This window comes from Vigna unguiculata, chromosome 9 (genome assembly GCF_037176805.1).
Source record: "Vigna unguiculata cultivar grain cowpea cultivar isolate G323 ecotype 2 chromosome 9, ASM3717680v1, whole genome shotgun sequence".
Classification (NCBI taxonomy): domain Eukaryota; kingdom Viridiplantae; phylum Streptophyta; class Magnoliopsida; order Fabales; family Fabaceae; genus Vigna; species Vigna unguiculata.
Genome location: NC_140800.1, coordinates 35,025,654 through 35,291,064, shown reverse-complemented (window position 1 = coordinate 35,291,064; position 265,411 = coordinate 35,025,654). Strand labels below are relative to the sequence as shown.

General features: G+C 30.9%; 22 protein-coding genes, 1 long non-coding RNA gene and 1 pseudogene across 30 annotated transcripts; 12 read left to right on the top strand and 12 right to left on the bottom strand.

The window, feature by feature from the left end:
* The first annotated feature begins 9,469 nt into the window (after positions 1–9,469).
* On the top strand, positions 9,470–13,077 carry LOC114163362 (scarecrow-like protein 1 pseudogene; annotated as a pseudogene). The gene is made up of 3 exons (XR_014984717.1): positions 9,470–9,747; positions 10,943–11,014; positions 11,133–13,077. The product of XR_014984717.1 is annotated as a scarecrow-like protein 1 pseudogene (transcript).
* A 5,408-nt stretch (positions 13,078–18,485) lies between these two features.
* LOC114163843 (thioredoxin-like) lies at positions 18,486–20,114 on the top strand. Its single transcript, XM_028048200.2, has 2 exons — positions 18,486–18,784; positions 19,526–20,114. The coding sequence occupies exons 1-2, from the start codon at positions 18,568–18,570 to the stop codon at positions 19,843–19,845; spliced, it is 537 nt and encodes a 178-aa protein (XP_027904001.1). The 5' UTR covers positions 18,486–18,567; the 3' UTR covers positions 19,846–20,114.
* A 132-nt stretch (positions 20,115–20,246) lies between these two features.
* LOC114163841 (transcriptional corepressor SEUSS-like) lies at positions 20,247–28,241 on the bottom strand. Of its 2 annotated transcripts, none has more exons than XM_028048197.2 (10): positions 27,877–28,241; positions 26,055–27,429; positions 25,842–25,961; positions 25,503–25,551; positions 25,142–25,356; positions 24,956–25,024; positions 24,482–24,579; positions 23,490–23,583; positions 22,882–22,951; positions 20,247–21,481 (listed from the first exon to the last, which is right to left on the bottom strand). In XM_028048197.2, the coding sequence occupies exons 2-10, from the start codon at positions 27,102–27,104 to the stop codon at positions 20,517–20,519; spliced, it is 2,730 nt and encodes a 909-aa protein (XP_027903998.1). In that variant the 5' UTR covers positions 27,105–27,429; positions 27,877–28,241; the 3' UTR covers positions 20,247–20,516. The 2 variants fall into 2 exon arrangements, with proteins under 2 accessions (XP_027903998.1, XP_027903999.1); XM_028048198.2 differs by having other exon boundaries at positions 26,055–27,134.
* A 44,650-nt stretch (positions 28,242–72,891) lies between these two features.
* Positions 72,892–73,972, top strand: LOC114164604 (uncharacterized). The gene is made up of 3 exons (XM_028049332.2): positions 72,892–73,178; positions 73,311–73,373; positions 73,710–73,972. The coding sequence occupies exons 1-3, from the start codon at positions 73,011–73,013 to the stop codon at positions 73,785–73,787; spliced, it is 309 nt and encodes a 102-aa protein (XP_027905133.1). The 5' UTR covers positions 72,892–73,010; the 3' UTR covers positions 73,788–73,972.
* Positions 73,973–76,095: 2,123 nt separating this feature from the next.
* On the top strand, positions 76,096–77,426 carry LOC146883941 (uncharacterized). The gene is made up of 3 exons (XM_085666154.1): positions 76,096–76,887; positions 76,965–77,018; positions 77,124–77,426. Exons 1-3 carry the CDS (start codon positions 76,798–76,800, stop codon positions 77,292–77,294), a joined length of 315 nt encoding a protein of 104 aa, XP_085522280.1. The 5' UTR covers positions 76,096–76,797; the 3' UTR covers positions 77,295–77,426.
* Positions 77,427–84,593: 7,167 nt separating this feature from the next.
* LOC114164854 (uncharacterized) lies at positions 84,594–86,344 on the top strand. Its single transcript, XM_028049625.2, has 5 exons — positions 84,594–84,765; positions 85,168–85,250; positions 85,602–85,674; positions 85,775–85,828; positions 85,903–86,344. Exons 1-5 carry the CDS (start codon positions 84,673–84,675, stop codon positions 86,071–86,073), a joined length of 474 nt encoding a protein of 157 aa, XP_027905426.1. The 5' UTR covers positions 84,594–84,672; the 3' UTR covers positions 86,074–86,344.
* Positions 86,345–88,420: 2,076 nt separating this feature from the next.
* LOC146883940 (uncharacterized) lies at positions 88,421–89,273 on the top strand. Of its 2 annotated transcripts, none has more exons than XR_014984339.1 (4): positions 88,421–88,579; positions 88,742–88,789; positions 88,878–88,919; positions 89,045–89,273. It is a non-coding gene; the product is annotated as an uncharacterized LOC146883940 (long non-coding RNA). The 2 variants fall into 2 exon arrangements; XR_014984338.1 differs by having other exon boundaries at positions 88,438–88,585.
* A 12,161-nt stretch (positions 89,274–101,434) lies between these two features.
* Positions 101,435–104,108, bottom strand: SWEET1 (Nodulin MtN3 family protein). Its single transcript, XM_028046224.2, has 6 exons — positions 103,903–104,108; positions 103,728–103,764; positions 103,109–103,204; positions 102,311–102,590; positions 101,997–102,116; positions 101,435–101,893 (listed from the first exon to the last, which is right to left on the bottom strand). Exons 1-6 carry the CDS (start codon positions 103,934–103,936, stop codon positions 101,717–101,719), a joined length of 744 nt encoding a protein of 247 aa, XP_027902025.1. The 5' UTR covers positions 103,937–104,108; the 3' UTR covers positions 101,435–101,716.
* Positions 104,109–120,210: 16,102 nt separating this feature from the next.
* Positions 120,211–122,394, top strand: LOC114164673 (Pentatricopeptide repeat (PPR-like) superfamily protein). Its single transcript, XM_028049414.2, is given in 2 exon segments — positions 120,211–120,556; positions 120,559–122,394. Coding segments are annotated over 2 exon segments (1,575 nt in total). The 5' UTR covers positions 120,211–120,534; the 3' UTR covers positions 122,112–122,394.
* Positions 122,395–122,589: 195 nt separating this feature from the next.
* On the bottom strand, positions 122,590–124,632 carry LOC114164674 (thylakoid lumenal protein (Mog1/PsbP/DUF1795-like photosystem II reaction center PsbP family protein)). Its single transcript, XM_028049415.2, has 5 exons — positions 124,332–124,632; positions 123,711–123,814; positions 123,311–123,422; positions 122,938–123,165; positions 122,590–122,813 (listed from the first exon to the last, which is right to left on the bottom strand). Exons 1-5 carry the CDS (start codon positions 124,630–124,632, stop codon positions 122,749–122,751), a joined length of 810 nt encoding a protein of 269 aa, XP_027905216.1. The 3' UTR covers positions 122,590–122,748.
* Positions 124,633–130,367: 5,735 nt separating this feature from the next.
* On the bottom strand, positions 130,368–137,035 carry GTA2 (global transcription factor group A2). Its single transcript, XM_028047204.2, has 22 exons — positions 136,621–137,035; positions 135,650–135,888; positions 135,407–135,553; positions 135,164–135,322; positions 134,965–135,048; positions 134,779–134,849; positions 134,333–134,687; positions 134,087–134,242; positions 133,903–134,000; positions 133,763–133,811; positions 133,526–133,678; positions 133,296–133,439; positions 133,109–133,199; positions 132,849–133,007; positions 132,728–132,773; positions 132,550–132,644; positions 132,353–132,431; positions 132,007–132,061; positions 131,804–131,918; positions 131,564–131,707; positions 130,964–131,061; positions 130,368–130,801 (listed from the first exon to the last, which is right to left on the bottom strand). The coding sequence occupies exons 1-22, from the start codon at positions 136,928–136,930 to the stop codon at positions 130,556–130,558; spliced, it is 3,093 nt and encodes a 1,030-aa protein (XP_027903005.1). The 5' UTR covers positions 136,931–137,035; the 3' UTR covers positions 130,368–130,555.
* Positions 137,036–144,628: 7,593 nt separating this feature from the next.
* Positions 144,629–146,861, bottom strand: LOC146883939 (putative transcription elongation factor SPT5 homolog 1). The gene is made up of 9 exons (XM_085666187.1): positions 146,582–146,861; positions 146,169–146,407; positions 145,894–146,085; positions 145,655–145,810; positions 145,459–145,579; positions 145,192–145,350; positions 145,072–145,117; positions 144,950–145,001; positions 144,629–144,838 (listed from the first exon to the last, which is right to left on the bottom strand). The coding sequence occupies exons 1-9, from the start codon at positions 146,847–146,849 to the stop codon at positions 144,830–144,832; spliced, it is 1,242 nt and encodes a 413-aa protein (XP_085522313.1). The 5' UTR covers positions 146,850–146,861; the 3' UTR covers positions 144,629–144,829.
* A 10,092-nt stretch (positions 146,862–156,953) lies between these two features.
* On the top strand, positions 156,954–159,912 carry ADH1 (alcohol dehydrogenase 1). Its single transcript, XM_028049295.2, has 10 exons — positions 156,954–157,222; positions 157,709–157,845; positions 158,014–158,060; positions 158,238–158,563; positions 158,650–158,732; positions 158,826–158,901; positions 159,005–159,066; positions 159,153–159,248; positions 159,335–159,496; positions 159,586–159,912. Exons 1-10 carry the CDS (start codon positions 157,189–157,191, stop codon positions 159,700–159,702), a joined length of 1,140 nt encoding a protein of 379 aa, XP_027905096.1. The 5' UTR covers positions 156,954–157,188; the 3' UTR covers positions 159,703–159,912.
* Positions 159,913–160,243: 331 nt separating this feature from the next.
* Positions 160,244–163,507, bottom strand: LOC114196263 (protein trichome berefringence-like 7). The gene is made up of 3 exons (XM_028086851.2): positions 162,158–163,507; positions 160,816–160,974; positions 160,244–160,716 (listed from the first exon to the last, which is right to left on the bottom strand). Exons 1-3 carry the CDS (start codon positions 163,129–163,131, stop codon positions 160,425–160,427), a joined length of 1,425 nt encoding a protein of 474 aa, XP_027942652.1. The 5' UTR covers positions 163,132–163,507; the 3' UTR covers positions 160,244–160,424.
* A 5,708-nt stretch (positions 163,508–169,215) lies between these two features.
* Positions 169,216–172,527, bottom strand: LOC114162652 (serine carboxypeptidase-like 42). Its single transcript, XM_028046610.2, has 10 exons — positions 172,171–172,527; positions 171,592–171,699; positions 171,386–171,478; positions 171,152–171,244; positions 170,743–170,828; positions 170,358–170,636; positions 170,128–170,261; positions 169,879–169,971; positions 169,675–169,792; positions 169,216–169,573 (listed from the first exon to the last, which is right to left on the bottom strand). The coding sequence occupies exons 1-10, from the start codon at positions 172,418–172,420 to the stop codon at positions 169,406–169,408; spliced, it is 1,422 nt and encodes a 473-aa protein (XP_027902411.2). The 5' UTR covers positions 172,421–172,527; the 3' UTR covers positions 169,216–169,405.
* A 2,630-nt stretch (positions 172,528–175,157) lies between these two features.
* Positions 175,158–181,417, bottom strand: LOC114196229 (uncharacterized). Of its 2 annotated transcripts, none has more exons than XM_028086810.2 (5): positions 181,027–181,417; positions 180,860–180,939; positions 180,598–180,785; positions 175,961–176,069; positions 175,158–175,664 (listed from the first exon to the last, which is right to left on the bottom strand). In XM_028086810.2, the coding sequence occupies exons 1-5, from the start codon at positions 181,319–181,321 to the stop codon at positions 175,356–175,358; spliced, it is 981 nt and encodes a 326-aa protein (XP_027942611.1). In that variant the 5' UTR covers positions 181,322–181,417; the 3' UTR covers positions 175,158–175,355. The 2 variants fall into 2 exon arrangements, with proteins under 2 accessions (XP_027942611.1, XP_027942612.1); XM_028086811.2 differs by having other exon boundaries at positions 180,598–180,773; positions 181,027–181,411.
* Positions 181,418–186,027: 4,610 nt separating this feature from the next.
* On the top strand, positions 186,028–187,647 carry LOC146883938 (uncharacterized). The gene is made up of 3 exons (XM_085666789.1): positions 186,028–186,404; positions 186,699–187,186; positions 187,334–187,647. Exons 1-3 carry the CDS (start codon positions 186,028–186,030, stop codon positions 187,645–187,647), a joined length of 1,179 nt encoding a protein of 392 aa, XP_085522915.1.
* Positions 187,648–196,038: 8,391 nt separating this feature from the next.
* LOC114162614 (WAT1-related protein At1g70260-like) lies at positions 196,039–198,718 on the bottom strand. Of its 3 annotated transcripts, none has more exons than XM_028046561.2 (7): positions 198,244–198,718; positions 198,075–198,137; positions 197,807–197,944; positions 196,929–197,169; positions 196,659–196,817; positions 196,471–196,561; positions 196,039–196,314 (listed from the first exon to the last, which is right to left on the bottom strand). In XM_028046561.2, exons 1-7 carry the CDS (start codon positions 198,441–198,443, stop codon positions 196,307–196,309), a joined length of 900 nt encoding a protein of 299 aa, XP_027902362.1. In that variant the 5' UTR covers positions 198,444–198,718; the 3' UTR covers positions 196,039–196,306. The 3 variants fall into 3 exon arrangements, with proteins under 3 accessions (XP_027902362.1, XP_027902359.1, XP_027902360.1); XM_028046558.2 differs by having other exon boundaries at positions 196,410–196,561; positions 198,244–198,712; XM_028046559.2 differs by having other exon boundaries at positions 196,410–196,561; positions 197,828–197,944; positions 198,244–198,704.
* Positions 198,719–210,721: 12,003 nt separating this feature from the next.
* Positions 210,722–213,574, bottom strand: LOC114195856 (WAT1-related protein At1g70260-like). Of its 2 annotated transcripts, XM_028086276.2 has the most exons (7): positions 213,280–213,574; positions 213,104–213,166; positions 212,890–213,006; positions 211,858–212,098; positions 211,574–211,732; positions 211,327–211,478; positions 210,722–211,179 (listed from the first exon to the last, which is right to left on the bottom strand). In XM_028086276.2, exons 1-7 carry the CDS (start codon positions 213,477–213,479, stop codon positions 211,020–211,022), a joined length of 1,092 nt encoding a protein of 363 aa, XP_027942077.1. In that variant the 5' UTR covers positions 213,480–213,574; the 3' UTR covers positions 210,722–211,019. The 2 variants fall into 2 exon arrangements, with proteins under 2 accessions (XP_027942077.1, XP_085523344.1); XM_085667218.1 differs by lacking the exon at positions 212,890–213,006.
* A 5,278-nt stretch (positions 213,575–218,852) lies between these two features.
* Positions 218,853–222,942, top strand: LOC114164332 (WAT1-related protein At5g40240-like). Its single transcript, XM_028048966.2, has 7 exons — positions 218,853–219,190; positions 219,295–219,357; positions 219,633–219,746; positions 221,675–221,909; positions 222,017–222,175; positions 222,261–222,412; positions 222,493–222,942. Exons 1-7 carry the CDS (start codon positions 219,015–219,017, stop codon positions 222,653–222,655), a joined length of 1,062 nt encoding a protein of 353 aa, XP_027904767.1. The 5' UTR covers positions 218,853–219,014; the 3' UTR covers positions 222,656–222,942.
* A 977-nt stretch (positions 222,943–223,919) lies between these two features.
* LOC114162848 (WAT1-related protein At3g28050-like) lies at positions 223,920–226,347 on the bottom strand. The gene is made up of 7 exons (XM_028046827.2): positions 225,975–226,347; positions 225,787–225,852; positions 225,551–225,664; positions 225,105–225,342; positions 224,845–225,003; positions 224,599–224,750; positions 223,920–224,398 (listed from the first exon to the last, which is right to left on the bottom strand). The coding sequence occupies exons 1-7, from the start codon at positions 226,145–226,147 to the stop codon at positions 224,248–224,250; spliced, it is 1,053 nt and encodes a 350-aa protein (XP_027902628.1). The 5' UTR covers positions 226,148–226,347; the 3' UTR covers positions 223,920–224,247.
* Positions 226,348–243,607: 17,260 nt separating this feature from the next.
* Positions 243,608–244,946, top strand: LOC114162245 (pathogen-related protein-like). Its single transcript, XM_028046072.2, has 4 exons — positions 243,608–243,852; positions 243,946–244,078; positions 244,167–244,468; positions 244,555–244,946. The coding sequence occupies exons 1-4, from the start codon at positions 243,718–243,720 to the stop codon at positions 244,696–244,698; spliced, it is 714 nt and encodes a 237-aa protein (XP_027901873.1). The 5' UTR covers positions 243,608–243,717; the 3' UTR covers positions 244,699–244,946.
* A 6,541-nt stretch (positions 244,947–251,487) lies between these two features.
* LOC114163668 (endoglucanase 25-like) lies at positions 251,488–253,920 on the top strand. The gene is made up of 6 exons (XM_028047964.2): positions 251,488–251,884; positions 251,966–252,273; positions 252,397–252,858; positions 252,930–253,062; positions 253,176–253,348; positions 253,437–253,920. Exons 1-6 carry the CDS (start codon positions 251,503–251,505, stop codon positions 253,791–253,793), a joined length of 1,815 nt encoding a protein of 604 aa, XP_027903765.1. The 5' UTR covers positions 251,488–251,502; the 3' UTR covers positions 253,794–253,920.
* Positions 253,921–254,307: 387 nt separating this feature from the next.
* On the bottom strand, positions 254,308–256,255 carry LOC114162316 (glycolipid transfer protein 2-like). The gene is made up of 6 exons (XM_028046162.2): positions 255,785–256,255; positions 255,639–255,694; positions 255,304–255,434; positions 254,979–255,114; positions 254,662–254,805; positions 254,308–254,571 (listed from the first exon to the last, which is right to left on the bottom strand). Exons 1-6 carry the CDS (start codon positions 255,942–255,944, stop codon positions 254,536–254,538), a joined length of 663 nt encoding a protein of 220 aa, XP_027901963.1. The 5' UTR covers positions 255,945–256,255; the 3' UTR covers positions 254,308–254,535.
* Between the last annotated feature and the right edge of the window lie 9,156 nt (positions 256,256–265,411).

The window sequence follows — 265,411 nt, the reverse complement described above, 5'->3', positions numbered from 1 at the left end:
GGTAATTCCTAATCACTTAATTAGATTACACGTTTAAAGACATCTTTTAAAGATAAAGAGATCTTGTTTTTGAAAACCAATTTAGCTCTCGTAATTGTGCCTTCTTTTATTTTATAATGAATTTGGTTTTAATTCATTCAATTTAGGGAGACTTAAAAGGTGTGTTTGGATTGGGAAGAAAATTTAAGAGAAACCGGATGAATAGATTTGAGGGGATAAAGAAGAAATTGTGGTGTTGTTTAAATTACGAGAAAGATGATTTTATTTAAATGTATTTGAGATGAAAGTTGATGTGTGATGAGATATGTACGATAGATTAAAAAAATATTTTTTAATAGATAAAGTTAGATTATTATCCTTTTACCTTTAAGAATAAATATGATATAAATTTAAATGTATATATTATTATGACTTAATTATGTTTTGAGTCCCTACCAAATTTCAGAATTTTCAATGGAGTTTCTAATAAATTTTTGTGCTATATTGAATTATCAATATTTTACAACTTTCGAATTAAGTCCCTACAGTCAAATGTTTATGTTAATCTTTTGATGTGGCAATCATCTTGCATTGTCATCCTCCATTAATGTTACCACATATTGTCACATTTGTCATCCTCCATTAATGTTAACACATATTGTCACATAATATTTTGTTACAAGAGACGATCTTTACCAAATATTTAGTGTATTTAACAAAAAATATTTTTAACTTAAATTATAAATTTCAAAATAAAAAATATTAATTATAAAATATTAAATATATAACTATAAAATTATGAATTATAAAAATATAAAATTATAAAAAATCAAAATTAAAAAAATTACTATTTGATAATTTGAAAATTTTGTATTTTCATAATTTCACAATTTCATAATTTTGTAATTTTATAGTTTTATAATTATATAATTATATAATTTTATATTTATATATTTTATAATTTCGTAATTATGAAATTATTTATTTTTATAATTTTGTAATTTGTTAATTTTGGTAATTTTATATTTTTAGTTTTTTTATTTTCTAATTTTGTATTTCATAATTTTATAATTGCATATATTATAATTTAATAATTTGTATTTGTTTTTATTTTCTTATCTTTAATTTAATAATTTAATAATTTAAATTAAATTTTAAAATAATTTTCTTTAAATACAGTAAATATGTGGGAAAAATGTCGTCACCACGGTCTCTTGTAACTTGTAAGCCCCATTTTTCAGTCTTATGTGTGTTGGGTTTGGCCTCTTCATAGGCCCAAGACCAGCCCTTCTAGGGGACCCAATACCCTTGCTAGTCCCTAAACCTTTGTTGCCTGTCCCATTTGTAGAAACCAACCTTCTGTTCCTCATACGTTCTCCAGCTAGAGCTCCGCTAGGGCACACGGTCTTCTCCTATCTCCAAGCTAACAAAACCATCTCGTACCTTCTGGTAAGTCGAACTTTAGAGTTTTTAGTCTGTTTCTTCACCCCTTTTCACGGTTTGAGCATGTTGGCCAGTTAGGATTCCATTTATTTACCCCGTTTCGTCTTGGTTTGCACGATTGCAGCTCACTACTCGAGTTCCTAGAGCTGTGATACCCCTTAGTTAGGGTCTTTTGCTTTCTGTACCCAAAACAAAGGTAAGGGGAGCTAGTTTTTTTGCTTTATTTTCACCGTTTAAAATATTTCTCCTGTTGTTTTTGGGTTGTTGAATGCTTTTGGAATGATGAATGAGGTTTTTGGTGATATGAGACTTGTCTTGTTTGCATCTGGTCTGTTCCTTTGTGTGTGTGTTCCTGCTGCATGCATGAAACAGTGGCGAGTACTGTCAATCTCGCCTAAGCGAGCTCGTCTCGCCTAGGCGAGAGTGTCTGAGACTCGCCCAGGTTCTACTCGAGCAACTCGCCCAGGCGGAGGACCCTTGTCTTTGAGCGACGCATTGTCTCGCTCAGGCGAGAGTGACTCGCCCAAGCGAGTTCTCGAAGAAGACCCTGGTATGCTCTGCTCGCGTCCTCGTCCAGGCGAAGGATTTGATTTTTGGGCGAAGGGCGATCTTGCCTAGGCGAGCTAGTCTCGCCCAAGCGAGATGCTCGTAGGGTGCCACTGTTCCAGGCCTTGCCTAGGCGAGAAGGCTAGCTTAAGCGAGACAGTCGCTGTAGCTTAGGCGAGGGCTTCTAGCCCAGGCGAGAATAGTGCAAATTTATGTTTTTGGATTCCTGTTTACCTTGGGTGTGGCTATTTATCTCGAACATGCAAGATTATGGTGTGATTGCATGAGTTGTATGAGTTGTATGCACTGAAATTTGTATGTTAGCATGAGTAATATATGAAAGTTTGTTTGGTTGGTTGAGAATGTGCATGAGAAATTAATGTTGAGATAACAAGTGGTGGTTATGAGATACGAATCATGAGATTAGTGTGAAATAGGCATAATTCCATGAGTCTCGTGGGGAGACTTTATGGTGGCGTGTAGTGTATATATTGAGATATGGATTCAAGTAAGGACCGCATCCCGAAACTCTAAAGGGTCAGTGAGTCTCATGTAGAGCAAACTGACCCAAGTGGTGAGAGTAGCGGGAGGCTCTAGTCTATGGCAGGATAATGGCCTTAGATGCTTAAAGGCTAACCTTGTGTGTGGTAGGGTGAAACTCATTGGCAATGGCTCTGCAGAGCAGTAGAGGCCACCACAAGTGCAAGCGTCCAGTGAATCCGATCTTAGTATATTTATCCGGATAATTGTTATAGTGTCCTGCTTGTTTGCTATAACATGATGCTTTGTGCCTCTTGTGTTGCATGTTAAGGAATGGTTAAGTACTTGTCCGTTATATTATGATAAGATTAAATTGCACTAGCTTACCCTTGCATTTATGTTTATGTTCCTGTTGTGTTTTCTCTTTTGCAATGATCACCCTTGGTGGGAGCAGATGGAGGAAATTCTGGGAGTAGGCCCGGTGGTAGCAGTGGTGCAGCTTAGGGGATCTGTTGTGTGACTCTCAGGAGTAGTCTATGGCCCTAAGTGCCTTTTTTTTGTAATCTCATGCTCTAGAGGAACATCGTCTTTTGTAAAACTGTTAACTTTCCTTTGTGTTTGTATGGCATGGTGGTATGCCTAAATTTGTTTTCACAGTACACTTCTGGATGACTGTAATGGTTGCCTTCTTATATCCTATGTTCATCTGATTGCTTCTCATTATTATGATCATGTGATATATTATTAAGTAGATTAATCTATTTAAATGGGATGTCACATAACCAAATATTATGTGCCGACATTCAAGAAAAGTGACAGTGCAAGATAACTGTCATACAAAAATTAACAACACCATATTACAAAGACTCAATTGAAAAATTGTAAAAGTTTAAGGACTCAATATACCACAAAAATTTATTGAAAGTTCCAAAATTTATCAGGGATTCAAAACATAAATAAGTTTATTATTATTATTATTATTATTATTATTATTATTATTATTATTATTATTATTATGCTTCATTATGTTTTGGATCCATGATCAAATTTAGAAATTTCAGTTGAGTCCTCAAAAATTCAAAAATTTCAATTGAGTCTCTACCGTTAGATTTTTCTGTTACCTATTTGACATCACAGTCACAGTTATCTTGCATTGTCACTCTCCTTATATATCACTACATTATACATCAATGCAAATTACCATAATGACAAGGATCTCTTCAAATTTGTCGTTGTATTTACCTAAAATTGTTCTTAAAACTAATAAAAATTATAAATTTATAAAATTAAAATTTTAAAATTGTAAATTTATAAAATTATGAAATAGAAAATAAAATTATATATTTTTATAATTTATAATTTCATAGTTTTTAGTTTTATAATTTTTCAATTTTACGATTTATAAACTTCTAAATTTATATCATTTTATAATTTTATAAATCTATAATTTTATAATTTTATACTTTATATTTTGTAAGATTATAAAATTATAAAAAATTATAACATCATTAAATTATAAAATTATAAATTTTTAAAATGATAAAATTATATATTTTTATTTTATATTTCATAATTTTATAAATTTATAATTTTTTGTATTTTGTAATATTATATATTTTTTAAAATTTAAATTTTTATAAATTATACTTTTTATTAACTCTAAGAATAATTTTAGGTAAATACATCAACAAATCCTTGAGAGTGATGATCGTCATTATGGTAGTTTGTAACGATATATTATGCAGCGATATTTAATTGTATTTAATTGAGCTGATAGTGCAAGATAACTGTCACGTCATATAGGTAACATAAAAGTTTTAAAATTTTGAGGACTCATTTTGGAAATTTTCAAATTTATTAGGAATCTAAAGTATAATTAAACGTTATTGTTATTAGACTTAATTAGTCGAATAGTATCCGCTTTCGTTCGGAAGTTTCAGTTTGGTATCCGCTTTTAAAAAAATTTCAATTTCATCCCAACTTTTGAAGAAGTGTTTCAATTAAGTCCCTTTCAGAAAAAAAAATATATTAATGTCGTTAACGGCGTGCCACATGTCATCTGGTTTTTTAAATATTTTATTTATTTTTTTAAAGTTTATTTTAGTTCTATAAATATTTGATAAAAATGTCAATTTTATTAAGAATATCATCATAAGATTTATAAAAAAAAATTAAATTGAGTGTCAATTTAAGGATGTCATTTTTTACAAAAATTGGGACTAAATTGAAACTAAAAACAAATAAAGGAACAAAATTAAATCATTTTGACACGTGACACAACTGTGAAGTGACATGTGTAAAAAATTCAAAAATATTCAAAAAATTCAAAAAAACCAGAAATTGACACGTGTCGTTGACTTTTACATTGTTTGGTCAAAATTAACGGCAATGACCAAATTGAATCATTTATAAGAAAATGAGGACCAAATTGAGACAACGAAAAAACTTGAAGACCAAACTGATATTACTTGACAAATAGAGGGACCGAAAGAGTTATTTAACCATTATTTTATCATTCAAAGTTTTTACCTAAATTTGTAAAGAATCGTGGTTTTATTAAACAATGCAAGTCTTTGTGAGAAACGATATCTGAATTTATCTACTATATTACTTATGATTTGTGTGCAATATTTTTAATTCTAAAAACCAATTAAATTGATGAAATTCTATATGTATAAAGACTTCATTGGGTTGGATTTCATGCATTAAATCAATATGAAAACACTAACAATATATTTCTAATTCTTAATTCTAGTATTCACACCACTATGTAACAAACTTTAATATCTTAGTGATAAGTCTAAACTTTAATAAGAACCCTAATGTCTTCGACCTTTCCTTATTAAAAATTTGTATTAAGCCTTAAGTTCGGATGTTAAGAATGACCAATGATGAACTCTATGTCTACATGCATGCCCAATCAATTAGTTATTCTATTCTAGTATAGGTTCTAATACCATGTCCAATGATTAAATACCCACAATATGCGATCAATAGTTATGATGTAGTTAAAATTGAAAATAGAACACTAGAGTATGAAAAATAAATATATGGAATAAATCACAAAGAGTTAAGATACATTACGTCCAATCCCTTGATATGAGAGTTGGTTACTCCTATATGTTCTGAACACTAGAAAAAAAATAATGTTAAATATCTCATAATGCATCTTTAACTCAATAAATCTTTGAAAGATTTTCATATTTTTTATATATTCATCAGATCTTTTGAGATTTTCACTTATTTATAAATTTTTTAGAACTGAATTTTTCCTGAAATTTGTACTAAAATAAATTGTACCTAATATATATATATATATATATATATATATATATATATATATATATATATATATATATATATATAATATATCATCTTTTGAGATTTTCATATTTTTAATATATTTTCAAATCTTATCAAATTTTCATTTAGTTACAAAATATTTCACAAATAAAATTCAAATACTTATTTTTTCCAAAATTATCTAATAAAATAATAATTGTCTAATAAAAAATAAAATATTTAGCTTTCTTAAAATTATTAAATAAACCCTTAATTATTTAAAAAATAATAATTTAAATATCAATAAAAAATAAATATAAATATAATAAAAAACATGATATTAAGTCAATTATCAATATAATTATTGTAAATAAATTATTTACTTTACATATATTTGTGTGGGACAGTTAAGTTAAATTAACTTATAGAAAAGAAGATTTTACATGTTAGTGTTACTCACTCAGAAAAAAATGAATATTTATTTTATATATATATATATATATATATGTGTGTGTGTGTGTGTGTTGAATTTCAATGCAATAAGCAATCCTAAAACAACAAACCTCAAAAGAATATTTCTAATGTATATAAACAGTCTAACACAAGATTAATGCAATTTTACTGTACAGTAGACATAATAAAAATGTATTATTATTGTATTAGAAGATCATAGAAATGAATTGTAGGTGTAAGCCAAAAGACAATGTTAGGCAGTTCTTAAAGATTGTGAAAAACATCTTTGGTGTTTAAATTGGAAACATGTTTGTGTCCCAGTTCAATTGTCAAGTTATAAGATCTTGGGCTTCAATGGTTTTACAGCAAGTGAATGAGTAAGCCCACTATAAGTGGGAAGAGATTGCATACTATAAGAACAATAATTAGGCAACAATTGTTGAACTCTAAACCCTGGACCATTTTGAAATGTGTCCCCGATTAAACCCTAACAAAAACAAAATAGGAAAACGGCAAAACCATACAGCTATTTTGCCTGTTGTTTTAATTCTACGTTAGCTTTCTAAGATAATCGAACACTGTTCAAATATACAACCTTTGACGCGTTCACTTTTGACTTTCTTGAACTTTTTTCTTTGAAAAAAATGGTATATTTTGGATCAGTGCTTATCATTGTCCAACTCACTAATGTGTGCAAAATATACAGCGGTGGATGGTCAGAGACAACCTAATTTCTATGTGCTTTCTTTCTTTGTCGAGAAGACTTTTTATTATCAACAGTGTGAACAGGAGGAAACATTACACATTATCTGCTATGTATTAGTTATTATTATTATTATTATTATTATTATTATTATTATTATTATTATTATTATTATTATTATTATTAAATTTTATTAAATTACATCATATACAAATTTTTCATTCAATACCATTTTTCTCTTGATCTAAATAATTTCATTTTTACCTAAAAATTAATTTAAATTAACGCAAATTTACTTCTTCAAATTCACACCTCAATCCATTATTGATCATTATTGATCGAAGGCATATGTTCTGAAAGTTGGCCTGATCGATTTCCATTCCTATAATGTCAATGCTTCGTTTTAAGTTCAAATATATGGTTGGTTTGGTACAACCCAAATCTTGAATTCTGATGAAGACTAAGGTTTTGAAGCTTATTTTGTTGTTAATAGCTGCTTATGCTGAATACTTCTCAAATTCTCTGTGCCCACCTCAATTTTCTAAAATGAAAATACATACAAAATACTGAAATTGCAAAACACATTACTGATAGAAATTTCAGTATCATCAACCTTGCAGAACCAAAACCAACCAGACCAATGAACCAGAAACTCGCCTTAAACACATTACATTAACAACTTATGTGTATGTTTTCAGACTCATCCTGAGATTGAATTTTAAAAAGGTTTGATGATGATGGAAAGAGAAAATGATGAATGAGTTTTTAATTTTAGTGAGTTATTGTTATTTGCTTATCCCACAATCCAAGTCCCCTGATTTGGTTTATTTGGATAAGATGGGGCCAAATGATTAGGACTTCATATTATTAAAACTAAAGCTAGTGGGCAGTACTCGTTGGAGCCATTCTGCAATTTCAACTACATAATGATTCTCAGTTAATTATTATTAACTTCTCCATTGATGCCTCATTTGATTCTTTTCATACAACAACAGCATAGAAACTACTGCATGTACCCATTTTGTCCATTTTTCATATTTTAAAATATTAAAACATACCTTTAAAAATTTATCAAAAATAAGAATTATCTTGCAAAAGCTGAACTTATATTCTAACTATTTTATTTAGTTATATATTCCCACCAATACGTAATTTTGATTTAATTGTAACCATTATTATAATCTTCTGAAAAGAGAGTATTTTAGGAAAATCAAAGTCTTGGTATATGCAGGAAGTAAAGTCGAAAGTTGGGAAAGAAGAGGACCCTGTGAAACTCTGACTCTGTCAACAAGTACAAAATCTTGTTCATTTCACTTTACTATTTTCAATGTTTTAGCTATTATAAAATTGAAAGTTGCAACATTCCCTTTCCATCACATTCCACGCCTGAAAATAGAGCAGTGACGTTATATGACGTGAGACCCTACGTCAATACGCACAGTAAAGTAAATGAATCTCTGCCAAGAGACTTATTTGTACCACACTTGTTGATAGAGTGGGAATTTCCTCCATTGTTTATGTGTGTAAGATTTTAAGTCAGTATTAACATTAAGACTAAACATATTTAGAATGAAAGAAACGTAGGGGTAAAGGAGAAGCAACATTGTGCAAAATGCATCCAAGTCTTGTTACTTTTTAATGGAAGTCTATCATCAATTTTCCACTTGCTTGCCACTACCAAATTCCAGAAGCTCAGCTTTTCTTAAAATAAACTACATATCACACTCCTGTTCATAAAGAGACTGGTCAAAGAATTTAAATTACTCATAAAAATATTTGCTATATAAAAACAGTAAACTTTATTACTTTTTTTAACTTACATTAAAAGATTCAACAAACCGTGAAGAAAAAAACAGGATTGAGACAATAACGTGTAATATGTTTCTAGAATTCTTTTCGGTATAACTTTCAGAGGAAAAGAAAAAAGAATTACTCATTAGTAGAAAAGCAACTTTTATATATATACACACACATGAATATGTTAATTTGTGTTAAATTTACAGAGAAATTTATTCTATTTTTTTTCTTCTACATTTTGTTATGGAGTTCCTAGAACGCACAAGGACAATAGATAAAAATATAATGTAACAAAAGAAAAACATAAAAAAATTAGAATACTGTAACAATGTTGCAGTAACAGGTGTCGTAGTGACAGGAGTGGATCCAGGTCTGTTAAGATAACCTGTTACCTTAATTAATTAGTGTGAATGAATATGACTAATTTCTTTTCATAAGACTTTCCTCTGTCTTATTATATATGTTATAACTTAAAAAATGAAATAAAAAGTTTATATAAAGTCTCCAAAGGTGTATGTTAAACTTTGTTCAGTTTTTTAAAGTCTATAATTAATCGCGGATATCAACAACGAATGACAGTAAAAATGACTAAAATGAAAAACACTTCTTATTAAGTGATTTTAGTAGCTTATATCTTTTTAAAGAGAAGATTTTTTTTCTTTTTGAAATTATTTGAACGTATCCATAAAGAAACACGGAGTGTAATTTCCAGTGTTTTTCTATTAAGATTGTTAAATTCCTCTTAACTGACTTCCATTTTTGGTCCAATGATTATGAGACTCAAAGGTTTTTTCTTCGGTTCTAAACAGTTAGTTAACAGTATATACATGTTCTCAAATTCCCTCTCGTTAATATTGGCATTTGTCTTATTTGTTGCGATTCTACCAACCTGAACTCCTAATCCACCAACTTTCTTCTTTAGAAAACTTTTAAACTGTGTTATTGCTATTTGGCTTGGCTATATCTCTATGCCACTAGTCAAAGACCTATTCTAACCTCTCTTCTCTCTCTAAACACAGTTCTGAGATTCATACTCATCTGCTTCTTGGTTTCTAATTCCACAGGTACACTTCCTCCCTGTGGTGATTCATCTTAATTTTCATCAACAAAATCTATATGATGTGTTTTAAATACTGCAACTTACTGCTCCTTCTGATGAATGGTACTATCTGTTGCAGTCCTTGTAAACTGATTTCAATCTGCAACAGGTGATACGTGTTATAGTGTGATGCATGCATGTGATTTCAAAAAAATGTGAAAGAAGGCTTTAGTTCTTCCTCTTAAACGATATTTGTTAAAATTCAATCTGGTCCCAAAGGGTTTGTTAAGTCTTCTCTGTTACTGTCACTTGATCTATCTACTCTATATTGGGCTACAATTTCAAACAAGAATTGGCTTTTTGTTTTTGTCTTACAAAACATGCTGTGAATTTTTACGCTGGTGATTCTCCAAGCTAAAGACAAATAAAGATATAGATGCTATCAAGAGAGTTTTGTGCATGGTTATCACTTTTATCCGAACTTAAAGCCTTCTCTTAATAATTAACATCTTACTTAGTATTTGCAGTAGGAATTTCATTTCAATTTGATTTCTGGCTGGAACATATATCATGTTGGAAGAGCAAACGGCACATATCTCTTCCTTCAATTTGAATGTGTGAAGAATCATCGAACAATTTTTTTTTTTCTTTTCATTTATGTTCCCAGAGCATTGGATTTGATTTCGAGAGTGCGTTTTTTGTATGTGGATCAGATTCTAGAATCTGCAGATTGCAGATCGAAGATCATAGTTTAAATGATAAAGCAAAGAAGAGGTTTTTAATGTTTGTTTTACTTTTCCAAATACAGAGGAGGCCCCTGTCATGTCAACGCATGTTTGACTGGATCCAGTAACTAACTCTTATTTTTAAAAACACATTTGAAATTCATTCTCGTAGTTGGCCGAGTAGGACAATATTCAGAACAATTTCAACCATGGTGGTTTATCCGAGAATCAACCAAATCCTCTTTCCATGGCCACACTGATATGACTAATTCAATTTTACAGAAGAGAAAAAAACTATGTGAATTTCAGCAGGATGAATCATCAACCAACTGATTTATGATGCCTTTATTACTATATCTGTTGACTGAGGCAACAAAACTCACCAGTGTTTCTAGTATTTTTTTTCATTTTCATATTAACATAGAGTGATAGTTCTTCTACCTGAAAGTTCACCTGTTTATTTGTTTTTTCATATCCTTTTGTTTCTCTTACCAGATTACAGTCATCCTAGAAGGTTCAACAAGATTACATCACTGAACAACTCTGCCTGCTGTACTATTTCTCAAGGTGGGAAAGGAAAAATATATATTTATAGTTCTTATATTTACTACAGATTTCAAAGAATTTTACTGGTTAATTATTCATGTTTCTATAAGCCTAAAATTGTACTTGAATTGTATAACAGGCGAATCATGTCATTAGTTAGGTCTGCTGATGTAGCTCCCACACCGTATAAAAATGCCAAGTTCTTCTCACTAAAGGGAACCGATGTTAGACCAGGCTTGTCCTCTCAAATTTTTGGTCCTGATAAGCATAGGAGCATTTACATCACAGATTCTTACTCCAGCGAGAGTTATGAGAAGTACTTCCATGACTCTCAAACAGAAGAACTGATAGAACCATCGAACTCCAGCATCTCTGGAAGTTCAATCCCCCCTGATGTAGCCTCTTCTTACCAGCTTACAGCCAGTTCAGAAGCTTCTGTGGTTGCCAATAACCCATTTGATTGTTCTTTCATGTCCACAGTGACACACGATGTTTATGAGGCAAACTTTGGATCAGATTTGATGGAGAATGGAATCCTCGATTCCCGTGAAAATGATGGTCTAATGAGTTTAAAACTACAAGCATTGGAGAGGGCATTGCTTGATGATAGTGAGGCTGAGGAGGAAGACATATTTGAGGCTGTTCAAAGCATGGAAATTGATCCAGACATTGCTGAGTGGGATTCCATGCAGGATATGGTCCTCCATGATTCACCAAAGGAGTACTCTTCTTCAGACTCCAGCATCAGCAGCATCAGCAGCACCAAAGAAATATCACAAATTTCTCACACCCCAAAACAGCTGCTTTATGAATGTGCTATTGCACTTTCAGAAGGAAACGAAGAGGAAGGATCATCCATGATAAACAATCTCAGACAGATGGTGTCAATTCAAGGAGAGCCTTCTCAAAGAATCGCCGCCTATATGGTTGAGGGGCTTGCAGCTCGCCTAGCGGAATCTGGCAAAAGTATTTACAAAGCTCTGAGATGCAAGGAGCCACCTTCTTCAGATCGTCTAGCAGCCATGCAGATACTGTTTGAGGTTTGCCCATGTTTCAAATTTGGGTTTATTGCTGCTAACAATGCAATCACAGAAGCAGTGAAAGATGACATGAACATTCATATCATAGACTTTGACATCAACCAAGGAAGCCAGTACATTAATCTAATCCAAACACTTGCTTCAAGGTCAAGTAAGCCACATGTTAGATTGACAGGGGTTGATGATCCAGAGTCTGTGCAGAGAACTGTTGGAGGTCTCAAGAACATAGGACAAAGACTAGAAAAACTGGCAGAGGCACTTGGTTTACCATTTGAGTTCCGAGCAGTGGCATCAAGGACTTCCATTGTGACCCCATCAATGCTCAACTGTAGTCCTGGTGAAGCACTTGTGGTGAACTTTGCATTCCAGCTTCATCACATGCCTGATGAGAGTGTTTCAACCGTGAACGAACGGGACCAGCTTCTTCGGTTGGTGAAGAGCTTGAATCCAAAGCTTGTGACAGTTGTGGAGCAAGATGTGAACACAAACACCACCCCCTTCTTGCCTAGATTTGTTGAAGCCTACAATTACTACTCTGCTGTGTTTGAGTCGCTTGATGTTACTCTTCCAAGAGAAAGCCAGGACAGGATGAATGTTGAAAGACAGTGCTTGGCCAGAGACATTGTCAACGTTGTTGCATGTGAGGGCGAGGATAGGATAGAACGGTACGAAGTGGCAGGAAAATGGCGAGCGAGGATCACAATGGCTGGCTTCACTTCATCTCCAATGAGCACAAATGTTACTGATGAAATCCGAAACCTCATTAAGGTGATGTATTGTGACAGGTACAAGATAAAGGAGGAAATGGATGCTCTTCACTTTGGTTGGGAAGACAAAAACTTGATCGTTGCTTCGGCATGGAAGTTACCAAGATAATGAACTATGTTAGTAGACACACTTATTCTAGTACTGGTAATGTAGTGTTTGCTTGCTTGTGTAGTGTGTAGAATACTTCTGATGTTTCTATTCTACTCTTTGCTTGCTTCTCCACTTGTACACTAACTTACAATCTTAATCTAATAACGAAAATTTCATTTTATCTAACATGGGCGGAGGAGGACAAAGGTGTAAAGTAATGATGATCTTTATGTTTAAAGGTAACAATTATTTTTTAATTTGAAAATTTTCAAAAACAAAAATGAACTGATATAACCTAATGTGTTTACTTTTATTTAACTTTGTAAATATTATTAGTTCTTTCCGTAAAAAAAAAAATCTCCTTTTTTGTCTTCTCATAATTCCTATGAGATATGCACTTAATTACTTGAAACCCCCCATTTTTTAAAGCTATTTGTTAGGGTGGACCATCAAATTACTACTTAATTATCCTATCATATGAGTCATGCCATCCTATTTTAAATGTGTATTGTAGGACCGATCAATATCCCTAACCGAACGGTTTAAGGATAAGCGATCGAAGGCCGCTCGCTATGGACAGACCATCCAACTGTTGGAATTTGATGTCGTGACTAGTTGATGTGACAATTTATGCGGAGTAGAATTAAGGAGGCCACGACCGAACGGTCCAAGAACAAGCGGTCGGAGGTTGCTCGCTATGATCGGACAACCTAGTTGACATGATTTGTCATTCTCATTCGTCTATTTGGGTGCAAGCACACTCGGTAGCATCAGTCAAGCGGCGGATTAAAAAGATAAGATTTGTAGTTAAAATAAAACAGATCAGTAATCAAGTTTAAAAAGCAATTAGGTCTCAGTTAAGGAAACCTTAATCACGAGCCTATATAAAAAACTATAAATAGAACCCCAAGGTAAGTTGGTAGGGACTTTGACTTCGCATTTATTACAGTGTCATCCGAATAGATTTGAACTAACTTAAGCATTTGAACCTAATTGACAGGTACCCCGATCGTTTGGACAACCGAATGGGAAGAAGAAAGAACACCAAGTAGGAGGAGAGAGTAAGAATGGAGAGACAATAGAGAGAAAGAAAGAGTTAAGTGTTTAGGTGCTCGATCCCTATACCCAAAACTAAATGTTTTTCAAAGTTATAATATTTTAAGGTTCAAATGATAAGCATTTAAGCTCTTGTAGAGTCCTCTATTAAAAGTTAGTTGTGAAGGGAAAAAAATCGTATCATTTAAATGTTTCACCAAATGTCACGATCCATACTTAAATTATGAGTGGCTCATGAACTATAATTTATTATCAAAAGACAAATTTAATAAATCAATGTGAGTTACCGAAAATATGGTAGAATGTCCCTACCAAATACAATAGTCGATATATTGATTCAGTTGTTCAAACCATGCAAATATATAGTTATATATACATAAATCCAAATCCAATGATAAAGTTCCAAAACCACACATCACCACTTTACTAAATAATCTAACAAATCTGAATGTGATGAAACGAGGATAAAATGGAGATTCTAGTCCAATATAAAAAGACTGAAACCAGAAAAGAAAAATTCTGAGTTTTCATGGGTTAAAATCAGATCTTTGAGTAGGAAGTTGTACTTCCATGTATGTATTCATCTACAAATTGATTTCGAAGTTAATAATGCCCTAGTACAATTTAACTAGAAACTATTTGATCAAAGTGGATTTAATTGAAAGATAATTTATTTTGTAATTTTTAAAAAATCTTAGTTATAAATTTTAAAAGTATATTTTTACCTATTAATGGTGATATAATTACAAGATTTTTTTAGTAACAAATGAATTTTTTTTGTTAGTAAAGATAAATTATTGTCCGATTTTATAGACGAATTTTAGAATTTAGTAAATTAAAATTTGTATTATCAATTGGATATTTTTGTTGATACGATATATATTTGATTTATTTTGTTGACACTGTATTGGAATTCAAAACGTCCTATGTGCAAAGAACGAAACATGTTTCAAGCATCACATTTTTTGTATGATACGTGACATGATTCACAAGACTTAAGTTAAATAATTACTCTTAAGCTCTATACATAGGCACCTTATGTAAAGTATGAGGTGACTTTTAACTTAGTGTTGAGGGAGGTTTACTATACTAAGGGAATAGTGATTTAGTTGTAATTTTTAGTTAGATTAACATAGGTAATTACCAAAACGATCTAAACCTGACAAGGTAAAAGTCCATAAATCAACTATAAATAATATTGTTTATGAAGTAATAATTACGTATTCGTTACGATAGTTATTATCATTTGATGTACATACCTGATTTGATTGTCGAAATTTATTTTGCATACACGTCCTCATCTCGGATTAGGACGACATCCAAACATATACACATTTCGGAGTACTTAAAAGCGAAAAAAAAAATAGCTCAGATTGAAGACTAAAGAGTGAGAAGAAAATTTTTTATAGAATCTAAATATCCACTCGGCCATGTAAAATCAAAACTTTTTCTCAATCAAGTTTATTGGTGAACATAAATTATAATTCATTATCACTCTAATCAAACCTTATTCAATTTTTCTGGTGTTTTAATTCTCATTCTTTTTCATCCATTACAATTTATATTCTTGTTTGTATGTAATGTTTATTCGATAAGTGTATGAACCAGATGAACTCTACAACAATAACTATCTTACCTAAAGCCGTGTTACAAATTTATAGGTTGGTGTGAAAACATAACCTTTTATATATGAATCGTATTTCAAAGCAGAATTCACTTATATACATTATTTTATAAATTATACTCATGTTAGCAAATTTAGAAGGAAAGAAAAACTATTTTAATGTTTTGACTTAAAGTGATAACATCCTGTGTATGTAATGTGTTATCACACAAAAAAAGAGGTAATTTGCTTGAATTAATAAATCTAAACAATTCATGTCAGTAGGTTGGTATTAAACCATTTAATGTATTTTTTTAACACTTGATTAACTATTTTGCAACATAATTAATATATAGATAGATAGATATGCCTCTGTCTCAGATTACAAATCAACAAAACTGTAATTGATTGAATTTATCATCTTGGTCCAGCTTGGATAACAACTTGTGGAAAAAAGGGTTGGACATTTGTTGAAGAACGAGTTCACTCATAGAAGAGTTAAGGTCCTTCAACCACCAATTTGTTTGCCCAGGAAGAGAGTTTTTCATAAACATAAATGAGAAAAAGAGCCTTCCTTTTTTAAGATTAAAGAGCGCCAAATTATTGGCAAGTAATTTTATTTGATGAGAAATTATTGTTCACATGTTATGTTGTGGACCATCAACATTATGTTGCTTTGTTCAGTGGTTTGGTCACAATCATACTAAGAATTTGAATCAGATGAACATTTTTCTACATATCAGATATTTGCTTTTTGTATCCATCAAGACTACAATTCTGAGATTGCAACTTATTCTCTCTTGCTCATAATCCCTTTTCTATTAGGACAAAAGTGCAAGTCCAAAATAGGTTAAGATAATCATTTATTCTCTGTATACATGTTACATTTTTTTTTATATATACTTCAAAACTACACCTTAGAGTTCTTTTAACATTTTCATCTTTATATCTCCAACTCTGAAGCAGTTTCATATTATCAGAGAACTAACAAGAATTAAAAGATATAAAAAGAGATATTCTTACCATAATTAAAACGTAAATTTTTTAAATAATACTATAAAACTCTTAAATAATGACTCATTTTAGTGATTAAAAATATGTTTAGAAACCAATTTTCTAGTTAGATACCAATTTCTTTGTTAATCAAAATCTTTATAATTAATGTCATGACTAATTTAAATATTAGTCCATAATAAATATTATTTTAATTACTAATTTAGATATAAATTATAATTTTTTTAAATTAGTTATTAATAATTTTTAGTTTATAAATTAATATCTAAATTATCTATTATAATGATTAATTATTTTTTATTATTAAAATCAATCATTATTCAAACATTTTTATGTAATATAAAAAGATTAAAACGTTGACACAAGTACGAGGGCATATAATCAACTAAATCTTAAAATATATCTTATTGGATTGTCTTTAATTATTAATAGACTTCACTTTGATTTTATATGTGACATTTTTTTCTTAAATTTTGAAAATTAAACATATATCAATATATCGTCAACTATTAAAATATTAATATGTTACCAATAACATTATCAATTTACTTATTAATATGAATATATTAGTGATGAAAAAAGAAATTCATTCCATTCTTAGGAACGACGACCGCTTTTTTAAAGTATTGTTCGCTTTAGAACGTGAAACTTTGTCACGGTTTTATTCTTAAAAGACGTTTCGGAAGGTGAAGAGAAAAAAAAAATATTTAAACTGCACTTGACCTCAACTCCTAAATGATATGACTTATTAGATATACCGTATAGTTAGCAATGGTAGAGATGATATGATCCATATGTGATTGTGGTACGTACAAAATAGAAAAAAAAAATTCTATTTTCTTTTTTTTTTTGTTATTTTTTATTATAATTTTAAAATATTGAATTTGATATATTAAAAAAATAGTAAAATATCATTTTAGTTCTTGAACGCAAAAGTTGAAAATATTTTCTATACTAAACTTTAATAAATTTTAATCTTTAACTTCGAAAACAAATGGATACAACCTTTAAATTTTTTTATGTCTTTTAAAATAATATTTTGAATTATTTATAACGTATTATATGTTCTGACTTAAATATTAATTTAGAAAATTATTTAATAAATCCAAACAAATTAATATTATTAAATTAGAATAATTATATTCATCTAATTTTGTAAGGTTAAGATTAAAATATTTTAAAATTTATATAAAAAATAAACTACTAATTTTACGTTCAAATTTAGAGACAAAAACTTATTCGATCCATAAATAAAATTATTATATTTTACACATATATATTAAATGTATTTCACTAATCAAAGAATCCAAATTTTACAAATATAATCGAAAGATGGTGTATGATGGGAGCTTGATAAGGATGTTTACTGTTTCTGAATAATATGAGTGAAAAAGTGGATTGCTTGAATCCAGTTCTGACCTTGTATTCCTCCAATTCTTTTCACAACCACATGATCTTATGGAGCTCATATGACATCAATTCTAGATTACTATTTATCCAACAACAAAAATTCCTAAAAATGTCACTCGTTTTCAATTTTATTTGCATTAGAGAGAGAATAAGTTATCAATTCCTATAATTTTGATAAAAAAAAATAACATAATAGTTATCTACCACTTAATGATATAAAAAGGCCTTAAAACATTAGAAAAAGCGAATTAAAAATTAAAAAAACCGTATTAATTATAAGTTTATGTATCTCGCAGACGAAAAAAAATTGGGTGTTAATTACTGTTTATTCTCCTTTTGGGTAGTTTGATGGTAATGCAGTCCTGAGTTTTTTGAAGAATTTGTAGCTTTTAGTGGGAGAAAAAGTTTATTGAAAACAAAAATGACATCCACATGAATTTGAGCCTTCTTAGAACCTCACAATCTTGTAATAATATCCACACACGGAGATAGATAGTACATAATCAACCCGAAAAGTCGAAAAGCTTATCCACAAGTTCAGGAAGGAGTGTATTTTCTAACAAAGTTTAGAGAAAAGCACGTTGGTAGCTAGCATGGCTCTGGAGAAGTGTTTAGGAGTAACCACAGTGCGCACAGCCACACCCCAATGCCTTTCTCCGTGTTTTCCAACTTCAAGGGAAAAGCTGGTTTTCCCAACTCACAGAGGTTTCAAGAAATCCATGCCAAACACAAAACTCTCATACCAATCTCTCTATTCAACCTACCGAAAATCCCGTTTTGTTTGTAATGCTCGTGAAGCGGTAAATGAAGGTAAGTGATTATCCCAGATGCAAGCTTTGAGCCTTTCTATCTATTGAATTGTACTGAGTAACCATCCTTTTACATGCTTTTCCATTTGAATTCGTGTTAGGAATTTCAGCATGTGTTAAATTGGATAGTCTAGTTTCCGAAAGAACCTTAGAAGATGTTTAATAAAAGAGCTATGCTATATCACCTACAAGTGCGAATTCTCCTAGGAGTTGCAGTACCCTGTTTTCAATGTTTTGAATGTTTAAAATGCATTTCAATATTTTATAACAAGGTGTTAGAGGAGTTAGAATTATTCTTTACTCAAACATTAACAGTACAATTTTTAACATGTTTTGAAATATTTATTGTAGATTACAATTTACGAGATATTGTGAAATTTGTAGGTGTCGTAATGAATCTCCCTTAGTATTCTATAATTTCTAACGTTTAATAGACTTCAATTGGAAAGAATGTTAAAGAATTGTCTATGTTTTATGGTTGGGCTAATTAGACTTGGCATTGTTAAAACTAGTGCCAGGTGCTTTATGAAGAGCTCCAGAACTAGAACTTTATATACTGGCATGAAGTAGCAGATTGATTTTCCAATTTCATCTTGAAATCGATGTATAAGTTTGCTTGTACCGATTTCTGAATTAGTTTTCCCAAAGGGCGTAAGAAAGCTTTTAGGTGGAAGCTCTAATTAAGTGATTCTCTTTGTGCTGTTTTGTATAATGAAATAATACATGTACTCAAACATGGCAGTGAAAGTGGTGACTGACTCAAGCTGGGGAACACTTGTGATAGCCAATGAAACCCCTGTTCTGGTAGAATTTTGGGCACCATGGTGTGGTCCGTGCAGGATGATAGCACCTGTTATCGATGAGTTAGCGAAGCAATATGGTGACAAAATTGCATGCTACAAGCTTAACACAGATGACTCCCCAAACATAGCAACTCAGTACGGCATCAGAAGCATACCAACAGTTCTGTTCTTCAAGAATGGAGAGAAAAAAGAAAGCATAATTGGTGCAGTTCCCAAGTCTACACTGTCAGCGACAATTGAAAAATACATTGATTCATAAGCTGGGAGTGACAAATAATGGCAAGCATTACAATGTCAAAAATGAAAGGACTGTAAAGGGAGAAGTGATGATAGTCACATTGCAAATTTCATTCTCTTTCATTTTTTTTCCCTGCCATATAAGGCAATAGATAGTGTCTGTTTATATGTTCAAGAACCATCTTTTCATCAGTGGCATGACACTTTCAAGTAATACTTGTACTCTTTTTTTTCATTTTGTAAAGGTTACATTGGATAAACAGACCTCATTCGATGTTTGAATGTTGATTACTTCCCCGTGCTTAGGAACTTCAAATTGATCATTGCTTGGGACAATAATTTACAATTCCCCCAACAACCAGCTGCTTTTTGAATCCCAAAACTTGTCACCTTCCTCAAGTGTGTGCGTATATCAAGGATGAGTTTGTGAAAGCTCGTAAGAAATATTAATAAAAAACGTTACACTTGAATTCACAAGAAAAATGAGCCCCATCAGCCACACAACCAGCCAACAAATTTTCATTTCTTATATATAAAATCATATATTGGCACAGTGGCCTACGCCCTATCACTACCCAACCCAACCCAACCCAAATACTCTGCCATCATCGGGGGCTGATGGCAATACCATTGCCCATGTTGCATGAGAAGCTTTCAAGAACCACAACACCCATACCATCTACAAAGAGGCTCTCAAGGAGAAGGTTTCCAATCAAATTGAAGATTATTAAAACCATTTACTGCCCCTAGCCCACTAAGTAGTTGGTTTGACAAATCCTGTTGATGATTCATAGCTTGATCCCGAGCAAGAGATGCCATTCCTCCCCTTCCATTCATGATTGAATTATTCACCACAGCAGCTCTCATTCCATTAGGCATAGGGGATTGACCAAGACCCATTGTGCCGTAATTACCAACCCCAACGCCTGAATTACTGTTCATTGACCCATTACCCATCAAGCCATTGCCACCATTGAGCCCTGTATTGGCACCCACTGGCAGAATACCATTTACATTTTTCACATCATTTCCAAGAGAACCAACACCGATCATTCCTCCTGTGCCGTTAATCTGAGAGGACATCATCATTTCATGTATGATTTTCTGGACTGAGCTTTGAGTATCACTAGGGTCAGGATCACCAGAAATAGATGGCTGCTGCTGTTGCATGGAAATATTAGCTGCTGAGTTAGTTGTACTCATGTGATTGCCAGATGTTAAAGTAGGGTGAGATGTTTGTGGCGGGTTGTTAGAAGATGGCGTTGGTGATTGAAAAGGGGATGAGTTTGGCTGGGCCTGTGGCACTGTATTGGATGAACCTGGGGATGGAATCTGAACGGAACTGCCTCCATATGGACTACTTGCATTGTTCATTGAATTTTGTTGTCTAGAATTCATTGAATTCTGGTGGAGAAGTCCAACGATAGTACTTGTGGTGGTTGATGTGGATGCTGAATTGACATTGTTATTCACACTGACCATACCATTGGTAGAAGCAATTTGCATCGCAGCAGCTTGTACTGAGTTTTGATCACCATTTGAATTATGGGACACCATTTGTTGTTGTTGCTGCTGCTGTAATTGTTCTTCGTGCTGTTGTGCTTGACCACGAGGTCCAGATGAACCATTTGTTCTCCGAGGGAATTTTGCCAAGCTATCTGAGAGATGGAAAAATAATACAAAGAAATTTCATTATACCTATTATCATGATCAAACAACTGGAAATAATTATTAAGAAAACAAAATATTAATAAGATTTTTAGAAAACAAGATGCAAGTTATCTCAAAGACGTAAACTTTCGTCCAATTAAATGAAGAAAAAATTACAGAACAATAATGGAAAAGAGTTAGAACTCATTTTCCAATTAGGTGCAAGGATCAAAGAAAGATGTCACTGCAAAATTAGTTTCATATAATCAATGTCATCTTAAACAAAAATGGTTCAATGCTTCGGGCAAAAAAGCACGAAGTCAAGAATTCAGTCAACTTCATCAGTATCATGACCTCAAACCTACCAAACTTCCTGTCTGAAAATATTAAATGGGTGTGTGTATCTTACATGTCTGTGCCCCCCAAAATCAACACAAGGATATCTTAATGTTAGGAAGTCAGAGACATCAATACCAAGATACAGAAACAGGATTCAAGAACAAAGTAAAACAGCTAACAAAAGGAAAAGTCTTTCCTCAAAAATAACAGTCTCGAATCTCAAGCTGAAATAGCCTAATGGTAAACTCAAACAAATAATCTTTACGAGGTGAACTCCAATTATCCACTCTTGACCCCCTTCAACATATATTTATCATTATTATCATACCAACAACATCTCCAAGCCAGATTCCAAAGCAAAATAACAAGAGGGACTACGTTGCAATTTCTCTATATGCATAAATCAGTCCGGCAGAGTATACAGAAATTAAATTGCTATTTCTTTCTGTCTTGACCATAAAAGGTAAACTTCGTGCAGGCTCGAGAAGAATTTATTCCATCTCACATACTTCCAAACCAAACACTGAAACTTATATCAATCTTCCACAAAAGTTTCCTCCACTATCCCTAAAATCCAGAGACAGACCCTAACATTTAACAACAGTTATCAGTAGGCTTTTCAAGTACAGCTACACATTTACAACTTGAATCCCCAGGACCACCTCTTAACCAGATCATGAACAATCAATCCTCTATCGTTGTATCTTCAACAACCCTTTTTGTCAGAAGGAAACTTCATCTGGAATTGATTCCATTACCAGGCGCAGCTTAGAAAGGTTGATGCATGCTCCTCAAATATCAATCAAGTGGACTATGTTGAGACAAAAAATGATATCCAAAACACAATTCTAAACTGTAATGTATAAAGGTCAAGTAGGAAATTTAATGCATCACAAGACTTACAATTTCTACACAATGCAATTTTTTAATTGGAAAATATAAATGGTAAAACCAAAATTACAACAGTGCAAGGAACAGAGTTCTCTTCTCAAAATAAAGGATTATTTACGGACACACATTTGTGTCCAGGCTTAAAAATGGGAAATAAACAAGTAAATTGTTGACTTACCCATAGGTCCAGTCTCAGTTTCCCTGCTGTAATCTATCAAGTCTTTCATACTATTTACAACTTCTGATATCTGCAGTATAAACAAGAAACAATAAACTAAGTTTTTTGTATTCACTCTGTACGAATAGAGTTCATTGGAGATTATTATAGAAATGAAACTCAATTTTCTGATTAATGTATCATTTATTCTCTTGCAAATACTGAATTTAGCCCTTGATAATCACTCTTCCAGAAGTCTGTTTATCTATAAAATTCTAAATGCACAATCAAACATGAACCAACCAGTGATTACTGGGCCGCAACTCATCTCTCGGGAGATCTTATTAAAACATTAACACAAACCAATATTTGCAGTCACACTGAGAGAAAGAAAAAAAAAAACCAAGGCTTCTCTATCACAACAACCAAGGGAAAATGGGTTGTTCTGTTCACAAATTCAACAGTCAGGGATATGATGGTAACACAAAAAGACACAGTAGATCCAGAAAAAGAAACCAAATGCAATTTGAAACATTAAAAGGAAATAAATACACAATTTCTCACAATAACATATATATTGAAATTAAACACTAAAAATACAGGGGGTAAGCAATGTCTTAAAACACTACCTGTAGGCAGCGCACATATCTCTTTGTGTATCCTAAATCATTAACCAATGGTACTTCTAAGGCTTTAGCCAACTGACGGGCTGATGCAACAAACCTGGAAAAGAAGTGTATAAAAATATTAAAAGAAAAGAAAACAAACTTACATGAAAAGTAAAACCTAATTAAGACAAAAAGAGGTCAAGTAAAAGGACAAGTGTAATTTAAATTATAGACAGTGGACAAGAGACAGAGGATCGATGATGGGTAGAGCTAAAAGATAGATACAATTTGTGCGGATCTAAAAAGGGGGAGAAGCAGAAATTATCAAATTAGGACAACAAAAAAATCCATTAAAACAAACTTGAGGAAAACCAGGTCACGTAGCCCAACCCAAAAAACAGAGCTGGCAATACCAGAGAGAACCAATTATACCACTTCATTCCAATCCTATTTGGTTGTTGTTTACATCCTACAACCTCATGATCTTACTCAAATCCAGCATGTTAACAGGAAGCAAGATTGCCAAATCAAGCAAATTCAAGATTTTAATCACAATCCTGACAACACTGCTTCACAAACACAGAAGAAGCTGACAGAGAAGGTCATCAATGAGACTCCAACGGAGAAGGTAAACTATAGCTATTTTCTTATGTTGAATCTGAAACTAAAAACAATGTTTTTTATGACAAGAACACAGTCCTTATGTAAGAAATGTTCTTACATAAGGAGTCCAACTCAATGAGCTCCGATAGTGTTGCAATCTAAAAAGAACAGATTCTTATTTGTAAAAACAGCAGAAGCAACTCCAGTTAGAGTTGGCTATGTAGATAAGCACGGCCAAACATTATATGAATTGAATTCAGAAGGGTAAAGAAAGTATGTCATGTCCCCATTCCATGGTCTTGCAATAAGAAAGGTACAAGATAATTAAAACAAAAAATTATTAAGTTTTCAATAAAAATTAATAAAAGACACAATAATTAACAAAAAGGTTAATGGGAAAATTGACTTACAAATTGCAGTTATTTTGTAATTCTGGAACAGATATATTTGGTGTTGCATTTTGAGTAAAAGCCTGGTATTTCTGTGCAACTGCTCCAAGCTGGCTAACCTGTATATCATAATAATAATAATAATAATAAGATAAGAAAATACCATAATGTATAATATCTAAATGCATACCAAAGAGCTATTCTGTCAATTTCTACAGCATTACAAAAGGCATTCCTAACAAATAATAATCATACTACTAGCAACAAGACTGGGAACCCATAGACCACAGCATAGATATCATCAAATGTCAATCTGAAAACTAACTGCACACCTACAGTAACGGGAAAAAATTTATCAAGACTAATAAAAACCAACAAAGAGTAAATGGGCTCATTAATCAACATCAATCAGCAAAGTATGTTTGTCTATTTAAATACACAGATGGTCTAATAGTTGTAAATACAAAGTCCCGTCAGAATGCATTTAATGGCAACCTGTGGTATTAACAATCTCCTGGGTATGAGCTCTTCATGGCGCTGAGCACAAAATTCCCAAGAACAAATCTGCAAATGAAATAACAAACATGAAACATTAATCTGTCTTTCATATAAAGAAAATCAATAATGACAATCACAAATAAGCTATTAAATTATTTTAATGTTAATATTTCTATATATAACCTTCAGGTCTGGAGAGAAAACTATTCGAAGTTGACCATCACGAACAACACGAAGTTGCTCAAAAACGCTTTCTTGTATTGCTTTAGCATAATCTAGAACAATCTGACCAGACGAATTATGATATTCACGAGGCATGTCAACATAAAGCAGTTCTTCCAAAGTACCGCTTTCATACTTTATCTTGAAAAGTCGGGGAAGAACCTCAACAGTGGCTTCTGGAAAAAAAAAAAAAAGAATGACCTTTCAGAAAGGCAATAAGAACTTCACATATTTTAAGATGGTAACATTCAAACAGAAAAGAACCAAAAAGTAGACTGAACAGGGATATACAAGAAAAATAACCTCAAAAACGAAAACTTACCAAAACCACGTCCAGGCTTGCGATTACATATTTCGCAGTGCCATACATCCTGAAAATATTTAAAGAATTCATCTGTAACGTTAAACTGACACTTGGCAACAATGAAACTACTATATTTGGTTCCTTCAATTCCAGAATCTAGCCATTGCAACATTCAAAGCAATTTGTTACTGAAGTCCTAAAGAGACATTATATGGAAATCATGACAACAAAATCACGATAAATGTACAATCAATCATGCAATCAAATGATTAATTCATAAACGTAGATAGGGCTATACAGGACTACGAATTAATAAGACAAACAATTTGATTTATAAGGTTTTCTCTACGAACATACCTGAGGGAAAACTCCAGTTGTTTGTCTTCCACTTCCATACATAGAAACACACCATTTCTTCTTGGCATTAGGAGCAAAATACTCAGCAACAAACTTTCTCCAGAACTCAATATTGTTATCCTGCATGAAATCAAATTGAAAATATCTCTAATAAGACATATGATATGCACAAATAGAATATGATCAATACATAGGATCATAGTTGGTTCTTACTTCAGGTCTATGTTGTTGCTGATACATGTAATGTGTCAGCCGCCTAGCACACATTCCGGGTTCATAAGCTGGTTTCACAGATCTCATTAGCATGTTCTGCTGTTGAAATTGCTGTGGTAGCTGGGACCGTTGCTGAGGCATCGCCTTCAAGAGTTGTTGCTGCTGGTGTTGTTGTTGTAACTGTAAAAGCCTGTGCTGGCGCAAAAGATTGATCTGGGCAGCAGCAGCCTGGGATGATTGACTTGACATGTGGAGGAATTGTTGTTGCTGTTGTTGCTGTTGTTGTTGCTGCTGCAAAAATAATGGTTGATCAGAATGCTGAGGCTCCATTTTAACAGGCCCCAGTGTTCTCATCGTCTGCATTTGTTGTGGCTCCAATTTAACTGAAGAAAGGCTCCTTAAAGATTGCAACGGCTGCTGCTGCTGTCCAAGTTGATCGTTGCTTACCTGGGGCTCTAGCTTTACAGGTCCCATGCCACCTATACCTCCTCGAATTGATTGAAAATGTTGCTGCGGAGGCAGCTGCTGTGTATTTAGAGGACCAGAGAACTGTTGCATTGACTGCTGACTGTGTTGGAAATTTTGCTGTTCAAGCTGTTGGGAATGTTGTTGATCAGGCAACATCTGGTTACTAGAAGGGTTTGAAAATTGTTGACCCTGACCTTGACCAGAGGAAGCAGCATTTACTATATTTGACTGTACAAACGTGGAAGAAGAATTATTGAAGCTCATTCCATTACCAACAGTGGAGAGTGGATCTGTTTCAGCTCCGGTATCAATTGCTCCACGTTGGCTACTTCCTGGACCAGATAGCCCAGGATTCGGAGCTCCATTTGGGAAAGTTTGATTCAGGATGGAAGTCACATTGGACATATTTCCTAGAATGTTCATGTTGTTGAACTGAGTACGCGGCGACACAAGTGAAGGGAAAGATGTCTGCGACGGCATGGGACCCCCTTGAGCTCCTAGCATTCCAGAATTTGATCTTAAAAGAGAGGGTGAAACAGACTGGGCACCACCAATGGGAGTGGGTGGCCCCGGAGGCACCATCTTTCAATGTCACGGCCTTCAAGCAATCACCTAAGCATAACAACTAAGTTACTTAAAACACAAGTTCAACAAAGTACAATTACACAACAGCTTGTGAGAAACTGGGCACGTTCACAACGCTCAACCCAGAAAGTACTACTTCAACCCCGAGTTCAAGGCAAAAGTCTTCTCTGTGATCCAACAGAAGTACGTGGTGCTGAGTTTTACCAAACACAAGCCATACACCAAAGAAAACCAAAACCAAGAAACATTCTTTGATTCTGAACATTACAATTGCGCTACCTCCCTTAAAGGAGCAACCTCCAAACAGCTCTCGCATGAATCTCTGTACAACACATGACTTCTCAGATCCAACCCATCCATCAGTGCACACAATAATACCCAAGAAAAACCATTAACAAAAAACAAGGCCCCAAAATTTCAACACACAATATTATCACACTAAACACTAAAACAAAAGAAACTTTATAAATTAAAGGAAAAAAAATCAATCAAATTAGCACACATCTCACACCAAAATCAATAAAACCCGAAGAATTACCATTTTTTAAAAGTCCAAGCTTAATTGAAAAAAGGGGGAAAAAGTGTAAAGCATAAACTTCATCAAAGTAGTTACAAAAATAGCAGCCGATCGAAGCTTAGCTTAAGCGAATCAGCGATCCAGAGCTACAAATGAGACAAATGGGGCGCAGTATTAAGAAAAACAGGGACAGAAACATAGGCAAAAAGGTCAAACGTCTAAAGTGTAACGTTAACAGTTGCCATGACTCACCGAGAGTTGAAATTTGCGAAATTGAACAGCGACAGAATCCGGTGAGTGATCAACAAAGTGAGAATGAAGGAAAAGCGTAGAACTTTGCACTTGGGATTTACGAGTTCGCATCCAGTATAAGTGTCTAGGGTTTTCTCAGTGCAGAAGCAGCAGCATCTTCTTTAATCTCAGTGAAACGCACTGTTGTTGTTGTTGCTGCTGCTGCTTCATGGCGTGTGTTCTAGAGAGAGAAAATGTAGAGAGAGAAAGGGTCATTGCGGACGTCAAGATTGTATTCGATCCGATTGAATTTTCTTCATTCTTTGGTCCTTTCTTTTCCCTTCTATTCCCTTTCTCTCTCTTCCTCCTCCTCTCGAAACAAGAAGTCAAATACCATTCCACTCTCGTTATGCACATGCACCATGCTGTTGATCATCATTCATAATGATGTTATCTCATCATCAATATCTTTGTGCATCAGTATCATCATCATTATCTCTAGCACATAGGTGCAACGTCAAATTACCTTTATATCCTTCATTTGTTCTTCTTTTTACCTTGGTATTCTCTCTCGGGTTTAATGTATGTCATGCTTTGTGCCATTAGGTGGATGATTGCTTTCACCTAACCAAAAATCTGTAATTAGCTTAATTAGTTTTTTTCAATGAATAAAGATTTTTAAATATATAACTTATATTACAATGAAAAATGTATTAAATATTTTAAAATATAAATTATATTTTAGTTTAGAATAATTAACTTATATTATAATATTAATAGGATGAATTATTTTAGTTTTTAAAAGATATAAAATTGGAAAATAACATTTTCTACATTTGATTTACTTATTTTGAAAATATAACTTTTAAAAATTGAAAATGTATACGTTTATATATATATATATATATATATATATATATATATATATATATATATATATATATATTAAACATTCACTAAAATATACATCATTAAAAATTTGATACAAATTTAAATTTAAATGGGATACAGACATATAAAATTTAAAAGTCATATTGTGATATAAAATATTACGAGTCATATAATTATAATATAAAACATTATAACGGTTAAAATTTTATAATTTTATAGAGATTGTAAAAATATAAGAGATATAATTATTAATTAAATTTTTTAAAAATAATTTTTTTATCTATTTTTTTATAATAACTTCTATTTTAAAATATTTTGTATAAAATTGTTATATTTTTTTCTCTTCTATTTTGTTTCTTTATTATATTATATTATATTTATATTTATATTTATAGTTCATTCAGTTATTTTTTACTATTCTCTTTCTGTTCTTATATATTAACTTAATCAACTTGCGTGTCTCATTAACTTAGAATATAATAAAAATTCAAACATAAAGTGTTTACGTTAATATTTTTCATGATAATGATTTTGTAAACAATATTCTTATATAAAATAATTTTCATATCTAAATTATTTAGGTGAACAATAAAACCAAGTTTAAAAGAATATCATATTATTTTTATTAAATTAGTCAATGCAGGAAAATATTAAAATTGAAAAAGAACATATAACCCTTTAGCTTGTAAAAAGTTATATAAATATTTTCAATAATATTTATTAATCAAATATCTTATAGTTTGTTTATTTTTTTCAAATGGAAAGTTTATAAGTGCAGAAATGTAAAAGAAAGTTAGAAAATCCAGACAACAAATTACGTAAAACAATAGAAAGATTTGAGGGGTAAGTATGTTCTTTTTATAACTTTTATATTAAAAACCAACTTATAATTATTAAATAAATAAATCTAATTGATTAAAATCAAATAGAATATATTAAATCAAATAATAATATAATAAAACAAATAATGATATCATTAATAAAAAATAATTATAAATACTAGTAATAAATAATAAAATAAATATAATAATAATAAATATAATAATAATAATAATAATATTTCATTCTTAACACTAAATCATTTTTTAATCTATTAAATATATCACATCATTCACTAATTTTTATAAGTTTTCATCTCAAATCTTTTAGGTTGTATTTTTTATGAGTGTCGACTATTAAAAAATGCGAAATAAGACAAAAATAGAATCCGCCACAATATCTAACATATTGATAAACAAAGAAAGATTCACCGCAAAGATCATTGTCTTTGATAATAATTTTGAGGTATAAGCCGAGAGAATCATCTTTTTAATAAATGAATTTTATTAATAAACTAATTTTATTAAGTGAAAAAGTGATTACAATGGTGATAGACCTCTCTTTAATAAACTAATTTTATTAATAATTGAAAAAGTGGAAAAGAAATATTAAAATATATTCAAAATATCAATAGATATCTAAAAATATAAAAAGATATCCAAAATATAAAAGATAAAAAAAATAATAAACAAAATTATTTGATAGAGCAGATGCAAAAACGCGGATCGTAGTTTGTGACCCTAGCTGTGAGAAGAAATGTGATGAATTTTACATGTATAATAATATTTAGACAACTTTAATCTTATTTTTTAAGTGGATGCTCCATCAAATTACATGGAATCCCTTGTAGAAAACTTGTTGGTTGAGGGGCTAAGTTGCTTCTCCGTAATAGAGAAGACAAAATGACGAAGGAGGAAGCGCTACACTCTCCAATAATACAAAAATTAAAATATTATTAATAAAGATAATAAAAATATAATAAATATAATTAGTTTATGGCTTAATTACAATAAAATTATAATAATTAGAATAAAATTATAAAATAATAATAATGAATATAATAATAATATATATCACAATTTTACTGAAGGATAATTTGACAAACATCTAATATTATCACATTATAATATTTTTTTAAATATATCATACACAAATTTTCATAATTTTTCATCTCAAATTTATTTAAATCACATAATTTTTTACTTAATCCAAACAACTCTAACTTCACCTCTTTCTTCTATCAAATTAATTCAAATTTACTCTTTCAAATTCATCTTCTAATCCAAACATACTCTTAATCTAAATAACTTCATTCTCACTTCTCTTTTTCCTTTTTTCCTCAAATTCACCCATCTATACTTCGTGAAATTTACTCTTCAATCCAAACACAAACTGTGTAATAATTTCTATAATTGTATTAACAGTAATCATGATTTCCGAGTATAAATCCTCTTAGTTACTCATAATATTATAAATAATTATCGAAGTTCAATTTAAAAAAAAATGATAGATTAAAATATTTAAACGATCAGAAAATTAAGTTTACAAATAAAATTAGAATAAAAGTAATTAAGATGTTGAGTGAAGTGTACACATTAAGTTATTTTTTAACAAATTGGTAATCAAAATAAAATAAAATTTAAATAAATAAATATCCAATACGTGAAATTAAGATAAGACATGTTACAATAATAATAATAATAACTAATAATTAATAATAATGATAATAAAAACTCCTAAAAATGATCTCATTTATAAAAAAAAAAAAACTTGTAATAATTTTGTTAAAAAACAATTCTTATAAAAACTTTTGTTTTGTTTGGTAATCAAAACATACAATAAAAAATTAAATTATAACGAATGAATAATTATATTAAAAAAATTACAATTACAATTTAAATAAATATTTAAAATTTAATTAAGTTTTAAGTCCTTAAGAAATTTTGAAAGTTTCGACGTTAATAAATTTTGAAAGTTTCGACGTTAATAAATTTGTATGCTGTATTCAATTTTTTTGAAGAAATCATATTCTATAATTGAGTATATGTTATTTGATTTTTTTTTTTTTTTTGTAACTTGATGATGTAGATGTAATGTATATGTTATTAAATCATAAATTACAAAATTATAAAATAATGTGATAACAACTAAGCAAGATGACAAGACGAGTTAAGGCTCAATTAACAATCATATTATTAAGTTGTTGGAAATAATTCAAGTGTCAACAAAGTTGAACATTAAGTAGAAAAGACAAAATTAAATACTATATAAGATGAAAGACTCATGAACTCATTATCTTAAAGTTTTGAATATACTATATGAAAAAAAAAAAACTCATTTTTGAGGGGAGATTGTTATATAAGATGAAAGACTCATTGTCTTAAGGTTTTATGTTAAAAATGGTGTCAAATGTCCTATATGTGTAAAGAACCACAATCTCTCAATGACCAAACCAATGGAGACTCAATTCAAAGTTTTCAAATTATCAAGAACTTCAAACTTAATTAGGCCTATATTAAAGGTGTGATTTGGAATGTTTATTGAGAAGTCATCCTAATTCGGTTAGACTCCTATAATTATATAGAAAATGAAGTCTAGGTAACGAGAGTTGATGGAGGTTTCTATAATGGAATTCGAGATAGAAACCCCTTTTTTCAGGAAGCTATAAGTGAATTTACCTTATTATGATTGAAACCATGTAAATCAAGGCTGGTCATGACATTTCTTTTATAATCTCAAAGTAAGTGTATGAATTCTAAAATCCTATTTAATGCATAAATTCAGAATTATGTATAGAATAAATATGTCTATGAGTCATTTAAATATGTGTTGCTTGTGACATGAAGGTATAATTGATTTTTATGTTAGTAAAGTATTATATTGTATAGAATTAGGACATAGGATTATTCAAAATTATTATTAATTTTTCTTTTATTATGATATGATGTAAATGAGCATAGGTAGAAGTGAAAATAAACAATAAAAATGTTGGTCTGAGTAATAGTAATCAACTTAAATTTTTTAACGTTGCTATTTTAAACTATAAAAAAGTAAATTGTTTATAAAATCAAGTATTTACTTTAATATATTAAAATTATTTTATGTGAGAGCATTAACTAATGATAGCATTTTTAGGTGCTTTGCTTTGAGGAAAGCCTTTTTAAGTTTTTTTTTTTTTATTTGATCTACTATTTTCAAAATCTTTTGTTTCTAAATTGAATTGTAATTTTTAAAATAAATAACTAATGGTAGAAACAATATTGCATTGTGATATGAATTATTTATTTCCAATTTTAATTATACTATATTTAATACATTTAAAAATATCTATTTGTTATAAATTTAGATAGAATAACTTAATATTCATATTTTGTAAAAGAGGTAACGAAAATACCAGTATATATATTAAAAAAAAAAAAGAGAGAGAAAATAGTTAGTATTCGGTGAGAGATATAGTTTTCATAATTTGTAAAGAACAAATATAAAATGTATATCCAAATGACAGAATTAATGTTGTGTAAATTGAGAGAGTAAATGTAATAAAACTTTCACTTTGAAGTTAGATATTATAACTTATAATATAAAGAAAAATGTAATGATCTCATTTTTTTTTCTTTTATTATACATAAGATTTTTTCATTTTTCATTAGTAAATAATTGTTTCAACTTTAAAGGAAGATATCATAATTTTTATTTTTATTTTGTAGTGGCATGATATTTTATTTTGTATAAAAATTTAAACTTTTTTGTATACAGTATCCAGTCATTATAATAAATATAACTTTTATTTTTTTCAAACTTGTTATCAGATAAAGTATTTTCTTCACATGATATAATTAGTCTATTAGAATGTTTGATAGTATCTTTTAATTGTAGTTTTATTATTTCATTTATATTTTTCTTCCAAATCACAAGATATAAGATGACACCACACTATTGTGAATTTTATGCACCTGAGATACAAAAATGTCTCTTAAATTACTCTTCAATCTATTATACATATAGGTAAACTCTTGATCCACATAATAAAGTATGTTCTTCATTCAATCTTTTAAAGTGTTATCCTCCTTAGTATTAGTACTTCTACATGTCCATATCATGTAATTTTTCAAATTCATTAAAGAAAATATGTTCATGTATCTACTATCTAACTTTGTTCTCGTATTCTTGATACATGTAATTTGAATGGATCAAACTTTAATCCATTTTACAAAAACTTTGCTAAATAATATCACATATGATGAATGTATATCTCGCTTGGAGAAGAATTTTGTTATCGCATTCAAAAAGACATCACTTTGTACTTAACTAATACGCATTCAAAAAATTCCATTCCTCCTTACAAAATTCTGAATGGTATTTAACATTGATCTTCAAGTACACAACAAACATAAAATCAATTAGAATTAATCTACCACAATCAAATATATGAAAAGAAAAAAATGAAATGCATATGTACCTAAATTGAAGTTGAGACTTTGTATATATGTTTTAATCAAGTAATAAAAAGGATATTTCCAAACTATCGGACAAAAAAAAAGTTTAGATTTAATAAAAACAATTAATCCTACGCGTTAATCGTTTTATAACTAAGTTGCTACATTTTCTTCATAAAAAGGAATTCCGTATATTTTTTCTTCGTAAATAAACTATTTTTTTTTAACATTCCAAATAAAATAAAATTTTATTTTAAGGTATACCAAATGTTATGCTAATACATCTTTTTGAAACATAATGTTTTCTAATTTTCATAACCTCGCATATACAATATTTTTGAAATATCACCTTATGTACATTTTCTTTACTAATGATAAAGTTTATAATAATGGTTATTATACTTATAAACCAACATAAAAAACGTGATTGAAAGAGAATAATTTATTTACAATTTATAATCATATTTTATTGAAAATGATGACTTGTGGATTAATATATAATGTACTTTAATCTTTGTCACACAAAAAGAAATTCTTGAGAGTTACTTTGTAGAAGTAATCATTTATTCGACGTTGATTTTTTTTTTCTCCTAGCATATTTATTGGTTTTAACCGGATAAAATAACTAGATAAAACATTATGAGCCCATTCAATTTTTTTTTATCTTTTTTATATATTTTACTTAATTATTTCTTTCTTTTGGAGTAAAATATTATTTTTCTCCCTTATGTTTTACACATTTTCCATTTTAATACTCAATGTTTTAGAATTGTACTTTATGTTTTCAACATTAGACATTCAGTCCTTTCTTTTAGCAATATTAATAATAACAAAGTGATGTGACACTAATGTGATCTTTGATGTCCACTAAACATAAACATCCGATGTAGCTAATTTAGTGTATTTACGTTGTTTGACTTCATGTCTGACGTCTTCCATTCCTTGTGAATTAAGAAAGACGAAATGATATATAAGTATTCAGTTGTGGGTTTTATGCTTCTTTATCAAAGTTAAGTTTTATTTAAGCTGATAATGTAAAATGTGTGTTTTGGAGATTTTGAAGTTAGTGGTTTAAACTATGGATGCTAAAAACATGTTGTCTACTTTAGTAATGTGCTTATTATGTTTTAAAGAATGTGAAGAAGTTGTTAATACAAGAGACGAGTCACAAAGAAGAACTTATCGGGTACACCCAATAAGTTTCACGTTTAGGAGTCGAGGTCAAACGAAGTTTAAGTACTCCTACTTTTTTATATTTTTTGAAGTGTCTTTTAAAGACAAAACTGTTATGGAGCTCAAACGCTCTAACCCAAATAATACAATAACTCAGGAATGTGATGGTTATTCATAATAAGGACTCTTGAATGAACTTGGGTCGGAAACTTTTTACCCTTGACTGGGGAGCTTATTCTGATACATCTAATAAATTAGTTAAAACAGGTTCAGATTTTTTATTAAACTTTTTTGTGTTATTATCTAAATGCATTAATGTTTCTTCTTCAAAAATACTTTAATATATTTTAAAATAACAAAATCAATGTTTATTAATATAATTTGATAACACAACAAATAAATAACACAGAAAAATTAAACAGATAATCTAAATCGATTAAAACATGATTTAAAAAGAATATTGATGGAGTGTTTTGATTGGTATATTGCATTTTTATGGGTCAAGGAAGAAAAGTGGTCAACCGGAGGTGAAGGTGACTATAGGAAAACAATAGCTTCTAAGAATGTTCGTCCAAATGAGAACGAATATTAACTGCAAAAATTTGATATATAGATATCTCTTATCCTCTAAAAGTAAAATTAATTTATAATATATTTAAAATAAATTTTATATCACAAATTGATTTTATTAGAATAAATTAAAGTTAATTTTTGTTATTGTGGTATTTTTATTTATTCTAATAAAATTTATTAAAATACGTTGTCACCCAAACTCATCGAACTATTTATGAACATTTAATTTTGTATAGAAAATGTTTATGTTTCACCATTTTCCATGTTAAAAATTCAATATAAATTAAAATTAAATATCAAATCAATTTATATTATTAAGTCAACCCAAATTGAAAATCATACACTTTTAAGGAGTGAAAGTCATGTCATATATCTTAAAGACATATACTCACCATTATTACAAATACAACCAATTAGTTTGAAATAGACCCATCCAGCTATACCAATTAAAAAATAAATATTAATTATTTCATGAAGAAAGTTCAAGTGAATCAAGTCACATTTTACAGTTTTAAGTGAAAGAAAATACACAAATATTTGTAATTTGTGGCTTTATAATAAATATTATACCCAATACAAATCATTCAGGCTAAAATTTGAACGATATGAAATCCAAACCTCAATGTTCAACTTGATGGAAAATGGATTGAAGACCTTTGCTTCATGCTTTTTTATTATTATTTGTAATGCCTTTAAAATAACTTCGGTTAGTTTGCATACTTTATTTTGTAGTCTTTACACATACTCTATTTATATTGTATTTATTTTGTGTTGTACCTACGTTGGTAATGACTATTAAGTTTCAATTATTATGAAATGTCATTAATTTATGCATTCATTTACTATCAACCCTTCTATATGCATTAACTGCATTTAAAAGTAATATAAATTTCACAAGACAAAAATGAATTAATAAGTCAACAGATAGTTGATTAGCATTAATTATTAACCAGCATATATTTAGATTACCAACACTGCAAGCAACCAACATAAATATAAAAAAAGTTTTTAAATTGCCCACTACTTTAAATATATACATGTGAATAGATCAAACAACATAAAAATTAGTATTGTAATTATCTCCAACCTTACAATACAAGAATAACTCAACGTTTTCATCTCGAAAAACAAAACCTTTCTACTCTACCTGCTTACCATGCTTTTTTTCCACGATGGAGTGTCAATGAAAAAACATTTACTTTCATCTCCTTTCTAAAATGAAAAGAAAAAAGAAAGCTAAATATGAGAAATTTCATAACTTTTCAATAAATATATAATTTTTTTGTAACACCCAAATACATATTATCTTAACTTGTACCGAGATTTCTAGGACATATATATAAACTTTGAGTATAATATAATTACATCTTTGGTGAAAAAAAAAAATTAAGCATGAATACATTAATCAATACAAATTACTGGCAGAAGCTGATTTACAGGATGTAAATAAGCAACTATAAGCATAACCTAAAACATTCATGCATTTAGAGATACGACGACTAAACATGAACTTCTACAAGTTATTCGAAACTATTTCCAAACATAACCTACTAAATGTAAAAGTTAAGGAAATGAGACATAATATTTAATGAATATTTTAAGTATTCTAGATAATTGTCTGAATTCTCATACCGAGTAGATATGGCGAATTTACAATGAATATTTTAAGTACTCTAGATAATTGTCTGAATTCTCATACCGAGTAGATAAGGCGAATTTACAGCAAATTTTATCTTGTATATTGATTTTGTAAAATTGAGTTAAATTTAAAATTCACTTTTTAATTTTTAATTATTAAGAGATAAAAACTCAAGTGGAGACTAATAATGCCAAATTGATATGCCTATTAATTTTCTAAGTAAAACAATCCGTACTTGTTAAACAATGTACTCGTTGGGCAAGTCAAACTTGTTGGGCTAGTTATCATTAGGTGAGCTTAGCGGATTTAGCTCCCAAGGGTTTCAATCGTTGAGTGAATGATATCATTGTTAAGCAAAAAATGTCTTGTGAAAATCTAGAGACCTCAAGGTAGTTAGGTTGTTGAATGAGGTATGGTTTTGTTGACCAAATTTTGTGAGACTTTTTATTCCAATACTTGTTTGCTAGGCAATTCAATTCCCTTGTTAATCAAAAATTGATTTCTAAGAATCTAATGAGCACAAAAGAAATTGGACGCCAAGTGAACCAAGTAATCGTTAAACAATACACTTGCGAGATGATAACTTCACTAGATGAGTGCATAGGTTTGTTGAGTGAGAGAGGAAATTTTGATGAAAATTTAGTGTAAATGTTTTTGTGTGAGATGAAAATGCATGAAAAGTGGGGTTTAGTAAAGTCGTGACTTATGACATGATCTATTGAGAGGAGTGCAGGACTAAGTAGAGTCAATATATGTGTATGTAGGCGGGTGGATGTGTTTGTCTGTCTGTGTATTTGTCTCTTTGTGTGTGTGTATCATTGTGATGTGGATATAGTTATTTCTAAGGAGAAAAATGTTATGTTGTGTGATTATAGGGTATGTATTGAATGATGATTTTGAAGGATATAATCCTAACTTCACTAATTATCGAACTCACATAGAGAAAGATATTATGTGGCAAAAGTCGATGGAGGTTATGAAGGGGAGGTATAAAATCGTAGATGGTAAAGATATTTACCTTATCACATGAAGACAACTTAGTCCATGAGATATTAGGTTAATGGAGTTAGGTTGTAGGTCATAATCTACCGATAGGTCATATGATAGGTGCAGAATCCCTGAGTCTATTCAACATATGAGTCTTTCGGAGTTGAACATTATGTCTTTGTTAATTATTAAATCATTGGACAATAATGAATATTGTTAGATGTGGTGAGTAGAGAAGTGAATTGTTTTAAATATTTAATTATGAGTTGTACTCCTATTTGTTTAAAATATTGTAAGTTACCATGTCTTATGTGATTGTGATTTTCATATATGATAATGTGTTACAGGTAAAAAACATTGTAAAATTTTGTATGAATAATTTTATATGTGTATAAATATTGTTCACAACCCTCTGTATGATATGTAAAGTTTATTTTAAAAAATTTTATTCATATGAGGATTATAAAAATAATTATATTTATATGAATTAGCAACAATAGACATGAGATGATTAATAAAGCGATTAATAGTAGGGTAACTCCAAAGTATGGGTATAACATTTTTTTGTGTCATATTTGGTGATGTGTGAAAGTGAGGTTTGTTTGCTTTTGTTGTAAATTAATCTTGTTTTCGTTGGAGTTAGATGTAACTAAATTATATTTTATTTTATTTTGCTGACACACATATATATATATATATATATATATATAATATAATATAATATAATATAATATAATCTCCTTTTTACTTCAACATTAGTTTTACTTTTATATTTCATGTTTGTGGTTGATATCATCCATGTCTTATTAAAGAATTTTTTTGTGATAGTAAAATACTTCATTGTCTTGACTTGGAGTAAAACACCTAATGAATGTATCTAGGAATGGATAATGGTTTTACTAATCATCTCTTAGTTAGTGAGTATAATGCAAATTGTGTATCAAGGAACTTAGACATAAAATGAATTTCAGTTATTTACATCTAAAGAATTTGAATTTTTTTAACAAATTTTGATGATTAATTTTAAAATTTAAAATACTTGATCAAGTATCACATTGTGCTGAGAGATGTGTTTAGTTAAGTTTAATGAGAAAATATATATTTTAATATTACTATGCAAGTTTAATGAAAAACCGATATTTAAAGTTTTCATTCTATTAGTTATACATGTGCCAATAAAGTTGATATTCTTATATTTTATATATCATATAATTAAAATAACAACTATTGTAATAAAAAGATTATTTGATTAAAAAAATATATTATAATTATATATAAATAAATTAATAATTTTTAAAATATTCTTAAGCATAAAGTAACATTTTCCCCAATCTCTCTCTCTCTCTATATATATATATATATATATATATAAAAGTTGTAATTTGTAACATGATTCATTTAGAACACATAAAAGTTGTAACATGACTCATGACATGGGCCAGATTTATGTTGACGTGGATCTAAGTTGCTTTTTATTTACTTTTTATTTGACACGTCCAAATCTTATAAGGTCCCTCCACTTAACTGTCTCTCAAATCAACTCACACACCTTTATCTTTACTTGAATTGTATATATCATATTTTACATTATTAATGAAAGGATAATTATTTTTGTAGTGAGAGTTGCTTATATTTTCAGTGTGATTTTTTTTAAAGGTTTAAATTTAAAATTATTCCATTGTCAAGCAGTTATGTTTAAATTCTTTTAATAAATATATATGATTTTTTAAATATAATACATATTTATAATTTTGGAAAAAAACACTTAAATGAATGTCGTGTGAGTATCAATTGTTAATTAATGTAACACCCCATTTAAATAAATACTTTAATTAAATGACATGTCACACAAATAATATAAGAGACGAAGATTCAGAGTATAACGTCACTCCATATAATTATCCAAAATACTCAAAGGGAAACATGGCACACCAAGATGCCAATACAGAAATAAGTACAAGAATTGGACAGTAGTTGATAATGTACTAAAGGACAAAACAGTACATGGGCCATAGCCCTAGAGAAAAGCCGAAATAAAAATGAAATCCAGTCCAAGCAGACTATGCAACAAAATCATCCCTTGCCTGTTGACCTCGAGTACCTCTCGTATCAGCTCACATCAATAAATTGATGATCATCGCAAAAGGAGAAGGATCACACACAAAGCAATCAAACAAGCAAAAGGGTAAGCTAGAGTAGAAAACATTTTATCATACAATTACATGCTATTTCACAGACTAAGCAATATATGTCAACCAAACATGTTATGACTTTTCAAACAATACACTAAGACTCAGACTCAACTCATTCGGATACATATAATACATATAATTAGTCGGATTCAGCGGATGCTTGCACTTGTGGTGGATTTCCATGCTCTACCAAGCTGCTCACCCCCGATCTAAGTGTTACAATGTCTCAAGCTCCACACACAAGGTTAGCCCTTAATGAGTTTCAGGCCTCCTGCTAATCTCACCACAAGAGTCAATCCGTTCTATGTGAGACTAACTGACTCCTTAGAGCGTCAGGATGCAACCTTACCTTAAATTCTTACTAAATTATATAGATGGGGCACCACCATGAACTCCCACTAACAGGGGTCATGGAATTACGTCCCGACCAACTGATGCACTACCATGAGGTCTCACCTAAAGGCTCATGGAATTACTCCCTAACCACATACACATCATGTTCCAACAACCAAGTATGTATTATCACGCATACCAAACCCATGCCAACATTTACCACCAATTCCTCATTAGTGATTCATACCAAGATCATGCCAACCTCATTATTTCCAGTCATAAATCACTTAACACATGCTTACTTAACTCATTCATGCTTTAATAAGGTAATAAGTCATACAATAAATCACTAATCAAAGACAAAAGAAAGAACAGGCACCAAACAAATACTTGCGTCAGTCTCGCTCAAGCCAAGAACCCTCGCTCAGGCGAAAGGGTTCTTTCGCTCAAGCTACAGGCCCTCGCTTAGGCAAGAATGCCAACAGTGGGGGTTGCTGATTACGCGAGTTCTCACTTAGGCGAACCCTCCTCGCCTGAGTGAGACCAACCCTCGCCCAAAGGTGAGGCTCCTCGCCTGGGCTGAAACTATAGCGACATGTCAAGGTCTCCACGCGATTTCGCTTAGGCGAGCCCCTCTCGCCTGAGCGAGACGTTGCCTCGTTCAAACAAGAGCTCTTCGCCTGAGCGAGAGCTCGAATGTGAACCTAGCTTGTTTCTGCAAGTCTCGCTTGGGCGAGAGCATCAATTTCTCGCCACCATTTCCCTGCACAACCACACATACGAACAAACCAACATGCCAAGGCATTCCATGCATTCAGAAAATCACACCAACCATAGAATCGTAAAATAACAGCAGAACAAACGGGAATTGACCTACACAAGCAAGCCCTAACTTCCCTTACCTGGAAAGGGGTTGGCAAAGGACTTCGACACCAGACTTAACGAACCTAGTAGTTTCAATAGTGAACTCAATAATTGAGAACAATGACAAAGGAAGAATAACAGGGTTACGACAGTGAACCCAACAGAAACCACTAAAACTAACTTAGAAAGAGAAAAACACAGTTTAAGAACAAACTTACGTGAGTATAGCGAGGTCGAGCGAAACTTGGATCTGTTTGAACCCTAAACCCTAGCAAAACTCTTTTGGAGAGATTGAGAGAGACGACTGTATTTCTGTAAAGTGAGTGAAAAAGAGAATGTTAGAGCAGATTAAGGCCTTTGGCTCCTTATGAACCAGTCCTAGGTCCAACGGATATGGAACAACCCTTTTAGATTAGAGCAGAAAATATTGGACCTTACAAGTCTATAATTTGATTAATTAAAAGAATTACTAATTTTATCTCTTAACTTTCTCAATCATAATAAATTATTCAAACTTATTTCATTACTATGCAGGATTTAATCAAGTTTTGATTATATATTTACATCTAGTACAAAAATTATAATATTTTAGGTTATATTTTATTTTATATAATATAAAAAGTATAAACTAACTAACCTGTCACTCATTCCGCCTGACATGTAAATGAGTACAATTTTTTCTTCACCGAAATTAGTCTTATTGTTAGCAGTAATTTTAACATAAATCCTCTTTAACAATTAATAAATGAATTATTCAAATAATTCATAATTTTACACAAGTTTTTGTAATGCATAAAAGTATAATTCACAATCTCATATATAAATAAGAAACAAATCTCCTAGCAAAAGTAAATCAACAACATAACAATAATTTCCTTTTATACATATTCACATATACATAAATTAATTCTAATTTATAACTTTTGTTTTCCATCTTCTAAATTTTTTATGATAAGCCAAAAAAAAACCTAAAATGCCTTTCAATTCAATGCGCAAGTACAAACTGATTTGCCTTTTTCACACTCTTTTATGAATAATTAAATATTAAAGCTTTACAAAGACAGTCCAACCGCATTGCATGGCTGGTCCAATGACCTTAACTAAATCAAATCATACAGAAAAAGTCAACCGTTTGTAGATTAGTTTATAATGTTACTATTAATTAGTTTGTTAATTATTTTAACTACTGCTCACTTTTTAAGAATATATATAAAAGAAATTTTCAAGTCATTAAAATTATAATTTATTGACATATTTAAAAATTTATATATTTCAATTTATATTACTATCATCTGTAAAATATTTGTTAGAGGCTAAACTACACTCAATATTATTTAAATAATTTAGATGACACAAAGCCATATGCTTTGCTTTTGTCATTCTTAAATTGTAAAAAAAAATGTGTGGTATTTTATTATTTATTTATGAATAAAGAAAACATATTTTTATAATGTATTTATTTATAAATAATGCAAATATATTTTTACATTTATAAAAGACGGCGGAGAAGGAAGCATGATGAGTAGAATATATGCAGAAACCCTAAAACCTGGACGGGATAGGATAGGACGGAAACCAAACATGAGGATGGAATACGGTTTATATCTCTCATCTCATTGCAAGGCATCACATCACTTGATATTGGAGGAAATGTTGCTTTCTTAACCTGTTCTTCTGATATTTAATTTTATGGCTATTAATTTTTTCATTATTTTTTCTAAATTTAAACCATATATTCTCTTCTTACTTTTTTATTTCATTAATATATATATATATATATATATATATATATATATATATATATATTCTCTCTCAAATACATCTTATTAAATTAAATTAATTACTCAATAAAAAATAAAAATTATGATAATTAATATCTAAAAAAAATGAAAATGTTACATTTAAAATATACATTCTAGTCACATAAAAACCAATTGTATAAATTTATAACGTCTTAGTATATTCAAGAAGAAAATCGAATTAAGAAATATATATTTTCATTTTTTTAAGTAACAGAAATAATATAGAAGATATTTTATTACAAAAAATCAGACCATTATTTTTTATAGCTACTCGAGACATCAAACAAAAAATAAACTTATTATTTCTAAAATAACTATTTTGTTTTAGTAAATTGTAGAGAATAATTAAAATAAGTACAATAAACATTCGTTTAAGTCCACATTTTTATCTTTAAAGTTTGTTATGGACTTAATTGGGATTCAAACTTATGGAATTTCAAGAATCATATTACACTATGAAATATTACGGTTCATATAAGTATGAGTGTTGAAAATTTTTAGGAATTGTGAAAATATGAGAGATAGGATAGATATAAATTATATGTTATAGGAGTAATTTGTTATTTTATTGGTTAAAATACCTCTTTGGTCATAATTTTCGTCAAGTTTTGTTAAATAAGTCCTAATTTTGTTTTTGAGCTCAAACATGTTCCAATTTTCGTCAATGTTCAATTTGTTTTCTTTTTCTGGCTAACATCATTTATCATTAACAACTATGAAGAGTGTCTGCCACGTGTCACTTCTTGCTTTTTTTTTTTTTTAAATGTCCATGTGTCAAAGTCAAAGTTTTATGTTTTATATTCAATTTGGTTCCTATATTCGTTAGTTTTGTTTAATTTAGTCTCAATTTTTGTTAACATGAACCAATTTTGTTCCTCTCCAAATGAAAACCAAAATTAATTTTTATATTAAATTTCACATTTTTATTAAATGTTTCTATATAATATATTAAAATTCAAATCATTATAACTTTTATGTAAAAAATTAAATTTAGTCTCATTTTCGATAAGGACAAAATTGGTCAATTTTAAATAAAATTGGGACTAAATTAAACAAAAATAACAAATATAGGGACCAAATTGAATATAAAACATTGACTTCGACACGTGACACGTTTTGGATTGACATGTGTACATTTTAAAAAAAATAAATAAAATAAAAAAGTCACGAAGTGACACGTGACAGTCATTGTTCATTACCGTTAATGATTTAAACGATGTTAGCAAAAAAATGACCAAATTGAACAAAATTGATAAAAATTGGAACCTATTTAAACACAAACAAAATTAGGACTTATTTGACAAAACTTGACAAAAATTGGAACAAAAAAAAGTATTTTAACCTATTTTATTCATATACTCTCTCTATATATAATAAGATATAACAGGATATAAAATATAAGAATCGATTTACACTAAGTTGAAGTTGACCAACGCGATGTTATCTTTAAATAATTAGAAAGTGTTATCAATCTCCTTAATGTTAATGTGAGTGAGTTAAAAGATTCTCCTTATTTATTACCAGTAAAATCAAGCTAAGGGTGTGCTATTTATCCTTTGTCACATTTTACAAAAAAACAAAAAATGTCAATCGAGTGAATGAATCGAAAATAGTCATTAAATGACTTTATGTGATTTTTAAAAAAATAAAGTTACAAAATTATTGATCCGAGAATTTTTTTCTTCCTAAATGCGAATTTATAAGGGATGACTTAAATGAGTGCAGACTTAAACAAATATATATTGTACTATATAATAAATCGGAGATATTTATCTTAAAAAATATATTCAAATGTGTTACTTTTACCAATATTTTAAATTAAAGTAGTAATATAACAATGGTGACAATTTACATCACATTATTATTTTTAATAAATATGAGATTCATGACGAATTTAAATATTTTACTTTGATTTGATGAAACTTAAAAATATTAAAATTAAATATATATTTAAAAAATTTGCTTCAACCTACTTAGAAAGAAGTCTAAATTAAGCTATGTAAAAATAACAGAAATTTAACTATATTAATTTAGAAAGTTATTGTGTTTTACATGGAGATGTTTCAATCGGATAACAAAAATCAAAAACCAATATAAAATTTAACAATCGATTAGAATTAAAAGAAAACATTTTTTTTTCTTTTATAACATCAAAGGGTTCAACCTAATTTTTACTTTGATACTCCAAAATTGTGCAAAACTAAATTGAAATAAATTATTTAAAAATTATTATATTACATGTAACAAGAGAAAATAATCTAATATATATATATATATATATATATATATATATATATATATATATATATAAAATTTGATTTGTCTATGAATACATTATATAGAGTAATTTCATATGTTTAATATATAAATATAGTAGTGAAATAGGTGTCTTGGTGGTGTAAACTTTAATGGGTAGTCTTATACACAAGTAAATGTTATGCAAAACAAAATATTACAGAGTAATTGACTTTAATGTTTTTTTATTTTGAATTTCATAAAACATTGGAAAATAATAAATGTGTGTATAAAGATTGTTAATTTTATGAGAGATAAATCTCAAAATGTTTTCAAAATTTTGTTTTACAGTAAATAAATTTAATAGAAACAACTTTGTACTTTGTTATTTTATTTTGGGTTAAATATGTTTTTGTTTATCGACTTCTATTGAAAATTGAAATTAGTCTCTCCTCAAACTATATTAGATTTATTTGACGTTTCAATTGCGTCTCTCGATTAACATTAAAACGAAAATGTGTCAAATAGTACAAACAACTCAAATGTTGTCATGAAATGCGTTTGAAAAGTCAAATTAACTTAATAAATTTTGGTTAAAAGAATTAAATCCATGCATTTATAAAAGAACTAAATCGGTCAAAAATTTCAAAGATGGACTAATTTTAGTTTTTACTGAAAATTAAAGGACAAAAAATATAGTTAACCCTTCCTTTTTCATTGAAGATTAAATATTCTTGCATTTTATTTTATTTTATTATAATTCATTTGCTATTATAAAAAATAAGGAACATAATTAATACGTGTAAGTAAATTATTTAATATCATAAACATGAGCATTTAATTACGGTGAATTCATGAGTGAAATGAAATTATTTATTATTGTATATTATTATATGATTACACTAAAAAATATCATTAATTATTATTGGCCAAAATTCATCAATAATAGTACAAGTTTGTTCACAATTTAAGCTTGTTAACAAATTACTAATGTTGAAAAATCTGTTGATAAAATGTTTGTCAACAAATTTTACTAACAGATAAGAAAATATATCTATAATTACTGATGACGAAAAATCTACCTACAATTACTCATAACCAAAATATTCGTTGATAATTATAAATGAATTTTTTTCGTCAATAAAATTTGTTGGTAGATATCGCGATTGAATTTTCTTCATCTTCATATTCTTTTTTCTTTTTCACCTTCCTTTTCTTCTTTCTCCTCTCCTCCTCCCTCTCCTCCCTCTTCTCCGTTGTCATTGCCACCATCACATCAACTGCCTCCGACTCCGCCTCCTCCGACCACCATGGTTTTTCTGGACACCATCGTTGTTTTGGCATTACAATGTCATTATGTCGTCGTGCCTTTGTCACTTGAACTAACTCCGACTTCTCCTCTTCATCCTCGTTCTCTTCTTCTTGTTTTCTTCTTATCACTTATCCCATTGACAAGTGCTTTCATAACATTAAATTGCATAACAATTTAAACATTTATTGTAGGTTAAAAAGTCGCTTTCTCAAAGAAACATGCCTTCTTTTGTCAAAACATATTGCCTCCAACTTTTTGGAATGATAAATTAGGAATCTTAATAAGATGTCACTCTTTTTCAGAAAAACATATAAAAAAGGGATCATCTGGTTGAGCCACGCCAACCCAACTCAGTCACAACAATTGAAAACACAGGACACAATCAGAAGTTCTTCTATTAAGCTAGACGAATGCTGCTAAGCCACAGACTTGAGAGTGGACCAGTGATGGGAAGAAATCAATGAATTCAATAACAGAAGTATCTCAACATTGAGCCATATTTTGGGTTGAGCATAAACAAAAGAAAAATTCAAGACATGAAGATTAGGTGGCTAAGCCTGGGAAAACTGGCTGAGTACCACCTATACCAGGCTATAAAATAGTGTCCCCTCCCCTTGTTGGAGGCAGGCAGATGTGTAGAGAATATGTCTTTCTTCTACTCTTTCTTCCTAAAATTTACTAGAGAAATTGTATAGGGAAAAGAGGGAATGAATTATTGTATTAGGAGAAGATCAATGCTCACCATGAGTGGCTAGAACTTTAAAGAGGCAAGATTGTTTTGTAATTGAATTCTCTTTTCTTTTATGATGAATTTTCTTTCTAATTTATCTCTTATTGTCTAAGATTATTTGACTGCAAGTTGTTTAGATAAATTGTGATATTTTAACTAGTTTAAACTAAGTTGGAAAGCTAGTTTGAATTATGGTCCAACAAGTTTTGCCATGCTTGTACTGGTACTAAATTAAGTATCCAGAGTGGATGCTGGACAGAGAAGACTCGAGCAGTAATGCAGGGGTTTATTATGCCAAGATTTGAGAGATCACCTTGGGTTTAAATTTCCTATGTTCTAAATAGCAGGGATGCATCTAGATCTATCTAAGAGAGTGCTTTCAGAGCAATGATCTTGAGAAGTTTTAGATAAAAGAAGGAAAATGTAATATGAAGAAAAGGAGAAGATAAAAGCAATCAACCTTGTCCTCTAATCCACCATTCAACTCTTACAATCTCTAATTAAAAATCGAACTCTAAATGGGTAACAATTGTGATTTAATTGTTGATAAACCTTTTGCAAGTCTCTGTGGAGACGACTTTCTACTAATACAACAATACACTTGTTGTAAAAAAGGTTGTTAATACAACACCATCACCTACTTAATTCTCATTAGTCTTGGCACAAAAAAATCACTCTTTTTATCGATTAATTTACCAACGAAAAATATGTCGATAAGAAGAATTATAAATTACGGACAAATTTTACTGAAGAATTTTAGGACATATACTTACTAAGGAATTTTATACAAATTGGTCAAAAGCCAAAGTGAGAAGTGCGTTCTTTTTACCATCAAACAAATCCATTTGTAATAACAATCATAATTTATTGACAAAATTTAAAGACAAGTTTTACCGGCAAACATTTTAACAAAAATATCCTATGATCATACAAATTATAATTTATTGATGGATTTTATTGACACATTCACTACTAAAACGATATTTCTACTAGTAATTAAATCTTTCAGTTTGTCAATAATTATATAAATTCTTATAGTATTATTAGTAAATAAAATCAAAGTATGTATATTGATAACACAATTTTACAACAAAATATAAAATTGATTTAAACTTAATGACAAATTAGTTTAGTTCTCTTATTTTTATTTGTTCTCTTGTAGATTTAATATGACTACAAATATTAATCGAAAAAAAGTGTAACAGTTTTGGACAATAAAAAATATTGTAAGTCTCAATAATCTTCTAATTGTGAGACCCTATTTTTGTTTTAAAAAGGTTTGGGTTGGTTTTATTAAAGAGCCTAGGGTCAGCCCACTTGTTACCCCCAGAATCCCTTCCTAGCCACTCATTCTCATTATGTCTCCTTTCCAGAAACAGTTCCCCTTCTCCCTCACAGTTCAAGAAAGCTCTGCTAGGGCATAAGTTTTTTCCTCCTCCGAGCTTATTGAACGCCACGTAAGTTAATCCATAACCTCCGTTCCACTTCCTTTTTTTTTTGTTCCAAAGTTTTGGTCCCATGTTGTCTCTGTCTTGGTCTTATTTTCTCCTCCCTTGGTTCTGTTTTCTAGCTCCGTAAGCTGTAGTCGTGCTGTGGTGCTCTTCTTTTGAGGTCTATTGTTAGGTTAGGATTTTTCAAGGTAAGGGAAGCTAGAACTCCTTCTTTTTCTTTGAAATAGATTGTACTTATTTTTGTTCTGGAATGTACTGAGTATGTTTGGTTGATAATTGCATTGAATGGGGATGAATTTCATGTTTGGGTATCTATGGGTTCAAGAATTTTAGGTAGTTGAGAATGCAATTGGAATGAGAGATATTGATTATTTCAATTATTCAGTTTGATATCATTTATAAATCATTTTGAAATGAGTTTGAGAAGATAAAAGTTCAAGATACCAAATTGTGCAGTGAAACAAGTCAAAATCTCACAACTAAGAAGCATATAGTGTGGCGCTACTCATTTTCCTACACTTCACACTTTTCGTAGAATGAAGGTTCCTACTTTGTTAACCGTTGGATCGAGCTGAAATTTTAACCGCTGATCCTAGACATATAGTTGTTGACTTTGAACGGTCGGATCTTGAATCAGAGGTCTATGGTGAGTAAGGATGTCAAAAAAATCCGTACCCGCGGGTATCCACGGATAAAACCCACAACGGGTAGGAAACGGATATTAAAAATGGATACCCGCTACCCGCGGGTACGGATATTTTTGATACCTGCACGTTAACGGGGCGGGTACGGGTATCATAGTATCCTACCCGTACCCGCTAAACTTTAATTAACCCTCTCTCTCTCTCTCACACACACACATACACACACACACACACATATATATATATATATATATATATATATATATATATATATTAGTTGGCTTAATTTTTTTTAAGTTGCACATCTTGTCTTCTATCTTCATTCTTCAAACTTTAAGTATTGGTATGTTGTCTTATTCTAAGTACATCCCTTGACATTCTTCTCTTTTCTTTATTTGAAATTGGGCATATACATGAAATCCTATATAGACAATGACGTTTATGGTATGCTTGTTGTCAAATGATGGAATCAAAATAAGAATACTTGACATGTGGCACTTGAGGTTTATTATTTGTTTATTTTGTTTATTTTTTAGGAATCAATTGGAGAAAATGGACTTTTTGATAAAAACACTAATTAAAAGATTTTCATTGTGTTGAAAGTCATTTTATATTTACTTTTATAATTATTTGGACTTGTATAGACTTTAGTTTATTTGAAATTTATTTAAAATTTATGACATAAATGTATTTTATTTCGTTTTATTTTAATTTATGATTAAATATTTATTTTTTAAATAATTTTGTAAATATCCGCGAATACCCGTGGATACCCGCGGATATAAAAAAAATAGGCGGGTACTCGCATAACGGATACCCGACGAATATGGGTACGGGTACATGGCAAATATTTATCCAGCGGGTAGGGTACGGGGGAGCTACTACCCGTACCCTACCCGCCCCGTTGACATCCCTAGTAGTGAGAGCAGTTTTTATAGAAAGGTTCATGTAGTTTTGGTTGTTGCCAACATTGACCTTTGTTGCTTGTTTGGTGCATAACTTTCTCTATGGTTATTCAATTAAGTTGGTTCTTTTTGCATTTGGTTCTTGATTCAATCATCTTTAATGTGAATATAAATACAAAATTTTTGTAGCTTGACAGAAGCTGTAGTTTTATTTCTAAAATCCCAAATTATTTGCATACTGTGTTGTTAAGTTGGATTGGATAAAAATTATAAGAATTAGTTATTTTCCAAGAGAGACATGTTGTATGGTTTTTAATATGTGTTTTCAAATGCTTGTGCGAGAATATAGGAGATTCCATGGGGGAAATCCTATTTGATTTAATTAGTAGTGTGATCATTGATGTAAGGAGTTCGTACTAGAGCTTTATCCTGATACTCTAATGTTCATTCAAGACACATGTAGAGTGGAATGAGTCATGTGGTGAGAGGGGTAGGAGGTCCTGTCTTTAAGAATAGCCTCAGGGTTCTTATGACGGTTAAAGGGACCAACCTTGTGTGGTAGGGTAAAACGCATTGACGATGACTCTACAGGTAGTAGATGTCACCGCGAGTGCAAAACTACTTAGAATCATACATCAATGTTTAGATCCGGATAATTGAGTCTAGAGTGTCATCATGTGTGATGGGTTAGTTGATATTGCTTAACTTGGTGTAATTGATGCATTATTCTGCAATTCTTTTGAGTGTTATATATATATATATATATATATATATATATATATATGTGTGTATTTCTTTTTCTTTTTACAACTAGCTTACCCTTTTTCTGCTTGTGTTATGTTTTATTGTGGTGTTTTTCGTTTTGCGATGATCACCAATCTTGGTGTGAGCAGATGTGAAAACTTCTAGTGATCGTGCGAATAGCAGAGACAGTGGTGTTTAGTGTAGACATGTTTGTTAACGCTCTTTTGAGCCCCTTTTGGAACTGTTTATTTTGTAATTCCTTGCTTTGTGAACAATCCTTTTGAACAACTATTTCATGTTTAAGTTCTGCTTATGACATTGTTTTATGCCTATGGTACTACTGCTTTAGTATATTTTGGATAACTGTAGAAGGTTGATTCTCGATCATATACATCAATCGCGTATTCTAATTTATATTATAATATGAAATATCTTATTTTAATAGTTTTATACTACTAAAATTGGATGTTACACTAATTTTTTTACGATGATAAATACTAAGACATCTTTTTAAGAAAACATAACAAATAGTATCGAGATATAATATATATGGTATCAAAGATTTGCCTTCTGAAAAAACTTTTATCTTCATTTGTAGCTCAAGGCATATATACGGCGTCTAAAAATGTCTTGAAAACGGTTATAGTAATATTGGACAAATATATTTTTCGAGATTTTGTAGAATTTCTACATAGAAACACAAATAGAAACTATGTTCTTGAAGGAAAAAGGTAGTGTAGCTGGTAAGTATGTCCATTGGTTGATAAATGCACAGGTTTTTTAGTCTATTTGTGGCTATAATATAAAACTTGAAAAAATTATGCTTTCTTCAAATAATCAACAAACATATTGTCTTCTGATTCTATGCATGCACCTCTCCTAATTCGGTAAACATCTAACCAAAGCTTTCACCATTGAACACATCTTTCTAAATTCAAGTATTGTTAAACTCGAAAATAACTTCAAATTTTAAGATTTTGATTAATGGAAACAAATATTAATTTTCATTTTAATTAAAATAAAACCATTTATATCAAACAAAGTCTTAACTTATTGTATTTATATGTATTTGATTAGGCCTATAGTTTGTAGTATGATTTATTATAATTGTCTGAATATATTTCTTGAAAAAACAAAAATTAATGCCCTGCACTATATTTTTTTTTTATCATCCTTGCAACAATATTTATTTTATAAAAGAAAGCGCGTCTATTTTGGCGGAAATCTTATTCTTTAATGTAAGACCCCGGACAATATTTAAAGTGAGATCAAACTTTTATAATGAACACAACTATTTTATTATTAAATTTTTTTAGTATATATTAAAATCAGTTAAAGTGAGTTTATTTTATAAAAAGTTACTATCACAATAGAATCTCATTCCTCTAAATTGTGAAGTTTTTGACCCTTTATTCGTCTGTTTGAAGATCAAAAATTATTGTAAGACTTCTGACTATGGGGCCTACCTTTCTACCCGATCACTTTGTTAAACATAGTAAGTTTTCTTTTTGTTCTTTTTAGTGTCATTGATTTCAGGGTTATAAGGTCTTTTGCGGTGCATGTCTAATCTAAGAACTCTTGATGAATCAATATTCAATTAGGGTTTTTAGGATAAGATCAAATTAGTGATATGAGTATTTCTTGTACATATATTATCTTTATCTCTGATTAGGGGTGTTTAAAGACAAAGAAGGTTGTGTTGTGTTCTTAATCAGGTAAGTTGGTTATTTAAAGATTGATTGTGTGGTTAAATTATGAATTGGGTTTATTGCAACGCATGATATGAATTGGTTGGTTTGATAATGTGATTTGGTGTTTTGATTGGATTGGATTGATGATTTTGGTAAGATTTGATATGGGTGATAGTGGTATAATGTTGTCACTTCAAAGATTAGTAAGTCTGATTCAATTGATATTAGATGGTACATCTTAGTTGGTAACATTAGTCTTGACCTATGAGAAGAGAGAACAATATGCTATGAATCTGAGAAAGTAGATAGACAAATATGATATAACTTCTTAATTATGTGGACTTACTAAAGAAATGTTTCACTTGTTGAGAGGGAATATAATCACTAAGTCAGAAAAACAAAGAAGAGTACACTTGCTAAACGAGTGATACCTTCATTAAGCAAAAATATGATATACTTTGAATTAGTAGATAACTTCTATTAATATGAGGTATTACAATTAGGATGAAACGTATACAAAAATTCAAACTATTAAAGAAAATTAGTATCACATCATATCTATTGTTTTTTTATTAAAACATGTAAGAATGTTTTTCTGATGATTTTTTTTATATTAAATATATCTTGTAAAATTTTAAATGAATATTTCATACTATTTTATGGTTATATTGTTGATTTTATTTTATTTCACCTTATAATTCACTTTTTATACTTGTTAGGTTTTTTTTTTTTTAAAACTTCGACCATTTAACCTTAATTTAGCAGTATAAATGAATTAATATCTAACTATGTAACCATGGATTGTGCTGGTAGCAAAAGAGAAGAGGAATCATTATGTACTATGATTCTGGAGGGAACTATGGATTTTTTTTGGCAAGTTCTTCCAACCGATTTCTATTTTTGTTAACAAATCTTTTAAAATTCAAAGTCATGTTTGGCTTAAAACTAAAAAAAAGGAAAAAAAAAAATCAGCTGTCACTTTATGACTATGATTATCATTAATTACAATTTTTTTAAATAAAATATAACATTACAATAAAAAATAAATAATGGACCGAAATGAAAAAAATTTGTTCCGTGGAAGAAAAATAAAATGAAAAAATCAATACAAAATAAAAAAAAGTATGTCCGAGAAAGAAAAAAATAATAATAGAGTAAAACGTTTTTATTTATAATTTATTATTTAAAATTTTCAAAATAATTTTTTTATTTCAATTCTATTACTCATATATTTTTATTTTAATTTACTCTATTATTCACTAATTGAATTACTCTTTTAGTACTTTATTTTTATTAATTTAAAATTTTAGTGTTTCTAGTTTTTTTTTCCATAATTTTAATTTCAAATTTAATCCATTATTTCAGTTTTACTTATGGCTTATATTTGTTTTATTTAGATTTGAATAAATCCTAACTTTAACATGTATTAAGAATAATTTAATAATTAAAACAAAACATAAAAAACTAATATATGCAAAATTAAACATTGGATAAAAAAAATATTGAAATTTGATAACTAATACCATGGAGAAATAAGAGATTTAAAATTTAAGAAAAAAAATTATAAATTACTTCTATCATTTTTCTAGTAGGGGACCATTAACCTTTTTGACTTTGAGCAATTTCCTAGCGTCCCTATTTACCATCGATGTCATTCGTAGCTAAATCAACCGTTCTAAGCTCAAGGTATATTGAGACAGCGGAACTTAGAAGCACCATGGAATTCCTCCCTGAAATACAATTAAAATATACTGAAACATTCTAAAGTTTCATGTCATAGAAGATGAAATGCATGATGGTTGATGGTAACATGAATATGACATCATTATGGGATGTGATGGATTATGGATGACATGAAATGCGTTGGGATTTGGGTAACGTTATTTGACGGAAAAGCGGTGTTATGTAGTGAGTAAACAAACAAACAGGTATAACCGCCGTTTAAGGGCTTATTATAATAATGCTATGAATATAAAGCTTATCAGGTGACAGTTGGATGATCCTCGCCTTAGCTGCTACAAAAGAAGATTCTTTCATACACGTCACCAACTAAACAAAATATAGAATGTGTTCCTAAGGTTTTATTTTATGTTGTAAATGTTTCTATTCAGTGTTAAAGAAAAAAAAAACTTGATATATCCATCATCTATATAAAATATCGTTCACAAGACTTTTTTCTTTTAACATATTAATTTTAATGGTTTAATTAGTCGAACGGTACCACTTTCATTTAGATATGTTGATTTGGTACCCGCTTTTAAGAAGGTGTCAATTGAGTCATAACGTTTAAAAAGATGTCTCAATTAGGTCATTTTCAGCAAAAAATTATTAACACCGTTAACGGTATTGATATTTAAAATAACTTTTACAAAATTAATTATTATTAATATTTATATTAAAATTTAGTGATAAAAGTCATGAATTGAGTTAACGGTTAATATTTCTTGTCTGAAAGGGACCTGATTAAGACACTTTTTCAAAAGTTGGGATTAGATTGACACGTCTTTAAAAACGGGTACTAAACTGACACATTTAAACATAAGTGTGTACCATCCGACTAATTAAAAAAAAATTAATTTAGTCTAAAATGAAAAAAAAAAAAATAATTTATGTGGTTACCATGTATCTGTAATATATCTTGCAATAATTTAACTAAGTGTAAGAAGAGAATTTAACAATGAAAACATCTGAAAGCAAATATTTGCTTTTTATAATAAAGACAAAAAGATGCTCTCTGATTTCTTACACAAGCATACACACAAAACATTTAGTTAAGTTGATTACCCAAGGGTAAACTTGACATTTGTTACTCTAATCATTAAGTAAATTTTATTATATTTAATTAAGTGAATTAAGTAAAATTATATTGAATTTGAAATTTAGTCGGAAAAAAATATGTGTAAGATGATCAATAATAACTAATTATATAAAGAAATTCTAGAACTAATTAACCTTTAAATACAATATTATTTTAATTTATGATCAAAAGATAACGTATGAAAATAACACTGGTATAAAGGCAACTGTAAACCAACATTAAAATACCATAAAAAAAAAAAAACTATTTTTTGAGCATGTTTGCACGAATTTATTTAAATTATCTTTATAATCATACATACTATTTTAAATATATTTTATAAGTACAAGGAGATCAGTAGCAGTAAAATCATTTTAGAGTAAGTTGTGCTTAAATCATGTATATACTTTTAAATAGTTAAAGTATCTGTGGCATAAATAAAGTGAATTTAATTTAAAAAGAGGAACTTTTATATATATATATATATATATATATATATATAATTTGAATCAATTATTTAAATAATTATTTTTTGGAAATTTTTTTAAGTAAATAATTAAAAAATAGATTATATATATATACACGTTATTCTTTTATATATATATATATAATATTATTTATTTATTTAATGACTTTATTGTAATATTGAATGTCTCAATTCATATAAATTGTACAAACAAGCACATATATAAATTATTTGTTAAATACATATTAAGATACCATCTTTTAATAATCACATGACCCTGAACAACCACATAAATAAATCAATAATTATGATACTTAAACAATACTAATACAAAATATCATCATGTTCCAAAATTCTTGTTCCAATTATTTGGTCAAAGTCTCCAAAAATAACATCCGCACTCTTTCATATAGTACAATAGAATGGTTTCTCTTTAGTGCAATATTTATCATTACTATTTTGAAGTTTCTCCAATCCTTCATATTTCTGTGAAAATATGTAAGACATTTGGCATCATTAAGAGCAACCTATATGAAGACAATATACTTTTTAGAAATGTAAATATTTGCATATATAAAGCAACGAAAGAAAATATGACGATATATCTGTAATCTATATATCATGAGATTTTCCCGTATAATTCATGTTTATATTTTATTTTTAATTATATTTTAAAATTTTAATATTTTGAATTACAAAAAATAACACTACAACACAAAAAAAATTAGTAAAGAAAAATTATATTACTCACTCAAATCATATAACTAACTCAAAAAGCAAAAATAACGAGTTTATGGCGTCCACTACAAATAAATATATTATTATTGATCAATTTTAATGACAAAAAATAATTAGTTACTATAGTGATAAATTTAGATATCAATTTATAAATTAAAAATTATTGGTGTAACAGTCCTATTTTTTCCTAAGCGTCCACATAGTAATTATAGATCATAATTTAACAACTTAATAATATCAATAATTATAATTAAACTTAGTTTTATTACAATTCATAGACTAGAAAACTTTATATTCTAAAAAATGTGATCAATATAACTCAGAACTCAAAAAGGTGAGCCAAGAGCTTAATACAATTCTTCAAAAGGATATATATATATATATATATATATATATATATATATATATATATATATATATATATATATATAAACATTCAACATATTTCTATACTACTATACTAGTAAATCGTTCCAACTTTGATACTACTATTTCCATCAGTTTCTATATTTGCTCTCGTATTTAAAATACGATCATCACAAAAGAAAAGAAATAAAAGACACACAAAATTGTAAGGAAAAGTTAATTATCACATAAATAAAATCCAATTCAAAAATTCTATAATTTTAACAAAAAAATTGTCAAAATAAATCCTTTGGATGTATAAAATAAAAATCAACCAAGCGTCAAACTAAAGAGTAATATCTAGACTCAATCTTCAGGAAGACTAGTGTATTGAATGGTTGAATTGACTCATGAGACTTTGCACTTGTCATACTGCCCACCCCTATCTCTTTCTTCTTTACAACATTGTATCACAGACAACTCATACATTTCACAAAATACTGACAGGGTTAACTTCATTAACTCCATATAATCTTTTTTCATATCATAATGTCTACTAAGTGAAACATCCTTCGACTTTCATCACCTAATTTTTCCTCTATGTGAGATAAATACTAGTAGAGTCAGGATAGTCTCACATAACAAATCCCCTTCAATACACTTGGACTCACCCTATATTGGCATTTCCTCTTAGAAATAACTAATTTGACAACCCAAACATACTAAATCTTCACAATTACTAATAGAATATCAAGCATAACTCAACATAATTGGTAACATACAAAGAAACTATAGTAACATATAAATCATTTGTAATAAAAATAAATTTAGGATATTATAACAATCACATAAATCTACTACTTTCTTTAATATATATAAACACCGTGCCATATTCAATACTACATTATTCAGTGTATTCTCCCATCTTTACTTCTTACAAGTTTAAGTATGTCTCTAATTAATACATCAATTCTATAAAATCACTATACCACATAAAATACATTCCATCTTTCAAATACTATAAATAACGTCACTATAACATCATCAAGTCACACTCATTCCTCACTTTTCTATACTTTTCTTATAGGCCAATTATTCTTTAACTCCTTTATACAATGTCGTATTTCCAATATTTCTTTCACAACTAATTTCTCCATTTCAACAGTTTTCCACCATCATATATTTATACTTCGAGAGTTCAAATCAAACACATTACTCAAATTTTCATAACTTTCTCTATTTATAAAATATCATACTAGTAACACTATTCATCAAACCCACTCTTCTCAGAAATATTCTCAACTTTACGCAAATAAGCAATCACACCATTTGTACCACAATTCTTGAATTTGGTTGTAAAACATTAAAATTTTCAAAAAGTTTAGCTTCTCTTACCTGATCAATTTTATCTAAGTCTGCTCTCATCCCTTAAACAATGTCACACGCAAAAACACTATCTACAAACTTAAATGTCGGGTATAACAATCAAGGCAAAATTTTCAGGATCATAAATAGAGCGGGATTCATTAAGAACGAAAGAGGCCACATGAAACTGAATATGATCTTACATGCAAGGAAATCAGGTTGCTCTTAGAGAATGGGTGGAATTTTTGAACTCACTATTAATTAAGAGAAATTGATTGAGGGTTTTGATAGGGTTCTTCACGTAGATTACTCCAATAGTGTTGGTTCTTCAAAAAGGATGGAAGCTAATTCAAAATTTTGGAAGAGAAAGGAAATTTTTTTTGAGAGAGAGTTATGGTTATAGAGAAGAAAATGATTTTCTGAAGAAGGAAATTTTTGGGTTCTCACAACTGGTAACTAAACTAATTTTAAAATTGTTCTCTAGTCACTACCAAAGATTTAGTTATAGAAAAAAAATTGGTCTCTAAATTTCTATTTAAATTAGTCACTAATGAAACATAAAATAAATTTGTAGATCAACTTTTTTTTAGCTAATGTTAGTGACTGACGTAGAAACCAATTTATTATTGTAAATAGTTTAGAGAATAATCTAAAAATTATTTTAGTTACCAATAAATAATTTTTAGTTTATAAATTAATATTATAATGATTAATTATTTTTTATTCCTAAAATTTACTACTAATAAGATTATCATGTAGTGATAATACGTTACATAAATTTATATCTTATAATATTTTTTACGTCTACAATTTACATATCAGAAGAAATTATTAACTATTTAATAATAAAATTACGATCATTTTTCACATTTGTGTGCATTTTTCACATTTGTTGTCCACATATCATACATAGATTATAACACGGTAAACTACTTTTGTGTTGCCATAAATTATGTTCCCTTATTTTTCTCTTTCATATTTTCATATAAAGATACAATTTATGTCTGTATTTAATATTATTTTCGCTTAAACTATACATCAAATATATTAAAATAAATATTTATTTATTTGAATAAATGCATAAAATTAAAATTAATATAAATATTAAATTTAAAAAAATATACACATGATATTTTCACAGTTTCTTATATGAGGAAGACTGTGTTTTGAAATAAACTAGCTAAATTATAAATTGATTAATTTGTTTTTACTAAAAGCCTGTATTTATCATGTATTATTTTGGAACATTTTAAAATTTATTAAATAGTAAAAGTGGTTTTATTTTCATCTGAGAACAGGCTTTACACAGTATAAAAACTTAAGAAATTAGGTGATATTTTGACCTGACACTTTAGTAACACTGCACGTCTTTACACAAAGAGCTTAATGATTGAAGAATAAAATTATTAAAATTTAATTAGAATATACTGATAATATAAATATTTTCTATACTATAGTTTCATTTAAGAATGATTATTATTATGTTTGTAATAAATAAGTTTTTTTAAATGTTATTTTAAAAATTAGATTAAAAATAATTTTTGACAAGTGATGAGGTAACAACAATCTTGTAAAAGGATGATGTAACAAGGTCTAGAATGAGAATGAATGATAAATAAAGTCAATTTCCAAAAAATGTCAATTATCTGTTAATTGGGCCCAGATATCAAGCTCGGTCTGTGTTTAAATTTATCAGCTTTAGTCACAGATGATTGGGCCTTTATCGGTTATTTTTATCAATGGGTCTACACATCTTGGCACCTAACAATAATGAACATTTGAAATCATCTGCTCTCTAGTAGTCAAATGTACTTTGGGTGATGCGATAATTTTTTTCATAGATTTTAATTTTTTATAAAGAAATTATTAAATAAAAGTAACTATATTTGATATCCAAAACATTGAACAATTGTTATGGTCTCTCATGTACTTTGTAATTGAGCAATTGTTGATTCTTCTAAAACTTTAAAAGCCATACCTACCTCCCAAACCATGCTTCGTTAAAAAAGAGTTCTTTGACCCCAAAACTTCATTTCCCTTTAGACAATAAACCTTTTCCTATTTTGTAAGTGTATCTTCCTTTTACCTTCATATGCACCCTAACAAAACTTATTTTGTATCCCCTATATAATTTTTTAGCTTTTTTTTCTTCTCCAAAACTGTGGAAAAAAAAAAATACAAGAAAAACAATGGTAGAGACGATTTTATTGGATTTAGAAAAGTATAATCTCTTTATAAATGATACTATTTTATGTTTCCAACATGTTAACTTCTTTAAGAATTTTGAATAACTTATTTTAATATATTGAACCTTCTTGGGTTAGCCTTTAATAGGTAGCACAATGAAAGTTTCATTGTATTTCATAATTAAACAATTAAGCATGTTTCTAACCTATTTTGTTCGATCCAAAAACTCCAAAACTAATATCAAAATAAATTACCTTAAGTGCTTACACTATATCAAAACTTCTCATAATAATATTTGATTCTATATTTTCTTTCTTTGCTTCTCAGAAATGGTGTCATATATGTAAATTATAACACATTGACTTCACTTTCTTTGTTTATTTTGTAACCTAAAATTAAAATTTTCTTTGTAGATTGTCTTACTAATTCATTTAATCCCTCCACTGTAATAGTAAAAGAGAATGGAATTAATAGACAGTCTTATCTCAACCCTACACTTATTCTTAATTTTATGGTCATACATTATTAATTGCAATTGTGTTTAACAGGATATGAGAATCTTTTATTCTTCCACTAATACCAATATATATTGAGTAGTGAGTATAAGCTTTTTAAAGATAATGAAATGGATTTGAACGTGTTTTTGACTTACTCAATCAAGATATAATTATTATAGAACATTCTCTATATGATATCTCTGTGTTGTTATTCTGATGTATACGTATTTTCAATCTCATTGTGCAAAATTACTTGTTTTAACTTGTTTTCTTTCATTTACATTTATTACATATAGAATGTATGGTTTCCTTTTTTATTTGTATTGAATATAAAACAAGAAACAAAGGACAATACATAATATAATATATATAATAGTACATGTTTCTTTTTTTTTTCAACTTCGAGTAAATGCTCTTTGCTATTTGAGATAATTTCTTTTCACACTTTACATATGATAGATAATCATTACAAATTTAGTCAAGTTTCATATATAAGTTTACAATTTTAAATATTTATTACAAGAATTTCAATAATTATTTGACGAAATATTACCGATGACAATAAATATGTCAATAAATCAAATTTATTGACAAATTTCCCATCTTAATCTACTGAATGATACTTTTGTCGGTACATAATTTGTCTATAAAATTTTTCGTAAAAATTCGTTGATAAATTATAATTTTTATTGTTGATGAATATTTTCGTCAATAACTTATCATAATTACTGATGAAAAAAGTTGTTGAAATTTTCCATCAGTAAATTACAAAGTAATATTTCTAGGCTCTTATCACTTTGATGGAGTTTTTTTTATGAGACAAATTTTCTTCCCAATCTGATGGAGTTCTTTTTTTCATATTTAATGGGTAAAAAGAAAAAGGGGATGATGAGGTGATTGTTAGTGACGCATAGGTGAAGGATGCTGATGACGATGATGGTGGTGGAGGGTGTGGGGGAAGAGGAAGAGGAAAAAAAAGAAGAGAAATGGAGGAGGATAAGACCCCAAAGGATGAAAATAGCTTAGAGGTGGCTGTGGTGGCCTGACGGCCCGACGTCGACGACAAGAAAAAAAAATGAACAAATAAAGGTAAAAGAAGAAGAAGAGAAAGAAGAAAAAGGAGACTCAATTATACAGTTTACCGACGAATATTTATACATGGACATTTATTGGTAGATTTATGACCGTCACTACCTATTGATGAATTCTTGAATTCATTGATAAACTTTATCGGTGATCACGTTAAAATGATTTATGTCTGTCAATAAACACGATTTATCGACAAATTGTGCCTATTAGTAATATAGAATTTTCTTGTGACTATATTTGCAAAATACATATAAATAGCTAGTTAACCTTAATTCCTAAATAAAAATAAGTTAATGGAGTTGTTAATAAATTTATTTATTAATTGTCATTCAAACATTTGCATATCTAATCATTTTCTCTTGATAAAATGTATATAATTATATATTCAACGGTGGAGCTTAAGGGTTTATGAAGGAGTCTTAACCTCTCCTTTCTTTTTTCATATTTAAAAATTAAAATTAAAATATAAATATAGATAATTTATTTTTATTTTTATTTATTTTTATTTTTTTATTTAATATTTTCAAAATTTTAGTATATCGATTTTGATGCTCTTAACATTTTTTTTTAAAAATCTGGTTGTATTAACATCCGAAAAAGAATATGTTAATGGAATATTTGGAGTGTTCCAATCCTTTTACAAAAACATCCGAAAAAAAGGTTTAAACAGTAAGATTACACACTAAGATGCATAGGATAGAAAAGTAAATAATAGATAAGCACACTCTCTTAATCAATTGAAAATGTTAGACCTTCTAACTTTTTCTTCCTATATTGTTGAATTAGTAAATCATTTGAGTTTTTCTACTTCCATTTCTACTACACTTTGGATCTGCAGATTGAAACCTTCAATGTGTCTCACTTTAGCCAAATTAACGGTGAGAATCCATTAATACAACAAAGTAGAAACACTCTGGACTAAATAGTCTTAGAGGAAGGTTAGTGCATGTATCTGTAAAAGAAAATCTTTGTCTAGTGTTCTTAAGAAACCAGGATCTTAAGGATTTTATGCAAATAAAAAAGGAATAAGCATAAATTCAAGTATGGAATTTTTTTTTTGGTATTTTATTTGTAATCCAAATTCAAGCCTTAATTTGGGCTAAATTAAACACCTTCTCCATATCTTTTTCATTGTTCCTAAAAGTTATATTGTTTCTATGTGTTAAAATAGACCATACAATAGCTATTCACATACATTTCCCAGTTGTGTTACCTTTATTGTCTATCCCTAACAAGTTAAATTGTTGGAAGTATCATTTTGGTATGTTTTGGTGTGTCGTGACAATTCTAACCCATTTATTACATAGCTTCATAAGTTGCTTGCTACAATATAGGTGTTGTACTTATTGCTCACCCTTCCCACACATTACACACACGTGACTTGTCACATCCATCTCTCTTTTGGACAAGTTGTCACGAGTTGCAACTCTATTAATCATCAATTTCCATACAAAGTGTAAAGCAGATGGTAAAACTTTAATATTCTAAAACTGTCCAAAAATATCAATGTTTTCCCCCATTATTCTATTTCTAATTTTTTTGTACGCTGATTTCACAATAAATGTATTAGTTTGAGTGTCCTTCCACTCCCATTCCTCTTCTATGCCCTTATCTAATGTACACTCTCCCAACTCATACATAAAGTTAGATTCATGAACTTTCTTCCATTTAAATTAATCTATTTGGCATTTCCATTTCCAATATTCCTCATTCCATTTTCCAACATCCCCTAATTTAGTCTCCTTAGCCTCCTTACATCCAAGGATACTTTTCTAACAAATGGACTTTGCCAAGCCAACCGAATGATATTTCCTTTTTCTCTACACCAAAAATTTTTTTTATCAAACAAATTCTCTTTTTGTCCCTTTTTACATAGTTTTCTAAGATCTCTTCACCGTAAGGATTCATATTTATTTTTATTATTATTCAAGACCCATACTATCACTCCAAAATATCCTTTCACAAACTGTGTTTTTCCTGTTTAGTCTCTATTTTCTTTTACCTAATAAAGGTAGATCAAGCACTTCTAAGTCTCTCACACCTGATCCACTTATAATTTCCCAATCTTAACAGCTAAATAACCTTTCGTTTTTTTCTCTAAGATTTATTTACATATATTTATTTGTGACCAGTACATTATGTAATAAACTTCTCCCTCTCAAAAAATAACTAGCTAGTTCCACTAATAGCTCCTGTTCTTATGGAACCGAGGTCTGTAGTCCACAAATCGGCCAAGGGTCTTGTGTGTCTTCTCAGGGTCAGTCTTCTCTTGTCTTGAAAGGGGGGCTTGAAGGCGGCGCAAGAGACCTGCAAAAGACACTTCAATGCCTAAGTCAGCACTGGTGATGCCAAGGTTTCAGAGAATAATTAATGTGTAATGAATGCATGGAACAATGTGCTATTTATACCCTTTTTTACCTGTGGGTCCTACCTGGGATGGGCTTTCTGGCCCAATATTTCCTTTTTAGCTATTCTTGGATCCAGTGTTAAAGGGAGAATTTACCAAGGGGTCCTTCGGATGTTGGCGGTGCCCGGTACTCGGCCATGAGATGCATCGCGGGTGGCTTTCCTTTGGAAAGGTGCCTTTCGCATGGTAGGCGGCCACCGGGTTTTGGTAGTAGGCCGTGTTGTTTAGAAGGGGTATGTGAGGCTAGGTGGGGGCCGTGTTCTCCATATGGAGGTGTTCTCGCGTGGTAGGCGGCCATTGTGCTATCTGGGTGTCGTGTGGTTTTGTGCGAAGGCGTCTTTGCGTGATACGTGGCGGTAGGCGGCCATTGTGCTTTCTGGGGACCGTGTACTTGGGTATGGTTGGGACAACTCCATTTTCCAGACATTTTTGCTATCACTTGACACTTACATCCTCTCTAAGTGTCTTGTTTGTACTTTTGGTACAACAACGATCAAATTTGCCTTGCGCGGAAAATTTATCTCCTTTACCTATTGGGAGTCAAATTTAGCAACAGAAAGTTGTTAATTTCATCCTCGACTTTTGTAAATGTATTCATCTAGCTTAGGTTTATTTCAGTCTTCCTAATTGAACATGTCCCAAGGCCTTTTTAATCTTCTCCATAACTCCCGAAGATTCTTGCACCCAACAACCTTGTATCTACAACCCTCACAACAATTATATTGTTGTTCCTTTTCCAATTAATTGTTATGTGAAACGATCGGCTGCAGTCCCCATCTTTAGCCCACTTAAGTCTATATTTTGTTTTCTATTCAGAGATTCCCTGTACACAGTAACCTCCCAAAACCTCTCACATAATTTCTTTTTCTTTTTGTTCTATATATCCTCTTCAGTTTCTATCTCCTCTTTCCTCTTTAACTCATTCAATTTCCATATTAATTCCTTATACTGGTTATGTATATAGCCAAAAGGCTAATTATTCCACTGCTTCCACTTTCTTTTTAACCCCTTCAATTTTCTCCCTTAGAATAAATCTTACTGTCTCCTGAATATTAATTTCCTCTCACCCTTTTTGACCATTTCTTTGAAATTTTTGTCTTCTTATCTATCACCTAATATCCTAAGTGGTTTAGGTCTTGTTAGTATTTTAAGGTTGTTAAAGGGATAGTTGAAGGGATAGAGAAAATGTGTGGATAGTAGAGTATGAAAGTAGTAGTTGGAGAAGTGTATTTTGTAGTTGAGAGTAGTTGTATTGAATATTGTGTTAGTTGTTCTTCATATTACAAAATGGTAGCATACATGGGTATTTATAGACCCATAGATTATTCTAGAAACTCCTAGCTAGAACTAATGCAAATACTTCTAGATTTTTCTACATAGTTGAATGTTCTTGATTTTTCTTTCTATCCTAGGCTTTTCTCCAATACTCTAGAAGTTTCTTTACATTTCAACAACTCTAACTTATATTTTTCTAGATTCTTCTAGAATTTGCATTATACTTTAATACTCCTCCTTGATGCAAATTCGGTAACTCCAAGCATAGTGCGTAGTAGTTCAAATCTTGGTCTTGGTAAAGCCTTTGTGAAGATATTTGCAATTTGATCTTCTGTCGGGCAATACTCAAGTCGTATCTTCATATTTGTTTTCGCTTCTCTTATGAAGTGGTATTTAATTGCTATATGTTTTGTTCTGTTGTGATGCACATGATTCTTTGTCATTGCAATGGTTGATTTATTGTCACAATTAATTGTAGTAGGGCCACTTTGTTTTTCTCCCATATCTTTGAGTATTCTTTGAAGCCATATAGCCTGACTTGTTGCTTCAGCGGCTGCCACATACTCTGCTTTAGCGGTTGATTGGGCAACTGTGGCTTGCTTCTTTGATGCCCAAGAGAATATTCATGACCCAAGTGAGAAAGCATAGTCTGACGTGCTCTTCATGTCGTCCACTGACCCTGCCCAATCACTATCAGTATAACCAAGCAATGTTGGATTGCCTGTGGATTTGTACCATATACTGTGCTCTTTGGTTCCTTGTAGATATCTTAAAATTCTTTTGCCTACGCCAAGATGTATTTGGCTTGGATTTTGCATGAATCTTGATAAGAGACTTGTAGCGAACATGATATCTGGTCGTGTAGCCGTCAGATAAAGTAGACTTCCAACTAGACTCCTGTATCGAGATGCATCGGCTTCTGGTGCTCCATCCACCTTTTGTAGTTTCTCATTCGTCACTAGTGGTGTGCTTACAGGTTTGCACCCGTACATCTTAAATTTCTTCAGCAAATCTTCTGTATATTTCTTTTGTGAGATGAATATTCCATCATCTCTTTGACTTACCTCTATGCCGAGGAAATAACTCATCAAGCCAAGATCAGTCATCTCAAATGTCTTCATCATATCTTCTTTAAACTCCATCAACATCTTTGTGTTGGTTCCGGTATAAATAAGATCATCTACATATAGAGAGAGTAAAAGAGTATGCTGACCTTGTGTCTTGATGTATAGTGTAGGCTCACTCTTGCTCCTCTTGAATCCTTGATTGGTGAAATATTGATCGATTCTGTTGTACCATGCACGAGGAGCTTGTTTCAGGCCATATAAAGCTTTCTTTAATCTCAACACTTTGGCTTCTTGGCCTTTAACCACAAATCCTGGTGGTTGCTCTATATAGATCTCTTCTTCAAGAACACCATTGAGGAATGCAGACTTGACTTCTAATTGGTAGATGCTCCAACCTTTTTAGGCTGCAAGGGCTATTAGAGTTCTTATTGTGTCTAGTCGAGCAACTGGAGCAAATGTCTCATTGTAGTCTACTCCATGTTGTTGTGAATAACCCTTAGCTACCAACCTTGCCTTGTGTTTGTGTATGGTACCATTAGGGTTTAACTTTGTCTTGAAGACCCACTTAACTCCGATGATATCTTTATCTTTTGGACAGTCTGCTAGCTCCCAAGTGTTATTTTTCTCTATTGTCTTTATCTCTTCTTTCATTGCCTTGACCCATTCTTCTTGTTTTGCGGCCTCTTCAAAGGTTTCAGGCTCTAGTATGGCCAAGTTGCAAGATTCATAGATGTCTGTTAGAGATCTGATTCGTCTCGGAGTGGATTCAGGCGATGATTCTTCTTGATCTTGAATTGATGTTGGAGTTGCAGGAGATTCTGGAGTTATAATGGTATCTTGATCATTATCTTCTTGGCTTGTAGTTGGTTGATTGTTGGGCATGTATATTGTCTTCCTTTCAATTTGTTCCTCTTCCCAGTTCCAAGTAGCGCTTTCATCTACTTCAATATCTCTACTGATAGTTAGCTTCTTTGTTTGAAGATTATAGACTCTGTAGCCTTTGGACTGTGTACTGTATCCCAAGAAGATGCCTCGTATGGTCTTGTCTTCTAGTTTGTGTCTCTTTTGGTCTGGAACATGAATATAGCAAACAGATCCAAATACTCTTAGATGTTTAGCTGATGGTTTCTTACCGCTCCAGGCTTCGATTGGAGTTTTGTCTTGGACTGCTTTAGTAGGACATCTATTAAGTAGGTAGACAGCAGTGTAGACTGCTTCTGCCCAAAATGTATTTGGTAGTCCTTTCTCCTTCAACATTGATCTCGCCATCTCCATGACTGTGCGATTCTTTCTCTCTGAAATCCCATTTTGTTGTGGAGTATATGCGATTGTAGGTTGTCGTTCTATGCCTTCATCTTCGCAGAATTTGTCAAACTCACGAGATGTGTACTCTTTTCCACGATCACTTCTAAGTCCTTTTATCTGTTTTCCACTTTGTTTCTCGACAAGAGCCTTGAATTTCTTGAATATTCCGAAGACTTCTGACTTTGCCTATAAGAAATAGACCCATGTCATTCTAGAGAAGTCATCAATGAAGAGGATGAAGTACCTGTTGTTGTGATGTGAAGGCGTCCTCATCGGTCCACAAACATCGGTGTGGATTAATTCTAGTAAGTCTTTTGCTCTCCATGCTTTGTCTGTTGAGAATGGCAATCGGTGTTCCTTGCCGAGAAGACATCCTTCGCATGATTCATTGTTCTCCTTCAAGTAAGGAAGATCCCTCATCATGTTTTTCTGATATAGAAGCTTTAAGGCATGTGTGTTGAAGTGGCCAAATCTCCTATGCCAAAGCCATGAGTCATCAACTTCCACCTTCATGGCAGTATTAGTTCCAGGTTTGAAGCTTATGGGAAAGCTTTTATTTCTCTTCTCCATTTTTACTTCACCAATTTCTAACCTTCTACTATCATAAATTTTACATGTATCTTTCTCAAAGTGAAGAGAATACCCATTCTCCATCATTTGGCCAATACTTAAAAGATTTTCTTTAAGATTGGGAACTAGTAAAACGTCCTTGATGAATTTTGTACCTTTCTTTGTCTCCACCATGACAGTTCCTTTGCCTTGAGACTCCACTGTGGCGCCATTTCCAAGACAAACTTTGACATTGACAGATTTATCAATGTCTTTGAAGATACTTTGATCTTTGGCCATGTGATTGCTGCATCCACTGTCCAAGTACCAGTTTCCTTCTCCACTATGAGATTCTTGATTGGCATAGAATAAACGTTGCTCCTGATTATGTTCTTCAGCAAAGTTTGCTTAATGCTTATTTTTATTGCGACAATATTTTTCCACATGTCCAGGCTTCTTGCAATAATGACATATTGGCTTCCCACGATGCCAACAGTCTTTTTCTGCATGACTTGACTTATTGCAAATGCCACACGGAGGATATTTATCTTTCTTGCTTCCAGAGAAATTTCTAGAATCTTTGCTTCTAGAATATTCTTCAATGTTTTTCTTTTCTTCTTCTTTTCTCCTTTTGGGTTGTAATTTGAGCTTTGATTGGAAGACATTTTCGACTGAATTTGTATCAGCACGATTATTTAATCTTGCTTCGTGCACTCCAAGGAGACCGACTAGTTTACTTATCGATAGAGAAGATGGATCCGAGGAAGTTTCTATGGAAGCTATTATGTGAGAGTGATAAGAATTTTTTCTACCACTCTTTTTTCCTTAATTTCTTTTCCATATAACTTCATTTTATTCACTATTTCTTTCATTCTGATGGTCTCAAATTCTCTTCTTAGATAGTGTAGTTTAACGGAGCGTACCTGTTCATTGCCTTCAAATTCTTCTTCCAAAATATCCCATGCCCTTTTTGCAGTTTCTGCATCCATGATCCTCCTGGCGATAGTTTCTCCCACAGCTTGTTGAAGAACAAACAATGCTTGGGCATCCTTTTGTTCAGAATGTTTTAGCTTTTTCCGTTTCTCCTTAGATAGAGTCTCAATATTATCTGGTTTTGTATAACCAGATTGAACAATATCCCACAATTTTTGTGAGATAAAATATGTCTTTAGTTTGAGTTTCCAAAGGTCAAAATTTTCACCAGTAAAAACTGGTAGGGGGACTGAAGAAAAGTGAACAATGTTAGAAGTCATGGATTAAGAGAAAAAACTCTCTTTTGGAAGTATAGAAGGAAGGTTTTGGAAGTAATAGAATAATTTTTCTACGCCCAATAAATGATCGAACGTAGCTCTGGTACCACTGTTAGTATTTTAAGGTTGTTAAAGGGATAGTTGAAGGGATAGAGAAAATGTGTGGATAGTAGAGTGTGAAAGTAGTAGTTGGAGAAGTGTATTTTGTAGTTGAGAGTAGTTGTATTGGATATTGTGTTAGTTGTTCTTCATATTACAAAATGGTAGCATACATGGGTATTTATAGACCCATAGATTATTCTAGAAACTCCTAGCTAGAACTAATGCAAATACTTTTAGATTTTTCTACATAGTTGAATGTTCTTGATTTTTCTTTCTATCCTAGACTTTTCTCCAATACTCTAGAAGTTTCTTTACATTTCAACAACTCTATATTATATTTTTCTAGATTCTTCTAGAATTTGCATTATACATTAATAGGTCCCAATCTTGAACAGAAAAAAATATGAGTGGTATGATATATCTATATTCTATACATATTATATAAGCATATTGTGTGTGCTTTCACTCCAATACGTATCAGCATGTATTTCATCTATCTGAAAAACATTTTTGATTAAATAAAATATCACAAAATAAAAATAAAAAAACGAAAAATTGAATAGATCTATTCAAGCCACCAGTTTCTTATTACACCATCTTTTCACCCATTCTCACCAATTTGTAATAATGTGACCAATTATTTTACCAGTTAACGTAGAATTGCCTTAGTTTTTTTACAATTATAATGGTCCAAACAATTCTAATGCAGCAGTGGTTAATCCAAAGAAGGATATGGTGATGGAATCTGTGGGGATAATGGATGAGCAAGGTGAGGAACATCCAAATCAATGTAAAGCCAAGACATTGTCACAAGACTACAAATGAGAGAAGCCAACATGTATTGTCTCTCTCTTCTAGGTGTCTGGGAGCTTCAGAGCTGCACTGCATTGTTCATTGTAATGGCATCGACTTGAGCATCCAATAAAACACTATTAACATCATCTTTATGGATATGGCGTGACAAATTTTAACATTTAAAAACTAATTTAAGTTAAGGTTGATAAATACTCAATCATCTTCTTAGCTCTAACTTATTAATTCATTTTAATAGTTAGAATCAATCACACATTATTAGCATTAGTATTTGGATTGTACCAGAAGCTCCGCAGCTCGAGGACTAAGGGAGTTTTGGTCCCCAAAGATACAGCCAAAATGTTTCTGCTAAAGTTCAAAAGCTTTACGAGAAACATTATTAGATCAATCACCACATATATGTGGTATTGTCCGCTTAAAAATTTGAAATTCTTTTATGATTTTGTTCTCAAAAAACATTTCAAAAAATTAAAATTCTTTTATGATTTTGATGAAATAAATAAAAATAATACAAATTTTCATTAAAGAAAAGTTATACAACTAATCAAGAATTTGGTTTGACATCCGAACAGACAACAATGGTGGTGGCAGCCAAATAATAGAGTATCAAACAGTGACCTGGAGCACAATCGGTGTGCTATTTGCAAATTGTTTCAAATTCTTCTGGTTCTTTGGTTTTTACATTCTTGATCTTGTTCTAAATGTGTTGTAAGATTTAGCCCTTTTTAGAATGAATTTTAATTTATGTGTGTTCAATGAAAGTTTAATGAATGAGTATGGTTTTAAGTGTGGGGTTTGGGACTCTGTATTCGTTATGAACAGTTTAGTTATATTGAACACTGGCTTCTCTCTGTACATTGATGAACCTTGTTTCTCTTTGGAAGAATTAGGGCATTCAATAGGAAATAAAGGCTATTAAATAATTTAATAAATATAATCATAAATGAACTAGATAATCAATTTTTTTTAATCTTAGTTTAAATTTTTAAAATGGTTTATTTTATTTTGAAGTGCTTTGGCCTTGATGTTTAAAATTTGTGTGAATTTAGAGTGATTTTAAAGATGAAAATAGAGAAAATAGAGATGATTCAAAAGACAGGATCACATGCCTGCTTTCCGCTAGTGACATAATAAACCTCCAAGCTGAGAGAGGGAGAGAGGGGAAGAGAAACAAGGGTTTTGGCTTGTACCGAGCTTGGTTTTTCATACGTTACTAGAGCCTAAGAAACCTATATTCATCTCACCTTGCCATTTGTATGTGCATTTCTGTTTGTTCCTCGCCATGGCTGCCACGTTAATTCATCTCTTGAGACCACAGCTGTGCCCCTCTCACCCTCTTCATAATGACAGTCAAAGATGCCAATTTTCTGCGCCCGTCGGTTACAAATTGGAAAAAAACACTCACAATTAAGTATCTCTTTCATTCTATTAAATTTCCAAGGCTTCTAGCCACCTTCTGTGTTCTTTCTGCAAAGCTTGAAGATGAAGCGTCACGCAGCGCCCGGAGGAGCAGCACCACCACCAGTGGAGAACAATGACAAGGTCGAGAAGCCATTAACACCGGTGTCTCTTCCTCCCAAGCTTGAAAGGAAAAACTCCATTGAGGCTGAACCTAAGACTTTACTTCAGGAGGAAATGGATAATGCCAGGGTTTGATCACTCTCTTTGTAAATTATTATTATTGTTATTATAGTTGTATTTTAATCTTTCTCTTTGCTGTTCCAAGATCCAATTAATTTCTTCCATTTTCTTTTTTCTTTATTCTTAAAATTCTCTTTGCAGGAGGCAGCCCTCAAAATCATCAATTCCCACACCAAGGAGGAAGCTCTGAAAATATTCCTGACGGTAATTGAAATGATTTCTTAGATTTGGTAATAATGATTTACTTTTATTTTTTGCAATTTTAGCAGATCATCATAACTTTTCCTTTTATGGGGTACACCAGATCTATTTACTCTTGTTTTGAGAAGTTTTCTGAATGAGACAGGATCTGTGTGACAAAGCACTGTGCTAGTGAATGACCGATTCTTAATTAGTTTCTTAAGATTGTTTGGCATCAGAAATTACAATTTTTAAATACCGATACCAATTAACCCTTTTTCTGATGGAAAAGCCAAATTAATGTGAAATGTTGGAAGCTAATTATGTGTTCATTGTGTTTTATTATTTTTTTTGTATTAGGGTTTGGTGCCCGTGGAAACAACCTCAAAGCAGGTGAAAAAGGATGTTGTCGGGTCTGACTGTGATGACTACGAGTGAAGCATTGTTCCATTGGAATATGCTATGATGGTGCTGGAAATCTGAAGTTTAAGGAGTGCTTATTTCTGTGTTTTCTTTGATTTTCGTATTGATGTTTAAATAATCAAACAGTTCATTCCCTTCAGTGGAGAATGTTATTGTCTTGTTGTTCTGAACTATCTAAATTAAATTTCGTATTTGACTTATTTGGTTTTTCTTTATGATCTCTATTGCAGTCTTAGATTAAAATTTACTGAGTTCTTCTTCACCGAGCATTAAAGGTTTTTCAATTGTTGATAATACCATAAATGCAGTAAATTTTTCTATGCAGTTTTTTTTATGCAGTTAATGCAGTAGTATTCGAATTGAAAGCACTAGTATTGAAGTCAAATTTCAAAAGTTTATACATTATTATCATTCCCAAGGGAGTGTAATATTGCATTAAATAAGGTTTGTGGCTGAGTATAGTGAAAACTAAATCATGAATATGTATGAATATTTGTGGAAAAATAAACAATAACTTTTTCACTCTCTGCATATATATCAGATATATTAGAATTGATATATATGTGAGTAGAAGGTACTGCACATTTTTTGGAAGTCACTATTTTTTGATATATATGGAAGAAGCACATCTCAACCAAGACTAGACTGGAATAATCTGTAATACAAAGTGTAATTTAGAAGCAATTTAACCTTCTAATTGTATATTTTAAGTTTCCGATGTCAATCTTTATAATCCTTTGAAAATATAATTTCTACTAGCACCAAAACACACTTCTTATCTTATTCTGAGATTAAATTCTTTATAACAATCATTATTGTCTTGGAGAAGACTAATTTACTTCTTCACAATTTAGTTCACAAGGAGAACAAATTTGGATGATCCTTTGTTTAAAAAATTGTGATGTGCCATTATAATTGTGAAATTATTGACAATTAGGGTTGATTAAGTGGATTTTCCTAAATGCTCTAAAGAAAATTAAAAATAATTCACATGTAAGTTAATTGACACAAATTTTCTCATATATTTTTTAAAATATTCTTGTTTTAACGTATGAATAAACACATCTTAATCTACAAAATTGTTTATTTTCTTTTTATGTTCAGAGCATTTTTTTATAAATATTGGTGATAATTAGATAGTTTACCATGAAGGTGATGAAGAGAACTATATTTGATAATATTTATATTGAGATTGAAATTAAGTCATATTCATCTTAAAGATTATTTGATGAGGTTTTAATCGACTTTTTTAGGAGTTCTATTATGTCACTTTACTTCTAGATCCTTTACAATATTTTTACTTCATATAAGATATAAGACATAATGCACTCTTTTGTAATATGAACTTTTATTTTCAATATTTAAGATTGGTTAAATATATTGTTTAACTAAATAACTCAAAATGAGATTTATCTTATGTAACACTGTTGTTTGAAATATGTTAAGCTCATTGTAAGGTTATAGAAATACATACTATTAAAATCTTTATTTTTAAATATATAAACAAGGATTAGAATATCCCAACTATTCTATTTATAATATAAAGACTCACCCTTTTAAGACATTTTTGCAATAACTTTGTACAAGAACCCACTTTAATTAATGTTTTATTTAATAGCTGAAGAAACTGTATAGATAAAGCCTTAAACTTAACTTGAGTATAACTCTTGTGATGAAGATGTTTTCCCTTAAATTATAGTATAGTTCATTAAAATTAAAAAAAAAATCATAATTGTTTCTAATTGTTTTAGTTTAATTTTATTAAATTTGGCTATGTTACATCAGTTTTAAAAGTTCTTTGTAATTTATTATAATACATAATTCTTTTTAACCCACACTTTTATTAATCTTTTATTTACTTATCAACTACTCTTACAGCACATATGTTCATGCAGAGTTCAAAACTGAAAATCATAATTAATAATATTAAAAGAATTTAATGTAAGGAGGATTAATTACTTTTCTTAATTTGATTATTTGAAACCGAAACACCAAATAGAAAACTAAAAACAAAGCAAAATTAACTTTTGATCTTTGGCATGATGATAGCTAGCTAGCGTGAAGAGAAAGTAATGATATATAAAACGGACAAAAGAAAATTGTCAGACGAAACGGGTGCGAAACGGGTGGTGAAGTTTGTTTGGCTGTGTCAGATGAAATTTGGCTTACACTAGCATAACCCTTCCACAGAAAAAAATAAATTTTGGTATTGGAATACACAATTTTTCTTTATGAACGATACAAATCGGTGGACCTGCAAAAGTAAAATATATTTATTCTTTTTATTTATTTTTTTAACATAGTAGTGACCTGGCTAGGTATAAGCACAGGATTACATGCAGGTACAGTTCAACGTGAGCAACACTGGTTCGTCTGCGTGACCTTTTACCAGCTAAGCTTAGCTACAGTTATCAGTTATCTGATATTCAGGGTGCCAAAAGAAGATACTCAGAAGACAAGGGACACCATCAATGACGGTTACTCTTCACTTTACTAGATAACAGTGTTTCTTTGTTTTCCTAGGGTCTCCCCTCTTTACACCTCACCGCTTCACGCGTTCTTTCTTATTTTTTATGTAATTAATAATTCATTTAATGCCTTTAATGATAATAATTACTTTTTTTCTCTTCTTTTTCTATTTTTTTAATTATATAATTTATTAGTATTCCACCTTCTTCCTTCTGTAATAACCAGTCAACCAAACCGTAGAAATTATGGTTGAAAAATTAACATTAATTACCTGATATGACATATAGGCTAATAGCATAGCTTATTTCTACAAGCTATAGCTTTAACGTTACTATTTTTTGAAACCCGGGTCATCGTGAAACCGCATTCATGTGTGTCGATTCCGCTGGAAACTGGTTAAGTCTGATAAAGTTATCTGCTGTAACGAATATGAATACACTTGTGTTTCTAAACTGAAGCTGGAGTATCTATATATATACCTCATTCTAGTTCTTATATTATACTTCATTGTCTGTAACGTTTTCTCCTTCAAACATTTTCTTAAATAGATTCGTCAATGGTATTAGACAGACGACCAGCAAGGTTTAAAAAACCGGATTTCATGCAGGTCAAGCCGATTAGTGAAGAAAAGCTGAATGTGTTAAGGGTAAGGATGTAAAATATATATATATTTTTTGTTATAATTTATATATAAATTATTATTTTTTTCGTGATGATCCATAGGCTGCTGCAGCTCGTGTTTATGTTAACGAGCAAAATCCTGCAGAAAAATTCTCGGTAAGTGTTTCAATTATTAGAACGTGAAATGTTCTTGATTGGAGAAACTTCAAGATAAATTACTGGCCAATTTTATTTATTTATTTTTTTTAAATGTGATTTCAGGAAAAGAATAGGGTAGGTGGTGTTCCTGAATCCGAAAATGTGAGGGAGGAAGCAGATAATGACAATGGAGTGCTACTGCTTGCAGCAGTTGCCTCTGGACTGAAGAGGACTGTTGATAAAAAGGTGAAACAAGGTGTGAGAAAAATATACCCTGATGATATATCAAGGTGATCTTGCCAAATAAAATTAAATCAATTTGTAATGAGAAACGTTAGAGACAACTCTCGTGTTAAACAAATGTGTTTGGTATATATCTATATATATGTCTGCTAGGGATTCTGTAGATTTTAGCCTTGCTTTGGATGGATATTTCAAACTTTCTATTTCTCAAATTGTTTCTTTCCTTCTTAATATTTCTTTGTGGTTACATCATTGAAAGTTTATTTATGACTTGTTTTGATTAAACACTTATTGTATTGCAGTTATGTTTTGTCCCATAACTAAATCTAATGATTTAAATATTGTTGTTTCTTATCATTTTTCTTAAAAGAGAAAGAAAGAAAAAACTATATCTTGTTTTGTTGGAAAAACTGTACTATTATTTGATCTCATAATTCCCTGTTGGAGTTCTTCAATTAATATACAGCTATGCAGATAGATATATATATATATATATATATATATATATATATATATATATATATATATATATATATATATATATATATATATATATATATATATATATGTACATAATATACAATTATAAAATATTTATAAATATTCTATAACTGATATACACACTTTAAAAGCTACAAATAATTTGTTAAAATATATTTATTATTATATTCTATAACTGATATACACACTTTATAAATATTCTATAACTGAATTGGCAAAATTAAATCAACTTTCTAACATTTCTATTAAAAAAGTATATAAATTTAAAGTAAACTATATTTTTGAAATGAATAATAACATTATAAATATAACATAATGTTATATTAAATCTTGTGGAAGAGAAAACCTTTTCATACTGCAATCATTCATCAACATATAAAAATATGATATCTCTAGTAAACCTTCATGCTTGAGAAGGATAGAGATCACTTCATTTAGTTGAATAATGATAATTTTGAGATATTATTGGAGAAGGAAATTTTATGACCATATTTTGTAAATTGTCTGTAATCTCTGTTATGTATAAACCTCATATTTCAAACAAATATTTTGAAAGGATAAATTAAATTTAAAGTTAATTTAATCTATTTTAAATTTTTTATTTTTCAAATTGTTTCTTTTTCTTCTTAATATTTCTTTGTGTTTAGATATGACTTCTTTTTATTAAACAGCATTTATTATATTACAATTATGTTTTGTTTCATAAATAAATCTAATAATTTAAATATTTTTATCATTTCAAAGGAAGAGAGGGGAAAGAAAGAAAAAAATTATCTTACATGTTTTGTTATAAAAAAAAAACTGTATTATTATTTTATCTTGTAATTTCTGTTCGAGTTCTTCAATTAATATACAGTTATGCACATATATGTACATAATATATATACAATTATAAAATATCATAAATATTCTATCATTCTATAATTAACTAATATACAAATTTTCTCTGTCTCAAATTGTTTCTTTCCTTTTTAATATTTCTTTGTGGTTAGATCATTGAAAGTTATTTATGCTGTTTTGATTAAACAACATTTATTATATTGCAGTTACGTTTTGTCTCATAAATAAATATACTGATTTAAATATTGTTTTTGTTATCATTTTAAAGAAAAAGAGAAGAAATAAAGAAAAAAAAATGATATGTTAAATGTTTTGTTATAAAAAATATATTATTTTTTATCAGTAAAGTATAAATATATATATATATAATATGTTAATTTGTGAATAAATTAATTTAAATTTATAGAGAAATTTATTCTATAAGTTAATTTATATAATAATAAAATTAATAGGCTTAATTCATCTTTTGGTCCTTTAATTATTATGTATGGTTCATTTTTGTTCAAACAGTTTAATTTGATGTCTTTTGTTAGTTTTGGTTAAACGGCGTCAGAATAGTACACATGTGCCACTTTGAAACAGAAGCGTGGCAGATTTTTTAATAGTTGGGCATCAATGTACTGTGATGAGGTGACAACAAAGTATATGAATGGAGAATTGGTCATTTGCCCTAATTTCACAGTTCATCTTGTTTGTGCGGGAGTTCTTCCACATTTGGTGTATGTTGATTGTGAATGATGTCGAGGGGACACTTTTCTTCTTCTTCTTGGTCCAGTAATTCGCGGGGAATGCAAGATCCTAACTTATCCAATCATGGTGGTGGCTTTTCCTCTCATGCTTCTCCACCAAATTCCCTAATTTATTCTTCAATTGGCTTTTCTTCAAACCCTAACCCTAACTGCATTTACCCCCTTTGAAAAAGTTATTTTTTTAACTGAAGTCCACATCACTCAATCTTAATACACTGCCACCTAATGCACAAATGTCACAGTATCTCATTAAAACAGGCTGCCGTTAAATTTGTTAACGACTAAATTGAACCTCCTTGACAAATTGAATCTCAACAAAATTAGGGGACTAAAATGAACCACACATAATAATTAGAGAACCAAAAGATGAATTAAGCCAAATTAATAATATGTTAATTTCAATGTTATATATAATTAGATTTATAATAAAAGGAGTAGTACACATTTTCATCAATATAGTCATATTTTGTTCTTCGCAATAAAATAAATAAATGTATCTCTTATTTGAGTTTAATAATGATTGTTTGATCATTCATATATATATATATATATATATATATATATATATATATATATATATATATATATATCACTTGGAGTGTTTCGACCCATAAATAAAATTATGTATAATGTTTTTCAAATAGATTGTTTCCATGATTTAAGATAATATTTTATATTTGCAATTCAAAAAATCCTTTTCTATTTATTTCAATAATGACAATGATATTCATAATTCTTCATATCAGATTAATTACACAAGTTATCTTCCTACATAATGTGCTTACTCAATGTCCATTATCTTGTGTTATATCCATGGAGTAAACCTTCCTTCTCTGTTCATTTTCTTGCAAAAACAATCCTCTACACTAAATCGTTTGAGATCTGTTAGTCCTGGTTAATTATGCCCTTTTTGTAATTCTCCAGTTTATTGTCCTACTATCCAAGTGCCTACTTATAGTTTGTGCAAAGTAAATTGTGTAGGCATCTCATAACAATGTTTTAATGCAATGCAGAGGACATAAATACCAATCATAGTATGAGAAAGATGATGTTTTATATTTACTCCTTATCCAAGACCATATCCTCATTTAGGCCATATATGATTTCTTCTTCATCTACCTTTGCTTTTCGAAACATAATGTTATTTCTTTGATTCTATATGCTCCATATGATAGCTATTCATATCCCCTTCCAAATGTTGTTTTCGTTTTTATTTAGTTCCATTAAGCAAAAGTGATTAAAATTTATTCTTACCTGGTTATGGTATACATTACTAACTCGTATCCAAAAATCACACATCACTTTAGTCACTATCCTGCATCCAAAAAACAAATGGCTAGTTGTTTCCTCACTCTCCCCACACATAACACATATCATTTTTCAACCTACAACCCATGCATTTTAATTGTTCCTTAGTAGGTATTTTATTTAGCATAACCCTCAATGCTAAACATTGGACTGATGGTAGTACCTTCACTATCCATAATTTTGTAAAAATTGTGGTTTCTTCCCCCCTCTACTTTTATCATACAACTTCTTGTACGCATCTTGAACCGTGTAAGAGTCATCATCTTCACCATCCCATATCCAAATATCATCCCTTTCCATAGTTAGTGATATTGTAAATAGTTTTCTCTTTAGTTCTATTACATGTGTCTTTTTCCATTCAAACTATTGTCTCCTCCAACTCATATTCCATTCCCATTTGTTTTCATTCCAATGTTCTACCTCCTCCAAAGTTGCTTGCTTCGTATTAGAATTGTTGTATAGTTTAGGGTATGAGTTTATGAGTATCATTTCCTCCTCAAGTCATTTATCCTCTTAGAATCCTATCCAATCTTTAATTTCACATTCATATCAAACTAATTTTTCGTGTAAGGGTTCACAAGTGTTCCTTATATCTCTCCACCACCAAGATTCACCTTTATCACATCTTAGATTATTAAGATCTCTCCATAACTCATACTTAGACTCTATTATATCCTTCCACAGTTATATTATTATTTCATCTCATTCGAGTTCTTCAATTAATATGTACAGCTATGCACATACATGTACATGATATATACAACTATAAAATATTGTAAATATTTTATCATTCTATAATTAACTAATATACAAATAATTTTTTTAAATATATTTATTATCTTTATTCCACTACATTTTAATTTAGTTTAAGTATTTAAACTTAACTTATCTGATCAGCATTTTTAATTGGCAAAATTAATCAAATTGGTAACATTTCTATAAAAAAAATATAAATTTAAAATAAAATATATTTTTGAAATGAATAATAACATTATAAATATAACACAATGTTATATTAAATCTTGTGGAAGAGAAAATCTTTTCATATTGTTTTCCTTAATCATTCCCAACATATAAAAATATGATATCTCCGATGAATCTTCAGACTTGAGAAGGATAGAGATCACTTCATTTAGATCAATAATGATAATTTTGAGATATTATAATTAGAGAAAGAAAAATTTATGACCATATTTTGTAAGTTGTGTGTAACCTCAGAGACTAAAAATGACATGAAAAGTTTGACTATTATCACAAATTAAAAAAATGTTACTATCATGTTAGGAGCAGGAGTAGAATGTGCTTTCTTTTTTCTTCAAACTCAAACTAAATGCAAGTTATTATCTATTAAGATTAATTTTCTTTTCCCAAATAGATGTACTGATGATTTGACGTAAAACTTTTAACAAGTGTTATATTTACATAAATTTATGCAAAGTTCACAATAGTTATAATCTATTTTAAATTTACAATCAATATTTAAAAAAATAATAAAGTTAACATGATCTACTTAATTAAAGTTACAAAATCTATTTTAGTTTCAAAGTAAATACTGATATAAATGAAATAACAATTATAAAAGATATTGAGATTAAATTTCACATTTTTTTACTACTTTTTTGTGATAAATATATATTTATTTAGTTACTAAATTGAAAGTTTAACATCCTTCTAAATTTAGATTATAAAATCTAAAGATTTAATTATAACATCTCAATCTTGAGATCATCAATATAAAATTTTTACTTTAAATTCAAAAATTGATTCAACTAATACATTTAAATTTATCTCTAACGTACAAACATTATATGATCTAATTCAATCTCCTTCTTTTAAAATTTTTTTTCGAACTTACTTCAATCGAAGTTAAATAAAATGGTTAATAAATTCATTTAAGTGTATAAGAACAAAATCAAATCAATAACACTGAATAAAAAGTATGTACAATAAAGGTCTACCACTCATAGTGACCTCTTAATCTTCTTTCTAGTTCATCTAAGCTTCATTCTTCTTCCAAAATATTTTCCAAAATGCCACCCACACTACAATGAAACAAAAAAATAGAACACCTCTTCTTCATGTAGTCAAATGTTTTATATTTCTGTAAGTTTTTTCCTTAAGTGAATCCTATGGTCAAGCTGAAGAAAGGTACTTCTGTTCAAGCTAAAATACCTTTGCATCAGAAAAATTAAGCCTGAGAAACCTCTTGTTTTTGCACATTTTTTCCTTAATTAGACTTATCCTTGTAAAGTTATTGATTAAGATTGTTTCGACCTTTAAAATGTAATAGTATATTCGATTTTCTATATTTGTGGTTAGGTGAACTTTCAAGATTTTGATTACACACTGTAACATTTTAATTCTAGTTTGACTTGTTGGAAAGTTCTACTAAGGTAGATTCCTGAGTCTCAATCAATCTATGTTATCCTTAAGCTTATACTCTATATATACAAATATATTGCTTTCTGGGGTGAATTCCACCACTAATTAAATTCATTTGGAATGAGAAACAATTATTTTATGAATAATACATTGTTTTAGGTTTGTTAACATGTAAGAATATATAGAATTAAAGTAAAATAGTAATAAATATATTACCAATAAGAAAAAAAAATCATAATAAAGTAAACAATGAGACATGCAACAAAAACTTTATTTTGTCTTAAAATATTATTGGTGCAAACAGATCTACAAAAGACAACGCTAAAAACATAGTTACAGAAGATGAACAGGAAAAATAAATAAATAAATAATATTTTCAAAATATGCTATGTACCACTAAACTTTGTGTATGACGCTTTAACTTTTTTTTTTCCTTGATCAATTACAAATGAAATGTTTAGTATAAGTAAATTGTCATCCACTGTTACAATGTTACAAGATATTTAGTTGACAATGTATAAAAGACAGGGTAAGAACAATGCATATCTTTTTAATCAAATGACTATTATATTATTATTATTATTATTATTATTATTATTATTAATCAATAGAGAACCTTAATTTTTGTTAATTATTCGCTAAGAGTCCACAAAATTATTCCTTATTAGATGGTTAAGGGATTTAACTCTATATTAGTTTACATTGATACTACTTTATATGCTCATCTTGTATGTATATTTTATAATAACAATGATGAGTGATTATACCTGGTTTGAGCTGAAATTGTCAATAGTTTCTGAATAAGGAAGGGAAAGGAAGATTTGTATGTTTGAGGGATAAACAATGTTGATAGAATAATCAAAGTTTGACTAGTAATGACCTTAACACCAATTAATTTATAAAGATTGAAAATCAGAATAAAGGCACTAGATATGAACTACAAAACAAGAGGATCTCAATATCTAATATATGGTTAGACAAGAGAAAAGAGATATTAAAATGAATAAATATAAAGGAGAAATTGGGTTAAGTATTTTTTTTTTAGTTCCTTGTCAAATTAAAATTTATTTTTATCTGAAACTTTAATACATCTTAGTTTTCAAACTCTAAAAATGAATTGATATAATTTTTTTAATCTAATTATGTTAAATTTTTTATTTTTTTATATGTCAACCGTGTTTTTCAACTAACATTAGAGTGATAATAAATAATTGTAAATAATTCAAACGTTAAAATGAAGCACATTTGACTCATCAAAACAATCTAACGCAATTGGATTACAATGACTATAAGGTATCAAAATTTTGAAGATGAACGGATTCCAATCTCGTGTCAAAGTTCAGAATAAAAATATATTTAATCAATTTCCTTTTTCACTTAAAACTATGAATTTTAATAACAATGTAACTGAGATTACATTAATTATATCACTAATAATATTAATACATATAATTTTTCAAATGTTATTTATTTCCTAATCTTATCTATTACTTATTATTTTCATTATTTATTTTATTTATGATTAAATTCAAACTTTTTATAACTATATCTATGGTTCGTGTTGGCATTTCTTAATTTACAGAAAAATACACATTTCTTTCTCCAACACAGACAGACAGCACAGTAAGTAGCTTTTGTACTCCATTACCATGGCATGCAACAGACGCCTGCCTCCTTCTCCTCTTGGAAGGAACAGTTCTCTCCTCCAACGCCTCCATAGAGAAGAAAACCGTCGCACAAGGGTAAATGCATAAGCTAATGGATCCAATTTTTCATTTCCAAAAAATCATTGCTGCTTGCATCCTAATTTTCTGTAATTTCATGCTTCTAATTCAGTATAAGACTGTTTCTTTGACTCATTTCAACTTAATCCACAGAGAATGTTACTGACACCGGTTAATTTTGAACAGTAATATATTTGTCATGTGTATCTATTTTTTCGCGATTCATCTGGAGATATTTATTTTACTATTTAGCTTGCTACAGAGATGAATTATGGCGATGAGAATGCTAAATAACAGATCTTCGTGTCCGTAAGAGTCATAGCAGAATTTAATTAATCAACAGAGAGATATGATAATTGTTTGGTTTTTCCCCTTTTGGGTAAGGAATTTCAGCGTGTAATTGTTTCTTGGTTGTTGCAGGAAGAAAAACCTTCTGAGGTAAAAATTGAGAGTTCAGAGAAAGCACGTGGTACTGATGCTGGAGTCAATAAGAGAAAGCCAATGTGAGTAGCAGTATTTACATCGGTCTAATGGAGTATGAACATGTATTTATTTAGCAGATTGCTGAGTAAATTACGAAACCACTTTGTGAATTGAGTTTTGGTTTTCGATTAGGAAAATATACTGCTTGTTAGGAAAATCCTAATCCCTGAATCGATGAATAAATACTGCTAATGAAGCATAAGATGAATTTTATAAATTTGGGAACATTTGAAAGACTGATTTAACTCATCTTTAGATTCACTAACTAGAAGTAATTTCATAAAATGTTTTCAATATTTTTCTTACTGAAACTCTAAGATACCAAGTATAAGCATTTACTGAAAAGAGAAATTCATTAATGTGTTGAGCAGACGACGACCAAGGTCTAAAAGGCCATATTTATTGCAGACCAAACCTTGGCAAGAAAATCTGAAAGTGTTAAGGGTAAGGGTATGAATTATGATAAAGTTTCTTGAATTTCTTTCTTTCATTAATTATGATACTTAAATTGGTACTTTTTTTTCTTGTTCTTGGTAATTCACAGGCTGCTGCTGCCTGTGTTTATATTAACAAGCAAACTCCTGAACAAAATCCATTGGTAAGTGTTTCACAACCAAATATAACATACTTTGTTCTTGATTGGAAAAGTTTAAGCTAAAGCAGTGATTTCAGGAAGATGATGCCAGTAGTTCTGGATGTTCAAATGTGAAGGACTTTGAAACAGATTGTGATGACAACATTGGAGTTCATCTTCTGGCAGAAGTTGCCACTGGAATTAGTTTGGGGGTGGAAGAAAAAGAGGAACATGGTATGGAAAAAAGCAAACTCAAGAGATCTCTGTGATCTTGAGAATTATCAGAACAATCTGCAGAACAATGCTTGATACAGTACTACTCAATGTTCTCTAATAGTTTAGTACACCTCCTAGTCTTATAACTAGTATGAAACCATCTTTTCATATTTATACAAATAAATATGTATCTTATCATTCTCAATCTCACTAAAATCACAAACCACCTCTTAGAGATGAGAATTTATGTGGATATTAATTTGATATGTCTGCCTATGTAAAACTTTAACATAATTTATTTTCTCACCTTTTGTTATTACGCAACATCCTTTCTTTCTTGAGACAGGCTTCATAACAAGTTCTGGGTCAGATACCACTGTTTAAACTGAAACAATTTCTCCCACCGGTTAATCAATGTACACGCAATGACAATAAAAAATATTAATAAAACAATTAACGATAAAAAAATATTAATAAAACAATTATTGACAAATATAACAAAATGTCATTCTTGAAAACACTCTTAGTGTAACAGTGGAGCATTCAGATACAACTTATAAAATTGATTTTGTTGGTGTTTCTTAACTTTCAATCTAGATTTCTTAATAAAAAAAAACTTTCAAAAATTTTCAAAACCCTTTACTAGTTTTGTGTTCAAACATACTCAACACATAAAAAACAGACTAGGTTAAGATTAAGGGAAAAAGAAGAAGAAAAGGTGTCTGACACGTATTCTTTCACTGTAGAGTTATGTGTGGATTTTGAACTGGCATACTATTTCTTGTTATCACAACCAAACTAATAAAATATCTTTATTGGCTAAGTGAACATTTTTGAAGACATGAAATTGCTGAACAGTACATGAGATGGATGATGCTTTTTCAAAGTTCAGCTCTTAGACTTATATGCATACATTTGATGATTTGTTGTTTTTGTGGCCATTCAAGTTAATTTTTATTTTTTTTTATATTTGTCTTCTACAGCACCTGCAGCTTGATGCTCTTTCTGTGTCTTTTTAAATCTATTCAGTGATCTTTACTTTAGGTACACATTATGCTTAAACCAAAGACAATTAATTTATTTATAAAATCTTTCCTTATCCAAAAAGTGTGTAACAATGACTTTCTTCATCATCAAAAATGTTTATCATATGTAAATTAATCCTTGACCTACTCATACTAAGTTATCAAGTTCCTATACTAGTTATATATATGTCCATAAGTTATTTTAATTGACTATATAGAAGGCATTATTGTCAGAAACTTGATGTATACCATTTTTTTTTATCAAATGACAATTTGTGTAACATAATGTTGTATTAAACATCTTACATCTGGTTAGCTACTGCACATAAAAGTTTCTTAAATATAGTGGGTGAAAAGTTGTATATGCATTTATCTCTGAATATAATCTAATAATAAAATATAAAAGATAAGTTGATTTATAAAATCTTTTTCTTGGTTATTTCTCCTAAAAGTACAATTAGCTTATAAAAAGTTTATTTATTTCTATTTCTACAGTTGTTTACTGACTTATTAAACATGTTTAGTAATAAGTTTAACTCTGCTCTGATTTGCACGAATTCATCAGCTTATTTACATAAACGTTATATATATATACACTTCAAAGTTCTGTCATCAAAACGTATTTGAAAGTAACAATAATGAAATCTATCTTATACTGTAAAAGAAGCAAATACAGGAAAGGAAGAAAAAAATTTAACAGCAAAAAATGGTTTGTATATGTTGTCTGATCTGAAATCATAGGAAGCTTCCCTCGTTAAGGATGAGAAAGGCGTTGGTAGAAGAAACAAAGTATTCAAAATATAAACCCTTTAACACTGATGAAAAAATGAATAAAACAAGATGCTATGAATACCAAGGATATGTATTTCAATTGAGGCAAGAGAATTTAAAAATAATACAGAAATAAAGAGGAAAGAGAAAAAAGAAGTTAGACTATTTTAATTTATTTAAAAACATTAATGACAATGTAACACGTGTTAGGGCTTCTTCTGTCTCTAGCAACAGTAACAAATTTGAATCTACAATTTCATAAGTTTTTAACTTTTTTTTATTCTTTCTTTATAGATATATTCAGCAAAATTTAGAAGAAATACTCAAATAATCCAAGACCACCGCCTGCCTGACAATAATTCCAGCCATTTTTTTACCTAATATTTATGTATATTTGAAAAATTTATAAAAAAATATTAAATTAGTTGTCCCATATAGGTAATTTGGATCCTATGCATCATAATCACCTAACATTTCTTTTAAGGAATGGACCCAGATGACGTTGACGATTATTCTTGTAATTAATTTTTTTTTTTGGTAAGAAAACCTTTTATTGTACACTACTCAAAGCTTCTTATCACCCCTATTTATGATTCTCTTACACATTTATTATAAATAGGAAGCATACACGTATTTCACTCCCAACACACCTCTTGCAAAGTCCACTACTATGGCATGCAACCAGCCCCCTCCTCCTTTTCAGAAGCAACCTCTTCCTACTGTGCCTGAAACTCCAGATATCGAAGAGAGACATCTCAAAAGGGTAGATGTATATGTTAATTATCTGAATTTTTTAGTTTTAAATTTTTCTTTTGGCTTCTGAAATTCTATGTAATTGCATGCATTTGAGTAATTCATGTTTATATCTGATTCCAGTTATATATACACTCTTCTCTGTACTCACTTCATGAATTCATATGTACAGGATGCTACTGAGAACGAAAAACCAAAATTTATTTTTTCTGCTGTCAAAGTAAGTTTTCACTTTGGTCTATCTATCTGTGTAGTAGTCCTATCTATATTTTTATGACTCATTTTTATAATTTTGTTTACATATTTAGGTTGGTAAAGAGGAAAAGACTCCTAATGTTGTTGTTGTTGCTGTAAGTGCTCTTCTGAGGATTTTTTCTTTTTTTTTGTTAAGAGTCACCACAGAATCTAATTAAGAATTTTGGCTTTTTCCCCTTTAGTAAGAACTTTGACATGTTTTTCTGATCCATTTTTGCAGGAAGTGAAGAAGCCTGCTGAAGCTACAAAGGTGAACCCAAGGAAGCGCAAGGCAGAAGGTCAATGAGGTGCAGATAAGAAAGAGGAAAAGATGAGTAGCACCATTTGTAATAATTAGTGTTATGGACATGCATTAGCATGTTAATAACTGTAAATTACCATTAAATAAAGGCTACTCTTGTTTCGATTCAGGACTTTGCCCATCTAATTTCAATTTCCTTTCAAATGTATCAGTGGTCTCTTAAGAAATTTCTAAAACCAGTATTATGATAATTGAAATAGTAACAAATACTCTCCATTTACTGTGTTTCATGTCAGATAAATGCAATTAGAAAGGGATGTTGGGGGATTTGATTCCAAGATACATTGGATTTCTCACAAATTTAAACTAATTTCACTTCTTTTTAATGGATAGTTAGGAGCAAATGATTTATAAAGTTAAGAGGTTAAGACCAACTGAGCTGAGTTGTTTTATATCAGAAACACTTATTCTAAACTTTTTGATGATCTGTCGTCTATGTGTCACATATAGAAAGGAAAATGGTGGTCGGAAAACCAATTTGGTAAATGTGATATTTTTGTTAAAATATATTTTATATTTCAACTTCTAGATTTATTTTTTTATTTAATTAGTTAGATGGTATCTATTTTTTTTAATGTATCAGTTTGATATTAATTTTAAAATGGTGTCATTAAATTTAATTTTTGAAAAAATATTTTAATTGAATTTTTTTGATAAAAATATTATTAATGTCATTAATTTTATTGATAGATGACTTTTATTATTAAATTTTTAATATAAATATAATACTTAATGTTATAAGAGTTATTTTATATATCAATACATTATGTTTATAATTTTTTTTTCTAAAAAAAAAATTAACTGAAATATTTTTTCAAAATGAAAACTTAATTAAAACATTTTTAAAAATAGATAGGAAATTAGTACATCCAAATAAAAGATGTTTGTAAGGAAGTGATGTTTCAAATTAGGCTCGTCTTAAATAGTGTGAAATCTGTGCATACCAATGAGCGATGTAATAAGTCAGAATAACTATCAAAAGTCTTGAGCCATGTCTAATCAAGATCTGACTTGTTTAATATAAAAGTCGCATTAAAAAGCCTTTTTGAAAACATATTAAATTTAAGCTTTTGAAAACATTAAACCATCTTATTATCTCTCTGTCTATGTGTGTACCTTTCTTTCACTTCTTTATAATAAAAGTTCCTAGTGGTATGTTTTGTTTTTGGAATGTTAAAAGAGGCGAAAACTTGCAAAGTGAATTTATGCAGGTTTCAATTCAAAATCTTGAACAACACTTTATATTTGGATTAAAGATAAAGTTTCCTTATATTTGCAGAATTTGATATTTAACATTGAAATAGCCCTGGTAAATACATGAGAATATTGCAGGTGAAAAGGGAAATATTATATATTGTCTATCACCTTTATCTTAATCTCGTTAACCTATCTTTAATATACCAGCAGTAAGGTTTCTGGCTATTATAATCCAAATATAAAGTTTGAACTAATATACCAGCAGTAAGGTTTCTGGCTATTATAATAGGTAAGTGAAGGGAGAAGGATATATCATTGAACATAGTGAATGTATAATGTGCAAGTTAAATGAAAAGAGGAAAATGTGGAAAGAGCTAAAAATCAAATCAAATTAGGGAAGAGTACTAAGTTTGTCAAATCAAATCAAAATCTAAATATAAGGGTAAATGGAAGTCGCTACCATTTCAATGTTCGTCTATGGAACGACATAATGATAAATAATTAAAATAGAGTTTGAAGTGGTAATCATAATTTATTTTAGAAAATTATGAAAAAAAATATATGTGAAAAGAGTATTTTGGCTTCGAGAATAGATTAATGTATTCGTGCTTTACCTTTATAAATTAAATATACTAGATGAAAACTTTGTGGTTAGAAAAACTTTAACTTATCATATCCTAAAAGCTTTACCAATTTGTGCATCCAAGGTGAATTATAATATTGAAATAACTAAATTAGAAGTAAATTAGAAGTGCGGTTTAAAACAATGGAATAACCAAATTAAAAGTATAGTAGTTTAAAAAATTGGAATAACCAACGTTAGTGATTTTGCTTTCTATTTATTCAAGGTTGTCCTTCAAGATTCGAAGAAAATTTTTCAACATTTCTATATTTTGTATTGACAATAAATAAGACTCAAAGCCAATTGATTCTAAACTTTAACTTTATTTTCCACTTTAACTTTATTTTCCACATTTTGTATTCACACATGATTAATTATATATTATTGCACCGATAATTCAATTTGGTCTCATATATGTGTCTAACACGTATTCATATATAATACTTTAGAATATTTTATCAATACTTATCAATGATGTATCTTGTTCCTGCGAAAAACAAATAAGAGATATTAGAAAACACAAATAATTTCTTACCTCAATCCTTGACCTTTCGAGTTGACTCCTTCTTGACTTGCACATGTCATCTCCTAAGGTAGGCGGTCCAGACCCTTAAGGTGTTACCTGCGGAGAAAACTCCGACAATTAAGTCAGCAAATGGCTCTTCAGAAGTCAAATTTCATATTAGAGAATTAATGAAAGCGTACCCCTTAATTGTTGGGGTCCATGCGTATTTATAGAGTTATTAATTATGCCTACCATCTTTATGGGTTGGGCCCTCCCAGTTATACTGGGCCAACATTCAGAGCCTAGATGGGTCTGGGATAAGCCCAAGTCCTGTGTTAGGGTTGTTGATACTAGGGTCCCTGTTTGGGATATTCTAAGTTTGGAGTCATCGACTTGTTATAGTAGGCAACCTGGGCCGCTATGTGATCCTGCTTGACTGGTTACTCGTGTACTGATTTTATTTGTGGGGCTATACTTAGGCGGTCTTGGTCGTGTACTTACCTTAGTCCGCCTAGGTATAGTACATATCTAATTTATAAAACAGTAGTACTTGTATGATAACAATAATTTGTAATTTTTATGTTAACAACTTTAATACTTATGGTTTTAATTATGATTTTAATTTGGATTCACACAATAACAATCATATATTTATCATGCTTTTAATAATTATTATATAATTTTCAATATACATATATCATATATCATATCATATTATTTTCAAAATAAACATATCAAGATATCTGATAAGTACAATATTTGATACATATATTGTATGTGTGCATCATTTTGTGTCATTATTTCTAGAGTAAAAGAAAAGTTAAAAATATTCATTTTAGGTGAAAATGTAGTCACTAATTAAAAATGTGGTGTAAGAAAAATATTTAAAAATCTTAAAAAAACAAAGACATAATTAACTTGGATCATATATCAAGTATAAAAGTATAAATGTTATTCTAATGGTAAGATATTTATTTCTTATTTATTTATTTATCATACTTAAATTGTTTATTGAATGAAATGCATATATTTACAAAGTTCATGATGATTTTGAATTATCCTAAGTTGCTTTGAGTCAGAGTTGCACAATTATAACTTTGTAATCAAAATTTATATTTACTTAGAAGCCAAGGACATATTGAAGATCATCAGGTACTGGTCTATCTATATCATTTTTGTTGTTCGTTCTGAGTACATTGATAAAAGTAGTTATTTCAAATTGTTTTAGTTTTATATTTTCTCATGCTAACAAGACAAAAGTTTACTCACTCACTTGCAATTACATTTTGAATTTCCTCCTTAAACATAGAATTAGGCGTCCAAAAATATTTCACATGCCAAGTGGTTTGAACTCTGCCTCAACCAGACACGTACACAATTAGCATGAACTATGTGTAAGTACACCTCCTTTGACTCATGCAGCAGCACCGATCCCAAACTAATAAAGAAGACATAGGCCTATTTTTAATTCTTGGACCCCACGAGTGCAAGAGTCAATTCATGTTTTCAATTCTGTATCATAACACTGTTTTAGCATACAGAACATTTCCTCTGCTGCTTAATCCCGTTTTACACTTCTTACTTCTTTTGTGTTAGTTATATATAATTCTTTGAACTTGTAATTCCTTATTTCATTCTGTTAGGTACAGATGAAAAAAAATATTAATACTAATATATTTTTATTAAATTAATTATAACTATATTTAAAACATATGGTTTGAAATTAAACGAATTATCATTATTATTTGTTTAAAAAATATTAAGTAAAATTAATTATAAAAATTTAATAAATAATTTTTTATTAAAAAAGTTAAAAAAACAAATTTTAAATAAAATTCTGATATATTTTTGAAATAAATTATTTTATTGTTAAATAAAAATACTTTTTTGGCTGCCCTGAGTCTTAACGAAGTTACTACTCTAGGGAATCTTTTTACCAATTAAATTATTAAATTTTATCTTCTGATAGTTTTCAGCAAGAATTTTGCTGTTTTGTTCCTCTGTCGGTGATGCATTTCCTGGACTACACCAATTTCTTCTTGTGTCTACGCTGTTCTTTTAATAAATTATACTTTATTTCAAAAATCGTTAAATTAAAAAATCTTATTGAGTTGATTAAATCTATAAGCTTTTCATAAATTTATAAATTATTATACATCAGTGATTTTTTTTATATATATAGGATTTCACCTTTGAGTTTAGAACTAACAAGCTTAGGAAAGCATAGGAGGACTATATACCAAAGTCTATGAGCATATAACACAAGCAACAACAACTTCAGAAAATCTAAATTCAGGTAAAACGATTCTATTTTTTAAAGAAGTTAACTTTTCCCCGGAAGAGGCGATCAGGGGAATAAAAAAAACAACGCACTTTGCATATCAATTTCAATGTTAGCGTATCTATTTGCACACTTATTATTTTCCTTCTCTATATATGTATGTAACCGTAGGTTGTATCCTTTAATAACGTTGTAAACAGCTTCTTCATTTGTTTATAATATCCTAAGACACGATGTTGTAATTCCTAAATGTCTGAGGTACCAAATATAGAGTTTTGTTTCAATTCAAAGATAGAACCAATCTCTGTTAAGATCTAATTCAATGTCAAGGATTGTTGGTATCAGTTCAACACAAACCTTAGCTTTTAATCCCAGCAGATGTGGGACTTGAAGATAGATATACTCTATTAAAGGAGCTGAAGTACACCATTTCTCTTTTCAAAATCTGAATTGTTTTTAGTTTCTCAAAATCCATACAAGTTAAGATTGCTTTAATGCAGACCAAACTGCAGAAGCACTATATTTTGCAAAGACAGATACATTACATTTTAGGAATCTCTTTCATCTTCTCTACCCATACATATATATATTGTGGTCATTTTCGGGACAGAAAACTATATTGTCTCATTGAACCACTTCACTTCACTGTAACAAGAGTTCTACTATCCATGGAACCAATCCGCATGAGCATGGTAGGCCATTTATAAATTCTAGAAGACTATTGCATTAGACCTAAATATGTAAAGGGGAATAAAATACACAACCTGCTATTTTCTACCCACTGACTAGAAACAACATATTCAGTGAATGAATTTATTTGAATGTACTTTTATTATAAATAAAAATAAATGATAACTATAAAATTATAAAGCTACAAATCATTTATCTGTGTACAATTTGTGATGATGATCATTGAATTATAATATCAAAATATTAAATTACTATAGATTAATAAAAATTTAATCTGTACAATATTGAACAGAGTAAAAAGAAATTCATTTCGAGTTTTTTTAAAAACTTAATAATAATAATATATGACTTAATATATATATATATATATATATATATATATATATATATATATATATATATCACCTAATAATAAATTAAATATAATGAAATACAATCATTTAACTAAATTTCGTCTTTAATCTTTCTCTATTTTGAAGTTATTGCAGCTAAGGAATATAAATTGGTAAGTTTAGAACGACCCCTTCAAAATTGTGGTGTTCAAAATCGCATTACTTTCACCTATTATCATTATGGAGAGCACTTTTCTTATCACGAAACATATGAGATATTTTATGAATAAAATATAATTAGATTTTGAAAATTTAACATCGAATTTGTGAAAAATAAGTATTTTCTGATTTCTAATTTTACAATATTACCAAAAGTGTACTAAAATAATAAAAGACAAATATATATATATATATATATATATATATATATATATATATATATCAATTATTTTTTTTATAAACAAAAAACAAATATATTAATATGAGTAATATGGTTGTTCTAACAGAGATAAAAAAACAAAGATAAAAGAAAAAAAGAAAAAGAAAAAAGTTATCAAAAGATCAAGTCTAAACCATATATCTTTGTCTCCCATAGTTGTTGTCAATCAAATTACAAGAAAATAGCAAAATCAAAAAAGGAGTCTTGGGATATAAAATTGATCTACCACTTTGCCAGTTTGGATCTTATATTGAATAATTAGTGTTAATTCTTTGACAAGTGTACCAATTCGTTACATGTAGTAAAATGGATATCGTTTTTCCAAGATATTTGTGTTGGTTTGTCTAATTGTAATTATTTACTAATTTTAGCAATGATGTCAACATAAAAAATTGGTTTAAATTAAGAATAACATGCAAAATTAATAAACACTTTATAGAAGAATTTAGGAAAGACTTCACCAAGGTTGGATTTCATGAACCATACTAACACAATATTTCCTACACAATTTCTCTATCTTGCTCAAACATCCTCATCATAAACATACTAGCCCCTAATTCCTTAGAAGCAAGTTCTAAGTCAAATATGCCAAAACATTAATTCCTTAACTATTTTAACACATGACTTGCATTAAGATTTGATGTATAGAATGACCTAGAGATTACGTCTATTCCTAGAACTCAATCTCATGGTTGTTCTATCCAAGGTTAAGTTCCAATTCATTTTTCAATAATTAGATACAACCAAATAGCAAAGATTTCCATCATGCACATTTATAATTGAGATAGAACATATGAACAACGAAAGAGATTACATTGCATAAGAAAATTATAGAGAGGATAAGTTCATTACATCCAACCCCAATGAAAGAGGAGTTTAGTCACTCCTAGGCATGTAGAGAACAAAAGTTGGATGAATTTGATGGATAGAATGAAGTGATGTGAGTTTTATTGCCCTATAATGGCGTTTCTTGTATTTTCCCTGGTTCTGTCGCGTTCCCACACTCCAGCACAACAGTTTCGTGTAACTTTCGAAACTATAACCACTTCAGAAAATCGTCCTCTCGTTGGGCGACTGACATGCTTGCTGGGTGACTAGGTAGAACAACCTCACTTCTTCTCCAATCCTTCACTCTCCTATACAATAATCTCCAATAAAACACAAGATATACCTAACCTAAAAGAAACCTAAAAACAACCTAAAACTTTCCACAAAACACATGAATAAATACAATTAAGAGGTCCAATCAAATAAGAATAATAAGTATTTTTCATACTTATCAATAAGCGCAAAAAGACCACATAGATACCATAAATAGAAAACAAAACATGTCATTGTAAACATAGAATATTACATTCACGTCCTGACCCTATCAGATAATATAACAGTATACTAATACAAGGGGATAAGAAAGAAGTCCATCACCAACTTGAACAAAAGAGTCTAATATCTGTTAAAGGCACAAATATTGTAAACACATGGTTCAACACAAACACCAATTTCAGAATATGAAAAAAATGCTTTAGGATTTTTATACACTATCCAAGACTATGATTTAAGTTGGGGTAGAGTGAACACTTTGTCAGCATCAAATGCACCATATAATGGCTACCCACATACACGGCCACAATTTGGTTCAATTTTTATTCAACCTTAGAGTTCAAAATGAATGAAGTGTGAAACTGTTATATTATGATGTATAGATGATAGTCCCACCAATAAGTGACACATCTTCCAACCATGTGCAGCCACCTTACACCCAAAGAACAAATGACTAACGGATTCTACATTCCACACATCACACAAGTATTGTTACTCAAATGCACACCCCTTCTCTGTAAATTATCATATGTTGCCACTTTATTAAAAATAACTGGTCATGCAAAGAATTGGGTTGTAGGCAAGGCTTTAACTTTCCAAAAAAGACCAAACACAACATTATCATGCCTTATATCTCCATTTCGCATAATTATGTTGACTTCACACTATACATTTGTTTATCTCCTCCCTTCCAAAACCACTCATCCTCCCTCTTTACATGGACTATTTCTTTGTATATTATGCATCAAGGTAGTGACCCCAGATTTTTCCCATTCAAACCATTATCTTCTCCATAAAAGGTTCCATATCCATTGATATCACCATTCCAAACACTCATTTAACAAAAAATCTTAATAAAATTGTATTATGGGTCTTTCATCTTATATAATATTTAATTTTGTCTAATATATTCAATGTGAGACTTTTGACTCACAGTTGGACTATTCCGTAAAACATAGACGTCTATAAGGGATATATATTATATACTGATTTAGCTGTATTCAAGCTGCGGGTACTGATTCCTAACTAGTATTTTGGTGGGTGGGGATGATATCTTGTACTGATGATATCTGTCATTTTTAATTTGTTGCATGTTGTACTCGTAATCTTGTAACTTATTAATGAATTATTTTTCATTTGCTTTTACAAACCAAATAAATTCCTTCTGTAGATAGAACTCGGTATAAAGTTCAGTGTAGGTTCTATAGACCATAGAAGTTTATCCACAACAATGAAGGGAAATCTCTCAGAAATGAAGTCAGTCAAACCATTATTAATAAAATTTGAGTTTACTGATATGTTTTTGGTTTGTTTGTGTCTTTGCAAAAGCAATGTTACATCTGGAATTAGCACATACTCAGGTGAGCAGTTCAAGTGGAGCAGGAATGAAGCATAACCAACTGTTACATCTTGGTCTTACAGTAGGTTCTTGTCTCTCATATTTTATACTCTGAAACCCTGTTTGGACTTCATTTGCATGTGTAATTTTTGTTCACGATCTCACACAGATGAAAAAACTGATATTGCTGTACAAGAGGAAACAAGGCCTGCTTCCTTCCCGTGAGAAGCTTCCTTTGACTTGGTAGTGAGGCGTTATTGCTGTGTCTCAACTAAAAAAATTGGGTGTTCATTGTTAGACATATTTTATATTTAATATTCGATTAAATTTTAATATATATATATATATATTACAATAAGATAACAAGTTCATACAATATATCTTTTATACCTTTTATATATTTTTAAACTCCTAAAAATTTTCAACAGTAGTATATTGTTCTTACTACTTGTATAATGGAAAAAATTTGTCACATATTATTCTTTGATGGTGAAAGTTATTATTTATGGACGATAGGAATGCAATTTATCTAAAAGACTAAATTTGTGGATTGGGGAGGAAGATGATATTCCCTTTCCTGAAAATCTTATCGAGGCTCAAATCAAAATGTATAAGGAAAAAAAAAAAAGCGAGGAAGGCAAAGACAACTTTATATTTGTTTGTAAGTGTTTCACAAATGATCCTTACGAAAATCATGATTCTAGAGTTACCTAAAGAAATTTAGAAATATTTGAAAGGAGAATATGAAGAAATCGAAGATTTGAGGCATGAAGGTTTTAAACTTAAAAGTAATTTGAGACGCAAAGGGTGAAAGAGTTTGAGACAATTAAGGAATACTGAAACAAATTATTAAGTATTTCTAAAATTGTTGGGAAAAGAGTTTCCAGATCCCAGACTTGTTGAGAAAATTCTGGTGACGGTGCCAAAGCCAGAGAAATATGAAACATCTATTGCTTCCTTAGAAAACACAAGATAAGAGAAGATCATGCAGTTAAAGGTATTTTACTTTATAATAAAAAGAATGGTATCATAATCAAGAACAACAGAAGGAGCAAATACAACAATACACATATTTTCCCATCTTATCCCTATTGCAAGAAATATAATTATTAACCCAACATGTGTTGGTGGAGGCCAAATGTAAAATGTCATAAATGCGGCCAACTGGAACATCAGGAGAATGTATGCAAATCCCAATATTTTCAAGAAAATGTCAAGATTGTAGAGCACGAATCAAAAGATGAACTACTTCTTACAACATCTTGTGTTGCAATCAACAAATTTACAAAAGATTGAATATAGATAGTGGTTGTACAAGTCATATGATACATGATCGAAAACCTTTCAAGAAGCTCAACAAATCAGATATTTCTAATGAGAATTGTGAATGGAGAATAACTTTTGTGAAAGGTACATGAATAATTTCAATTAAAACTCATTCAAGTATCAAATTAATTTTTGATGTCTTATGTGTTCCTAAAATTACTTAAAATATGTTAAGTGTGCTCAAATGTTAAAAAAATGTTATAATATATTTTTATAGCTCTGAAAAATTGACAAAAAAATTAGATAAGTCTCAACAAAGTGCTAAACATAAGCTCTCAAGACCATACAAGTCTAAAAGAAAAAAAAAATACTAGAGATTTATGTTATTAAACTAAGATAACCATGAAAAACGCATTTAAACACACGAAAATCATCTCATTCAATGGCAAAATCACACGATTTTTAAAGAACATTATGATATTTTCATATCCTATTTCTAAGCATTGTTTGCTTATATAAATTTTGTAATTCACCAAAAGAAAATTTGTTCTACAACAATAGTGTTAGCATAAAGACAAATAAGCATTAAAAATCTTTGACACAAGCAAACCCGAAGCATTCAGTCTAAATAGATACTTTTGTGACTCTGTAGATAGAAATAAAGTTATGCTTAAAAGCTTAAAAGTTTGTTAAATGAAGGAATGTAAAAACACTCTAAACAAGCACGTGATTTGTGATTTTTTTTTTTTTTTTTATATTCCTAACGACATAGACAGATAAATTTATACATGAAATCACTAAACAATTCTCTATTGTATTTAATAAGCCTTTGGGAAAACTTTTCAAAGTATACTTTTAAATTTTAGTCAAGCTCTTTCTAGAACTAACTATTTATTTCATTAAATTAGTTTTAAGTGTTTAACAAGTATTAAATTGGTCAAGTATCAAATTATAAATATTAGGGTTTAGAATAACTATTAGGTTGGTTGAGAGGTATAAGGGTATTCAAACAATTCAAAAGGTATTTTTGGATTTTTAAATACATGTACATTTTATTTTAGAATATACATTTTGTTATGTAATTTTTTTTTAAATAAATCTTAGATTATTCAATACAAAATATATTAAAAATACCTTGTCGATTGTGCAAGTACGGAAGACACTTCCCCATTAGATTTTTTCTTCCGGATAGCTGTTCTTGGTGTTTCTTCTCCTTTCTTTCCACACCCCATACTTCTTAAGAGTTCATCAGCGAATGGAATAGGTCCATTTCTTAAAGAGACAGAAAATATTAAAGAAAAGAATGGGAGTGAGAGATTAATCATTTAGGACTTTTATTATAATTCAAATGAGAAATAAAATAGAGATATCAAATTTTATGAGTGGAGAATGAAAAAACGAGAGGTACAGGAAGAAAGAAACAGCCTTCTAAAATTAATAAGATGGACCTATTATAGGCCCATAAAATCAATCCCCACATACGCTTTTGCACAAAGAATAAAACACAGACTACACAGAAAAACTATACTATAACACTCAAAAAAGTCAGCACCATTTGACATCTATTGTAATAATGTATTAATATATTGGTATTTTAAGTTAAAAAATAAAAGAAATTCAATTAAAATATTAATATTTTGGATTATGTAATAAATGTATTTTGCTTTATGAGTGTCAAAGTATCACCTTTGGACTACAAAACACAACAGGCGAAGACAAACAATTCAAACCATAATCGAGAGGAATTGGGTAACGATAATAAAGGAATTGAGTGACAAACAATCTCAAACTTCAAAATACAACTTGAGTAATCAATATCAAATCTTAGAAAGGAACATTGTTGAAACAACTAGAGAACCATGCTAAAACATATGACCTAACTCAGGTTTATCCTAAAACAACAGAGCCAAATTAGAAGCGGAACTTCTTATAGTGGCCCAATAGGCCGAAGTTAACAGGAAAAAATACAACATAAACAAGTCCTCTAGTAGCTCAAGGAAGATTCCAAGTTGAGAGAATCCCACCTAAAATAACTAACTTAGCATATCAAATTTCTCTCTTCTCTTACCTATTATTCTTGAATAGTCAACATCCATGATTGAAGGAAATACAAGAGGGACTCCAAAAAGCTTTGGAAGAGACTAAGACATTCCTCAAACACTTTTAGGTCCCAAAGTATTGAAATCAATTTTGAGATGAAGTAATTAGTGAAGCAATATTGCTCTGACTTTTAACTGACTTTAGCGTAGGAAGCCTCGCCAACTTTAAAGAGTAAAAAGTATGTATCATAGTATTAGCTTCTTCACATTGGCTTAAAATTTTGTAGTTGAAAATGAAAATCTGCACTTTTATTTGTAGGTTATACTCTAGGAAAAAGCCATTAACATAAAATCCCTGAGACCAGGGAAGGAGGTAAACTCTCTCGTACATGCTTGTGTCCGTTCAATATTATCGACTACAAGTTGCCTTCGCTTGAAGTAAATTACAACCATTTATAGAACTAAAATAAGAAAAGACCAAATCATAGAGTTGTTTGCTCTCAGTTGCATTGAAAACTATGCAGCTGAGAATGACTATTTTGTGATGTGTTCCTTGACGTATCATCCTTGAGTTCCATTTGCATTGGATTGCTTCCCCTGTTGGGGTTTTGCATCCCCCATCTCCATGAATTCCTCCTCCGTTGGGGCTTTTTTCCCTCCACCACCTTTATTGTCTCTGTATATGAAATATAAAATCAGTTGCATTGCCCCCAAAGCAGAACCAACACCATTAGGTACCTGAAAAACCATACGTGAACCTTAGTTTATTCTTCTTCACTGCCAATACATCAATATAAAACCACATTCTATAGTTAAAAATTAAAATTGTAAAGTGACTTACAGCAACAAATGGGTCACGACCTAGCAGACCGAAGATAAACCAGGAAGTGCCGCAGAGAAACACAAACAGCGACAAGAAGAAGGGCATGAACTCCACGCTCTTGGTTTTGATCACTAGTCTCTGCACATAGTTTTAAATCCACAATTAACTCACACCCACACTGAGTCTTGCACTACAGTATTACGTGGTATTCTTCCTTGACAGTGTTTGTTTAGTAATAATAAAGAAAAAATGATCAAGTTGTTAAAATTTACTTAGTTGATTTTGAATGAACAACTACTAGTACCGTTGAATTTGATGGAAGATTAGCTTACCATAATTGAGAGTGGAGAGCCATACATGATTATGGAAAATATTGCAGCAGCAAAGCCACAGAAGAGCTTTCTTGAATTGCCGTGAAGGGCGAAAAGGGACACAAAAACAACAGCACAGAACACAGAGAGCACGAAGGTGAAGAGACCAAGAATTTTAGCCTTCTGCTTCTTGGGGGCCATTACGATGAAGATCAACACGTATATGATCTCGATCAAAGATCCAGTGCCATTCACTGTTGACACTAATATATTGTGGGGAGACACAAAAGGTAGACCATACCTGTGGATTTTTAAAATTACAAACAGACAAAAAAATTTACTAGGAACTAGCTATCTTGGTTTTAAGTTTTAATAGAAGTAGTTTTAATCAATAATAAGCATCACAACAATATACCATATAGAAGCTAGCAAGATAAGGATATAGTTTTCTACGCAAAGATTTATTGAACAATTGAAAGCGAAAATTCAACCACTGTTTGAATTCTAGTCCGACAAATTATTTAGCACTCCAAAAAAACAAAGTTTGTCCCTGTCATTCGCGCACTTTAATGATTAAACCAATAGACAAGCAACTTCTGTCAATCATCAAAAAGCAACTTACGAAAATATTATTATCCGGTATAAGAATTGAAAATTTACATCAGGGAAAAAGGGAGGCATAAATAAAGACAATTGAAAGAAGTAGAGAAAATGAGCACCACAAAATTTAAAAAGAAAGTACACGTGATTTGATAGAAGATTTGGAGGAGGAGACCATAAAGGCATGCAGTAAAAATAAAGAAGATGCGAGAAGCTTACCAAGCTGAAAGGAGACAGTTGAGCAGTGTCATGACATATGGAATGCCCGAGAACTTCTCTGTTGATCTGTTCTGTATAATCCTCTTGAATGTGATCCTACGAACCCAGTTCGTCACAAATTTCACTCAAACTTGCACTATTTCGCATATCAATAAACAATACAAAAAAATTGCTACTTTTATTTTCATAGTTTAATTGCTCAATTTGGTAAATCATGTTCATGATTTTGAATTTGAGTTGGCCTTAGCTCCAAAAACTAAGTTCGTAAGACATGGGTTACATACACTATTTTATTTACATCACTAGTCAAAGATAGATCTTTAAAAGATTCTCTAACAACAAAAACTATGTATTTTGAACATGAAACTCATAATACTGAACAGCAGTCCAATATAGATTAAACAAGTACAGTAACAAGTTTTAATATCAAAGATCATTTGGCTTTATAACTTAACCCAAAAAGCCATCTCAAAATGTGATTCATCAGAGTTGTTTTGTTTATATACATGTTACCTCAAAAATAGTTTAGCAGGATCCATGGCAAAAAAAAAAAAGTAAAGCCATAACAGTTTAAGAGAGAGATAACGGAGAGGGTAGGAGAAAGTCGTGTAATGCATACACTGGAGCCAGGAAGAGGAACAGAGCGGAAGCATTCCCTATACAAGAAAGAAGAACAATGAGAAACAGATAAACCAAAAGTTCAGAAGCCAAGACTGAACAAGAAAAACTTCCATCAGGGTAACAAGAAAAAATGAGAGAAACTCCTGCAAAACTTGAAAGGGTGTTAAACCTACCAAATATGCCAAACAAAAAATGTGCAACATCCATGGCCTTTGATCTTTTGTTATCCTTTCTTTTTTTTCTTTCTGCCTAATCTGCAGAAGGGAGTGGGGAAAAAACTTTGGGAGTTTGGAGACCCAGAGTGGTGAAATAAAACCTGTTTCTTTAGAAATGGAAATGTGCTACGATGATAGGAGAGTCCAAGTTAGTGGGTATTTATAGGAAAAGGAAACTAGTGCAAGGTTAAATACAGTATGATACTGTATTTTAGTCTTATCCTTGGGATTCGATGTGGAGAACTGCTTTCCTTCGCAACCATAATCATAACATAACCATGTATTACAGGGTCTTTGTCATGTGTCTGATTTACGCCAACCCAAAATAATGCAGATGCTTATGCCATATATATCATTGTCATACTCTAACATAACTCACGGGGTGAGGAAAAGGAAAAAATATATATAGTAGTTCCACATGACATCAACACGAGACATGTGTGCAGTGCAACAGTGCTTCTTCTGCCATTAAGGAACTGTTGCAATCAGATTTTAACGTAACAGTGAAACATGAATAAATATAATTAACCACTGGGTAAATTTACCCCATGGATCATTTTGTATCTCGACAGGAACCAAGCAGAAAAAGGACTTTGCTGGGTTTCCGAAAATATTTTCGTTCTTTTACAAATAAAGAAAACAGTAAATTAGCCTTGTGACATAATGTGAGTTCAATTGTTGGGACTTTATGTTTCTCTTTTGGGAACAAACTGGGGAGAGATGAATAGCAAGTAAGAACTTGATTCTAATGCTCAAAAACATGTATTTCTTGAGAAGCTCATAGGAATTGTGGTGCTTTAACAAAATAACTGCTGGCTTGGTTTTGTTTAATTTCCCCCAGACAATCATAATATTCCAGAATCCTGTGGTGAATAACCCGAGGCCTAGATTACGTTGTGAATCGTGCAATTTGCATAGTAATCGAAGCTGGATAAAGTTTATCTATGCTTTGCATGTTTGGTTTCACGGAAATCTCTAAAATCAATTTCTAAAATTAATTTAGGTTAATAAATTGTTTCAAGACATCTAAAATCAATTTCTAAAATTAATAGAAAATTCACATAAAGAAAAGCAACTCTTTCCAATTTTTTCATAAATCAAAATTGATTTTCCTAGATCAAATAAAATTATACTTTTCAAAATGTTTCCAAACACATCCATATAAGTTTAGAGACTACCGATAGTGTCTTTTACTGCTGTGCTTTTAAGTATACATCAATAAAAAATTTTAAAAACTTTTTAATATATTTTAAAATATTAAAATAAGTGTCAATTAGCATATTTATAAATCAAAGGAGCGGTACAGAAAATCCAAATTCGTAAATTCTGAATATAGATCCTTTGTGTTTTGAAAATCAAACTGCATTCTAGTTATGCTTTATTTTCACTAATATTATATTTTTGGTTTAGTTATTTTTTTTTTGTTACGCAATTGACAATAATTAATAATATAAAAAAATACAAATATCTTCTAAGAAGAATGGATAGTAAATAAAGATATTTTAGAGAAATATTATAACCATTTTTAATCACAGATAAATATGTATAGGCGTTTTTTATACCAAAGTAGTTTAATTTTCTTTTAAATTTATCAAAAATGGGTATATGTATAAGTTATGTTAAGGTGATATAATTCTACTTCAAAACAAACTTCAGTTTAAATACACGTAACTAAAATTAAAGTTGTGTGATCTTGATTTCAACTTAAAAATATTCTAAGTTAAAGTCATGTTATACTAATATGACCTTTTTTTTTGTAATAAAGCATTGTCAAAGTGGCACAACTTACTAATATTTATAATTTCTTTTAAAAATTATCCATTTTAGTAAATTAAAAAAAATACATTAATTTGGTAAAAAAAACTAAATGCATAAAATGTCCTAGAAAATACTATATTTATAAAAATCATGAAAATCACAATAAATAATGTCCGCAACAAAAAAGTTTAAATTTAACACATATTACTCCAGGTTTTGAATATATATATATATATATATATATATATATATATATATATATATATATATATATATATATATATATATATATATATATATATATAATATGAGATTTTACCTATTTTTGACAGGTTTGGAAGAGATGCAAAGCTTTTTGTCAAAACATTTGGGCTCTTTGTCAATAATAGGTAAAAATGGCAAAAGAACATGTGTTAAAAATCAAGTGTTAAAAATCATTACGTTTCCACAAGGTATATCAAACATAAAAGTGTTATATTTTGAAATTCACTTTCTTTAAAGTCCTTCCTATACTTTTGAAACATGTCAAATAATGTCATAGTTTCAAAGACCAAGGTATGTCTATGTGGGCAGCCATACACATGTTTTGTTCTTTTGTTTTAAATCCATTGACCATGCATTGCATAGCTACTTACGTGATAAGAACTTTTAAGACCTTTCGTATCGGCGAAACAAAAAGCTTCTAACATAATCCAAACATGATAATCTTTTTAATATGGATGAATAAGAACAAAAAAATAAAAAAATAAGAAGAAAAAACGCGTACAAGAATAAGATACCTAATCTCATTGTTTAATTCACATGAGAAGTTGATTTTGTAAAGATAATAATAATTTGACAACTAAATTTTGACAATTTTCTCTTACAATCTGATGTGACATAATTTTTTAAATAATTTTAAAATATAGAAAAATGAGAAAATAGAATGAGAAGTCATTTAGATAATGTCACGTCATGATTGTAAGAGAAAGTTATCCAAAATTTAGTGCTAAAAAATTATTTTCCATTTTGTAATAATTGTTTTGTTAGAAGAAGAGTTGCTTTTTGCTTGAGGTTGGGTTCATGAGGGTTTTGACGCATCCAAACATCATGTGCAATGAGAATGAATGAGGAAATGGAAAGAAAGAAAGGAGTTAATAGCTTTATTTGGATGCATGGGGCCATTGCTGAAATCGAAAACCTAACAAAATGATTGAATGAAGTATGTGTATGTATGTATATATATGTATAGAGAAAGTATGAAAGGTGGGATGGTAGATAGGTATTAGGTATGTATGCCCTTTGGATGAAGGCTCTTCCTATGAATTTGTGTGGCTCAGAAACTGCGTTCCCTACTTCTGTTTGGAGTAGCATTAATGATAATGAAACATAACACCATATATTGACGCAAACTTCATGCCCATACCAACACCCCTAACTTCTTCTCTTTCTTTCTATTTTAATTCCTATGAAATCAAACATCTGCACGCAATTTCCCTTGTCATTTTTTAATTATCACACTCTGTTGTTTAGGAGAAGCTTGATTCATGAGTTTGTCTTACTAACTTTGTTTGTCAAAACATTTTTAATTCAACGAATTAGCTTCCATAGAGTCCATACATATGTGAATAGTAATTTGGATAGACTCAATTCTATTCAATAATTACGTATATATACTTTTTTTAAATAATTATATATTAATAATACATGTTTTTTTTTTTTTAAATTATACGTGTTTGTGTCTTGGTAAGTAATGATTTGTGTGTGGAAATTATCAACTCGACTATGCCATTATACTTTATAAGAATAAGTAAAAAGAATTTAGCCATAATTAGTAACTATAAACTAACTTCGGTTAATAATAAGGGATTCATTAAAGGCGAGGTAACGAGCTTGATTTTTAGAAACACACTTTTGGTAAGGTATGGGTGAAAGATATGGGTTTTTTTTTTGTAACTAGTTGTACTTTATTTTTAAAAGGTAAATATGTTATCTTTAATAAAGTACATAAATGAAATAATTTTGTAATTCTATTTAGGGACTAAACATAGTTTTGAAAATATTAAACATATTTAATTATATAAAAGAAAATGTCTTGTATAAACATTTTGACAGTATTTTCTTAACATTATTTTGCTATTTTTGTATTACTATTTATTTCATCTCACCTTTTATAGTCTTTCTTTATATTTATAACGTTTAGCATGAAAATACCTGACCTCAACCACAAGCTGTTAAAAATTCGTGTTAATTTTTTTAGTATTTATGAAAAGTCGTTAGACTAATAGATTACCATAAATAAGAATAGTCTGTAATACAATGGACTCGTGGCCAAAAACAATTATCATGAAAAAGTGTTGTTTCTCTATAATATGTTATATAGCACACAGGTGTCAGCGACTCTGCTTTTACTCATTGCCCTGCACAGTGGTTAACTGTGCAGTCCATCCACAACAAGATGCAGAAAAACCATATTTAATCCTTCAATAGGGCAAAAATATCAATTTCTTAAGAAAAGCAAGATTGAGTAAATAAAACATAACATTTTATTTAGTATTGTTTCAATTAATGGAATCAGAACAAAATTGGTACAGATTTGTTTCTATATGATTATTTATTACTAAATAGTAACAAGATTATGAACAGAATAACTTCTGGTTTTTGCTGTTTCTGCTGTAATTACTACGTTTGAGCTTAGAATTTGTACAAGGAAACACATTGTCAAGAAAGACAAGAAGACAAGAAATATAGACGAGAGCCGTGTAAATGAAATTCTGAAGAAAAGAGAAATATTTGCGGATTCAATAACATAAACTACATAATGTTCTCAAGGCACCAAGATAGTATAATTATCAAGCTAAGCAATAAATCAATAACTTAACTACAACAAAATTATGAAGCCACCCGACAAGAAGAAACTAAGAGTGGATTAAGCATAATTTGGTGGCGAAGAAATTAATGTTGCCAACCTTCCCTTCAAGAGATTAACTTTCTTTTCCAAGCTTTTTTATGTTTCCACCGAAAGTGATAAGACTTTTATATCTACACGTCTTTGTGCTCCTTACACCCTTTTCAAAATCAAGTGCTTTCCAGAGTTTCTAGTTTTTCTTCAGTTTACCTTGTTGTAGAACTTCACAAGAGAAAATGACCAAAAATTTAAAGCCTAAGGGACAAGTTTTCATGGAATCATGCCTCATGGTAGATATCAAATTAGGATCCTTTCCTATACATGTTTCCTAATCTATAAAGGCAGTATATATAGTTAATCTTTTCATGCATCAAATCATTCTGACTTTCACAACGAAATTAAGATGCAGTTAAGTTGTAAAAGCACTACATCGCTATCTAGTTTCATTTATGATTCTCACTTTCTCACTTTCTCACTTCCTCTCTGTATCAGTCCTTTTCACTCTCTTTGAATATGTTGGCCACTGAACCTATTTTTAGACCAGTCCATGACTTAAATCCCATCAGTACCTTCCCTTAGTATGGGCATGTTACCAAATATTCCTTCCACTTCAGTCTCAACATGACAGAAAATAACCATCAAACCCAGAATTTTATGCAATCATACAAGAACGGTCAACCAAATAGCCATATAAGTATCATCCTACTCCACATTAATTTCTTGGGCTAAAACTCTGAGACTTTATTTTTTGGAAACTCTATAAGGAAGACTATTTTCCTCACATCACCTCGTGTACTGTCATCTTCACGTATCCAACAATGATTGGTTATGTATCTGTTCTGATCATCTTTATTGAAAGCAATCTGCACTTCATAAGGTAAACCCACAAAACGAGAATCATTGCCTTAAGACAGAACTTTCAGAAATTAAAACACGTCACGAGGTTCCATAGTTTGTACCATTGCTGGTACGTGTTCCTTCAAAATTAGTTTACTTTATAAATGAGTTTACATTTTACCCATTACCAACAGTTAAACCAATATTATCGACATATGTTGATAGTGGACCAGTGAGGAAATTCTTTTCAACAGTAGAAAAATATATATTAAATATATAGAGAGAGAACCAGAATATTTTTCATCGAGGTGGTGGTGAAAAACATAAAAGCAAGAATTCAGAAAAAAGATAAGGGTATATAGGTAGAATTGTAGGAACACTTTTATATGCTATATAATTTAAGAATATATCTGTAAGAGAATTCGCATTAGTAATTATGGATAGCAGTTGTTAAATGCTGATTTGATGTGAATTTTGGGTTGCCATGATGGCATCCCAACAAGGTTAGTTGAATTTGATGCTGCAATCGGCTTATGCCATGATGTAGTAGAAGACATGTTGATATTGATGCATTATTGAAAGGAGAAAAGACCAGGGATAATGGGTTCTAGAAGAGATCAAACTCCATCCTTCTCTGTAGGTAGAATCTGTCTAAAGATTGCAGCTTTATATTCCTTATGCGTTATACGAATCAAGTTGTGATGTAAATAGGGAATTATTTGTTTCTGAGAAGTACACGGAAAAACGATAAATAGAAAAGGATGTGGGTCAGTTTTTCAACCACATGATACGAATCGAAATGTGACTTTCAATTGCAAGTACACTGTATAAGAAAAAGTTAAGCAATATTTTGAAGATGGTGACAAGTTTTCTATCCGAGTTTGGTTTATGATTGTGCTAAGGTTTGTTTTAGATTCGAGATAATATCAAGTTTATTACGTAAATTTAACTCATTCATTCTTATTATATCTTAGTAAATTTCTTTAAAAGACTCATCGACATGAAAAAATCAAGTAAGCCTTAACACCAACTGGACAATGTTATACACAAACTCCATCCTTAAACAACACACATTATTAAAACTTTCAACTAAAAGACTAAAACATCACAAATTTTAACTTAAATCCAAATCCAATTATCAAACCAAAGGCTATTAGGTAGTCTTTTTACTATTGCATTTCTAAGGTTTCTAAGGTGCCAATATATATATTTGTCTTAAAAATATAGTCATCAACTATTTTTAGTAATTTGATTCCAACCAATAAGAATTAAATGATGCTTTTTTTTTAATTTTTAATACACCATATTAATCATATTAAGTAATATTTAATAATGAAGCGTAGAATTTATAATTTTCTATCACTAAAATTTAAATTTCACTTTATCAACGTTATGATTTATAACATATATAATATTTAAAATTATTTATGAAACCAAATTAAATATATAATGGTATTTAGATTTTACAACATAATAGTACCAAGTTATAAAGATATTTGTAAATTATATATATATATATATATATATATATATATATATATATATATATATATATAAGTATTCATCATTGTATATTACCTATTATTGTATAAATAAATATTTGGTTTTTAATTACAAAGCAAAACAAAATAGCTAACCAATCTGAACTTATCTATTATATTCAGCCTTGAACTACATTTAGGTCTATATTTAAGAGTAAATGAACCAAATTTTAATTTGTAGAATATGTTAACTGTTATAAGACGATATAAAATAATAAATATACTAATAAAATAAATAGTATCACATTCTGTACTAGGGATGTCAAAAAAATCCGTACCTGCGGGTATCCGCGGATAAAACCCGCAACAGATAGGAAATGGATATTAAAAATGGATACCCGCTACCCGCAGGTATGGGTATTTTTGATACCCGCATGTTAACGGGGCGGGTACGGGTATCATAGTATCCGTACCCGTGGATACTCGTACCCGCTAAACTTTACCTTATATATATATATATATATATATATATATATATATATATATATATATATATATATATATTAGTAAACAACATTATGAGTCTTCATCCAATAATGGTGGTCAGATTCTTACCCCACAAATGAGTAAATTACTTCCATATACTGTGGAGGTATTGATGTGTCTCTAAGACTGGTTATGGACCAACATGGAAGGTAATGAAATTAACACTTTTACTTAGATATTTTAATTAAGTGATTGTTAGAAATTTTTACTGAACTTCTTATGTTTTAAGGCTTTTCTAGATTAAAATTGGACAACATGAAACTTTATACAATGTTGCAAGAGGTGGACATTGATGAAGTTAGTAATTTCTTTAATATTTTATTCAAAAATAAACTACAATATAAATTGGTAGTGATTTTTTATTTGTTTGTTTTTTCAAGAATCAATCAGAGAAAGGAAACTTGTTGATCTAAGCACTAATTATGGTTAAATATTTATTTTTTAAAATATTTTTGTAAATACCCATGGATACCCGTGGATACCCGCGGATATGAAAAAAATAGACGGGTACCTGCATAACGGATACCCGACGGATATGGGTACGGGTACGGGACAAATATTTTTCCAGCGGGTACCCGTACCCTACCCGCCCCATTGACATCCCTATTCTGTACCATGGAATATATTGTATCACCTTATTAAGGGGAAAATTAGCAGGTTCAAGTAAAATAAAATTTTCGAATTCAGCCGAAAACTACGGTAGTTTATTAACTTAATTATTTTTTTAAAATAAAACACAAATCCCTTCTCTTAACATCAGACATGTCCATCCACATATTTCGTTGAGTTGATGCTCTTTGGTGGATTTAGTGGCAGATCTTGACTAAAATTTCTGGAAGAGCCAAAATTACATAATTAAAATTCCTATCACTCGTTCAATGAAAATGAATAAACTACATTATCTAACAGATTGTCCATCGTTTTTTCATATTCTTAAACTTATCAAATAATTCAATCATAACTAAATTTTTTGAGCTTTTTCTCTAATATAAATAATCATATTATCTGCAAAATATTCATTTCCCATTTTTCTAATGTACATATTGATTCAAATTCGCATTTCATTTCATTATTATGCGATAAACAACCATATTGTCAGTGTTTTGGTCTTCACTCATCTTTTATCAATTCTAAAAAATAAATTTATTATTTTGTTTTTCACCAATATAACTATTTAAAAAACAAGTTTAAGACTAAAAAATAATTTATCATAATACAATCAATAATTGAGAGATATAATTACTAATAAAAATTATGATAATCAATTCACTACCAAGTGAGACGGAAGATTATTTTTATTTTTTTTTCTTTTGTGGTAACATAACAAAAAGAAATCAGGTCAGGGTAAGAGATAAATACAATATGTGAAAAACTAAAAAGATAATGAAAATAAAAAAATAAAAAGTATATCTTAATTGTTATGAAATAAAGCGAATAACAGAGAGAATAATAGATAATAAAGAAAAGAAGAAACAATAGAGTATAGAGAATGAGAGAATAGGTAGCAACTCATTTGTGTATTATCATTGATAGGAGAGTCTTATTTATAGATACAATATGTAATCCATAAAGGAAATAAAAAATCAACTTAGTTAATACAAAGTTAATATAAATATTTACATAAAGAATAATGAATCATATGAGTAAATGTATAACATTAATAATTTTGTTTCTTTAATATATTTAATTTTATATATTATTATTTATTAACATTAAATGCTATAACTTATAAAAGAAATAAAAAATATCTAATTTTATTTTCTTTAACTTTTCAATATACTATTATTTAATTTATAAATATACATATAATTTAAAAAATTTAAAAATATAAATAGTTTAACAAATTTTAAATATATAATTTAAAAAAATTAAAAAGGTTAAAAAAATTAAAAAAATTGGAAAAGTTGGGGTGTCGTGTCCTCGCCTGCTCTAACAATCCTCCGCCAGTGGATGGATTCAAATGTTGCAGTGAGATGTGGGTTATCCGACGCTTCAACCAAAGTGGTAAAGGTTAACATGCAACAAACGTTAAGCGATTCATCTCTACTATCAAAATTTCGTCGAGTACATCTTATCTCGTCCGGATTGAATGAGGTACGGTACTCAAATTGAACTAAATCGTTCGAACTAATAACGAGACACTAACTTGAGCTTTTAAGTATACTTAACAAGTACCTCCCCATTTACCTGATCAAAGCTGCATATTGAGGAGTTGAGGGATGGAACAAACAATCATTGGAGCATTCCAAATGTCTAGTAATCTTAAAGAACCATTTCAGTTTTGTAAGAACAAAATATATATATATATATATATATATATATATATATATATATTCTTTTCTTTTTTCAGAGTATCATTTTAAACAATCTTTTGATTTTAGAATTTCTAAAGATTACACAATTGATTATTCAAATTGTCAAAGTATTTGCATATTTAAATGGACTAATAAGAACAAATTTATTCTCCAATTCAAGATTTATAGTTCATTATGGATCCAAACCAACTTGATTTAAGTCCAACCTAACCTACTTTGGTTTAGCTTGACCTAAATTAACTTGGATTTAGTGCAATTTAAATTGGATTCAGTGCAATTTAACCTTGCATGACCTAGGCCCAACCCAACCAAACTTTCCATAATTAAGGCTTAACCTTACCTAGGATTGACTTAGCTTAATCTAACAAGAGCCTAATCAAACTTTGTATGACCTTGGTCTAGCTAATTGGGCCAACCCAATCTTGGCTAAATTTGAGTCTAACTCACCTGAGCATGATTCAACATTGTCTGATGTGGATTTGACTTAAGTTTGGCTCATCTCAACTTATCCTAACCTAGACTTGACCAAACTAGGGCTTACCTAAACCTAACTCATGTGGCCGACCCGACCAATTTAGCATGGTCCCTCCCTATCTAACCTAACTTTACATAGACTTGACCTGATGATAAGTGTGATAATTACCTATTTTTTACACTTCTTAGAACCTCTTAATTGTCTTTTATTCATGTATTTTTGTGTTAATCTCATGAAAGAGTTTAGGATTTTGTTATTTTATTTCAAAAACATGTTTACTTTGATGTTTGTGGACTTTTGTAGAAAAGAACGGAAGATTGGAGAAAAATTCACTAGTTGTTGCCTGGAGCCACTCGCATAGCTAGTTGGATGTACTCGCCCAGCTAACCAGACTCACTAGCCCAGCGAACCAGACTCATTAGCCCAGCGAGTGATGATCTATGTTACTGTCTATTCCAGTTTTTGGACCTCTCGTCCAACGAGCCTGTTCGCCCAGCGAGCGAATCCACCTAGTTGTTGTTGTTTCACTAGTTTTGATTGCTCACCCCTGTAATCTTGTGTTTTAATTCAACAACCTTGTTTGTTCTTACTGTGTTGTTTTGTTTTACTTCTAGTTGTAATCCTAGTTTTGTGTAGTGTAATGCTTTGTGTTCTTCTTTTTGCAGATGGCTCCTCCTAAGACTTCCCATGTTGCTAAAAAGAAGAGAATTACCCGAGGCTCTTCTTCTCAGAATCCCCAGCCAGACTTCATGGAATCAGACATGGTGCAGAATTTTGATCAACATAAACTCTCTTCGGAGACGGCTGCCAACCGCTTTGCTGAGATAATGCCCAAGAGCTTGATACCTGAGAGAAAGGTCAAATTAAATCCTGGGCAGTATGATGAATTTCGTTTGGAGCTTGAGAGGAGAAACTGGCATAAGGTGTTAGTAGACCTTCCTAATGAAATTGATGAAGTGTTGGTAAAAGAGTTCTATGCAAACACATACCAACAGGTGAGGGATGGCCCACGTCAATGTAGGGTGCGGGGGAAGCTGATAAAATATGATAGGAAAACGATCAATACCTTTTTTAGGACGGGATCACCTCCTGCGGGCCACGTAACTCCATTTAGTGAATTCTCAAGTGCTCATAAGGACCATGATGCAATTGCCTCAGCTCTGTGCACCCCAGGTCATACTTATATGTTGGGCGTCAATGGCAACCCCATCTGTATTCTCCGAAAGCATCTGACCTCGTTGGCACAAATGTGGAGTGTTTTCTCTTACACCAACCTAAGCCCAAACACTCGTACTTCAGATCTTAACTTAATGAGATCTTATCTGATTTATGGGCTCGTGACAAGTATGGATATGGACGTGGGGGCCCACATTTCTCAAGATATCGCCTACACTACGGACATGGAGAATGTAAAGTTGGGTTTTCCTGCACTTATCACAGCTCTTTGCAGGGAAAAGGGAATCATTGTTGACACTCTTGTACTCCTCTCCCTCCAGCCACCCATAGACAAAAAGTTCATCAGGAAGAATTACATTAGTAGGGTGGAACTCAATGAACCTGCTCCACCACCCCGAGCACCCCGTCCACCCCGAGCTGCCTCTTCCTCTCAGTCCACACATGATCCTTCCTCCACTTTCGAGGCATCCTTCCAGGCAGCCATGACCAAAATGTTTGCAAGACAAGAGGACATGTGGTTGGGTCATCAAGCACTTAGGCAAGGCCAAGTCAGCATCATAGATAACATGCACCATTTGTCTCTAGGTGTTCCAAATTTTCCAGATGATCTCATCATGACAGGAGCACAGTTTGAGGCACGCATTCCTTGGCCTGAGTCTCAGTGGGGGGGAGGTACTATTGTTGTTGATGATGATCCTGATGTAGAAGAAGGAAGCCAGGAGGACCCTGCTGCTGATGACCCTGATGCTGATGACCCTGATGCTGAAGAAGGAGAGTAGGGAGGACCCTGATGCAGTCTGGAGTACTTTGATTGGTGTTTTTGTTGTTTTTGTTTGTTTTTTTTTAGCGTTTTAGTTTGTGTTATTAGCCAGTTGTTTATTTAGTTTTTACTTTCAGTACCTTATTTTATGGTGGAACACTTGCTTGATAGTTGAACTAATTCTCTTTTTCTCATAATTTTGTTGGCTAGCCTTGTTTTGGACGCCTTATTTTGTTGTTGGCATTGGGAGCTTTGATGTCTTTTCATGTTATCCTTGCATGATCTTGAGCATTTTGCTTGCAAATCCAAGAGTGAGAATGTGGACGTGGTTGCAATTTGATTAATTCCTTAGCCTTGTTTGATTATGACTAGGGGATTGAATGGTGAGAATTGTGAGAATGTGTTTGGGAGTGTATGTGATAAAGTTGTTATTGCTATGGATTTGAGTTTTGCATGATTCTTGTAAATGCACATACACACTTGATTAGAAATGTGAAAGACACTTTTGTTTTGATGTTACATAGCTACTTGGCCAAATAGCCACCCTTGATGCATGACTTTGATTTTTTGTGAACCTTTTGAGCTTTGTTATAAAAAAAAATTTTTATGACCCCTAAGCCTATAAAAAGAAATACATCTTTACCCACACCCTAGAAGAAGAGAACAAATAGTATGTTATGAAGGTATAAGTTGGGATTAAGTTTGGGGAAAATTGTGTGAGGAAGTAAGGGGTGAATTGGTTGAGAATGCCTTTTAGTAATGTTTGAATATCTCTTTAAAAAGGAAAAAAAAAGAAAAAACAAGAAAAAGAAAGAGAAAATGAATGAAGAAAAGAAAAAGGCAAGCAAAGAGGTTGTTACAGATAAAAATGAGATTAGAAGGATATGGGGGCGTATTTTTTATATGAAGGTAGAGGATGTTGATGAATGATTTATGCATATTTTTGTTCTCTTCTTCTCATGTGGTGTCTTTGAATCCAAGAAAAACCATGTTTCTTCTAGCCAAGCCAAGCTACAACCCTTAAAGACCTTTTGATCTAAATCAAGTTGTGTGAAGTGTTTTTGAGATGAAGTGCAAAGGTTGATGAAGTAGTTTTCTAACATGTTGAGTTTGAGTTGTTTAAACACTTGTCAGTTGAGTGAAACACTACCATGGTGAAAGCTGTGATGATTCTCTTTCCTGTGTGCCATATATCATTCTGGTTTAAGGATTTGAGTTGATAAAAGCACCATTCCATGTTCCCTCTTTGAAATGCAAAAGACTTTTCTCTATTTTGTGACAAGGATAGTGTGAGTTGATATCATATGCTTCTCTTTTTGTGTTGATCAGGCTAGCCTTTCTTCTCTTTGCTGTTTTGATAGTTTTTCTTTCCATGAGGACATGAAAAAAATTCAAGTTTGGGGGAGTTGATAAGTGTGATAATTACCTATTGTTTACACTTCTTAAAACCTCTTAATTATCTTTTATTCATGTATTTTTGTGTTAATCTCATGAAAGAATTTAGGATTTTGTTATTTTATTTCAAAAACATGTTTACTTTGATGTTTTTGGACTTTTGTAGAAAAGAATGGAAGATTGGAGAAAAATTCACTAGTTGCTGCCTGGAGCCACTCGCCTAGCTAGCTGAATGTACTCGCCCAGCTAACCAGACTCACTAGCCCAGCGAGAATGAATGTTGGCCCAACGAGTTTATCTTTTTGCTCAAACATTAAAAGTGTCGAGACTCGAACAGAAAGGCAGTTTTGGTGGGAGGAACACTGTTGTAACTCAAGACGAAGGCAAAAACACTTCTGGAGCTTAAAGGATCAATCTTTCTTCATCCATTCTACAATTCCAACTCCATTTGTGCTCTAGATGTATAGGAGTAGCTAAACTCCATTTCATTGGGGTTGGATGTAATGTACCTAAACTCATTATAGTTTCATCTATGCAATAGAATCTCTTTCACTGCTTTTGTGTTCTATCTAAATTATTTTCGTGCATGGTAGAATATCTATGCGTCTTGGGTGGTATCTAATCATTGAAAAGTGTTTTGGAACCCTAGACATGGATAGAACAACCTAAAGGTTTGGTTCTAGACATAGACCAAAGCTTTTGGTCATTCTAGACATTGTTTTTAATGTGTCTTTTGTGTTTAAACCTCTAAGGGATTAGTAATTTTTACATAAAAGTTCAAAATAGATTAGGGATTGAATACCTTTGATGTCAATGCTTGAGTAGATGAGAGATTTATATTGTGAGGTGCTTGCTTAGAGTTTTGGTCATGAATTCCAACCCTAATGAGTCTTTGCCTTGGTATTTTATCACTTTAAAGTTTAGAAATCTTTATGTTTTCACTTGTTTCGAATTAATCAATGGTTACATTCAACGCTTAAATTAGTAAGTACACCTAGTTAACTAAACAAACGCAATTCTCGTGGGAAAACGATACTTGAACTTACCATTTTTATTACTTGCACGACTTGGTACACTTGCCAAAGTCTTAACACCTAACCCTATCCATACTAACCTAGGCATGGTTTGGGCTCAACCCAACTCGATTTGACTTGAGCTCTACCCATTTGTGCTAACTTAGATCTTACTCAATTTAGCTCGACATGAGACAAGATCGTCTCAACTTGACTTCACTAGGTCAAAGTTGGACTCACCTTGACCTAACTTGTCCCAACACAAGCCCAACCCAACTATGCCTGACTTGGATCAGACTTAACTTAACCAAACTTGGATTTGGTTTATCTTAGCCCAATCTAGATACGGTCTGACTTGTCTTAACATGAGTCAATCTCACCTTAACTTCACTTCACCCATCTTGATTAACATGACATGATCCCAACCTAGCTTAACTTCACTCAAGTTCAACTTGACGTTGTCCATACTAACATTCATTTGAATTTGAATTAAGTAAAGTTCTTTATATATGTAAAGTTATTTTTTAATTTTTTTCATTTTTAAATAAGGTATTTTACTTGAAAAAAATATTCATGGATGAACCTTGTTCATGAGTTGATCTTGACCTTTAACTCGTGAATTAACTAAGTCTCGTGAACTTTTGTGAATATTTTAATCCTACATGCTTTTCTTTGTCGGTGTTTTGGTACTATAAATTTTGTTATGTAACCATATGGATAAATATGGGTCAAAAATAAATCCTACATAGTATAACAAATGAACAAGATTTATTATCTCGTCCATAAGTCAATACAGCGTATAGGTGAGATAAGATCAGATTTATTATCTCATCTCATAAGTTAATGCATATTTATTATGTGTAAATATATAAAACTTTCGGTGTGAACATAAAGGTTAGCCATAAACTAACAATGATAGCAATAATAAAGGTTGTATGAAAGATAATGACGCTTCAAAATAAAATACACCAAGGTAGGAAACTATTTTTGTAACATATTTGGAAATAGTATGAAGTACAAAGCCTAAACACATACTCAAATAGGAAGTATGATAACATTTCGTCACAAAGGAAGCTCACCTACCTCCGAAATAGAAGTGTTGTTTCTAATTAAAATGTTTCGTGAGTACAAGAATGGCATGAGGAGACTATGCTTGTTGTAATATAAAGCTGTATATCAAAAGAATATTAAGTATATGAGAACTATATAAAAGTAATAATCTGTATATGTACTAGGCACCCGAGTCCTACTATTTATTTATGTTGCCATAAAAAAGTTACAAGACTTATGAATTAGTGTTGTGCCAAATATCCAAAAGAACACGATTAATTTACATCTCGTGTAACAATAAGTTAGAAATACTTCGATGCAGTCTCTACGTAACATTCTTGGAGAATCCTTTGCTGTTGTTAGGTAGCAGATGCAAGGTTTGTTTATGCTCCTCCAATATTACCTTGATTTTTCATCTTTGAAAAAATGTAAAGAAACATCATATTAAAAAATCACTAAATGCAAAAGAAATAAACAAATTGTTGTAAAATATAAAAATAATAAAACAAAAAAAATTAGTTAGAATTTTAACAGATACAACCTGCGTAGACAAAAATGGAAAAAAAAAAAATTGTAAGCACTTCTAAGCACTTATCCCATCGTTCCCAAATATCCACCATCCAATTACACTTTCAGTGTAACAAAGGGAGATGTTATCGCTGAAAAAAACATGGGAGAAAAACCAGAGCACCACCTTTGCTTGAGTTTCTGTCTTCCACTGCTACAAATGGTAGTTACTCTGATTTGTTTATTTACTATAAATGATAGTTTACTCTTAATTTTAAAATTATCATAGTAGCTGCAATTTAGTCCTTCGTAAGATTGTGAAACACTTTTATCTATTTTTTGGTCAAAATTTTGACATAAACATGCTAACGCGCCAAATTGTGTGGATCCATGATGAGTTTTAACCTTGCCTCATGAACAACCCATCTTATTGGTTTTGTTCAATAAGGAACCACATTCGGCGAGGATCATTGAGATGTGCCCTTCTTACGTATAAACAAACCCGGCACATAGGATTATACGACTCCAGTGTGGTCCCTCTGTTACTAAAGGCATGCGCTTTTCTTCCCTTTCTTCACTACGTGAAGACCTTGCATGCAGAGTCCATCAAGGCCGGTTCAGGGAGCGACGTGATCATTGGAACCGCATTGCTTACAAGTTATGCGAAATGTGACGCTACCAGGGATGCACGGAAACTGTTCGATACAATGCCTGAGAGAAATGTTGTGACTTGGAATGCCATGATCAGTGGGTACTTGAGAAATGGAGACACAGGATCTGCTTCTCTTGTATTTGAGGAGATGCAGGGGAAAACTCAAGTGACTTGGAGTCAGATGATTGGTGGATTTGCTAGGAATGGGGATATTGTCACTGCTCGGAGGTTGTTTGATGAGGTTCCCCGTGAGTTGAAGGATGTGTTAATATGGACTGTGATGGTTGATGGGTATGCTAGAATAGGAGAGATGGAAGCTGCCAGGGAGGTCTTTGAGTTGATGCCTGAAAGGAATTGCTTTGTGTGGTCATCTATGCTTTATGGGTACAGCAAGAAGGGTAATATCGCTGAGGCTGAGGCTGTTTTCAGCCGGGTTCTGGTCCGGAATTTGGAGATTTGGAATTCCATGATTGCTGGCTATGTGCAGAATGGATTTGGTGAGAAAGCACTGCAAGCTTTTGAGGGAATGGTAGCTGAAGGGTTTGAGCCGGATGAGTTCACTGTTGTTAGTGTTTTATCTGCCTGTGCGCAGCTGGGGCGCCTGGATGTTGGTAAGCAAATCCATCACATGATAGAACAAAGAGGGATAGCTGTGAACCCGTTTGTGTTGAGTGGATTGGTTGACATGTATGCGAAATGTGGTGACTTGGTCAATGCAAGGTTGATGTTTGAAGGATTCAATGAGAGGAACATCATCTGCTGGAATGCTATGATTTCAGGTTTCGCCATCAATGGAAAATGCAGAGAGGTTCTTGAGTTTTTTGGCAGGATGGAGGACTCAAATATAAGGCCTGATGGTATCACCTTTCTTACTGTGCTTTCAGCGTGTGCTCATGGGGGTTTGGTCCGTGAAGCTTTTGAAGTAATATCCAAAATGGAGGGATATGCAATCGAAATAGGAATCAAGCATTATGGATGCATGGTTGACCTCCTGGGAAGAGCAGGGAGATTAAAAGATGCTTATGACTTGATAGTAAGAATGCCGGTGAAACCTAACGACACTGTTTTGGGGGCAATGCTTGGTGCATGCCGTATTCATTCAGATGTAAACATGGCAGAACAAGTAATGAAGTTGATCCATGGAGACTCTGTTACAGGTGCTAATTCTCACAATGTGCTTTTGTCCAATATTTATGCAACTTCCGAAAAATGGGAGAAAGCTGAAAGGATGAGGAGAATCATGGTAGATGGAGGATCTCAAAAGACACCTGGGTGTAGTTCAATCATCTTTAGTGACTATTGTGGATTGAAGTGATGAAGCCCCACACTGAAATCAACGGCCTAAGTGCAATCTAAAAAGGAGAAATACCAAAGTAAGACTGTCCTGTACATGAAATAGCCTAGTGGCAATACTGATGAAAAGGGCTTTTGTACTGTGAGCCCCGCGCCAAGATCAATCCGTGGTTTCTGCCTCCATTATGAGATAATATTTCAACAGATTTGTATTAGTGAAGCTACTTGATTTGTGTTTATTATTAAGGAGTTGTCTGAGAAAGGATGAAGGAACTGCGCTTTACTAATATATCACTGGTTCATTCTGTTGGTGGTCCTTCATTGATAGATCATTCATAACTATCATGATAAGCCTCTACTAAGACCTGTGCCAATGCCCTGACTTAGGATTAGAACAACTACCCCACCCCTTAAACTTTAAATTCTCGAAAACTAGGTAACCAAGCTTCTTAGTCTTCACTACAAATCCCAAGTTTCTCAATCATAGCATTTACCAAATGTAACAAAACTGGTTTGGTATATTGATGGTTCAAAGATTCAACATATATGATCTTTCGATCCACATAAATCATCGTATGAGAAACAACCACTTCTTTGTACCACACTACAAATACAGAAAGCTTCATTTCAACGATCTCTCGGTTCACTGAAGATTCAAATTATACAACCCGAAAAGACTCAGCTATCTTCTTTAAATCATCGTAGTGTCTCTTCCACTGAAGACCTGCAAATTGCAATTGAGTTGAGACAACATTATATTCTTTTCTGTTAGTTTTCATAGTTTCTTTATATGCTTTCAAGCTGTTCAGTTCAGACTTGTGAGCTTAGAAGAGGATAAATAGTCATACCACTGCCTGTTACGCCAAACAAATATAAGCGATTGCCAGCTGCAGTGGCAGTAATGAAAATGTGAGGAGGCTCTAACTCAAACTGGTAATACGTTCTTCCTTCATGTTCTGCTACATTAGAGCTCAGAACCTTCCCTTCTACATTTTCGCCAATTACTTCTGGACCAAATGCATTGATCACTTTCTCTGGAGGTCCAATTTTTTCTATTGTAGCATTATCACCAAGATCTGTATAGATTTATAGTAAATATATTATCACATAAAATGGAAGTTCCACCTAGAGCTTTCACTGTTCTTTCTGTTTCAATTTATTCTCCGTGTCTCTAGAGAGTAAAGATTGAGAAAGAAAAAATGAGCAAAACTCAGTACTCACCATCTGAAAATCGAAGAACAGGAGCAACAATGACAAACAAGCGTCCTTCCTTAGAGCTGGCAAATCTCAAATCTATCTCTGTTCCACCAAGATCTGCTATTGATACTGGTACCTGCTAAGCATATATATGCTGGCTGATGTATACACAAACCATGGAGCTGAAGAAAACAAATGATAAAATGTCCTCTAGATGAACATATGCTGTAACAGATCTTTCAGATTAAAAGTGAAGTAAACTGCTCTCACAAAAAGAGACACATGGGAGTTATTTCGTTGAGCGCTCTAAGGAATTTCCACCGGTATATTTAAAACTTTTCAATACTTGTGACTGGATGAGATAGAAAAGAAATCTTATAGTGATTTTTTCTAACTCTAACTTGTAAAGATCATTGAGCATCACCTCTTCCCATTCTTGAGGCACTCTGAAGGAGTATGGGATAATAGGACTCCATCCAACACCATGTCCACCAGACTTCTCATCTGGCCTGCGATATGTCCTCCAACCTGTCTGATCAAATCCTTGCCCACTTTATCTCATTTTCATTTAAAATCTATAACAGAAGAGACAGTTGGAATTCTAACTTAAAAAACATGTATCAGATCAAGTTTAGAATTAAGCATCAACTGTATAACTCTAAAAGTGGAAGAGATTTTTTTTTTCTTTCCTAGAAAGACCGGACCTTTTGATAACTTTTTGCCTCTCCTAAAGGGTATTAGGATTAAACAAGTGTTGGACCGATTGGCGCTTCTTTTAAACTAACAACCATAGTTTTATCATTTACAACAAATTTTGGGACTCTACAACCACGGCATCTTTATCATACAACCGAGTACATTCATTTCCTTTATCACGGCTTACATTAAAAATTGTTTTCTTATGGTTTGTATGCACGTTTATCTGTCTGCATTGCTACATCACAAATTCATTTACTTTGGGACAGTCTACATATAGAATAAAGTGTAGGCATCGCAGAATGGTGTGTGCAAACAAATTATTTATTATAATCCAAAGTGAACGAACCTTGTTCATCTGGTTCGGACAGACCAGGAATTCTCCCAGCAAGAAGGCCTTGTGTCACCACGGCCAAACTCTCACCCGGGAAACCCAGCAAGGAAACCCCAGAAGCCAAAACTGTTCTTCTGGTCACCAACAAAGAGGAGAACTTCTCACTTTCTCTGCCTTTTGAGGCTGAAGCAGCCAGAGTTCTTAGAATCCCAATTTGCTGTGAGGAGTGACAAGGTGTATGTGGAGAGGGTAGGACGTGCAGGTTCTGCGGATTCCCCCAGCATAGCACGCTGGTCGTGGACAAGGCTGTTGCCATGTCCACGAAGGTTTATGTGCTGAGTTGTTACTTGAGGATGAGATTGAAAAGGGGAAAGAATTTGGGCAGCTCAGAATACAAGACTAAAGAAAATCGTAGAAATTGATTTCTGATGGAAAGATTAATGCAGAAGCTGAGGTCCAAATAAGGATACCAAGCTTTGATAATTTTGTGGACACGGTGCTATTGTGCTCATGAACTTGTTTTTTCCTTTCGGCTAACTAAGTATCCATTTCTAGCCTAACACGTGTTATTCATATATAAAAAAAATTAAGTAATATATACTTTACTAGTTTTCTTACTATGTAGCACACCGAATAGAGATGTCATCGGTGAAGACAGTTTCATTATTTCATATTTATTTACAAATGAAAAAAATGTATATATATATATATTGAAATATTTAAAATTAAAAAAATGTATTCTAATTTTTTCAATATAAAAAAATAATATTTTTATTACCAATTCAAGTATAAAAAATAATGCATATAATCGGAACACGTGAGAGACCACGTCTTTGAAATCCTATTTTCATTTCCTTATTGAATATTAATTTTTTTTAATTAAATTCTTTAATTTTTTTTTTAAATTTTAAATTATATGTTGGGTTAAATATGTTTGGTCCCTCCCTCATGTTTCAGTGAAATTTAGAATTAGTCCATTTTTAAAATTTTTGACCAATTTAGTCTTTCATCTCTAAAAATACGTGAATTTAGTCAAATAAATATATATATATATATATATATATATATATATATATATATATATATATATATATATATATATATATATATATATATATATATATATATATATATATATATATATATATATACACTATTATATGTGATCCTTTTAATAACTTAAACCTTTCTAACATAGATGTTATGGTATGTGCAACAAAGACATTAATAAAGTTTACAAATAGTTTCAATAAGGATATTAACATAATTTCTATTATAAAATAGTGGGTTAATTATGTTTTTCGTCCCTAAAGTATTATGCGATTTTGTTTTTAGTCCCTCAATTACCGTTTGCTCCAATTTGGTCTCTCATGTTTTGAAACAATTGGAAATAGTCCTCCTTTTTGGACGCCGTTAATTTTGTTTGACACCTGACAAACAGACTGCCACGTATGGATCCCGTTTTAAGCTGTGTAAGTGGATTGTGTTTCTACACGTGTTAATTAAAGAGAAGTTTTAATTAAGTAAAACGAAAATGTTATTTCTTCAGTGGGAGAGTTATTTTGTCTGAATTAAGTGGGTTGTGTTATTTAATTAAGTTGTCTGAATTAAAAGAGAAGGACGTTGTTCAAATTAAAAAGAGAGGAAAGGTCATATCTTGAGTGGGAGAGTTATTTTGTCTGAACGAAAGCGTTGCACAGACCAATCGAGGACTTGAGAGAAGGGATTAAACCATTACACAACAATCGGGAGGTTGAGGATAAGGATTAAAGCATTGAAGAGTAGAATCGGGAGTAGAATCGAGAGGTTGATGTAAGGGATTCAAGTATTGAAGAGTAGAATCGCGACCTAAGGTAAGTTTATTCCTTCATGTTTTTTTTGGATTCTTGGTCTGGTTTGGTTCCATTTTTTGGTTCGTGTATGGTTGTATTTGACTATGTGGCTGAATTATTGAGAGTGAATGCTGGAACTTTCAAGATTAAGATAAATCAACCCCAACCAACTCTGCCACCTAGGTTTGGTTGTTTTTACATGTGTTTAGATGGATGTAAGCAAGGGTTTTTGGCTGGATGCAGACCCTTTATAGGTGTGGATGGTTGCCACTTGAAGACAGCATATGGTGGTCAATTGTTGGTTGCAGTGGGTAGGGACCCCAATGATCAATACTATCCGCTGGCTTTTGCAGTAGTAGAAAACGAGTGCAAGGAGACCTGGAAGTGGTTTTTGACATTGTTGTTAGAAGATATTGGGGACATTGGAAATCATAGATGGGTTTTCATTTCAGATCAACAAAAGGTAACTGTTATTTACATTTAAATAAACTGGAATGTAACTCTGATTTACATTAAACTGGAATGTAAAACTGACATCTAATTCTAACTCTGAATTAAAATTTTGCAGGGCCTAATGACTGTCTTTGATGAAATCTTGAATGGAGTGGAGCATCGTTTCTGTTTGCGACACTTATATAGCAATTTCAAGAAGAAATTTGGTGGTGGTGTAGTGATCAGAGACTTGATGATAGGAGCAGCAAAGGCAACGTACTATGCAGGATGGGAAAAAAAGATGGGTGAGTTGAGAAACATCAACCCTGAAGCTTTTAATTGGTTAGTTTCCATTCCTAGGGAGTCTTGGTGTAAACATGCATTCAGCATGTATCCAAGATGTGATGTCTTGATGAATAATCTATCAGAGTCATTTAATAGTACTATTTTACTAGCTAGGGATAAACCTATCATTAGTATGATGGAATGGATTATATCATATATAATGAGTAGGTTTTCAACCCTTAGAGAGAAAGTGAATGAATATTCAGGAACTATGATGCCTAAACCACAGAAAAGGCTGGACAGGGAAATAGAAAAAAGTGGGAATTGGCTTCCTGTATGGGCAGGGGATTCTAAGTTTGAAGTGACGCAGGGGTTCACTATGGAAAAATTTGTTGTTGATTTAAGTAACCATAGTTGTAGTTGTTATTTTTGGGATTTAGTAGGTATACCTTGTAGGCATGTTGTGGCAGCCATTAATTACAAGGTAGAAAACCCAGAGGATTATGTTCATGCTTATTACAAAAGGGATGCCTACCAGGCTTCCTATGGCCCTCAAATTACCCCAATCAATGGACAACAACTTTAGCAAAAACTAATGAACCTGAACTACTGCCACCCATTTACAAGACTCCACCTGGGAGACCAAAAAAGAAGAAGGGAAGCTGATGAACATGTCAGCCATTCCAAACTATCAAAGAAGAATACCATCATCAAATGTAGCAAGTGTAAACAATTAGGCCATAACATAAGAAGTTGTAGAAGGGGAATCAAAAACAGAAAGGTAAACACACATCTGTACTATTTACAATTTCTTTCCTTCCTAAATACAACTTCTGAATCTTTAATTCATACCAAATTGGCAGGGACAGATGCATACAACTGGTAGTGCAACAAGCAACACTGCAGGAACATCAAACCTTAGCTCCACCAGTAGAACCAGATCCACACCACGGGTTGCAGCAGCCACCAACCAAGGAGAAAGAGCACGAACCACCATAAGGAGAAGAAGAATGGGAACACGGGTTTTAGGGTCTCAAGCAAGTACTGCAACTTCAGCACAACCGACGTGAATGTGAAAGAATCAAGTTTTTTTGTTGCCTTTTTTGTATGGTGGACCACTTTTCTGGAATACAGTGCATTATGGTAGTGGACCACTATTTTAGAATATTGGGCATAGTGAAAGTTAACTACTTTTTTGATTGCAGAACTATTGGATTATTGTATTGACAATTAGGGACCATTTGTCTGCTACACTTAATTGACAGCTAGTGTTGGATAACGTTTTATTGTTTATGAATGAAAACAATTTAGACCACTTTGTTTTATCAGTAAATCATGATGTAATTATTTCCCGTGAGTTTTGTTTCAATATGCTGAATCTGGTATTAAGCAAAATTTCTAGAATCTGAGATTAATGATAACAGTAAACGCATAATAATCACAGCTACAAGTTCCATTTTCATTGCAAATACTAAGACATAACAGTAACCAAATGTTTGAAATTCCATTACAATTCCAATAATACCATTATCACAACTACAAAACACTTCCCACTACAGTAATCTCAAACATTACAATTAATTTTGAACAACAACATGAACAACATTACAATTGTTGAGACCCACGATATCACAAATAAAATAAACAGGAATGTCCCAATTTTTTTCTCTTGTTGCAATTTCATCTTCAACTTCTCATTTTTCTTCATCAAATCCAGCATAATTTTCTCCCTTTTCAAAGAAACTTCATCTTCTTCACCTTTTTTCCCACCATCAACTCTTTTTCCACCACTGGCTTCACTTTCAGTTTCTTTCCCTTGAAAATCGAATTCCTCGTCATCAACCCAAAGTAATTACAATGTGAATTGGTCTGCAAAAGAAAAAGATGAAACCATTACCACAAATACAAAAGCAACATCCAATAAAAGTCACGGAATTTGAAACTTACAGCCCAATTTCGACATCTCCAAAATAATCTCCTTTGTTTTTCACAGTAGATGCCTTTAGGAGCAACAATCTTTCCCCACACCCACAGACTTTGGATGACATTTCTGAAGATGACGCACAACTTTGCGACATTTTCGAACCCGTATTTCGCGGCGTACATGGAAACCCTTTGCTACCACTCTTCATCAATGAAGAACGCAATAACTATGCCAAACTTTGTCTGCCCAGTGACGATATGCACCAATTCCTCACTTTCTCGAAGCCCCAATTCTCAAATTTCAATTTTAGGGTTTCAAACTTCTCTCAATCCCTCTTTTATTTGGATGTGATTCTCTTTAATTAGCACGTGCAGACACACAGTCTACTTACACAGCTTAAAACGGGATCCATATGTGGCAGTCTGTTTGCCAGGTGTCAAATAAATCTAACGACGTCCAAAAAGGAAGACTATTTCCAATCATTTCAAAACATGAAGGACCAAATTGGAACAAACAGTAATTGGGGGACTAAAAACAAAATTGCATAATACTTGAGGAACGAAAAACATAATTAACCCTAAAATAGTGAATGACATGTAAAAAGAATAAAACATACTCAAATTTATTATACACAAGAACAAAGTCTGATATACCAAGAACCATTCTTTTTGTAAGCAAATAACAAGTAAAGCACAAAATAAATCTTTGCCTAAGAATTTTTCTCAAATCAAATTCAAAACCAAGGTCACTCTTAGAAGGGTAAAGCATGCACATTAAAAGAAAATATTAACCTTAAAATGAACAAAGTTACTATCTAAAGAGTAAATTTTTACTTCACTCTACATGTATTTTCAAATTATAAAAATAAATAGATTAGAAAAAATATATATTAAAAGTCTTTTATAAATATAACATAAACACAAACACAAACACAAGATATTATCTTGTTTATATGTACACACTTTTTACATATACATAATATTATATTAGTAAACAACTTTATTAAAAATTTATAAACAATTTTATTAAATAATTATATTTTAAAAAATAAAATTAAAATTTTGAAATCTAAATACAAAAATAATTAAAATTAACAAGTCAATTTTCAAAAATTTAATAAATAATTATATTTTAAAAGATAAAATTAAAATTTTAAGATGTGAAAAGAGAAAATTCTCTTTATATATTATTATAGATTTCATTTTACAAATTTATATAGATAAAATAATATTTTATTTTCAATTTTTCAACAAAAAAAAACAAATAAACAGGATATGAAAAAAAAAACACATCATCGAGTTAATCGTGTCATGCAGAAACAGAAAAAGGAAAAAAAACCATCAAACGAACAAATGTTTAAACAAACTGTTTAAAAATAATCACTTCTATTTTAAAACTTGAGAAAATATTTTTCAGAAACAATATTTCCAAAATGTTCTGGATTTTTTTTATGCGACTCAATCAAAAGATATACTGGTACATCGATTCTCGTTAGTGATGCCTCAAGATACCATCCCCATTTTTCTTTTTTCAGGTTTCCCTAATATTAAGGGACAAACAAGTAGTGTTTGGAAGAAGTAAATATGAATATCTGCATCCATCTGCAGAGGGAGATTGACATATGCAACTTAACCTAACCAAGTTGAAGTTGAGCGAACAAAGGTGCACTGCAGGGAGCATATTATATAGACAGACAGGCAAAAGCGCTCGCAACAGTTGAGACAAAAAGAGGATATGGCATTAAGTACCATCTCTACATAAACTTATCATGGTTGAGCTAATTTTGCCAAAATAACCAAGTCTAAAATCTTGACATCCAACGTGTCATCTACCTTTACAATTCCATCAGTACCATCTACACCAATCAACTTGCCAGTGGCACCACGTAATGCCCCACCCATAATCTTTATTTTGTCTGATTTTCTTGGTACCACAGCCTCCATTTCATTAGGAAGGGCGGTAATCGTTTCACCATTACCACTAGATCCAAGTGCTACCTTGTACGAGCCATCCTGAAGAAACAAAAAAAACGCTACCGTCATTAAGATCATTAGACGGAATCAAGCAACAAATGGAATGAGAACACAGCTTCGAAAGATTTTGTTTGGCATATATCGTCTCAACTTGGAGATCCACTCGTACAAATATAAAAGCAAGTTATTAGGTCATCATACCGGAAGAACCTCTCTTATAACTCCAACAGATTCGTCTCCGGCCCTGTGTACATTGACTAATATATCTGGTATAAACCATGGCCCTTCATTGTCCCCACCTGCAAAAACATTAAACCAGCACAGATGTATATTATAAAATTTTAAGGATGATCCAACTGAATTAAGCACAATTATCCACATGGGGATGACGTCTCCGCGGTAGACTCGATTAAGGAGATGGCCTTTGAACTAAAACAATCGTAACAGAAATGCAAATAATTGAACCAAAAACCATCAAAGCAAATATGGCAAAAACAAAAATAACCACTCCATCTTCGACTATCAAATGAGATGAGAAACAAAATGCCAGACTATATAATATATGCGGAGTAATAATCATCTTCATAGTATATGCAACATAACAAGTGTAGAATAACAAATAAGAAAGTATAATCAATGAGACACCTAGCTAGTTGTCCTTCATTTGAAGGACCAAACTCATGAGTTATTTTACTATGATAGATGAAGAAACGTTTGATTATGTAACCAAATGGACAGCTGAATAGATAAGCAACAAAAATCAAATAAATATGTGTCATAAGATTGAAAAAACAAACTTACCTAAAACTGGAGACATCATGTCCATACCACCTGTGCCTGGAGTCATAGGCTGTCCTCCAGGAGTGCCCGGAAGATAAGATGCTGAACTTGGTGTCATAGGCTGCCCACCAGGTGTTGATGGTAAATATGGACTTGGAGCATTAGCTGCGAAAAATACAACACCCATCCCCAGAATAGAGTATTAGCACAAAAATAAAAATGTATATACTATTGTTTTGAAAGGGCGGGAAGTAGTGTTACCATAGGCAGAACTGTCCCGAGGTGTTCCAGCTTCACTATAATTTCCACCAGGTGTGCTAGCCCAACCAGCACCAGGAGTTGGGGCTTCATACGGTCGTGATGGAGGGCTTCCAGGCTGAAAATATCGAAAAGGGAAAAGAAAATAAACACAGTTCCTAATATGAAGTTGCATAGAGTATCTGAAGTTTGCTAAATCTCCTAACCTGATACTGTGGACTTGCTCCCCAAGAGCCTGGATTTCCATCTTCCCAGTTGTCCCTAATTTCATTTTTCACCATCAGAATTCATACATCACATATATACTAACTAAATAGTGCCGCAGACTGTATAGAGATAACAATGTTTCTAACTAACAAATTCCTTATAACCCTCTAGCTCTAGTTAGTTCTATTTGGAACATCAATGTCCACATGGAAGTTTATTAACTAAGACATTGTTTTCATATACAAATTGGAAGAAAGAAATCTTTTTATTAAAGCAAAAATTATGTGAAATAAAACTCAGAACAGTATATAAAACTAAATAAGGAACCATGTTAATTGGACAAACCTTGGAGGACTCATTGGAGTATATGGATTCCATGCTCGATCACGCATAGGCGTCCTCATTCCATCATGAATAGGTGTTGCTATAAACAGCAGTACATTTATCAATAACGAATTATAACCATCGGTCAAAAAACAAGTTGGATTGTTAATCCCACCAGATGATGAAATGAAAATTTATTACAATAAAATCAAACAAACCTCCAGGATCTCTCATTGGAGTCATATATGGATGTAAGGGAGTCCGAGAAGGATGCATTGGGGTTTCACTTCCCATTCCATAGCGAGATGTATCACTGGAAGAACATATAAAAGTTAGAGGATTGAACATCTTCCATTGCATGCTTGGAATCATAAATTACATTTACATAAAACTTACCGATATGGAGTTATAGCCACATTGTCAGATATATGGTTGCGGTCAACTGCAAATCACACGGTAAGCAACCATGCAAATACCAAAATACATACGATACAGTTTTTTCTTCACAAAGACGTACCTGTTACAACCTTCATTTGAGATTCAAGCTCAACACGAACTGATGTGCCTTTAACATCTATAACACGCCCACGATAACCTTTATATGGACCCTGACGCACTTTAACAGTTGTACCTGCCAAACCGTCATGCCCCCTCCCACCCCTATGTCTCCCTCCAGCTATATCACATCCAAATAAATTAACATCAACCAAGTTACTTAAGGAAATGTGCAACAAATTGATAGATTGGTTCCATATAAACATGAAAAAAAAGACATACAATCCATTGGCCCTCCACGAGGAAACCTCCTTGGGGATGGTGGAATACGACTTGGATTTCTAAGAGTGGGAAATCTTGAGTAGGCATCACCCTAGAGGAAGAAAGGAATGAATTATGTAAAACACTATCACAATGCTAAAACCAATAACAAAACATTCACAAAAATTACAATAGGAAAATTGGTTACATTTCTGTCACCGCTGGAGCGTGAACCTCCCACTACCACACATGATTGGGCCTTAGCACATATAAAGCCCGCATGTTCAAGATGATGGCGATCAAAGATGAACAATATTCCTCTATATATGTGTTCCACAGGACCTTGTTTCCCCTAGCCAGAAAAAACAAACAAATAAATAAATAAATATAAAAATATTATCTTTCAAAGCTAAATCTAGTCAAAAGACAGAATCTTACTTTACTCGAACCATCAACAATCCGGACAACATCCTTTGATGAAACTGTATTCTTATACCTATCTTGCACACTTATTTTCTTATCTATCTTACATTTGATCTCTCTTAATTTAACCAGCACAACTTCGTGTCTGTCAGGAATCCCCTTTAGAACCTAAAATAGCAATAGACATTAATTAATATAATAACAAATCTCAAAAGTTTAATAAAATAAATTTTGAATCCTTGTGGCACTGACCTGAAATGCTTCACTTTCTACACGTATTATGACACCAAAGCTCATATTACTGCACATATTAAAGAGAAAATAGAAATGAGAAACATTGAACTATATCTAAGGGGTTAGGTGAATATGCAATAATCTCGAGCAAAGCTTACTCAAGCAATACAAGGTCACGAAGTTCATAGTCTCCAATTCTAGTAACTCCAGTCGTTACTTCTGAACTTTCTACAACATCATCTGCAAAGACACGAATCTAAAAAGAGGATATTTTTATGTCATTTATGCAGTAAATATAATTCAAAAATAAAAATTAACACACCTTTATACCACAAAACTCACATGTTCTTTTGTTGTATCAGATATTAAAATCAAGACATGTTGTTCCACCTTCACAACCATGCCTGTAGCCCCTTCTTGCGCGCCAGAAACAACCTTAACGTGGTTTCCAGGCTCAAAATATTTACACAGCTCCTTCTCATTTACCGCAATAGTTTTCTGACAAAATAATGAAATGATCAATTAATCATTAATCATATACAAAATTGGCACCATACAAGGATGACTAGTTAATTCATTCATACTTACTGGGAGTCCCTCTATTTCTGGTTTTATATGAACATTGTCTTCATCCACCTTCTCCACCTTTCCCTTAAGGTTCTTTAAGTCACCCTTAACAACAATGATGGCATCACCTTTCATAAAATGACCTTTCTTCCTGTTCGCAAACAAAGTTGAAAGACTAGCCACATCACCATCTCCACTCTCACCCGGTTTACGAAATTTTTCCAACTCATCAAAAGTAGGTTTGATGTTCTGAGCACTGATGGATTTTATTGATACGGTTTTGTATAAGAAACCATCTTTGAACATCATGCCCCCAATTGCATCAAATCGTTCACCATATGTGTCACGTCTATGCTCCACACGGATATGCAGTTCCCTGAATAGAAAGAACAAATTTAATCAGATCAAGAACAGATTTCCAAGACACAGAATACTTTCAGCCACATAATAGAGACAACCAGCAATACCTTGCTTCATCAACATTCATAAATCGAGGGGGAGGAACAAAAGCCTTCTTTTTCACAACCTCCTTACCTTCCTGCATGACAAGTCATATGTATAAAAAAATAGACTCAGGCTATTCCTTCCAAGGAATTTAAACACTGGACAAATAAAATACATTAATTTAACAAAAAAATTGCAACATTCCTTACCAATTTATTTGCAAGAGCCTGTAGGTCTATCCTTGGAATTAATTTAACAGTAACTCTCTGCCGCACATTATCAACATCCACTACCTACAAAAGACATACAAAAGACATTTGATGCTAATACAGAAAACAAAATGGATTTGATGGTAATACAGAAAACAAAATGGATGGTATCATGAATTTTCTAAGATGTGATACATACTTTGGCCAAGTCCCCTTTATATGTCCCAATCTTCATTCTAACCCAAGTATCTCTGGCCAGATCAATTGCTTTGCTTTCGACTGACAGAACATCTGTCATTTCTCTGATTGGGACCAGAGTAATTTTTTGGCCAAATATATTGCGTAGACCTTTGCAAGCCTGGAAACATATACATAATATTTAAAAACACAATTTAATCCATACAGACATGGCTATGTATGAACCAGATTACATGACATTTACCTCTCTCACATGGGCTTCTTTATCTGCTTCCACATATATATAGTTTTTGAGATGATCAAGAGCAATAGCTGATCTTATTTGCAATTCAGATCCCCTATCTATGTACTTTTGCATGAGGCAAACGGCTGTTTCTCTTTCGCGACCAATCTAATGAGAAAACAGAAAATACATGACATGCTCCAATAATGTTGCAAGAAAAAGGGACATTTACACAAAAAAAAAAAAAAAAAGATAGGGACATACTGCGCATTTGACCATCCAAAGCTTTGGATCTCTCACAGATGGCAAAAGAGCTTGTTGTTCTACATCTGTCGTTTCTTCATCATAATCAGTTAGGCGCCTTCCATAACGTTCCTGGATGCTTCTGGCCACAGCTTCAAGATCTTCATGATCTTCTTGGTGATGCGGCAGCATACGCCTATTTCGCATCCTTCTCCCATCATCTTCTTCTGGTAGATCAGCTCCACCCTCCACAATGAAGTCTGGATGTTTCAACAGTTGTTAACTTGTCTATATAACTAATAGATATATTTTATGCAAAGATAGAGCAGAGAGAGGATTCAAATGCTATGTAGTTTGTTTTTGTAATTTAAGAAAAGTATGCAAAGTGCAGCTTTACTGTTCTGTTAGCAAGTTTGAGGGTATAAATACTATATGCTCACACAGAAAACCATCACTGGAGTATGTAATCTCATCTTGTTTCAATAAATGTTTTCAGTTCAAATTTGATGTTCTATCACAAGCAAAACCATAAATAACAAGATTGATTCTCAGTTTCATCAAGTGGAAAAATAGTCTAAATCTTCTAATTCCTCCAAAAACCCACCACAGGAGTATGACTTCATACTCATAACAATTAAGAAACCAACTCAACAAAGGTAACCTTCCATTCACAATACATTCAATTAAACACAATTTATTTCAATATCTCCTTCCATACCCAGTTTTCCACTGATCCAACAATAGGTGGTCAGTCAAATATGATCCACAGCATCGATTTGAATAGCAGACAATCCATACTATGGATCCGCCAGGAAGGGATTGAATAACATTTGCCTAATCAAGTTTAAAATCACCCACAGCCACCCTAACTAGAAAACAAACCATAAATTCAAAGTTCCAACCCTAATATTATACATCCAGGTTCATATCCAATCATCCAATCTAATCACGAACAAAATTAGCAGAGAAAAAAGAAGAAAAAAGAAACGCACCGTCTTCGCCTTCTTCCTCTTCCTCTTCCTCATCGCTATCCACCACGGCTTCCTCATCAAAAAAATTAGAAGCTGAAACCTTCTTGTATTGACGCCTACGACCACCTCGGGCATCGAAATCCTCATCATCGTCATCTTCCTCCTCATCATCCTCATCTACCTCCTCAGCGTCATCATCAATGAAACCAGATCTTCTGCGCTTCCTTCCGCCGCCACCGCGCCCTCGGCGGTCATCCTCCTCTTCGAAGTCTGCGACCTGCTCGTCCTCCATGTAATCATCATCGTCGTCATCCATGCCCCGGTGACTCATGCCGCACAGGCAAACCCTAAACTTTGCACTCTTATTCTCTCGGCCTCTGTTCTTCTGGGCTTCCTATATTATCTGCTTTTCTGCATCCTCTTCTTCATTAGTATCATTTTTGCTTCTTTGTTATACTTTTTTAAACAAAAACATTATTATAATAGAAAGAAGATGAAAAAATAAAAGATATTTTATTTTTATTCTCTTTTATTTTCAATCTTCTAAGGTGTTATATAAATATTTTTATATATTAATATATTAAAATATATTTATGTGATACCTTTCAAATCAAATTCTCTTAAATTAAAATATTATTTACTTTAATTTTATTGTTTCAGTGACTTTTTTAAATATAATTTGTTTTACTTGATATTTTTTAAATTTTATAATTTTTAATCAAAAATTTACTAAAATATAAATAAAAATGATATCTAATAAAATTGTGAATCTTATTCATATTTATTTTATAATTACTAGCGTGAAAACAATGTGTGTTTGATTTTTTAATTTTTACAAAAATTTAAGTTATAATCAATAAAAAATATATAATTATTATTAAAATATTTAATAAATGTGAAATGAAAAAAAAATATGCACGTAAACTTTTTTTAAAATAATAGATAAAATAAATTATTTATAAAATAATAAAACTGAAATAATAAAATATATTGTTATTTGGAATAATTGTTTATTAATTTTATAAAAAAGTTTAAAATTAATTATTTTTAATTCAGTTTTTCTTAAATTAAAAAAATTATAATAAAATATAAATTATTTATAATAACATTATAAAATATATTTGTATTTTTTATAATTATAATTTTATTAATAAAAATATTCAACCGTTTTCATTGTTATAGATAAAAGTAAAGGAGTTAATTCAGTTTTTCTGTAATTTTTCACGTTTTTCTTAAGTTTTCTTTTTTAAAAAATTCAATTTAGGTATATTTAAAATATCAAACGAATTTAGATATTGCAATATTTTCTTATATTTTATATAAGAGATAAAAAAACTAGGGTTAAATATGTTTTTGGTCCCTCAAGTTTCAGTAAATTTTGAAATTAGTCCCTCATCAAAACTTTATACCAATTTAGTCCTTCATTCTAAATGTGTGAATTTAATTTTTTTAACCAAATTTTGTTAAGTTTATCTGACGTTTTAAGCGCATTTCATGATAGTATTTAAGTTAACATTGAAGCAAAAATATGTCAAATAATGTAAATAATTTAAATACTATCATGAAATGCGCTTGAAACATCAGATAAACTTAACAAAATTTGGTTAAAAGGACTAAATTCACGTATTTTGAGAGATGAAGGACTAAATTGGTCAAAAATTTTGATAAGGGACTAATTCCAAATTTCGCTGAAACTTAAAGGACCGAAAACATATTTAACCCAAAAAAACTAATAAAAGAAACCAAACTATACGAAAATAACTTTTGTGAAAACTAAGATGTACAACTTTTAAATATAAATATTAAAGGTTAAAGAATAAAATGTTTAAGTCTATACACCAAAAAAAAAATTATCATAATAGGTAAACATTCCTTTGTATTTTTTTATTAAAATGTATAAAATAAAAATAATATACAATATTATAATATAAAACATCTTATAAAAATTGTCATAATATATAGACATTTCTTTATACTTTTTTCCTAAAAAAATATATAAAATAAAAATAATGTGACATCTCATTTAATAGATAAATTCTAATGAACAAAACATTATATGTTATAATAAGATAGAGCACGCGACATAAAGTACATGAGAATTCACAATTATAGTTATCCCAAAATACATTTAAAACACAAGTACCATAGACACAAAACAATGTCATAAACATGTCTTAAAACATAAAATAGATTGGCAAAAGATTGTTCAAGAAGCAATGAATTACATAAGACCAATTTTTCCAAAAGATGCTCAAAAGAACAATAACCAACATGCCTAAACTATACAGCAACATCTTCACCGTCTTGATGATCACTAAGAGTCTCCACATATACATCACCCAAGAAACACATACATGGAGAAAAGAAACATTAATTCACAAAGTTTTCACTCAATTAAACACCCAACTGACTATTGATTAGATATCCGGATTATGCGCTTGATATAAAATTATAAGGAAGTATGCATCTGCGTTGATTTCTAAACTCTATAGAGTTTAGCCACAAGGGGTTATTATCCAATCAATCACAAGGTAAATCACAATATGTCTTAGGCTCAAACACCTTCCAAGATCGGGATTTCTTGTCACTCTCACCACACAATCACTCTACTATACGTGAGTGTGAGTGATTATTAGAGTTCATAATCCCTTCCTAATCTAGACATCTCATATGTCAAGACATACACTAACCACACATTCACCAAGAATTTTCCTTGAAACTTTTTATCATCGACACTCCACATGTTATCTCAAAATAATTATCATCCCAAGCTAAATACATCAAGTACAAGTAAAAATAATGCCACATCATCCATGCATGGCTTCATACATCATATTTTTAGCATTAACTCAGTCAATCACAAGTCTTAAGCTAGACTGATATCACTTACGCTAGACTGATCTCGCTTAAGCTAGACCAATCTCACTTAAGCTAGAAATTCTCGCTTAAGCTATAAATTCTCATTCAAGCTAAAATTCGAACAGAGAGCAAAGTGAAATTTTGTCATTCTTGTTTAAGCTAGAAATTGTTGCTTAAGCTAGAAATTATCGCTTAAGCTAAACGTGTCTTGCTTAAGCTATAAATTCTTGCTTAAGCTAGAATAACATGTTTTCACTGTTTTCAGCATATAAAAAACCAAAAATCTCAAACAACAAAACTATATAAAAAAAAAACAACCACAAACATCAAACCAACATTTTAAGCACGATTGAAGACCAAAAACATGCAAGACACTCTCAAAAAAGTTTTAAAACCCTAACTTCCCTTACCTTGACTAACACTAACTTGAGAGGAAGAAAACCAGAGTGGAAAGCACTAAAATACCCAAATACAACCTAGGAAGTTAACATGCAAGAACATAGGAGAAGAAAACATGAGACCTTGATCGAGCTCCAACACAAATGAAACTTCAAATGTGAAAAATGAAAGAGTGTGAAGTTGCGGTTGACTTACCCGGAGGATGTATTCGTTCCAATGAGAACTCCGCAAAAGTTCTAATTTCAGTCTCTGCTTTAAGAAGTAGTAGAAACTGAGTTAGAATCGAAGAAAATATGTGGAACAATGGCTAAGGAGAATGAGTTTGATATATAATGGAAGACGTAGAGAAAGAAAAAAATTAGAGTGAAGGAACTGAAAAAATTTTTGAATAAGAAACATGTGACTGACTTGGACCCCTTTTTACTAAGGTTGGGCCCAAAATCTTTAATTAAAAGTCGGCCCTACAAGTAATATTTAAGATACTGTACTCAATTACAATATTGTAATCTAAAATATCTTATATATCGGACAAAATTTCCATAAATTTAATGGTTAGATTTTCTTTATAATTTAATAGATCTAATTAATAGTTAAATATATATAAACCTTAACTAGCATAAACATATATAATATATGTTGATAGCGAATTATAATACGAAAATATACACAGTAAAATTGTAATTTACTGTGTAAGACTAAAATAATATGATATAATTTATATATTTTAAATCTTTAGTGGTTATGAATTAATTATTAGCATTTTTATCGAAATCTGGCGTGTGGATCTCTGGACATGCAGTAAGATATGATTGGATTGGAAAATCCTGATGTATGTCCTTGAGAATCGAAACATAAGTGAAGATTCACTTGCAAAAGACTTTCCTACGCTCAAGTCAAGTCAGTAAGAGAGTTTGAATCTTGTAGAGTAGGAGATAATGAATATGAGATAGTGTATTCCTACTAGATGTATTTATAGGACCTTTTGAGCCTTGGATCCATATGATGAAAAAGTAATGTAATATAAAATAATATTATTAAAATAACAACTTACCTCAAATAAGCAATAATAATAATAATAATAATAATAATAATAATAATAATAATAATAATAATAATAATGTAGCACCTTACGTGATATACCATATATCTGTAAATATTTGATACCAAAAAATATCAAGACGTAATCAAACAACTTAGAGATTCGTTATAACTACCGTTAATATGTGAATATTTGTTCCAATAGATGTATCTTAGAATATTTTGCAATCATTTTGGTGATGAGACTACCGAGTCTTATTAGATTGCATTACTTAGCATAATCTATTAGGCTGGGTAGGTACAACAAATATTATAAATTTTAAATATTCAATTAATAACATATACACATTTTATTATCAATTTATTAATATAAACTATTTTATTAATTATTTAATCTTTCAAATTTTATAACTATCTTTTTTTTAATTTAATTAACCATTTCTAATAAAAAACTAATTTTTGATAGAATTGAATAAACTCCATTAATTTTTACATAAAATGTTAGACATAAAGTAAATTACGATAATAATAAATATTAAATTTAATATAACATAAATGTGAACATGCTAAAAATACTTCTTATTAAGAAAAAAATTTGTGTATATTAATAATTATATATATATATATATATATATTAAATTAAACCATTTTTATATTAATTATAAAATAAATAAAATTAAAATGATTCTTTTTGATTTTGAATTATACTTTATTTTTTTGGAATGTATTTATTTAGTTTTTTTTTTATTTATGGATAAAGTTTAATTTTGAAGATTTATACAAAATCCTCCTCCTTTAATGATATTTTGTACAGAGTTATATAAATTATGTTAAGACCCTATTTATTATATAATTTCAATGAGACAATTTCCTACAAAATTTAATTTGATAGATAAATATATTAATGGTGTAGACACTCAAATTCCATCATAAATGTGTTGTGTTAAATATCTAAATATGTGAGTTTAGAGAATAGAAAAAACATAAAAATAGTTATAACGTGAGAATTGACTTAGGGAGTAATGCATATTTATAGGTTTCTTATGGATTATGTTATCAAAATAAATAGATATAATAACATGTTAAAAATAAATTATTAACTAAATATAGATATCATTTTAAATATCTTAACGATACAATAAAATATAATAATTAAATATTATATTATAAACCATTATCTACAAATATTTTAAAGATATTTTCTAATAAAAATATATTTTTAATAAAATTGTTAGAAATATTTATTTTAACAATACTGATGTGAATACTGATTCATTTTTTCGTTTTTCATTTTGTTGTATACATTGCGTAACATTTTTATTTGACATTTTCACAATGTTTTTTTCATTTCGGTCTCTCTTTTTATAGCTTTCTATTCATTTATTACATTCTCATTTTTTCAATTTTTGTCTCTCTTTTTTCAGGTTTAAGTTCATTGTTTACGTTCTTTTCTTTTTTTTTCCTTTCCTTTTTTCAAGATTTTTATAGTTTTTAGTTCATCTCTGTCTCTCTTTGTGTTTGTGTGTTTTTTTATGGTTCAGTTCATGCATTACATTTTTTCACTTTTTAATTTTCTTTTTTTGTCTCTCATGTTATAGGTTTAAGTTCATTGTTTATTGTTCTTAATGGTTTTCATTTTCGTCTATGTTTATTGTTTATTTCAGTTTATTTGTTTTTTTTATTCTGTCTCTGTTTCTATACCTTTGCATCCATTTGTTATAGTTCATTTCGTTAATTTTTATCTATTTTTCATTCTAATTTACGAAAAGTAACGTATACATTTCGTTAAAAGGAAGAAAGATCAAATGCATTAAAAGATATATTACATCGATCTCTATAGGCTAATGTAATATAATGTTTTAGTTTTAAAAATAACATATTAATATATTTTTTTATACTTTTCTTTTTAATTCTAGGGAATATTACATCGGTTAGACGTAACAATCCATACAATATGATTTTTAATATCTACAAAATTGTCAACTTACAATTTATTACATAATTTTTCTATTTTATACTAGTGTATTCCAGAAAAAAACTACGTTACAAAATTACAAATATAGATTAATTAATATATATTTGTCTATCTAACAGAGAAAAACAAACTAAAATTTGTCTCTAAATACATTATAATAGGATTTTAATAATCTACACATAAAATTGTCATTATATTTACGATGACATTTAGTATTATCATCTAAATTACAACAAAAAAATATTAAAGAACATACAAATTTTGAGGACTAGTAAGACAGGAGAAAATGGTACATTAACAAAAAAAGTATTATGTTTAATTTTTATTCATGAAATAGTAAAATATAAAAAAAATTGAAATATTTTTTTTTAATATTTAAATTTGACGTGATTTTGTATTAGAGAACTCTCTAAGAATATGCAACTTGTGTTTAGCTCAATTTCATAACTTCTATTTAACTTCTTAATAATAGTTAATAATATATATATATATATATATATATATATATATATATATATATATATATATATATATATATATATATATATATATAAAAGACATTAAACTACTCAACTAGACATTCCAATTTTGTATAGCTAAAAGAAAAAAAAAAATATGAAAAATTAAGTCACCTTCGTAAAATCAACTTTGTAATGAATTATGATAATTAAGTCATTTTTCGAGTATGACAACATTTAACCAGATGATTTTGCACATAATATTTTGTCTATCATTTTGACACATTATATTATAAAAAAAATTGTCAAAATTTAGTAATAAAAATATTAGGTTTAATTACCCTTTTGGTCCCTCTATTTGTCATGAAATTTCATTTTGGTCCTCACGTTTTTCGTTGTCTCAATTTGGTCCTCATTTTCTTAAAAATGACTCAATTTGGTCCTCACCGTTAACTTTGACCAGACGGTGTTAAAGTCAATGCCACGTGTCAATTTCTGGTTTTTTTGAATTTTTTTAATATTTTTTAAATTTTTAATTTTTTTTTTGAATTTTTTTTTCTTTTTGACACGTGTCAGTTCACAATTTTGCCACGTGTCAAAGTGACTCAATTTGGTCCCTATATTTGTTTTTAGTTTCAATTTAGTCCCAATTTTTGTAAAAGTGAAGCAATATTGTCCCTCCTTAGATTGAGACTCAATTTAATCTTTGTATACAACTTATGATGATATTCTTAATAAAATTGACATTTTTATTAAATATTTATAGAAATATTTTTAAATAATTTTTTTTTAGTTTTATTATTAAACAAAGTTAAATCCCAAACTTAATTTCAAAAATTAACAATTTTGTCATCATATATAAAGGCATCAAGTGTATCATATTATACAAATTTGGTAAAGATTAAAAATCAAAATTTGTAAGAATATCACCATAAAATTTATAAAAAAGTAAATTTAGTGTCAATTCGAGGAAGGACAATATTGCTTCACTTTTACAAAATTTGGGACTAAATTGAAACTAAAAACAAATATAGGGACCAAATTGAGTCACTTTGACACGTGGCAAAACTATGAAGTGACACGTGTCAAAAATTTAAAAAATTCAAAAAAAAATAAAAAAAATAAAAAAAAAATTCAAAAAAAAAATATTAAAAAAATATTAAAAATTAAAAAAAAACCAGAAATTGACACGTGGCGTTGACTTTAACACCGTCTGGTCAAAGTTAACGGTGAGGACCAAATTGAGTCATTTTTAAGAAAATGAGGACCAAATTGAGAACGAAAAACGTGAGGACCAAAATGAAATTTCATGACAAATAGAGAGACCAAAAGGGTAATTAAACCAAAATATTATTATCGTCCCTGTCAAAATTCCAAACTATACTACACGGCACACGATCCTTCTATACAATGAGCATCTTCCCATAATTACCCGATCCAGCATCTACTTCATCTCGGTTAGTGGTGCAAACTGGGTGCTGCAAACTCTCTACTCAAGATTTTAAAAACACTGCATTTATCAATTACCAATTATAACGATGAGTCAAAAAACATGTTAGAGTGTGTTAATTCTACCAAATGAACGAAATGAAAATTTATTACAATATAAAATCAAACGAACCTTCAGATCTCTCATTGGGGTTTCACTTCCCATTCCATAACGAGATGTATCACTAGAAAAACACATAAAAGTCAGATGGTTGAAAATATTTCAATGCATACTTGGAATCATAAAAACCTCACCGGTATGGAGTTATAGCCACATTGTCAGATATATGGTTGCGATCAACTGCAAATAACCAAGTAAGCGACCATGAAAATACCAAAATACATGCAATACACCTTTTTTTCAGTAAGACGTACCTGTTACAACATTCATTTCACATTCAAGCTCAACACGAACTGATGTGCCTTTATCCTCTATAACACGCCCAAGGTAACCTTTATAGGGACCCTGACGTACTTTAACACTTTTACCTGCCAAACCGTCACGCCCCCTCCCACTCCTATGTCTCCCTCCAACTATATCCCATTCAAATAAATTAATATCAGAAAAGTTACGTAAGGAAATGTACAACAAATTAATATTAGACTGGTGCCATATAAAACATGAAAAAAAAATAGACATACAATCCAATGGTCCTCCACGATGAGGAAACCTCTTTGTAGATGGTGGAATACTACTTGGGCTTCTAGTAACTTTAGTGGTTACCCCTGAACTTTGTACAACATCTTTTGTAAAAACACGGATCTGAATTTTTTTTTTTGTCAATTTCTACAATATATAAATGGGAAATAAAAATTAACAAAGTCTCATAAAACTCACATGTTCTTCTGTTGTATCGGATCTTAATATCAAGACATGTTGTTCTACCTTTACCACCATGCCCGTATCCCCTTCCTTAAGACCAGAAACCACCTTAACGTGGTTTCCAACCTCAAAATATTTGCAAACCTCCCTTTCATTTACAGCAACAGTTTTCTGCAAAAATGATGATATGACCAATTAATCAACATGCAAAACTAAAATAACACCATAATTAATTGATTATCATTTATACTTACTACAAGTCCTTCTATATCTGGTCTTATATGAATGCTTTCTTCGTCAACCCTCTCCACCTTCCCCTTCAAGTTTTTTAAATCACCCTTCACAATAATCACAGGGTCACCTCTTACAAATTGTCTTTTCTTCTCCTTTGCAAACAAATCTCCGCTCTTAAGCGGAATACCAAATTTTTGCCTCTCGCGACCAATCTAATGAAAAAACAAAGAATACATGACATGCTCCGATAATGTTGCAAGAAAAGGAACATTTACACAAAAAGATAGGGACATACTGCGCATTTAACCATCCAAAGCTTTGGATCTCTCACAGACGGCAAAAGAACTTGTTGTTCTACATATGTTGTTTCTTCATTATAATCCGTTAAATGCCTGCTATAACGTTCCTTGATATTTCTGGCCACAGCTTCAAGATCTTCATCGTCATCTTGGTGATGTGGCAGCATATGCCTATTCCGCATCCTTCTCCCATCATCTTCTTCAGGTAGATCGGCTCCACTCTCAACAATAAAGTCTGAATGTTTCAACAATTGTTAACTTATCTACATAACTAATATACATATTTTACACAAAGTATTTCGCAACATTTCAAATTCATATCCAATCATCTAACGGTATTTTGTATTCTTACCAATCATCTAATCTAATCACAAACAGAAATTAACAAAGAAAGAAGAAAGAAACGCACCGTCTTCTTCGCCCACTTCCTCTCCCTCTTCTTCATCTTCATCTTCGTCGCTGTCCACTTCGGCCTCCTCGTCAAAAAACTTTGAAATGGAAACCTTCTTGTACTTCCGCCTGCCACTGCCTCGGGCATTCAAATCTCCGTCACTGTCATTATTATCATCATCCTCATCAACTTCCTCAGCGTCATTGTTGAGACCAAATCTTTTGCGCTTACCGCACCTTCGACGGTCATCCTCTTTTTCTATATCTGCAACCTGCTCATTTTCCATGTAATCCTCATTATCATCATTACGGTCCATCTCCCAGTGGCTCATGCTGCAAAGTCAAAAACTATACTTGCGATGTGAGTGCTGTTGTTGCTGATACGTGTAACAAGAATGTAATAGGTGAGAATTGAGTTAGTAACGTGATGCTATATTTATAGGTTTCGCATAGATAAGATATATATCAATATATCAAATAAATATAAATTATTTTTTAATATCTTAAATATATCATAAAATCCGATAATTAAATATTTTATTGATACTCAAATGTTTATTTGTAATCCAATATATAAGTAAAAAAAAAAACCAAAGTTCAGAATTAAAAAAAAATTAACAGATGGATTATTACAAAAAAAAAAAATTGGTCCTGTGGTTAGATTAAGATTAATAAGTGGGTGGAATATTGAAGGATTTAATTTTTAATCTAATTTCTTATTAATCAATAAAATTTAGAAAAATGATGATGAATCTGATTAAAGAAGAATATGTCAAAATAAAATAAAAAAATGATAAATATTCAATAAAAGTTCATCTAAAAATAGTCCTAATATCTAAAAAATATTGAAGGATACAAAACAAAATTTTCTTCTACACCAATATTCAACTATGATAAAAAAAATATAAAATTATTTTTAGGAAAATAAGTTTAAAATCTTTAATTTTTGTTTTCTATTTGTGATTGAAATTCGTATTAGATCATATATATATATATATATATATATATATATATATATATATACATTTATATATAGTTATTATTGTAGAATAATGATTTTTTAAAGTTAAGATTATATATATATATATATATATATATTACGAGATTAAATTTTTTATAACGTTAAAATTTTAAGTTTAAAAATATAAAGTAGAAATTTATTTCCATTAAAATGAATAAAAAAAATAATGTTTTGAACACTTTATTTCAGAAGTGCTAATTGATAGAAAAAGAATAATTGATAAAAAAGTTTACGGCTACTGAGAGAAGATATTTCTTGAGGAATTTTCCATGTAAATTATAACGAAATAATAAAAGTATTATTGAAAAAAATATTTTTTATTAGTTTAAGTAAATCAAGTGTTAAATATTATGTATAAGAATAAGAGGGAATATAAATTTTAAAACATGAAATTAAATTCAGAAGCTTTTCCGTGAAAAGTTGACGGTGAAGGGGAAAGGAAAGAAGAAGGAAAAGTGCCTATGCCAAAGACAGGTCGTTTTCTAGAACGCACTTAAATAAATAACCTAACCTCTCTTTTTCTTTCTTTTATATTTCAAGTTTATTTCAATCTAAAATAGTAATCTTACAAGAATATATTCATGAATTTTTAATTTTTTTTATTAGTGTAAATACAATTGAAAAAATAAATAATATTTATAATTATAAATAAAATAAATTTTAGTTATTAATGTTCCTGCAGAAATAATAACAAAATATCATTTACGTATTATCTAATTTTTGATTTTTTAGATGAATATTTCTCATTCCTGTAAAATACATTTTAGTGCCTTGTTGTCGGACTACAACAGTTGGGGTTATTGAGGAAAAGATTCCAATGATCAAGTCAGTAGGAGCTCTCAAAAGTCATATTACAATCTCAGAAATTAATGAATTGCGTACCTTTAATTATTGGGGTCCACCTGTATTTATAGAATATTAATTGTATATTATGTGGTTAATGGACTGGATCCATGTTTGGGCTTAATGAGTCTTTTATGGGCAGATGTGGGCCTATTCAAGGCCCAAGTACCATAGTCATGAACCGATTTTGTGTATTTGACTATTATTTCAGTACTCTACCGTGAGCGGTGTACGTCAATATGTAAGTTTAGTCATTATATAAATAATTCTATATGTGATGTGATTTGAGTAGAGCTTATGAGTTGACGACTAGGACTAGGTACTTATTGTTTCCAATTTTATCCGCATGGTATAATACAATTAATATAAGACTTAAATATACATTTGGGCCTTATTTTTGTTGATTTTATTCAATTTGGTCTCTATTTTCGTTTTATGTTCAATTAGGTTCTCATTTTCGTCAAATTGTGGTCAATTTGGTCCTTTTCACTAACGTGTTTAAATAATTAACGTTTTTTAACAGTACATGTCACGTGTCAGCTCCTATTTTTTTTAATTTTTTTTAATTTTTTTTTAAGTTTTTCTAAAATTTTTTAAAATTTTTTTAATTTCAAAAAAATGGTTCACGTGTCAAGTCACAGTTGTGCCATGTGTCAATGCTAGTGTCACGTTTCAGTTTGTGGTAGTATTGTTTTTTTTGTTCAATTTAGTCCCTATATTCGTTATTTTTGTTCAATTTAATTCCAATTTTTGTTCAAATAAATCAATTTTGTCCTTTTAAATTGACACTAAATTTAATCTCTTTTATACAAATTATATTAATATCTTTTTTAAAATTGACCTTTGAATTTATTATTTTTTAAATTCAATTATAAATTATTAAATTTAATTATAAATTGAATAAATTCTTATATTTAATTGCGAAATAGAATATAATTATTTAAAATATTATAAGAATATAATTATTAAATTTTTTTCTAATATTTATATTCTAAAATATTTTAAAATTGATATATAAAAATATTTTAAATATTCAAAATATTTTAGAAAAATAAAATAATATTTGTAAAATTAACATTTAAATATAAAATATTTTAGATTTTAATATCTAAAATGCAATAAAAATATTAAATATTTTAAATTTAAATGTGAGTTTTACAAATGTTAATATATATTTTTAAAATTTTAATAATTATATTTTAATAATATTTAAATAATTATATTCTATTTAACAATTGAATCTAAGTATTATATTCAATTAATAATTAAATATTATAATTTATAATTCAATTTAAGAAATAAATAATAATAATGTCAATTTTAAAAATTAAATGATTTTATTTTAACAAAATTTAGGACTAAATTAAAGAAAAATAACGAATATAGATACTAAATTGAACAAAAATAACGAATATCGGGACTAAATTGAACAAAAATAAATAATACAACTACAAAGTGACACGTGGCACTAGCATTGACACGTGACATAATTGTGACTTGACACGTAGACACTTTTTTTGAAATTAAAAAAATTTTAAAAAATTTTTAAAAAAATTTTAAAATTTAAAAAAAATTAAAAAAAAAATTAAAAAAACCAGACACGTGACATGTATTGTTCAAAAACGTTAACTATTTAAACACCGTTAGTGAAAAGGACCAAATTGGCCACAATTTGACGAAAATGAGGACCTAATTGAACATAAAACGAAAATAAGGACCAAATTGAATAAAATCAACAAAAATAGGGACCAAATGTATATTTAAGCCTTAATATAAAAAGTATTATAAATAACATTTTATATAATTATTTTATAGTAAGTAATTACTTAAATTTGAAAAAATAATTACTAAAATAATAAAACCAAAAAAAACAATCTTTTATTATGTATTATTATTTATATATAAATGTATAATTAAAAAAATAAAATTAAAAGTCAAAATAGGACAACAAAGATATAGTTATAGATTTAATATAGAACTTCGATATTTGAATTTGCAACAAAATTAACATCTATTTTAATCTCACAAATATTATATATCTCCTTCTAATTTCTATACATATCACCTGCAATAACTTTTAATATCTATACTGTACAAATCAATGAGAGTTAAAAGATATTAAAACATAATGTACAATAATAAAAGGACCAAAGGACATAGCTTCTAAATATAAAAACTGGAAGGTAAGTTTATTCTATTACAGAGATCGAATAATTAATTTTATCTTAAATACTATAAACAACGTACAATTGATATCAATTATCCAATGTTTAAATAAATGTACCATTTACTCTATGTAATAGTCATTGTATAATCATATTCATGAGTATATGTGTACATTGATTTAGATTAACCAGATTCTTCTAAGTTAAGTTAATCTCTCAAAATAATAATTAATCATCAAATTGACAAATTGAAAAACTAAATTTCATATTCATAAATTTGACTTATCACAAAACAAAAATATTATATGTGGAGTCGTTCAAGAGCCGGACATTTATTTTGTTTATCAAAATTAGAAACATAAACTATAATTAAATTTAATCATGTCCACCTAAATAAAAAAGAAAAGAAAAAGCACTTTAGGAAACAGCTTTTAGAAAGAAATGGATACAAGTTGTGGCTTTAGAAGGAAAATGTACATTTAATTGTTTCCTATTACACCTAATTAAGAAATTGGGTTTAGAATAACATATTTTTATAAGATCAACTTTATAACAAGAATAACATATCTAAGTATTATATTATATTTCTATTTTTGTTTTAAATAGTTTAGCTGTAATGTAATAGGGATTAAAACCAATTTTTTAACAAGAATGAAAGAAAAAGCTACTATATTTTATTTCTAATTACTTTTTTTTTTCCATAGCTATAACATTGGAGTGTAATTGTAACATCCCAATTTCAGCAGCTTAAAATTAATTAAAAAAAGGGAGTTTCATCGTAGTTCCAAAACACATAATCCAGTGTACACAATATATTAATACAGTCTTACAAAATATATGACTATAATAATATATCACTTATACACTTAAACTAAACTAATAAACTCTATACTTAAACTGACAACTGCTAAAGCTCCCACTGGAAACCTCCTCCTCAACACTTTTACGATGGCTCTTCATCCTCCAGAAGCACCTTTGACATTGCAACCACATCTGCTCCCACCGAATAGATGATCATCGCAAAAGGAAAACATACAACACGAGACAGACACACAACAAGCAAGGGTAAGCTAATCTGATTAAAAGAATCATACAGTTCAATTATAAACAGAAATCATGCAATCTTTCTCATTTTCACCAGAATCACATAGACCACCCAAAACACAATTTAGATATATTACTCTAGACTCGATATCCGGATTATGTAAGCGACATTGGATCTCTGGGTGGCTTGCACCTGTGAAGGTTCCCAAACTCTGCAGAGTTTGGACACAAGGGGTTATCACCCAACCACTCCCAAGGTAAGTCCCCTTCGCGTTTGTGACTGAATCGGGTCCACAGACTAGGACCTCCTGCTACTCCTCACGACATAATCCATTACACTCTACATGAGCCTTAATGGTTATTGGAGCGTCAGGATACCAACCCATATGGAGTCCTCATGTCCTTACACACACTAACATACTCTTATGAATTTCCCTTGAAATTCTAATTCAACCACTTTTTCTCATATTCCAACTTCAAGCAATTTCACCACACATATTACCAGTCATAACAAAATTCATGCATATCATAGCTAAGTTCATATTTTAACATTTAAAGATAGCTTCATCCATTAGAAACAAGGGAAATAACACTCAACTGCATAGGTTCTCGCCCAAGCTAGAATATCTCGCCCAGGCGAAAGGGCTCTCTCGCTTAAACGAGTCATTCTCGCCTGAGCGAGGCTCAAAACAGAGAACAACCCAAACTCTGGGCGAATTCTCGCTCAGACTAAGTTGTCTCGCTTAGACGAGAGTGACTCTCGATCAAGCGAGACTGGCTCACCTAGGCGAGATCTCGCGCAGAGACAAGGGATGAGTTTCTGGTGTTTTCGCTCAGGCGAGAGCTGCTCGCTTAGACGAAAATACCAGATTCCCAATCTGTTCTCACATGCAACAGTCCATAAATCTAGCACAATCCAATCATACACTCAATTACACAATTTAAGCACTCACACAACACTCAATCATGCAATTCAAAGTCATCAGAATGATTTCTATACGAAATTCAAGTAAAACAGTTAGCTTCCCTTACCTGTTAAGACAGCTTTACAAACGTCAATGCCTTAAAAATGTCAACACCTCTAACTCCACATGATGCTTTATCTACACATAGAAATATCAAAAGAACGATCAGGACATACCATTATGATCACTGATCAGCAGAGACTCATACTGGTGATTAAAACGTCGCATGCAAGCGGAAGAGGGCTTGCATGCAACAGAAAACAGAAAAAGACTAAAAAAGAAACTCAACATACGCGAACAGAGAAACTGATCGGTCCAATTTGAAGAGCTCGCCGAGAGGATCAATCCTATGGTCTCGGTTCTTCAATCAGACGACCAGAGAGACATAACCTCTAGAGAGAAGTCAGAGAACTCTAGAAAAGTGATTTATAGAGAGATAGTGTGTTTTAAAATAATGAAACTCATTTATAACAATTCTATTTATACTAAAATCTTTTATTATTAAAATAATCGAGTCTTACTATTTTTAAACTACTATCACTTTTAAAACGCCATTTTCTAGAGTCTCACATTACTAATGTTGGTGTCACGTAAGTCCTATGTATGCTTTCACTCCTTTTAACTTATGTATCTCTATTAACTTAAATTATGTAAACTTAATTCAATTAGAAAAAACTTTAGTGTAAATTTTAAGTCAATTGAGATGACTTTTTCTTTTTAATAGAAAATATTCAACTTATTGACATACTATTTATTATAAGTAAAATAAATAATTTAAAATATTTTAGATGAAATCCGAATCCTTAAGAGTCATGTAAACTTCAGATTTGATTAATCCATCTTATAAACTTTATTTTCCTGCCACCAAAGACGAAAAAAAGAAAAAAACCTCCCATGTGAAGGACGAAGAATCAAACTTTATTTTGGAGTTTAAACTATGAACTTGTGATTAGGCAACAAATAAAGTAAAGTGTACCTTTTATTTTATTTTTTAGCAACTGGGTTTAAACATATATGGTAACCTATTTTAAATTTAATTCCGTCATATTCAATATTCTGCCCACTTATTAATCTTAATCTAACCACAGGACCATTTTCTTTTATAATAATCCATCTGTTTATTTTTTTTAATTCTCAACTTTTTTTTATACTTATATATTGGATTACAAATGAACACTTGAGTATATTTATCAATAAAAAGGAATTGCAGTGTGTATTAATTAATTATTTAGTGAAGGATTTACTTTTTTATCTAATTTCTTATTAATCAATAAAATTTAGAAAAATGATGATGAATGTGATTAAAAACGAATATGTCAAAATAAAATTAACAAAAAATGATAAATATTCAATAAAAGTTCATAAAAAAGTAGTGATAATATCTAAAAAATATTGTAGGATAGAAAACAAAACTTTCTTCTGCACCAATACTCAACTATGATAAAAAAATATAAAATTATTTTTAAGAAAATAAGTTTAAAATCTCTAATTTTAGTTTTCTATTGTGATTGAAATTTGTATTAGATCATAAAAATATATCTTTTATAGTTATTATTGTAGAGTAATGATTTTTTAAAGTTAAGATTATATATATATATATATATATATATATATATATATATATATATATATATATTACGAGATAAATTTTTGATATCATTAAAATTTTAAGTTTAAAAATATAAAGTAGAAATTTATTTCCATTTAAATTAAAAAATAATGTTTTCGACACTTTATTTCAGAAGCTGCTAATTGATAGAAAAAGAATAATAGACAAAAAAGTTTACGCCTACTGCAGAAGATATCTATTGAGGGATTTCCCATATAAATAATAACGAAATAATCAAGTTTTAAATATTATGTATAAGCATAAGAGGGAATTTAAATTTTTAAACATGAAATTAATTTTAAAAGCTTTTCCGTGAAAAATTTGAAAAATTGACGGTGAATGAGAAAGGAAAGAAACAAGGAAACCTGCCTATGCCAAATACACGTCGTTTTCTAGAACACACTTTCTACGTCATGGCTTAAATAAACAAGGTATAAATACACATTTGGTATTCAAACTTTTTCGGAAAGTTCAATGTGGTATCCAAACTTTAGGAATGTTCAATTTGGTACCTCAATTTTCTAAAGAGGTTCAATTTGGTCATCTTCGTTAAGTTGGAGTTAACACCATGTCCGTACAGGACACGTGTCAAGCTATGAAATTTCTTTTTTTTTTTTAATTTTTTTTTTCAAAAAAATTAATTTTTTTTTTCAAAAAATTTAAAAAACTGTCACGTGTCAGTTTATCATCGTACCACATGGCAGCTTACAAGCATGACACGTGGCAGTGTAATAGTTGTTTTCAATTTAGTACCCAATTTAAATTTTTGGTTCAATTTAGTACCCTAATTTTTTAAAATATCCAATTTCGTCCTTTCCTATTTGAGACCAAATTACTAAATAAGCTTAATTATAATTTATATAAACATGTTAAAATAATTATTTTGAATTTATACATCAAATCACTACACCTAAATATTCAAATTATTTTATTTTTTACAAGTGTAAAAAATTTCATGTATAAAAAATTACAAAGGTTAAAATGAAAAAAATAAAATAATTTAAGTAATTAGGTGAAATGATTTGATGTATATATATTATAAAAAGTTATTGTAACATGTATATATAGGTTGTAATTAAGCTAATTTACTAATTTGGTCTCAAATGGAAGATGACGAAATTGAATGATTTTAAAAAATTGGGTACTAAATTGAACCAAAAATTTAAATTGGGGTACTAAATTGAAAACAACTATTACACTGCCACGTGTCATGCTTGTAAGTTGCCACGTTGTACGATGATAAACTGACACGTGGCAGTTTTTTTAAATTTTATAAAAAAAATTAAAAAGAAATAAAAATTTTATGGCTTGACACGTGTCCTGTACGGACACGGTGTTAACTCCAACTTAACGGAGAGGACCAAATTGAACCTCTTTAGAAAATTGGGGTACCAAATTGAACATTCCTAAAGTTCGGGTACCACATTGAACTTTTCGAAAAAGTTTGGATACCAAATGTGTATTTATACCAATAAACAATCTAACCACTCTTTTTTTTTTTTTTCTTTTCTTTTCTTTTAATATTTCAATTTTATTTTTAATCTAAAATCTTAATCTGACAACAATATATTCTTGAATATTTTAATTTCTTTTATCAGCGTAAATACAGCCACTACAATACACACGTTCCTGTATGCATTTTTAAATATTTACAAATTATTTAAATTTTAAATAATTTATTAAGAGAATAAAATTTAAAAAATAAAATATTTTAATTAAATATAAAATGAATTTAACTATTAATATAAAAATATTATAAATAACATTATAAATCATTATTTTATTGTAAGTAATTACTTAAATTTGAAAAAATAATTACTAAAATAATAAAATAAAAAAAGAATCTTTTATTATGAATTATTATTTAAATATAAAAGTATGATTAAGAGAATAAAATTAAAATTCAAAATAGGACAACAAATATATAGTTATAGATTTAATATATAACTTCGATATTTGAATTTGCAACAAAATTAACATCTATTTTAATCTCACAAATATTATATATCTTCTTCTAATTTCTATACATATCACCTGCAATAACTTTTAATATCTATACTGTACAAATCAGTGAGAGTTAAAATATATTAAAACATAATGTACAATAATTAAAGGACTAAGGGACATAGCTTTTAGATACAAAAACATGGAAGGTAAGTTTATTCAATTACAGAGATCGAACAATTAATTTTATCTTAAATACTATAAACATTTGATATTAATTATCCAATGTTTAAATAAATGTACCATTTACTCTATGTAATAGTCATTGTATAATCATATTCATGAATTTTATGTGTACATTGATTTAGATTAACCAGATTCTTCTAAGTTAAGTTAATCTCTCAAAATAATAATTAATCATCAAATTGACAAATTGAGAAACTAAATTTCATATTCATAAATTTGACTTCTCACAAAACAAAAATATTATATGTGGAGTCGTTCAAGATACAACCCGACATTTATTTTGTTTATCAAATTTTAAAACTTAAACTATAATTAAATTTAATCATGTCCACCTAAAAAAGAAAAAAACACTGTAGGAAACAGCTTTTAGAAAGAAATGGATACAAGTTATGGCTTTAGAAGGAAAATATGTATTTAATTGCATTTCCTATTTCCCCTAATTAAGAAATTGGGTTTAGAGAGAGTAGTAGAATAATAGTGACCATGCCACTTGGTGTCACAAGTCAGAAACAACTTATGAAAATTAAAACTAAAACCAGGAGCTGTTTTGTTGTGTTGTGGGGTGACTGATACGTGGAACTGTGTCCGAATAATAATCAAAGGCGCCGTTTGAATACTAAACAACAGCATAACCAGAGTGGTATTGTCAATTTATCTACCTTCAATATCACTCTCTCAGGCTATATAAACATATTCTGCACTCTCTTCTTCAAGGTCACAGTCAACACAAATTCATCAATTCTGCTTTGTTCTTTCATCTTTTCTTCTCACCAACTATCATTAGTCATTATGAGCACAGCTGGTCAGGTCATCAAATGCAAAGGTAACTCATCCACCCTTCTTCTCACTTTCATCTTCTTCTTTTCTGTGTTTCAGTTTTGGTGTTATGCATAGCTTAGATTCTTCTCGGCGTTTTTTTTTTTTTTAAGAAAGTTTTTGTTTTTTTTAAGAAAGTTTTTGTTTTTCATATTTGTTAACATCTTGGCGGTGCATTCATGTGATGGGCACATCGAATTATACGAAAAACCCGTTATTCTTTACACCTTTTTGTGGGTACTACAAGTTGGGTCCTTTCTCAGCTTTGAATTATGGAGTCAGTTTTGTTGGATCTTGAAATCTTGTTTGCCCACCATTTCAAAGTGGTAAATGGTATTATACAAGTTTGTTTAAAGGACAGGTTGTGTTTATTTAGCAATCAACAAGTGCACATTTGGTTTTCAAATTTTGTTTGCGGCTATAAAAGAACTGTCTTTTGTTTGAATTGAATGTACCAAGTAAATGGGTTGATTGAAATGCATGAATGTGGCAGCCGCGGTAGCATGGGAGGCAGGGAAGCCACTGGTGATGGAGGAAGTAGAGGTGGCACCACCAGAGGCTGGTGAAGTCCGTTTGAAGATCCTCTACACCTCTCTTTGCCACACTGATGTTTACTTCTGGGAAGCCAAGGTAAGACACCTTTTTACCTCATCTCCACTTACCATTATGATCCACCAAATATACTTAATCCGATCTAAGAAAAGGTTAGGAAATAGATCAAGTAATTGATAGGTACCAAGACATTCAATTGGGTTTCACAAATTTAACTTGATTTCCTTTCTTATATTCTCGATTCAGGGCCAGACACCATTGTTTCCTCGCATATTTGGTCATGAGGCTGGAGGGTATGTTTCTCTTCTGAATATTCCGCACAAAATCTCAAATTATCAATCTTTGGGCTATTGATTCATTGTTGTGAAGTCTATTTGGTTTCCACACACTAATTGGATCAAACATTCTGTTTTTCGATTATGTACATTAATGAAGTTTACCAATGATGCTTACTTGATGCTGTTATTCAGGATTGTGGAGAGCGTAGGTGAGGGTGTGACTCATCTGAAACCCGGGGACCATGCTCTTCCTGTGTTTACAGGGGAGTGTGGGGAATGTGCACATTGTAAGTCAGAGGAGAGCAACATGTGTGATCTGCTGAGGATCAACACTGATCGCGGTGTCATGATCCATGATGGTCAAACAAGATTTTCTATAAAGGGACAACCTATTTACCATTTTGTTGGTACCTCTACGTTCAGTGAATACACTGTGGTTCATGCCGGATGTGTTGCCAAAGTCAACCCTGCTGCCCCACTTGACAAAATTTGTGTTCTCAGTTGTGGAATATGCACAGGTTTGGAAAATCCTGGCCTTGACATAGTCTGTAACAATAATGTTAGAGAACATCAAATAAACAGTTTTTCTCATCTGTTCTTGTAGGTCTTGGGGCTACTGTCAATGTTGCAAAACCAAAACCTGGTTCTTCTGTTGCCATTTTTGGACTTGGAGCTGTTGGCCTTGCTGTATGTTAATCTTGCCTTTGTGTCTGAGCATTGTAGTTTTTATGCAAATGATGAAAGTACAATATCAATTCCTGTTCTTTGATCAAATCACAGGCTGCTGAAGGGGCAAGGATTTCCGGTGCATCAAGAATCATTGGGGTTGATTTAGTTTCAAGCCGATTTGAAGAAGGTAGAGTGGTTTCTTCCTCCAATAAATGAAGGAATTCAGCTAAACATATATTAAATGGATATTCACTATGGATGGCTTCTCTCATTTTTGTTCTTCTTTGCAGCTAAGAAGTTTGGGGTCAATGAATTTGTGAACCCAAAAGACCATGACAAACCCGTACAACAGGTTAGTATCTTAAAGCTGTTATTTTTTTTTTTCAAATTGTTTTTTATTTTGTTGAGGTTGATTGAGATGTGAATGTTGGCTTCCAGGTAATTGCTGAAATGACAAATGGGGGTGTGGATCGTGCTGTTGAATGTACTGGCAGCATTCAGGCCATGGTGTCAGCATTCGAATGTGTTCACGATGTACGTAAATCATACCTTGCTTACTCTATTTAGTGCTAAGAAATTTATGTGAAGCTTCTAAGGCTGATCCTTGATTATTTCTTCAGGGTTGGGGTGTTGCTGTACTTGTTGGAGTGCCAAACAAAGATGATGCATTCAAAACTCATCCAGTGAATTTTTTGAACGAGAGGACTCTTAAGGGTACCTTCTATGGTAACTACAAACCTCGCACTGATCTTCCTTCAGTTGTGGAGAAGTACATGAATGGGGTAAGTTTATATACACACACAAAAACATGTATATATATTGATTCGTGTGGTGTGCAAGGTCATTCAAATCGATGTGTCTTTATGTGCAGGAATTGGAACTGGAGAAATTCATCACTCACACCGTTCCATTCTCAGAAATTAACAAAGCTTTTGATTACATGCTGAAAGGGGAGTCCATCAGATGCATTATCCGTATGGGAGAGTAGAACTATAAAATCAATGATGACATAGTTCCTGCAGAGGGACTTTGTTCTCTTTCTTGTTATCAAAAGAAGAAAATAAAGATTATGTATAATTAATCCCTTTGGATTATTGAATCTGTGAGAATTTGTCTGTGTTTGAATGTAGAGAACGATAGGAGGCTTTGCTGCTGCAATTGTCTATTTCATGATAAATAAAATGCCGTTTTTGGATGAGTTGTTCTTGTGGTAATTTTATTGAGATTTCTTTCTTGAGGAAAGAAATATATTTGTGGAAACATTCTTTTCATGATATTTTAATAATTATATACTAAGGAACTACACACGTGTATTTTATTTTCATGATATTAATTAATAATTATATAAAATTAATCAATAATAATATTAAGTTTTCCATATCAATTTGGATAAACCTTGCATTAATTTGTTGATAATAATTCATAACAAGTTATCCACATTAATGTTCACAATTTCTTTTACACTTTTATTTAAAACTTGTTATAACCGTGAATTTACACATCCTAATTTCTTTTACACATAGATGGTGTTATAGAAAAGACAGATGCTATTATTCCACTAATAACAGTAATATCAGTAGTTTTAACAGTGGAATGGTATTTATTTACCTACAAGTTTGGTCCCTCTGACTTCAAAGGGAAAGAAGGTTGGTGTTGAGTTGAATTGAGTACTAAGCTATATATGGCTTTAGATGTTAGATCCCTCTCATGTTAATTTGCTTCTTCTTTTGGCAACAAATATGAGAGGAGAATTTCGTTCCACATATCAGGAACACCAGGTAAGCACCAATGGCTGCAATCGGGCACAGATGGCTTGTCACTCCAAGTCCCCACGTGTCCATCACTTCTATATGCAGTCATTGGTGTAACATGCAAAACTGTCACACCAGTACTCATATTTTTCACAACTTTGTTGATCATATCTGAGATTGGACTTCTCTCCTTCCCATTAGTTCTCTTCCATGGCTTTTGACTCACTTTGCAAGAATTATGGTTCTGTCCACTGCCACAAAAACCAAAAACCATCTTAATGATTAACAGTGTTGCCAGAAGCTTAAAGAATGGTAAATGAAGAAATGAAGTTTTATGGTGCCGAACCCACCTCCAATGAGATGATTCAAAGGTGCGGAAGAAAACTCTTGTCCTGTTTGTATTAACTGCATTCTCCACCCAAGATGCCCACGAGAGCAGTGCTGTTTTGAAAGCAGAATTAATTGACATTCCAAGCTTCAGCGAGTTACCAACCTGAAAATACCACCCCCTGTCTGAAGATCATGTTAGCACCAAATGGTTCATAACAGATGGTCTTCATAAAAAAACAATATTCTGATTGGCAACAAGTTCTATAGTTTAAGTCAAAACCAGTTTTACAAATACACCTGATCAATGACCAATTGTTCATCGGAGATCATCATACCAATACAGATAAGCCTAATTATAGTTTTGAAGTCTCATAAGAGAGTTGGTGATAAGACATGATTTCATTTGTCAGTTTTTGATGGCATATATACATCTCTTCGGAAGAACAATGAACACCAAAATCACCGCAACCTTGCCAACATCATTATTTGGTATCTTACAAAACCTGAGATTTTGCTTTTCTTTAGATAAACTGGCTTGTACAAGTAATACTATTAATTAAAAATTTTCAAACATGACCAGAAGTACTCTAGAGACAGACAAAATGTGATCAATTTTAAGATCTTTCCAGTAATACTCACGAGTCATGAAAAACATTCAGAAAGGTAAAATTTCACTGCAGCAAGTGTCCAAAATTACCATAGGGATGAGGTTACCATTTGAAGAAAAGCTATTGCTAGTTGAATATCTTTTGAACACCCAACAGTGAAATTCCGGCACATCTATGTTCTGGACTAAAAACTGCAGAGGATCCCCACCCTTATTTATTCATGGAAAATTTTACATATACACACACCTGTCAATTTTTCTTGTACCTTTCTAACACCTAAAAATAAAAAATACTAATATCTTTACTTTTCTACTTTATTCATCCCAAATTATTTTATATTTTAAATAAAAATGCTATTTTATTGTGCTAGATAGGTGTATAGTAGAAAATGGGGTGTTTGTGTATCATCACTCTTTATTTATTTATTGGTTTTATGTTAAGATATTAAAATAAATATGTTGACAGATTTTCAGCTCTTGGATTATGACAGCAGTAGGTGCAGTTAAAAATAAAACCATAGCTGATCCATTTCCCTATCGTTTGTAATTCTTGTGAAGGTAAGATTTGTAAATTTCCAGTAAAACATGCATTCTATGGATACAAAGATCAAAATAAAGTAAAAAATATATATCATAAAGCATGCCGATGAGGAGTAAATTATAAAAAGAAATAGAAAACGAGATATTAAAATGTATTTGTACTATCTAAACAAAAATGCAAATAATATCACTCTTTGGAGAATGAAGTCACTCACATGTCAAAAAGCTTAGTCCGTGTCCACCAGTGACCTGAATTGAATATAAGAAAGTCAGAATCAATCCACTCGTTGCTAATATCATCAATCTTATCCAATCTGAGCGTAGTCTTCACCCTTTGAGGAGCATGTCTAGGCACAGAACCAGGCTTCACCAGGAACACCGATCGATAAAAATCAATTCTAACATCAAAAGTACTAAACCTTACACCTAAAAACCTTATCTGTTTTGTGATCTTGTTTCCTTTGATTTCGTAGACGCTCTTCTTATTCTCAACTCCTGTCATTAGCATACATATCATGGACTCCCATTGCGTCCTACTCAACGAATCACCAACAAAAACCACCCTTTTCCCACGAAGTTGTTCTAGTATTCGACGGGCATCAAACTTTGGAATCTCACAGTTCTTAGGCTTCCACCTCCATTTTGTGTAACCTCTATCTTTTCTCCCATTAGCAAGGCAATTAAAACCCCTTTCTGCAAAGGGGCAGTGAGAAGCATCATACAAAGGGTTGCTATCATCCCTTACCCAACTTCCTTCAAACACATTGCATGTGTCCATTGAAACATTGGATTTCAAAATCTCATCATAACTCTGAGCAAAAGAGTGAGAGCTGTTGGGAATATCATGACTCTGGATAGATGAGTGAGAACTGTTGGGAATATCATGACTCTGAACAGGTGAGTAAGAACCGTTGGAAGTCTCATAACTCTTAATCACTGTGGGAGAAGTGGGAAATGCAAATAAATAAGCCCAGGAAATGACCAAGAGGAAGAATAGGAAAGAACCAACTTTGACCAACCCATTGGAGGAAACAAAGATCCAAGCACTGCAATCACCCTTCATAGCTTTGTGACCATAACCAAAAGCTCTTGACAATAAAGTCCTAAACTTTGCAAATGAAACCCAAAAACTAAAAAAACCCAGCAACTGCATAATTTGCAAAACCCACCAACTATTCCATATATCCATTGTAAAAGTACCCAGGAAAAAAAAAAAAAAACTCGCGGGCTGTAAAGTTAATCACTCACGTTCCAACTTCTAGGCAGTTCACTAAGAAGGAAACGTGAAAAAAAGGACGCTACTTTGGTTTATCAAAAGACGAAAACAAAGCTACTTTCAGTGTCTAAATTTAGGGAAACCATTTTACTTAACACAAAAACAGAACATTCATAAGTATTATAACATAAATCCAAGACAAGAAAATAACAAGTTTGGAGACATAGGATTGCAGAGTGATGAGAGAGAAAACTGAAATGTAAGATAGAGTTTGTGGAGGTGAGAGGGGTGGGGGTTTTAATGCACAAGGTGGAGGTTGGGGTTGAAGAAGTTGGTGGAGGTTGTATTTGCAGCATGGAAAATAAAAGTGGAAATATAGTTGGTGGAGTTAGGGGCAGTTTGGTCATTACGAACATATTCCGGATGGAATAGCTTGGTTGGTTTGGCTACGTTAAAAGGAAGAACTTGAAATAAACATGGAATCATCGGTAAATGCATAATAAAATCTGTCGGTGCATATCAGGAAACGAACCAAGTTACTGAAACAACCTCCTAACTTTTCTTATGTTATTTTTCGTCCTCTAACTCATCGAGGTAAATAAATAAATAAATAAATATTTATGGTAAGAGTTTAGTGGATGAGAAAGTTTGACCCAATTCTGGAAATAAAATAACGAAGTTAACTAACGAAAACTCCCTAAGAGAGTTCTATTTTTTCTTATTTTACTTTTATATCCCTTGGATCATAACATGTAAGTTTGAACAACAATAATAAGCTGGCTTGTGTCAAACTCAATTCCTTTCTGTGAACATTGGACACTTGTTGACAATTTTCGCGTCTTTAGTGAGATGATTCGGTTTGACTGAGATAGCAATGAATAATACACACGCAACAACAGAAACAGCTAATTAACAAAATAGGTTTGGTCGTGTGTTGTTTCATCTCTTCACGACAATTCTTAATTTATATAGAAATCTTAAACGTAGGGAAGTCTCTTATAAACTAATTATGTGGTACCATAAATGGGTAATTCAAGTGGTTGTATTCTTCTGTTTTGGTAAATAGAATCGTTAAGTGACAGTAATATTAGGTTTGAAAGCAGTAGTTCCAACTATACGATGTTATATCTGAACCCCCAAAGCCAACAATGTGTTGTCGAAGTTTTATAGCTTCCACGTGATGTGTCAACCAATAATGAAATCGACGAGCACAACCTCACACAAGACATATTCCAACGTTTCAGCCAACAAAAGTGGTGTGATAGCATGTGTGGTCAAGGGTTAATGAGAAAGCGACGTCGCACCAGGTTGGTGCGCCCAAACACAAACATAACTTCTAAGTCAGATCTTATAGGAGAACCATTTTTTAATGAATGAATTTAGGGTCAGATAAGTTTAAATATTTTTAATTTAACTAAGTTTAAACAAATTTAGGGCCAGATCTTAAAGTGATTTATAAATTTAAATATTTTTAGTTATGATTTTATCAAAATATTTGTTTTATTAAATGTTTATGTTTTAACTTTTACTCCATCTTTTCGTTTGTTAGTGGATTATTTCTGCTTTCTGGTCCTTAATTCATTTAACAATTTTTTTTTTCTTTTCAGTTTCTCTTTTTAATTTATTGGTGAACTCATTTTGTTTTTTCATTTTTAAGAGTGAATTGACTGGTGAGTCAGAAAAGATTGAATAAATAAAAATCAAATTAATCAACGTGTTAAAAAGAGAAAAACAAAAATAACGTTAACAACAAAATCAAATCAATAATAAAGCAGTTAGGTGAAAAAAAAAATTAATCACTTGATAAAACAAATTTTTGATAAAGACTCAATAAAAATATAATACTTAATAATTAAATGATTAAATATTTTCGTCTCTAAATTATTATAAAAAAAACGTATTTTATATAATTTCATGTAAAATATTTTTTTAAATATTATATTACATGATTTTTACGATTTTTATAAAGAATAGAGACGAAATATTTTGTAATTTAATTTAACTATTTTTTATAATAATTTAGAAAAAGAATATATTTAACCCATAATTGAACTATAAATCTATATAAGTTTTAAAAGATAATTTAGCTAGGCTTTTTTTTTTTCTTATTCTTTGGCCATTGTCTCATATTTGAATTTTATTCCTTTAATACTATTTTTTATAAATTTTGGGAACCATAAAGATATTTTATCCTTTAATATATCTTTTACTTATTTCAACACACACACACATATATATATATTCACTTAAATTTAAATATTTTTTATTAGATATTAGCGTATATACAGACGTTGTTGCGCCTGTGTGTATGCATTTTTTAAATATACGTAATATTATATTAGTAGGTGATGATAATATAATATTATTAAGTTAATATATAAAATAAAATTATATTTATTAAAAATAAAGTTAAATATATCAGAAAAGATGAGAGAATAATTATTAATAAATAGAAAAAAAGAGAAGAATATACATAGACTATGTTATAAAAAAGTTTGTAAAAGTAAGGGTCAATTTTTAAAAATTTAATAAATAATTATATTTTAAATGGTAAAATTAGTATTTTGAAATGTGAATACAAGAGAGAATATCTTTATATATTGATATAGATAATAAAGATGAATATTTCATTTACAATAAGAAAATAAATTATATTCTTAGTATATAAATATAATTTTTTTTAACTCTATTAACAATTAAAGTAATTAACCTCCTTTGCGTTTTATTTCATAAATTTTAATATATAATTTCTTCAACATTAATGCGATAATGTAACTTAATCGGATTTGAACCTTTGATCTCTTGATTAAGTGACAAATTATATTATAATAAAATCAATAATATGTTAATTTCAGTGTCATGTATAATTAAATCTATAATAAAAGGAGTAATTCACATTTTCATCAATACAGTATTGTCATATTTTGTTCTACGCAATAAGAAAATAAATGTATGTGTCTTAATCAACAACTCTTGTTTGAGTTTAATGATGATTGTTTGATCTTATTATTATATATATACATATATATATATATATATATATATATATATATATATATATATATATATATATATATATATATATATATATGTATATATATAATAGCATTGCCAGTTCTACTGTCGCAGTTCAAATATTCCAGAAAGTCTGATTTAATTTGAATCCATATAAAATCAGTCTAACTGAGACTGGACATGAACTGGACAGTTCGAAAAACTTGATGTGTGGAACGAAAGTAACAGTAGTATAATATTAGTATATGGTTTCAATGTAACACCGGTTTTTGTGCTCTTCATATAATACTTATAATTTAGAAAATCATTGACGATAACCATTATAAATCAGCCTGATGAAATTATCATACTGAGAACACTCTGCCAGGAACCCCAGAGTTTGACCGGATCAGTTCTGATTGTTCTAGTAGGTCTTAATCTTGTAAAAATCAAATTCAAATAAATATTTTATTTTTGTTCACATGCTACAATTCAGGGTTAAAAGTCACTTAATCCAATTTATATTTTAAAAATTAAAAAATTAATTTAACGGATTAGATAAATTAATTCACTTAAAATATATATATTTTAATTTATTTTATATATTTAATGCGATATAAGTTATATATTAATAACAATACAACAAAAGTTTTCGTTTATTTTATAAAGTATTATTATATAATTAAATAAATAAATTAATTAAATATATAAATTTTTTAAACATTACTAATAAAAGTTAAACTATTAACCTACACAGTAAATAGTTATATTTGAAAAGTTATAATAAAATGATAAATAGAATAATATGGTTACTAATAGGATATTCTACTCCAATTCAGTTTAAATCCCTTCAACTTGCTAATTAAGTCTTAAATTTGTTTATCTTGCTAATTAAGTTAGTCGAGTTAAATTTAAAAAGTCTATTTTTTTTAATCGTCGTTGAATTGAGACCTGAAAGTATGTGAGAACCTAGAAAATAGTAGTTTAGAATGAGTAAGTGTTTAAAAATAATGGAACTCGATTATTTTATTGTTAAAAATCTTAAATATAAATAAAAATCTAATAAACGAGTTTCATTAGTTATAAACACTTTATCTCTCTAAGGACTGTTTTTAAAATTCTCTATGCTTTCTCTCTAAGTTTCTGACTCCTGTAATCATCTGTTCAACGATCAGAGACCGCTAGGGGAATCCCTGCGACACGCCCTACGTTTCTGTCCGATCAATTTCTCAAACAGAGTAAGTTGATTTTCTGCTCTTTTCTCTGTTTTTGTCTAAATCTCATTGCATGCGGATCATTCTAGACTGCATGTACCTTCTGAGTTCTCCTTATGTTTTTTCCACTGATCAGTGGTTCTATTAATGCACTCTGATCATGTTCTTGTTGTTCTTAGGGAGAATTGGGGACTCTGTCGGGTTGTGAAGTGTATTTGGACTCTCTGTGAACTATCTGTATAGTATCTCAGGTAAGGGAAGCTAATATTTATCATGTCTCACAAATCTATTAGAAATGTTATTACATGATTATTCTATAATTGACTAATGTGTTTGATATGTGGACTGGGTTGTGATGTTTGAAAATGATAAATACTTAGGTTTTATCTGATGTTTGAGAATAACTGTATGCTATAGGTGCAATTGGATGCAATTTGTGTGATTATGTTGATAGAATTAATGTGTGATACTCAAATGGTCTCTATAAAGGTTTTGAGGTTGTATGGATAGGTTGAATAAGTATAATTTTGCTTAAATCAACTTCTGTAGAATTGTGTAGATTTGCTTACTCGCTGGGCAAGCATCCTCACTGGGCCAATAAGTTGATCTGTATAATTACGAAAATTCGCAGACTCGCTAGGTGAGTAATACTCGCTGGGCGAATTTTCAAGTTAGGAAATTCCAATCCTGGACCAGTGGCTGGGCGAGTTCTACTAGCTGGGCGAGCATAGGCCAGTGGCTGGGCGAGTGGTACTAGCTGGGCGAATTTCCAGGGGGAAATTCCATACCTGTACCAGTGGCTGGGCTAGTGCTACTAGCTGGGCGAGCATCAGCCAGTGGCTGGGCGAGTGATACTAGCTGGGCGAGTAAGTACGAAATTGAAACTTGCATTCTTGAGTGATTTGAATGATATTTTTGTAGTTATGGAAGCTTTTTAATTATTATGAATGATGAGTATATGATATGAGACTGTCTATATGATACTGAGTTGAGATTGGTTGATGCTAACCTAAGGAGGATTAGCAATGATTGTGGTAGTGTATGCATTGAGGTAGGGATTGTCTTGGCAGTTATCCTGACGCTCTAATAACCATTCAAATTCTCAAGTAGAGAGGAATGGGGTATGTGGTGAGAGGAGCAGGAGGTCCTAGCCTAGGGGTTTTTCCTTGACCATAGGTGTTAACGGACTAACCTTGTATGTGGTAGAGTTTTACTCTGTATCTGTCGCTCTGCAGAGCATGAGATGCCACTACAAGTGCACAACTGCCTGGATCCAACTTCAATGCATGAATCCGGATTAAGTGGGTCTTAGATTATTAATTTGTGTGAAACTAATTGATTATTTGTGCTCTTTGTATGTTATTAACTATAAAATTCATTTAAGTTCTCTTTTTAAATCATTAGCTTACCCTTATTTTGTCTCTTTTCTTTTTGGTGTCTGTTATTTTTTGCCATGATCACCTGATTGGTGTGAGCAGTTGAAGAGCTTGCAGCTAGCCCCGTGCAGGGAAGAGGAAGAAATGCTGCACACTAGAGTTCTATGGAAATTCTAGTGTTTTTAGTTTAGACTTGTGTTTTCTCTTTTGAAAACTCTAGTGCAAGTTGTGTATATAAATTGTATAGCAGTTTATCAAGTTTTTGTGGGATGACTGTAACATACTGTTTATATTTTGGGTTCTATGCTTTGAACTATCAGATATGCAATGTTTTGTTTGATGGTTTAGACTGTTAAATGGGATGTTACAAAGTAAGTTATAGTTTAACTTTGATTTAGGAATAAAGGCCGAATGAGGTTGGAAGTAAGGAATGAAGAACATGGAATGCAGCAGCTAGCTAGGAAGGGAATGAATGGACTAGAAGAATGGAATCTTTATTACTTTTGTTTTCTTCCCTCTTTTTTCCATACAAATGATAAATAATGGCCTAAGAGACAAACACACACACACACACCTTTCTCTTTCACTCACTACTTACTCTTCTAGGCTAAAACTTTTCAAATCTAAGAATGAACAGACAGCAGATTCATTCAATGTTCATAGTTAATCGTAAATTGAAGGGTGTGTTGTGTTGGGCAATCTCCTTCCACGCACAAATGAACTAAACAGCTGGAGTGCTCTTGAAGGCTGTGCAAAGGGTACCATGTGAGCAGCTCCTCTTACAGTCGCAAAAGTCAACAAATTTCCATACTCTGTTACCCAACCTCCAACCTATAAATTTATTCAACAAATCTCACCAAGTTAACATCAATTAGCACAGGGAACTATAACATACAACAACAAAAGTTACATAATTTTTCTTTTCCTTGTACCTGCCCTTGGTGGAACCATGCTCCATATGGGACTGTAGTCTTGAACTTTAGCTCGTGGGCTAGTTCACGAATGAGTGTTCGAGAACCTAGTAATGGCACAACAGAATCTTGGTCTCCACTGTCATAATTTAACGTTAATAATTAGTGTACCACAGCTAACTACCATACATCATTGTTAATGCTCCATAAAGGAAATTAGTTTACCTGAAAACCCATACTGGAATATGGTTTTGCACTATCCTTTTGAGAACTGGGAGCATGTCTATATTAGGATCAGTGTCACTATAATTTAAGACACTGCAATGAAGAAAATGCGGGATTAGAGACATCAGTAACGAAAGTAGAAAACAATGTGAAATATGCAGTGTCTTGTGTTTATCATGATTAACTCAGTTTGGAGATTGTTATTGACAAATTAATCATTAGAATTTTCCTAGGATATGAATGGCTTACCCACTGCACATGGACCAGTTGTAGGGAAGATTAGTACGGTTTGCATGCAGAGCCTTCTGAACCTCAGGGAGGTTGAAATAAAAAGCTCTTTCATAAGTCATGCATACATCTACACCTATGCTTATTTTAGTAGCCTGCATTACAGTAATAAAAAATGTTTAGTCTATAATCTTACATTATATCTAACTATAATCATCTTAAAATAAACAGAAATGAAAGAGGCGTTGTACCATCTTTTTCAATCTCAGTTCTTGTTCAACTATGGAGGGATAGCAAACATCCACAATCACATCATAGGAGTTTATGTAATCGCTAACAATCTCATTTGCCTTATTTATTGCATTGTTGCATGATTTAGAGACGTTGTGTGTATCAGCGAAGACATAGTCATCAAAATCGCAATCATTCGCAATGGCAAGGCCAAGTTCGTCGGAGATCATTCCATGCGACCAGAAGTATTCATATGTTGCTGGTGCATCACGATCAAGTTTCAGAAGTGGGTTTCCAATCTAACAAACGAGGAAGGAGTGAAATAACTTTCAAATTAAAACATCGGTAGCAGAAAAATAAGTGAGTAAACTAATGCCAAAAGACTTTGCATCAAAGGGGTCTTACAGCAACTCCTTTAATATTGAATTTGAAACCATTTGAATGAGCATTGTGGTCCAAAAGAACATTGGCTAACTGTGGTATATAATGTCCTGCATAACATTTAAATCTCAGTAACAAACAAAAATATATACTTTTTTTTTTTTTTTGCAGGAGGAGGGCAAAAGAACTTTTTCCAAAAGGAAAACAAAAAGGTAATCTAGTGCAATAATTTTATATCATGACCCCTGTTAGGAATGATGACATTACGTTATCTGCATGTGCATAAACAATAGAATAAAAAGTTTAATCTTAACACAATCACGTCATCTAATGTACTATTATATGGAATATTTTGGAACTCGAGACCAACTTTGGGAGTTTCAATTCAATAAAAATAATTATGAAATTGGGATGAGATTATTATTGGTTGGACCTGCATAGCTTTCTCCAGTAAGAAACAGCTCCCTTGATCTGTAAGAAGGAAACTTCTCGTACCATTTCAGCAAGAACAGAAGCGTATCATTGGCTGCCAAAAATAGAAAAATTGTTAAAGCTCAACTTAGTAAAACGAGTTTGAAATTATGCAAAGATAACCAAATAGATTCATTCTCAGCCTTAATAAAAGTCTGAGATATTAAAAAATATATTAATTGGTGACTCTGTTTACCTGTGGATGCATCTCCAGAGTTGTAATCTGAAGTTGTGTTTGAGTATGACCAACCAACTCCAGCTGGGGACTCCAAGAAAAGGAGGTTGGATGCTATGAAAAAGACACAATGTCAGAATCAGGAATCAATGTAAACAACCCAAATTATTCTCCAATATCACAAGAAAAATCGATGTAAAAAAAATTGTCATATATAATATGTATACCTCTATTCCAAGACATTGAATTTCTTCGAAGACCACGTCCATCACCTCTGGGATAAAAGGGACCCAATTCAGTAAAGGCACCTCCTCCAATGGAGGAACATCCTGGGCCTGAAAAACAATGGTACTTGCTCTGAGTTAAAGCAGTTTGACAGTTTTATAGTGTCTTGTAAAATATGCCAACAAACCTTAATAATAGCTAGGAGCATTTGATTTATCTGTTGTAGTTTTTTCTTCTTTTTGTTTTTCCAAAATAAGAAAAAGAAAACTGTTGCATCTTTTTCATAATTTTGATCCAGAGGATCTGTCTATGAGGGGGGTCCTAGCAAACAGGATTTTTATCGAGTGAGACAGAACCTAAACTGGTAGGGACAAAGAAAGATAAATGCCAACCACCTATGCTTTAGAAACACGAACATGGAAAAACTTAGATAAGATAACCTTAAAATGAAGGTGAAACAGAAACAAACTAGAGATGATGATGTCAAAGTGTGGAAAAACTTGAAATTGAACAAGAAAGAAAGGTAAAGAATGAGTTGATTCCTTAAGCATAGGAAAGGGGTGATGTGACGAACTACGAACCTCCATTGAGCCAAAGAGTGAGGGGTTTGTTTGGATGGTCCTTCTCAGCTTCCACAAAATAGTAGAAGAGGCTTCTCCCATGGTTGACATCTACATCCACATACCCTGCATATTGCTTGAACCCAACATTAGGTTGCCCTGGTAATCTCTCTATAAGATCCTGAGAAGGGTACCCTTCTACCCCAACGCTGCCCAAGAAGCAGCCACACCCCACCACAATCAACACCCCAACTAACCAACACCCTTTCATTTCAACAACTTCAATTCCTATCCGTTTCCTCAGGAACCCTTCACTCTTATATAGCAGTTAAATTATGTTTTCAGTTAACTACTATTTGGCCTACATAACAAACATTGTTTTGAACTTGGTCCCATCCTATCATATACAGTCAGAAATTCGAATCAAACTATAAATTAAAAAAAAGAAAGTCATAAAGGGACTAAAAGTGTTGTTTCTAGTTCGCATGTATGTTTGAATAAACAATTAATAGGAATATGTTTGGTTCGGTGTTTTGTATTTTATTATTTTATTATTTTATTATAATTTTACATTTGCAGTGTTTATGAATTTGAAAACATCATGAAAGTTAAAAGATTACCAGGAATATATATTTTTAAACTCGATCTTTTCATCCCTATAAAATAGGTAATTGGTTTCTTTAATAGAACAAAATGAATAGAAACTAATTACGATAGCATATCTCTAGTGAAGAGATTCTGTTATAGAAGCATGCACGTGAATCCCGGATTTCTTTTAACAAAAAGGAGGTGAATTCCCACTTCAAGATCTGAATTGCATATAGAATATGTTATATGCCCTCAAATCAAATGCATGGATAAATGGTATGCAGACTTCAATTTTCTCTGGTTGACTGTAACAAGACAATTTTCAATCAACATGTGAAAACATAAACTATTGGATAAATAAAAACTAATCCGTTTAAGGTTAGAGCCACTTTGCAACACATCATTATTCCAAAGCAACGAATACTACATATTATTCTGCCAAGAACCGAGAGACACGGCCAAGAAAGTAGCATAGTACTGGGGAAGGTTACCTCTAAAGATTATCGATAAAATCTAGGAAATTTCATCAAAGGTGAACACAATGCTACAAAGTGATAAGATAAACATCTATCATCAAACAAAGAAAAAAAAATTGGTATCTTCTTTTTGGACCTATTCGAGTGGTAGATTCATGGCTAACATTTGTTAATTTTGTGAATTAATTTTAATTTGTTAGTTATGCATTTCTACTTTGTTTGGGAAGGCGCAACTAGTATTAACTAGTAACCTTACCTTCAATTTCGCCGCACTTGTTTCTCTCACTTTCTGCGTCTCAATCTCATCACTGACTGTGCCATAGTTTTGTTTAAGGTTTCTGCTTTGTTGTCCAAAAGATAAGGAAAAAAGGTCGACGCAAAACACTTTATACCTTTTCAAACATGCGCGGGGCTCAAATTCTGAAAAAGCAACTGCTCATATACAATACACCATTCATACTACTCATACGTACTGTTACTTTTTTAAGAATCTAAATTATTCCTTCGGCATCCAACGCATTCCTGGTTCTACTCCTCTACATCAAAATTTACTAAGTAGATACTAGTAGAATAAAATATTATTAAGTTGTTTTATGTTACCTTTACTCATAATTCTTTATTTTTTGTATGAAGTTCTCGCCAAAGCATCGTTGTGGGATTTTCAATAATGTAATTTTAATTTAGTTTATGCATTCTTAATTCGATTTTTAGAGCATTTTAATTTGGTGTCTTAGGCGTAGCAAGCGAGTTAAAAATGTGTTATAGATGCAAAAGCAAAATTAAGAATGTGTGAACCAGATTAATACTTTGTAATAAATTATATCTTGAACATTTTTATGTGAGTTTTAAAAATTTTTTATTGCATACAAACTACAAATATATACACATAGGAATCCAATGCATTTGCGAATAAAAGGTGAAATACACTTTATGCTTTGAAATACATTTACTTTTGAAGGGACAAATATACTCACGCGTGTGTGCGAGACACTTTTTTCATGTAATTTTTTTTATATAAACTAAAGTATATGTCAAATGCACATAAAAAGACAAAAATCTACAAAAAATGAAAGAGCCTGCATTCTAGTTTTCTACTAATGAAACAGGATTTGAATACCAAATTGGAGCTAAGGAAAAGTGCGTTTCTATTTAATAGGTTTCCACTTTCTGCAACATATTGTATTAGATTTTGGAACATATTAAGAATGCTAGATTTTGCAAGGGTGACCAAACCCCGTCATAAAATTGGATCAACAGACTTCAAACTAATCGTGTTGTTGTCTGGTTCCTGTCTATACCAAAAGTCAAAAAGAACATTCAAAGCTTTAGAAAAATGACTTGTCTTTGCTATAATTAGCAATTATGTCTCTTCTGCAAAATCACACCCACAAGAATCCTATAAGACTCTACTTTTAGAGTGGTTTCTAATTATATACTACTTTTAAATTTTAAACAATGAGTTAACCCAAATCCAACTCTTGCTATGAATAGAGTATTTTGTTTAGAATCATTACTTTATGATGAAAAAAAAATGCAAGGTTAAAATAAATGTTCGTTATTAACATTTTTCGGCAGAACTAATGAAAAAATTATATATATAAAACAGAAAGATGCAAAAAGAGTCAAAATTATAAAATTTTAAAGAGATTTAAATTTAAAATTCAAAAGAACTTAATGAGACAAATAAAGTACTAATGATCTGCAAAAATATTTGGGTAATTCAAAATATTAAATGAATGAAAAGAAAAAAAAATGTAAAAGAAACTTTTCATTAAATAGTGAATTGGAAATGAGTAATTATAAAATTGTACAACGGAAAAACTGCAATGTATGTAACAGTCACAAACACATTCCTCAGAGACGTGGCATTGTCATGCCATTGTTAGCATCCCATGAAAAAAATATAAGAAAAATAACCGTGTAAAACGATGTTAATGATACAAGTTTTTACAGTCCTAGAATTAAATTCAATAAATAGTTTGAAAAAAAGAGCAGTACAAGAGTACATGGTAAAGTTAATTGTTCCAATTATCTATAAACGCAGAGCTTATGTGTACATACAGGTTGAGACACGTATACTATTTGCATAGGAAAGATAGAAATCTAATAATTAATCAACAACTTTCGGGGAAAATGAATTATTTAAATATCAGAGTGCAACCGAACAAAACGTAAGGAATCAAAGGGAATGCTTAAACGCCATTCTCTTTGTTTTTTATTCAGGGGTCTTCCTTTACCTGATTTCTGTCTGTTGACTTTCACATCTGCTAAACCCCAGGTGCAACATTTCGTTTCCAGGTCAAAGGATTCAAGCATGAAGACACCCTCACTCTCTGCAGCCGGGTTATTTGGATCATTACTAATGACGTATTTCACATACATAGGTCGGTCCTTGAATCGATCTAGGTCATCTGGAATCCGAACTATTCTTTCAACACCAGGAGAAGACACCTGAAAAAGCAAATATGTCAAACGCTAATAATATAAAACATTGATGATCAAAATTTAAATCCCATCATGGTTGGGATCATCCTTCAAAATCAAGAGGGAAAAGCATAACCCATAAGAACATACGATGTTTAAAAACATTATCCAAACCTGTCAGAGGATTTGATTAGGACAGAAAAGTAGTTCATAGTTTGTGCTTACAAATATTGATCATAGCGGTAACGTCGAATTATATCTCCCCCACCCACCCCCCACCCCAAAGATAACACAACATGTCAACAAGACACTTGAGATGGTACCTCCAAACATAAATTGTCAGGAACTGATTTAGCAAGTTCTGCTTCATCCAATTTTGCTCTATACGTTGCAGAGAAGGCTTCAATATCTTCCATGCTGGGCGAGCCAGACCTACAGACAGAACACAACAACTAAGCTAGGCATTCATGATAATAGCTAGCAACTTTAGCAGCAGTTTAAGAAAAAATAGAACGATAATTTAAGCCACAAAATGCATTGTGTGAAAATGCAGCTGTAGTGAAATAGCCTATTTGAAAAGGGTACCAATCATCTCTGACTTATAGCTGACGGTAAGGATACCAACACTACACCAGATAAGCAAAACAATATTTCCAATGCTTGCATGAATGTGTGTGTGTCTACTCTATTAGACATGTACAGAATTGCTTCCGCTCTTACAACCACCAAATCTGACTCCAGTAGTCCTGCAAATCAGATTTTTAATTGGGTCCATTTGAATAAGGTACCCGACACACTTTGGTCAGTGCTACAAGGGCTAAGACATTATTGGCCAAAGCAAATATATTAGAAGACAAACCATCTACAAAACGAACAAGAAAATTTTTAAATCCCAATGGATCTAACCCCACTTTCAAGAAAAATGGAAATTGCTTTGTGTGTGGAAAACTAGGCCATCACGCACATTTGTTTCACAAATAAATCTTGTGACCAATGTGAGTAAATGGGTGGTAGAAACTAGTGCTACTATGGACATTTGTGCAAACAAAAGTGCGCTTACCTCCTATACTAGTGCGGGATGGAGAAGAACATGTTTATCTTGGTGATTCCAAGACAATTCATGTCCTAAGAAAATGAAAAGTTCTTCTAAAGCTCACATATGAGAAGACTCTAACCTTAAGTAATGTGCTACATGTGGCATCAATCAAAGTTAATCTAATCTATGTAGCATTGTTGGGAGAAGTGGGGTTAAAGTGTCATTTGAATAAGATAAGATTGTTATGACAAAAAATAATGTGTTTGTGAGGAAGGGATATTGTGATCAAGGTCTTTTTGTACTTAACATTTCTGAAATTGTCAATGAATCTAGTTCTTTTGCTTATATTGTTGATTTGATTCGTATGATGTGTGACATGCTAGATTAGGACATGTAAATTCTTCGTATGTTATGAACTTGTAACGACTAGGATTAATTAATATACATTATAAACAAAGTAAGAAATGTGATATATATATGTGGAGTCTAAATTAACAAAGAAAACTTGTCATTTTGAAGAACATCAAACTGAACTTCTAAGATTAATTCATATTGATCTAGTTCCTTCCGACAGAGGAAGATGTATTGCATTAAGAGCACTAGTAGCTTCTAAAAAACTTGGATCATTTTCAACAAGAAACATGTAAAAATCATCTCCAAAGGAACTAAATCCATATGAATTAATCCTAGAAGTTCAATTTGACCTAATACAGAATGACAAGTTTTCTTTGTTAATTTAGACTCCACTCATATATCACCTCCTTTTTTACTTTGTTTATAATGCATATTAATTAATCTGAGTCATTACAATTTCATAACATATGAGGAATTTACATGTTCTAATCTAGCATGCAACACATCATACAAATGAACAATAAAAGAAAAAAGAACTAGATTCATTGACAATTTCAGAAATGTTAAGTACAAAAGGACCTTGATCACAATATCCCTTCCCCTACAAACACATTATTTTTTGTCATACCAATCTTATCATATTCAAATGACACTTTAACACCAACTTTTCCCAACAATGCTACAAAGATTATATTAACTCTGATTGATGGCACATGTAGCACATTGCTTAAGCTTAGAGTCTTCTCATTTGTGAAATTTAGAAGAAATTTTCCTTTTATTAGGATAGGAGTTGTCATGGAATCACCAAGATAAACATATTCCTCTCCATTCCCTATACTAGTGAAGGAGGTAAACACATTTTTGTTTGCACAGATGTGCCTGGTAGCACCATAGTCTACCATCCATTTGCTCACAAGGTTTATTTGTTAAACAACCGCAAGAATTGTATTTTCTCCTTCGGTTATATTTGCCTTAGGAGGATTGTAGTTTCTAACTCAATGATGGCCTCATTTTCCACACACAAAGCAATTTCCATTTTTCTTGAAAGTGGGGTTAGATCCACTAGGACGAGAATTTTTAAAATTTTTGTTCTTGTGATCGGGCTTTTTCTTGTACACTTTTGGAGATGGCTCGTCTTCTACCATATTTGCTTTGGTTGATAATGTCTTATAGCCCTTGTAGCATCACAATTCTTTTGGTTGGTATCTTCAGTGAATGATAAGGGATGGGGTAACATAACATTTGTCTGTGCCTGTGCTTCAATTGTTGTTTGTAGTTTGTCTAGGATTCTGAAAGATTTTTTATTAGAAGTTCTAAAATGAACTCATCATGCATGACTATGTTTTTTGCTTTAATATATTCAAGTAGCTTGTGGTACTCATTGATCTGCATCTTGATGTCTTCATCGTTTATCATCTCCTAGTAGTAGTAATTTCCAATGACGAACCTTTGCCTCACAAGACCTTCGGTTGTGTATTTGAGAATCGACGAGTCCCAAATATCCTTGGCTTCCTTATAAGAGGAGTACACATCAAACAAATTATTAAATAATGCATTGAGCAAAGTGTGTCGTCATACCTAAGTTGAATTGATACAATCTTCAATATGTTTTGTAGGACTACTAGAGTCAAGTTTGACGGCTGTAAGAGCATAAACAACTCCTTACATGTCTAATAGAGTAGACAAGTGTTTCTGCCAGCGTTGAAAGTTTTGTCCAGCAAAGACTTTGATTTTTTAAATCTTCGGAAAAGGTTTCGCGAAATATTATTTTGTTGTTGGTGGTGGTGTCCATACCGTCAGCCATGAGTCCTTAAGACTGCTGTAAAAGCTAATGACCACTACCCTGAACGGATTTTTCGAAGAACCCATAAACTAGCAAGAAATAAATTTAAGAGAGTAGAGAAGTAATGTATTTATAGGTGGGAAAAAGTGTTAGAGACCTCATGGCTCATGGAAGAAAAAGATAGAGGAGCCCATTACTTTGCGGCACACCGAAATGGAGGGTCGTGCGGGGAATAAGAGCTTGGAGATAAGGCCCATGAGAGGAAAAAAAAAAAAAAAAAAGGAGGACGCATGCGGACCGTTGCAAAGTGACTTCCTGAGGTGGTGGGTACCCTTTTGAAATACTTTGGGCAGTGATCATACAAGCCTCAAGAATCAAGTTTTGTTTGTATTTTCGTCAAATTTTACAACACCAAATCATTGATACTTAGTTAATGCGTAGGTAGTTAGCCAAAAATCCATTCACTGAGCAGTATACAGATAGGATTTGCATTCAAAAATTGTGATATATCAGGCACTTTGCATCAGTCCAATGCACTTAGAAATATGGGACTAAAATCGTCAAACCTTTTTTACGTCTTTAGGAGAGAGGATGTAAAATGAATGCTTATTAGCGACAAGCTCCACAATCCTTAAACTATGCAAGTAAAAGGGGCCACAGGAATACTGAATACCAATTAAGTGCATTCAACTTCAGCCTTTCCATTTTTGCAGTGTAGATCTTTACAAATAAAATTGCACCAATTTCCTACATTCCTTAAAATAGCTACACATTCTGAAATCTGGCCTAGCAATCCTTAAACTATGCAAGTAAAAGGGGCCACGGGAATGCTGAATACCTTTAAGTGCATTCAACTTCAGCATTTCCAATTTTCTGCAATGTAGATCTTTACAAATAAAATTGCACCAATTTCCCACATCCTTAGAATAGTTACACATTCTGCAATCTGGCCTATCAACCTATCCCAGTATACCAGAAATAAGCTTAAAAAAACTATGAACAAATGAAAAAAAAGAAAGATAAACATTAATGTAACATTACTTTTAGGGAGGAAACATTGCTATATAGCACATAAAATTTCAGAAACTTATATAAGTATATCAAAAAGAAAGATAAACCAAATATAACATTACTACTAGCACATACGTATGTATTGCTAAATTTCCATACATATTTAGATTTTGTGTGTGAACCTCAGGTATCCTCCGGCCAGAGTCAAAGAGTAATCAAGAAGTAATGCATTTAAGGAGTTGGCTTCCTCCAGAATTGAACCCCAAATTATATGCTTAAGGTGCAAGGTTACTTATATATCAGCATAATCTCATAAATAATTGGGAAAATCCAAAATTATATTATTTATATAATTAATCAAAAAAGGTCTTGCATAGTTATCCGATCTCACAATTATATATAAAAAAAAACTAAAGATTCATCACAAACAGTTCAGAATAATATATGCTTTTATTCATAATAACCATTCAATAATAAAAGTTATCAAACTAATAATGTGCCTGTTTAATGAGGTACAACTAAATCTTAATCAGGAAGGAACCATTCAGCCAATAACTGAGACAAAACCACGCATGCGGTGGTCAAATTTTCCTTGCTATTTAATCTTACCAAATTGTCTAATTTTAATATTTGATAATAAAAAAAAGTTAAAACAGAACGGAGTCCTAGTTAGCCGTATCGTTTTTGCTCTCTCAACCCCTGCCTTCATCCTCATACTAATTATAAAAACAATAATAAGGATAAGAAGAAGAAGAAGGAGAATATTTTCGTCTTACTTTTTGGAAAGGTTCTCAATTCGCACTTGAATGGTGGAGTTCAGCAGTGTTTTAAAAGCATAAACTTGCAATTCCCCATCAAAAGAGAGAGTAACCTCTTTAGCAATGGCTAATGCTTTTTTGTCCCACCATGTGCCAGCTAGGGAGATTCCACCGCCTGCGCCGCCATCACCTGCCTTAGAAACGTTCTAAATCAATAAATCATATCATTTTCCCCAACCAAAACACACACTTATCATTCTAATTTCTAACAAAAACTTACATAAGGCACACCAGCCTCCTCTTCTTCCTCATAGTATCCCTCGTCGTCACCGTCGTCTTCATCATCATTATCATCCAACGCTGTCTTTGCGCAATGAAACGAAAAGTTCAGAAAATTTCGGAAATAGAGAGAAGCGATTAGATTCGAGAGACAGAGCGCAACTTTACCGTCTTCATACTCGTCGAGGAATTCTTCTTCTTCTTGTTCTTCTTCTTCTACGAATGATAGTTCTTGGACAATGGAGGGTTCCAGAAGCGGCTCTGGATCAGAGTCTCTCTTTCTGCCAAGTGGAATTGGAGAGAAAAGCTTTTTGCGAGTGTTTGTAGAGATGCAAAAATGACTACAGTGTTTTGTTGTAAAGAGAGGAGGGGCACAGAAGCTAACACCACCGAGAGTGATAAGTGGCGGTGAAGGAATTGCACCTACGCAAGGGCTCAACCTCAAAGCCTTCATCAAATCCATTCGGTTCCAAGAATCTAGTGCCAGGGGAAAACAGCAACAGAACAGTCACAGGTAGTGCTCAATTCTAAAAACGGAGCTTGTGAAATCAAATCCAAAGGCCCAAGCCCATGAGTCCAATACCCTTTCATCTATCATGTCAAAGTTTGGGCTTATTCTGTAATGAAGTTCATTTAAAAAATAAACCAATTTTATGAATAGTCATGTTTTCTTTTTTCAATTTTAACTTCTTTCTATAATGTATCTTTTATAAATACTTATGGTAATTAATTAATCTTGATATGAATTTTCTTGCTGGTAATTAAAAAATAATAATTTAAAATATGTTCTTTGGTGGTAGAAACCTATGGTAAAAGATGAATGTTCGATTCTTTTGTATACCAACAAATGCCTTCCATTTGTTTACATAACCATAATAAGTTGAGGTTGTGAGCCTATGTTGATTAATATCATTTGATATACAATGCACTTATTGATGTCATTTTGTGTCTGTTACAGTGATCAGGGTGCGTCTGGTTTGAATTGGCTGCAAAGTTAAGTTTTAGCGAAGAGACCTGAGTTGTATTTGCTGAAAACAATATCTTTTTTTTATGTATGAATAACTTTCTTTAGATAAAAGTTTATGTATATTTTTATTAATAGAGTACTATTAAAATAATTTGTAGAATTTTGTCTTTATAAAGTATTAAAATATTTTTTTCATAAATTAAAATGAATTAAAACTTTAAATAAGATAAATAAGAAAAACTCAAGTTTAATATTTTTTTCAGCCCAACAAACTTAAATTTCGATTAAAGTTCAATGAAATGAATGACTCATTCTTGAACCATCAATATTTTACAAACTAAACTCAAGTTTTAAGAGTTTAATCCGACTAGTTTATCTCGCTGATTTTCAGTAGCAGAAAAAATTTATATTTTGTATCTTAAAAGTAGAATATTTTATATTTTTTTCCTTTTTTCTTATTTTCTCACTATGGAAACGAAAACGAGAGAAACCAATCTTCTCTGCCACGAGTTATCAATGGGAGCAAACAATAAGAGCCGGTTCGTTTTATCGTATTTACTGTTGTGGTGTAAATGAGAAGATAGATTAGGAGGGATAAAGCTTGTTCGTTTTGTATGATATGCAAGCTAGGTTTAGCAAGGATTTGAAGGATATGAACATTTTTTCATCTCGCTTATTTAGCTCAGATTTAAAAGAGAGTTTTATGAAATGACCAATTTACCATGATCACATTATAGTATTCACGTGTTGCATGTACTGGTTCCAATTCGAAGCAGCTTGTTGTTGTTGTTCTTGGTGCGAATGAGGGTGAAGACAAACACCAAATTGGTTTGAAGCAGCGGTTGCTGTCACGGCAGTGAAATCATATGAGAATTCGCATCGCTGGAACGATCTTCGTGGCCTGGAACGGTTCCAAAATCTGAGAAATTGCTACGTTGGAACAATCTTCTTGCCTTGGAACGGATCCAAAAGTATGTCATGCAGCTTGGAACGATCCAATGAAGCTTGGAATCGATCACAGAAGTAGCAGATCTGATCCCTAAGCTGTAGAACCGATCCTCCATTCGTGGACTGCGTGCAATATTAATTTTTAATTTTTTAATCCCAAAGAAATATTCCATACTAATTTTTTAATTTCAAATAAAATGATATTTACAATTGCTTGGTAAAATTTATTTCAATATTATGAAAATAAATAATTTATTTTATTAATTTTTGTAAATTATTTATTTAAAGTGTAGCATTAAATAAAAAATTTAAAAATTGATTAAACTCATACAAACACAAATTTATACTATTTATTACATAAGGACAAAATGGTAAAGTCTCTTTTAAATATATTAAAACATTTTTTTTAATCTATCATATCAATCAAATCACTCACTAACTCTCACAAACTTTATTATTAAATTCACTCATAATCACCTTCAAATCCCTTAAAAAAAACAATACACCCTTCATTTTCAAATTCACTCAAACCCAACCTCTCTCTCCCTCTAATCCATCTTAGGAAGTGAACAAAGCCTAGATCTAATTTGTCTCTGACTTTGTTGTACCAAGTAATTATATTTGTAATTCGTTTTACAAAATAGATAATAATATTTTAATTCATTCTTATTTATTTATTTATTTATTTTATATACTTTTAATTTATTATTATAATTGTTTTTAGATTATCACATTATATCACTTAAAAAAATTAAAATAAAAAATTTAAAAATAATTGAAGTGATAAATTAAAATAGACAAAAAATAAATTAGTATATTAATATCTTTAAAAAATATATGTCAATAAATAAATATAATAACTGTAAGGCCCATTTCTTTTCTCAGCCCTAAAAGTTAGTGGGTTGCCCTACAGTATTGGGCCTAAAGGCCGGCCCACAGTATAAGACCTTAGGTCTGTCCTAAACCTAATGTATTCTACCATTTTCAGAGAGTTTGCCCTTGCCTTGAACTGCAGCCGTCTTTCACTTCCGCTAGGGTTCCGTTCGACTGTCACGTAAGATAAAGGGGCTTCCACTCCATGTAAGTGTCTTCCCCAGCCGTACTGATTCCCATTTCGCTACCTTGTTTCATATTTCCAGTTAACAAGCCTCTGTTGACTCAGTTTCCTTGATTCCTTTTCGCTGTCCTGCCAGTTCTGCGAGTCATCCTTGGGTTAGTGCGTTCCGAGGTCCCGTGTTGAAGCTCCGTTAACCCTCTTCCAGGTACGGGAAGTTAGGGTTCTAGTTTTGACTCTTTTAGAACTGTTTTTGTGTTGGTTGTTGAATTGTATGGTTGGATCTGTCGTTTTGACGTGTGAAATGCTTTGTATGTGTTGTTCGGTTGGAAAAACATGGCTGTGCAGTGAAAAACAGTGGCGAGACCTGTTAATCTCGCCCAGGCGAGTCAGTCTCGCCTAAGCGAGATGAAACAGGGAGCTCACCTAGAGCTCCTGCGCGAAAAGTCGCCCAGGCGGCTCGCTCATCTTTTGAGCGAGCAGGCAACTCGCCCAGGCGAGAGGGATCTCGCTTAAGCGAGATCCCGCGTTGCCCACACACTTGTTTTTTTGCTCTCGCCTAGGCGAGGGGGAGGCTCGCCTGAGCGAGACCCCTCAGCCTGAGCGAGGTGCTGAGCGAGGTGCTGGGCGAGACTGTGCTGTGTTTGAATGTCTATTGGTCCCTGAATGATCTGTTTTGGTTGAGTATGATTGTATGAGGAGTGATCTGTATATAATGGAGCATGAAGTATATTTTTGACATGATTCGTGAATTGTGGATGAAGATTTGGTATGAGACTTAGCATGCAAAATGAATGTGTGGTTTGAAATCTAAGGAACATGGTATTGACATGAGATGAGATCCTAGACTCATGGGATGGTGATGATCAGTGGTATGGGCTCAAATGTGATGCGTATGAGGAATAAATCTCATGGATGGGTATGGAATTGTAAACATGCTTTTAATATTCTAGTAGTGCTGAGTTATGAATGTTGGTCCGTGTCAGCGTGTAAATTTCTTGGGGTCTCTAGGCGAGACCTCCGGGGTTGCGCTTCAGTGGTCGGGACGTAATCCCATGGCCCCTGTTAGTGGGTGTCTATGGTGGTGCCCCATCTGTATAACTAAGTAAGGATTCAAGGTAAGGACTGTATCTTGACACTCTAAGGGGCCAGTTAGTCTCACTTAGAGCGGACTGACCCCTGTGGTGAGAGTAGTAGGAGGCCTGAAATTCATTAAGGGCTAACCTTGTGGTGAGGGAGAATTGTTTCATCGTGACATTTGTAACACATAGCTCGGGGGTGAGCAGCTCAGGTTCGAGCAGGGGTATCCACCACAAGTGCAAGCATCCGCTAAATCCGACTAAGTTATACATATCCGGATGAGTCGAGTCGAGTCGTAGTGTATCAAATGAAGAGTCATGACATGCTTGATTGCTATATGGATGTGGAATGATAATAATGTAATTGACTGTATGATAAGAATGTGTTGGCTCTAGCTTACCCTGTTTGTTGTATGGTTGCCTTGTATGTGGTTCTTCTTTCTTGCGATGATCATCGACTCGGTTGATGGGAGCAGATGGGCGAGGTTCTCTTGGTCAACAAGCGAATGGAGATTCCGCTGCTTAGCCATCTGGGCTGGAGTTTTCCTTGTGTTTTATTTAGGGCCATGGCCCATGTATCTCTTTCTGTATTTCTACGCTACACTCTATGTTGTTTTCGTATTCAGCTTTCCTTTGGCATCGTGGTGTGCCTGAGTTTTGTCGGGGTGGTGTTAAAGACCCCAGGACTACGTTTTTGTACTTGTATTATGTGACGTTTTCCTTTAATTTCGCTTAATAATTAAATGGGACGTTACATTTATGGTATAAGAGCGGTCATTCCTCAGGTCTGTGGACTTGGATGTCCACTTAGCTTTCTCCGTGTGTCTCTGAGTGTTCAGTTAGAATTCTTGCCTTTATCAAGTCTAACCAAGTGGTTTTCTGTGTGCCAGTGGACTATGGCACCTCCTCGTCGAGCTTCTCAATCATCCCGGGGGGACGCGCCAGATATCGCCAGAGCCATAGAGGCAATGGTAGCAGCTATGACGCAGCAGAGTGCTGCGATGATGCAGCAGCATGAGGCATCCATGCAGCGACAGGCGGCGTCGCTTGAGCAGCAACAGGCAGTGATGCAGCAGATGGAGGCTGCGAGGGTAGCTGCTGAGGATGCTCATCGGCAACACATGGAGGCTCTCCGCCAGTTGGAGGAGAACAGGGTGATTGCCCCTGTGTTTGGTCCTGAACCACGACCTGCAGTTAGGGAGTGGAGCCTGGAGGACTTTCTGAGACATCACCCGGCGAAGTTTGACGGGAAGACCAGTCCTGACGCCGCAGACCAATGGCTGAAGGACCTGGAGCGCATCTATGATGCGAAGATGTGCCCTGCAGAGAACAGGTTGGCGTTCTCTGTGTATATGCTCACGGGGGAGGCAGAGCATTGGTGGAGCAGCACCCGATCCATCCTGGAGGAGAGGGATGAGCCAGTGACGTGGGAAACTTTCAGGGATAGGTTCCTCTCCGAGTACTTCCCGGACAGCATCCGATACGCCAAGGAGGTGGAGTTCCTTCAGTTGACCCAGGGAGGGAAGACTGTCACAGAGTATGCTGAGAGGTTCAAACACCTCAGCCGTTTCTACACCCTACCACTCGATGAGGAGTGGCGATGCAGGAAGTTCGAGAATGGGCTTCGCGGTGATATTCGCCTGATGGTGGCACGCTTGTCCATCAAGGATTTTGCCGCTTTGGTAGAGAAGGCCAGGGTGATGGAGAAGATGAAGCGCGAGGTGGAAGGCCAGCGTCCACAGCAGCCACAACCGCCTCAGAGGATCGGTGGACCATCTGGGTCCAAGCCCAGGCATGAGGAGCGGAGGAGACCGTACGATAGGCCCCACCATCCGTCCCAAGGGTCTAGGGGTCTCCCCCACCAGCAGGGTCGAGTGCAGTGCAATATATGCGGGGGCCCTCATCTGAGGAGTGCTTGCCCGCGTATGGAGGGTTACCGTCGGTGCAACAACTGTGGCAAGGAAGGCCACTTTGGGAGGGATTGTCCTACCCTTGCTAGGGCAGCAGCACGCCCTCCAGTTCAGACTCCTCACCAGCACCGGCGGAGAGATAGAGGCAACCGGCCTCAGGCGACAGGCAGGGTATATGCCATGACCGGAGCAGAGGCTGCAGGCTCAGGTAATCTTGTTATAGGTCGATGCATGATAGCGGGTGGATCTTTGTGTGTGCTGTATGATTCTGGAGCGACACACTCTTTTGTGTCTTTTGCTTGTGTGGAACAGTTGGGTTTGCCGATGCGCGAGCTGCATTGTGAACTTGCAGTATCTACCCCAGCGTCGGGTTTGGTCAGGACGTCGTCCTTGTGTGCTAGGCTTCCAGTAGAGGTAGAGGGACGCATGTACAGGGTGAACTTAATATGCCTACCTCTACAGGAGTTGGAGGTGATCTTAGGGATGGATTGGCTCTCTGCCAATCGCATTCTGATAGATTGTCGGGAGAAGAAGTTATTGTTTCCCGACTCAGAGGAGCATGAGTTGGTATCCTCCCAGGGAGTTATGAGAGAGCTACAGGACGGTGCGCAGTGCTACATGATCTTCACGCATATGGAGGTGGAGAGAGGAGAAGCAACGTCAGTGATACCGGTTATTCAGGAGTTTGTGGATGTGTTTCCGGAGGAGGTACCGGGATTGCCTCCTAGTAGAGAGGTGGAGTTTTCCATCGATCTAGTCCCAGGCACAGGCCCGGTCTCGATGGCCCCATATCGCATGGCTCCGGCAGAGTTGGTAGAGCTCAAGAAATAGATAGAAGATCTGATGGAGAAACAGTTCATACGGCCCAGTACTTCGCCTTGGGGAGCACCAGTGTTGTTGGTAAAGAAAAAGGACGGGAGTTCGTGTCTGTGTGTGGACTACAGGCAGCTGAACAAGATGACGATCAAGAATAAGTATCCGCTCCCGAGAATTGATGACTTGATGGATCAGTTGCATGGGTCATCAGTGTTCTCGAAGATAGATCTGCGATCGGGTTATCATCAGATTTTGGTAAAGGCTGATGATGTATAGAAGACAACTTTCAGGTCGAGGTATGGCCACTATGAGTATGTGGTTATGCCGTTCGGTGTGACCAACGCTCCGGCAGTGTTCATGGACTACATGAACAGGATCTTCCGACCTTTCCTAGATAAGTTTGTCGTAGTCTTCATAGACGACATCCTTATCTATTCCAAGACTCAGGAGGAACATGCAGAACACCTGAGGTTGGTGCTTGGTGTTTTGAGAGAGAAGCAGTTGTATGCTAAGTTGTCCAAGTGTGAGTTCTGGATGGATGAGGTTCAGTTTTTGGGGCATGTGATATCCGCCCAGGGGATTGCAGTGGACCCGGCAAAGGTCGAGGCAGTGGTTAAGTGGGAAAGTCCTAAGTCGGCCATAGAGATCAAAAGCTTTGTGGGGTTAGCAGGCTACTACAGGAGATTCATAGAGGGATTCTCCAAGATAGTGGCGCCTCTGATTCTGCTTACCCGGAAAGACCAACCCTTCACTTGGACGGACAAGTGTGAGGAGAGCTTTCAAGAGTTAAAGAGGAGACTGACGAGTGCTCCTATATTGGTAATTCCGGATGTCGGGAAGCCGTTTGAAGTCTACTGTAACGCCTCTCACCTCGGACTTGGGTGTGTTTTGATGCAAGAAAAGAAGGCAGTGGCATATGCTTCGAGGCAGCTTAAGATACATGAGCGTAACTACCCCACTCATGACCTTGAGTTGGCAGCGATAGTATTTGTCTTGAAAATTTGGAGGCTCTATCTTTATGGTGCTCAGTTTCGAGTGTTCAGCGATCATAAGAGCCTCAAGTACTTGTTTGATCAGAAGGAGTTGAACATGAGGCAGAGGAGGTGGATGGAATTCCTGAAGGATTATGACTTCGAACTTCTATACCATTCGGGGAAGGCAAATGTGGTAGCAGATGCTCTGAGTAGAAAGACGGTACATACGGCACATCTCATGATAAAAGAGGTAGAGCTACTAGAAAAGTTCAGAGATATGAGGATACAGGTGGAGTTGGGGTCCGAGTCCATTAGGTGTAGTATCCTTACTATATCTAGTGATTTCTTGGGCTCGATCAGAGAGAGGCAGTTGTTGGATGCCAGTCTGAACAGAGTTAGAGATCAGATTGGGTCGGACGAGGCTAGAGACTTTGCTTTGGGTAATGATGATATACTGAGGTTTCGAGGCAGAGTATGTATACCAGATGACGCTGAGGTGAGAAAGTTGATCCTTGAGGAGGGACACAAGAGTCGTCTTAGCTTGCATCCTGGCATAACTAAGATGTACCAGGACCTCAAGGAAACTTTCTGGTGGCAGGGAATGAAGAAGGATGTGGCTCAGTTTGTATCAGCTTGTTTAACATGTCAGAAGGCGAAAGTGGAACATCAGAGGCCTGGTGGCGTTCTACAGTCGTTGGAGGTACCGGTGTGCAAATGGGACATTATCTCCATGGACTTCGTGACTCATCTTCCACGGACTTTTAGAGGACATGACACTATCTGGGTGATAGTGGATCGGTTGACCAAGAGTGCTCACTTTTTGGCGATGAACTTGAGGATGTCTATGGCCAAGCTGGCCCAGTTGTACATTAAGGAGATAATAAGACTTCATGGAGTGCCCTCGAGCATAGTTTCCGACAGAGACTCGCGGTTCACGTCCCGGTTTTGGCAGACGTTACAGAGTGCTATGGGTAGCAAGCTCACCATGAGTTCAGCGTATCACCCTCAGACAGATGGCCAGTCTGAGAGGACGATCCAGTCGTTAGAGGATTTGTTGAGGACTTGCATATTAGATCATCTGGGGGCTTGGGATGAGGTGTTGCCCTTGATCGAGTTCACCTACAACAACAGCTTTCATGCGAGCATTGGCATGACGCCATACGAGGCTCTTTACGGCAGGAGGTGTAGGACTCCTCTTTGCTGGTATCAGGATGGAGAGGCCGTGTTGGTTGGACCTGAGCTGTTAGAGCAGACCACCGAGAAGGTGAGGATGGTGAGAGACAGGATGTTGGCTTCGCAGAGTAGACAGAAGGCCTATGCGGATCGCAGGAGGAGGCCTTTGGAGTTTGCAGCGGGAGACCATGTATTCTTGAGGGTGACCCGAACCACGGGCGTGGGAAGGGCTCTCCGCTTAAGGAAGCTTTCGCCTAAATTCCTTGGCCCGTATCAGATTACGAGGAGGATTGGACCAGTGGCTTATGAGATAGCTTTACCTCCACAGTTGGCGAACCTTCATCCAGTGTTTCATGTGTCACAGCTGAGGAAGTATGTATTCGACCCGGCTCATGTGTTGGAAGCTGAGGATATACAGATCAGGGAAGATCTCACAGTAGAAGTACCACCCATAGCTCTTGAGGATAGCAAGGTTGAGGAATGTCGTGGAAAGACCGTTAGCCTTGTTAAAGTCATCTGGGATCGGAGGACGGGTGATTCGACTTGGGAGTTAGAGGAGGACATGAGAAAATCACATCCACATCTGTTTACCTGGTGAGTCTTTATTTTCGAGGTCGAAAATTTTCTTGTTGGGGGGAATGTAAGGCCCATTTCTTTTCTCAGCCCTAAAAGTTAGTGGGTTGCCCTACAGTATTGGGCCTAAAGGCCGGCCCACAGTATAAGACCTTAGGTATGCCCTAAACCTAATGTATTCTACCATTTTCAGAGAGTTTGCCCTTGCCTTGAACTGCAGCCGTCTTTCACTTCCGCTAGGGTTCCGTTCGACTGTCACGTAAGCTAAAGGGGCTTCCACTCCATGTAAGTGTCTTCCCCAGCCGTACTGATTCCCATTTCGCTACCTTGTTTCATATTTCCAGTTAACAAGCCTCTGTTGACTCAGTTTCCTTGATTCCTTTTCGCTGTCCTGCCAGTTCTGCGAGTCATCCTTGGGTTAGTGCGTTCCGAGGTCCCGTGTTGAAGCTCCGTTAACCCTCTTCCAGGTACGGGAAGTTAGGGTTCTAGTTTTGACTCTTTTAGAACTGTTTTTGTGTTGGTTGTTGAATTGTATGGTTGGATCTGTCGTTTTGACGTGTGAAATGCTTTGTATGTGTTGTTCGGTTGGAAAAACATGGCTGTGCAGTGAAAAACAGTGGCGAGACCTGTTAATCTCGCCCAGGCGAGTCAGTCTCGCCTAAGCGAGATGAAACAGGGAGCTCACCTAGAGCTCCTGCGCGAAAAGTCGCCCAGGCGGCTCGCTCATCTTTTGAGCGAGCAGGCAACTCGCCCAGGCGAGAGGGATCTCGCTTAAGCGAGATCCCGCGTTGCCCACACACTTGTTTTTTTGCTCTCGCCTAGGCGAGGGGGAGGCTCGCCTGAGCGAGACCCCTCAGCCTGAGCGAGGTGCTGGGCGAGACTGTGCTGTGTTTGAATGTCTATTGGTCCCTGAATGATCTGTTTTGGTTGAGTATGATTGTATGAGGAATGATCTGTATATAATGGAGCATGAAGTATATTTTTGACATGATTCGTGAATTGTGGATGAAGAGTTGGTATGAGACTTAGCATGCAAAATGAATGTGTGGTTTGAAATCTAAGGAACATGGTATTGACATGAGATGAGATCCTAGACTCATGGGATGGTGATGATCAGTGGTATGGGCTCAAATGTGATGCGTATGAGGAATAAATCTCATGGATGGGTATGGAATTGTAAACATGCTTTTAATATTCTAGTAGTGCTGAGTTATGAATGTTGGTCCGTGTCAGCGTGTAAATTCCTTGGGGTCTCTAGGCGAGACCTCCGGGGTTGCGCTTCAGTGGTCGGGACGTAATCCCATGGCCCCTGTTAGTGGGTGTCTATGGTGGTGCCCCATCTGTATAACTAAGTAAGGATTCAAGGTAAGGACTGTATCCTGACACTCTAAGGGGCCAGTTAGTCTCACTTAGAGCGGACTGACCCCTGTGGTGAGAGTAGTAGGAGGCCTGAAATTCATTAAGGACTAACCTTGTGGTGAGGGAGAATTGTTTCATCGTGACATTTGTAACACATAGCTCGGGGGTGAGCAGCTCAGGTTCGAGCAGGGGTATCCACCACAAGTGCAAGCATCCGCTGAATCCGACTAAGTTATACATATCCGGATGAGTCGAGTCGAGTCGTAGTGTATCGAATGAAGAGTCATGACATGCTTGATTGCTATATGGATGTGGAATGATAATAATGTAATTGACTGTATGATAAGAATGTGTTGGTTCTAGCTTACCCTGTTTGTTGTATGGTTGCCTTGTATGTGGTTCTTCTTTCTTGCGATGATCATCGACTCGGTTGATGGGAGCAGATGGGCGAGGTTCTCTTGGTCAACAAGCGAATGGAGATTCCGCTGCTTAGCCATCTGGGCTGGAGTTTTCCTTGTGTTTTATTTAGGGTCATGGCCCATGTATCTCTTTCTGTATTTCTACGCTACACTCTATGTTGTTTTCGTATTCAGCTTTCCTTTGGCATCGTGGTGTGCCTGAGTTTTGTCGGGGTGGTGTTAAAGACCCCAGGACTACGTTTTTGTACTTGTATTGTGTGACGTTTTCTTTTAATTTCGCTTAATAATTAAATGAGACATTACAATAACACAAGATAAAAGATAAAAATAATGTGATAGATAGAGAATAAAGAAAGAGAAAAATAATAAGTGCATATATTTAATATTTTCCTAGGCAGAGAAGTAACACCTCGTAGTTTTATCTCAATTAAATTAAGTTATTATAACCTTTTTCATCGATAAGAATTCAGCATATATTACAACATCTTAAATACCACAGGATAGAAATTTCTGATAGATTTTGACGTCAAATTATAACTCAAAATGAAAGTGGGACTAACACCGAGAAGTACTAGGATGACAAAAATAATTCTTATGCTTGGGTTGAGTAATTCGAAATGGATATATATATATATATATATATATATATATATATATATATATATATATATATATATATATATATATATATATATATATATATATATATATATATATATATATATATATATATATATATATATATATATATATATATATCCTATTTTGTATGCATATATATAAAATAATTTTATATATATATATATAATTATTTTTATCTCATTCTTTTGTTTATATATTTTGAATTAAGTTAAATATATTTTTAACTCTTAATTTTTAGTAAAAATCGAAATTATTTTATTTTTAAATTTTGGTTCAGTTTAGTTTTTCAACTTTATAATTATATGAGATTCTTCAATGTTAACTTAACGAAATTTGGTTTAGTGAACTAAATCCACACATTTTTAGAATTGGGAATTAAATTAGACCAAAGTTTCAAAAATTAATTAATTACAATTTTTACTTAAAGTTAAGGTCAACAACATATTTAATTTTTTTTATTTTTGTCCTTTACAATTTTTAATTTTGAAATATTAAATTGAATATTCTTGCATTTCTTTTATCTATTTAAACTAATTTTTAATATTTTAATCATTTTAAGTAACTTAATTTATTTGATCTAATATATTTAGACAAAAACCTTTTTGTCTTTTTGTTTATATAAAGGGCTGTTTTTGCAAGTATCTTCTTTTTTTTCTTCACCCTCAAAAAATTCATAAATCTAAATTTATTCATTAAAATTATAATAAAAAGATAAAGATATTTCGGCATCTTATTTTTAAAAAAATGTATTTTAGAATGTTCATTTTAAAACATATTTTCAACCTAAAAATATTTTTGAATTATACAACTCAAAATATATTTAAAAAAAAATTATTGTTATGTATATTTCTAAACATATTTTGGAATCTAAAACTACATTTCGAAATACACGTTCAGAAACATATAAAATAAATATATTTCGAAAAGATGAATCTGCGATGCAAAAAATGAAAACTAGAGAAGAATTGGGAAGTAAAAAAAAATTATTATTAAATTCAAATGAAGTAACCAATTGGGAAAACCCAAAAAGTTGAAAACTAGAGAAGAATTTGTTTTTAAATTCAAATAAAATTTATAAAATAAAAAGTAGACCTTAATTATTATTAATTAAAGTTTTATTATTATAAAAAATATACAAATAAGATTTCAATTATTGAAAATATTAATATTTATTGCTATGATATTTAAAAAATTAAAATTAAAAGTTAGATTTTAACAATGCTAAAATTTAATTTTAAAATGAAAATATATTAAAAGTTTCATTATTTTTGTGTTTGTTTGATTGAATTAAATTTAAGAAGGGAGGGAGATAAACATAATTTTATTTCTTTAAGGAGAGAAGTAGAGAATAAATGAAAATATTCCTGTGGGATCTATTAAATATCTCTTCTTTTTGTTGGAAGCAGGGAAGGAATGAGAGCTTGTTTATTTGTGTGAACCTACTCAATCTTTCAATGCTAATTTTGTTATTTATTTTCTATCTCATAACATCACATGCATCAGTGAATGTGTCTTTATAAAAAATAAGTTATTTTTCTCTTCAATTTTCTGTGAAACCAAACTAGTAAAGTATAAACTACCATTTTCTTAAGCCTTTTATTTCTTTTATTCTTCTTTCTTTCAATTTAAAAGCCACAAACTTTCTATCATTTTTCTCACTCTTATTTCTTTTCAGCCTACTTCATTTTTGTCTCATTTCTATCTTTAAATAATATATCGACTAAAGTTGCTTTTATTCGATTAAACTCTAATAAATTTCTGGTATCCGGTCAACATATTATACAATGAGATATTTTAAAAATTATAATTAAAATAAGATTTTAATAATTAAACTAATTTAAAGTCTATCAAAATAAAAGCTTGAAATGTATTTATTTTGATACCTAATTTGTTTCTTTCTAACTTTTTACAACAAGTAATACTACAAAATCCTTAGCTAGTACCAAAAATAATTATTAATCATTATAACTATCAAATTAGATATAATTTATAAATAAAAAATTATCGATAACTAAAATAATTTCAAAAAAATTATAATTCATCTAAAATAATTTTTAAAATGGATTTCAAAAAAATTATAATTCATCTAAAATAATTTTTAAAATGGATTGATTTCTAAATTAGTTACTATTAAAGTTTTATTACTAAAAAAATATTTCTTAATTAGTTTCTAATTAAAAAGTTGGTCACTAAATTAATTTTTAATTATATTTTGTGTAAATCTATTAACTTAACTGCTAAATTATTTTTATGAAAAGTTTTCAATTTCTAAATTTTACGCAATTAAAATTTAATCGATGTTTTAGAATTCTACTTTATTCAAATTTATGATGCACCGCTTTGAATACAAGTAATATTCAATCAAGCAATCATTATCCAACAACTTTATATGTATACAATCATTATGATTCAACAATTTAATTGACAAAATTTATCCATAATAAAATGTATTAAAAATATCGTTTCACTAAATTTTTCGTCTGATTTGTTTTTCGTGTGATTCGTCTGATTGTGTAGAACTGATTTTTTTCGTAGGAATAACAGCAGACAACTTTTATTTGTTATTAATTTGAGAAAACTTAGCTTTTCAACCGCAATTTCCATTAAAAAGTTGCAATTTCGTTTCATTCTTAAATAAAACAAACATTTTGTTGAGAGTTAAGTAAGCAGCAACTTGTTAAATGTAGACTATTTTTTGTTTAATTATCTTAAAAAACATGTTATAAAACATTTATGAATGAATTGTAATTGTAAATTTGTTAATACTGACATGTACCGTTACACTGACAGCAACTTATACTGATTTAGGAAACTTTTACTTTAGCTTTTGATTTTATAAAATATCACTCAGTTTAATTCATATTTTTCCAGTTTGTTTAAATTTTTCGTGGAAAAGATAATTTTGATTGTCTTTTTCGATCAAAAGAAAGTCCATCACAATTATATCAGTACATGCAAAACTTCTACTGACATGATATGAACTTTCCTTCTTCTTTGTACACTTGCTTTTAAGAAAAATGATAATTTAATTATTAAATTTTAAAAACTTTGTTTTATAACATGAGAGGTGATCTTTTAAATAATTTTTGAATATTGAAAATAAAAAAAAATCACTTAAAAAGAAAATATTTAAAATTATAAAAAAATTATTAAAATTTAGTAATCAAAATATGAATTTCCATTTTTTAAGTATTAGCCTGATTTGATGACTTCTTTTATATAACTATATCATCAAATTTTATCATTCCAAAACTCATACATCGAGATACATGTACACTGTGTTTTATATTCACGGATATTTTACAACGAAAATGCAATGATTTTAATCACCTTGTTTTTATGGTATTTACATGTTTCATGATTTATATACAGTTAGAATCTTTCAAAATTTTGGTCACACTTCCATCTTTTCTGGCAGAAGAGGTATCTTCTTGTCCAAGGATTCTGAGCTATCGTCACAGTTTGTCTCTTCCTCGTTTCCTTTCACTTGTCCATATATTACTGTATAATACCCCATTCCAAGTATAGTTGTTCCTATAACACTGCACAATTTTATTTTTTTAAAAATTAGGAACCAAAATTTTTATATTGTATAAAAATATGCATCTGGGCATGAATTCGATTTTAGTCCAAATACCTTCCATAATGAAGGCTGTTAGAAAAGAAGCAAACTGCAAAAGTAGTGGCAAATGCAATACCAAAGGGCTTGAAAAGTGGCACATAAAGTGGACCCTTCGTGCGAGTTAACCATACTTGAATATTTGGACGAATCACACCTCCTACTAGTGCCTGTTAAATATTTCTCATCAGCAGCACATAATTATGTTTTGCTGTTATTAATTCTGCATATCAAAATGATATTCAATATATATGTGTCGATACTCACAGTTAGAACAATGAGAATAAGGTCCTTATTACGTTTTATCTTCCAAGCATTTATGTCCCTCTCAATGATACACGATACTATTGCACAGAGGATCATTCCAATTAAGCTAGAATAAGAAACCATCTTCATTGGTTCCGGATATTGCTCTAGAGTTTCTTTCTAATAGGTGGAAAGAAAAGAAATAAACTTTAATCACCACAATTTTCATCAGAGGGAAAACATGATTTTAAGAATAGAAGGAAAAAGAAAAAAACATTAAAAGGAGTATACCTGGATGAAGTTGGAAATCGAAAGGGAGAAGGAAGCTGCAGCAAGCAAAGCGCCACCAAGAAGCCAAAATTCTGGTGTTGAGGAGAAGAGAAGAAGTTGCTTAGTTTGTCGAAGGTGGTGAGAAGAAGGTCTTACGAGTGGTCCCTTGTAGAATTCAACTACCACTGCTCCCATTATTGATACCAACACACCAATCACTTGGACTTGGATACCAGGGCTTCTCAGATTCAACTCTGTCTTCCTGAAATAAACAGTATAAACTTATTACATCTATAGCTAACTCTTGAAAAATAATTCACAATTTTAGTTTTATTTTGTTTATATTTTCAACTAATAATATCTTAAAGCACAATCTTAAAGATTAGATAATATTGTTTACATACACTCACTCAGATATCAGTTTTTTAATATAATTAATTTAAGTGCTCTTTATTTTAAGTTTACCATTTTGGTATTTTTATTTTGTCTATAATTTTAGTTTTCAGAATCTAAAACTTTACAATTTTATTTCAATTCTCAATTTTGTACACCTTTTTTTTTTTTTTTTTACTTTAATTAATTAATCAAATCATGGTTGCATCTTAAATGAATATGATAAATTTAAGGGTTCAATCAAACTGCAATAAAAAGAAATAAAACATTCTTAGAATTAAGAATACGGTAAAAATGATATATTATTATTTTATTTTTTTCAATTTTGTGAACTAAAATTGAAAGAATAATTATGCAAAACAGGGATCAGAAATGAAAGATCGATAACAATTCCGATTTAGCTTAAAGCATATTTAGTTTCACCTTCACTCTCTCGAAATATTTGGATACATTACAATAGATGGAAAATGGACACAATGGCAAAAATGAATAGACAAGCAAATTACTGAGTTTTGATGATGTGGAACCTGAGAATGAGAGAGAGCAGAAAATTAAACGTTGGGAACAAGTGGCTCATGGCACACACAAGTATTGGCGAACTATAGCTTAGACCCAGAAATAAAAAGGCCTGAGTCATGGTTACCCTGCAAAATCCATTAATGTAATCAAATGTTACAAATATGAATACTACTTATCTTCAGCAATTGTTACAACCATTCAAAGACCACAAGTAGGTTAACAAGAAAGAGAGAGAGAATGTTTATGTGTATGTACCCTATTAAACCGATGAACAAGAATCGCATGAACAAAGAGAAAGTAAAAGTTTGGCGCTGCTTTCTGTGCAGAAGAGAGAATACTGAAGATCAGAACCAAAACAAAACCTCCATGCAAGAAACTTCACTAGCTAGCAACACAAGGAGAAGGGAAGGAGGAAGAGAAGGACCTGTCCTCTTGGTGTGATAAAAAGGAAGAAGGGAACAGTAGTATAGTGGCCAAAGCATTGGTATAAACTATGAACACAAATGGGCTCATTCCATTAGTTATTGCAGTTTTTGCAAAAATGGTGAGCCCTATGGTCCAACCTTCCATAACCACCATGATTATGAACGGCAGCACCTCAGACATCTTGTTCTTAGCCTCCATTGAATTGTCCTTCTTGTGTTCTCCGTCAGGATAATATATATGTTAATGGTGGTATAAATAGAAACTAGAACTTTGTTTCTTATGTATTTAATTACAGCTAGAGGGGGGAACTTTTTGAGTATCTGGTATGGAACTTGTCTTGGTCTGTGTGCGCTCCAAGTAGGAGCTTGAAGAAGCACCAAGAAAGCCACTTACCCTGTGTGTGTGGAGAAACTTGTTAGTGCTTCTATTATAAGAAACAATGGTGGAAGAAAAGAGATGGGACCTTGCAAGTTGCAACCCTTGAGAAAAAGGGGAAGGTACTTTGGAGGTGAAGTTGCAACTCGAGTGTCCCAAATTCTTAAACAAGGGACCAAAGATGACGTGTGAAGGAGTTTTTAATGATTGAGTTATTTTCTTCTTGGTGGATCTTACGCACTTGTTCTCTGTTAATTTGTCCTCTTTTCTTTTTGGTCTTGGTTTGGCATCATTAATGTTAAACCAAGGGTAAAAAAAACAGTTTAATATGTGTCACTCTTTGGCTTAGAGTAGTTGATCTTATGGAGTTAATTAACCATGGTATAATGCATAAATAAATGGGGCCAATAAGAGGAAAGTTTATAGTATGGTTGGGAATGCATTAGTGGCGGACATTTCTTGTGGCCCTACCACAAGATGATATTTAATGCTGACGCTGATGTATACTACCATTTGCGTGTAATGAAGAAAGATTCAATTAGAATCTGAATAAAATATTATTCTGTGGAATATTTTTTTGTGAATCTTTGCAGTGTTGTCAAGTTTGTGGGACCTGTACCTCGTATGAGTCAGGCACCACCTCAATATTATTTACGGATAATGATTAAATGACCACTAAAATTTGACTACTATGTTACTCCCTGACGTGGAAAGTAATTTTTAATTTTTTTTTACTTGCAAAAGAGAGTGTGTCACGTGAGGGAAATAGAAGTTAATTAATGTTAACTTTTTCAAGCCGTGAAAGTGAAACAAAATGGCCAAAAGCGGTTTTGGAAAAAACCCATTCGCAAATCATTGAGAATGGTGTTGGAATCCTTCCAAACTCCATCGTACCTACGAAATTCACTGAAACTCAAAGATTTCTTCAAAGTTTTGTTCTTTATTCCTAAAATATCCAAACGCAACAATAGATCTCCCTCTTCAGCTCCAATTATGAGACGAAGAAGTGCAGATTTTCGAAGGCCAAGAAAGAGGAGGCTCTAGGATGTAGTGTGGTGGATATTGTGTTCCATTTTGATTCTTTTTTTTATTTATATTCTCGCTAAAGGCTCCACCAAAATTGACTCCAGTCACTAAAATATACTTATAAGAGAAATTGGTGTGGAAAAATTGGCCCACAACTCCCCAGCTCACACATGATAATAGTGGTTGCATTAACTGGTCACCCCTGATGTATTACATGTTGACCTGTCCATTACTTTTTGCACATCAATATCAAATGGGGTATGTGGTTACGACACTAAACTTGTACACCATTCACAGTGACTACATGACATTCAAAGCATGTCTACAACGAATATTGAACCTAATAAAAATTGTTGCGAGATAATTGGTCCACGAAATCTAGCTCTCTCTCTCTCTCTCACTCACACACACACATTATATATATATATATATATATATATATATATATATATATATATATATATATATATATATATATATATATATATATATATATATATATTCTGCATGGAATAACTGGTGACCACTAACTTATTAAGTGGTGACCTGCCTTGAACGTTTTGCACATTAGTTTCACCACTTCTCTATTGTAAGGAAGTCCACAACTAAAGCATGTTTACTGTCTAGGAAGACCTCAATAACATGTATGGAAGGTATATTTACTCCTAAGAGAAATTGGTGTGGAATAATTGACCCACAACTCTCACCTAACACACGTGATAATTGTGGTTGCATTAACTAGTCACCCATGATGTATTACTTAGTGACTTGACCATCAATTTTTGCACATCAATATCAAATGGGGTATGCAGTTAGGGTGCTAAACTCCTACACCATTCACAATGACTCACATGACCTTCAAAGCATGTCTGCAATGTATATTGAACCTAATAAAAATTGTTGCGAGATAATTAGTCCACGAAATCCAGCTTATATATATGTATCAATTCTGCATGGAATAACTGATGACCACTAACTTATTAAGTGGTGACCTGCCTTGAACTTTTTGCACACCTGTTTCACCATTGCTCTGTTGTAAGGAAGTTCACAACTAAAACATGTTTACTGTCTAGGAAGACCTCAATAAAATGTATGGAAGGTATATTTACTCCTCAGAGAAATTCGTGTGGAATAATTGACCCACAACTCCCACCTAACACATGTGATAACTGGTTGTATTAACTGGTCATCCCTGATGTATTACGTAGTGACCTACCCATTACTTTTTGCACATCAATATCAAATGGGGTCTGTGGTTAGGGTGCTAAACTTGTACAACATTCACAATGACTCATATGACCTTCAAAGCATGTCTGCAACGTATATTAAACCTAATAAAAATTGTGAGATAATTGGTCCATGAAATCCATCTTATATATATGTATCAATTCTGCATGGAATAATTGGTGACCACTGACTTATTAAGTGGTGACTTGCCTTGAACCTTTTGCACATTCGTTTCACCACTGCTCTGTTGTAAGGAAGTCGACAACTAAAACATGTTTGTTGTCTATGAAGACCTCAATAACATGTCTGGAAGGCATATTTACTCCTAATAGAAATTGGTATGGAATAATTGACCCACAACTCTCACCTAACACACATGATAACAATGGTTGCATTAACCCTTGATGTATTACATGTTGACTTGTCCATTAATTTTTGCACATCAATATCAAATGGGGTATGTGGTTAGGATGCTAAACTTGTACATCATTCACAGTGACTCACATGACCTTCAAAGCATGTCTGCAACGTATATTGAACCTAATAAAAATTGTTGTGAGATAATTGGTCCACGAAATCCAACTTTATATATATATATATATATATATATATATATATATATATATATATATATATATATATATTATAAATTCTGCATGGAATTATTGGTGACCATTGACTTATTAAGTGGTGACCTACCTTGAACATTTTTCACATTGCTCTATTGTAAGGAAGTCCACAACTAAAACATTTATACTATCTAGGAATACCTAAAAAACATGTATGGAAGGTATATTTACTCATAAGAAAAATTCCTATGGAATAATTGGCCCACAAGTGCCCCCCTCACACACATGATAATAGTGACTGCATTAGTGAGTGACCCCTGATGTATTACATAGTGACCTACCCATTACTTTTTGCACATCAATATCAAATGGGGTCTGGTGTTAGGGTGCTAAACTTGTACCATTCCTTTAGGGTTTAATGGTAACGAAAAAACTTCCAAAGGGGATTTCGAAAAAATGGGGTCTTCTTCCTCACACTTTCATCTTCACCACTTCTCCCTAACCCTATGCGACAGACCCTTCTTTTCGATGCTTGTGACTATTCTTCGTCTTCCGTATTTGCCTTCTCCCACTCGTTTTCCTTTTTGCATTTCTCTTCTCTCACGGAATGGAACAAAGATTGTGGCTTTTGTAGGGAGTGTGGAGATTTTTCAAGGAAGAAGACCAGCACCGTGGATTTCGCATGGAGGAAAATATAGATTTCGTAGGCACAGTGAAGTTTGGAAGGATTCCAACACCATTCTCAATGGTCTGCAAATGATTTTTTTTCAAAACCGCTTTTGGCCATTTCCATTCACTTTCACAGTTTGAAAAAGTTAACATTAATTAACTTCTCTTTCCCTCACGTGACACACTCTCTTTTGCAAGTAAAAAAAAATTAAAAATTACTTTCCACGTCAGGGAATAACATAGGAGTCAAATTTCGGTAGTCATTGAATCATTATCCATTATTTACCCAAAGGAAAACTATCTTTTTTGACATTTTTTTTTATAAATTAAACAAAATTTTCATAATTCATTTTTTATTTTTTTAATCAAAATAAAATAGTGAAATAATATTTTTTTTATCTAAATAAATAATTTGTGTAAAGAAAAAATTTGTTAACCTATATTTTTTCTTACTGAAATGCACTTTCTTTTACAAGGTGAGAATTTGTGACTGTAATCGAATTTTGAACCTGTTTTTCTGAAACTTGTTGGAATTCGACTTTTTCAGAAACGAATTCTGATTTAGGTTTTACTTTTTTCATTTCGGGTTTAGAAAATTTGAAAAGTATAAATTTTGTAAGTTAATAATATATTAATGTTGGTATTTAAAATATTAAGAGAATAATATAAATTCACTACAGAAAATTTAAATTTATGGTAAAATAATTAAATTATTAGATTTATCAATGTTAGTGTTAATAATATTTAAAATTTAGTATTTCTATTCATTGAAATTTAGTACCAAATACATGATATTATTGTTAATTTTTTTTATTTCATATTATGAGAGCGAGTTAGTGTAAGAAAATATATTGTTTAAAAGATTATTATAATTGTGAATTCATGATTTTTGTTTGTACATTGAAGTGAATCAAACAACATATTTTCTATCGCTTGCACAGGGGAAAGATAATTGATGCTTAATTTTAATTATTTTTTTTAAAGAGCCTATGAATGTCCGTTACATCACATAAATAATCTATGTTTAATTCTTGCCACAAGTCCACCAAGAATGCATACTCAAACTCAAAGATGAGTAGTTAGACAAAAAAATTAGTGCATATGTATATTACATTCCATATATAACTTCATTTATTCTTTGCTGGTAAAAAAAATGTAATGGTTTAAAAATGTAACATTTAAAAAGAATATTATAAATATAGTTTAGTTTTGTATTTTATAAAAAAAATTCTTTTAAAAATGACTTGTTGTATTTGTTCAATAACATATTGGATCACTAAGCCCATATTCGAGTACTGTTACCACTAAAAGAAATAATTTTAAAGGAGGGTTATTGTTACATTACTAAAAGTCAATATTTATTCTAGTCATTTATTTGGAATTATAATTTTCGTTGCTAAATCTTCCTTAAGAATGTGTTTCTCAAGATTTCTTTGAAACCTTATAAAAGTCAAACAATTGCCTCGATTTTGTATCCTTTAGTATTTAACAGAAGTATGAAAATAGTTTTTTAAACGAAGAAAGATGTATTGGTCCCTCAAATTTGACTTAAATTTGGAAATGGTTCTGGGTTGAAATTTGTTCACTGTTTGATTCTTGTTAAGGATGTCAATGGGGTGGGTAGGGTACGGGTAGTAGCTCCTATGTACCCTACCCGCTGGATAAATATATGCCTCGTATCCGTACCCATATCCGTCGGGTATCCGTTATGCGGGTACCCGCCTATTTTTTTCATATCTGCGGGTATCTACGGATACCCGCGAATATTTACAAAATTATTTAAAAAACAAATATTTAATCATAAATTCAAATAAAATAAAATACATCACTGTCATAGATTTTAAATAAAGTTCAAATAAACTCAAGTTCATACAAGTCCAAATAATTATAAAAGTAAATATAAAATGATGTTCAACAAAATGAAAATTCTTTAACTAGTATTTAGATCAAAAAGTCCAAATTTTCCAATTGATTCCTAAAAAATAAACAAAATAAACAAATAATAAACCTCAATTACAACGTGCTAAGTATTCTTATTTTGATTTCATCATTTGACAACAAACATACCATAAACGTCATTGTCCATTGTCTATATTAGATTTGATTTATATGCCCACTTTCAAATAAAGCAAAGAGAAGAATGTCAAGGGTGTACTTGAAAGAAGACAATATACCAATACTTGAAGTTTGAAGACTGAAGACAGAAGACAACATGTGCTACTAGCTACTGGTTACTAGCTCTAGCTACTGGTTACAAGATCTAGCTACTAGTTACTAGCTCTAGCTACTAGTTACCACCTCTAGCAACTAGCTACTAGCTACTAGCTACTAGCTACTAGCTACTACCTCTAGCTACTACCTACTAGCTCTAGCTCTAGCTCTAGCTAATAGCTACTAGCTACTAGCTACAAGCTACAAGCTACTAGCTATAAGCTACAAGCTACAAGCTACTAGCTACAAGCTACTAGCTACAAGCTACTAGCTACTAGCTACTAGCTCTAGCTCTAGTTACTAGTTACTAGCTATTAGCTCTAGCTACTAGCTACTACCTACTAGCTACTAGCTACTAGCTACTAGCTACTAGCTCAAGGTACTAGCTACTAGCTACGAGCTCTAGCTACTAGCTACTAGCTTATAGCTACTAGCTTATAGCTACTAGTTACTAGCTACTAGCTAGTAGCTCTAGCTACTAGCTCTAGCTATTAGCTCTAGCTACTAGCTCTAGCTATTAGCTACTAGCTCTAGCTTTTAGCTACTAGCTACTTGCTACTAGCTACTAGCTCTAGCTACTAGGTACTAGCTACTACCTACTAGATACTAGCTACTAGCTTTAACTACTAGCTACTAGCCTAACTACTAGCTCTAGCTCTTGGCTACTAGCTACTAGATACTAGCTCTAACTACTAGCTACTAGCTACTAGCTCTAGCTTCTAGCTACTAGCTTTAGCTCTAGCTACTAGCTACTAGCTACTAGCTACTAGCTACTAGCTACTAGCTACTAGCTACTAGCTACTAGCTACTAGCTACTAGCTCTAGGTACTAGCTACTAGCTCTAGGAACTAGCTACTAGCAACTACCTCTAGCTACTAGCTACTAGCTTCTAGCTCTAGCTACTAGCTACTGGTTACTAGCTACTAGCTACTAGCTCTAGCTACTTGTTACTAGCTCTAGCTACTAGCTACTAGCTCTAGCTACTAGCTACTATTTCTAGCTTCTAGCTACTAGCTATTAGCTCTAGCTACTAGCTACTAGCTCTAGATACTAGCTACTAGCTACTAACTACTACCTATTATCTATTAGTTACTAGCTACTAACTCTAGCTACTAGCTCTAGCTACTAGCTACTAGCTACTAGCCACTAGTTACTAGCTACTAGCTCTAGCTACTAGCTTTAGCTACTATCTACTAGCTCTCGTACTAGCTACTAGCTCTCGTACTAGCTTTAGCTACTAGCTGCTAGCTGCTAGCTACTAGCTACCGGATACTAGCTCTAGCTATTAGTCACTGGATACTAGCTCTAGCTACTAGCTATTGGATACAAGCTCTAGCTACTAGATACTAGCTCTAGCTACTAACTATTAGCTACTAGCTACTAGTTCTAGCTCTAGCTACTAGCTCTAGCTACAAGCTACTAACTTCTAGCTCTAGCTACTAGCTACTAGTTATTAGCTACTAGCCCTAGCTACTAGCTCTAGCTACTAGCTATTAGCTACTAGAGCTAGCTACTTGCTACTAGTTTCTAGCTATTAGCTACTAGCTTCTAGTGACTAGCTCTAGCTACTAGCTACTAGCGACTAGCTCTAGCTGCTAGTTACTAGCTCTAACTATTAGCTATTAGCTACTAGCTACTAGCTCTAGCTCTAGCTTCTAGCTACTAGCTTTAACTATTAGCTACTAGCTTTAGCTACTAGCTACTAACTCTAGCTACTTGCTATTAGCTTTAGCTACTAGCTCTAGCTACTAACTACTAGCTACTAGCTACTAGCTAATAGCTAATATTTATTAACTTTAGCTACTATCTATTAGTATGTATATATAAGTTATAATTAAGTTTATTTACTATTTTGGTCTCAAATATAGAAGGACAAAATTGGATCCTTTTAAAAAGTAAGGGTACTAAATTGAACCTAAAATTGAAATAGTGGAGTAATTTGAAAATAATTGTTACCACTGCCATGTGTCACGATTATAAACTGTCACGTGGCATGATGGTAACCTGACACGTGACAATTTATAAGTTTTTTAAAAGAAAATAAAAATTTAAAAAAACAAAAATTTTAAGGCTTGACACGTGTTCTATACCAACATGATGTTAACTCGAACTTAGTGGAGATGACCAAATTGTATCCTTTTAAATAATTGGGAGACTAAATTCAATCAACCAATAATTAGGAGACCAAATTAAACCAAATCAAAAATTAGGAAACTTAATCAGTAATGATACCTTAATTTAATAATAATAATAATAATAATAAGGGTTAAATATGTTTTTGGAAGTTTCAGCGAAATTTGGAATTAGTCCCTCATCAAAACTTTTAACCAATTTAGTCCTTCTTTCAAAATGCGTGAATTTAGTCATTTTAACCAAATTTTGTTAAGTTTATCTGACATTTCAAGCGCATTTCATGATAATATTTAAATTATTTACACTGTTTGACACATTTTTGCTTCAATGTTAACTTAAATACTATCATGAAATGCGCTTGAAACATCAGATAAACTTAACAAAATTTGGTTAAAAGGACTAAATTCATACATTTTGAGAGATGAAGAACTAAATTGGTATAAAATTTTGATAATGGACTAATTCCAAAATTCACTGAAACTTGAGGGACCAAAAACATATTTAACCCTAATAATAATAATAATAATAATAATAATCTTAATAATAACCTTGTACTATGTTTTAATTTATTAACAACAACTTTATGTAAAAAAAATGCTAAGTATATTATGATATCTTAACATTAACTAAATTAGTAAATTAATTAAATTATATTTATTATTTATTTACAAATAATTAATAAATTTTCAAATATCAACAGTTTATTAAAAAAATAGTTTAAAATCATTTTATTGAAAATGTATTATAATATTATTTTATTTTATTTTTTAATGAAACCATTTTTGTGTATTAAAATGAGCAAAAATCTGGTCGGAATTCTGTTCTTCACGAACCCTGCTCTTGTTTAACTCACGTTTTATATGATTCAACTTTATTGCACGGAAAACTTTCAACAACATACAAGAATGATTAAAATTATTAAATTCCTAAATTACATTTCTTATGACTAAATTTTATTAATTTTTTTAAACTTAAAATTTAACGTCGTACCGCCACACTATATTACTAGCAACTTTTTTTTTCCTAACGTCAATTTCATATTAAATTGCGATCACCTAGCATAATAAGAATTTTCCTAAATCCAATACTGTATACGTGTATAGCAGCAAAATATATACAATTAATATCGGTTATTTAATGTCTCTAATATCAATGATGCTTAAAAATAATAAATTGATTAAGCTAAAATAAGATAAGAGAAAAGAAAATCAATATAAAAATAAAAATAATAGAACTTTAATATATGGAAAAACAACAATATACTCTAATTTAACAAAGTGTCTCCACGATTGAGTTAATCAAAACCTTGTTAGGTTAAAATATCTTTTTCGTTTCAAGTTTCGTTAAGTTTTCTTAAATCGGTCATAATTTTGTTTTTGTGTTTAAATAATTTTCAATTTTCGTCAATTTTATTCAATTTGTTCATTTTGTACTAACATCGTTTAAATCATTAACGGCCATGAACAGTGATTGTCACGTATCACTTCGTGGGTATTTTTTGTCTTTTTTAAATTATTTTTTAATTGTTTTAAATGTTCACGTGTCAACCCAACTGCATGCCACATGTCAGAGTCAATTTTTATATTCAATTTGGTCCCTATATTCGATATTTTTATTCAATTTAGTCCCAATTTTTGTTAACATGAACCAATTTTTTCCCTCTCCAAATTGAGACTAAATTTAATTTTTATATTAAAATTCACAGTTTTTACTAAATATATTAAAATTCACATCATTATAACTTTTATATAAAAATTAAATTTGGTCTCAATTTCAAAATGAACAAAATTGCTCAATTTTAAACAAAATTAGGACTAAATTGAACAAAAATAACAAATATAGGGACTAAATTAAATATAAAACATTAACTTTTATAGATAGGGATAATCATATATGTGAGAACCTAATAAATAGTTGTTTAAAATGAGTAAGTGTTTAAAATAATGGAACTCGATTATTTTATTATTAAAAAGTCTTAAATATAAATAGAAATCTAATAAACGAGTTTCATTAGTTATAAACACTATCTCTCTAAGAACTATTTCTAAAATCATCTATGTCTTCTCTCTAAGTTTTTTACTCTTGTAATCATATGTTCAACGATCAGAGACCGCTAGGGGGATCCCTGCGACACACCCTATGTTTTTGTCCGATCAATTTCTCAAATAGAGTAAGTTGAATTTCTGTTCTTTTCTTTGGTTTTGTCTAAATCTCCTTGCATGCGGATGATTCTAGATCACATGTGTCTTCTGAGTTCTCCTTATGTTTTTTCATTGATCAATGGTTCTATCGATGCACTCTAATCATGTTCTTCTTGTTCTTAGGGAGAGTTGGGGACTCTGTCGGGTTGTGAGGTGTATTGGAACTCTTTATGAACTGTTTGTATATAGTATCTCAAGTAAGGGAAGCTAATATCTATCATGTCTCACAAACTTGTTAAGAATGTTATTATATGATTATTATGTAATTGACTTATGTGTTTGATATGTGAACTAGGTTATCATGTTTGAAAACGATAAATACTTAGCTTTTATCTGTTGTTTGAGAATAATTGTATGTTATGGGTGCAATTGGATGCAATTAGTGTGAATATTTTGATAGAATTAATGTTTGATACTCGAATGGTCTCTATAGAGGTTTTGGAGTTGTATGGATTGGTTGAATAGGTATAATTTTTGCTTAAATCAGTTTCTGCAGAATTGTGCAGATTTGCTTACTCGTTGGGCAAGCCTACTCGCTTGGCGAATGAGTTGATATGCAGAATTATGCAGAACACTGATTGCAGAATTATGCCAAACACTTATTACAGAATTATGCAGATTCGCAAACTCGTTGAGCGAGTAATTCTCGTTGGGCGAATTTCCAAGTCAGGAACTTCCAAACCTAGGCTAGTGGTTGGGCGAGTGCTACTCGCTAGGCGAATTTCTAAGTCAGGTCAATGGTTGGGCGAGTGCTACTAGCTGGGTGAGAATGGGCCAGTGTTACTCGCTCGACGAGCAAGTACGAACCTGAAACTTGCATTCTTGAGTGATTTGAGTGGTATGTTGTGGTTATAGAAGTTAATTGGGATAATGATTGATAACTAAATATATCTATGCTAGTACTAATTCAAGGAGAATTAGCTATGTATTGTAGTAGTGTATGCATTGAAGTGGGGATTGTCTTGGAAGTTATTCTGACGCTCTAATAACTATTCAAGTTCTCAAATAGAGAGGAATGGGGTATATGGTGAGAGTAGCATGAGGTCCTAGCCTAGAGATTTTTTCTTGACCATAGGTGTTAACGGACTAACTTTGTATGTAGTAGAGTTTTATTCTGTATCTATTGCTCTACAGAGCATGAGATGCCACTACAAGTGCACAACTGCCTGGATCCAACCTCAATGCATGAATATGGATTAATTGAGTCTTAGATTATCAAATTGTGTGAAACAAATTGATTATTTGTGTCTGTTGTATGTTATTAACTATAGAATTGATTTATGTTTTCTTTTTAAACCATTAGCTTCCCCTTCTTTTGTCTCTTTTGTTTTTGGTGTCTGTTATTTCTTGTCATGATCACTTGATTGGTGTGAGCAGTTGAAGATCTTACAACTAGCCCTGTGCAGGAAGGAGGAGGAAATGCTACACATTAGAGTTTCTATGAAAATTCTAGTGTTTTTGGTTTAGACTTGTGTTTTCTCTTTTGAAAACTCTAATGCAAGTTGTGTATATAAATTGTATAGCAGTTTATCTAGTTTTTGTGGGAACTAACATAATGTTTATACTTTGGGTTTTATGCTTTGAGCTATCGGATGTGCAATGTTTTGTTTGATGGTTTAGACTATTAAATGGGATATTAAAATATATATATATATATATATATATATATATATATATATATATATATATATATATATTAGCTAATGTATTGGTCATATGGTTCCTCTTTTATTTTGATATGGGTTGTATAACTATTGTATGTGGAATAAAGCATCTTTTGTACTTGTCTTTTTAATAAAACTTTGCTTATAAAAAGATAGTTAAAGTAATATTACATCTATGATTGATTGTTGAAATTTTCTTTTAGCCTTTTGATTTTATAACAACTTAAATTTATAATCTTTAGTTTGTCTAATTTGTGGGAAAGATGATTTTGGCTGTCTTTTTCAAGAAAAAGAATGCTCTCTCTCTTTTGAAGAGTCTATCACCCTGATATTGTGCATATTTTGTCAAGTCTTTTTGGCTTGTCGAATTTCTTTTATATAACCACGATGGGAAATTTGAATGACTCGACTATAAATATGTGGGTCACGTATATATCAATACAGTAACGATGAATATACATGTTATATATACATATAGAAATCTTTTCTACAACGAAGATATTGTAAAGGTTTCAATTCCACTACCTTTTTCTTTTTTCTTTTTGCACGCAACTTATATATTTCATGTTACATATATAACTGGAAACTTCTATGAAACGATATGGAGGAAGTTCTGGTAAATAGGTGAATTTCTCAACCATATGTTTCGAAGTTTTATTCACACGAAAGTGAGAAAGAGTATGATAGTAATAACTCTATTTACACTTCCATCTTTTCTTGCAGAAGTGGTATCTTCTTGTCCAAAGAATCAGAGCTATCTTCAGAGCTATCTTCAGAGCTTCTCTCTTCTTCATTTCCTTTGATTTGTCCATATATCACTGTATAATATCCCATTCCAAGCAAAATTGCTCCGATCACACTGCATTTTTTTTTCAAATAAAAACAAATTACGTATGAAGGAGAGATACAGACAAATCAAGTGAACCAAAGTCTTGTGCATAATTAATCACATCAGAAAAAAAAAAGGCATATAAAAATATCCATGGGTTGAAGAGACTTCAAGTACCTTCCATAATGAAGACTATTAGAAAAGAAGCAAAGTCCAAAAGTAGTGGCGAAGGCAATACCAAAGGGCTTGAAAAGTGATACATAAAGTGGACCCTTCATTCTGGTTAACCATACTTGAATATTTGGACGAATCACACCTCCTACTAGTGCCTGTTAAATATTTCTCATCAGCAGCACATAATTATGTTTTTCTGTTATTAATTATGCATATCAAATAATGATATTGAATATGTGTTGATACTCACAGTTAGAACAATGAGAATAAGATCCTTGTTACGTTTTATCTTCCAAGCATTTATGTCTCTCTCGACTATACACGACACTACTGCACTGAGGATCGTTCCAATTAAGCTGGAATAAGAAACCAACTTCATTGGTTCTGGATATTGCTGGATGGTTTCTTTCTAGCAGGGAGAGAAGTAATAAGAACAACCTTGAATTACCACGAAGATTCATTCGAAAGAATAATATTGAGGATAGAAAAAAAAAATATGAAAAGGGTTTGAAAATTAAAAGAGAAGGTGTATACTTGGATAAAGTTGGAAAGTGAAAGTGAGAAAAAAGCTGTAGCAAGCAAAGCGCCACCAAGAAGCCAAAACTCTGGTGTTGAGGAGAAGACAAGAAGTTGCTTCGTTTGTTTAAGGTGGTGAGAAGAGGGTCTTATAAGTGGTCCCTTGAAGAATTCAGCTAACACTGCTCCCATTATTGATACCACGATACCAATTATTTGGACTTGGATACCTGTGCTTCTTAAATTCAACTCTGCCTTCCTGAAATAAACTAAAACTATTAATTAAATTGATTTATAAGTTCACATCATACTTTTCATCTCTTAATGATTATTCTTTTTTTTAATATCGATCATTCAAGTATATGATGAAATGATATATATATATTGATAGAGTTAAAATTTTGTGTATGGTAAAAGTAAATTGAATTCATGATAAACATTACTTTTGGAATATTATTATAAAATTTAATAAAAATTTCATACATATATAGTTTTGTCGTTTCATTAGTATATACATGGTTTTTTGGTCATATCCTTTCAGTAAAACAACACGATAAAAAAAAATAACTAAACTTATTTCATAAGTTTAAATTTATTTAAGCACAAAAAAAATTAATTTGTAAGGAAAAAAATTACTTTTTCTTTTCTATATAAATATTTATGGAAAAAAGTATGAAATACTATTATATATATATATATATATATATATATATATATATAGTAATGATAATTTGATTTATAAAATGTTTTCTGCGTTTATAGTTCTCATTTCTTATGATTTAAATTAATGAAATAATAAATAATTATTATGCATATGATTGTTAACCAGTAATTAGGAAAAAAAGTTAGCGTCCGACTTTTATTTTACATCAGTGAAAATGATCTAAAAGCCGTTTCAATACAGATATATTATCGTTTTTTGTACAATTTTACAATTTACTAATAAAGTATAATATCGCATAAATCTTTTGATACACATATGGCAAATGTGCATTGTGATCGAAATGAAGATGTGTATAAAGAAATAAGTAACGGAAGTTTTTGAGGAACCTGAGAATGAGAGAGAGAAGAAAGTTAAACGTTGGAATCAAGTGTCCCATGGCACACACAAGTATTGGGGAACTATAACTTAGACCCAGGAATAAAAAGCTCTGAGTCATGGTTATCCTGCAAAATCATGAATACAATACTACTGCATAAAAATGCATAGAAGTTTAATTCCATTATTCAAAAACCCTCAAGAGAGAGAAATGCATGTGTATACCCTATAAAACCAAGGAACAAGAATCGCATGAACAAAGAGAAAGTAAAAGTTGGCCGCTCCTTTCTGTGAAAAAAAAAAACAAAAAAACAGAACATTGAAATCAGAACCAAAACAAATCCTCCATGCAAACAACTTGGTGCATGTTAAGGAAAGAGGGAAAGAAGAAAGAGAAGGACCTGTCCTCTTGGTGTGATAAAAAGGAAGAAGGGAACAGTAGTATAGTGGCCAAAGCATTGGTATAAACTATGAACACAAATGGGCTCATTCCATTAGTTATTGCAGTTTTTGCGAAAATAGTGAGTCCTATGGTCCAACCTTCCATAATCACCATGATTATGAACGGCAGCACCTCAGACATCTTAGTCTTAGCCTCCATTGAATGTTCTTCTTGTGTTCTCTCTTAAAGAGTGATATATGTCAATGGTGGTATTGGTATAAATAGAAACCCTCTTACCCTCTCTATATACTGAGTTGCTCTTGAAAAGCTTGGTTTCTGCTAATATATATAAGAAGCAAAGAGAGAGGAATAGAAGACATGGGCCATGCAAATATAACCCTTCAACAAATGGGGAAGGTACTTTGGAGGTGAAGTTGCATCTCGTGTGTCCCAAATTCTTAAACAAAGGACCAAAGCTGACGTTTTTAAATCATTGAATATATATATTTTATTTTGTCTACATTCTCCATTCATTTGTCCTCTCTTCATTTTGGTCTTAATTAACGTTTTCTCGTTGAACCACCAGAGGTTAGAAAACACTTGTATATGTACTAATGTGGATCACTCTCTGGTTTATTGTGCTTATCTTATGTGTTTTTTAACCATATGGTATAAATATATGAATAATTGTGGACCAATGAGGGAAAGCTTTCTAGTATGGTTAATGAATTAGTGGAAGACATCTTTTGTGGCCCTACCATTGAGGATATTTAATATGAAAGATTCAGTTAATTAATGTCTGAGGGAAATGTTATGTGTGAAATATTTTATGAATGTTTCTACATTTTTTGTCAAAATTGAGATGAATTAATGAAACTCGACGAGGTTGTCGTCAAGACTCATGCGCTTGTTGGTGGGCCTGTTGGCGAAGCCTGGTCAATACAGTGTTGGGGGAAACTAGAAAGTACCAAACTGAGCCCATAACATTGTTACTGTTGCTCCTTCAGAATTTGAAAGGTTGCTATGAGGAGAGAGCTGAATTTCTTCCCTGTTATTTTTTGATTTTAAATTCCTTTCATATACTGGAGCCCCTCACAAAATGCTTTTATACAATAATATCGACAATGTGCTACCATTAACTTTTTCTAATTTTATTTTATAAAAGTGGTCAATGATAAAATAGGGTTGACGGAGGCAGCATAGTGAGAATTCTATAAAATAAGGATCTATTTGCATTGCTACTAACAAGAAGTGGATAATGCTTATATCATTTCATTCTGTAAGGTGGACCAGAAAATAAAAAGAAAAAAGATTGACATATTTTAAAATGACATTGTCATAAAATTGATAAGGGTGGTTATATTGAACAATTTAGATATAGAAGAAAATAAAATAAAATTCAATTAATTCTCATGAGAATATTAATTGGATGTAATACTATATAAATGTGATTTTTCTTAAAAATAAATACTTGTCTTTGTGGAAAAAAAAGTGATTAACATATTTAATTTTAAAAGGTTTCTACACACAAAATAATATAAAATTTACAAAAGAAACCATAATTATAAGATAATATTTCATACATAATAAGTAATAATAGGGAAAAAAAACTCATATTCATTTTTAAATTTGGGATGAAAATTTTGTAAATTATAAATTCAATGCTGAAATTAATTAGCACTTAATTGGTTCAAATTATATTTTATAAATTTAGAAATATAAAGAAATTTAATTTGAATATCAATTTGATTGAATGGATCCAAATCTGTTAACATCCTACTGTATCATTCACTTAATCACATTTTGTTATATAAATTAGTAGAGTAAACTTACAAGCTTAAGATAATTAAACCATTTACATAAATTTACTTAATTGGAGTTAATATGTTGGACCTATATGTTTAATATCAAATTGAAATTTAAAGGGGAAAATGACTTTTCTTTGCCTCCACATTCCAAGTAAGAACTCATCTTATACGACATTTAAAACTTTTAAATAAAAAAAAAAAGTGGGAAGTTTCTTTCCCTCAAAGTGGAAAAGCGAAAAATAAAAATTATGACTTTGACATTGTTAAAATATTGGGCAGAATGATGTATAAGGTCGGTGTATTTATAAAACATAGCAAAACATGTTTTAGTTTGTCATTCAATCAATTAATTAATTATACTGAAGTGATATTGTAATAACATGCTTACGCTCAATATTTCTTCATTTGGATATACTATTAAAGAACTGATTTAAGGACACTCGGGAGAAAGAGGAAATAAAAAAATAGGTATAATGTAAAACAAGATAAATAAAAAATATTCTTATAAATAGGTATATGTATATTTAGAATTAAGAGTTGATTAATTATTGAGTAATTCAGTTCAACAAAATTTGATAATTGTAACAATTCATTATCTATACACCTAAGCAAGCACTCTTTCTTCAATATGTTTTGACCAATGTCAACGTAAACTGATATACCAGAAGTAGTTTACTCTGTTAACACAACTACAAATACAAAATCAAAATCATAAGAACTCTCTTGAAAGCATGATGGAAATGGATCATCATTTTGCATTTTAAATGAAAGTCAATGTGTAGAATATCAACAAAGTCAATAAATGCTTTTAGAAACCATGGCAATCTTCTTTGTGGACTTCATGCACAACATATATTAAAAAAAAAACTTTTCATTTTTGCTTCATTTAGACCGTGCAATCTGAAAATTAAAATAAGTTTTAAATTACATAATTCAAAAATCAATCCTAAATTAAAGATAATTACAAAAAATATGATTTTTAGGTTGTAAATATAAAAAATATTTAACTTTTAAAGAACACGATCTATAATTTATTCTTTACCTTCAAATTATATATAATCAACTTTTTTATCAAAATAATTTTAGAGTGTACAATTTTAAAATATTTTTTAATTTTTAAATTGTCCAATTTAAAAAAAAAAAAAATCAGAAACCATCCATGTTTTAAAGCCCACTCCCCAACCATCTTTATAATATTACATCTCAAGATCATAACCATTAATTATCAGAAACCACTCAAGGGATAAAAAGAAAAGAGCGTCTGTAAATTTAATAAATATTTTGATTTTTATGAAATTTTATTTTATAATTTAATTTAAAATATATATATAATTATATTTTTTAAATATTTAATATTAAAAAAATATATTTATTTGATATTGAATATTTTATAATATTATGTTTATTTTTTATTATAATTTTTTAATTTTTTATAAAAAAATCATATTGAAATTATAAAAAAATAGCTATGAATATAGGTATCATGTATATACCCATTCTTCAATGAACATGAGGATGGAAAAATATTATAGTCCTTGAATATGGATATGACAGCGATGATGAATTTTTTTTCTTTGAGAATGAATATAACATAATAAAGTTAAATCATTTTATTGGTCTTTACTTTTGTAAAAAAATTTTAATTAGGTCTTTTTATTGTCTTAATCAGCTTCTTATTTTGAAAATTTTGTTACAATTAGGTCATTTTTGTTAGTAGTATACTAACGCTGTTAGCTATGTGTCATGTGTCAACAAGTGATTTTTTTTTTTTTTAATTTTTAACTTTTTTTATAGTTTAGAAAACATAAAAATTGTCATGTGTCTAGGGATGTCAACGGGGCAGGTAGGGTACGAGTAATAGTTCTCCCGTACCCTACCTGTTAGATAAATATTCGCCTCGTACCCATACCCATATCCGTCAGGTATCCGCCTATTTTTTTTCATATTTGTGGGTATCCACGAGTACCTGCGGGTATTTACAAAAATATTTTAAAAAATAAATATTTAACCATAATTAGTGCTTGAATCAACAAATCCACCTTCTTCGATTGATTCTTGAAAAATAAACAAATAAAAAATCACTAGCAATTTATATTATAGTTTATTTTTGAATGAAATATTAAAGAAATTACTAATTTCATCAATGTCCACACCTTGTAACATTGTATAAAGTTTCATGTTGTCCAATTTAATCTAGAAGAGCCTGAAAACATAAGTTTATTAAAAATTTCTAACAACACTTGATTAAAATATCTAAATAAAAGTGTTAATTTCATTACCTTCCATGTTGCTCCATAATTAGTCTTGGAGACACATCAATGCCTCCACAATATCTGAAAGTAATCTACTCTGATGTGGGGTAAGAATCTGACCACCATTACTGAATGAAGACTCAAAATGTTTTTTACTAATATATATATATATATATATATATATATGAAATATTTTTGTGAATTAAAGTTTAATGAGTACGGGTACAGATACTATGATACCTTACCCGCTCCGTTAACATGCGGATATCAAATCCATTTTTAATATCAGTATCCTACCTTGCAGGTTTTATCCACGGATACCCGCGGGTACGAATTTTATTGATATCCCTACATGTGTCAAACTGATGTTGTAACATGGGATAAAGGCGATGTGAAGTGACACTGGCACAAATTTCATCCTTATACCAAATTTATTTTTTATATAGATTTTACAATGATAATTTTAACAAAATTAAGTTTATTTTAATGCATATTTTGTATTGAACTTTATTTAAATTTTGTTTAAATATTTATATATCTATAATTTATAGATAAATGTTAGAGTGATTTTAAAAATAACAACTTTATAAATTTAAATATAAAATTTAAAACAATTTTATAACAATTTAAAATAAATATATTTATTTAAAATTTTACAATTCAATTTATAAAGTTGATATTTTTAAACCAACTTTAACATTTGCCTATAAATTATTAATATATATATATATATATATATATATATATATATATTTAAAACAATATTTAAATAAAGTTTAATATAAAATAAAAGCTTGATCTTGTTAAAAATATTATTGTGACATTTATATAAAGGTTAAATTTTGTCTCAATTTGAATAAGGATGAAATTGCTTTAATTCTAAAAAGATTAGGATCAAATTGAGATAAAATAACAAATATAATGACTAAATTGAGAATTTTAACATTCAATAATGACACATGACACTGTCACTACCACGCCATACTGTCTTTGCCACGTGACACAACATCAACTTGACATGTGACCATTTTTATTTTTTTTAAAGAAAAATTATAAAAAATAACAAATTTAAAAAAAAATTAAAAAATAAATCAAAAATACCTGCTAACACATCACATAATTAACTGTGTGTACTAGTAACGAAAAAAAGTTAATTATAATGAATTTTCTAAAATAAAAACCTGATTTAGAAAAAAAAAAAGACTTACTTGAAATTTTACTACCAAAATAAAACCAATAATTCGATGATTTAACCGAATAATAGACCTCATTCTATCTCGCTGCGATCCTTAATTTCTAAACCATTTTAAAGTTGATTTAACTTATTACAGATTTTATTTAACAAACATTAGAATTTAATAAATAAAATATAGGAATAAAATAAATGAAAAAACTAAATAATAAGAATTAAAATTACTAATTAAGTGTGTAAATTATTGAAAACAGGTAAATTGCATTTCTGTCCGCAGCCGCAACAGGATTTTGACAACCTCTGCTGCAATTTGTTTAAGACGATCTAATCCAACGGTTCTGCTTTCTAGTACAGAGGAAACCTTGATAGAAACACCGGACAGGATAGAAATAGTTTCATAAGAATGAGGAAGAAACAGAGAGTGGAAGTTGACTCTGAATTGAAATAGGTTTCGCGTTTTCCTTGAACACTGCCGCTGGTAATAAGTGCAATTTATGTGAAGATGGGGAAGTTGACTCTTCCGTTTGTTGGAATGATTATGGCGGAGTTTGCTCAGGTTGGGTTAATCATATTGAGCAAAAAAGTCATGGCACAAGGAATGACCAATTTCATCTTCATCTTCTATTCCAACACAATCGCTGCCCTCCTTCTTCTTCCCATTTCCTTACTTATACACAGGTTACCACCTATCTTTCTCTATAAATTATTATCAGTTCAGTTGCTATTTTTCAGAACTCGACCTCGCCATTAATGATTTATGATTGGCTTATAATACTTGGCAGATTTGAACGTCCTCCAATCACTTTTTCCATCCTTTGTGAATTCTTCCTGCTTGGACTGCTCGGGCAAGTTAAAAAATTTACCCATTTCATGAATATTGTGCAGAGATATATGTATTTATATATTGTGCATTAAAAAAATGTGTTATCAGTTTTTGTACATATTTTATATAAAACTTAATTTTACTCTTTATGTTCTTAAATTGATGTATTTGCGGACAGTTTTTTGCTATACAAAGTTAGAAAGAGACTGAACGCACACAGCTGGAGAATTAATTTATTAATTTGAAAGTACAGTTGATTCTAATGCCTGAAATGCGTTTTGTTTTAGTTTGTTTTAGTTATTTGGCGCAGGCTTTTGGGTATGCTGGGATTTACTACGGCTCAGCTACACTCAGCACATCCATGCTCAACCTCGTTCCTGGTTTTACTTTCGTACTTGCTGTTCTTTTTAGGTTCATCCCGCTTCCTTCTTCTTGCTTATGTCCTTACCCTTCCTTCTGTGTGTGCTCTTGCTTCTTGTACTTAACTCTAACATGATTTATTTCGTTATGGGGGCAATGTGAATGTCATTTTTGGTTCCACAAACTAGATGTGGTTTCCAAGTTTTTGCTTGCCAATGGGTTTCTAAACGTGTTGCTTTCAATATTAAATCAATACAATGTGAAGATTATATTTTCATATGACTGTTGAGCGTAGGGGAACTGCATGGAACTATATATAGTTTGGATCAGAATATTATTAGTTTTGTGGATATTAATTAGGTTTGATTAAAATAGATATTACATGGAAGTGTTGGGTATATGTTAGGATCAAATTGCAAGGTATGGAGTTGTAAGAACAACTTACTCTAGAAAAGGGATTGAATAGAGCTCTAGACTTTTTCTAACAAACGATAAATCCTCTATTATCCAAACAAAACGACACAATAATTTTATACTGAACTCACGAGTTATGTTTAGTCTAATTCTCTCTTAAGATAACTAAGAGGTTTCACTAATTAATCACATATTACATATGATACACAAACCACTCCTAGTTAGTCTATCTCAATCTCTTCCTAAGATTAAGACCTCAAAAGATAGTACAGAAACTATCTAAGAAAAAGCAGTTTAGGCCCACTGATTGATTCATACTATCCCACAAAACTTAGAACCCACAAAAACACTTGGAAAGAATATGTAAGTTAGTATTTCCATATGTTCTTCACTTTAGACTTGAGTCTTGTATAACTTTCATGAATTTGACCATTGCTTCAAGTGATTCTTAATATCGTAATCTTTACTGATTGCTTGAAATCGTCGTTGCATGACTTGATTACGAAACTGAAGACTGGATTTACATAGATACTGCAAAGCGTATCATAAAAAAAATTTGAATATATGCAGTAAAAGTATATGATTGAATGAAATAAATCACTTCATGTTTCATTTGTTTCTTTTCTTAGCTTCAGTATGAACGCTGTGAAATATTTTGTTTAGGCAGATTTTGTAACTAGAAGATATAAACTTACCAAGTATACTTTTGTTTTAATTCTAGTTACAGCTGATAATGTAGAATATGTTTAGCACTTTATACAATTATATGAGAGGTCATCTAACAAGTGTTGGTACAAAACACACATTATAAGGTTTATAATAAAGAACATATACATATGTATAAGTCACATTGAATAATAGTTATCATCAAAAAGTTTTATATAGGGATGGTTTAGTAGTTTTAGATTGGTTAGACCGTCTTAGTCTCGATAGGAGTTTGATTCAAAGTTGGAATTCTAGTGTACAATAAGGCTTTGGGCTTTCTAACCATAGCGACTGGCTCTTTTGGCATGGTTCTCCCAAGATTCTTACCATAATCTTTGAATTCCATTTCTGGTTTGTTTTTCCAGAAATTCTCTTCCCTTTAGATGAAGTTGTTCCAGATAATCTGGATCTATCCCTCCAAGCGCTCTGGTTGTGGTCATCATAGTAGTAGCAATGATGAATAAAGAGGAAAATTGGCTTTGGAGCCTTCTAGGCTTTGTCTAACTCTTTGGTGTTCTAGGTGCTATAGATTGCCAATTATGTTTTCTCTTGAAAATAAAATAAAAAATATTTCATTTTGGAGTTTGGACACCTGATGCCAACACGATAACTTCATGATTCTGTATTTATATAATTTTTTTTATCAGCAAAAATGATTCTTTATATAAACATATATCTGGATCAAATGAAGAGTTTAGTCGGGTGGGTAAATTGGAAAGTCTTTTTTAGTTATTTTAAGATTAAAGGCTCGCAAAATGTGTACTTTATTTCATTAAAGAGCAAATGATGACATTGTTGTTTTTCTATTGGTGGTTCACCGCTATAGATTTATTTAAACTTTTCCCACTTTCTGGTTCCAGAATGGAACAATTAGATTGGAGAAAATTTAGCAGCCTAGCTAAGTCCTTGGGAACAATAGTATCAATTGCTGGTGCATTTATTGTGACTTTGTACAAGGGCCCTGCACTTTTGCTGGGAGTGTCATCGGCAAACTCATCTCCGAAGCCACTTTTATCGGAAGATTCTAATTGGATACTTGCAGGATTATTTCTCGCTGTTGATTGTGTGATGGCTTCAGCATATATTATTTTACAGGTAAAGTTACCACCATAGTATTATTGACAGAGCTCTCATAATCTGTGATTTCTACCAGCATGGTTCAAATACTCTATGTTTGGTTAATGTAATTTGCTATATTACAGGCTTCTACTCTTAAAAAGTATCCAGCAGAGTTGATTGTTGTATTCTTTTATTGTTTCTTTGTGGCCATTCAATCTGGTGTGACTTGTTTAGTTGTGGAAAGAGACATCAGTGCTTGGAGCTTGGAACCTAAGTTAAGGTTGCTTGCAGTTTTATACTCGGTAATCAAAATAAATCAAATTACCGCTAATAATTACTGCATTATCTTTACCTAGAAGTATGACCTTCATCTGTAAACATTGACAGGGAGTCATGGGCTCTGCATTTCAAGTTGGTGTTAGTTCTTGGTGTTTGCACCAGACAGGACCAGTTTTTGTTTCCATGTTCAAGCCCTTAGGAATAGTCATATCAGTGGTTTTAGGTGTCCTCTTCCTCGGAGACGCATTCTATCTTGGAAGGTGGGTTGTGTAGCTTGTGTTTGATTGTACTATTGAGTTTATTTTATCCAATATGAATTCATTGTTACCATTCAATGCAGTCTGGTTGGTGCTATTGTGATTGTTGTCGGGTTTTATTCTGTGTTATGGGGGAAAGCCGAAGACATTAAAGATGGTGGAGTGAGAATGATACGTTATCCGAAAGTGGGAGATGAGCCCCTTTTGGAGGAAAACAGCCATGAAGACAACATACAGGGGCATTAGTTCATCTTAAAAGGATTCTCCAATTCTGCCATCAAATAGGCAGTTTTTAATATTGTACTCAGAATAAAGGAATCTGTCCTGTCTCTGAAGTATATTATTTCTCTCCTTTCTTTTGAGGATGAGGACTAGTGGTTACCTAATTACTAGTGTGTAGGTGTGTCGATCTATAGTTGGAATTTAAAGATGACATCAACTTTGTGAGTTGTAAAATGTTTTGTTTTGTTCATAAGTCATGTTGTAATATTTTTATTTGGAAAATTATTTTTTAATAAAATTTTGTTGATCAACATTTTTATAATAAATATTTTTATAATAAATATGTGATGACACCTCAATAAATGAAAAATAAATTTTATGTAACTTGAAAATGAAGAAAAAAAATTGGATGTATATTAAAAAATAAACTTTGTTAAATTTTATAAAAAAATTGTTAAAATATCATAGTCTTTTAAAAAAAATAAAAAAGGTTGTCAACACTCTACACTCTACACCACGAGAGAGAAAGACTGTGACGAGGGATGGGTCTCTATGTAGGTGATAAGATGTGACAAGAAAAAATGAAAATGATATATGTTAAATGGGTCTTTATATTTGTTGACGTCTACGTATCATTGTTGGAAAAGAAAAGTTCGTCTGATATGAACATCAAGTCGCATTTCAAGAAAATAAGAAGCCTAGTACGAACAATCTATAACGTCATTCAGAAATGAAAATCCTATAACAAAATGCTACGACATCTCGCGGAAATGATGGTTCCACGTATTTTCATTGAGAAATGGGTTTAAATTGTTCACATATTTATCACCAGAATTTAAAGAGTTTTCCTTCTTTTTTTTTTCTCTTTTTATCTTTCATCTTGTTTGTTTATTATGTGTATTGATTAATAAAATAGGACTGCATGTTGAAGGTTTGGTCCAAAACAATTTTTTTTCTATATCTTCTATTGCGCTGATTAAATTTTAAATTTAAAAAGAGTAAGGAAAGAGAAGAAAAATAAACTCATTATATAATAAAAAAGGGGACACAATTTTGTGTTTACATAGATAATTTAAATTTAATATTTATTTAAAATTAAGTAAAATAATGATAATGTTGCAAACAAAATTACTATGGAAATTTGAACATAAAAGAGAGATGTAATTATATTAAGTGCCTGTATTTGTGGTATTTTTTCTAACTATGTTTAATATTTTTTCATGTAATGTATGGACCATACTTAAAAAAACATATTAAAAAATGTCTTATAAGAACAAATACTAGAAAGTAATTCAAAAACAGTAAATGCAGTGACAATTTAAACGGGTCATATTGATACTCAAGAAATGAAGATCTGAAGCAAGAGACTATCAAAGGTGCAGTGCTGCAAATCAAGGGGCCAATGCTTTGAACAAAAACAGACCCATGTTATCTTATCAAATTAGACTGAAAAAAATATATTTTATTTTTTCAGTCTGCCATAATATATATATATATATATATATATATATATATATATATTTTTTTTTTCATTCTGCCGTCAAAATATTAGATATCTGTAAGTGCTCATAAATTCAGCATTTGTCAAAAATCATTATCACTGGGATGGGATGATTCTATTCTTCCATTCTCTTGTTCTGCAAAAGAGGGGCAACGGGCGAGGATGATTCCAACGTATGATCTTCACTCTCTTCCTTTGTTCTCTCTTGGCTTTTCCCCCAAAGAACACCATAAAAACCAATCACCACTATGGCTGCTCCAAGCACACTGTACACAAAACAAAGCCAAGACTTTGATAATCCTATTCTTTCTAAGAAAACAGTATTTTTTTTCAATCGCATTCACATACACAAACTTAGAATATTCCCCTTTCCTAATTGTCTTCCTTAGACTGTGATCACTCACACGCAAACGAAAAGCATTCTTCCACTTTTCTCTTATGATTAAGACATGAAAGAAATTTATACCTGCCAAGATATAGAGAGTCACCCAGAAACGAAATTCCCATTATAGCCGCAAACACTATTCCAATTGGCTTAAACATTGCAACATAGAGAGGGCCCTTCTTTCCCATCACCCATATATGAACAACACTTCGAAAGGATACGCTGAAAATTGCCTACATTCAGAAACACACCAAGTTAACCCAAAAATCAGAACAACAGAACTTGTATAATACTGTCAGGGAATAGTTTCACAGTCTCTATTCTTACTTGACATATAATAGCTATCAACTGCACATCAAATCCCAATTTCAAAGCCCTTGAATCCTTAACTGAAATCAGAGAAGCTGGAACGGATAGTAGAGCTACTAATATACCGCGAATGAGTACCACAATAAGCTCTGCAGGGTAATTTCTGATTATCCATGTCTACAAATTCGAAAGAAACTAAGTGAAACCAATATTTTTGAGCATTTGTTATACTCATTTGCACATAAGCCAAAAGGGTGTTCGATATCTGCATTAGTTACCTGAACTATAAACAACAATGAGAGAACAAAGCTATGACCCACAAGCAACATTGCTCCAATTACCCAATCAAATTGCTCAGATGAAACAAGGTTTTTGGGAAACAATTTATTAGATGGGTGATTATTTATGATTGCCTTGCCTTTGTACAGAGTAATTAACAAGGCTCCAGTGATTGATACAAATGTCCCGATGGACTTGGCCCGTGTGCTGTTAGTTTTCCAATCCAATTTTTCCATCCTGTGCCACAATTACCAAACGGATTAACTATGAAAATTATGCAATACCTACTATAAGGTAGCTATTAATTCCAAAATGTGATTGCACTCGTCACATTTCACTGCTGAGATCTCAAGTTTCTGAGTAAAAATTGTGATAAGAAATCTGCTTGCGGTTCAGTGCCTTCAAGAGAAAACAGTTGTTACAAAATGAGATCAAAGATAAGAACCTGAAGAAGATGGCCAGTATGAAGGTAAAAGCAGGGATTAAGTCAGACATTGCAGTTGCTAAAGTAGGAGAGCTGAAACCGATTCCAAAAAACCTGAGCATCTGAACACTACAACTGCAAGACAGACAACAACACAAGAGTAGAAAATGAATAACCATAAACCTGCTCCCTCATCAACAAGACATTCATTCAGGTTAAACCAAAATTGAGATTGTTACACTGAAAAAAGTAATTACCTTAACACGCCATTAAAAAATATTTGGCCAACAACGGAATAAGTGAGTGGCGGAGGAGCTCTTTTCCTGCCATGAAAACGATTAAAAAGAGAGAGAGAGAGAGGACAACGTATTTACTTGTCTAGAATTCGTTAATATATGGGTAAAGGGAAAAGAAAAGAAAAGAAAAGAAATATCGATGGAGATACCTGTGAAAGAATAAGGTTATGGGAAGAAGTAAGCAAGATGCCAAGGCATTGGAGTACATGACGAACACAAAATCATTCATGCCCTTCTTCATGGCTGCTTTGCTTAGAGTGTAAACAATCACATCCAAGAACTCTATGGATAAAAGGAGAGCAACCACACCCAATTCCCTCATGGTGGTTTTCTGAAGGAAATTCTGGTGAATGCAATTTGCTAAGCATGAGAAGATGCTTAATATTCATTCACTCGCTCCGAGGAGGAGTTTATTATAAAGACGAAAGTGTTTCTGATTGCACCAGTTCAAGTGGAGACAACTGAAAATGACTGAAATTTGGTGGGGCACAGAGAACAGAAATTATCTTCAAAACTAATAAAAGGGATCATTGCGTGGATTATGCATTTGATAATCATGTGTTTATTTTTATCTGACGATACAAGGGAGAGATTATATATACAACTTATAAGGGATGACAAAGTTAGAAGACAGAGATTATATATATAAATATATATATATATATATATATATATATATATATATATATATATAAAGATTCATAAATTTATTTTCTTAAATTTTGAGTTAAAAGTGGAATGTTAATATATGTTAAATTGAAATCATATATATAATATCTCTTTGGTGACACAGTTCTAAAAAAAAGGAAAATAATCTTTTAAAAATTAAATTTTAACCATTTTTTCTTAAAATTTGAGATGATATTTTTTCATTTTTTTTATATTTTAAAAATATTTAAAAAATGTCATTTCATATTGAAAAAAAAAGTTATAAAAATATTATTGTCCAAATAAAAAAACACATAAGTGATATCAAAGCTTGATGATGGTTTGTCATGGTGACTCTTTAAACCACCTATAACAATCTCACAAAGACACAAAAACACCATAACCATAACAACATGGTATAAGTAGGCCATCACTACACATCTAAGAGAAAATATTTCATATGAAAGAAACTCATTCTTAAAGAGAGATTGTTAAAAATAATTTAAAGATAAAAATGACAAAGTTAAACACTATTGTGATGTTATATCCAATATCGATTAGATTAATAAACTCAATATTGAAAAACATTATAAGTAAAATACAGACTTATTAACAATCATGAAAATAGTTACACTTTAAAAAATCAGCAATAAAGGAAAGACATTAAAGTATATTTAAGTTTAATAAATGGAGGAGATTTTGGAATAATAAAAAGGATAGAAATTTGGGAGGTTTAAAAACAAAGAAAAAAATTGAACACTCAGATATAAGAAAAAAAAGAGATCATAACATGGAATGCTTTGGAGGAGTATTAATATCTTTTTACCATAATAACTATATTAGAGAAAAAAAAATACACATAAACTCACTGCAAGGTTTTGAATAAAAATTATGTCAAATACTTTAAATATATTGGATTAAAGTTATATATATATATATATATATATATATATATATATATATATATATATGCACCTTACACTTGTACTAAACCATTGCATTATTCAATTGCAGATCTACGGTTACTTAAATTTATTACAGAATGTGAATGAATGACAAAGGAAAGTGCGTATGGTGAGGATTGTGACCGAAACCTGCGTCTTTTATCTAAAGTCCACCACATAAATAGCTTGTCTTTATCATCAAAAATACAATAACGTAAATGCAAAAAAAGGAAGGTAGATAGAGAGAGGACAAACTAACTTTTCAAAGTTACTTTTTTTTCTCATATTTATTTTAAAAAATATAATTTCTGTTTTAAACACAACTTTAGCTCGTGTTCTTAGAACACCACTTCAATCTCATTTTAAAAGAATTAAAAAGAAGTTAGCTATTATCACATTCATCTTCTTTGTAGTCATTGTTTCTTTTTTAAAAAGGTTGTACAATGATATGGCTGTTTCTTAACTTATTCATTCTATTGTTGTTGAAAGATTGGAAATTAAGATTCTTATAAGGAGAGTTTCTTCAAATATCTGATCTTCAATTTAATGTTTCTTCTATAAAACAAGGCGATGTTATTCAAACTAATTTCTTTACTAAACGACATATTTTTTGAATGAATTTGAGAATTCATAGAAGTTTTTAGTTATTTAGTGTTTGAGTGTGTTACAAGTAGAGATCACGACGATGAAGAAGAAAAAGCTTACTAAATGTCAGCTCATGATCCGGAAGGCAATACATTAAATTTTTTCAAAAAATATAGGAATGACATTAAGTATAAAATAAATATAAGTAAATTACAAATATAATGATAAAAATAAAATCATATGATATATATAATGAGCGTATATCACATCAAAGTGTTTGTTTATCACTTTTTTTATGAATGGGACTAACCTTTTGGGACCTTGGTTCTTGAAGTTTTTTTCAATTTCACATTTTATATATATCTAAATATAAAGTAATTAAAGTTATTTATCATTTTTTATTTGAATACTTACTACAAAAATAATGTTATTGATTGTTTTTCAATAATAATATATTTTACTTTTGAAAACAAAAAATTAGTCATCTTTATAATTCTCTATTTTAATTTAAAAATATAAATTATTATATTTGAAATCAAATCATTTACAAACCTTGTTATGCTAATTTGACTTTAATTGTTCCCATTTTAAATACTATCTTCTCTTATGATCGTTTATTAAGATATTTTTTCTTCAATTTTGTACACGCCCTTTTTTGTTATTATTTATGATGATTTATAGTGATTTTATTTAATTTTAAATATCGATGTACACTGAAAAAATAAATAAACTAAACTTTATATTGTAAAAGTAATTATTTTTTACAACAACAAAAATACTCTTAAAGTATTAATTTTTAAGGACCAACAATAAATATTAACTCATTAGTATTATGGAAAACTTTAATAAAGTTTGACAAATTACTTATTTAAGACAAAAAAAAAATACTATTTTATTACTTCATTTTAATTAAAAAATAAAAAAAATTAATCTATTTTAATTCTATTTATAGAAAATTTATCAAGTTTGTTAAAAAAAATGTCAAATACTCATTTTCCTATTATTATTAATTAGGTCTTTGTTAGAAATGATAAATGAACCCATTTTCCTTTTAAGGAAGAATCTTCTTGGAGATGAGAATGGCCTGACCTCCAAAATTTTGAAATTTTATATATATTATGAAAATTATATTAAATAATTTTTTAATTTTTTTATAAAATACATTATTTAATGCTAATATACAGTAAAACATAAAATTAAATATAATAAATAATAAAAAAATTTATTAATTTTTTTTCTCTCTATTTGTCTATTGATTTCTGTTTTGGTTTATCTTCCACTATTTTACATATTATTTTATATTTTTTTAAAAGTTAAACACAAATTTATTATTTTTATTATATTTTTAATAAATTTAATTTTATTATAAAAAAAATTCTCTCACCCCAAAATTAAAATATTAATTTCATTATTTTTTTATGTCATGGGTCTTTTGATATAATAATTTTATATGAATATAAAAGAAAAAATAAACTATGTATTTTTTTATAACTTATTTTTAATTTTGATTTGATTATCATATATACTTTTTTAGTGATTATATATTTTAATATGTTATAACCTTGAACTTTTTTATTTTTGAAATAAGAATAAAAAAATAAATTTATATATATAAATAAAAATACAAAAATATTAATTTTTTTATTTATTTTTGAATATGGAACTAATATTTTAATTTTTAATTTTTATTATATTAATAATAATAATAATAATAATAATTAAATATATAAATTGTAAATATGGTTTCCTGTTACTTAAAAAAAAAAAACAAAACTTATTATATGAAGACGTTCACATCATTTCATAATCTCTGATACAATGAATCACGGCCAATTTATGTGCTAATTATTTCTCCTATTTGTTTATTTAAATTATAAACTTGTGTTTCTGATCAGAAATTATACTTCCCAGCATGCTAAAAAAAATACTGAAACAAGGGCGAGGAAGTTCAAGATTAGTAATTTTTAACTTAATTTATTCCTCACTTTAATCATATTTTATATATATACAAAGATTGAACTGTTATTATATTACTAATATAAGTTCTTTTTTATATTATTAATTAATAAAATTCGGCCTTAGATGTCGGTTTTAAAACATTATCATAAAGGCTAATAATTTCAATCATGTAACTATCATGGTTTTCAATTATTAAAAAAATGTAGTTATCAGTATACACATCAGATTCCTATAAATTATAGGTAAAGTATATAATTAACTTCAAACCAACGCCGAGTAAACAAGTCTAAAATTGTTGGAAATTGGGAATTTAAGAGTTAACCTTGTGAGAGATAATTAGAATAGATCATTTAGATAGAAAGAGATTACTTATAATGTTGTTACAATTTAAAGAAAAAACACTTTAATAAATATGTATAATTTATCAAAGAAAAGCAGAGAGAACTAATTCATGATTGAGACAATAGGTAGATTAGGGGTGATAACGTAGGTTTAACAAATAGGTTCATATGCAAGCCTGAAAAAAATTGGAGTGGGTTAAGATATTCAATTAACCGGCAGTTGTGTATATCGATTATTTTTCTTTTGTAGTTATGCATGGACGTTCTAAATGTTTGTATGATTGGAAAAAAATAAGTATTATGTATTTTTGAATGCTAAAATTTGAAGAATATATCGTATATGTCAAAGTACGAATATAAATATGATAAAAATGTTGAATTATCAATTTATCATTCAATTCCCAAAAGTCTTTACTTAATTCTGTGAACTTGTTAAAATTTTCTAATTTATTGAACATTTAAAGCTTTATCATAAGAAATAAATAAAAAATATAAAAAAACGAGTTGCCCCACAGACCCGTGGGCTAGAACTTAGTGGGTAGACTAGATTTTTCAGCCAACATTTTTAACTAGGGACAAGCCAATCCAGTCTACATTTTGCAACCCAAGTGCAGAACAAGTCTAAATGGGTTTGATCAACCTGTATTGTCACTCCCCCTAAGGTAGATAGATAGATGATTGAATCGCAATTGTTCATTTTTTTTTTTCAAATCATAAAATAGATTGGAATTAATATTATATCTATAAGTTTTGATAAGTTAACACGTACACTTCCATCTTGTAGTCCTAACATCATTCATTTGCGTATAAGGGATCTTGTCGGAGACGAAAGATGCCATTATTTTCCTAAATATGACAAAACAAGTTAGTTTAAACTATTTTCACTGGATTGACTGCGGGTTTGTCAAATTTGGATCGGTCGAACTAGTTCGTATAAAAATTGGGTTAGAAAGTTAAGCCCGTCTTGCAATTGAGTGCATTGATCCACAAATTGTTCAAAACAAATTTGGAAATTTCTTCCTACACTTCCAAGATTTCTTCTGCACTTCGAAGAATTTTTTAAAATCCAAAAATATCCTTTGACCATTTGAGAAAAGTTACACAGATCGCATCTCCAAATTTATCTTCGGATGTGGACTTCCAGTAAATATTAAGTTAATATATATATATATATATATATATATATATATATATAAACTTTAAATTAAGTTAATAAAACCTTTAAATTAACAATTTTTTTTATTTTGAAGTTTAAGTATTTTTAATTTTAATTTATTTTTTAAGTATTTTTAATATATATTTAAAAAATTAAATTAAACATTAATATATATAAAATTTTGTTTTTATATAATGTATTAAAATATAAATTAAATTAAAAAAGATTAAAAAGAGTTAATCTTTAAATTTGAAAAAAACAAATATATATATATATATATATATATATATATATATATATATATATATATATATATATATAAAGTCAACATTTGATATATATTTGTTTTGACAACCGGAAATGCAAATTCTTCGCCGATATTCAGAAGTATCTTTACTGAAAGTCGATATTTAAAAGTAAATTTCGAATGCAATCTACGTAACTTTTTTAAAATGATTAAAGGGTATTTTTGAATTTTCAAAAATTCTTGAAGGTGCAGAAAACATTTTAGAGGTGTAGGAAGAAATTCCCAAAAATTTCTGCAGTTTATCTTCAACTTTAAATTTTTGTGCTAGGCTTGCGTGGCCCAATTTTGTATCTTCAGTTACAAAAATTTTGGCATTTCTTAACACAACATAAATATCAAATACAATATATGTTGACTTGATTAGCACTAAGGTTGAAATCAGTCTGTGAAGACTTGTTGAATTAATATATTCACATTAGTAAAATGAAGGATGAATTTTTTGTTGACAATATGGTTATGTACATTGAAGGAAAAAAAATAGTCAAAAATTTTAATTTTGATTTAATTATAAATGGGTTAAAAAATTTAAAGGAACGAATATGTGTGACTTATTTTACAATTATATTGATATATATATATATATATATATATATATATATATATATATATATATATATATATATATATATATATTCATTTTTATTGTATCGGTGAATTTAAATATATAAATCTTGAATGTATTATTTTGACTCCCCAAATATATTGTTCAAGATTCGTCATTGATTATAATTATTTACGGTGAAACATTTTCCGTCTCCCCAAATATTAGTTACCTTTCCATGTTTTATAATTTCATAAGTTTATAAATAAAAATATAATTATTATATTTTTTTTAATAAAAAAAAAGTTGTGACCGCAACTTAATGAAGCATGTTAATGTGATTATCTAATTTTGAACTGTTCTTTTTAGTGACTCCATTATAATATACACCTTGGAAGATGAAATGCTTATCATAGTTTCATTCCTAGCTTTTGGTTTAAGCAGAAATTTTCTCATTTGAAGGAGTTTGAAATTAATGTAGCAGCTGTTAGGTTTTTAAGGAGGAGGTATAATTTGGGAGATACAACACCAATGAGACCTGAACCAAACTATATAAAGCACTGACACCACTCTCCCTCCAGCGGAAGCTGCCCAACCACGAGTACTCCTTTTCTGCCATTTTCTGTACCGCCGTTCTTTTCTTAACGGGACACGCTTACCTGACCCACACTGTCAGGAAGACTTTCGATACTAGGACCATACTGGTACTGCACTTGTCTGAGCCGGTATTAACCATCGGTTCTGATACCACTTGTCAGGTTTTACAAAGGGGGAGAACAATACCAATAAGACCTGAGCCAAACCATATAAAGCACTGTATCAACCCAAAACCTTAAGGCAATGGATTTATGGGTCTTTATTCTTATATAGTGTTTCACTTTCTCATTTCTAATCAATTTAGGACTTAGATTCATATTTAGATTCCTAACAGCAGCATTAACATGCATGTGACTTCCAACATCTATAGTCTATGAGAACAAGCTTGCAGATATTATTCAAGACCAAATGGATTAATGATTTATTTGTGATGAATGAAAATTTAATTCCAGATAAATGAAAATCAAGGTTTTGGTTTCTGAGAAGGAGTAGCACTGTAGTTTTCTCAATAGAAGCACCACTTGTGAGGAAAAAGTCAGGAATGTCCATTTCTTCTTATTGCATCAAAGAGGAATGTGACGCTTACTTCGAAACCATAAAAGTCTATGATTTTGTTTTTTTCCTTTTGACACACCCATTATGTAATGATTGCCACCATTGATAACTTTTACCCGGAAGTTACCTTGTTAGATTTAAAAAATTTATTAAATTCTAAGCATGGTCACCAATAGTACTGAAGTTATATTCTTGCTTTTCAGTCTCTTTCTAACATTATGGATGCATGCATGAAAAAAAAAATAATTCCTTTATATGTTTTTTAAAATTATAAAATGCATATCCACATACTGCTAATTATTATTATAATTATTATTTACCAATGTTGGAAGGAAAAACCAAAATTTTTTATTCGATGAGCACGTGGAGCTTTGTCTCTCTTATTGTGATTTTTCATTTTAAAATAAGATATTTTGTTTGTTTTTGTTTACTTTTTAATAAGGAAACAAATACTAATGTAATATATATATATATATATATATATATATATATATATATATATATATATTTTTTTTTTTTTTTTGTGGAACACAGTTTAGTACAAGTCATGCATAATTGACCTTTTCGAACAAAATTTGTATGGGTATAATACTATTCCATTTCAATGTTAGAAAGATATTGGGTGAACTAAAAGTATTTTATATATTTTTATATACTATAATTTTTCTCATCTTCAACTTTAAATATTGTAATTTAATTTTTCTAATTCTTTTAATATATTTATGAGTTAAATATGTTTTTTGTCTCTTAACTTTAAGTGAAAATTGAAATTAGTCCATTTACAAAATCTTGTCTCAATTTAGTCCTCTAACTTTACAAATGTTTGGATTTAGTCCTTTTAACAAAACTTTTGTTAAGTTTATTTCACGACTCAAATGTGTTTCAAGACAATTTCTTAGCTAACATTGAGGCAGAAATGTGTCAAGTGGGGTAAACAACTTAAATGTTCTCATAAAACGCGTTTAAAACGTTAAATAAACTTTAAAAATGGGTTAAAAGGACTGAATCTAAACATTTCTAAAGCTAGAGAACTAAATTAGGCCAAGATTTCGAAGAGGAACTAAATCTAATTTTCATTAAAAGTTAAGGGACCAAAAACATATTTAACCCTATATTTATTGTACTATATATCGTATTTGTCTTTTCTATAACATTTTTTCAAGGAAGGAACCCACAAGAAAATTGATTATTTAAATATTTAAATGTTAATTTCATCCTAAATTTTTAGATATTTACTAAATCATCTCCATTGAAGATGATGTATTATAAAAGGATCGGGAATCGTAGATATATTTTCTTGCATATATATTTATTTTAGGAATTTATTATAAATATTTATATTAAAGTTAACCAGTAATTTTGTATGAAACTGAACGTATTAACTTTTAGTAACTTTTATAATTGTTTATGTATTAGATCATTCATGTTTTGTTTAAAAATCTTTTACCGGACATTTTGTTTATTATGAAAAAAAAAATTATTAGTTACCAATGTTAAAAATAAAAAATAATTACTTACTAAAATACCTATTTAAATATTAATTTATAAACAAAAAATTATTAATAATTAAAATAGTTTTTAAATTAATTTTTAAATTATTTATTATATTGATTAATTATTTTTTATCTTTAAAAATGGTCACAATAAAATATTTTCTTGTATTAAAAGTATGTTATACAAATAAAAAAATGTCACAAAATTAAGCAATTTCTTGGACGATTAAACTTATATACGTCATAAAAGTGTTATTTTCTATGATGATCTTGACCTTAATTATCATAAAAAGTAACACATATGACAATTAAAATACTATTTGTTTTTTTTATATAACAATTGAAATTTTAATTATCATAAAAATTAGAAAGAAAAATCCTAAATATGATATTTTTTCATGTTTTTATACGACAAATTTTTTAGAACCAACATTTTTTTATCAACAATAAAAGATATATAAAATAATGAAACATTTGAGTGCTTCAATCCATATACACAACTTAAGAAAGGTTCGAACAAAAACAAAAGAAGAAAAAGAGAAAACAAATCTAAAAACCTTCGTCGCAGGTGAAGGTAAAACAACAACAAAAACTTTCCCAAACAAATCACATCCAAAACATTGAAAAACCATGAAAGAAAAAGAAATGTGTAAATGAAAAAAAAAAAATGAGACGTGCACATGTTGAACTACCAAATCATGGGTCCTTGCAATATTGTGATTATCAATGTTAGCATTAAAACCAGGTGTGTGGGGTAGAGCTTATACTATGGTTGCTCTTAATATATACCAGTATGAACTTAAGATATTGAAGGTCAGAAAAACATGGCTTTCACTTAAAAGATAAGACACCTAACATGCTAATAAAGTTGCATAACGCTCACCTAAATTGCATCCCAAATTCAATAACCAATTCCCACACCTCACTAAAGCCAAGAAAATTCATCTCCAAAAAGGATCATAATGAAGGTTGGACAAGCTAACAACCTAAAGATTTATCACATAAGGCTGACATTTCTGTCAAGAAGTCAAGTGCACCGATCGCACATAACAAGTGATAAATATCATTTTTTTCTAAGGAATTTGTGTGACACATGACAATTCTCACATTCAATAACTTAATTACACCATAAAGTTCACAAAAACACAATGGAAACTTTTTTTTTGTATTTTTATCGAACAATTAGTGTCCAACAAGAAATTAACATAGTGTATTTTTAATTTGTCAACATTAGACTTCAACCAGTTCATTGTCATCCATTCTAAATTATCTCAATTTCATATTCATGTTAAAATCAACTCACAAGAATATTCAAATCATATTCCTAAAGCCCTTGAGCTTATGATCACTCATCAAGTTTCAATCCCTTGAATCCTCAACAAGTGAAATCAATCACTAATTTCAAGAGTCTAAGATTACTAATAAACTAAGTTCGATTCCCAAATACAAGGACCCATTAGGTATTCAAATTCAAGTCTATCCTAACACCTCAAGAATCATAAATCAAACATGGGACCAATCCACGTCAAATATTATGCATGGAAATCAAATATTAAATTAAATTGGAAAATCATATATATATATACACACACACACACACACACACAACACTATTCTACAAAAGAATTCAGTGTTTTACATCTAATCTCAACAAATAAAAATAGTTCTCCACGGTAGAGAACCTAGGGTTTTACAAAATTAAAGAATAGGGAAGAAATTAGAACCATAAAGTAGAAGCAATTCCTCTCCCAAGGCTATTCACAACTCCTCCATGCTTCAATTGCGCCTCTCATTCGCATCTCCACCTCCAATTTTGTAGCCCATCATCCCCACCAACCTTGAAGGGGAAAACTCTCAATGGATGAAGAAGGATACCCAAGAAGGAGAAGAAAGAGTTTTCCAATACCTCTAGCAGCCTCCAAGAGCCTCTCCTAAGCACCCAAGATGTTTTTCTTTGTGAAAAATGAGAAATCCTTAAACGCCACGTAGAAACATGATTGAATAACCATATTCACGAATCAAGGTTGACATTCTTGCCCAACGACTTCATTCTCACCTAGCGAACCTAAAATTCGATGCTTTCCGACTTGTAACTTGCTAAGCGAGCCATATTTTCACTTCGTGACTCAAATATTGCAGGCCTGGGTTGTCATTTTTGCCCATCGAGCAACTAGTTTGCCTAGTGACTCAACTTGACGCCCAATGTTGATTTTTTTTATGCCCCATGGTGTGGGTATTTGTCTAAAAATCATTCTTTCTTGTCCAATCATGTTTCCTTTAGTTTCAACTTGTTTTCCTCCATTATAATTGCTTCTTATCGACTTATTTCACACACTCAAAATATAAATTACAGCTAAAGAAACATAAAACAATTAAAATACAAAATAATGCAAAAACAAGATAAACTTGAAGGTTAAACAAAATAAAATCTATGGAGAAATTGATTTTATTTAAAAAACTTAACACCAATAAAAGATAAAAAATAATGTTATCAAACATAAGCTCCAATTTGAGTATGAAAATCTCGCTTTCAAAATTTTATTAGTTATCCACATCCAAACCTTAATTTTTACTAAACTAAACACTTTCTCACCGGCCTTCACCTTACTCCCTAAAACAATTTCATTTTTATACATTCAAATAATCAATACAATAAGAGTCCACATATATCTCGATAATGTATCGTACTTTTTACTCAACCTTGATAGACAAAAATGAAAAAAAAGTGATTCTTTGATACAAAGATGAACTTTATATAACAATTGTACAATCATCATAAAAGTTTTAAATTTTCGATATTTACTAAATCTATGTCAATTATAAAATTAACATAGAAAATTTGTTTTAACGTTCATGTTATATATATATATATATATTTTGATTGTAAAACAGACATAGAAAATTTATTTTGACTGTCATAAAAAGTTTCACAGCATTATTGAATGAAATAATATAAACTTTTATTTTACTTTTTTTTAGATATTAATTAATTATGGTATATTTAACGTATTAATAAGATGGGCAGATTAAAAAATGTATGTAAATCTGAATGACTTATGTAATATAAATTTTACAAAAGAATGTATGTGAAAAATATATAATTAATTCAAATATATTTTAATTGTTGATGCAGATTAAATTTATCGTACACTAAAAATTATACAACTATTTTTTTAAAATAAAAATAGATTTAAACAATTTTTTTGTATAATATTTTATTATTATTACTACTAAAATTAATAATAATAATATTATTATTATTAATATCTTGTATGCGTGTAAACTTTTCTCTTTATCATAAAAAAATATATTACTGTAATCATTATTAAACTAAAAAAATATTATTAAGTTATAAAATGATTTTTATAAAAATAATTCTAAAAATAAATAATTTTGAGAATTTTATTGTAAATAAATTTTTGTTCTTTTGGTTTTGATGACTTTTATATTGAATTGTTTTTTGAGTTAAAAATGATTATTAAAGAATAAAACCGGAAAACAAATTATGTACATTGAAAAGGTGTTATAGATTACTTAATTTACATATCTTATTTGAATTAATATGTTTTAAAAAAAATTGATAATCGTTTTATAAATCTACTAAACAATACGGATGTCTAATATATTGTTTTTAGTCAGTTATGACTTAGTTAGTTCAATGATTTGATTTAGAATTTAAAGAAGAGTGTCGATGATAGTTTGGGTTAGTGAAATTAAAATCAATGAAAACCTATGTACTATTTTATAAAAATTAATTGTTACATTTTGTAAATTTATAATTATATATTGTATTTTGCTGTATAATTCTGTAGTTATAGTTCTGTAGTTATAGTTTTAATGTTTTCGCCTTTGTTATAATTTCCTTATTTTTCTTTATTTTTAATTTTTTTTACTCTTTTATTAATGTATGGTTCAAAATAATTCAAATATATATGACAAGGTTAACAAAAATTGGAAATAAGGATTAGTTTGAAGCTAAAATTTTTTATCACTCAACTAAAATAAAATACCAAAATTTCATTTAAGTAAAATAATTATAACTTTCTATAAGTTATATACGTTATATATCATTACAAGAAAATCATGTATTACAAAAGGATAAAACAAAAAATTCGTTAATAATTTAAGTTTATTGACATATTATCAATATAAGAAATTTATTTATAAAATAATCATCGATAAATTTTATTGACAAATTACAAAATCTGTCTATAATTACTAATGATAAAAAATTCGTCAATAATTATTAACAAGTTTTGACTGTGGTCGAAGTGTCTCTTTCTCCTCCTCCTCTTTCTTTTCATCATCCTTCTTATCTTCTTCCTCCTCTTTTTTTTCTTTCTATTCTCTTCTTATTCTCATTCATCTTCCCTTAATATATAAAAAAATCTTATTAGACTTGAGAGAAATTTGTTGCTTATTTTACTATTAGTATTTAAATTTTAAAATTTATAGATAAAATCTATCAGAAAATTTGAGTTTATTGACAAAATTATTTCTATCGGTAAAAATCTTACAAAAATTCTTGTAGAGATCTAAATTAGGAATATTAATTTTTTTTTATCTTTTATGTGCATAAACTAATTAAATAATAATTAATTTCACTTACACTCAACATAAAAACATGTGAAATGGATGAAGTGTTAGTTTGTTCCTGATTCGTGATCATAGACCTCACTATTTTTCCCTTTGTTCATGTTTATCAGCTTCTTAAGCTGTAGTAGAACTATGGTACTCTTCGGTTAAGGCTCTCTCTCTGCAATTTGCTTTTAGTTTTAAGGTAAGGGAAGCTAGGGTTTTAAAGTTTTCAAGTGCCTCGCATCGAGATGGCAAATAAACTCGTACCTAGGGGTATCACCCGAACTCGTCTCAGTTTTGACGAAGAATCACCGCATTAACCGCATTAACTGTGTATGGGTATGAGTATGAGTAATACCCGAAGTTTTCAACTAAGGATGGAAATGTGGATATACATATCCCCGTCCAAATATCTTTCATCGTTTAAATTATTAAAATATCTATAATTTATTAAATAATATATATATATATATATAAAGATAATATATTTACGCATATACATATAATATATATATACATAATAATATAATATATAATATTATATAATATAAAATAATATATATATATATATGTATTATTTTCATGAAAATGCTTGACTCTTAATTTGTAACTCTTCTTTTTGTTACTTTGTTATATATTTTTTCTTGCTCTCTCTTAATTGTTTTGCTTGTTCTTTAAGGTTGAAGGAGATCTTCAAGATATTTTTCCTTTTATCACAATCTTAAATATACATTTTTTTTCCTTTGTGTTATGTTCAAATGGATATTCTCAATTTCATTGGATCAAATTTAGGTCACACATTTAATTATCTTTACTCCTTGATGATATTTTTATTTATTGTTTATTTTTTGTTTCATGAGGATGTTTGACTCTCAATTTTAAGTGCTCAATTGCATAAACCCTTAGTTTAATTCAAGATCAAAAGATGAAGAATCTATGTTTAAATTTGAATTTTTATTATTTAATTTTGTTATTTGTGCTTTTAGTACTAGTGGTCAAATATTAACTTCTCACCTAGTCGACTTCATCATATTACTATAGAGGCTTTGATGTGTACAAGAAGTTGGATATGAAACTCAAACCATCTAGGTAAGTTACTCAAATTTATTAATATTTATTGCTAGTATTTTTTTTTTTGTGAATTATCATTTAATATTCTATATTATGTGTTTGTAGGTGTTAGAAAATTAAAAGAAAAATATGTTTTCACGAGTGAAAATGAATCTGATGAAGAAAGTACATATATTAAAGTAATTAAAATTTTTAATTTCAATTATTATATCATATCTAATTTTTCATTTTTTTTCTATGTGTAGGTGGATCGAATGCAAATGAAACCACTGATTGTTTGTAAAATTAATAAATATTTTGGTTATTATTAAATTTTAGTAATGTGTAATTGTTTAATTTTTATATAATTATTTAAATTTTCTCTAGTTGTTATTTATACTTTAATTTAAGATTTATACTACTATAATAATTTTTCTTAATATTTGACATCATGAAAAGAAAAAAGAGTATGTTATTTTAATATTGAATATTTTGATAGTATCATGATTCCTTTAGTGTGATTTTTTAAATTTTTTATAAAAATTATTTAATTGATATTTGGAACATAAAAAAAATGGGTATGGGTATAAGAATATACCCGTTACCCAGTGGAGATGAGGATGGGTCAAAATTTGTATACCCTCTAGGTTTGAGGATGGGGATGGAGATGAATTTTTATTATGGGGATGGGGATTCGATCATGATACCCGTACCCGTCCTGCCCTGTTGCCATTCGTACGTTGCATGTTGCTTAAAATGTTGTTTTGATGCTTGTGAGTGTGTGAATATAAATTGTATGCTGTTTCTGGCTAGATTCAAGATATGCATGCGCAAGTAGGTGATAATCTGCTAATCTCGCCTAGGCCAGAAGCCTCTAGCCTAAGCGAGAATAGCATAAAACTCCCTTTTGCTGCTGCACGAGTTGTCCCTCAAGCGAGAACTTTTGTCCAAGCGAGAGCAGTCTCGCCTAAGCGAGAAAGTCTAACTTAAGCGAGAACTTTTGTCCAAGCGAGAACTCACATTTGTGTATTGTACCTTCTGTTGAGTTCTCGCTTAGGCGAGGAGATTCTGGCTTATGCGAGGGGATTTTGTCACTTAAGCGAGACCTCATAGCTTAAGCGAGAATAAGACATGGTGATTTTAAATTCTCTTATTTTACTTGTGGTTGATTAAAGTATTCTTAAAAGCATGAATTTGTGACAATGCATGTATGATGAGATATTTTGAACTGAAATTATTGTGCTTGGTTTGAAATAATAATGGATGTGTGAGAATATGTGTTGGTATGTGCTTGATGTAATTCCATGAGTCTCTTAGGAGACTTTATGGTGGTGTTATTGTAGTGTATGTAATTAAATAAGGATTCAAGTAAGGTTGCATCATGACACTTTAAAGAATCAATCAGACTCACACAGAGTAGATTGGTTTAAGTGTTGAGAGTAGCAAGATGTCCTAGTCTTTGGCAAGATAATGACCTTAGATGATCATGGACTAACTTGTATGTGGTAAGGTGAAACCCATTGGCAATGGCTCTATAGAGTAGTAGAGGTCACCACAAGTGTAAACAACCGGTGAATCTGATCTCATGACATGTATCCGGATAATTGAGTTAGAGGATCTTTTGTTGTTTGTTATCACATGCTTTGTGTGCTTACTGATTTGCTTGTTTATAATTTATTTAATAAATTGCTTACTTATTTATATGTTAAAAATTATTTTTCACTTGCTTACCCTTTTTCTATGTATCTGTTTCTTGTTTGATTTTCTTTTTTTCAATGATCACAAACATTGGTAACATTGGTGTGAGCAGATGTGGAAGCTCCTAGTAATCACCATGACGATGGAGATGCTATTGTCTAGTTAGGCATGTTGGATCTTGCTCTTTGAGCATCTTTTAATGAACTATTTATTTAGTAATTTCTTGCTCTGTGAGCAATCATCCTGGACAACTGTTTAATGTTAAGTTATGTTTATAACATTATTTTGTGCCTAAGTATTCCTTTTCCAGTATAATTTGAGATAATTGTAATGAATTATACTTTATGTCGTTGCTCTATTTATATTATAATATGTGATGTTTGATTTATTAGAATGTATCTATTAAATGTGATGTCACAAACTTTATTTAAAATTATTTTCAAATTTTAAATTTATTTGTTTTAACTTGTTATAAAATTGTTTAAAATTATTTTCAAATTTAACATTTGAATTTTTATAATTATTATTTTTAAATCAACTCAAAAACATTTGTATAAAAATTATTAAATTTTATACATTTTAAAAATATATAATTGTTTGAAATATAAATTCAAGTAGAAAATAATATTAAAATATGATGTAATAAAATATCAATACAAAAGTTAAATGTAAAATATGTTTTAAAAGAGTTTAAAAATTTGATTAATTTATTTTATTTTATGAAATGTAATTGATAAACAAATTTAACATATTTGTTAGTTGAAATTAATTTTGAATTTTTTTTATTAACATTACTTTCTATTAAAAAATTTAACAGAATTTTAAATAAAGTTCATGGTAAAATATAAATTTAAATAAACTTAATCTTCTTAAAAATATTTAATAAAAATATAGTATACCATCTATATAAAAATTAAATTTTGTTTTAACCAGGAGAAAAATGAAATTACTCAATTTTTAAAACTATTAGAACTACATTGAAACAAAATAAAAATATAGGGACCAAATTGAAAGTGAGATAAATACATAATATACTATCACTATCACATTACAATATTTAGACCTATAAAAAAAAGGTCAAATTATTATTTTCCTACAAAAATAAAGAGCGAAGAAATAATTTATCCTTTAAATTATTTCAAATGTTAACATAATACTGTTTCCCCAATCAATTATAAGTAAAAATTGAAAAGCTTTTACAAATTCAAAAGATAAATGAAATTTCATTTTTTGAAAAATAAAAACTAACTTTCCGGGAAAAAATGATAATAATATAAACGATCCTCCGTTTTATACTTATTAATTTTTTTCTCTCCTTTTCTATTATCACATCATATATCATATATATAACTTTCATTCTTTTTCAAACAGTTTTGGATGTACATGACTTACTATCCATAAAAGAAAGAGAGATGAAAAAAACGCTGCAGCGGTCTAAAGATGACAGCATCAAGAGTTGCGGAGGACAAGTACCGTCCCTTATTGCGGCAAGACATTGAGGAGAACACCAAATGGAGATACGGTCCTCCAAGTTATGAAGCTGTGAACAAACTATTTGAAGAAGGCCGAACAAAGGTAATAATTATCAGCTAGGTTTCTGTGAATTTCATGCCAATTAATTTGTATGTTTTAGCTGAATCAAGAGTTTGGTTATGATTTTGATGACAGGTATGGGCTCCGGGCTCACTGGAAGAGCAGGTGCAGACTATGGTGAAGCAGTGGGAGATGGAAATGTTCCACAAGCTTGATTTTCAGGAGAACCGATCAGTGGATCCAGAGAAATACATCTTCAGCCTAAACGGTACCGTTTTATTTTCTAAGACTCAATCTTGTTCTGTATTTGATGGTTTGGACTTGTTTGATGTTAATTGCTGGGACTCACATCACAGGAAGAAAAGGCATAAGTTTGGAAGAGAAAAGGAAGCTTGGTGGAGGGTATATCCCTCTTCTGCAAACCTCTCTGCCAGAGAAACTAAGACCCTACAATCCATATGCAGAAACAGCAGATTCATCCCACAAGGCCTTTACCACAGCATTTCCACGCGGTTTTGCTCTGGAGATTCTGCACGTCTATTCAGGACCACCACAGATCGTGTACAAGTTCAGACACTGGGGTTACATGGAGGGTCCCTTCAATGGCCATGCTCCCACTGGAGACATAATTGAAATCTATGGAATGGCCATTTTCACGGTAACAACTGATCAACCATAGATAGAAAAATGAAAACAATTACTGTTATGATATTTTGATGACACTGTGTTTGTGGTGATATATAGTTGGATGAGAATTCGAAAATAGTGAAGGTGGAGTTTTTCTATGATCCTGCGGAACTGCTGGGAGGTCTCCTGAAAGGTGAGTTTGAGGGCAGTGCTGAAGATGCTGTTGCCACCAGCTGTCCTGTACTCAGGAACACTGGCTAGCTAGAGAAGAACATGTTCAAAAAGTTTAACCTTCAAAAAAATTATCATGTGTTGCTTGTTTAATTTTAGTGTTTACACCCTAATCCCAGCATTAAGGTTGTAATTTATTAGTTATTTATCCTTTCCCCCCATGTAATTATAATAAGCTTGTTCAGATCCCTTCCCTAAATCATCTTCCATGTATGTTGCATTAAGAAGTTCTGATTAGTTAAATGATTATTTATCCATAAGTATGGTTTGTTTCATTATCCTAATCTTCAATGAAACTCAATAATTCTCTGTACATATCATTTTCTTATGTATTTTTTTTTTCTTTCATATTTTCTCTTATCATGCACGTAACTATCAGCACTGCATTATTTTGCAGTCTGTTATTGACTTGTTTAAGCAAAAAAAGTAATGTGAAAAAAGAAATAATTATATGGTTACATAAAATGTAGACCACCCCAAAAAAGCATTTTTTTAATGAGATAAGATTATTACTACTGAATTTTTTTCTTCCATAAAAAAAAAAAAGTTGGCCATAACATTTCAGTCCTTTTATTTTGTATGAATAGACTTAAAGCTAACATTTGGATCATCCTGGAAAAGACCAATTGTATAACATTTTTTTTTTCACTTCCTTCATTTATCTATTTCTATCCATAACAATCTATAGGAAATGAATAAAATTTCCATTCAGCTAAAAAATATTGATGTATCTTTTAAACTAAAAATATTTTGTATAAAAATTGGAAGATTATATATATATATATATATATATATATATTTCTAAATATTTTTCATTATAATTTTTTTATTATAATTTTTTAATTCATTTGCTTTAAAATATATATTATGAAGAAAAAGGGTTAGGAATAAGAATGCTCAATTTCTGGGAGTAAAAAATTTTATATTTTACTAATTTTGCATTCTTAATATCGACAGTTTTAAAATACTTTTCTTTTATCTTCTGAATCATTTATCAATTGTTTTCTTTTCTCTCTTATTCTAATTTCTAAATTTACTTTTATCATTTTTAAATAAATAATTTATATTATAAAATGCAATGTAATACAATTTGTTTTAAAAATATTTATTTATTATAAATTGTGGTATTATGATTTTACAAGAAAAAAATTATTATTATGAAATATAAATATTTTTATAAAATGTAATTTTTATTAAATAAATAAGTTGTTATAAATTTTTTTATAAATATTTAATAAATTATTCAGCTTAAAATGATTAATGAAATTTAAAACATTGATTGGTAATATCCCGCTTTATTTTAATATATTAACTTGTTAAGAATAAATTTTAATATATTAATTTATTTGGCTATTTGTTATTACATTATGAGAGGATTCATAATTTCAAAACTTAAGGAAATTTTTTGAAAGTGTTTCTTAAGATTCGATCTAATAAATTAATGTTAAAAAGTTTATCAAATATATGAGAAATAAATATTTTATAAATATTCTTACCCTTTATAGACAAATAATTGTTATAAAAATTATAATCGTTTTGAATTCATGTATATACGATTATTTTATAGTTACTTCAGACATGATTTATTGATAATGAAAAAATGAACACTATTTAATTTGAAGTTTATAATTACTAAAGTAGATCAATAGTTTTTTAACGTCCTATTTAATTTATGGGTTAAATATGTTTTTGGTCCTTTAACTTTTAGTGAATTTTGGAATTAGTCCATTTCGAAACTTTAGACCAATTTAGTCTTTCATCTTTCGAAATATGTGGATTTAGTCCTTTTAATCAAATTTTGTTAGATTTATTTGATGTTTCGTACACATTTCATGATTGTGTTTCAGTTGTGTATATTGTTTGACACATTTTTGCTTTAATGTTAAGTCAAATAGTATTATGAAATGCGCTTGAAATGTCAAATAAATTTAACAAAATTTGATTAAAATGACTAAATCCACGTATTTCGAAAGATAAAGGACTAAATTGGTCCAAAGTTTCAAAATGGACTAATTTCAAAATTCACTAAAAGTTAAGGGACCAAAAACATATTTAACCCTTAATTTATAAGCGTAACTAAAGAAATGCTACACGTAGAGAGTATAACAACGCAATCTTGGGGTCTTTAACGTTACAAAACTAGGCACACCACGATGCCAACTGAAAACAGTTGAATGGTCTAACAAATGAAGTAGAGTACTAAGCAAAAAATAATACATGGGCCCAGGCCCGAAAGGAAACCCATCAAGAATTAAGGTCCAGTCTATGCAAATTATGCAGCGGAACTATCACCACCCTGTTGTTCGCGGGTGTTCCTCGCATCTGCTCACACCAACAAGTTGATGATCATCACAAGAGAGAGTACCACACAGCAGAACACACAACAACAAAAGTAGGGTAAGCTAAAACACAAAAGATTTCATCCATCAGATCAGATATAATTTCACAATATCATACACTCAATTCAACCAAGCATGTTACGACTTGTCAGGCAATACACTACGACTCGACTCATCCGAATACGTATAGCCAGGTCGGATTCAGCGGATGCTTGCACTTATGGTAGATACCTCTGCTCACCCCCGAGCTATGTGTTACAAATGTTACGATGAATCAATTTCCCTCACCACAAGGTTAGCCCTTAATGAATTTCAGGCCTCCTGCTACTCTCACCACAGGAGTCAGTCCGCTCTAAGTGAGACTAACTGGCTCCTTAGAGTGTCAGGATGCAATCCTTACCTTGAATCCTTACCCAGTTATACAGATGGGGCACCACCATAGACACCCACTAACATGGGCCATGGAATTACGTCCCGACCACTGAAGCACGACCCTAAGACCCCGCCTAGAGGTCTCAAGGATTTATGCACTGACACGAACCAAGCATAAATCAACAATACGAGAAGACTAATCATGCTTACAATTTCATACCACCCTTTGAAAATAATTCCGCATTCATATCACATGTTGAATCCTTACCACTGGTTATTACCACCCCATGGGTGTAGGGCCTCATCTCATATCAATGCCATGTCCCATTAATTCTAACTCACTCATTAATTTCACATGCCAAGTTCCCACGATATCCATCATTCACCATTTATAAATTTTGTCTTGCATACATAGCAACCCATTATATATATATATATATATATATATATATATATATATATATATATACATGTATATCATCATAACAATCATACCCAAACAATTATCAAGCATCCAAGGGCAACCAAGCAACCAAACAAAGCACTGTCCCGCTCAGCCCCTCGCTCAGACTGAAGGGCCTCGCTCAGGCGAGACGTTCTCGCTCAGGCGAGTCCCCTTCGCCTAGGCAAGGGCTCGAAAGAGGAACCAGGAACCAACGCGGGATCTCGCTTAGGCGAGACCCTTCTCGCCCGGGGAGATACTCGCTCGTTCAAAAATAATGAGCTGGTCGCCTAGGCAACCTTTCGCGAAAAAGGGTTTGGGCGAGTCCCTGTTCGTCTCGCCTAGGCGAGACCAGCTCGCTTGGGCGAGATTAGCAGGTCTCACCACTGTTTTCCTGCAATAGTTACCCACGTCATTCCAAACCAAGGATATACATGCGTTCACAGCTATCACAACATCACACCAGCCACATAATCTCAAAACAACAGTCGCATGACAAGAAAGAAATGAAAACACGAGAATGAGCCAGAGCTTCCCTACCTGGAAATGGGTTTGTACAGGACTTCGACACTGAATCAAGGAGCACAACAGCTCTAGACTGACAAACTGGAACAGCGGGTAAAACGAGTTAATACAGAGTTTTCCCACTGTGACTACGAAAACTATACTAGACAGAGGTGATAAGGAGAAAAGTACTTACGTGAGCAAAACAATGGCCAAGCTAAACGCGAATCTGAGGAACGTTGGAACCCTAGCAGAAGACGGGAGCAACAACAGCTCTAGGGTTTGGGGCGGACTAGTTCTGTTTTCCCTTTCTGGGCCAGCCCTAAGGCCCAATGGTTAAGGTAGTCCTAAAAAAAAAGGGCAGAATGGAAAGTGAGTCTTACAGTTTTCTTTAAATTGATATTCTGTTTACTCTTTTCAAAACCACAACCAATATTTTTTTTTTAAATTGATATTTTGTTTACTCTTTTCAAAACTACAACCAATATTTTTTTAAATAATTATTGAAAACACATGTGCATCGTTAACGTTTGTTCATTTTCTTCTATAACAAAAAATAATAAAATTATAATTATAAAATAAATATAAATAAGTTTTATAATTATATAGTTTTTATTTATTCTATAGATAATTTTTAGGTTTAATTATTTTTTGGATCCTAATAAATTTGAAAACCATCATATGAGTACTTATTAAATCTTCATAATCTATACTAAGTCTTCAAAATTTCAAAACTTTTCAATTGAATTAGTCTCCTTATATTCGTTAGATTTTTTTATTACCTCTATAATGTGATAATTATCTTGTATTACCACACCGTTTTAATATTATCATATAATATATTGTTTCAGACTACCATAACACCAAGATCTCTCTCAAGAATGTGTAATTGTACTGTATTTATCTAAAAAGTATTCTTAAAACTAATGGAAACTATAAATTTATAAAATATAAAATTAAAAATAAAAAAGTATATAATATTACAAAATAAAAAAAGTAGAAATTATAAATTTATAATTAATAAAAAAATATAAATTATGAAATATAAAATAAAAATATATAATTTTATGATTTAAAAAAGTTATAATTTTATAAATTTATAATTTAAAGTTATAATTTTATTAAATTATAACTTTTTTAAATCATATAATTATATATTTTTATTTTATATTTCATAATTTTATAATATTATAATTTTTATTTTTTATTTTGTAATATTATATTTTTTTTATTTTTTATTTTTTATTTTATAAATTTGTAATTTTTCTTAACTTTAAGAATATTTTTTTGTAAATACAACATCAAATTCTTGGGCAAATTATGGTAGTTTACGACCATGTATTATGTAGGGATATTTAAGCGCGAGTGACAGTGCAAGATAATTATCACGTAACAGAAAAATCTTAGGGTTCAATTTAAAAGTGTTGAAATTTTGAAAACTCAATCGAACACAAAATTTAACAGGAGATCCAATTGAAAGTTTCTAAATTTATCGATATTCAAAGCATAATTAAATCTAATTTTTATTTATTTAGTAGATAATTTTTATTTATTTAATTTATAAAAATAGTTAAATTTAAAAATAAATGGTTAAATTTGAGAAATCAATTAAAGTTGAATAAAATGATAACTTGAACGGTAGAAATGAAGAAAAAAAGTGAACAGCAAAATGAAGAATTTTTTTTATACATAGTTATAGATTCCTTAAAAAAAATAGATTTGCAAATTCGTAATCAATTTAGAGACCTATTGCTAATTTAATTATTTAGATACTGTTCTTAGTTTAACTAAGATAACTAATATTTGGTGAATGATTCTTTGTCGAATTTGGATAACGTAATTTTTATGCTATAATTTTACGCCTTAATTTTATTTTTAACTTGTTATTTTTTAAATATTACTTTGAAATTTTATGTTTGATTTTTTTTTCTATTCTATTATTATGTGAACATTATAATGATAAAAATTTATTTAAATTATGTCATCTGAGAAGAGAAAATAAACCAGACCTGTCATTTCCAATTTAAGCTTCGCTGTTTACCTGCGACTTTTATATAAACTTGCTCCAACCACGAATAAAGATTGGGCTTACTTCTTATACTAAAGAACTCAGCTTATCAACAATACCAGAGATACTACAAGAAATTAGAGTTTTTATTTTAGAAACGGCTATTGATCAAGAAATTGATTGAAATGATCTAATACAAAACATTTGATCTATAAGAAATAAAAAAAAAAAAAAACTTGAGTAGAGAAAAAATCTGATTATTTAGAATAGAGATAGAAAAAATAAATAAATTATATATTAAATCTCTTAAATTCTTTAATTTACTCTGTTATTTACACATTAAGAAAAATCCCTCTCTAATTAGGTCAAACCAAAATCCTCTCTAAATTTGAATTCTTTTGTCATGTCTACAATAGGGAATATTCAGACTGAGGCTTTATTCATTGTTCATTCGGCTTGAACTTTTGAGCTTATGGTATTACAAGAATACAATTTTGACACCTATAGTGCTGGAATTTTAGACGGCACAGAAAAGACAAAACCCACGCTTTGGAATATCAACCCAAATGAATTCCAATAAGCTATGGTGACCAAACACACAGACACAACCAATAACATGAAATTTACTTATTAAAATAACTGTTTTATTAATAATCCGCAGTGTAACACAGTTTAGTTATATGAACCAAATGGACTTACTAATATATCAACCTTTGGAGATTATTTTTCTTCTTCTGAAAATCTTAGTTACAACACTAGTTACTGAGACAGTCTCAGAATAAAGGCACTTCTGTATCTCTTAGTTTACACACCATATAGATTTTATCATACAGAGATTATTTTTAAGTTTCTGCACCCAATTTGAAGCCTTATATTTGGTGGGAGTGAGAGCTAAACTCAAATAAAAGCAATGGTATAAGTAACATGATTATCTGTGAGTAGAAGAATTTTTCAAATAAGAATTGTTCATAACCATATACCAACAAATAAGAACATGTTCTCCAAATTTCTCAGCCTTGTTTCCGAACCAGCTGTATGTGTGTATATACTTGTCTTATTGACAAAACTAGCTAGTTTAGATAGAAACTAGGAGCCAGATTCTCTTCTACGGGATTACATACATTTTATTTTCTTCTCCAGCAGATTCAAATATAGCAATCTACATAATCATGCCACCAGCAGTGTCATCTACTTTTGAGTCAGAGAGAGACCCTGTGATATATGTGCACACAGTTTCAGAGGCTGGTCGTCTTCTTCCTTCAGCTAGCCGCTGGAACTCTATAGCACTTGACTTTAAACTTGCTCCTCATTCTTCCACTGCCTATGAATCAATCCCTTCCCAATACCCAAAATCTGTTGACTACAATCTTGTTATCACTGACAGGAAGCATTTTCATTGTTTTCTTTTTGTTCTTGTAACAATAATCTTAGCCATCCTAGCAGCTGTTTTGTTGGTGCATTTTTTACCTCAGAAGCACAAGCATCAAGGCTCTTCAATCGATCTCAAAGTGGCAATAAACCAAGCTCTAACATTTTATGATGCCCAAAAATGTACTACTTCTATTTCTGCTGCTACAAAATTAATTTTCTAGGTGCAGTTCAACTGGTTATTTATTTTTTACTTTTGTTCAGCTGGGCATTATCCGAGGAACAGTCCAGTTAAATTTCGGGGAGATTCAGGATTAAAAGATGGGGATTCCGCTAACAATGATCTTACTGGTGGATTTTATGATTCTGGCAACAACATTAAGTTTACCTTCACCACAGCTTACACCATGACCTTGTTGAGTTGGACTGTCATGGAATATCAAAGTAAATATGCTGATATTGGTGAACTTGATCATGTTAGGGACATCATTAGATGGGGCAGTGACTACCTGCTCAAGGTGTTCACTCCCCCAAATTCAGCAGATGGATCAAACTTGATGCTGTATTCCCAGGCAAGTTACAACTTTTTTTGTTGGGAAAGGATCTTGGGGTACCACTCCAATTCTGAATTAAATACTAATAGATATGAAGAGAAATTGATCCTTTTTTTTCATTGTTTTATTCAATTTCATTAGGTTGGAAGTACCATTAGTATCAACAATGAACCTAATGATTTGAGTTGCTGGCAACGACCCGAAGATATGAAATATGAGAGACCAGTTTCAATTTGCAATGGCTCTGCTACAGATTTAGCTGGTGAAATTGTTGCAGCATTATCTGCAGCATCGATGGTATTCAAGGAGGACAGAGATTACTCAAAGAGACTTAAGGATGCAGCAGAAGGGCTCTTTGGGGCAATACCTACCAAACAAGGGACTCACACCATGGTTGATGCATGTGGAAAACAAGCAACAATGCTTTATAACTCAACCAGCTACCAAGATGAGTTGGCTTGGGGTGCAACATGGTTATTTCTTGCTACTGCAAACACTAATTACCTTGAAATTGCAACTGAAACTTTTTTTTCAGCCAAGAGTAGTGAATCAAGCGTTGACAAAGGGGTTGTTTACTGGAATAACAAGCTCAATGCAGTGGAGGTAACTTCAATAGATACACAAACTGAATTTTGAGGAGAATTTATTTTTGGTCTGATTTTTTATCTTTGTAGGTTTTGCTAACCGGTATTCGATACTTCCGTGATCCTGGCTTCCCATACGAGGATGTTCTGAAACTTTCATCTAACTCAACCGATGCACTCATGTGTTCTTATGTATTCAATAAATACTTTAGCAGGACACCTGGTAATTAATTCTACTATCAATTGCATCCTACATCACTCGTTTGTTTGCGATTATTTACCTATGTGTGCGCATGCGTGTTATCTATGTATATGACATGTTAAACATAATGATAGGTGGGTTGATTATCCTGAAACCTGATTATGAACCATTGCTCCAGTTTGCTGCTACAGCATCTTTTCTCAGTAAATTATACAGCGATTACCTTGATCATCTCAAAATGTCTAGTGCAAGTTGCAAGACTGATACATTCTCCGTGAAAATGCTTCGCGATTTTGCCACTTCTCAGGCAATTCCTAGCTTCCTTACCATTTCATTGTTGCATGTAAATTGGAAAAAAGGTTTATTTATGTTTCATTCTGTAATGTGTTCTTCAGGTTAACTACATATTGGGGCAGAACCCTTTGCAAATGAGTTATTTAGTGGGCTATGGTGACAGGTATCCTGTCCAAGTTCATCACAGAAGTGCATCAATCCCTTGGAATAACCAACCTTACAATTGTGACGATGGTAAGAAATGGCTAAACTCCAAAGATCCAAATCCACAAGTTCTTTTGGGAGCCATGGTGGGAGGGCCAGACACTAATGATAATTTCATGGATCAGAGGACCAACCAAAAGTTCACTGAACCGAACATAGCCAGTAATGCAGGCTTAGTTGCAGCACTGATTGCGCTTCAAGATCCTCCTTATAGTTCACGTGACCTAAAGAGCACATTGTGGGGATGGACTTGATCTATATTTGAACATGTTCATTAGATTCTGTTTTGTTCCAAATTGAGCATGTGCATTAAACGTCAATCATTTGATGGATTGAATTTTAATGATGTTTCGTGTTTTCTAATGTAAGTTCACGCGTCCACCATGCAATTTTGTACGAGGACAGACCCAGGAATTGGTTATATTAGGAATCTTTTACGCCACCAAGGTGTTATATTCAACTGTGAAATCATTTGAAATATAAAAAATCTGGTCATGCATAACACTTTATTTGGAGGAACGTTTAACAGTATCCTCAAGGTTTTCATTTCTTCAACATATCAAAAAACTGTTTGTGGAAACAACCAATCTTTGGAAACAGAAAAAGTGCATATTTGTAATCATACTATCTATCATTTTACCTTTGAAAATTTGTGAGCACTGCACGCTATAGCCCAACACAAGAAGAAATTGTTGTGCTCAAATAAACAGCAAGCATATATGTAACGCAAAGAAATTACTAACTTTAATTAACTTAGCACGTTTTGGATGTAACAAGGCTCTAAATTAGATCCTCCATGTAGACAAAATAAAACTTTGAATTCAACATGTACAATTTTGATGTATAATAATATCTATAGATTGAGTAGCCGAAAGCAAACTTATAACTACATATCAGTGTTGACGAAAATTTTACTATACAAGCCATTTACATGAAAACAGAGAGGAATGAAACCAAAATATACACTACACAAAAGCTGTACAAATTCTTCTATCTTCAAGTTGATTTAATCCTGTCCAAGTTATACACTTTCTGCAAAATAATATTAATGAGGTAAGATGACAGAAAATTGAAGGAGCATGTCGGACATATGTTATGTTTGAAAGCATGAAATAAGCTTACAAGAATACAATGAACATCCTCAAGAAAAGGCACAAGCAAAGAAACCAAGATCTGCATTTGGTCCTTTAGGGTGTCACAGCTTTCATCTCTTTCCTTGAGGAGATCCATGAAAGTTTGAGTATCTGGCACTAGTTTTATAGCTACCTGCAGCAGTGTTCCGGTTAGTTCAGCAAGAAGCAATTGCACAATTTTGGTGACTACACTAAAGTCTGCAAGTTTTATTGGAACAGACAAGTTGAGGTTAGCTTGTAAAAGCCATCAACATGTTTGAAATTGATTTAACACAAGAAAGAGATGAACAAGTGGCTATTTCTTACTCTGAAAGCAGCTGATGAAATCCATCCATGCCATGGTGACAGGGTTGCATCATAAGACTCTTGAACTATTTGCTCCATATTCTTTTTAGGATCCATTTCTAGTGCTCGTAACAATGCTGAAGAGAAATCCAGGGATCTGTAAAGTTGCACATCTATGAATGAATATTAATTTCTTCTGTTACTTAATCTGAGTAACAGTTATTAGCCTGTCGTTTTTTCTCAACAATTTTTAGAGCTGAAAGAAACTGATGATACAACCTAACCCAAGTGTTAGGAATAACAAAATAGTAAATGAAAACAGCAATATAATATATGCAATGTTTACCTAGTGAGCCAAAGAAAGGCTTTACTACAACTAAACCTCTTTCTTGTGTTGCCTTTGCTAGCTTCTGATTTCAATATTTCAACCAAATTTGAATTCATTGAGGGGTTCAATTCATGCATCATTTCCAATCTCTGCACAGACACAGAATTCAATAGCACAAGCCAATAACTGATAGTTGACTATTCGATCAATGTGCAATTAAATGCTTACTGAAAACTAAACCTCGTACAACTACACAAGAAGCAGAAAATTTAGAAGATCCCAATAATTGGCATGCAGAGATAGTTTCCTTGAAGTGAACTGAATCAATTGAGAGTTTCAAGTTTGATTTGTACCATAATATTCTGGTGAACGTCTTGTCTCAAAACAGCCATCGTTGGGCCTATCTTATCTGCAAGAGAGCATCAATCAAACATAAAGACAATGTGTTTGGTGTTACATCACATTCATGTTTCAAGTAAAAACAAGCGAGTAAACCCACCAAGAACTTGAAGAACCATGTAGCATAGAGATAGGAAAGGTTTGGTGGGGATGTGTGCTGTCTCATGATTTCCTCCTGGTTTGACTATAGCCATTAAAGACAACTCTTCAATGGCAGAGTTTATCTCTGATCTCTTCTCCATATCTCTGCTCCTCTTCATTCTCCTTGTTATCTTCCCTCCCTCTCCCTCTTCCACTTCTCGGATACACAAACATGTATGTTATGTATGCAGCTTCAATACCCAACTTGGCTTCTCTATTAATACCTCTAGCTAGATAGCTTCAAGCCTTGAACTTCCAACCGTAGTTAATTGGTTCAAATATCTATATTATACTTGCTCCCAGATAGAGAGAGAGTAAGAGAAATTTCAAAATTTTGATCAAGTGGTTGAACCAAGGAGTGAATCTTGCTTTGCCCACCTTACCAATTATTTAATTGTTCTTCACGTCTAGTAAAACAGCGAGTTTGGCTTCAACTAGTTTTTTTTTTGGTATTGATTTCTTAATAATATTCTTGTGCTATCAGTTTCCTCTGTAAGTCATTGATTGTGACTTTATATTTGACCTTGTAGTTATCATCAATCACTCCCTTACCTTATGTTAATGAAACATTATCCGAATAAATCAAATTTGTATAGGTCCCATGCTGAAATTGACATGGCCAGAGATTATAGCCGTTTATCTAGATCTCATATTAACTGTTACAGCTTTGTTAGTTGTTACTGCTGCTTAGAATTTTTATACATTTTGGTGTTAAATGTTGCCCTATTGGGCCTTGCATCAGAACTGATAAAGATAATAGTAGGATATGCTTTTTCAATTGGGTCTCATATGATGAACAGAAAAGTATGGTTCATCACAGGCATCACAGGGACAAACCAACTTTGTTTTGTTTGTTTGAGTTAAAATAAAATATCAAAGCATTATGTGAAAGAAGTGACTTCTTTTTTGGAGTCTTTTATTTTCTTTTCCTAGAAGCTATTCAATTATAACTTCTCAAATTGGTTTAACATTAATATTTAACATATTTTTAAGGTTAAACATGTACGTGCAATGGATTCTCTGTAGACAAAATTATTAATACAGTGTATAAGTGCAAAATGTTACTGATTTTTGCTCATGTACGTTTTATCAATGCTTAATTTAATTTTTATAAGTATAATACATTCTTAATTTGATACATACGCCCCTTGTTCTTTTTAATTCTGTTATTTTTATGTAAATTACGAAGATTCAAATATTATTTTTGTCTTTAATACTTACTGGATTTTGTTTTTATTTTTAACATTTTTTTAGTACTTTTGTCTTTAATACTTTTCTTCTGAAAAGCAGTTTAGATAAAACTTTAAACAGTAAGATAAAAGCCTAGAGTGTGTGTTGGGGTGATTTTGCAAGGTGATGATGCCTTATTTGATTCTCGTTTTTTTCAGATTAGAGTTCTTAAAACCTTTTGCAGTTAGTGTGATATTTTTATCAGAGGAGATACAGGGAAATTTTAACTCTGATACCAAAGTTTTTCACGAGATTAGACACTAGGAGATTTAATATCATCGAGGTGTTAATAAGCTCATATAAAATATTATTAACACGTCACTTCTTATTCAAAATCTTAAAACAATAAATTTTAAAGTCTTTCTACTTATATATTGGTCATTTTTTCTCCAATTTTACCTAATGTTTCCAACTTACCTTAAACTCCAAATAATTAGCACAGTAATTATTATGTTAGTGAGATAAAGTTGAAATGTTTACTCAATTTTACGTGACAATACATAGAGGAGGTAATAGTAATAAGTTCAAAATTTTGAAACTTAATTCTCCCACCAAAGTGTGAGGAGAGTGTTTAAGAATATGGTTAGTGAAAAAATGAAAGCAAACTCAGAAAGAATGAAATTGGATTCTTGGATACTAAGGAAAGAGGTTTGTGTATTTATGAATTTATAGGTGAGTATAAACATGTTTTAGTTGCATTTTATACGTGACTCTATTTTGATCGAGGTTTAAAATGATGATGAACCTAGGTATTCTGTTTTTTCTTTGTTTTAATTTTTTATTGTATGATTATTGGTGTGTGCTTTTTTATATGTTTTTATAGGAAATAATTTAAGTGTGAGTCAAAAGTTTCACATTGGATAAAATATACAAAATTAAATACTATATTAAAATAAAGACTGATAATATTATTGTTTTAAGGTTTTGGAGTAAGAGTGGTATCAAATGCCTTAGGAACTCACCCTTGAGGGATTAAACATTATATAAGAATAAAGACTCATAATATTATTGTCTTAAGGTTTTGGAGTAAAAATTTTATTTTAATACTTTGTTGTGGAGCCATTGTTTATCACGGAGAAAAAGCGTGTAAAATCAATGTCATAAATATAAAATTATAATCTCTATGACTATAACCGTAAATATATCTACCATGGAGAACTTTATCGAATAACCAATTTCAAAAATACAGTTGGCTTTGAAAATCTACATACATATATAAGTTACTATTTAGTATACCTGATAAATTGAAGTCAACTAGGATTGAGAAATATATTAGCATGAAAATTAAGTGATTATGTGGACTGCTATTAACAATTCAACTTAGCGAATGATTTAAATACTAGATTATTTTTTTTCCTCAGAGATCCAAATAAGAAAAAAACGAATAATTAGACACATATCTATCACCTTCTACAACTTTCAAATACTGGAAAGATACTCCACTTGTGATTACTTAGTCGAAAGTTGTTTGACATCAACTCATCTCAAATCAATTAACATAAGTGTATTCTTGGTTAACTCATTTTCATTGTAAAACATTAAATCATTCGTTTAATATATCTATTATATTTTTCGTGACTACTTTAATAAATCTAATATTGCATTTGTCCTTGTCCTTACATCATATTGGTTCTAAAATAACCTGAACTATTTACGTAATTGGTGAATGCCGTTCTCTTTGGCTTATCCCGAATCTCTCTTCTACCTGGAATATAAAATGTTTAAGAAACAAAAGTGTAGTTTAATAGATCGTTCTGTTTTACCAATCAAGTATGGTCATGCTAACATCTCATTGGTGTGCCATTCTTTTGTGACAATATCGTACAATTGCTTTCGCACTATTAGGTATCAGCACCTCTAAAATTTGTGGTATGCCATTTCCAATCTAGGACCTATATTATATAAGGGAAGTATCTATGCTTTTACATAAAAGATACAATATTAATGAGATCTGAGTCTGATCACATAAAATATTGAGACCACTTTTAACCAAAAACCTTATGCTTTTACATAAAAGATACAACATCAATGAGATCTGAGTCTGATCACATAAAATATTGAGACCACTTTTAACCCAAAACCTTACAGAATCTCTATATAATATTATATTTTCTCATTTCTAATCAATCAATATCGTTACATAGTACTCTACTTTCTTATTTTTAATCAATGTGAAATTTACACTCACACTTCGATTCTTAACCAAGTTAATAAAAAATTATAACTTTAGACAAATTTTAGTTAATGAAAATATATTTAGAAGAATGTTTCAAAAAATATATAGCTAGCGTTTAACTTCATGTTTAAAATGTGATTGATACAGAAAAAAAAAATTGAAGATGAAAATCGTTTCATAAGTTTAGTTTATTCTTCGAAAATAATATCATCTAAAAATAATATTTTTGGTAATATCTTGTCATGCTTTTCCACTAAATTATTCTCCTGAAAAAAGTTAAGAGCCTACTTTTCAGTTAATTTTTTTACTGTAATAGAAATAATATTTACTATCAACTTGATGAATTTTAATTATTATTATTATTAAAAATTATGAAACAATAAAACATTATGATATGAAATCGTTCATAGCAAAGTTTATTTTTTTTATTGAAGTTATTCTGTTTTGTGAGTGGTCCAGCAAGCACGGGACAAAGCTTAAATTATAGGTTATTGTGGTTGGATTGAGTTTTGTTAGGATGCATAGATCTTAAGATAAGATGGGTTTCCAATTAAAATTGAAATCAAAGAGGTTGGGTTAGTTGTTGGTTAGTGGTTTTGCTTCTCCATTTCTAATTTTAGACTTACATCACCATTCCCTTCTCAAATATATTTTCACTGCTTTATCTGCAGCCATCACTGGAATATATTGTTTAATTCAAAAACCAACCTACGTACTTCTATTATTTTACTTAAATAATTATACAAATCAGCTTTAGATAACTGTCCAGAAAAACAAATCAAATTATTAACGTAATATATCATTTATAAAAAGATATAAAAGGTATAAAGTATTTTAAATATACTTTTCTTGCTCTTAAAATTCTAACCTTTTTTTACGATTCTCAAGTTTTCTATCCTCTCTTACATCACATCTCATTTGTTTTCTCACTGATTTATTACTTCATATTCTTTTAATTTCATATTTAAATCTTAAATATTGTTTAAAATTTAAACAAAATAACACAAAAAACAAACAAATCGATTAAAATATATTAAAATTAAGATAGTACATATTAAAATTAACGAGAACTATTATAAAAAATATTTTTTTAATTCAACAAAATAAAATAAAATAACATGACAAAAATAAAAATACACCATTATATTAATATATGTGTTTTCCTTAGTATATTAGCATGTAAACTCAATTTCTATTTTATCAATTTGATTTTCTCTGTGTTCCTCAAGCCTATTATTTTTATTTGATATAAGACCTTTTAACTCATACTTGATTTGTAGTAGTATTTTTATCATGTGGGTTGAATTTTACTGCAGTAAAGTATGTTTGTCTCCATCTAAGTCAATTACCTTTAATATGATTGTTGAGTTTCTTCAAAGGATGACAATGAGATATGGGAGCGTGGGTTTGTCTATCACATTTTTATGCTAAAGTAAAAATTGATCCAAATATACAACGACTTTCAAATCGCATTTTCATCTCCATTCAGAAACGTATATTATTGTTTTAAATATTAATTAAATTATTGTTTTACAAACAATAAAAATCACATTAAATAAAACATTATTTTGTGAAGTATTACACATTAAAAGGATACACATTACTTTTTTCCAATGTCAGATATTAATAAAGAATTTACAATTTATAAATATCAAATAAAAATAATAAATAACAATTAGATAAATATCAAATAATTATAGAAAATAGTAAAAATGGTTAAATATAAATGCATATCTTAAAAATAAGTTATGAAACTAAGATTAAATAATTTTTTTTAGATAATCTAATAAATTAGAGGTGTTAATTTTAACATTTTAAAAGGAGATCATGTATGAGGACAAAAATTAATATTAGAATGAGTATGGAGACGAGGACGAGAGAGATATACATATTCATCCCATATACCTAGTTTAAAAAAAATGGTTAAATATGTTTTTGGTCTCTTAATTCTCAGTGAATTTTGGAATTAGTTCATTTCGAAACTTTAGACTAATTTAATCTTTCATCTTTTGGAATGTGTGGATTTAGTCATTTTAATAAAATTTTATTAAGTTTATTTGATATTTGACATTTCAAACACGTTTCAAGATTGTATTTGAGTTGTTTATACTGTTTGACACATTTTTGCTTTAATAGTAAGTCAAATACTGTTATGAAACACGCTTGAAATGTCAAATAAACTTAACATAATTTGATTAAAATGACTAAATCTACGTATCTTAAAGGATGAAGGACTAAATTAGTCTAAAATTTTGAAATAAACTAATTCCAAAATTCACTTAAAATTAAGGGACAATAAACATATTTAACCCTTTAAAAATTGGTACAACTCATAATATTTTATCAATGTAATAAATTTTCATTAAAATCGAAACGAATTCGAACAATACTCCTCTAAAACAAGTTTATTTGTCTCCTTAATTTATTTTCAGGAGACACGAAAATATTTAGTATTAATAAGTCCTAAATCAACTCATATAATAAACTACTATGACACCTAATCTAAAACACTAATATATTTATGAGTTATATATATATATATATATATATATATATATATATTATTTTTTTTTAATTTTATCATTTATTGTATTTTCAACTCATGTTTTTTTGAATTCCCATTTTTTTATTATGTAAAAAATTAAAACTAATTTGCTTCACGGTAAAAAAAAGAATTAATAATAGTTTCATGACTACTTTAAAAAGTCATGTGTATTTTTTTCTTTCAATAATACCATTCAAATGTTATCTAATAATATATAATTATATAATTCTCATTTATTAAAGTAAAAAAAAAAAAAAAAACATGTGATGCATCCGATACATAGGAATCAAGTTACTCTATTTAATAACTATTTGCATGAGCATATAGTAATTTCAATATTTAAATGGTTTTATTGTTGGATATTAATAAAATATTTTGATAGTATTTCAAAAATATGTTTAAATAATTAAATTATATGTGTGCGTTTGTTTTGTTAATTTGAGTTTATTTAATAAAATACCAAATAGTTTTAAAACATTAAATTTGTAAAATTGACCTATATTCTATGATAACTTTTATTTAGTGGCCAAGTCAACTATAAGTTATTTAGATATTGTTTTTTCTTAAGTGAATATTATAATAGTTAAAAAAATTCAACTGCGATGATTTATAATTAAACAGATATCATAATAATTTACACTAAAATGGAATTAAAAAACTTATGAAATGGAAGTGTAAATATGCGATCGCATCCGTCACCAATGACGTAAAACGTTGGATAGAGCATAACTTGCTCAATTTTGATATTAACAATTTACGTATGTATGAGCTACTCATATACAAATTACAAAACAAAATACACTTTTTATATGCATATTATGCATATGGATATGGAAGTGTGAACATGCTAGATTCTTTAGGAAGCTTCTTAATTATATTTTGCTCATTTATTTAACACTCAACACAACCCATTGGAAGACGACATAAGTTTCGTCTTAGTTTTTAAATAAAAAATATCAATTAATAATTAAGGACCGGAATCCAATCCACACAAACTATTTCAGAATATGTTTCACGAGAAACTGATAATGGATCGAACCAATTTGAAATTAATTAGAGATTCTATCCAATATAATTAATGTATTAAATTTTCTCTCTTAAGTAAACTCCTGAAGCCATGGAAAATTTCTAATTTGATCAAATAATTAAATTTTTTAAGCCAACATTTTCCTGTTAGAGAACACTTGGCATTGTCACGCTGCTAATCATCTTCAAAATGATGTTTGATCTTTTGAAACAACATTTGTGTAGTACTTATACTAAAATCAGATGAGTCCTAAATAATGGAAGTGTGTCTACATTGTAGTTTACAAACAAAAAATAACAGTTTCTCTGCCAAAAGCAAATCATAATTTATTGTTGTCGGCAGAAATTATGAACCCAATTGAGTTTATAACTTTATTAGAATTTTCAGTAAGAGTTCCGAAGTCCCAACTAAACTGGTTCCCTCTTTTCTGTACTAGTACCTAATTTATGTTCTTTTCCCCCCAACGTATGCAACGTATGTGGTTGTTGTGACATGAGCCATGAATATTCTACATCTAATTTAATTTATTGGATGGTTAAATATGATTTTACTCATTAAATTTAGATATAACATCACATTTATTAAAATTGTATTGCGGAGGTCAACCTTCGTAATACATTTTCTAATTATCCCCATTTTTTAATAAAAATATACTCAAATAAATGAAAGCAAATTATCAAATACTATATTAATCTTTATATATATTATATAATTTTTACATGGATCATAAATTTTATCTAAAAAAAGTACATATAAAAAAAATATGTTACGAATGTCGACATCTGTAACATAATCTAACATCTGTAAAATTGTATTGCGGATGTCGACATTCCACAATGTATTTTTTAATTACCCATGTTTTTTTTTTTAATGAAAACATATTCAAATAAAGGAAAAAAAATTATCAAACCACTATATTAATCTTTATACATATTATACAATTTTTATTAGAATTTATGGATCATAAATTTTATCCAAAAAAATTACATATGAAAAGAAAAAATAAAAGTATGTTGCGGATGTCAACATCCGCAACATAACCTGACATCCGTTGAATTTGTATTGTGGATGTTAACATTCGCAATGTATTTTTTAATTACCCTCATTTTTTAATTTTTTTTTAATGAAAACATACTCAAATAAATGAAAAAAAAATCATAAAACCAATATATTAATTTTTATACATATTATACGATCTTTACTTGAATTTAAGAATCATAAATTTTATCAAAAAAAATTACATATGAAATGAAAAAAAAAGTAGGTTATTGATGTCGAGATCCACAGTATAATCTGACATCCTTTGAAGTGTTGGAGGTGCAGACTCTCAAAAGTAAAAAGCAAAATAATAGTAGCACCGCAGTAAATTTTTTTTAATTATGTTCCACCACCAAGGTAGGTAAAAGTAAGTAAGAATAAAAGAGTAATTTTTGAGAGTTCTAAAAAAAAAAATTGGAGTGCAACGAGAAGTCCCTTTTTAGATCCAGAAAGAAACAAGATATCAAGCAGCAACAACAGGAGTCCAATCTACACACAGGCAAGTTTTTTAGCCCAATAATTTAGGGGTCTTCTCCCTGCACCTCCAACACTTCTTCTGTACCCTCAAAAAAGACTCTTATACCCTTATTTATCAGAGTGGGTGAAAGTCGTTAGGAAATTTACTGCGTCACCAACCTCCTACACCCCCAACTATTTTGTGCTCGCGTTGCGTTTCGTTTCTTGTCTGGTGCTTTCTTGCTCTCATTCTCTTCTGTGTGGTTCGTGGTCCCTGAGATTTTCTAACCTTCATTCATTCGTTCATTGTCAGTGGTGGTCCCTCTGGTTTGTATCACATTTTTTTTAAGGAATGTTTTTTATTCTGTCGTTGTCTTTAGCATTGTGTTTATTGTGATCGAAGGTTATTTGATTGGTGGTTGTTTGAAAGAAGGTCGTTTTGGTTAACTGCGTTGTCTTTTCCCATCCAGGTTAGCCTTCTTACCAGCTTCTTACTAGCTAAAGTTTTTTTTCTGTTTGCTTGTGAAGTGAAACGGAATTTGTTTTCCGTTTCATAAACTATATAACGCGTTTCAAACTTTTACCAAACGGAATACAAAAGCTGTTTCTCCAAAAAAATCAAAATTTATGGGAAACGGATTACAGAATCCGTTTCATAACACTGTGAAACGGATTCCGTGATTCATTTCATAAAAAAAATTGCAATTTTTTTTATGAAACGGATTACGGAATCCGTTTCACAGTGTATGAAACGGATTATGTAATCCGTTTCATAAAAAATTTGCAAATTTTTTTATGAAACGGATTACAGAATCCGTTTCATAAACACGAAACGGATTCCACAATCCGTTTCCAAAAAAAAAAAACAAATTTTTTTGAAAAAAAAAAGGAAACGGAATCCACAATCCGTTTCCAAAAAAAAAAGTTACCAAACGGATTTCACAATCCGTTTTTGAAAAAATAAATAAAAAGGAAACGGATTCTTTTGCTTTATGCATCCGTGATTACTAAATACACCACCTAACAAATACATAATAAGCTTACATGTCTCGTTGCCACTGCAGAGAAAGAACACTACGTAGAAAGAAATTGTTACTTGATTTTTTTTTCTTAC

Excerpts from the sequence above, each read along its gene's own strand:
- LOC114163843 (XM_028048200.2), top strand. The coding sequence starts at position 18,568 with ATGGCTCTGGAGAAGTGTTTAGGAGTAACCACAGTGCGCACAGCCACA. Across the intron at positions 18,785-19,525 it reads TCGTGAAGCGGTAAATGAAG|TGAAAGTGGTGACTGACTCA; the intron begins GTAAGTGATTAT and ends CAAACATGGCAG.
- LOC114163841 (XM_028048197.2), bottom strand. The coding sequence starts at position 27,104 with ATGGTGCCTCCGGGGCCACCCACTCCCATTGGTGGTGCCCAGTCTGTT. Across the intron at positions 25,025-25,141 it reads TTTTCTCTCCAGACCTGAAG|ATTTGTTCTTGGGAATTTTG; the intron begins GTTATATATAGA and ends TTTCATTTGCAG. Across the intron at positions 24,580-24,955 it reads GGAGATTGTTAATACCACAG|GTTAGCCAGCTTGGAGCAGT; the intron begins GTTGCCATTAAA and ends TATGATATACAG.
- LOC114164604 (XM_028049332.2), top strand. The coding sequence starts at position 73,011 with ATGAAGCGTCACGCAGCGCCCGGAGGAGCAGCACCACCACCAGTGGAG. Across the intron at positions 73,179-73,310 it reads AGGAAATGGATAATGCCAGG|GAGGCAGCCCTCAAAATCAT; the intron begins GTTTGATCACTC and ends TTCTCTTTGCAG. Across the intron at positions 73,374-73,709 it reads CTCTGAAAATATTCCTGACG|GGTTTGGTGCCCGTGGAAAC; the intron begins GTAATTGAAATG and ends TTTTTGTATTAG.
- LOC146883941 (XM_085666154.1), top strand. The coding sequence starts at position 76,798 with ATGGTATTAGACAGACGACCAGCAAGGTTTAAAAAACCGGATTTCATG. Across the intron at positions 76,888-76,964 it reads AAAAGCTGAATGTGTTAAGG|GCTGCTGCAGCTCGTGTTTA; the intron begins GTAAGGATGTAA and ends GATGATCCATAG. Across the intron at positions 77,019-77,123 it reads ATCCTGCAGAAAAATTCTCG|GAAAAGAATAGGGTAGGTGG; the intron begins GTAAGTGTTTCA and ends ATGTGATTTCAG.
- LOC114164854 (XM_028049625.2), top strand. The coding sequence starts at position 84,673 with ATGGCATGCAACAGACGCCTGCCTCCTTCTCCTCTTGGAAGGAACAGT. Across the intron at positions 85,251-85,601 it reads GTCAATAAGAGAAAGCCAAT|ACGACGACCAAGGTCTAAAA; the intron begins GTGAGTAGCAGT and ends TGTGTTGAGCAG. Across the intron at positions 85,829-85,902 it reads CTCCTGAACAAAATCCATTG|GAAGATGATGCCAGTAGTTC; the intron begins GTAAGTGTTTCA and ends CAGTGATTTCAG.
- SWEET1 (XM_028046224.2), bottom strand. The coding sequence starts at position 103,936 with ATGGATGTTGCACATTTTTTGTTTGGCATATTTG. Across the intron at positions 103,765-103,902 it reads TTTTTTGTTTGGCATATTTG|GGAATGCTTCCGCTCTGTTC; the intron begins GTAGGTTTAACA and ends TTTCTTGTATAG. Across the intron at positions 102,117-102,310 it reads GCTCTCCACTCTCAATTATG|AGACTAGTGATCAAAACCAA; the intron begins GTAAGCTAATCT and ends AACTATGTGCAG.
- LOC114164674 (XM_028049415.2), bottom strand. The coding sequence starts at position 124,632 with ATGGCAACAGCCTTGTCCACGACCAGCGTGCTATGCTGGGGGAATCCG. Across the intron at positions 123,815-124,331 it reads GTCCGAACCAGATGAACAAG|GTTGGAGGACATATCGCAGG; the intron begins GTTCGTTCACTT and ends TTGATCAGACAG. Across the intron at positions 123,166-123,310 it reads TGTTCTTCGATTTTCAGATG|ATCTTGGTGATAATGCTACA; the intron begins GTGAGTACTGAG and ends AAATCTATACAG.
- GTA2 (XM_028047204.2), bottom strand. The coding sequence starts at position 136,930 with ATGAGTCACCGGGGCATGGATGACGACGATGATGATTACATGGAGGAC. Across the intron at positions 134,850-134,964 it reads AGGCTCTTGCAAATAAATTG|GAAGGTAAGGAGGTTGTGAA; the intron begins GTAAGGAATGTT and ends CTTGTCATGCAG. Across the intron at positions 131,062-131,563 it reads CATGATGTCTCCAGTTTTAG|GTGGGGACAATGAAGGGCCA; the intron begins GTAAGTTTGTTT and ends ATGTTTTTGCAG.
- LOC146883939 (XM_085666187.1), bottom strand. The coding sequence starts at position 146,849 with ATGGAAAATGAGCAGGTTGCAGATATAGAAAAAGAGGATGACCGTCGA. Across the intron at positions 145,580-145,654 it reads CCGATACAACAGAAGAACAT|ATCCGTGTTTTTACAAAAGA; the intron begins GTGAGTTTTATG and ends AAAAAAATTCAG. Across the intron at positions 145,351-145,458 it reads TCGTGGAGGACCATTGGATT|TTGGAGGGAGACATAGGAGT; the intron begins GTATGTCTATTT and ends AATGGGATATAG.
- ADH1 (XM_028049295.2), top strand. The coding sequence starts at position 157,189 with ATGAGCACAGCTGGTCAGGTCATCAAATGCAAAG. Across the intron at positions 159,067-159,152 it reads ATGACAAACCCGTACAACAG|GTAATTGCTGAAATGACAAA; the intron begins GTTAGTATCTTA and ends GTTGGCTTCCAG. Across the intron at positions 159,497-159,585 it reads TGGAGAAGTACATGAATGGG|GAATTGGAACTGGAGAAATT; the intron begins GTAAGTTTATAT and ends CTTTATGTGCAG.
- LOC114196263 (XM_028086851.2), bottom strand. The coding sequence starts at position 163,131 with ATGGATATATGGAATAGTTGGTGGGTTTTGCAAATTATGCAGTTGCTG. Across the intron at positions 160,975-162,157 it reads CGGACTAAGCTTTTTGACAT|GGGGTGGTATTTTCAGGTTG; the intron begins GTGAGTGACTTC and ends ATCTTCAGACAG. Across the intron at positions 160,717-160,815 it reads TTTGAATCATCTCATTGGAG|TGGACAGAACCATAATTCTT; the intron begins GTGGGTTCGGCA and ends TTTTTGTGGCAG.
- LOC114162652 (XM_028046610.2), bottom strand. The coding sequence starts at position 172,420 with ATGAAAGGGTGTTGGTTAGTTGGGGTGTTGATTGTGGTGGGGTGTGGC. Across the intron at positions 171,245-171,385 it reads CTCTGGAGATGCATCCACAG|CCAATGATACGCTTCTGTTC; the intron begins GTAAACAGAGTC and ends TATTTTTGGCAG. Across the intron at positions 169,793-169,878 it reads ATTCCAGTATGGGTTTTCAG|TGGAGACCAAGATTCTGTTG; the intron begins GTAAACTAATTT and ends AAATTATGACAG.
- LOC114196229 (XM_028086810.2), bottom strand. The coding sequence starts at position 181,321 with ATGGATTTGATGAAGGCTTTGAGGTTGAGCCCTTGCGTAGGTGCAATT. Across the intron at positions 180,940-181,026 it reads CCTCGACGAGTATGAAGACG|CGTTGGATGATAATGATGAT; the intron begins GTAAAGTTGCGC and ends GCGCAAAGACAG. Across the intron at positions 175,665-175,960 it reads CTGACAATTTATGTTTGGAG|GTGTCTTCTCCTGGTGTTGA; the intron begins GTACCATCTCAA and ends TTGCTTTTTCAG.
- LOC146883938 (XM_085666789.1), top strand. The coding sequence starts at position 186,028 with ATGGAGGCTCTCCGCCAGTTGGAGGAGAACAGGGTGATTGCCCCTGTG. Across the intron at positions 186,405-186,698 it reads CGATACGCCAAGGAGGTGGA|GCATGAGGAGCGGAGGAGAC; the intron begins GTTCCTTCAGTT and ends GTCCAAGCCCAG. Across the intron at positions 187,187-187,333 it reads AGTATCTACCCCAGCGTCGG|ATTGTCGGGAGAAGAAGTTA; the intron begins GTTTGGTCAGGA and ends GCATTCTGATAG.
- LOC114162614 (XM_028046558.2), bottom strand. The coding sequence starts at position 198,443 with ATGGAGGCTAAGAACAAGATGTCTGAGGTGCTGCCGTTCATAATCATG. Across the intron at positions 197,945-198,074 it reads TTGTTCATCGGTTTAATAGG|GGTAACCATGACTCAGGCCT; the intron begins GTACATACACAT and ends TGGATTTTGCAG. Across the intron at positions 196,562-196,658 it reads TTATTCTCATTGTTCTAACT|GCACTAGTAGGAGGTGTGAT; the intron begins GTGAGTATCGAC and ends AATATTTAACAG.
- LOC114195856 (XM_028086276.2), bottom strand. The coding sequence starts at position 213,479 with ATGGAGGCTAAGACTAAGATGTCTGAGGTGCTGCCGTTCATAATCATG. Across the intron at positions 213,007-213,103 it reads TTGTTCCTTGGTTTTATAGG|GATAACCATGACTCAGAGCT; the intron begins GTATACACATGC and ends ATGATTTTGCAG. Across the intron at positions 212,099-212,889 it reads CTTCTCTCTCTCATTCTCAG|GAAGGCAGAGTTGAATTTAA; the intron begins GTTCCTCAAAAA and ends AGTTTATTTCAG.
- LOC114164332 (XM_028048966.2), top strand. The coding sequence starts at position 219,015 with ATGGGGAAGTTGACTCTTCCGTTTGTTGGAATGATTATGGCGGAGTTT. Across the intron at positions 221,910-222,016 it reads CAGCATATATTATTTTACAG|GCTTCTACTCTTAAAAAGTA; the intron begins GTAAAGTTACCA and ends GCTATATTACAG. Across the intron at positions 222,176-222,260 it reads TGCTTGCAGTTTTATACTCG|GGAGTCATGGGCTCTGCATT; the intron begins GTAATCAAAATA and ends AAACATTGACAG.
- LOC114162848 (XM_028046827.2), bottom strand. The coding sequence starts at position 226,147 with ATGAGGGAATTGGGTGTGGTTGCTCTCCTTTTATCCATAGAGTTCTTG. Across the intron at positions 225,343-225,550 it reads ATACTGGCCATCTTCTTCAG|GATGGAAAAATTGGATTGGA; the intron begins GTTCTTATCTTT and ends ATTGTGGCACAG. Across the intron at positions 225,004-225,104 it reads CATTGTTGTTTATAGTTCAG|ACATGGATAATCAGAAATTA; the intron begins GTAACTAATGCA and ends TCGAATTTGTAG.
- LOC114162245 (XM_028046072.2), top strand. The coding sequence starts at position 243,718 with ATGACAGCATCAAGAGTTGCGGAGGACAAGTACCGTCCCTTATTGCGG. Across the intron at positions 243,853-243,945 it reads TTGAAGAAGGCCGAACAAAG|GTATGGGCTCCGGGCTCACT; the intron begins GTAATAATTATC and ends TTTTGATGACAG. Across the intron at positions 244,469-244,554 it reads ATGGAATGGCCATTTTCACG|TTGGATGAGAATTCGAAAAT; the intron begins GTAACAACTGAT and ends GGTGATATATAG.
- LOC114163668 (XM_028047964.2), top strand. The coding sequence starts at position 251,503 with ATGCCACCAGCAGTGTCATCTACTTTTGAGTCAGAGAGAGACCCTGTG. Across the intron at positions 252,859-252,929 it reads ACAAGCTCAATGCAGTGGAG|GTTTTGCTAACCGGTATTCG; the intron begins GTAACTTCAATA and ends TTATCTTTGTAG. Across the intron at positions 253,349-253,436 it reads GCGATTTTGCCACTTCTCAG|GTTAACTACATATTGGGGCA; the intron begins GCAATTCCTAGC and ends TGTGTTCTTCAG.
- LOC114162316 (XM_028046162.2), bottom strand. The coding sequence starts at position 255,944 with ATGAAGAGGAGCAGAGATATGGAGAAGAGATCAGAGATAAACTCTGCC. Across the intron at positions 255,435-255,638 it reads ACGTTCACCAGAATATTATG|AGATTGGAAATGATGCATGA; the intron begins GTACAAATCAAA and ends GTGTCTGTGCAG. Across the intron at positions 254,572-254,661 it reads AGGATGTTCATTGTATTCTT|AAAGTGTATAACTTGGACAG; the intron begins GTAAGCTTATTT and ends ATTATTTTGCAG.